Source organism: Amblyomma mixtum, chromosome 3 (genome assembly GCF_055824585.1).
Source record: "Amblyomma mixtum isolate Tamu chromosome 3, ASM5582458v1, whole genome shotgun sequence".
Taxonomy (NCBI): Eukaryota; Metazoa; Arthropoda; class Arachnida; order Ixodida; family Ixodidae; genus Amblyomma; species Amblyomma mixtum.
In genome coordinates, this window is record NC_143014.1 from 373,995,555 (window position 1) to 374,209,125 (window position 213,571).

Genomic DNA, 213,571 nt, shown 5'->3' on the forward strand with positions numbered 1-213,571 from the left:
CTGGAGAGATTCAGCGCCATACTAAATTTTTCGCATCAAGAGAACAAGGAGGTGAGGTCACCTTGTAAAGTAGCTGCGTCTGCTTCCGAAGAAAAGTTGTGGTAGATACAGCAGCCGTCTGCATTAAATATCAGAAAAAGAAGGGGAAATAAAACCGATCCCGGCGGAACACCTGAAGTCACGCCCACACCTGCAAAACTTATTCCGTTGTAGACCGCGCATTGTTTTCTTCGAAGAAGGTACGCTTTTATCCTGGTTACGAGTGTAGTAGGGATAAGGAAAAGTGAAAGCTTCTGTAGTAAAAAATTCAGGGGGCACTTTGGCTCTCTAAAGTGCTGCAAGGCGAAAGCGTTTCCTGCCGCACTGTTTTTTTTTATTTTGCATATTTTATATGTTTAATCTTATTTCTATTTTTTTTTGTTTATGTAGTTTTGATTTTTCTTTTCTTATTTATATTTTTATTTCCTTCATTATATTTATGAAACCCATGCATTCACTAGATGCGCCTTTATTCATGCCCAAACCCTGAGCCTACGTGGCGGAGTGGTAGGTTTTCCGCTTCAAATGCCGAAGGCTCTGGTTCGACTCCCAGCCTCGACAGAGCTTTTTTTTTAGTAGTGACTCCGAAACGCGGACACATTTGCTAACATTCCTTGGTCACGACAGTATGAGGCATTAAATGCTTTCGCCTTAATAGGCTGTGAGCAACTAAATGGCACGCTTTACGAAAGTGTAGAAAAATACAATCTACCAGAAAAGTGGAATTTAAGGAAACAACAGCGAGTTTGAATTTATGGAAGGTCATCTCTAAGGCTGTTTAATGCTGCGGCACGGGTTGGTTTCCCTGGGCCATAAAAATATTTGTTTCGTTTTTGTTTAAGATTTCGCGCTTTCAGCTTTGGGAGTTCAGCCTTTGCCTTGTGTTTGTCGGCTTTCAGGCCCCCTGCTATTCACATGCATCACGATTTTAAAAATAATTCCTTCGCTGTTTTAGTTTCTTTTAAACCACAGGTATTTTGTGTGAGAGCCTTCTACCCTCCAGTTTTTTTGTTTTTGGTTGTAGCTTTTGCTTCAGCTCTACGGTTTCAGTCTTTACCGTGTTTTCGTTGCCTTTTAAAGCCATTGTTGCTCACATGCGTCACGAATTTAAAATTTCGTTTCTTCATTGCCATTGTCTCTTTTAAACCACATATATTTTTTGAAGGCGCCTGCTACATTCCAGCTTTTAACAGTTTTTCTGTTGTTTCTCTCTGTTACCCCTTTTAGCTTGTACTTGGTTTTACTCTGTTAATTACCTTTTAGCAGTGTTATTTTTTCGTACTGAGATAACCAGGGCAAGCTTTTTCATGAAACCTAAAAACCACTACAATTCAAAGGTTCTTTTTTTCTAATCTTCTTCTGGCCCTTCCCCCTTTCATTCTTTTCTTTTTTCGTTTCCTCCTCAGCTGGGTGTTCTGTCTAGACGTTGTATATCTTGATTATGCTTTTCATGCAGCGCGCATGCGTATCTTTTTGTGGTTGCGTTGTTGTTGTATAATCACCGTGGTGAAGCCTTCCTTGATATAAATTGCAATTTAGCGCCTCTCCTATGTGTTCTGTGTGGTCTTCGTCTGTCTAGCGCTATGCATGCAAGAGTCCGAACAACCTTACACTTGAATCACCCAGATCAGGCAGGCTTTCGTAAAGACTGCTCTACAATAGACCATATCCGCACTACCTATCAGGTGGTAGAGAAATGCGCAGAATATACCAGCCGCTATATATAGCCTTCATAGATACGAAAAAGCATTTTCATCAGTCAAAACTACTGCAGTCATGCAGGCACTGCGGAATCGGGGTGTAGAAGAGGTATACTGAGGCCTGGATTGGAACAGTTGGGGATGATAGTTGATCGAGAATACTTTAGTAATTTGCGATTCACTGATGACATATCCTTGTTAAGTTACTCAGAAGATGATCGATTAGTTAGAGAGGCAGAGCAGAACGGAGGCTGTAAAAGTTAATATGCTGAATACCAATGTAAAATTCAACAGTCTCGGTAGGGAACGGCGGTTTACAAGTGGTAGCGAGGTTCTGGAAGTAGGATGAGAATAGGTTTACTTAGGGCAGGTAGTGATCACAGATCTGGATCACGAGAGTGAAATATCTAGAAGAATAACAATGGGGTGGAGCCCATTTAGCAGGCTTTGTGAGATCATGAATGGCAGTTTACAAATATTCCTTAAGAGAAAAGGCGGTCGAATTTCGATGGAGGGGAAATTCTGTCAGTGCATGGTAAAGAATGCCAGGTGGTCGAAATTTCGGGAGGCCTTCACTATGGCGTTCCTCATAGCCTCAATTGCTTTGGGACGTTAAACCTCTTAAAGCATAAACCAAACCGTCAAGGTTAAAGTATACAACAGCTTTATCTTTCAGGAGGACGCTCGTGCTGGCTTATTGGTTCATGATCGAAGAAAAGAAAAAAAAAACGCAAATGACTACGAGTAAAGGCAAAGGAACGAACACAACACCAGAGTGGCAACTGTTTATTCGTGGAAGCGGAAACCTAGGCTATAAAGGCGGGAACACAGGGACGTGACCACGTTTGTCACTCGTTCAGGCACAGATAAGCAAAGTCTGGAAAAAGAATAAAAAACATATCAAAAACATGTATCGATTCTGGAGGCCAGTTGAGACAACACACCACAATGCGCTACATGTGAAAATAAAGCAAGAAACGCGAACAAATCAAGGAACCAAAGATGATAACATGTCTAGCAAACAAAAAAAAAAACCACGAGTAAAAGCGAACGGTGAAGTAAAACTGTCATGGAAACTTAAACAGAATAGAAAACAACACTCAACAAAAGTAAAGGCGAAGATGGTGGAATTGGGACCAACAATCATTCTGAGCAGAGGTGAAGTTGAGAGCAATAAATTACAGGTCATGACGATGCATAACAACAAAGGTGGGGGAAAAGAGCAATGAGCGCATGACGGCGAAAATTAAAAACCTACAAAAGACTGAAACTGTGGCCTGCCGAAGCCGACAGCAAAGGTAAAAAAAACAGCACGTGCTAAAGTTGCCAAAAACTTTTAAGTTGGCCTTCCAGAAGAGCGATTTCTTTTCTTAAAAGTGAAAAGGACTACGTGCTGACACAGTTGCCGTTAGTGTTACGGATGTAAAAGCTTCCATGGTTTCCCTTTCAGTCCTGTCACTTGATCTGAACAAAGAGGTCCTTTTTTCCGGCATCGGTCTGCAGGGAATCTTCTCCTTGCCCTCACCCTTGCCTCTGCATCACTGCAATGTTTGGCTACGTGGCCTCCTGAGTTTTGCATTGCCAAGTTGTGCTCGCGTGCCCTTTCGTTGAAACGCCTACCAGTCTGCCCCATGTAGAACCAGCCGCAGGTGCGAAGGATGCTGTATATACCACCTCCGAGGTGCACTCAGTGAACTTCTTTCTGTTGTTCTTGGTACACTGCTGCCTAATGTTTCCTCTTTTTACCAAAGGGCCTGCAACTGCTGAATTTGCATGGCTCGAGAAAATGATCTTAACCCCGTAATGGCTTGCCGTTTTTTTGGCGTTATGAGATACGCGATGAATGTAGGGCATAACCTGCAATCGATCTGTCTTGAACGTGTGTTTCTGCTTTTCCCGTCCTTTCATTTCCTGCTTTCGAACACGCTGGTGATTAGGTGTCTAGAGTATCCTGCAGAGCGGAAACGCTGTACTTGCTAAGTGATACTCTTTCCCCTTGTATGTACAAAGGATTTCTTCAGGTCAGACTGGCAGGCTGAAAAAATTATAGCGCGTTTCACAAGTTTGGAATGCGCGCTTTCAAATGGCAGTGGTGACTTCTTAGTCCTGGGTTTGAAGGCCATGTGCTTGGCGGAAAATTGGAGCTTTAAGTCCAGAAACGGAAAGCAGTTATTGCTCACCAACTCCTGGGTGAAGGTGAGGACTCTTTAGATGATGTGAATATTTCAAGTATGCTAGTGACGGCGTCGTCAAGCTTATCATCAGGGGCAGGTGAAGTATAATAAGGCAATGGTCAACCTAGCGTAAAATGCGCAAAGCACGCTCACCTGAAAAAGACATTGTTCGACGCGCCTATCGAAGGCTGATAGATATTTATCGCAGAGGACAGGTGCCACAGAGGACCCAATACAAATCCCAGCCTTCTGCAAAAGTTATCTTACATGGAATTCAATGGCTGTGACGTTTAGATAAAAGTTTAACAATTCAAAACCTGCTCGATGCTCACACCTGCTATGTTGAGAAACCTGGCTTCACCGCTCCCTTTTATTATCTGCCTAAGGGAATTAAACAAAACATCAAGTGGTATCGAGTAAAACAGGTCTTCGATGTCAATGAAAAAAGCGGTGACGGCCACTGGGAAAACTTCAAAGTGCTTTACCACTTCACTGGAACTGCGTGCAATAAACGGGTCTCTTCCGACTAGTTTCTGCAGGTTCGACTGTTGGAACTTCCCAATCATTCACTGCCATGCTAAAACGATCGCTAGGAGGGGGAATTCAGGTTTATGGGTCTTCCCAGTAAGGAATATTTCCAAAGATCCAGTCTCTTTGTTCTCGACTACCTTGCTTAAATGCCTCATGGTGCATATTTTTAATACACATGACGGAAGCCAACAGTCACTCAAACCAAGGAGAATAGAGGGTTTTTAAAAAATTACTGGTGTTAATTATTTGGTAATTTGGTAATGGGTAATGCAGGGTAAGCAGACAGGTGCTTGTGCAGGTGAGCCACGGTACTAGGAGGAGAACACACACTTTTACCTAACATGCACAGATCTGGCAAATATGGGCATTTTGCGGGAAGGTGTAGGAAAGGTCGAAGAGGCAGCAGCTGCTCGAGGCGATCAACTGGCCTCCTAGGAGTTCGCAGCAGCAGGATTAGCAATGACTCTTTCTGGATGGAGAAACTCTGTCTGCACTACATTAACGTTCTACTAACACCTTAACTTAATGTAACGAACTTACATAAACTTTATGTAATTAGTTAATGTAACGAAGTTGCATTAACTTCGTCCGTGTCTTTTTTGCCGCTGGAATGTCTTACAATAATACTAGCAACCAACTAGCCCAGCTTTCTACACTTAATGACTACTTATATAGGCTCGCTCCACGTCTGTCTGTTCTTCGCGCCAAGGCAGGCGTGCACATACACACAGTGTCGCTGTGCAGTCTCCGTCTCCTTCTCGCGCTGGGCGCGCGTCCTCATTGGTCAAAGGCCGGGAGTGGCTTCGAGGAGCATATCTAGAACTTTGTCGTGGCGGCGCCGCCATCGCGCGAGTGCAGAGGTGGAGGGCATCTCTTAGCGCAAGCAAGGCTACGCCCTCTCCGTCAACATCGCGTAGAAACGACGCGGACAGTCTAGAACAATCGACGGCAATCCCCCCGCGCGTCGCGTCAGCGAGCGGTGGGAGAGGGGGCAGCGACACACACAAGGCTAGTCGCTCTCCAGCGGTTCCTTCTCCCCCGTTTTACGACACGCGACGGCGAGGGCCGTCCGTGCGGTGCTGTTCTCTTTTAAGCGAAAAGCTTCACTTGGCTCGTCAACACCGCGCTTCGCGTGAGCCACCCCTTGGCGCCTCCGTGGCGCACGCTACGTCGCCGCTTCTCCTCCTCGCCACCGTTTTACCCTTCGCCGCTGCTACGCGGTTGCCGCCGCCGTCCCAAGAGGAGAGGGTTCTTTCGCAAGGCGTTGCGAGAACGCGCGAGCGGCGGCAGCCGTAGAAGAGGCGCAGACATTCGCCATGGAAGGAGGAAAAGAAGACCCAGAAGTGGTAGCCAGGGAGTTGGCTACTGCGCGCTCACCTCCTAGCCACCGTTTGCCCTTTCGTTGCAGCCACGTGTTTGCAACAGTTACTACGCATGCCAAAGGAGGGCTAATAACGCGCTTGCCTACACCGTTGTGCGCGAACTGCGACAGCCATGACGTCAAACAAAGCATAACTGCAGCTTTTCGCTTGTATATCCAGGCTTAACCAGAGCTAAGCCACTGCCAATTTTTTGTTTCTTGCGAAGGAGGGGAGGTGGTTGCGCTTTTACCCTATCCTGGTTACAACGGACAACGACGACGGCGACGGCGAGGCGACGCCGCGAAACGCAGAAACAGGCGCCTAAGAGCTACGGGCGCCTAAGCCCACAACCCCTGTGACCCCTGAAGAAGGAGCCGGGCTGGCTCCAAAACGGCGGTATTTTGAAATTAAAAAAGTTTTGGCTGGAGATGTGTCGCAGTGTACTAAAAGTTATCAAACCCAACCAAACAAGCAACTCTATCAAAATGTTTAGTTTTACGGTGTTCAGCATGATTGAGTTCACAATAGTCAACAACCGATGCCACTATGCGCATCGGATACTTTCATGCTCAAGCATCCCTTCAGCGCCTAACAGCAGCACTTCCTCAGGCAGCTTACAAGGAGAAATGGAACCAGTGTCACATGACTTGTATGTAGTACATGGCACCAAGCGAACGCAGATTCGTGTATTTAATATACGAGTACTCCGAACCGTATGTAAGGTCTTGGGCAGGAGTGGGTGGAGAAAGAATACAAAAGGTAAACAAGAATTATAAAAAAACACACAGCAAGGTGACTACTCGGACTAAAAAAACACTCGCTCAAAGAAAGCAAGCGCCACGGAAGCACATAATCGAACTCAGCTTTGGTAGTACCGACATTTCTAGTGGAAGCTCATTACAGAGCAAAAACTGTCTGAAGACAAAGCGCAAGAAACAGGAAAGGAATCGGTCTGGAGCAATACGAACGCTTCAGTAAACAAAGCTGTACTATGAATTACAATTAGAAAAAGCAAGCACATGGCTGATCAAAAATAATTTTTTAGCCGCCGCGGTGGCTCAGTGGCTATGGTGCTCGGCTGCTGGCCCGAAAGACGCGGGTTCGATCCCGGCCGCGGCGGTTGAATTTCTTTGGAGGAGAAATTCGAGGCCCGTGTACTGTGCAATGTCAGTGCACGTTAAAGAACCCCAGGTGGTCGAAATTTCCGGAGCCCTCCACTACGGCGTCTCTCATAGCCTTAGTCGCTTTGGGACGTTAAACCCCATAAAACAAACCAAACCAAACCAAAAATAATTTTAAGATTGACTTAAAGGTGCGTGCGTGAATGCGCCGAGGCACGAGCATTTAACAGTTGGGGTGGCCAATGCATTCCAGGAAGGCGTCGTCCGGATAAGAAAAAGTTCTTGAACACATTGGTCTTGCATGTGAAATATTTAACCTGTTTATCACAGAATGAACTGGTCGCACCTTCTTTTACGCTTAATGTATAGGGTTTTGTCTATCCCTGTATTATCATTGTACAACAAATAGAAAAAAATTAGTTCTGTCACGGTACCGATATGCTTCCAATTTTTCCATGTTAGCAGTCTGCAAAAGACAAGCGGGGGTAGTACGCCAGCTATAACAGTTATAAATGAACCTCACGGATTTGCGCTGAACGCTTCCTAGCTCCGCTATGTTTGTTAATATAAAAGGGTCCCATACAATGGCAGCGCATTCTAGTACTGGCCTAATGTGCGTCTTCTGCAAAAATGGCTCTAACCCCAATGGGAGCATGAATACATTACGAGGTGCACTTGGTCAGGCTCATTTTCACATTGACTACCCCCAGGCCGTCTGCATCCCTCCTTCCAATAAAGCACACTAACCCCATGACGCTACTCTTCAGCCAATCTCCAAAGGCTACCGTACAATTTTACCGATGGGCACACATAAAGAAGTTTGTCAGAAAGGGCACTGTACTGCTTGGTGAGAAGCTTGCGGCAATCATTAGAGAGTGTGCACCTTCGATGGTTGAACCTAAGCAAGCCATACTGCAGACTGAAGCGGCTGCACTCATCATGCCCTGCTATATGATCACATTGCCCAACACGCAGACACCCACAGTAGCTCAGCTGGCCAAGACACTGTACTTGTGATCTGTGCAGTTGGTTTGATTCCTCGTTGTGCTGGCCACAATTCAATCGAAACCAAATGCAGAATTTATTGCCCATGTGTAGCGCAATGATAGCCATTGTTTACAGTTGTAATTAATCTGAAGCCCTGTACTGCGGCGTGTGTGATAGCCCACTTACAACTTTGGGAAGTTAAGCCCCACATACTAAATAATGCACAGTGTTAACGCATGTTAAAGAACACGAAGTAATGAAAATTAATCCAGGTTTCTCCACTACAGCGCACCTCAGAGCTAACATGCATCTTCAGCAAATCTTAACGCAACAATAGACAGGAACTAGCACCGAAAGCATACAAATGTGCACATGCACCAAGGCGCTTGTGCGGGGACTCTTGCTCACGCTATCCACATATTCAGTTTGCTCCACCTCACAAAGAAGCGCACAATCACTGCTGAGTGCGGTGACTTGCGCTGGTCATGCGACTAGAACCATCCCGATGCGATGCATACCTTGACACGTGGGCTTGCACAAGTTCTGTCTTGTTGACTGGCTCAAAGCAGCACGACAGGGATGGTGGAGCTGATGGCAGCGTACTCGCCTGTGCACTGCTACAGATGCCGCTGTCAACGAGCTCGTCAATGATGCTGAGGAGTGGCTGACGTACCTTGCAATAGATGAAAATGGAAAAGAATTAAACCATAAAGAAATGGAATCGTTAGAAACACTGCAAAGAACTGGAAACTGGCCGTCTTCCTCAGCCTTTTATATTTGCACGCATATATCGAGCTCTACAAAATTTGCTCTGCATCCGAAAGTGAATAGTTTGCAGAGAATTTGTCGCAGCTAATTTTTCATCTCATTGCAATAAAATTTTGACAACTAAAGAGATTTATTTCATTCCAGATGTTCAGGATCTCTATACCCACACACACAAATATATTTGAGGGCTAGGAGCCCTGAAATGGACCACTGCATACGCTATACTCTTTCGGCCAACCTCTGCTATATTATGCCATTTAAGAATCACATGCTGAGTCTTCCTATGTTCATCCCATACATCCTTACAGGATTTAATCCAGGCATCAAGATCACTGTCCCAATATCACCATCGAAAGTCAGTGCTACTCAGCCCCCAACTGCCAAGTGTCAGAACATTGCATACAAATTTCACCATTCCTTTACTTATGAAAGAAGTAAACACGGTAATCGAATACCTCTGAATGCTCTCTGGTGTAAGTAATATGAATTTCAGTCTGTCTCTTTTTTCCATCAGTATACACGCCATATGTTGGTGGCTCTTTGACAGTTTTCACTGGTATGACCAGTATTACCGTTTGAAGTCAAGGCTATATACCGGCAGCACCAAAGGCATGAATTGCTGCGCAACTGAGTGACTGACAGAAGTATTGCTTTTACAATGCTGCCTCAAAAGTGTGCGGCTAATACGATGGTGGCACAGTGAGGCTCCATTCTTATTTTCATATCAGCCTTATCAGAGAATCATTTGAGTGGCTTTCTTGAAAAACAAGAGACACGTAAAAACCTTTGGGCAAAAGCGGTAGCAGCCAGAAAACGTGACTTTTTGCAGTAGCGGTGTACACCTCGCCTTGGCCATGATTCGCGTATTGGTTGACCCAAGAGCTTGGAAAAGTATGGATTTTGTAAAATCAGGTCGACTTACACACGAGAAACTACAGTACAATTGCAAAAATGGAAGCATTCGTAAATGAACCTTGAAAACCGTGTGCATATCTGGAATCAAGATGCCATTCTGGATACAGCAGTTAAGTCCGTTTCGAGAAGCAGCAGATACCAGCGTTCTCCAGGAGTCGCAGGGTCTGTGTCTGGCTACATGCCCTGAACCAGATGGCGGCGGCCAGAAGCACATTACCATGGGAAATTCATGTCCAGATATGGTGTGCATGTTTCGTCAGGTTATTGCCATAATGACAAGAGAGCCAAAGATCTGCACGCACACAAAATGAGATAAAAAAGAGGATATTAACTAGCAATCAGGTGCCCTGATGATGACAGGAGGAGGAGGAAACAACTTTATTGACTCCAAGAACTAGGTCAGGTGAGAGGGTGAAGGGGGGGGGGGTGTCGGGTTGCGGAAGAGGAAGACCGTGGGCCATCAGGCCGCTCTATGTGGCCGAAAGTGCTCGGGCTTGGCGACCCCCAGGGCACAGCCGGGATTTGATCATCTCCCGGCCGTGAGCGGCGCAGAGCAGCCTCCCATCGCTCCTGTCCCTCAGCCTCCTCAAAGGGGTGAGTAGGGTTGTTGGGACAACTGCAATATATATGAATAAAGTCTGTTCGCTGGCTCGAGCAGAGACGATAATGGGGTGAAGCGTCACCTGGATCAGTTTGGGAATTAAGGTAATGGGACTGCTTAGTGCTCGTTTGTAATCGACGCCAAACAACTTGCTCGGCCTGGGACAAGGATTTATGAGGGGAGGTTAGCTGAGACGGGAATTGCGGTAGTGTAAATTCATTTCGTGGTAGGTGAGTAGGCGTTCACGCGCGCTGCGAAAGGAAGGTAGACCATCCGCTGCCCGGTTGACGAGTGCTCGGACGTGTTCATGGGCGGCTGTATGGAGGGAGGGGGGAGGGGGGGCTGGAACTTATAGGATGGTGATTGTGCGTTGGGAAGGGGGGATGAATTGGAGGATACGGTAAGCGGGTGCGTGGATTCAGCGCACAGCGAAGTTACGAATCGCCGTTTTTGAGTCTGAGAAAATATATTCAGCCTGAGTGTGAGCAATTGCCATAGCAACGGCGGCTTCTTCCACCTCGATTGGTTGAGCTACCCGGTCGAAGGAGGTGCAACAAAGGAGGTTGTGGGCATTATCCGAGACTGCCACTGCGAAAGCAGGGCGGTGAGAGCATTCTGCCGCATTTACATAAGCGGCAAGGGTCGAAGGTGGGTAGCGCTTATGAAACGCCTTTGCTCTGGCCACCCGACGGTCTAGATTGTGGGTGAGATGGGTATTTTTCAGTAACGGTGGGATGTGCAGGCTGTCGCTGATGGAGTCTGGGGTGACATCATGCGGGTGGTGCGTGCTATGAGGTCAATTTTGAGGCGTAGAAGGAGCCTTGTCCTGACTGGGAAAGACGGTTATACTGGCTAACGAGACGTGCTTCGACCTGTTCATCAGGTGTGTTGTGCACCCCCATCTGGAGAAGTCTGTTCGTAGCGCTATTGTTAGGAAGGGGTAAGGCAGTTTTTTATGCTGTGCGGATGAGGCGATTAACCTCCTCCCTCTCAAGATGTTAGAGGTGCAGGTGGGTGAGGGAATGAGTGATCCTACAGAGGCAGAACGCTTGGACTTGGCGCCGTGTGTCTGCTTCGCGCATGCACTTGTGGCGGTTAAAAATCCTCTTTATGAGGGCGGAGGTATTCTTCACTGACCTCCGTATGGCGCCAATAGCGACGGCATTAAAGCCGTTATTGGAAATTTGGAGGCCCAGAATTCTTATGTTTCTTACCTTGAATGATCTTGTCAACGAGATATACGTAAATCGTCGGAGGGGAAGTGTCTTTGGGGCGAATACCAAGAAGTTCTGATTTAGGAGCTGATCAGCTGAGGCCAATGTTCTACCCATGTTCTTAGACCGTTTCTGTTGCTCTTTGAACGGCGTATTCGATTGTGCCACAATTGCCCGTGGTGGTCCAGAGAGTGATGTCATCGGCGTACAGGGAATGCTGCAAGGATGGTATGGCGGACAATTTTTGCCACGAGCGGGATCAGAGTGATGTTGAAGAGTAAAGGGGATAAGGCGGCCCCTTGCGGGGTGCCCCTAATGCCGAGCGTACAAGTCGAGGATTTAGCCGATCCGAGGTGTATCTCCGCAGTTCTTTTGGTTAAAAAGGCAGTAACATATTGATGAATGCGGGAACCCACGTTAAGCCGACTGTGGCACTGGAGAATAGCCGCGTGTCGCACATTGTCAAAAGCTTTAGTTAGGCCAAGTGTCAATATTGCTTTTGTCATATGTGTCAATTCGCGATTTAGAACCTCCTCTTTGAGTTGAAGCGTTTCTTTCTGGGTAGGCAGCCCTGCCCTGAATCCAAACATGGTGGGAGGGAAGAGGTGATTTTGCTCCATGAATCCATTTAGACGTTTGAGGATGACATGCTCTATGAGCTTGCTTGCACATGAAGTGAGGGAGATTGGGCGCAGATTGGCTAGGCCGTGTGGTTTGCCTGGCTTTGGAATGAAAGCGACCTTAGCGTGTTTCCTTTGTGGAGGCAAGGTGCCTTGTTTCCAGTGCTGGTTAAGATATTCGGTAAGGGCCCTAATCCAGCCTGCATCCAGGTTGCGTAGATATTTGTTGGTGACGCGATTGGGGCCGAGTGCTGAGGGGGCGCGCAGTTGATGGAATACTGCACACACCTCTGCTTCCGTTATGGGCCCGTCAAGTTCTGGGTTGAGGAGGCCTCCGTATTCTGATATGGACTCGGTCGCATGCTTCGGAAAGTTTGTTTGAATGAGGGTTTGTAATAGGTTGCTGCTCCGCTAGGTGGAGCAGCCGTGTGATATTTTACTAGTTGCCGCTTTATATTTAGAAGGTTCTAACTGGTGACTACCGAAGAACCATGTGTTTTTTAATTGGAGATTTCCATCGAGCTTATTGCAGATCTGCGTCCATTGTTGCGAAGTAAGATTAGCGGCGTCTTCTGTGATGAGATCGAGAGTGGCGGCCATCCGGCACCGCAACGCCCGGTTATGCTTTTGTCCCCGCCAGCGTCTTTCTATACTTTGATATGCTTCCCATAGGTGCAGCAAACGCCTGTCGACCGGCTCGTTGGCCTGTACAGAGGTGGCTTACCTCGTCGCTAATTCCATATCTCGGTGTAGCTGGGCGACGCATTCCTCATAGTGCGAGATGGAGGTAGGCTGTTTCTGCTCCCGAATTTTTGTAAATATATTCCAGTCTACACTGGGTTTGAGCTGACAGCGCAGATGAGATTACCTACCTGAAGGCCGATGTCAATTATGTAATGATCCCTGCCTAGGGTAAAGCCAGTGTTCTGTAGCGGGCCTGATTTATGTTTTTAACTAGCGCTAAGTCCGGGCAGGTGCCCCTTCTAACACTATTTCCTCTGCGGGTAGTTTACGTGGTGTCCGTCTCGATAGATAGACTGCTACCGGATAAAGTCGCAGAGCTGTCTTTCTTTGACGGGGGTGGCCCTATATCCCCACTCGAGATACGAGACATTAAAATCGCCTACTATGACTATCGATTCCTTGCCTGCGATGGAGAGGGGCCGCACGAGCGCGTACAGAAGGTCTGCTGGTTTTTCGGGGGGGGGGGGGGGGGGGGGGCTGTAGATATTTAAAATAAAAAAAAATGGGAGAGCCTAACTTTCGCGGTAGAAGCTCAAGAAATATGCAGTCGGAATATAGGTCCGATAAGTCGTGGATGAAGTATGCGGTGTTGCGATGAACATACGTGGTGACCCATGGGTTGGAGGAGTTTTGGGGCTGTATAGCTTGGTAGCCGGTTAATTTTCAGAATTTTTTGGTTCCTGTGGGGTGACGACAACTGGCGTGGGCATTGCTTGCTGTAGGTGGAGGAAAAAGTTTTTTTTTTGCCTTGTAGGCCTCTACAGTTCCATTCCAGGGAATGGGTGTTTAGCTGAGGGATGAGAGGTCATGGTGCAGGGGGAGGAGGATGACCGGCAAAGAGAGAAAACTTTTCATTTGTTGACGACACCACAAAATGGATTTGCACCGTGTTCTAACAAGGATCTTGGAAAAAACAGCGCTGTTTTTTCCAAGAAACATGTACCAACTAGCTCAACTCTCCGTTTTATTCTAACAAGGAGATTTTCTCAAGAGTATGAGAACACTAAGCACAATGCAACAGTGAAAGTGCACCGAAGGTAACAATGTTTACGCAAGCAGTGCAGAAATTGCTTCCAAGAGGGCTCTAGAAGTGGAAGTGCATGTGGACAGCGAGGGCCTGGTGTACCCATCCTGCAGTTATGATCCTCGCCTTATTGCTAGCACGGAGCAAGTCATGCTGTTCCCATCGGTGTTTGTCAGCGGAACTTTTAATTATTAATGCAAGGGTTTATCGCTGGCACACATCGTGCCGAAAGAGGGGGTCTTCGGCGGCCTGCGCTTTGTGCTTTGTGATGAGTGCGACCACTTTCTGAGTGCGTGGTCGCATGCCTGCCGTTGTTCGCGCTTAATTTCTGGGTGATTGTTGAAACACTGAATCACAGCGTGCCAGCAATAAATCCTCGCATGAAGCACTTCTCGAAGCAGCATGGCTTCGCCTGTGCGTGAAATAAGGTTGCATCAACACTGCATAATGGTTTAGTTGACCCATCGCTGCCTGCATGCGCTTCTGCTACTGGAGCACACTAAAGCCACCTGCACTGTGCACTGCGTCTGAGCATCGCACTTTGTAACACAGAATTTGTTCGGGCATTATGCAAAGTGGTGATGCTGCACGGCAGTCGAGCTGAAGTGCTAACATGAAAAGAAAATATAACAGAACTGTGTAGGCCAGTTGAATGTAAGGCTGGAATACATACAGATCATGATGAATAAGTTGGCCAATCAGACATGTAGGTTGTTTGGCAACCGCGCGTCGCAAAACTCATATTTCAGCAAGTTTAAATTGTTATGGCACAAGGAAATTCAGCAGATGGCAGATGTGCCTTCTGGAGGCCAACCACAGAGAATATGGTATCTCTGTACTTAATGGTACAATGCTGGAAATCATTCAATGTTGTGTGAATGAATGGCAAGAATCTTAAGTCAGCTTGTGCTAACGCAGCAAGGCTGTTGATCTCCTGCTATCGTTGATAATATATGCTTGGGAAAGAAAGAGACAGGGGACAATTAGATCTTTGCTTTCGTGAGCAGCCCTCTCAATTCAAAAGCGGAGCGCTAGCTGCGATATCCCGCGCACTGCTGCCCAGCAGAATCCGATGATCGGGCAAGGGAGGGTGAACCAGTGCTTCCCGGTGCTCTAAGACGTCGCAGGGTTCCTACCACGGTTCAAGAGTGTTTAAGTTTGCGTCATTTTTTTTTTTTGGGGGGGGGGGGGGGGCACTCTTCTGCGCTACCATAGTCCTTAGGTAAGCATCCAACCAGAGAATTAATTCTACCGCAGCAAGAAACAACCGAGAAAACATATATTTTCGCAGAAACTGCAGATCTGTGCTCGAAAACGAGTAGACCAACGTCGGGTGGAGTCGGCAAGTCTTACACCGTCAGCACCGCGGTGCGTTAAGTTTTATAGGCCTGAACTGCACCAGCACGACGCCAAACACCAAGAGTGGATGCGGTGAACACCTGACACTTTGGTGCTGTTGGTCGACTCACTGGAGCGTGAGGGCGCAACGCAACTGCGGGGCACAACGTCGGCACGACACCAGCCAGGCCTGAGGTAGCGCTTCTTTGCAATGCCGAAGCCGCGAGGTAAGCAGGATTGAGCTTCATGGCAGCAGCTGAAGTCGAAGCGCAGCCAGCACGTAACACTCAACTTGTCCTGTGTGTAACAGGGGCGCCCAGTGCCACGCATAAAGTCCAAACACCACTGTCTCCTCTTGTGCAAACTTATGCAAAGCCCCTTCGGTACCTGTCTTGCTGAAGCAAAAGACTGCAGAACGCAGGAAACAGCGGGCATGGCGATTAGCGTGTCCCGTAGCCACTCAGATTTCCTAACACATTGCGTGGTGAAGGCGGCAAACTCTGCACTCTCGGCAGTTGGCATTTGTCTACGAAAAAAAAAATTAGGTGTCGTTCAACTACTATTGAATCTGGTTAGAGAGCGAAAGCTATGGCGTATCGGGCAACTATACGCGGCTTGGCGTCTGGAACGTTGAGTGCGTTCCGGATACTAGATAGGCAGCCCTCCCACCCTGCCACCCTGGCAGGTGGCAGTTATGGTTGATCGCGAGAGTTTGCTCACCTAATGAACGCTGCGGCCTATTGCTGCAGTGCCGCGTGCCTGCCACAACGTTGTCAACGCTAACGCATGCAGCCCACATCTCCCTCTCACCACCCCACGTACCTGAAAGCGCGATTCAGGCGTCCACTGACCCAGGGAGCCAGTTCCTTTCGTTAATATCATCGGAGTCTAAAACGTTGTCAACGCCAACGCCAATAAACACAATGAATGCCGACGGCCTATGGCTTCTGCGCCGCGTTTCTGCCACAACGTTGTCAATGCCAACGTATGCAGCGCACATCTGTCACTACCGCCACGTAACTTAAGGCACGACTCAGGTGTCCACTGTCCCAGGGGGCCAGTTATGCACCTTTCCTTTCCTTTATCTGAAGGTCAAATGAAGGTCGTAGTCCTCCAGTCTGAGACCTTAGCTTTACATGGCGTAGTGAAGCTTTCGCTTGAAAAATATTCTAAGGACGATTACTATACTCCCTACTGCGAAATCTGAGTTCAGCTCGGTATGTGTTTTGATTTTCAGATATATTGAGGTGAAGAATTGTGGAGATACGTGCATGTATGTACAGTTACAAAGAATTATTTATTTTCCACACACACTTTATCTTTAAGTAACACTCATCTGCCAGTCTTTGATTCGGCAGCGCGAATGGCAGGGTCCCATCTGAGGCGGCACGCACCCCTGGATTCGGTCGTGGGAGGCTCTGATCCTCTGCTCGGGCACCTCGTTTAGCAGCAGTGGCAGACGAAGTATTCCACCGGTTGCGTCGCTCATTCTTCAGAACGAATCGGCTGCGACTATTTTGTATTCTATTAGATAAGCAGATGCTAGGAAGACAACGCTGTGAATGGCGTGGCCGACGCGGTCAGTCTGTCGCGTGCAGCACATTTCACAGCATCGCCTGCCAACGGAGCGAGTGTGGCGCGATTGCGAGGAGGCAGCATAGGAAAGCGCGTGGGCGCGTGCCTCCAGAGACAGACCTCCCCTCCCCCAGCCATACTACCTCCGCTCATGCAGTGGTGATGGACGACCTCGGGCACGGCGCGCACCACTCTGGCGCCATCTATGAGCGAGCGGCGGTACTCGTTTGCTCGGTTACACCGGTGACGGCGACGCAGCTCAGTCCACGAACGGGCGTTAAGAGCTGTGCTCTAAACAGCTCTACGGTACTGGCAGGCTCGCCACTACACCATGCCGCTAGTGAGTGACTGTCCTGTATGGTGTCTGTAGCGCTCTGTGCCGTCCGCGTAAGGAGTCGCACCGGGATGAAAAAGGTACCGTGTATACATTGGGGTTCGTACACGGTACTCGAGCCGAACGGACGAGCGCCGAGCCACCGAGCGCAACGCTTGTCTACATCTTATCCCGTCGTGCACAGTGATATCACTAATACATGACTTTTTCTTTCCAGCTCCCTACGCTACGTCCTTTCTGCGCTGGCGATGGGTCCTATTTAAGAGAACGAACATTTTAGTAAACATTAAAAGTGCAATAAAATGTGGTCCATACCTCACTTGCCGTCAATACTTGCCTGCGATGACCCTTAAGTAAAGAAGAAGCATACAACAGACTTTGCACAGGCTTGGGATTTGGTGTCTCTACCCATTAGGGGTAACAGACCGGGTTCCAAGAGAGGGCAAGCGTAGCAGCGGGCGGCACAAAGTTAGGTGGGCGGATGAGATTAAAATACTTGGGGGGATAACGTAGCCGCAGCTGGCAAAGGACAGGGTTAATTGGAGAGACATAGGAGAGGCCTTTGCCCTGCAGTGGGAGTAGTCGGGCTGATGATGATGATTAATAATCGCCGCAAGGAACACGCGCGTATATCGGGTTTAGATTTCCCTCATTTTGGTTAAAGTTGTCAGGACGCAAAAAAACGAAAGCGTTCGTAATAACGCTATAGAAGAGCACGCAGTCATGAAGGGCCACAAGATTGACTCGGACAAGGTGAGGATCACCGCAATCGAAAAGCTGACAGCGTCACTGCTTCTGGAACCCTTAATCATACAGACCACACCACACGCGTTGAGTCGAAACAATAGGAACCTAAACCCGATGCTGCTGATAGCAGAAGCGATAAGCCACCAACTGAACCCGTGCCGACACCGATCTTTCATTCGTTTCTCTCTCTCCCTCGCCCCTCTTTCCCTCGCCCCTCTGGCTATATAATATCCCTTGATCCGAGAATAAAGCGTCATTCTCCGGCCTGGCTACGCTGTCTGATGCATCGACCGGGAGCGGCTTGTCCACCGACAACGCCGTCTCAACAGTGGCGACGAGGCTGAACCAGGACATCGGGCCCAGGACAGCGGCACACATGGGTCACAGGCTACCGGACTTCGATGATGAAAAAGATAAGTGGCAAGCTTACCTAGTGAAAGTTGAAGCTTACTTGGAAACCAATGAAATCACAGTTGACGCAAAGAAAAGGGCCTTGCTCGTAGCCGCCCTTGGGACAAAGACAGTTCAAGTTTTGTGCAGTAAAGTAGCGCCAGCAAAAGCAAGTTCGCTGAGCTACGATGAGGTGGTCGACACTTTGAGCAGCTACTATGATCCTACACCGAACGAGATAGCAGAAAGTTTCAAGTTCTTCAACCGCTATCAGAAAGAAGAGGAATCTGTGCAAGAATTCATTGTTGCTGTACGACAAATAGCACAGAACTGCAATTTTTCGTCTATGCTAGACAGAATGATCAGAGACCGCATCGTGTGCGGCGTCAGATCGAAAAGTTTGCAAAAGCAACTTCTGGCGAAAAAGGACCTGTCGCTAAAGGAAGCAGAGGCTCTCGCGCTAGCTGCAGAAAGCGCGGAACTTGATTCACGGGGCATAACCGGACAAGCTCTGGGTGCTAACGTGCTCAATGTAACTCGTCGGCGCAAACCAGAGAGAGAAAAGCCGAAGTTCAGGCCACAAAAGCAATGCCAGTGCTGCGGGAACCATGGCCACAAGACGGAAGCGTGTCGCTTTAACAGACGGCAATGTTTCAAATGCAGACAGTACGGTCATCTAGCGAGGATGTGCTCTTCATCGGACATTGTTAACAGAACCGGTACCATGGAAGCGCAAACGCAGCAGGAATCTGAGGACAGTGATAGTAGTACATCGCAGATTTGGTCTCTCCGCACGAAGCAGACACTGCTACCGCCCATTCAGAAAACATTCACGTGGAACGGCGTTGACCTAAAAATGGACATTGATACCGGATCCCCAGTCTGCGTCATTTCAAAAGCTATCTATGACAAGCATCGTAAGGAATGGCCTCCGCTTGCGAAATCGCCGATAAAGTTGTCGTGCTATCTCGGGAAGCTACCCGTACTTGGGGTAATGAGCATGGACGTGTCTTATCAAGCAGCGACCGTTGAATGCAACCTGGTGGTGTTAAACTGCAAAGGCCCCAGTCTTTGTGGCCGGGATCTATTGCAGAAACTGGATGACACGGGAACGGCTGTCCTTCACGTCAAGGCGCAACCCAACAAGACCAGCACAATTCCGCCAGCTGCCCCGCTACCGGCTTTGGCACTACTGACCAGTTACGCCGATCTTTTCACCGAGACCACGGGACTCCTGAAAGGCCCGCCAGCCCGGTTCATCTCAAGAGCGGATCGACTCCGAAGTTTTTCAAGGCAAGGAAGGTTCCTTTTGCGTACAAAGAGAAAGTGTCGCAGGAGTTGGATAGGCTCGCGGAAGCGGGGATAATATCTCCAGTGCCATATTCGGAATGGGCCACGCCCATTGTTCCCGTCTTGAAAAAGGACGGCTCGGTGCGCATTTGCGGAGACTTTAAAGCTACACTAAATCCAGTGTGTGAGGTTGAGCAATACCTGCTGCCAGTCATTGACGATATGTTAGCCAATTTAGCGGGAGGAGAACGGTTCAGTGTGCTAGATCTGCGGGATGCCTGTAACCAGGTCGCGCTAGACGAGGATTCGCGGAAACTGACCGTCATTAACACTCAAAAAGGGCTCTACTGCTACAATCGGCTACCATTCGGTATTTCATCGGTGCCAGCAATCTTCCAGCGGAAAATTGAATCGGTACTCCAAGGGTTAACCGGCGTGCAGGCCTACCTTGACGATGTGCTGATAGCTGATAGGAGCCAAGATGACGCCAACTTGAAAGCAGTGCTGCAGCGCTTCAGGGAACATGGTATTAAGCTGCGCTCTGATAAATGTCGCTTCGCCGAGCAAGCAGTCACATATCTTGGTCATCGCATTGACAAAAACGGGTTGCATCCAATTGAGAAGAACATCGATGCTATCCGACTAGCCCCTTCTCCGCGTAATGTTACAGAGTTGCGTGCTTTTCTTGGATTCATCACGTTCTACAATAAGTTTCTCCCTAATCTGTCCACATTGCTTGCTCCTTTGTACAAGCTGCTGACGAAGGGAGCCAGGTGGATTCGAGCTGGCGAAAAAGGCTCTTTGCGCGGCTCCTGTGTTAACGTATTTCAATCCGAAGCTCGAGCTACTTTTGGAATGCGACGCCTCTCCTCATGGGGGTAGGAGCGGCACTGTTCCATCGCATAAATGGAGAAAACAGGCCCATTGGATTTCGGTCCCGGACCTTGACTTCGGCTGAAACGAAGTATTCACAGATTGAACGGGAAGCGTTAGCTCTTGTCTACGGTGTTTCACGTTTCCGTGACTACCTACTTGGTAGGGGGTTCACCCTGGTCACGGATCACCGTCCTCTGCTTGGCCTTCTGCGAATGGATCGCCAGACCCCAGTCATGGCCGCCGCCAGAATACAAAGATGGGCGCTCTTACTGGGAGCGTACAAATACAAGCTGCTTTGCAAGTCCGGTAAAATGATGGTCAACGCGGACGTCCTAAGCCGTTTACCTCAAACCTTGCAGGAAACCGAGACGGCACCGGAAGGCGACGCAGAGTTTGTTCTCGCCATCGACCAGTGGGACCAGTCGGCCATCACCATAAATGAATTGCGGTCACTTACAGCAACGGACGAGGTGCTACCCCTTGTATGCAGGTACGTCCGTGAGGGTTGGCCCAACGCGTGTTCAACCGGTAACTCTGAGATGATGGCTTTCTACAAAAAGCGGCTGGAGTTATCTGTTCAGGATGGCCTCCTACTGTGGGGACATCGTGTAGTAATCCCCAAACAGGCACGCGCTAGATTGCTGATGATGCTGCACGAAGCCCATCAGGGCGTCTGCACCATGAAGAAGGTCGCGCGGTCTAAATTTTGGTGGCCGGAGATTGACCTGGATATTTGCCGAATTGCCGCTCAATGCAGAAACTGTGTCCAGGCTTTACCAATGCCACCAGCTCGTGAGCCAGTGAACTGGCCAGCAACCGAAGAAAAGTGGTCCAGTCTGCACCTGGATTTTGCCGGACCTATCAGAGATAAAATGTTGCTAATCGTGGTAGATTCCCACAGTAAGTGGATCGAGGCAATTCCACTAGCGCGTGCAACGTCAAGTAGCACGGTAAACGCGCTGCGTACGCTGTTCAGCCAGTTCGGACTACCGCGCACTGTAGTAACTGATAATGGCACGCCCTTTACGGGGTCGGATTTCGCCCCATTCATGGAAAGAAACGGCATTGCCCACATTCGGACACCGCCCTACCATCCTCAGAGCAATGGACTCGCAGAACGTGCAGTCAGGACGGTGAAGCATGGACTAAAGAAGATGCCGGGCGTGGATCTCTCAACCGCACTCGCGCGAGTTTTGTGTCGTTACAGGAATGCCCCGCGGCAGTCCGGCCTTTCACCTTCAGAAACACTGTTAGGTTATCGACTACGCACTCGACTTGACATGTGTTTTCCTCCCAGGAACAAAGCTGCGCAGCTGTGCAGGGAAGCTAAGAGAACTTCGGACGACGCCAGCTGGAGTTTCGCTCCGGGGGACCCACTACTAGTCCGTAACTATGGAGTGGGTGACAAGTGGACACCCGGAAAGGTGAAGTCAACAACAGGCGCTCGACTAGTTACTGTCAAGACGGAAGATGAGGTGGTGGTTCGTCGTCATGCTGATCAAGTCCGCAAACGCTACGACGAGGGCTCCACACACACAGGGACAAACAGTCAAGCAGCAGCACCATCGGGACATCCGCTGGCTGAACACAACGCACCCACGTCAGCACCCGTTGACCCTGCACCCCAGGAGACGACGCTGCGCCGGTCAGCCCGGGTGAAGAAACCAGTGGATCGCTATGGCTATTAGGAGGAACGGATGCTGCTGATAGCAGAAGCGATAAGCCACCAACTGAACCCGTGCCGACACCGATCTTTCATTCGTTTCTCTCTCTCCCTCGCCCCTCTTTCCCTCGCCCCTCTGGCTATATAATATCCCTTGATCCGAGAATAAAGCGTCATTCTCCGGCCTGGCTACGCTGTCTGATGCATCGACCGGGAGCGGCTTGTCCACCGACAACGCCGTCTCAACACCCGACATACACACGCTCCTTGCGGCGATTAATCATTATCATCAGCCTGACTACGCCCACTGCAGGGTAAAGGTCTCTCCCAAACCTCTCCAATTAACCCTGTGCTCTTCCAATTGCGGCCATCGTATCCCCGCAAACTTCTTAATCTCATCCGCCCACCTAACTATCTGCCGCCCCCTGCTAAGCGCTCGCCTTCTAACGGAATCCAGACTGTTACCCTCAAGGCCCATCGGTTATACTGCCTTCGCATTACATGTCCCACCCAAGCCAACTTGTTCCTCTTGATTTTGACTATGATGTCATTAACTCGTCTTAGTGTTCTTACCCACTCTGCCCTGTTCCTGTCTGATAATGTTGCACCTACCATTTCCTTTCCCATAGCTCGCTGCGTTGTCCTTACCTTAAGCAGGGGGAGGAAAGTGCGAGCAACTTCCGTTCCGGCTTATTGGAGAAAACTCTGCGGAAGCCGTAACTGGTCTGGTTTGGTTTATGGTTTATGGGGGCTTAACGTGCCAAAAGCGACTCAGACTATGAGGGACGCCGTAGTAAAGTGCTCCGGAAATTTCAACCACCTGGGGTTCTTTAATTTGCCCTCACATCGCACAGTACACGGGCCTCTAGAATTTCGCCTCCATCGAAATTCGACCTCCACGGCCTGGATCGAACCTGCGTCTTTCGGGTCAGCAGCCGAGCGCCATAACCACCGAGCCATCGCGGCGGCAGTAACTGGACTGCCATTCGCTATGAACATAACCGAAGGAGGATTTGACGCGTGTCTGTGCTAAAGAGCGAGATCTAACCGCAAGAAGTTTCTGAAGGGTAAAAAAAAAAGATCTCTCTCTCTCTATCCCATTTGAATTTATGACCAACCGCCGCGCATCCGTTGCGGGTTTCACGAACTCCATGAGGCGCGTTATCTCTGGCGCTCTCTCCTGCTTTGCGGCGGCGGTCCCATAAACTTTGGCGTCGTGTTTCTTCATGTGTTAGTGATGTCAGTGCTGGGACAACTACGGTGGTGTTTGGTTTTGTGCTCGTGACCTTCGAAATTACGAAGAGTGCAGCCAGAACTGCACGGATACGACGGGAACCGCTAACTGCGTTCGCTTTCCCGGGGAGCCATCGCTCATTTCGGTGCCGTGAACAATGATTTAGACACTGCCGTTAACGAAGTAGTCATCGTGTTTGGTGCGCAGAAGGAGGTAAATCGTGGAAACCGATTATGCAACTGTATGTCAACTGAATTTTATTGGTGTCGCATATTTTAGCATGGACAGAGAAGTCTATTGAGTGATAGTGGTTTGCTTTCGTGCGTTTACATAAACACTGAGTGCACGTTAAAGAACCCCAGGTGGTCGAAATTTTCGGAGCCCTTCACTACGGCGTCTCTCATAGCCTGAGTCGCTTTGGGACGTTAAGCCCCATAAAACCAAACCAAACCAAACAATTTTTTGCATCATCTGCGATTGTAAGGTACACCGTGCGTGCATTAAATTACGTGCACTCACTGTGCACAGAATGATCATTCTGTATTGCGTGCACAGTATGCACCGAATGATCCCACATGTATTGCATGATTGATCGATGCACGAAAAGATGTTTTGAAAATGTCAGCTGCGCCGTTTGAGAGAAAATTAACACCACTGGTGCGTCCAACCAGATTATCTGTATTGTACCGAATGCTGTAGCAGTCATATATTGCCATTGTGTATAGTGTCGAAATGTCTCTTTTAGAATGAAAGCAATGGGAAGGATACATGTGTCAGTAAAACCATGGAACATATGTTCTCTGTTCTCCGTACATTGGCAAAGCGCTGTGGTTACCACTGCTCACCAGCAGCGCAACCAATTTTAACGCACCACAACAGCAAAAGAAGGGTGTACGAAAACCCAAGTAAAACGTGGCGCGCAGAGTAGGCAGACAACGACACACCCACCCACGTGCCATAGCGGGCCCGATTTCGGACCAGTCCGCGCGTGAAGCAGATGCTATGCGAGAAGCCCCCACGCCTGCCGTTATACGTCCGCCAGCAGCTATGAACGCAAATGAAGGAGGAATTGGCCCTAGGTATAGGAAGGTTCACACCCCGACCTCAGTTGAACCCTTTGCAATATCCTCCACGGGTCTGCCCCAAAGGTGAGCACTGGTAAGATAGAACTGTTATGTTTTTTTCTCTTGAGGGATATTGGTAAACTGCCAATCATGATCTCCGAGAACATGCCAAATGCGCTCCACCCCCATTCTTATTTTTCTGGTTATTTCGCTTTAGTGATTGGCCCCTGCGGTCACTACCTACCCTAAGTGGACGTACTCCCTTAGCACTTCCAGCACCTCGCTACCAATTGTAAACTGCTGTTTCTCTCCAAGACCTTGGAATATTACTTTAGTTTTCTGTGTACTAGTTTTTGGACCTACCGTTCTACTCTGCCTATTTAACTCACTGATCATGCTTTGCAGCTGATTTCCTGAGTGCCTTAGCAAGGCAATGCCATCAGCAAAACGGAAATTACTAAGGTATTCTCGATTAACTCTTATCCCCAACTGTTCGCAATCCAAGCCAATGAATACCTCATGCAGGCGGTGAATAGCATTGGCGAGATCGTATCGCCCTGCCTGACGTGCTTTATTATTGTCATTTTATTGGTGACTTTAAGGATGACTATGGTAGCTGTGCAGCCGTTGTAGATATGTTCCAGTATTTTTACATAAGCCTCTTCTGTATCCTGATTCCTCAATGCCTGCACATCTGCTGATGTTCCGACAGAGTGAAATGCTTTCTCATCTACGAAGGCTGTATGTAAGGGTTGGTATTATTTTGTGCATTTCGCTACCACTTGATTGATAGTGTAAATATGGGCCAATGACGAACAGTCTTTACGAAAACCTGCCTCATCTTTTGGTTTATTGAAGTCTAAGGTAGTCTTGAATGTGGCATGGTGATGACCTGACTCTGGTGACCAGGCACGCTCGAGATCATAAGGCATTGAGTATACAGGGTTACTAGTTTTTCTAGCACAGTCTCCCCTATGTACTTAAACAGATCTGCTGTTATCTGATCCTCACCAGCTGCTTTCCCCCTTTGCATTGCTCCGAAGGCTTTGTTCACTTCCTCCTGTTACTGGAGGCATGTTCCATTGCTGTGCGCTGCTGCCTCTCTCATTAACGTCCTGATTACACCCGCTACTGTATAGATTTGTCTAGAAGTCTTAAGCTACTTTAACTATCATATCCACATTGCTAATAACATTGCCCTCTTTTTCTCTTCAGCCATGCATTTTTTTTTGCCTATCCCTAGTTTCGTCTTCACCGCTTTTAGGTTGCCTCCATTCTTCATAGTATGCTCGATTTGTTATGTCCGTTATCTTTCGCTTATTGATCAGCTTTCACAGCTCTGCCAGTTATATTCTGTCTGTGGGGTTTGATGCTTTCGTGCTTTGGTGTTTTTAATCAGATCTTTTGTCTCGTGAGATATTTTGCCGCAATACTGTCGAACCATCAGTTGAGTTTGCGGGCCGCCGGGCAGCGGGCCATCTCCATATCCCCCCCGGGCGCCGCCGACTTGGTCGTTATCTTAAGATGTTTTAGGCGGCGTAGCTCTTAAGCAGACAGAAGAAACGCTGGGGTCAAAGGACTGCCGCCCCAAAAGGTAAAAGCAGCAATGGCAGCGAGGGGTGCCGGAAGGGACCCGTTCCGCGGACAGTGCGTACGAGTCGCGTACCCCGGCTATTGTCGGGGTTAAGTTCAATGGATTTTCGACGGCGGCGTCGAACAGTGCGAAAGAAAACTTCAGGGACACTTGAGGGGGAAGCTTGCGTGGGAGGCAGCTGAGTGCAATTACGAATGGTCGTGAGGCCGGATGGCGGGAAACGAGTTGTGATTACTCTGCCTCTGGCCAGAGGGCTCAGATGCACCCTGTAGTGTTTGGAGCCACAACTGATGGAAGTGGTCATTCGGGTAACGAGTTGTGATTACTCTGCCTCTGGCCAGAGGACTCAGATGCACCCTGTATTGTTTGGAGCCACAGCTGATGGAAGTGGTGCTTGCGTGCTTTTGTGGTGTTGTCAAAGTGTTTTTATTGTGTGTGGAAAAGCGCAAAAGCGCTGTCGGCTTCTTCAAAGGCATGCGGCCCTCGCGAGCAAACAAGCTCGTGGGTCTGTTGAGTTGCAGAGAAAACGCTCTGATTGGTTGTAAGAAGCCCATCTCTCATTGGTCACTAAGTTGTTGCCCAGAATGCTGGGGAAACTTATTTAAGGAGGCGTTTTGGCGCCAAAGGGGGAGACTTGGGCAGGGACTCTTGGTGGAGAGTCGGAATCGCGAGACGGACAGGGTCTAGCTTTGCGCTGGCCACGTTCCGAAGGACGAGGAGCCGCTACGTGTAGCGCGAGTTCAGTCGGCCAGGCAGGACAGGGTTTCGTAGGGGCGAGCTCTGGCCTGGCGCTCCCGATCGTCCTGAATGCTAGCGACCACCCTGGTCGATGTGTATATGTGTAAATAGTTGTAAATAAACCCAGCTTGTACATTTCCGCAAAGAAGTTCGTCTACGTCTCATCTCCCTCCTGCAACGTGTCGCGCCCAAACGGACCCCCATCTCCACCACCACAAAAGAGGAAGACCTGAACCCGAGTCTAACTGGCGCAGCCGACAGGATTGGGCAGCGGCTTTCTGCGGAGGGTGAGCGACTTCAACTGCACTGTACAGAAGATTTTAAGCTGGATCAACATCTACGAAGAGGCTCCAGGATCTGCACCTTCAAGCGAACGGGGCTACAACGAAAGATCCTGTGAGGGCGACTCTCAACGGAGAACTTGAACATCCAACCCCGAGCGTCCAGGTTCCAAGCAACGACTTGCACCCGGCTGCTGACTTTCTGACACGTGGCGAACTTCCCTGTGGACGACAGAGCGTGGAGCGACATCACTGAGTGTGCCAGGCGGAAAGTGGAAAGCACCGAAGCAAAGGTGGGTCTCTTCCCTGTTCGTTTGCCGGCGGGGCATGGTGGTCACCACACGGGGGACAGCTCAGAGGGAAGACGGGATGGCGAGCCAGAACTCTGACCGGGCGTCAGTAACAGATGAAACTGAAGAATATTCGGCATTGCAGGAAATTGAATCTTCTCTGAGCCCACCAATTCATGGTGGTCCGCCGATCGAGAAGGAAAGCAGTGATGCAATCCTTCTAAGGCAGCTTGATATAAAAAAATTGGAGCTCGAAATTGAGCTCCTCAGACTGAAACAGATGGGCCAGAGCAACAGCGCGCTGGGAACTCGAGATGGTAGGAGCAGATATGCTGAAGAGTTAAGGGCGGTCCTTGCTCCCATGCCAGCGTTCGAGGAGCTGGTGCCCGCTTGGTTCAAAAATGCGGACAATATGCTGAGGAGCTGCGCAGTTCCGGACGATCTGCGCGGGACTATAATATTGCCATTGTTAAACGAGCAGTGTCGTGCGCTCATAGCAGACAAAGCGGACGACAGGTTGATGTCATATGAGGAAATTAAAGAGTTCGTGCTAGGGGAACTGAAGTTGACGCCAGAAGAATATCAGCGTAGGTTTTTCTCGGGCAGAAAGGGGAATGAAACCTGGAGTCGATTCGCGACTAGGCTGCAAGTTCTCCTCGACTATTACCTGAGCAGCCGGAAGATAAAATCGCTAGAAGAGCTGCGTACGTTGATGATTTCTGACCGGCTCAAACAGCTGATGGGTGAGGATCTGAGGACCTACGTACTGCAGCATGAAACCGGAGAATGGTTTAAACCTGGAGAGCTAGCGAAACTCGCTGAAAAATATGAGGACAGCATAAGGAGCCCCCGCCAAATTGATCAGGGAGGCGCGGACACCCAAAAAGGGGATAAGTCGAGACAGCTAGGCCTGAAGAACACAAACATTGGTCGTGGGCCTGCCCCCAAGTGTTTCTCTTGCGGCCGTATCGGCCACTACCAGCGGAATTGCCAACAAACTATACCGAAAGAGTGGGAAACGCAGGAGGCAGCTAAAAGGTCGCAGGCCGCCAAACTAACCGCGAGGGCAGCGTGCGACGCCGTGCCAACATGTGACGTATATGTAGTGAATGCGGCAGGGGGAGGTGCAAAAATGACCTGGGTGGAGCTGGTTGCGGGAGGAACGCCTTTCAAGGCCTGTGTTGACTCAGGTGCAGGGATCACTATCCTCAAGAGAAGCGTTGTCCCACACGTGAACCCCTCAGAGGGAGCCGGCAAGATACGACTCAAAGACGCGTTCGGGCATGCGGTCATAGCTGATTTAAGGTATGTGCCCTTGAGTCTGTCGAGGTCATCACAGGATGCCAGTGTAAATCCCCCTGTGCTCATCCAGTGTGCTGTAACTGAGGAGCTTGCGGAGGAAGCCTTGTTAACACCCGAGGCTTTTGAGGAACTGAAGCGAGTTCAGAGTAAAACTCAAGAGCTTGCAGTACACAGGGTGAAAACAGAGATCGAAGCCTTCGTTGATGAACCCACAGAGGAAGTAATAGCTGTCAGAGCGGATGACGAGCAGCAGAGAAAGGCATGTTCTGCGCTTGCCGTAGAGGTGAAGGAAGCGGTAAAGCAACCGCCACCGAATGAAAGTGAAGGGCCCGATAAGACTTTTGCCCAACAGCAACAGGTAGACAGTGGTAGCCACCATGTTTAGCCGGGGACGGAACGGGTGGGGATCTACCGATGCGGGTTTCTTGTACTGTGCTGTGTGAACTGGTGCTTGAGCATGTGTGGTTTTGGTCGTTTGCCACTTGATGTTTGTGCTGTTATGCTTCGTCCATGTATGCAGGCTATCGTTTGTATAATTTCGGTGCTTGCAGGGATGCTTTGTTTGACCCATGCTTACGTCATGAGTGCGCCTCATTTGTTTTTCAGTGTGTGTTATTTTGCTGTGGGTTGGCCACTTTTATTCACTGTTTACCCTCGAGGCGTCAGCTGATGGCAGTGCAAGGAATTTGTTGTGCGTACAGCAAGTGTACCCACAACAATCTTGGTGGGGAGGAGTTGAGTTTGCGGGCCGCCGGGCAGCGGGCCATCTCCATATCCCCCCCGGGCGCCGCCGACTTGGTCGTTATCTTAAGATGTTTTAGGCGGCGTAGCTCTTAAGCAGACAGAAGAAACGCTGGGGTCAAAGGACTGCCGCCCCAAAAGGTAAAAGCAGCAATGGCAGCGAGGGGTGCCGGAAGGGACCCGTTCCGCGGACAGTGCGTACGAGTCGCGTACCCCGGCTATTGTCGGGGTTAAGTTCAATGGATTTTCGACGGCGGCGTCGAACAGTGCGAAAGAAAACTTCAGGGACACTTGAGGGGGAAGCTTGCGTGGGAGGCAGCTGAGTGCAATTACGAATGGTCGTGAGGCCGGATGGCGGGAAACGAGTTGTGATTACTCTGCCTCTGGCCAGAGGGCTCAGATGCACCCTGTAGTGTTTGGAGCCACAACTGATGGAAGTGGTCATTCGGGTAACGAGTTGTGATTACTCTGCCTCTGGCCAGAGGGCTCAGATGCCACCCTGTAGTGTTTGGAGCCACAGCTGATGGAAGTGGTGCTTGCGTGCTTTTGTGGTATTGTCAAAGTGTTTTCACTGTATGTGGAAAAGCGCAAAAGCGCTATCGGCTTCTTCAAAGGCATGCGGCCCTCGCGAGCAAACAAGCTCGTGGGTCTGTTGAGTTGCAGAGAAAACGCTCTGATTGGTTGTAAGAAGCCCATCTCTCATTGGTCACTAAGTTGGTCCCCAGAATGCTGGGGAAACTTTTTTATGGAGGCGTTATGGCGCCAAAGAGGGAGACTTGGGCAGGGACTCTTGGTGGAGAGTCGGAATCGCGAGACGGACAGGGTCTAGCTTTGCGCTGGCCACGTTCCGAAGGACGAGGAGCCGCTACGTGTAGCGCGAGTTCAGTCGGCCAGGCAGGACAGGGTTTCGTAGGGGCGAGCTCTGGCCTGGCGCTCCCGATCGTCCTGAATGCTAGCGACCACCCTGGTCGATGTGTATATGTGTAAATAGTTGTAAATAAACCCAGCTTGTACATTTCCGCAAAGAAGTTCGTCTACGTCTCATCTCCCTCCTGCAACGTGTCGCGCCCAAACGGACCCCCATCTCCACCACCACAAAAGAGGAAGACCTGAACCCGAGTCTAACTCCATCCTGCCGTCTACTTCTAGATCGCACTCTCTAATGATAGCTGCGAGTTTACCGCATTTAAAGCCGGATATCTGTTCTGAAGAGATGCCCTGAATTCCTCTAATTTCCTTCTTGCCGCCAAGTCGTAAATTTGCTTCCGCTTCACTGGCTGCTTCCGTTCCCTCTCCAAGTCTTGGCTAATTCAAGACCTTAAAATCATGCGGTTTCTACACCGCACCTTTCCAAACATATTTAAGAAAGACCCACTTCTGGTGATGCCTTCATTGTGAACAAAGCCTGTGTGCTGTGCGCCGAAACGTGAGATATCTTTTTTACTCGTAGGCGTCACGTTTTTTTCTTGCGAAAGGCGAGACATTGCAGACAAAATGCGACAGTTTTGCCAAACGGTGCCGTCAAAAACAATGCCTTGAAAGGCAACCCCTGCACTGGTGGAAGGCACCGCAAACTTTCTCGTTAACGTGTTTCTGTTCACGGAGATGAATGGCGGCGATCAGTGGTTGTGCTCTACATCAGAAAGTCTAGCAAACTGTCATACTTTGGGAGGCACGCTTAGCACGCTGAAGGCCTAATACAAAGACCTGGATTAAGCGTTACTTTTTGTTGCTCGTGGAGCGTGCAATCAAGCAAAAGTTCACAAGGGCGGTGCGAATGTTTTCGTCGAGTCGCTTGTACAGCTCTACGATGGCATAGCGAAGAAAAATGGAAACCCTGCTCGTGCTTGACAACTTTGCGACGCATCACATGTTGCCTTCTCTGAATATTGCCGCCAGGTGTCCCCGGGTGGCGCCTAGAGGACGAAGAAGTGAGGGACTCGCGTGCTCTCGGAGCTGTGACTCTTCTTCTCTGCTTGCGGCCTTTGCCTTGCCCTTCTGTTTCCGGTTCTATTTGCGACAATATGTTGACAGTGATCTTCTCACCATCGAATGAGAGGTGCAAAATTCAGCCACTGGACATTGTTTTTTATTCGAGAAGTGCTTGTTCCCTGACCCACTATACTCTCTTCCTGTCTCTTTGTAATATACATACCATTTTCCTTTCCATAGCTCGCTGCGTTGTTCTCAATTTAAGCTGAGCCCTTTACGTTCCACTACATGTTTCTGCCTCATAGATGAGTACCGGTAAGATATAGCTGTTATAGACTTATCTCTTGAAGCTGAGGGATATTGGTACACCGCAATTCATGATCTGAGAGTAGCTGCCAAATGCGCTCTACCCCATTCCTATTCTTCTAGTTATTTCACTTTCGGGGTACGGACCTGCGGTCACTACGTGCCCGAAGCAGACGTTGAGTCTCTTACCACCTCCAGCTCCTCGCTACCAATTGTAAACTGCTGTCCCCTTCCGAGGCTGTTGAACAATTACTTTGGTTTTCTACATGTTAATTTTTAGCCCCACCGTTCTGCTCCGCCTGTCTAATTCATTGATCATGTTTTGCTGTTAATCTCCCTGGTGACTTAGCAAGGCAATGTCATCAGTGAATCGCAGGTTTCTGAGCTATTCTCCATTAACTGTTATCCCCAAATATTCCCAACTGAGGTCTCTGGATATCTCCTGTGTATAGGCGGTGAATAGCATTGAAGAGGCCGTGCCACCCTGGCTGACATACTTTCTTATTGATTTTTATTGTTCCCTTTATGGAGGACTATGGTGGCCGTGAAGCCGCTATAGAAACCTTCCAGCATTTTTACATGAGGCTGTCCTGCAGCATATATTTTCATGGTGGTTTCATAGCTGCCGAAATTCAGACCATACGCAACAATTCTGGACAAAAGCATTTTTGACAGGGAAACCGTTCATGAACGCAATTTTTGTCATGTAACGTAAGATTTAATATAACAATACTTATATCCTTAAATCACCCGGCGGCTGTCTTGTATTTTTTGTTCTACGTTAACGTCTCTGCTATCGCCAAAAGCATTCCCCATTGGTTTTCTGTGGCAGCCTTAACTGTTTGATGCGATCGATGGAAACGCTTTAAAAGAAAGATTGTGCCATATATCAGAACAATGGAACATTACTTCCAATATTTCCATACCAGTGTCTTACAATTTTAACATTTTCAAATTTTTTGTCCGAGAGTGTTGACATGTGAGTCCAGTGCTTTCTCGCAGTCTATGAAGGTTATATATGGGGGCTGCTTATATTATCTGGCTTTCTCTATCACTTGATAAATATTTGGTATATGGTTCAACGTCGAGCAGCCGTTACGAAAGCCTGCCTGGCAGTTTGGTTTACTGAATACTAAGACTGTCCTGATGATATTACTGATTACATTAGCAAAGAGAAATGCGTCGAATTTTGGACATTTTTCTGTCGTTCTAAGGCATAACGGAGCAACATCATCACCCGAGCCGACCGGTACCGCTGCTGAAGCTTTTTTCATCAGTGGCCAAGGGACCAACCAAGGGATGCAGACACGATTAAACTGGCTCGTCTTTTTTGCGCAGGTTAGTAGGAAATCTAGAAGTCACGTTTTTAGAAACGATTCAGTGTGCCTGGTTGCGGTCCCTTGCCCAGGGGTGTTGTGTGAATGTGTCTCGAGTTGTTTTTGACTCTTTGTGCCTAATTGTTCTTTTACTAATTGGGGATGTAGAAATGAACCCTGGCCTGGCCCTACTGTTTCTGAACAATTGGCTACTATTCCTGATAATCAAAAGGTGACCTAAAGGAGCTTAAGTCTATGCGGGAAAACACAGAATGTCTTGTTGCTGAAGCTAACAGAAGGCTGGCTTCATTGAGCAGAAACTACTGTCTTACTCAGAGGCCGTACAAAGGCTAGAAGAGTGTGACCGTCTTATTTCGAAATCCAATGAACAGACTTAATTTCTCCTCAAAAAAAATGTGTGATCTTGAATATAGAAATCGACGAAATAATTTGATTCTTTATGAAACCGCTGAATGTTCAACCGAAACAGTGGACTCGCTCAGAGGTGTTGTTTTGAGAGAGATATTTGAAGAGGCAGTGGGAATAAAAGTGAGCAGTCTTGCGCGCATACGCCGATTGGTCAGAAAGGGAACATAAAAAACGCACCCAGTGATAATGCGCTTTTTTGATTTGAATGAAAAAATGTAGCTTCTGAGAAATGCAAAGAAGCTAAAGGATACTGGCAGGACTATTCACTCAGAAATCATAAAATATAGCGAGAAAATATAGAATATATAGCAACATAACAAAAATTAGCAATTACAATTTCGTTACCCGTCACACTCTGCGCAAAAGCTGGCGTTTTTATAACGGGAAAATGGCCCAGGAGTATAGCCCTCCAAACAATACCTTTAAGTATTAATTTTTTTCAGAGAACGATACGCGCTTGGAATAAATTGCCTAAGGATATTGTCGACAGTCCCAGTGCTGAACTGTTCACTGCAAACTTGAAAGTCCTTGCTTGAAACTGTACTTGTATTCTTGTTTTGTTTTATTGCAGCGATACATGGCTTTATTTCCTTTAGTTGATTGTTTTTGCCTTCGTTGATGTGTTTTTCTGATGTACTCATTTATTTGTGCCCCTCCTGCTCGAAGTCAAGCGACTCTGCAATATTTATAATAAAAATAAATAAATAAATAAATAAATAAATAAATAAATAAATAAGCATACCTTGATGTGTCTAATTTTTGAAGTCTTCAATGTCCCCTTACTTCCAAGCTTTCGGCACACTCCAGGTCATAAGGCATTGCGTAAACAGGGTGGCTAGGTTTTCTATAGCCCAATCTCGCCACCGTGCTTCGAGAGATCTGTTTGTACCTTCTAATGACCAGTTGAATGAATGAATGAACTTTATTTCCGTCATCATGGGGCCTCACAGTCGGGGCGCAGCAATTAGGAGGGGGAGCCTCCCAGCCGGCTCTCAGCACCGGAGACCGCGGAGAGAGTCTTCAAATGTCTTAATCGCTTTTCGAATCCGCCGCTCCACGTGTGACGTAGCCATCTTTTCGACCAATCCGGAGTTTTCTCTCACGAAGCCGTCGACGACGACGACTGATGTTCGGCGCAGCGGGAGCAGTGGCATGAAAAGCAGGCAGCAGTATTTCGGGAGCGGCGCCGCGAGCTGTGAGAGGAAGAGGAGGCTTCCCCTCCCCCTCCAAGCGTCGTGCGCTGCGGCGGCGTCGGCAGCCGAGTTGTCCGTAGTCGCCGGCGCTGGCGCCTAGCGGGGCGTGTGTAGCCACTGCTGCTGGCACGGTTCACCGGCGGCGGCGACGCGCCCCACAAGGGGATCGGCGACCAGCGCAGCGCGTCCGAGCTCCGGATCGCGGTCGTCACGCCGGCTGGAAGCACGGACGGGACGCCAGGGAGGAGGTTCCATGGAGAGAAGCGCCTCTGCTGCTTCGTTATGTGAGTGCGAAAGGGGCCACTTGGAGCGGGTACGCGCGCGCGCGATATACGCCCTGTCAAAACAGTGGCGTCACTGCGGGAAAGAAATCGTAAAAACAGAGGCGACGCCGTCTTTTCCGATCTTGTTCGAGAAGGCAGTGTAAGGGAAGGGGGAGTCGTAGCGTTGTGAACAGGGGTAGGAAATTTTTGGCTACACGTTAGCACTAGATTATAACGGGCCACTGTCAACGCTACTCGCAGTTCTGAAAAAAAGACAAATATCAGAAGCCAAATTTCAGACGTGTGCTGCATCAGCTTATTCGGAGAGTCGTGGACATGCTGAGTTGTCTGCAGACTGGGATTGATATCAGGAAGCAGCCGCAAGTGCACTTTCGAAGATTAAAGGGGCGATAAAGTGGAATACTAATTCACGCTGCATTTATAGGCTACAGTCGCGTGATATCTATTATGTAACTGTTACCAAAAACAGCACTGACAAGCGTTAAAGCACATGGAAAGTGGCATCATCGCTTGCCGATTCCGGCAACTGCACTCGGCCACGATTGGTTCATCGCTTTTTTGTACCGCGTTGTTTCAACTGCAGTGGACAAGTACCGTGGGAGAACCAACAGCGTCTTATTGGCAGTGTGCTTGCAGAATCTTCTTTTAAGCGCTTAGTGCTAGAGATGGTACGCATGTGAGCAAGCACGTCCCAGGATGCTGCATCCCGGAAAATTTATACGCGCTTTCTGCGGCCCATGGAAACGCTCACGATGAACAGGCCATTTTTTTTATCGAAAAGAACGTAGCCTAGAGGAGTGGGCGCTGGGTGACCGGTTGCCACGAAATATTACCATTGATACACCGACGCAGAAAGAGCTGCATATCTCACCAGTTCGTGTGCGTGAATTGGTGCTGCATATATGTAGCGCCAAATCATGCCAAAGAACGAGATCAGCGTGACCAGAATAAATGACACACCAACGAAAAGCCCCCGCCAAATTGACCAGTAGGATACCAAGTACAGGCTTAATTGCAGAGACAGGGTTAATTGTAGAGATATGGGAGAGGCCTTCATCGCGCAGTGGCCTTAGTCACGTTGATGATGATGATGATGAGCAAGTAATAAACACAAACGAATATAGGTCAGCCACAGAGCATGCCGCGGAGAAATTAATTGTCGCTTGAATCTCCAGGAGAACGAAATATTCTTCCCGCCCGCGAGGAACGGATAAGTACGGCGTCCTCTTCTTGTGCCTTGATGTATGATTACTCATGTTTCCGAATCGACGATTACCCCACAAAATGCACTCGGACAGGATGTGCGCGTTCACAACTTCGGGATTGCTTTCGCACATTGCGCATGTAAAAGTGCGGAAGCCGACAGGCTGCAGTATTTTTTAAGGCGGAAGCCTTGCTAGTCTCATTATACGAAATGCTGTCGGCGACCTTCGTTGAAGCTGAGATGGTCCAAAAATAATGGCGTCGCAACAGCCGTCGTCTAGCCACCGAAGCTGCGAATTCGTCGACGGCCAGATACCAGTAGCAGCCGGGAGAGATTATCACTCACCACCGCTGCTCTCTGCGCATGCGCTGCGTTGCTATAGCGACGGAGACGCGGCTTGGCGCGCCGCAGCCACAAAGCCGTTCGCGGTGCTAGCTAGCGCTGCAAGTTCTAGTCACGTGCTTGAGCACTCCCGCCAAATTTGGGGGCAGTGACACGGCTACAGCTTTGCAAGCTTCGTCCTATGTCAACACTGCGCCTCGCCGTGGCGGGCGTCGTGTCAACGGCATCTGAAAAAAGAAACTCTTAGAAGTCATTTGCTGGATTCAAAGAAGCTAGGAAAACATGTGGACAAGGTACGCACCACCTTGCGAGGCGTTTGTGTACCGTCAATGCGACCTCGCCTATATCAGCTCAACTTTCAGAACCGAGCACTCTTGCAGTCTGAAGGTTCGTTCATGAGAATTATCACGGCTGCATGTTTCTTGGCATTGTGTTTGCGTCGTCGAGTCAGCTTCTAAAGGATGCGCTAGAATAAGGATGCAGCTTGCATAGCAAACGGCCTTGAATGTATCAGAGTGACTCCGAAGCAAAAGTATACTATCGCGGTGGAAAGAAATGACAAGACGGGAGCGCGTGGCTTGCTGCACAATCGGCGCAGCCTCGAACCGTCAGTCCGGGATTCTGAGATTGTGTCCCTCGCAGAGCTTGGATGCAGTATACTTGCTCAATGGGTGCACGGCCACGGTGGCAGCGAGGAGGTCGACGGTCTCGCCACCATCGCACATCAACTTTCTTCTGTAGCGCCGTTCGGCTCACCCTGTACGACACCCGTGCGGTGATCCACATTCACCTCCGTCAACAACACGCGGTCTCACGCATCGCGCAATGGGAGCGCATTTCCGTCTTTAGCGCGCGCGCTGAATGTCGCGTCTCCGGGAAAGGACGCGTGCGCCACGGACTTGTGCTCGGCGACGCGTGCAGTGATTGCGGTGCAGTGGAGACATTGGAACACCTGCGCTGTGCCGCTTTCGTAGAGCCGCGTCGCGAGGTGCTTGCGGCGTACAGGGCGCTGGGAATCATCCCGGACAGTCTAAAGTCATAGTTGAGGATTCGACGGAAACCCATCCGGCGTGGGAAATTCAGCATATTGAAGAAAACATCACTCGCCGAGGTCACAGAGGTAAAGAAAAACATACAAAACATATCCACATTGACGTTTCGGCACCGCTACGGCGGGTGCCTTGTTCACAATGGAATTGAAACGACATGGGCCGTTGCTTATGAAGTTAAGGTGTTGCGTACAAAGCGCATGTATACACCCAGGGCAGATTTCCCCGCGTCCTGTTTATCGCTTCGCTTGTCTAAAGGCACTCCTGTCTAAAGTCTAAAAGCACTCCTGTGGCTTCTGGGCAGTGTGCTCACCCGTAACAGAATATGGTGAGTCTCTGTGCATTCATCGAGCAAGGGGGCTTGACTTCCATCTTGCTCACCAGTAGTGCACGCGTGACACGAACGCTTCGTGTGTGCTACCTCGGACGATATGCGGCCGGGCGCCCCACCCCGGCCGCTTATGCAGTGTGCCGCGCGCACGCTATGTCTGCATGGTGTTGTATATACAATGTATTTTAATTCAGAAGTACTTGTATTTGGGCGTGTTGGTTCATAACTTTTCAGGAGGACAAAGGGCCGCAATAAAAGACACGGACATAGAAGTAGACAGGGACGAGCGCTTACTATCAACAGGCTTTATTCGACGTAGACCGTTAATATCCCTTCGCTTTACCCAAGCGCTAGTGTGCGAATCACAAGCACGTGGGTACCAGAGAACACCAAAAGAAATCCAAAGGTAGGCGATTACAGAAATTTATCTAAGAAAACCATTTCAGATCGGCGAAGTATCACAGATGAATCCCTGATGCAGTTACTCTTTTTTTCCCTTTTTTTTTTCTTTTTTTTTGTGTCAAAAAAGGAGATAACTGCATCAGTGATTCATCTGTGATACTTCGCCGATCTGAAATGGTTTTCTTAGATAGAGTCCTGTAATCGCCTACCTTTGGATTTCTTTTGGTGTTCTCTGGTACACACGTGCTGATTCGCACAGTGGCGCTTGGGTAAAGCAAAGGGATATGAACGGTCTACGTCGAATAAAGCCTGTTGATAGTAAGCGCTCGTCCCTGTCTACTTCTATGTCCGTGTCTTTTATTGCGCCCCTGTGCCCTCCTGAAAATGTATTTTAATGTTGTGTAAATATGAGTAGTGGTCGCTTGCGCGCGGTTATACTTTGGACAGTGTCTTGACTCTCGCACGCGAGCGGAGCAAACTTGTTCAGCTTCTCTATTTTATGAAATGCTGCACACAGCTTTCCCCACTCTTTTCTCGCTATCGCTGCCCACTGTACTACTCCTCGCTATCTTCTCCCTGTCAATTCTGCGGGCCGCAGCTGCGGTTGCTTAAGATATTAGATAGCAATTGCCGCTATTTAACCATACTGCACGCCCTTTTCGGACCCTTGCATGAATGTTTACAAAACATTCTTGTGGTACAGACAGGAAGTACACGCACACACAGACACGCACGCGCGCGCGCGCAAAAATGGATCTTCTCTCATCTAAAACAGACACACACAAACAAACGGGCACAAAAATCAAAATTAATGTTCCGAAAGAAATTAAATTAATCTAAGCATTTTCTGGCTATTTATTCTAATAGAAAATATATATTTACAGAAGATTTACACGGCTAACAGGTTGGCGAACTATTTTGTTATGATTCGTTCTAGATGAGTGTTTGAAAGGAGGGTGCAAGCACTGTGAATTTGATATTTTAAAGAGGCCGTGATAGAGGAGGCACAAAACTTTAATCTTGAGAAAATTCCACGATATGACAGTGTTTGTAAATTTGCTCCAGTCATTAGATTGGCAGCACTAGTTTGTTGTGAATAATCTGAGCAAACAAACCGTACTGCTGATTTCTGGATGTGTTCTAATTGTTATTGCTTTGTGATTGGGGCTCTACACCAGATATGCTTATTCAAAGGTGGGTCTGGTAGGTGTTTCATATTTATTTATTTATTTATACAGAATACCCCTAAAGACCCTCGAGAGGGTATTACATAGGGGGGGGGGGCACAGGCAATTGAACAGAATAAAACAAAACCACAAATATAAAACAAACAACAAAAGCACAAATAAGACACTTTGGATGACAAAAGTAAGCAAAAGAATCAATCAAAAACACAAATAAGACACTTTGCATGACATAAGTAAGCTAAAGAATCAAAAGAATGGCAGCGCGGCAAAGAACGAAGATTACTGCAGTATTAAAATTATACAAACAGAACACTAGTACAATGAATCTTTTTAGTAACAAACCCTGCAAAAAAGGAAGCCATGAACAAATAAAATAACAATGTATGCGAAGAGTTAAGCAGTAGTTATTGAAGATATAAGTTTAAAATATTTATCAGGATCAGTGGTGGTTGCGATATGTGAAGGCAGAGTGTTCCAGTCAGATATTGTGCGTGGTAAGAATGAATGCGCATAGATAAATGTTCTGCACGTGAAACGTCTAACTTAAAGGGATGATCGCGGCGGTCAAAAATCGAAGGAGGCAAAGAAAAAAAGTCGTTATGAAGTGATGGATGATGATAAAGTTTATGAAAAAGTGATAGTCGTGCAATTTTACGGCGGAGACATAAATCCTGGAGACCTGCGCGTTTTTTTAAAGCTGTGATGCTGGTGTTACGTGAATAATCGGAGTAAATAAAACGAACGGCGCGGTTCTGCAATGATTCAATGTTATTTATTAGGTAAGATTGGTTAGGGTCCCAAATAGCCGAGGCATATTCAATTTTAGGTCGAATTAGAGTGGTATAGGCATGAGCACGGAGGTGAGGAGGAGCATGCTTTAGGTTATGTTTTAAGAGACCTAATGACCGATTAGCAGATGCAAGCATAAGGTTAATATGGTGGTTCCATGCTAAGTCTGAATGAAGGTGAAGTCCTAAGTACTTATACGGGGTGACTAGCTCGAGTGAGCTATTATTTAAGGAATGCTGTTTGAATTCGAGACATTCGGTTAGTAAAAGACATCAATTTAGTTTTTGAATGATTAAGTTGCATAAGCCAGGTTGAGCACCATGCTGTTACTGAATCCAGGTCAGAATGAAGGGATTGACAATCGGTGTTAGAATAAATTTTGTGATAAATTACACAATCATCAGCAAAAAGTCTGATATGGGAAGAAATGGAATCCGGTAAATCGTTGACAAATATTAGGAAAAGTAAAGGGCCAAGCACACTTCCTTGTGGGACGCCAGAGTGTACTTGGCTGAAAGACGAATTGTGGTTATTGACAGTTGTAAATTGAGACCTGGAAAAGAGAAAATCTTTAACCCATGCAGTGACAAGAGGGTGAATATTAAGCAGTGCTAGTTTCATTAATAACCGGTTGTGAGGTACTCTGTCGAAAGCTTTAGAAAAATCAAGAAATATGGAGTCTACTTGAATGCCAGCATCAATCGATGAATGTATGTCTTGAATGAATCCGGCAAGTTGCGTTTCGCATGAGTAGCCTTTACGGAACCCATGTTGATATTTAAAGATAATGTTATGTTCTTCAAGATAGTTAATTACCTGCGAGTGAATTACGTGTTCAAGAAGTTTGCAAACAGTGCTAGTTAATGAAATGGGTCGGTAATTTAGTGGTGAGGAACGATCGCCAGACTTGAAAATTGGCACAACTTTAGCTAGGCGCCAGTCCAGCGGAATCACGCCTGATGATAGAGATTGTGAAAAAATAGCGGACAAGATGCGATGAATACCATCAGATGAATTTTTGAGTATTTTTTTATTAAAGCCAAGGTGATCTGATGCTGATGATGTTTTAAGCTTCCCTAGTAAGGATAAGATACCGGTCTCACTGATAACTATTTCGGACATTGATGTATTAGAAGTGCTGACAGAAATAGGAGGTAGAGGGAGATCTTCACGGGTAAAAACGGATGTTTAACAAAACTTCTGATTGGGCTAGATGGTGCATAGCTTATTTTGAAACGAAATCAAGCGCACAACAACACGCACACAACACGCTCTCTTACCTGCAAATAAATCAGATGAAGTTAGCGCCTGTCCTGTGTCTTAGCGCCTGTCCTGTGTCTGTCCTGTGTCTTTCCTCTCTTGTGTGTCTGTCCTGTGTCTTTCCTCTCTTGTGTGCGTGTTGTTGTGCGCTTGATTTCATTTCAAAATAAAAACGGATGTGAATGCGTTATTGAAAAGTTCGGCGCATTCGGCCACTGGAACACTGCTGCCTTCCGCGTTGGTAAGAGTAATGTCAGGATGATTAGCGGGGTTTATTATCTGCCAGAACTTCCGTGGATTGTTTGTTAGCATTGCCGGTAGATCGTGTGTGAAGAAGTGCCTACGTGCAGATATCAACTCAGACTGGTATTCCTTATCACATAGTTTGTACCGTTGCCAAGATTCGGAGTGTCTGTTCTTGTCGGCTTGTCTGTAAAGGCGCTTTTTTTGTTATTAAGGCGACGTAGATGCCAATTAAACCAAGGCGCTGTGTTAGTGCAAGGGATACTGATGACGGGTATGAATCTGCCAATGAGAGTAGCTAGTTTCACGCTGAACAGGTTCCAGTTCGTTTCCACGGAGCGTGACGAAAAATCGTGAAGAAAATGATCAGCAAAGACTGACAATTAAGCGTTTATTTCACCGAAGTTTGCTCGGTTGTAGCACCTTATTTGTTTAGTACGAGTTACCTCTTTATGGGGCACAAAATTCAGGTTACCCGTGATTATGGAATGGTCGCAAAGGCCTTCTAAGAGCGCAATGTTGGAGCAAAGGTAAGGATCACTTGTCAAGATAAGATCGAGAATATTGGCTGTAGTGGCGGAACGACGCGTAGGTTCAGAAATAAGTTGTTGCAAAGAGAAATCGAGACAGGACTGGAGGAAAGCCTGAGCTTCAGGATCATTGGCGGGAGCTGTTAATGACGACCAGTTAATAGCCGGAAAGTTAAAGTCACCAAGTAAAAGTAACCTTGAATTCGGGAAACGACAAGTAAGATCGCTTAGTAAATTAGAAAACTGACTTGCGAATGAAGAATTCATGTCCGGAGGGCGGTAAATGACGCCAATGATGGCGACCGTGGGACCACAACTCAACCGAACCCATACCGATTCTATGTACGACGTGACCTCGATAGGCACAGCAGTGAGCACTTTATTGACAGCCAGAAGGACACCGCCACCTCTACGGCCCGTGCGGTCACAACGAAATATGTTGAATTCGGAGTCACAGGCGAAAACGACATCATCAGGAACCATGTCATTTAACCAAGTCTCGGTAAGCGCGATGACCGAGGAGCAGCATGAATCAATTAAAGAAGAAAGAGCTACGTTTTTAGAAAGAACACTCCTTATGTTAGTGTACAGAAAACTGACATCGTAATTGGAGCAACGCTGCGCGTTTGGCCGCACTGGTGGTTTGCCAGCCACTTTACGAGAACTGGAAGGGATGCGTCAGGCAAGGGACACGCGCACTGCGCTACTGGTTTGATCATCCCAGAAATACGAGACACCATTGATAAGCAGTTTATCAAAAGACAAACGGACCTTGTCACCTTCTTTTTTTACTGATTTGGCATACTTCCACAGTTGGCTGCGTTTCTCACGAACCGTTTTCGAGTAATCTCGCGAAATGCTGAAATCGGTATTTTTGAGTTTATAGCCCTTACTCATAAGCGTTTCCACTTCTTTTTCGTTGAACAGCTTTGCAATAATGGGTCTCTTTTTTTCCTGAGAAAAACGGCCTATGCGGTGAGCACGGGCTAAGGAAGACAACGTGATACCAAGTTTGCTAGAACAGAATTCGTTCACAAGACGCTCAGAGTCTTCCCAAGTTTCAGACTCATCAGTGTCCTGAACACCACAGAAAAGAATGTTAGACCGGCGGGAACGATTTTCCAGGTCGTAAAGTTTTACTTGAATGTTGGATACATCGTGTGTACAACTCGTGGGAGATACTGTGGTAGGCACTGACTGTTTTTTAAGTTCCAGTTCCTGCACACGGGTAGCTAAAGACTGTAAGTCACTTTGAAGAACTGGAATAGACTCGATTTTAAGTTCAAGTTCATGCACACGATCTTTAAAGTCTTCATTTCATTTTGCAAGCCAATATGAATTGTAAGAATCTTGTTAACACTTTCGAGGATATTCGTGTGGTTCATCTCAAGCCTTTGAACAGTTTCATATACCAGTTCGAGCTTTTCCTCTTGGCCCTTCGTCATAGGGCCTGGGTTTGTTTCAACGTCCCCACCCAGGACCAAAATGCGCCAAATGTACACTGCCGCCGAGCGGAAACGTTTCAGAATATGGGGTGGCCACGACACTGCTACAAGACAGACATCATCATCACGGTAACAAGAACACTCGTAATAACCAACCTGGAACAGCAGGAACGGTGAGTGGCGAGGCATTTCGTGAGCAGTGCCGTGGCCCAAGGGGGCGGTGAAATCCGAGTGCTTTATGTAGGTGTCCTCGTCAGCTGATAATGTAGCATGTTGCCAGGCCCGACCGTCGAAAGTGTCCAAAATCGGCAGGGGTGCGCACAGATGATCGGATGAGCAGCCGCAGCCGTCCAGAAACCAGCTAGCGCCGCAAGATTGCGGAACCGGTCGGCAAGTCGGTGAAACAGGCAGGTGATAGCCGGTGAGCACCAGCACCTGGAACAGCAGGAACGGTGAGTGGCGAGGCATTTCGTGAGCAGTGCCGTGGCCCCCACTGACTTTAATATGAGCAGGTCCAATACGCGCTTTTCTCCGTATATAATTTAATTAACGTCCAGATTTACAACAAATCGATTTGGTGTAGGGTTTCCAGTGGTTGTTAGGTGTTAGGGTGAGTCCCAGATACTTCACGTGATCGTATTTTTGTAGTCTGTGTGTTGACAAGCGTGCATGTAAAATTTAGAGGCTGCTTCTTGTTAGTGAATTGGATGCCTTTGGTCTTACCCGCAATTAACTGCATTCCCGAAATCCCACACTAAGGACTAACTGAATTTATGGAATCGTTAACGAGAGGATTTGGCCTTCTGATTTTTTCACGTCTTTGTACACACAAAAGAATCTTCGGCAAAAGGGCAAAGTTGAATTGCTGAAGATACATAGAAGTGAATATCATTGGTTTAGTTGAGAAGAAAAAATTGAGGAGACACTTCACTTAAGGGCATGACGCGATAGCGTGACGGGTTGATTCCCACATATGCAGACGGTAATTCTCTACTTTACACTCATGGATCCCTGGGAGTCCTCATTCCCCTCCTGGCGCTGGCGGCTAAGCGATGCGCCACTGCCCCGCGATACATAAGTGGTGCGGGAGAGTCCCAACCTAGGGTCTCAATCTACTCTGTCCCTGCGAAGGTAGGTGAGTGCTCCCAGCGGTGGGCCTTGGGTGGCGGAGATTGCTCTTCCCGAGCGATCATTAATTTTAACTGCCACCTGATACGGTGGTCAGGTTGCGATGCTGCCGCAAGGTCACGTGACCTAGGTGACCCTCCTTGGTTGCCCTCTGGGGACCACCTGCAAGAACCATGCCCGCAATCTCGCTCAAAACGCCGACGCGGACAATGGCGACGCCCTATCTTCTGCGTAACGGGGCCTTTAACGCTGTCGCTTTAATAGAAAATACGCAAGAACTGATCCCTGGGGTACGCCCGAAGAAACATCCATGTTCTGCGAAACGTATTCGCCTATATTTAGCGAATTGTTTTCTTTTCTGTAAATAACTGGAAATCCATGACGCTGTGTTAAAATCTATACCAAACGCTAATAATTTTGCTATAAGGTCACCCTCCCCCTGCCATCACTTCTGCGCATCTGTCATCATTTTTCCTTCATACAGCAAGGGACTGGAATGACCTGGCAAACGCCATCGTGGATCAGATCGACTCATCGTCATTCAGATCGTCCATCGAAGAAATGTGCTGCTGAATATTCCACCCCCTCTTGTAATACCCCTTCAATGGGGCCTTTGAGGTACTAATAAATAAATAAATAAATAAACAAATAAATAAATAAATAAATAAATAAATAAATAAATAAATAAATCAGCAACAACATCAGACGTTTTAGAGAAGTCTAAGATGACTGCGTCTATCTAATTGCCTTCATTCATTGCGTTAGCTTGGTCACGAGCAATTTCGGCATGATGCTTTACAGTCAAAACTGCTGTTCTGAAACCGTGTTTGTTTTCCATACATAAGGTTATTTTCTAAAAACGAGATGGTGGCTTTAAAGATAATGTGTTCCATTACTTTACAGCTTGTGCTTGTTAACTTGTAGATAAATTCAGTTTTAGAACCCGACTTGTGCATAGGAATGATTTTGGCACAGCATCAATCATCTGGTACTACGAGTGTTTGTAAAGACCTCGTGTAAATTATTCGCAGGCATTTAGACGCCCAGTCAGCGTATCCGAGCAAAAATGCGTTTGAGATTGAATCAGGAACCGGTGATTATTTGGTGTCAAGATTTTGTAAAAGGGAAAGGATTCCAGCTTCACTTATAGTTAGTTCCATCATGGGGTGCTCGATTGTGTAAGCGGGTAGGGAAGCGTGGGATGCTGTTCTCGTCAGAACGGACTAGAAAAAAAACCATTAAATTCATTTGTAATGTAATTAGGCTCACTGATAGTTTCATCAGAATTCGTAATGATTTGTAAGTACCGCCAACACTTATGAAGACCGTGGGATATGAAAGAAGGAAGCGTCACATCAAAGGAGAAGGATTTCGTTCCTCGAACTCTTGCTTTCTAAACATCTTTTTTTGAACGCTGTCTTTTTATTTTTTATTTAAGTTGAATTATCTCGCGGGTTGTCCACGGGTACTCCCTGTTTAATTATGCGTCTTTTTCGGAGGCGAACGAAGCTCTTATCGCAAGCATGTACATTTTTTTTCAACCGCGGCTACCATTGGCACACATCCTTCAATGAGTTCAATTCGGCGAAACTATAGTCAAGTGCATCTAAAATTTCAACGTCACCTGCACGCCCGTAGTCCTTGACAAAGATCGGTGATGGTTTCTTTCTTTCACATGCAACTGTTTTAGGTAATTGCTAGCCTTTCATAAAAATGATTGATGGGGCATACTCCACCGGGGGTTTTCAAAAAGAAAAAAGAAAAAAATCCACGTCTGGATGTAATTGCAAAACCAGGCCTAGAGTGCGGCCTGATCTCGGTGACCAGAACCGACAACGCACTTCCTCACCAGAACAGGATTTGGCTACCCTGGTGTAGTACTCGGCCGCAACCTTCTGTAAACAAACCAATTAACCTTCGGCCCTCAGACTCCAGCGGCTGCGTAGCAACTGACCAAGGCGGCGCCATCGGAAACTGAACGTGTCAACGTTTAACGCAAGAACCTTATCCAGTGAGGCTAGCCTAGCAGTACTCTTTGAGGAACTAGCGGATATTAAATATTTATTTATTTATTTAGTACATACTGCAGACCATTGTCAGGGTCCAAGCATGACAGGCATGTATTGATCAGAGTATTTCAGAAAGTTGCAGAGCACGATCAAGAGAAATGGGCATAATAAAAAAGTGACAAATGTTACTAAACCAAAACAACGCCATATGATCATTCCAATCGAATACTGTCCGCGAAAAAAACGGATACTTTAAAACAGTCAGTTTTTGCATAATACGGTGGTAGTGAGTGAACGTGATGCCGAGTATGTCGGGTGGATGAAGGGGATAAGTACTGAGCAGGGTCCAGAGCTAACTTATGGTTTATCAAAAAATAAAGAAAGTCAAAATGGTGTTTTTTTTCGCGTTTCAAGAGATTGAATATTATTAGCCGCCTTTAAGCTGAGTGGGTGAGTGGGTGATTTTAATCTTTGAATAAATAAACCGAACAGCTTTCCTCTGAACCCTCGATATTTTGTTAATGTTAAGTTTAGTAAATGGATCCCATACTGTCGAAGTATATTCGAGCTTTGGCTTGATGTATGCGTTATATGTCAACAGTTTTACGCTGGGAGAAGAATTTCTAAGTTTATGCTGCAGGAAACTTAGCTTTTTAAACACGGAAGAACTTATGTTATCTATGTACGAATTCCAGGAAAGTATATTAGTTATGGTTCCACCTGGATATTTGTAGCTATTAACCTGTTTCAGTGGCGATCCAAGAGTATACACGTGGTTTAGTGGATTCTTTTTATGTGTTGTTTGGAGCGAAACTGTCTTTTCAGGGTTAAGAACCATGGCAAACTCACTGCACCAATGAAGCACATTTTTTAGACTCATATCAAGTTCATTTTGATCCCGAGGGCACACAGTTTGACGAAATACGACACAATTATCAGCAAACAAGCGTATACGTGTTCCTGGGGTAATCACATTAATGACATCATTTATACAAAGCTGAAAAAACAAAGGCCCCAAGACACTTATTTAGGGGACACCAGAGGTGGCTGAGAGACAAGTGGAGCTGCACCCATCGACTGAAACAAACTGGACTCTATTAGTAAGATAGTGTGCAATCCATGATAATAAAATTTCTGGTAGATTAATATTTTTTTAGTTTTTGAACGAATTTTCCGTGATGAACTTTATCAAATGCTTTGCTAAAATCCATAAAGCTAACGTCTCTCTGAAAATTGATGTGTAATCTTTTAGCAAAAGTAGGTACTATTGTAACTAACCATCGAATAGCCCTTTCTAAATCCATGCGGAAAATCGCTTAATACATAGTGTTCTTCAAGAAAATTAATAATATGTTTCGGAATAATGTGTTCCAACAGCTTACAGCATGCAGAAGTCAAAGAAATCGGACGGTAATTTTGTGTTGAATAGCAGTGGCCTTTCTTAAAGATGGGAACAGTTCTAGCGGTCTTCCACTCAATCGAAAGTTTTGATGACAGCAGTGATTTTCTAAACAGCACAAAAATGAACTTCCGAAATGATTTCGGCATAGCGCAGCAAAAACACAATCGGTGAGTTATCAGGACCAGGAGATGTAGGTTTCAGTTCTAAAAGCAATGAAAATAAACCAGGGAGGCTAATAAAGTCTAGTTCTTATACTGGAAAGTATGACGTGTTATGCACACATTGTAACCAGTTTTGGAGAACACGCTGTGAAAATAAGCATCAGAATTCCGCCCAATGTCAATCGAATCCGTCATTGTATCACCATTCAGTGATATTTTATGAACATTTTTCTTGCTATCACTCAGATAATTACAAAATTTACTCTGGTCATTTTTAACCAAACTAGGTAACGTTGTGGTAAAGTACAGATCCTTTGATTCACGAACCGCCCATTCAAGGTTATTTTAAGCGTATGGGTAAAACTGGACGTACAGTTTTTTTTTTGATTAGTGAGGATAGGAGGTTAGGGCTTAGTGAGGTTAGGAGGATAGATGAGGCGTATACAGTACTAAAGGGCGGGCATGTACTGTGCTATCTTGCATTTCCGGATAGACGAGGACTTGGTGTGGGATTCCTCATCAATCTGGATATAGCTGGCAACATAGAGGAGTTTTATAGTATTAATGAGAGGGTGGCAGCTATCGTAATTAGGCTTAATAAAAGGTACAAGGTGAACGTGGTGAAGGCCTACGCGACCACATCAACCCATTATGACCACATCGTTCAAAATCTTCTATGAAGACGTGGAATCGGCAAAGAACAAAGTAAAATCACAGTACACTGTAGTGATGGGCGACTTCAATGCGAAGGTATGCAAGAAGCAGGCTGGAATACAGGCGGTAAGTGACTATGACATAGGTGCTAGGAATTGCAGGGGGGAGTTATTAGTAGAGCTCGCATAGAGAAATAATTTACGAATCATGAATACCTTCTTCGGCAAACGAGCCAACAGGAAGTGGACCTGAAAGAGCCCCAATGGCGAGAATAAAAAATGTAATAGACTTCATACTGTGCGCTCACCCTGGCATCGTAGAGGATCTGGAGGTGCTCGTTAAGGTCCGTTGTAGCGACCGCAGAATGGTAAGGTCTCGTATCAAGTTAGATTTGAAGGGGGAACGGAGGAAGCTAGTAGAGGAAGTCAGGATTTCGCTGCAGAACAGATATTCCGCTCTAACTGAGGAAGGCGACCGCAATGTTGAAACAATGAACGATAATCTCACCGCTATCGTTACGGAGTGCGCCGTAGAAGTAGGTGGTAGGATGGTTCGACAGAATACCAGAGCCATCTCAGGAGACGAAAGGTCTAATTAAGAAACGCCAAAGCATGAGGGCGTCTAGCTCTGCAGACAAAATAGAACTAGCAGAGGTATAAAAGTTAATAAATAAGCGCAAGGTAGCGGACATAAGGAGGTTTCATATGGAGAGAATCGAGCATGCTCTAAAGAACTGAGGTAGCCTAAAAGAGGTCAAGCGGAAGCTAGGCATAGGTAAAAGCCAGATGTATGCGTTAAGAGACAAAAAGGGCAATGTCATTAGCAATACTGATAAGGTAGTTAAAGTAGCCGAATAGTTCTACACCAATCTGTACTGAAGCCAATGTAATGAGAACGTTAATGAGAGAGACAATAGTGCTCAGCAAGGGGATATCCCGCTAGCAACGAAAGAGGAAGTAAAGAAAGCTTTAGGAGCAATGCAAAGGGAGAAAGCGGCTGGTGAGGATCATGAAACAGCCGATCTCTTGAAGGACGGAGGGGATGTTGTGCTGGAAAAACTAGCCACCCTGTATACGCAATGCATTACAACCTCGAGCGTACCAGAAGCTTGGAAGAAGGCTAAAGCCAAGGCGACAAAGCATAGTTCCCTGAAGAGTGGAGCGCCGACTAGAGAAATGTTCGCCGCGGAACCGTGATAACCTGGCGGTGTATCCCGCCCTGTCGCTGTCACAGACCAATGGAATGTGTTTCGTCAGGAATTCTCTCGGGGCTCGGCTATCGGCGAACGAAGCCGACTGGAATTCCAGGAGGAGTGGAAAGTTCTGCAGCGGTGGTACGGGTGCGCTGTATTTTTTTTAAAGTGGAGAGGGCGGGCATAGCCGACTCGGCGACGCCTGTCACGGAAGACATTAAAGGGACACTGAGGAGAAATTGAAGTTGACTTGCATCGACAGAATACCAGCTCCTGATTACAAAAACGCCATTCATACTGACAACAAAGCTCCTGTAACATAGAAAAGAGCAAGAACCAAAATACAGGTATCGCCGCCACAGGCCAAACTCGCAAGTACCAGCTTCATGGCGTCATAGAACAAAACAGTGTTGCTAGAACCAATAGTTCTAGCAACACTAGCACACGAGAATCTACGAATCACTGAGGCGCAGCAAATGCATGCGCTAATCTCCTTGACGTCGCCAGATGGCGCCACGTACCCGATAGCTACGCGCGCTCCTGCAGCGCCGGGACCAATCAGCGCTTGCTCTCAGCGGTATTGGGGCTCCCGGTATTCCGCTAACGGTAACAAGGTACACGGTATGCTAAAGGCGTCTATTTGCGACATGGAGGAAAGAAGGAAAAGAGGAGAGGCTGCTACGTCACATTTTTTGAAGCCGGAAGTGAGGGCTCCGCCATGACAGTTGGCCGCTGTCTCAGCCAATGGCATGCTAGCGCCGCGAAGATCAACGCGAGCAGCGCGAGCAGACGATTTCGCGCCGCGCCTGGCTGTCGGCAGCTGTCACACACGGCGGAAAGTGAGGCTTCTGCTCCGATTGACAACAAAGACGCTGCGATGCCCAGCTGCTGCGTTCCTGGGTGTCGGTCGCGCACGCCAGGACAGAACCGGGCGTCACTTTCTACTCGTAAGTATACTGCATTTTGTTTTCGTATTTAATCGACTGCGTAATGAGTAAAATGCATGCTCGCAGAACATAACGCGCGACACGGCGTGAACGTGGTATTCGTACCGCCCCGGACTTATTCGTGGCTCTTTGTCCGAGTGCAGTGAATAGTATTGTTTTCAAACAGGTTTCCGAAAGATCCAGAGCGAAGGAGGCAGTGGACTGAGGCCGTTAGACGAGGCCAAAGCGACTGGGAGGCAGCAAAATGGACCTTCAAAACATTTTCTGGCCGAGCACTTCGATCGGATGTCGCCGCTCGTAGTTCGTATACGTGCGGATGCCGTCCCCCTTCAGGTGAGGAACCACCTCGATACATTCTCAAGAGATTGGAAAGAAATGCTCTTATTGAGAAGGTGCTTTATTATAGCATATCTTTCAATATGACGTTTTAGGTGTTCATGAAAGAAATAGAATGAATGGTTTTAGCTAGACGTTATGATCGAGTAGCGCGGCTACAGTATTCCCGCACTGATAAAAAGTAATCATTACTGCTAAACTGGCTGCGGTTTGTATATATGGCTCTGATGAAACTCTGCTTACTGTACATGATTATTTATTTATCAGCTTACGCACTCCTTCATTAGAAGAAAATAAAAAGAGATCCTTGTCATCTATAGCATCGAGCACACCACAGTTTCTTTGGGGCATCATTTCCACTTGATATTATTACTTGTAGTGTGCAAATGTTTGCGCCTAGCAGTAGTCTGTATGGCGGTGCATTTTTTCTTGTTATCTCGGCCATAGCGCCTGGGAAGTGTCACTGTTTTATAACTAAGGGAGCACTGTGATTCCTTAAAACCATAGTTCGTTTGCAAAATAAATCAGAAAGAAGTTCCTTAAGGCATAGAGCACCGTACGTATTTGCTCGCGTAATTTGAGCACGTTTTTTCTTTAATTAGGGCTCCAGAAAGCGGGTGCGCAATTTACGCGCAAGCGAGTTATCCGAACACATCCTAAAAAAAAAAAAAGGTTGGCACCCCTCGCTGGCAAAACGAAAAGGTTGACTCGTCCTCCCCACCCACGCTATGTAGCTCCCCGCGGGGTGGCATGACGGCACGTGCTTAGCTCAAAGCAATAAACGCGCAAAGATTCAATCGCGAAGTAAGCAGTGGGAGGAGATAACGGGCAATAAAACGGGGCCCTTGCGTGTGGCCCGGCTGACTAGCGGAAGCGCACCTGAAGTTTGCTCCCACTGCACCAGCGCCGCTTCTCCCCTGCCGGTCATTTTGGCGTTCCTGTCCGGGCACGTCGCCGGCGGACCGCATTGAGCCAGCAGCCTGTCGACTGGTACGCGCGTGCTGCTCGCGCAGCTGGCACTCTCTCTTTCATTGTGAGCACGCGCCGTCCTGCTCGCGGGCGCACAAAAGTGTTGTTGCCGCTCGCTGTGAATTCCGCGACGTTCTAAGAGTGGAGAAACTTGTTGTGTCTGGGGCTGTCACAATAGTTCTCTGAACATCGACGGCCAAGGACTGCCCGTGGAATTCTGCAGATTTCCTGGAGATGTCCTACATTCTTGGGGGAAAAAATTTAATATTGGAAAATTGTAACGTACAGTAACGGAAATATTGAAGGTAATGGTCCACCCTTTCTATATGCAGCAAAATCTTAAATATTTTTCATCGCTCGTATCGAGCAGTTGACGATAGGAAAAACGTTATTACGAAAAAAAAAATGCAAGCCTATCGATGGGAGATTGCTATAGTGAAATCTTCCAGTATATGAAAAAAAAATGCGTTCATACACTTTTTCCTATTAAAAAATGTTTTTGTCCGGAATTGTTGGGTATGAAATGGATGAGAACGAGAAACGGCAGGCCTCGATAACTGCTATGGGCAGGGTGAAGTAAGCTTTTTCCTGTTACTAAAACACGTTTGGTATGTTGCACGCGTAATATTATTTCTGAGCAGTTTTTGCTGTAATTCACTAAGCATGCAGTGTTTAGTAAAGCTCGCGCTAACGAAACTCATTTCTTTTGCCATTTCTTTATTTTGGAGACTGACAACAGCTAGCGGCATTATGCAGACGCGTGTGAGGCAAGGTCAGTGATCGCCTCAATGTTCCGACTTGTGACGCCTGGCTCAATTTTCGAGGTTGCTTTACATGTACAAAATTTCTAAAAACAAAATAATCAAAATGTTTGCTTGCACATGAATGAGCGTTTGCATATCAGCGATGGCTCTGCAAATAAATTGTTTTGGGGATGCGCGTGTGCTGTAATCAGCATTAAAATAAATATACCAACCGCTTATCTCCGTTGTAGCGATTGACCAAACTAGAGCATTTTTTCTCTTTGCCGTATATAGCAAGAAGCTTGTAGGCGCATTTCGTGAGTGTTTTCGTTTTTCTCCTCAGCCTCGCGTGTCGCCTTAAGGCCAGTTTATTTTAAGTTAAAATAAAAATTATTTCCATTATTATTCAGCGAAACCCGTAACAAAATCCTTATTATTTGGCCAACAAACCTGCATGCACCTAACTGCTCAGCCACCCAACGAAATTAAGCATCTTGCGAAGATGGCCGCGCCAAAAAAAAATGGTATTTACCTCGAATTCCACGTCTTAAATGACCTCGTCATTTACTTGCGATACACATTTCGCCGTTACGGTACCGGCTTTTTCGTCAACAATCTGCTTCACGTAGTGGGCCTGATCCACTAGCAGTTCATTTTTCAAGTCTGCGCAGCGAAAAAAAAAATTCACTGTCCACTATTTCTTTTAACCTACATCTCAGAGCGTACTGCCGCGACAGAAAGAAATGCAAACAACGCAGTGCCTAGGCGCTCCGCTGTTGGAATTTATTTTCGTCACGCTTATACTTGGCTCGCAACACAAATACGCTAGAGACATCCGTGATACAGTAATGTACCACTCTAGCGTCTTTTTGTTACTACCGAGATAAAAACGCATTGAAGATAAATTCCGACTGCGCAGCGCGTGGGCGCCGTGCTGTCCGCATTTTTTTCTAGCGCCCCTGTACATTTTGCTAATCCTCTGAAGCTCGTCAGCGTTCAAGCACGAGGGAAAAAAGCTCGCGACTGCACAAAGAGATTTGCAGGCTGGCCAACACGTGCAAAGTACGTGCAGAACTGGCTTTTTTTTTTCAGGAGAAAGCGCGCTGCTCGCGCAGCTACTCAATGGGAGGGAGACCGGTTTGCCCGGACAAAAGTGCGGAGTCGGTCGGAGAGGGCGCTTTTCAGTGGCGTCCGCAGCGCCCCCCTGCGAAGCTGCGGTCCCCTTGGATTTGGGCGCGCGCGCAACTGTTCGTCCGGGATAGCGACCGCCAGCGTGAGCAAGCCGGGTAAAGGGCGCAAAGTTCGCACCCGCGTATACATGCTAGTGGTGTGGCTCAGCATAGTGCGCAAAATGTGCGAGTATTTTTTTTTTAATCCGGTTAAATGTTTGAACTTTTTGGGGAGCACAATCTAAGTGCGGGCGCAAATTACACGAGTAAATACGGTAAATGTCTGACTTTGTCAAGATAAAATTTTATTCAAACGGCCGCTCACAATTTAGAGCACATTACAACCTGTCATACTGAGTATTGAAAAGAATAGCTTTGTAATGTGAATGCGTCATGTACGGTCGCCGTCAAAAGTAAATGGAAGGCGACTTTGTCAAAAAAAAATTAATTTCTTTAAATCTAAAGCATAATGGTCCATGTTTGTTGGTGCTCAGTGCAATTCGCACAATCCCAATTAGTCTGCACATATGTATTCAAGGATGCATGAATTGAGCGGGCAATGATTAAATTTTTGTGTTAATGTTGCCTTCCATTTACTTTTGACGGCACCTGTACACCACCGACTTAGGCTCATGCTTGATGGTAGTCACTGTCAGTTTTTTCAGGAGTAATTAGGGGTTTGATTTAGCTTGATTGCTACTGAATCAACCAGAAATTACCTGCTTCCTAAAATCAGATTTTTGTCTTTTGTGGTAAATGACCAATACGCACATTTTCAAAAATAAGTCAGTTAAGTAGCATCAGCAGTACATGTCCAGAGTGCAAATGCTAGTTCTTGTTCATGAATCTACATGCTGTAGCTTCACACATGGCCATGTACTATTGGTCACTGATGTTCAAGAATAGGGGCTGCAGTTAGCAGTCTCCCAGAGCTTTCTTTAGCATGCCTGCACTACTGTCCTTTAGGGTACAGGGTGACTGAAGTATCGTATTTTGTAAAAATGTGGAGTGCATGGTTTTCATACTATAGAAGCCGGAATAATCAGGAGAGTAATTAGTGTACCATACTTACAATTTTAGTTCTAGATATTCAACACAACTGAAGGTGATTTTGGCCTTTCAAACTAGTAGTGTCAAAAGGGGGTGATAATCCCACTGCACGCAGCAGCAGAGTAAGCACTAGCATATAAGTTCTAGCATATAAGGGAATTCTTTACCACGCAACACTTTTAAGAGCAAAGATTTTGTGAAAGGACTAGAAAGCCATATTTTGCATACTTAACATATCCTGTTTTCCTTCGAGAAGAGTTATTTGTCATGCGTTTCACATTCTTATCATACATGAGACGTGTTGTTGCCATTTATTACCCAATATTAGTTTTATCATATAGTTTTTCTTTTAAGAAATGTGTTGTTTCCCATGTGTTCTTCCTCGCATTGTATATGTTCTTCTTGTTGTATTCTGCATTTGTATGCCCATCCTGCTTGGGCCAAAACTGCCTGCAGTATATGTAAATAAATAAGATATATAAGTTTTGCAACCTGCAACAAATTCATGTTCTTAAATGATGAAAACACTTTTCTACGTGCACTTGGTACATATGCATACAGAGGAAAACCTTATAATTCTACCAGCCACAATTTGTACACTATATTAATCATTCTTTAGCTGTCATCATGCCTTAGTTGTGCACAGCTCAAATGCCCGTCTTATGTGCAGACTATGTTGGTTGGCTCGTGGTTTTGACAAATATAGAACAGCATGTGCACACAAGTACGACATACCACACAACAAACAGAACAGAAAATTGGACAGAAAACTATGCTATTTCTATACTGTTCCAGGCTAGGCAGATAAGAGTGGAATACAACAATGCAACAATAGAAATAGTGTCAGCAGGGTACTCTCTTTCTTTACATATATTACAGAAAGGAATCCATGAAGCAGAAGGGAGGGAAATGATTCATTTCTTCCACCAGCTGTGACAACTGTTACCAATTTCTCAAGTCACTTAATTCCACACAGTGCTCCAATTACTTTGCATTTACATTGCTTAAATTTTATCAACTTTGTGATACAGAAACAACTAACGAGAAATGAAAGATTTCACACAATTTGGCAAGATCGGTCCACAAATAATTTTCTGTCTCAAAGCCCTCATGTACTGCCTTCCTATATGTTTTTACTCTCTTTGTTCGAATAGTTCATGGTTACAAAGTGATCTAATTCAGTTGTGCATTTCTTCTTCTTTCTAGTCTTTTTGTTGAATCCTTTTTATGTGTGTTCTCATTCCATACACGAGTGTTATCACTTTTGTTAAAAGATTTTGCTGGCTTCAGGTAGCAAGCTATGTTTTGTAATAAGTGTCATGCTGTATCAAGCCTTTTCAAGGCTCATATTTTGATTTTCCAATAAACTACAAATCTTGGACTTCACTAATGCGTTTAATCAACTGAATGCAAGAAAGTGCAACTCGGCGAAGTGGTCGCAGGTCGACTCGGCATCTCGGTAAACGGTAAGTTGCGAGGTACACTCAATCTTACAATGGCATGGCCTTACACTTCACCACCCTTAAGAGCAAATGTTTTAAACCTAACACTCCGCCTCCTAAACCCGGCTTTGTGTCCTTACGCTCGCACAACAGCACTCGATCGAGACAGCAGCGCGGGTCGGTCGATCCAGTGGGTCCATATCGGAGAAAATTTGCACGCAGTTGACATATCGCTCGCACAGCGTACAGTAAACATATGGTACGCTTCAGACTGCTTCGCGTATCGCTTTGCTGACGGATACCATCGGATGCGGAGCGGCTTTCTTGGCACTGCACGCTTCGGTGAGCACACCGCGGCCCACGCATATCGGTCGCCAACAATTCCGTCATGCATAGGGGAATGTAGACGCAACGGGTATACTTACAAGGACACAGTCTGGACGAGTTTGTATTTATTCGTGGTTAAAACAGCGCGGGAAAAAATACACAAAAATGAAGGAACACGTATACATACACCAAACAAGCACCGACTCGCAAATGGCTTTTTCTTCCCGCGCTGCTGTAACCATAAACCAGCGTGTCACCGTCGTCTATCGCTTTATGAGCCGTCGGCACTGTCAATTTCTCCTTGGAACAAGACTAGCAGCGTTGAGGGACGCAACCGCACAAAGCCGAAACAGAATAGCGAAGCTGCAGCGCCAAGCCTTTTCAGAGAAAGCTGTCGCGGGCTTCCAAAACAACCGCTTTCGTCAAGACGGCATTCTGAATGAACTAAGCGCACAGCAGTGAAGACCAGCACCGACTGCAGGCCTCTGGAACTTTGTGCCTCCCGCGGACCACAACGATTGAATAAAAATGCGGATTTCCAACTCTACTCGACCGGCTCTGCCGACATGGGTGATGCGTGAAGCAGACGACGCCGCTGCGCCCAGCGCTGCTATTGGCTGCGCCGCTGGTCAAGGAATCCCAGTAGGCCTTGCGAAACCACGTGACTTCCTCCACGTTTTTTGTAACGCGGCTCGGATAGCGAGGGCCTCTCCTATGGTTTCCTTCCTCCATGATTTGCGAGAACTTCGTTGAGGACTTCGAGAACGGGATCCATTGTAATTTGTAACGCTGGCACAACGCCGGTGCAAATGTAAACGAAGCGACGGCCGCAATAGCCGATAGATGCCTTCAACGTGCGGCCGGCGGTAGCTTTCTTTTCGACTGCTGCTGGGCCGCACTGCTGGCCGCCAGAAATCACGGAGTCTGCGTTACGTCATGTGAATGTCATGTTTCACGTCACTTAGTTCTGTGTCGTCATAGCAGAATCCCAAGTTTGAATCAGAGTGGCGGGAAAAACTATTTCAACTTCGAATCCAAATTTCTTAGAAATAAATGCATCTTTCGTTGCCGGCCAAGTGGCAACAAAGCCATGAAATGCCGAACTATCGGATTTTGCTATAAAAAAAATATTAATAGAGCTCTCCTCAGTGTCCCTTTAACCTTTTGCGCTCCCTCCTGCTCTCCCGCGCGGCGCTCCGAGGGAACTTCGCGGGTTCATGCGTCCCCTCTGCCCCGTCGTCACCGCGTTGAAAAAAAACGCCCCGATGATGAGGGAGAGGGAAGAAGTATGCTATCTGCCGGCCCGTGCAGGTTGCAGGGGGCGGTTGGGACAGTCGGGAGGAAATAGGCAGCTGAAGAGGTTGGGTGGTGTGTTTGCGGGCGTGGAGGGCCGAGTTACCGCGCCGAGGCACGCGTTCCATCGCACAAGGCCCGCCGCCGTCGAGCCATCGTCGCATCCACAACCACCCGAACCAGAGCCATCGCCGCAGCCCCCGTATGTGAATTGTCCGTCGGACTTTCTGCTTTTCTAGCTTTAACTTTTTGTATATTACTTCTTTTCATGCCCTGTACGCCTTCTTGTTCTCTGTAGTTGGATTTGTGTGTTCTTTGTATTGTCTGTCTCCTACTTGTCGCGTTTCGTGTTTTGTATAGTTTTTCGGCTACTCCTCTGTTTGTTTTTACATGTTTTTGGGTTTTCCTGCATGCGATTAAATATTTGTTTTAAACCCGCAACCCCTTGAGTTCCTTTGGAGTACTGACGCACCGACACACGTGCACCACGCACGGGCTGACCGACCTCAAAAAAATAAATGTTGTACAACGCTCGCTTTTAGGCCACAGGAGAGCGTAAAGCGGCCCCTGTGCCTCAGCGGCTTGCACCAGGCAGCCGGTTGGTGGGCGATAGTTGTGACAGTCGCGAACGCGAGACCTTACCCGCGGCGCCTCGGCTAATTGATTGGCCTTTGCTTGCGCTGCCGGGCGTCGATACAGGGGCGTGGGTGGGCCTCTGACGGCATGGCCATCACTGGATGAACGTAGTACGTGCACATGCTGCTTCGCGTCGGTCGGCGACATCAGTCAGTGGAAACTGCCCTCTGCTCTAGCCGAATCGTAAAACGGAAAGTCTTTGAATACAAAAAGCAGCGCTGCGGCGTGGGACAGAGAAGGAAGGATAAGCGCTTCTAACAACTGAACGTTTACTGGAAAAGACGCGGATAATATGCCCTCTCAATCTACAACCAGGAACACATGCGCTTCCCCAAAACGGTACAGAATGCGTTACTGATGGAAATTCAAGTACGTATTATCACAGTCATCTATAAGAACAGGAGGAGTGCCGCAGTTCTTGTGAATATGATATGCTTCACATATTTCTCTTCTCAACTGATCTTTATGCCTGTGGAAGACTTTGGTTTTATTCAAAAGAGGAATACATGCATTTTTATTCAAGGAACTGGAATTGTTAAGACAACAGTCTCTGTAATGCAAAGACGAGGTGTAACAAGGCGCACGTTATAAAGACGTGTTGCGCTGGTGTAGTCGCGTGTTTAAGCATTTCCACGTTTGTGCTATATAGTTGTTGCCGCAAGTAAAAAGGTCGTCATCGATCACACCCTCAGCACATGGCGCCAACTGCAACTCATGTTTCACTTGGCACATGTCTTGACTTTTTCTTTTTTTTTCTCTGGCTGTTCTATCAATGATGGCGAATATTTTCCCAGTTTATTAGAAGCCGAAAACAAAACTTCTACCTCATATCTGTTCCCTAGTTGTTTTAGCCGGTGGAAAAATTGATAACTGTACGGTATTACAGGATACTTCTTTTTTTCTCTGCTGAAAGGTCCTGATGGTTCAAACTTACCAAATGACATGCATTTTCAGGATTTTATTGCAAGCATGTAATATAACATCATTCGGGAAACCCATTCACCTTGGCCTGTGGACCTACTGTTTGAACTAGAGTAGTGCTCTCTTGTGTGAAACTGTTATCAGTAGCATGAAGGCATGACTCAAAAATTGCTCGTCCCATACCCCCATACGCGACACAGCTGTGCCACAGCACATTGGAATATAGTGAAATATTTATTTCAGTAAATTTTTATTTCTTGATATATTTACCTATGGTTTGTAGAGCTTATTAGAAATAATCTTATGATTACTCTCGCAAAATTTCACTCAAAAGTGTTTTCTAATATATATTTTTCCTCTGAATCATGTAAAACGCCTGCACAGTTAAGAAAACGTGTCAAAAGGCTGGCTCGGCAATCATTGCGTCTTACTGGCGTGCTACAGGTCAACATTTTCCGATTTTTTTTCGCAAAGTGCAGTTTTTGCTTTGAATATTTGCGATGCAATGTTGTGATGCAAGGGTTAAGGGGAGAGATATGGGAGAGGCCTTTGCCCTGCAGTGGCCGCAGTCAGGTTGATGATGACCATGATGATGTCCATTCACATATCTGGAGTGAGAAGGAAATTTCCTAGAACAAATTTAAAATTCACGAATTTGAAAAAAAACAAAGAATGCCCTGACGTGGAATATGGCCCTAGGAATGCAGTAAAGGAAACGGGGTTAAAATCGATAAAATAGTGAAGAGGTCTGCTTCACAAGGTGAGCGTATAGGCAGAAAACCGAAACGGAGATAAACGCCCACTGTTCGAACGTTTCTGTGCCATGCGCAATCTCCGCGGTTCACGAAGCACTTTTTTAGAATACTAGAATAAAAAATTTAGAATAGATTTTAGAATAAAAAAATGTAGCATAAAAGCGGACGCAACAATTATTAAAAATAAATTTTGTCCATTTTTCGGGATTGCAAAGAGCCCCTTAGGGGGCATGGTAGGGTAAATCGACCAAAAAACTGATTTTTTTTGTTTCTTTACTAAACAATTATACACACTGTGCGGAACAAAATCGTGCAGTGGCGAGCTTACAGGACCGCTCGAAGCCATTTTAAAATGACGCCAAAAAGCGCACCTCGTGGTATTTAAAAAATGACGGACACGAGACATGTAAATAACAGCGTGACAGACGGCAGAATAAGGAAGTCTCTTCCACTCTTGGACACGAGAGTTTGTTTACATGTTATTTTTTTAAGAATTGTAATGCGTGTATATATATTTTAATAAATATGGCTAGAATGGTTAAGTATATTCAATTTCTGCCATTTTCATAAGTTCTGATTGAAAATTTGCCCACCAGGGATGATTTTGTAGCCCAATGAACCTAGTCGTTGGTTTTTGTTGCGCGCACTTTCCGCGCGGTTTTTGAATGTTATTTTGGTGCGTATTGTGCTTCATTGGCAAGAACGGCTGCAAAGTGGGGAGTAAGAGTAATGTTCGGCGGCAACCAATTTACAAGACACGAAACGAATGAAGAGTCAGTGCGTCGAAGTATTCGTTTCTCGAAAATAGGTGCGAGTGCCCCATGTGACGCACTCAACGTGGAAGAAACTACCGTTGAAGAATTTCGTTTCATTCATATTTCATTTCATTTCATTAGCCGCCGCGGTGGCTCAGCGGTTATAGTGCTCGGCTGCTGACCCGAAAGACGGGGGTTTGATCCCGGCCGCGGCGGTTGAATTTCTTTGGAGGAGAAATTCTCGAGGCCCGTGTACTGTGCGATGTCAGTGCACGTTAAAGAACCCCAGGTGGTCGAAATTTCCGGAGCCCTCCACTACGGCGTCTCTCATAGCCTTAGTCGCTTTGGGACGTTAAACCCCACAAATCAAACCATTTCATTTCATTTAATTTTATTCATATTTCGTTTCGTTTGGCATTTTGTTTCATTCGTTTCATTCAAAAACCGCAAACAGTTTGTTGAAGTTGGTGGATAACTTTCGAGCTCCCTTCCAGTCTTAACCGGTGTTCCCCAAGGAAGTGTTTTGGGCCCTCTTCTTTTCCTTCTTTATGTCATTGATATTGTTCAAGCTGTTAACCCACCAGTGCATATTCGATTGTTCGCTGTTGATTGCATTCTATGCAGAGAAGCTACAAATAAGGAAGATCAAAGTGACCTGGACAATGCTTTGAACAACGTTTTGAAATGATGCGACCGATGGGGCATGGTTCTGAATGCTGATAAGTGCTTATATGCTGATAACCCGAAAAACCATACGTCATAGCTACAAATTTAAATTAGACTCCAACTACGAATACCTAGGAATAACCATAAGTAGCAGTCTATCGGGAAACTTGCACATAAACAATATCTGCTCAGCTCCATTTCGAAAATTGTGCTGCTTAAGACATCAACTAAAAAATGCCCCTCCTAACATTAAGCTACTTTGTTATTCTTCAATATTTAGACCTAAAATTGAATATGCATGCATAGCGTGGAACCCGTATACTAAATCTAACGTAAAAAATTCGGAAAGAATACAGAGAAAAGTTTCAGGTTAATTTTTAATAAATATGCAAGGACTGACTACACAACCACTTTAATGAAGATTAATACAATTGAACCACTTGAACATCGGAGAAGAAGGCTTAGGTTAGAATTTATTTCTCTCTTATTACACAACCCTATATTCGCTAAAACAGACACTTACTAACAAGTTTTCCTTCTTTCCGCGTACAATAACAGATTGAAATCAGCTAATTAAACCATTGTCCCATGAGATTTAACCAATTATTGCTATATTGTGTTGTTTTTGAAGTGTTGTGTTTTTTTGTGGTTTGAATGGATTGTTCGCCCATCCTGCTTGGACTCAGTGTCCGCAATAGTTTTGTAAATAAAAACTAAAATAATAATATGAGATCCAGGCTGCCGCGGTGGCGCAGTGGTTATGGTGCGCGGCGACTGACCCGAAAGACGCGGGTTCGATCCCGGCTGCGGCATTCGAATTTCGATGGAGGCGAAATTCTAGAGGCCCGTGTACTGTGCGATGTAAGTGCACTGTAAAGAACCCCAGGTAGTCGAAATTTCCGGCGCCCTTCACTACGGCGTCTCTCATAGCCCGAGTCGCTTAGGGACGTTAAACCCCAGAAACCTAATATGAGATCCTTCGCGAATTCCTTCGGAAGTCTGCAGTGTGCAAGGAATGTAGGAAAGATAAGCTTCACCTAACCCAACAGTCTGAGGAGAGGAGTGCACTGGCATCCACCATAAGCGTCCGTTGCAACGAATATGGGGAGATAAGCTCGTTCCTAACATCTAAGCGATCGCAAAGAGGCATGTTCGAAGTAAATGACCTGTTTGTTTATGCGTTACGGACGTGTGTAAAAACATTGCTGGCTGGCCGTATCATATGCACTATTAAGAACATTCCTCCGCCGCTTACGAATTTTGCATCGTACCCTGCGCGCTTGCTTCATGCAGCAGCGACTTCATGCAATAGTTCCGAAACTCATCAGAAAACAAGGAACGTCGCAGAAAAAGACAAACATGAAGAAAAGCTACCGGGAAGATACCGAAAAAGCCAGAAAATGCTTCGGACACAAGTGTGTTTTTCTGAAAATCACTTTTCTGGAATTTTTCGAACCTTGATGTGACTTTTCTGGGAAACTATCCGACCGATTATGGTGAAGTTTTCTGAGATTATACTGAATTTTTTTTTGCAAATAGTGTGAATCTAAAGCATGGGAAAATTGTTTGAGTTATAGCTTTGAAAAAAAAAATCATTGGAATATCTCTCTTACGGTAGGTGAAAAATGAGGGCAATAATTTTTTTATTGTGAGGTGAATTTAGGAACCCATTGTTTTTTTTAGGTTGTAGCTCATGCTACTGTATGTGGAATAAATGTGAGAAATTTTAGTCATACTACTTTTTGTTTCTGACAAAAGGTACATTTAATTTTACACCCCTGCATAAAATATGGTTCTCAGTTACAAAAAAAACAGTAAAAAAGGCCGCACTGAAAAAATAATCAAGGAAAGGGCAAAAATATTCTTATTCAGCACGCAAAATTTGACATTAAAATATGCGACAGTTGTTGGGATATAAAGCTGAGACTAAGATGACCCATTCGCCCTACGATACCCCCTTCAGTGCAGTGGTAGTGGTTTTTTTTAGGTGAGAAGCCCGATTTTGGATTGCGTCAAGGTCTCTGGTGAGGTATACTTGAAATGCATGATTCTCGTTCAAGGTTGGGGCGGACGAATTCCCTTCGAGATTTGAGGTTTCCCCGGAGGTAACTTAAGAGACGTGAGGCATCGGAACATATTGTTTGGATGTGGCTTACCCAAGATAACGAAGATGTCAGATGTAATCCAAGATACTTGTGCGGTGTTGGGGCAACCGTGAATGAGTTAATGCTGTATGACTGCTGAATTGCAGGCCGGGAGAACGACCCCACTTGAAATATGTTCAGGTTCGAAGGCATCTGCTGCACCATGTGACTATTGTGTTAACGTTTTCTTGCAGTAGGAGGTGATGAATGCAGCTGTAGGTGGCACAGTCCTACGGAAATATTCTTGGCTTGGCGTTTTTGTTAACTGGAAGGTGGTTGATATAAATGAAAATAGTAGCGATTACAAGGCGATGAGCGGTAGCCATTGCTGAAGGTGAATTGCGTGCGCCCATTGAGAAGTTGACAAATACAGGTTGTTTGTTTATCTGGAATGCCTAGGGAGGAGAGTTTTATGAGCAAGTGCGAGGCCTTGGGAAACTCTTAAAAGATTTTGTAATTCCGTTGTCTGTTTTCTTCATGTCGCTTAATGTCGCGCTTGCCTTTTGTGACGCTGCTAACGGCCGTCGTTAGGAAGGCATTCAACAAGCCATGCTTCTCCTCATGGTTGGCTCCGGAGAAAAAACAGTCGTTTTCGAGGCAGCGTTTTGTGGGCGGGGTCGAGTCCTTCTGTATCGTTAGTTTAAGGCTCATTCCTTTATTTCTTTAGGATAATTTTTTTCTCGTACCCACCATTCGAGAACATGTACGCTGTTTTTCTGTTAGTAATCTGGGAAATAATTTTATGCAGCAGGTCAAGCGTCACTAAAAAAAAAAATCACAGAATGGACGGGACGAAAACACACAGAGGAAGCACAAACTCTGAGCTGTGCGGAATAACACCCGAGGAACAAAAAAAATTGGACAGCACTGCAGTCTGCTTCACTGGAGAAATGCGAAAGCATTCGCGCATGAACGTCAGCAACTTTTTTTGCAAGTCATCGTTGTCACGTGACAATCATCACGTGAATTATCACGCCACCTTTGGATGACGTCGGTAACATTCTTTGTAAGTTAATGTTGTCACGTGACCCTTGGACGACGTCAGCAACTTTTTTTTTTGCAAGTCATCGTTGTGTAACATCAGTACATATATCCAACACACTTTACATCCGCAATACACTTTACCGTCGTTCACACCACAACGCGTCTACTTCGTGCCCCGCTGATACGCTTGAACCAACGACCTGATTACGAATCCTCTGACATGTTTTTTTCTCATTGGACTTCATATCCTGTGCAAAACGAGCATGCTGGGCCGCAGCGCTGAACCTCTTGTTTCACCTGGAAGCCATTTTAGCCGAATGATGTTCCAGCTCAGGGAGATTTATGATGACAGAGGCTCTCTACAGGAGTGGTTTCCGCTGTTGGTAAGGTGTTTATCGCTGCCGCCCTTTTAGTCGTGTGGTCTTCTGTCAAGCTACTGGAGTGCAGCCACTAGCCGAGGTATTTGTAAATAATCTCTATATGGCCCCTTCTGTAAGAAAAGACCCTTCGTGGCGTATGCGTTGCGTGCCCGCCTGGAACCGCATTGCCAGCTAATTTTTTTTTTTCGAATGACCATTTTCGTGCGGACACGCTCTGCCGTCAGGTCCTGTACACGCCACTCATGAGACAAGAAATGCTTTCGCTATAAATGACCACGCTTGGCGTCTTCCGGCATGGGCATATTTCTTCCTCGCGTGATCATTCAGAACAGTTGTAAGCTTGTGCTTGGCCTGAGTGTTCTTCGTCGTCCCCCCTGTTTCGCGCAAAGAAAGGTCCGTCATTCCGATGTGGGTGTAGTTCAGTTTTTCACTCATTCCTTGTTCTCGCCGTAGAGCAAATTTACGCTACGGAACAGTGCGAACACTGTTTGGTTTCATCCCGGTTCTCGTTAGTTTAGATCTCCGTGGTAACTCTACCGTGCACGTGCAAAGCGAAGGGATGTCTTTCACTGTTGCGGTGTCGCGCCCGCAGCGAACTCCCTTTATCGTGCTTAGCTGACAAAATGAGAAGGCTCCTGTCGGGTTTCCGCTCCACTCCTAGAGCGAAGGAGAGGTGGGCGAATAACCTCATCTCGACACAAAACCAATCTCCCTGACCTCGCTGAACCTCAGCCCCGTCATTCGAGGTCGAGGTCAGTTCAGGCGACCTTCCCCGATGTCGCACTACTGATTAGGACCGTTAATGAAACAGTTATCAACTACAGTGCTTTTATTTGCGACTTAAGACTTTTTTCTTCATGAATGAGCTTAGTATCAACCAGCCAATCGCATAAGCGTGCAGCACACTACTTCTATTTCTCTGATGGTGTTTTAGAAAGACTTGTGGAATAAAAGCTGACATTGTTCGTTATGGGTCTTTGTTTTTCTTCACGAAAGACGGGGTTCGGAGCTCTTGGTTATTTGAAGAATCGCCGTGCGCTTCGTGAGCGTTTCGCGCAGTGGGATTGACCAACAGAACGGATGGGTTCCATATGCTACTAGCGCGACTAAAAGCATAGAGAAAAGCTGTGAAGTTTGAGTATTGAACAAATGTAGTGTTTCTCTGCACTCGCATACTGTGGGTATCATTCAGGTGATCCGTTCATGTGTGTGCTCATGCGTGGTATGCTTATGTGTGCATCGGGAGGCTTTTTAAAAATCTTGCACAACGCCTTGAAATATCTTAAGGACGATATCTTGTAGATGTCTAAAAGGCTACCGCTAGAAATCTGGAAAGTGCTTTGAACCTTCTTGAAGCCGTGGATTCTATGGCTACTAAAAGCTATTTTGACCTACATGTTTGCTAGCTACCTTAAGACTACATCTAGACATCCAAATGTACTTGGAAATGTCTCATCGAGTCCCTTCAGCAGGAATTGCTTGATGCCCTCATGGCTGCAGGGCTTGCTCACGCAGGAGTCTGCTCTTACATTAAAATGCAGGTGTAAGCAGTGCAGTTCCTTGTCCTAGCAGGAACCGTTAGAAGCATGCCCTTGCATCCAGCGATGAAATTAATCGAAGTGATATTAAATAGAAGTGACTAAGCACAGCGCTCCGGAACTGAAAATTGTTTTCCAGGCATATATAAGCTTATGCCGTCCACATTCTCTACGGCTCGCGGCTGCATGTGCGCACACGAGCTAGTACACAAATGGTTTTTAATGTCAGAGTTGTATTTAGTTTACATATATAAAATTGAGTACCGAAAAATGTGCAACATCGACCAGTACTAAACAAGAATATTTCACTTTTATTAAAAACTGAAACGTCTGTTTTTGACAGATCAAAAGCGGTTTCTCAGCAGTCAGCAGATGTGGTACATTAACGGCTGATGGGTTGCTTCGTGCAAATAGAATAGGCGATCTTTCTCACTGAATAAAATACAAATTAGATGCGCTTCAACTTCAGTAGCAACATAATGTTTTAATGAGACTACGTCTGAAGATTGGTTTTCTTCATGCCAGCCATCTTTCGCAATGAATGGATTTCAGTGGAACGTTCAGATATGTAGCATGTGGCCCAGTTGGGCAGAGTACTCAAAAGAAGCCAACAGTGGCTAAAACCAAGAAAAGAGGCACATCGTTTCTTTTAACTGTGGTGGGGAGAAGGAGGTTAATAATTATATGGGTAATAATTTTCGATAAATTATTTTTTAGCAGGTAGAAAAAGACTACACGCCGTTGGTAAGACCGAAACCCACGACCTCTGCACGTTGTTTATGATGCTCTACTTACTAAACAGCAGCCAGTAACCTTCTCGCCTTCCACTTTCACAGGCACTGTAGCCCATGGTTCAATCTGGTCAGCGGAGTCACATCTTCTTTCCTTTTGCATCATAAATGCCACATAGAATGTGGTCGCAGGTGGACAGTGGCAGTTGTGTGAAAGCCCTTTCGTCCTTCCTATGGCATCAAGACTGTCAGAAATAGTGCCCGTACTGCTCAATGAGCAGACAAGAAACAGAGATGAAGGGGTTGTTTGCATATTTTTGAAAAAGGAGCTGATCGTCCTGGCTAATGTGGGTAATTGGGCGTGTGTGTACATATTTCGACATACGAGAGCGCAAAATAGGACATGGAGCGTGACGAGACGACGAGGACAACGCTGAACTTCCAACAACTTTTATGTGAATGTTTCTAGGGATATATATATTATGTTCGAGCCGTGGTCGTCGTGAACGCATGCGCAAATAGGACAGCTTTTTGTCGGAGAGTGCGATAGAGGCCGGAACCGATTACATATGTGTTCCGATTCCACCATTTCTCGTGTGATGCGTTCTTTGCTCATCCTACAAATAAAAGTACTCTCAAGATCCTTGCAAGATCCAAGTCCTTGCAAGTCAGACAGTGGCTAACTAGAAAACCTTCAAAGTCTGCTTTGTCACGTGCCTTTTTTACGTTATTTGCGCGCTCTCTTAACCTATCTTTCACGCATCTGCCAGTCTAACCAAGGTGCATTTTTCCACAACTTTAGACAGTTTGGTACACTACACCTTCTGCGAATTCCACGAAAGGCCGCCTGTGTTTCTTGCCACAGTCATGTTAATGGGCTGCCTTATGGCTAGTCATTAATTAGTCATGGTTCAAGCGTGTTAAAGGGCACGAATTGAACTCGTAGTGGTGTGTACGACTGTAAAGTAAGTGCGTCGGGGGCGTGTACTGATGTTAGACAAAGATGACTTGCAAAAAAAGGTTACCGCCGTCCAAGAGTAACGTGATAAGTGTCACTTGACAACGATTACAAGCAAAAAAAGTTGCTGACGTTCACGCAAATGCTTGCGCATTTCTCCAATGCAGCAGTCTGCAGCTCTCAAAATTAAATTTTTTTTCTATCCCACAGTCAAGACATGACCGACAGGCGGTGCTCGCCAGCTCTCGAATACTGTTATACCTTAAGAAGTTTTTTTAAAGCATGAAGTGCTTTTAGCTCCCGTTGTCGGCAGTGGGGTGACGTCACGCCGACACCGAGAGCCAACATCCGGGCATTGGATTCCACTCATCCGGGCACTAAAACGAGAGCATCCGGGCATCGTACGAGATTTAACGAGACTCTCTAAGCCCTCCTACAGTACCGGCATACAAGCGCCGGTAGCTTCACGCCGAACGGGTGGTGGCGTTCCTCCCTTCCTGTACGGTGCGGTTAGGGTGTCCACAGAGATGAGAGAGAATTACTGCTCCATTCCCTTTGCTCAAAAATCGTTGCGTTCAAAGGGCAAGGCATCGCGTCGAACGGGGGTAGCGTTCCTCCCTTCCTTTACGGTGCGGTTCGGGTGTCAACCGAGATGACAGAGAATTACTACGCCATTTCCTCTCCTCAAAAAACCTTGCGTTCAAAGGGTAAGGCATCGTGCCGAACGGGTGGTGGCGTTCCTCCCTTCCTGTACGGTGCGGTTCGGGTGTCCACCGAGATGAGAGAGAATTACTGCGCCATTTCCTTTGCTCAAGAAGCGTTGCGTTCAAAGGGCAAGGCATCGCGCCGAACGGATGGTGGCGTTCCGTGGACTGCCTGGCAGCGCTACAACACGCTGCCGCGTTCCACTCCTAAAGGCGAATCTTAAGCGTCGTTGATTAGCAGTTAATTAGTGTTTAGTCATTAATAAAAAATTAGTGACTAATTAGTAATTTGTCATTACTTTGTCATCAAATATGTGTGACGTAATCCAGTGGTGACGTCACCAGTGTCACATAGGCAAAATGGTGCGGAAAACGCTTTCGCCTCTACGCACTTCGGACAGTTTCGAACGCGCTGCATATACATTCTTGTCAGGCCTGCGTCTCGTCGTGTCCGCGTACGCTTCGTGTTATGCCCGTAGAAATTTCATGCTTACTCTACTCTCGGTTACGGGAGAGGCAGAGATTTTTCTCTTCTTTTTGAAGGCCTTGCGCCCGAGCGAAAATTACACTAGCAATATCGCAACGCGGCGAGCGCCACTTGCTTCGCCATATCTCGATCAAGCAATAAAAGCAGTATGAAAAGGATGCCTTCCGCGGGACTGTTATCGGCTACGGCGTTTAAGTGCAAAGGAGCACGATGCCTTGTATGGAGCTCACTAACATGATTGTCTATAAAAAAGGGCCTCGTACCTGTTGTGTCAGCATCATACACGATAGCTAGATGGCATAACGATTGCATTGCTCTGCCCGGCAGCAGCGTGTTGTACACCACTTTCGCTTCCGACAGTGCACTAGCTTTGTGCATGCATTTAATGCAAGACACCATTTCCCTGTGGACGGAGCCTTCAGTTATAGTACTAGAAGTAATTTTAGAAGAGATATACTAAAATTAAGCCTTTTTTAAATGTTGCAACAAGTAACACCGGATGCTTTTCAATGGCTGGAACACTGAAACTCGGGTATTTTAGAAGCTGCTAAGCCTACAATGTTTCTACAACACTAATGCTCAGAATGCTTTGGCACGACAACCTTTTGACGTTTTTGGATGCAAAAACTCATTACAACTTAGAGTTTTTGAGATATATGTGGAAATTTTTATCTTGGACATCTTGTGCGACAATAAAAAAGGACTTGTTACGTTGCAAATTCTTAACCGCCTACCTCTTCTAATCGTGATGGACAATTCTTCAACTGCCCTTTACTGCCCCTCTCGATTTCTTCCAAGGTTGCTCCATGCATGCCTTGCAGCATCCGGAGAGCCGCTGTTGGTTACAATAATATAATACACTCTATGCAATGCTTGTACATTAACAGTATGTTTCGCACTATATACTGTATGTTCTACTATTTGCTGCTTAGCGTACCTGTGGCGGTGAACATTGACTAGGCTTGAAAAATAAGATGAAATAACACCAAGCAGGTGCTAGCTGTTGGAACTTGAAGATGAAGCACAAAAAATTGCTGGCATTTTCGCTCTATCAGGAGGCAGAGTACGGTTTGTGCGAGTGCCTTCAATGGTGCTTATTTTGCCCTGATAGCACTGAAGCAACAAGAAATATTTTTACAGGTTTGTCTCAGCTCATTTTCTCCTGTGAATGCCACGTCAAGTTTAATCAGGACTTTTGTCTGGGTCAGTTGGTGCATAGCTAATTGACGGAAACCACAGCGCGAAAAGAACGAAGACAACAAGGAACACAGACAACAGGACAGGCTCTGAACTACCAATTCTTTAATTTTCACAAAACCAGCATGGTGAAAACCACTCACTCTGGACAACGCTGTGCGGTCGGCTAAATCATAACGGGAAGAGTGCCTTGAAAATGTTCCGAAGATGAGACAGCTATCAAGAAAGAAGAACAAATTTACCTGCATGGCTCAAATAAGGTCAAACGAAAAAGGCAAAAAAAAAACAAGCAGCAGCTCGCGTTTACTACACCTCAAAAAAGTTATGAGGATTGGTATCAAATAACAGAGCGCAAATGGCGAACAGAAAACGGCCACAGGGTGTGAAGGACGACAGAAAAAAAAGGAGACGTGAAAGGTGGCCAAGGTGGGCGTGATGAAAATGTAAAAGAGTTCAAAAGCCTGCTGGGCAAGTACAATACAATAAAAGAGAGCAAATTCATGGACAGCCAACAATAAACACGACAAAAAAATGAAAACTAAAAAATGCATTAAAAAACAAAGCTACCGACGGCCAACGTTAACAAGGTAAAGTAGTTAAAGCGCTTCAAACAAATTAAAAAAGAAGGCAACAGCTGTGGTACCTTACAAAGCAGCAGTTGTGCAGGCATTATGGATTAAGGACATAGACGAGTTTCATGTAAAATTACTGGATGATATTTGCAACGGCTGCACAGCCGCCATAGTTGTCCATAAAGTTAGCAATAAAATTCCAATAAGCAAGAGGGTCAGGCAGGAGGACACGATCTTTCCAATGCAATTCAGCGCCTGTTTACAGATCGTATTCAGACTCTTGGGTTGGGAACAGTTTTAATGAAGATTACCTTGGGAATTTATTATCTATTTGTTAATATCAGTGCGTCAAATTCCCCAAGGGCTCCAGAAATTTCGATAACCTGTGGTTCTTTAACGTGCACACACATCCCACAGTACATGGAAATCTAGAATTTCGCCTCCATCAAAACTCGACCGCCGCGGCCGGGATTGAACCCGCGTCTTTCGTGTCTGCAGGCGAGCATCATAACCAGTGAGCCACAGCGGCGGCTGTCCGATATTTGGTTACAACTAAGTTGCAAAACTTTTTGATCTCCCCTCGTACCTGTATGGTTGATAGTGCTGGCGTCGATGAAAAGAGAGTAATGATATTTTTTTAGTGTTTGAGGAAATTAACCATTTTTCACGCCAGGATTCAATGCGTTTAAGATCGTCTTGAAGTACGCGAGAGTCAGAACTGTTATGGATGGGACGGTAGATGAAGCAATCATCTGCAAATAGGCGGATGTTAGCAACGATATTATTAGGCAGATATTTAATTTAGATTAGAAGGAGCAAGCGTTCAAGTACAGTGCCTTAGGAAACGCCAGAGAATACTGGAGAGCAATTCGATGAAAGTTTGGTAGCCAACACAAATTGCTTCTGGCTAGTATGGACATTGCATACCCAGTCCAATACAAGAGGGTTAATGTGTAATCGTGAAAGTTTGAGTAGAGGTAGTTCGTGAAGAAATTTGTCAAAAACTGTTTCAAGATCCGAAAAGAGAGCGGCTGCATGTATAATTAAATGCTGGCTAGAACTTAAGTCGTTCATGAATAAGGCTAGTTGAACATGGCATGAGTATTCTGCGAAAGCCATGTTCATTAGAATAAAAAAATGCTATGGATATAAGGAATTTTACCATGTGGGGGCACACCACATGCTCCATTAACTTCGAACAAAGGCTTGCAGTGAAGTAGGGCGATGACTAGAACATGAGGATGCAGGACTTTTTTTCGGAACTGGAACAACCTTGCCTATTTTGCAGTCTTCCGGCACCACTCCTGATGGGAATGGTTGCTGGGAAAGATGGCATAAAATCATACTGCCAGTATTTTTTGTGTGCTTTTAGCACTTTTGAGTTGAAGCCATCGGAACCTGGTGAGGATGCAAGTTTTAGTGAGTCCATAATTTTCAGGATACCGGGAGTATTAAAAGTAATGTCATGCATGACTGCGTGATTATAACTAGCAAATTCTGGCAGTCTTAGCGGGCTCTTGCGTAAATACAGAGCCGAATGTGCGGATACATTCCTCGCCTATTTCACAGTCAGGGATTGGATGGTTCTGGTGATCATACAATTGTAATGCTTGCGAACGTTCGGGGCAAATTATACTCCAAAATTTTTTCAGGGCTGTTTTTTGTGATTGTTAGCAGGACTGATGAATAGAAAGAACGGTTTGTTTTGTTAGTATCTCATTGAAAGTCTTTTTCCGCAGCGTAATACTTCCTCCGTGAACATTGGTTGTCCCATGGTTTTGTGGCGCTTTTGTGGTGTGTGTCCTTTCTGTCAGTCCTCGTTTCATTCTCGTGCGCTCGGAAATTTTGAGATTGGTTGTTAGTTCGCTTAGCTGAACGCAAGAGCCTTTTCTTTTTCTTTTATGACGTTTCAACGTGGTGTTGAACCGGCCGTGGGGGTGGCTCAGTGGTTATGGCGCTCGGCTGCTGATCCGAAACACGCGGGTTCGATCCCGGCCGTAGCCGCCGAATTTCGATGGAGGTGAAATCCTAGAGGTCCGTGTACTGCACGATGTCAGCGCACATTAAAGAACCCCAGGTGGTCGAAATTCTGAAGCTCTTCACTACGCCGTCCCTTATAGCCTGAGTCGGTCTGGAACGTTAAACCACCATAAACCAAACCAAACCGTGGTGTTGAACAATGGTGATCGCTTTTTCTGCTACTGTAATAGTCGGTATGTGCATTGGTATCAACTCATGCATTTTTCTCTTGAAAAGCAACCAGTTACTTTCAACGGTACGTTTTGAAAAGTCTTGAAGAAGCCAGACGGAAAATTCTACGAGTGCTGTGTTAATTTTGGAATAGTTCCTGTATCGTACAATGTTATTGTTTTCGTTATTTTTGAAGCATGCGCGGGAGATAACAATTATAAAGAACCGTGGACAATGGAATGGACACTAAGCCCTGGCAAATATGTGAGCGGAGAGAGCATATCGGGTTCGGATGCTACGATCAGCTGGAGTGTGTTACAGGAATTGGCGCCTCGACGCGTCAGCTGTGAAACTCTGCGTTAATCCAAAGGTTATGCACGTGTTTACAAAGTCACCTTCACTGCTATTTGTTCAGAGGATTTAGGCGAGGATAGACTAGGCTATGGCATGGAAATTGAAGTATCCGAAGAGCAGGATAGGTGGTTGACGATGTGTTGCGGTTAAGCACCTCATTGAACTCGGCAACAAAAGAAACATCGGCGCCAGGAGGGCGACAACAGGCGCCGATTACTATGGGTGGATAAGAGGCGTTGCTGATAACAAATATTACTTCTAAGGGGGTGATGTCTTAACTTCAGCGCGCTGAAGGCTTCGGTGGGTGGGTATCAGTATGCCAAAACCACGCTTGTTATTTCGATCGCGCCTGAAGACAGTGAAACGAGATGAAAGTGAAAGTAAGCACTTCGGAGTAGATGATTGAGGAATAGAGCCACGTTTCAGGGAGAACTACAAGTTTAAATTCTGTAATGTTCATTACACTGCGAATGATTGCCTTTTATGATTTTAAAGCATGGGGATAACCTGCTGAATACTGCAGCCAAATGTATGTTTTATTCCCTACGATTAGTCTGTCGTGCCTAAGCTCATATACCTGTATTCCTTTCCTTGTCTTACCAAATACCAGGAGGTGCTTTCTAGCGGCAAGCATTTGTGGACATGGGCGTCCGGAAGGGGGGAGCAAGGGAGGCGGTTGCCCCCGCCCCCTGGGATTACGGATATTATTTATGCACTAGTTCTTTTTCGGTGCTAACCTACCTCCGCCCCCATTCCCGGACACCGGGGAGGGGGGCGGGATTCCAAGAGAAGCAAGTTTAGCTTGCAGATGATTATGCGGAACACGGTCGAAAGCCTGAGAAAAGTCGAGAAATATGGCATCAATTTGTGAGCGATTGTACATGTACTGAAGCATGTCGTGTCTGAATTCGGTGAGCTGTGTTTCGCATGATAGTAGCTTTCGAAAGCCATGTTGGTGCGGGTAAAAGTAATTTAGTGATTCAAGATGAGCGATTAAATTTGATGCTATTACGTGCTCAAGGAGTTTGGACGGGATGCTGGTGAGCGAAATTGGTCGATAGTTGTTTGGTTTTGACCGATCTTCTGATTTGTAAATAGGTATTCCTTTTGCTTTTTTCCAATCGTGAAGAACTTCGCCGGTACTGCGGGACTGTGAGAACAACAGGTATAGTATTTTACTTGATATTGCGATAGTATTGTTCAGTATTCTTCAGTATTCTTCAGTATTCTTTAACATTTTGGCGCTAATTTGGTCACATCCAGCTGACGACGACAGTTTGAGGGAGTTAATTAAGTTGGCTATTCCATCGGCATTAATTTCTATTTCTGGCATTAAGGTCACTGGAAAGTCATTCATGGAAGGAACAACAGCGTTAGTGATTGGAAACACTGATGAAAAATACTTGTTAAGAGCCGTCGCGCATTTTTCTACTTCGACTGGTTGGTCATCATCTCCCGAGAGTTCGAACTGGTTAGTTTGGCAATGTTTTTTCTGGTCATGAAACTCCGGCCAAAGTTTCATATAGGGACAGCGCGCGCCGCTAGAGGCGCGGCTGTCGGCGAGGGGGCACGAGTCGCTGTGCGAGAGCCCTGCTCGCAGCTGCTGTTTTCCGGCCGACAGGCTCATATTCGCTAGGTAATTGCGCTTTTTGGGGATCAGTATTTGAACTTAGGATGGACGCTACTTTACTGGTTATCGTCTGAAAGCTTGGCTGCAACATCGAGACACTAAAAACCCTGTGCGATCGACGACGGCCGCTAGTATGTTAGCGGCTGTTTTCTGGCAAACAATTAACGCGCTTACTTTCTCTCGATGCTTTTACGAAAAAGCGATTTTTGTACACGGTGTTGGGATTGTCGGCCTTGTCGGCCGTTCTCGGTTGCTTCTGCTCGGGCCCACGTGGCCAGAAGTACGATCATGACAATGGGTCCATCCAGCCTGCGCATTCATTTTTACCTCAACTTGCTTACCACGTCATTCTGGAAGATCTAGCGTAGCGATCAGAACATATTAATATTTGTTTTGGTTGCGCCTGTCTCGGCGGCCGAGTCCTCGCTTTCATCTAAGTGTACAAGGCTGCTTAAGGCTGGCGTTTACCTCGTGCGAAATACTGCAATCTCACTAGTGCTGAAAACAAGACATTATGGCGGCATTTTAAGAACTGGAGTGCGCGCTACAAAAGCGATCACATGAGGAATGCACCGCTATTTTGATGGTGCTCTCTCAATTTGTTTTTTACTGACACTTTCGGAGGTGGCGAAACCAGCTGCTGAAGACTATTCCTGCATAAGCTATTTATTTACACTTTGTCACGCTTTGACTACGGAGGCGCTGGCGAGTGCAAGGAAATTGTGAATTTCTCTTGTTCATTGCTCATGTGCTGGCTTCGCGCTACCAAAATAACAGACAAGCTTTGAGCGGCCACGCAAAAAAACCAAAAATGAGCAATTATAGAAATCACGGAGGAACATGTACAAAAAATAAAAAGCGCTAGGAGTTTAACGTGGTTAAACCGCGCAGACGTGCGAACGCATGTGTTTAGCCTGTTTGGCTCATGGTTTTGCTTTGCTCGGTCGTTGGCACGTCTGGCGGCCATGTTAGACTGAAATTAAGCTCTGATCGAGGTTAAGCTGGTCTGATGTGTTCGTTCCGAAGGTGGAAGTTGATGAAGACGACGGTGTACAATGCGCGCAGCGCGAGAGTGTGTTGCAGAGTGTGAGTGTGTTGTTGAGTGTGTTTGGGTCTGCACGAAACCTTGGCCAATCTCCCACCGTGGGTATTATGTGCCATCGTTTCTGAGGCAACAACAACACGAGGCGTGATCGGCTGCTGCGATAGCACAGTGCTCTCGTGCAGTGGCCAGCGAAGCTGGTCCGTTCGCGCCGCGGGGGGTTCGAAATTTCCAAGCGCGGCAATATTTATTTCATTTCTGCACCCTCAAAGTCAGGGAGGCCACGAGATTCTTGGTTGAGTTTGACCCTGTCGAGTAGTGCTTTCGCACCAAAAGCCATCAGCACATTGAAGAGTGCAGCTGTCTGAAATGCAACACCGTCACAGATTCGTGCTCAAGTACGCTGGTAGGCCTTCGACTATCCGTCGGACGGCGCCGAGCCTGAGTTTCAGCTTCTCGCGTTGCGGCGACACTGCTTCTCCGTTGATCACGAACTCGTGAGGCCGAATTAAATTCGCGGGGCAAAATGCCTCTCGCAGACACGGACATGCTTGGAGTCGAAGCTAAATCCACCGCTTTCCTGTCGGGGCATCGCCCGCTTCCATATTTCACGCTGCTCGGCGTCGCTCGGCAGACAGAACAGCGAGGCCTTTTCCTGCGTACCTCCGTAGACGGAGCGGCAACCCGTCACGCAGCAAGTATTCGGCATCGCAGGCTTGCACTGTACTTATTTTGCAAACGAAGGCAAAGTGAAAAGAGAAAATAGTTGCTGCCGCACCACCGGCGTCCCATTCCGCCCGTAGACTCGCGGGAGCGAGCGTCGTTGCCCCCACAGGACTCTTAGCGCCGCCTCGTGGAAGGCGCGGTTAAAATATGAAGCTCTCCCATAGCGTTACGGAGAAGTTCATGACCATGGTATGGCTTTTGGGGGAGAGAATTCGCCAGAATTTACTTGGGTTTGACTGTAATATTGATAGCAGATCAGAAGAAAAAAATTTATTTTTAGACGCCTTCAATTCTTGAACATAATTATTTGCACTTACACTGTATCGCTCCCATGCCGTGCAGCTATTAACTAGTATAGCCTGCCAGTGATGCCGTTTCTTCTTGTTAAGGAGGCTTTTAAGACGTTTGTTGAACCACTGGTTGTTTAAATCAGTCTTTATAAGGACGGTGGGAATGTATGAAGCTTGTAAATTAAGCATCGTGTTTTTATATAATTCCCAATTCGTGTTGACAGAGCGAGATGAGTATATAGTACTAAAGTGTTCGTAAACCTGTTCAAGTTCCCGGTTAATTGCCTTAATGTGCGCCCTCTTATAATCAGTGATAAGCTTTTGGGTACGTGATCTCTTCTTGATAGGTAATGATATGCATATATGAAGGAGGCTATGATCGCTGAAGCCTAGTAATATATTTAAGCTTTTAATGTCGTCTGGATTGGATGTTAGTAAAAGATCCAGTGTATTGTCACCTCTTGTGGGGCATGTTATTACCTGATGTAAGTTTAAGTCTAGAACTAAATCAAGGAACTGTTTTGCTTCGTTTGATTGTGATTTGTGAGGTTCTGATAGCAGAGGCCAGTTGATAGTGGGATAGTTGAAGTCACCAAAAAGAAAGATGGGCGCGTTGGGTAGCTTGCTCCGAACATGGGAACCTATGGCTAAATTATGGTATAACAGATATCAGTTTCTTAAGTGTCTTGCCTTGTCCTGTCTTGAGCCCCTGCTGTAGTGCTAACATAATTTCAATCAATCAATCAATCAATCAATCAATCAATCAATCAATCAATCAATCAATCAATCAATCAATCAATCAATCAATCAATCAATCAATCAATCAATCAATCAATCAATCAATCAATCAATCAATCAATCAATCAATCAAATACTCTTTATTTGCTCATACAAGGAAACGTACAAACTATTTGGACCGATAGCCTACATAGCTAGTATCCGGTCCAATACAACATGAACTGGTGGGCGAGTTGGTCTGGCATACTTTGCCTTGCCATACTTTGCCTTGTACTTTGCCTTGTCGGTCCAATACGAAACAGCATATTTGGGCAACCTCATAGAAAATATGTGAATAATTTTTCAACGCAAAGCAGTGAACAAAAATAAGGAAATTGTCCGGTCTTATATCGAAAAAATAGAAAACAAAGCATGTACAAATGCATGAGGAAAATGCAAGCTGACATTTCAACAAAACACACACAAAGCATTCAACAAAATACAAGCATTCAATGAAAGTAGCGAAATCACATCATTATTTGATTGTGCAAAAAAAAAACAACAACTTCGAAGAAAGTTTTGAAATTTCTGGCAAGCTTTAGTTCTATTGGGTATGTATTGCAGACCTTCGTCCCAACCGATTCGAATAATCTCTGACTGTGTGTATTCTTATGGAGTGGTAGGTTAAAGTTACCGTTGGCCGCATGTTTTGTGTTGCGTACTGGAAAAATGAACAAGCTCAACGGAACTGGAGCTTTGTACTTTGCCTTGTCAAATGGCGGAAATAGAAGCATCACAGGCGCCTGTTGTTCCTATTAAACAACAACTTGACCGAATTGATAAATCGATCCCGGCCGCTGCGGTCAAATTTCAATGGAGGCGAAATTCTAGAGGCCCGCGTATTGTGCGATGTTGCTGCATGTTAAAGAACCCCAGGTGGTCGAAATTTACAGAACCCTTCACTACGGCGTCCCTCGTAGCCTGAGTCGCTTTGGAACATAAAACCACCAAATGCAAACTGAACTGATTCACTTCATAGTGCAGTTCGGAGGAGCGTACATGAGCTGACGTCGCAGGACACACCTAAATACCTGCACACACACACACTGCAGTTGAGGCGGAAGCCTTATATGGCTCATCAGTCACGAAACCTATTGGCCGGCGTTCGCGGGAAACGGATCGAAAGCCCACGTGACTGCATGACGTCATTCGCGGTGCATACATCATCAGAAAAGAAAGAAAAATGAAATTTCTCACAAAGCGGGTTTCGAACCTTGCTGGGCGAAAAGTCATCAGCTTCGCTGACTACTTCATTAAAACGAGACGCCATCAATGCTTAAACAAAAGAAAATGCGCCATTACGCAGCACAACTCCCCGCTTGCGAAACTACTAGTGTCTAAGCAGCGAACCCCGGCGTTCGTGCTGAAAGGATGACACCAAAACCTCTGATTCGTCAAGAAGGACTGTGACGTCATCAGCCAGGAGACCAATCAGCAACCGCCGCGAAATTCGAATGGTCGTCGTCAACTAAAGGTAAGACAGGATGTTGGGTTAGGTGGCTGATAGATTCAGCAAATGTAAAAATTGGCTGCAGCTCAGCTCTGCTAAGCCCGATTATGTAAGCGAAAGCTCTGTAATGCGTGGTTATGGTGTGTTGCTAAGGCAAGTTAGGCTGGCTAAAGGGGTATGAACCCTTGCTTTTCGTAAGAAAATTGGAAACTCCGCAGCGGCCGCCGTGCTTTGCAAATGGCGTCACACCGTCCTGTTGGTTGACGGCACTGTTGCACGCTGTCGGGTCTCCCACGCTCTAGACGATGTTATCCGAAGAAGGATTGCAAAAAGCAGCTTTTTCCGGGAGGCCTGGACAGACAATGCGCCCAGAAGGTGAACTGCACCCACGCAGCTGGGCTAACTGGGCGTGCGAGAATAAACTGCAGTCCTGCAGTCCCCTAGGTCTCTTGTTATCGGCTGGGGATGTCCAGCTCTGGAAATTTTTCTGGGCGGCAAGCCAAACGGGACAATGAGCGCCAAGCCACATACAACGAAAGCAAGTGCCTCCTGAAGCCCAGTCGTTCCTCTAGAAAACAACAGCAATACTGCTTATTCTCTAGAGATCCCTCAAACTAAAACCTAAGATTAAACCAAATTTTCCTGAACGAATGCAGAGCGCGTACCAGATGCAAGGTTCAAATGTACGGACTACTAGAATGCGTTGGGACACATCAAGACGGAGGAAAATCATATTTGGTTTGCAATTGGTCGCAAAGGTTGAAACAATATCGGATGTCACCCATGATGGGCGGGTTCAACCGAGAGGTTGGACGTAGGCTTTGAATTCTGCCTCAAGCTGTTCTCAATTCGCAATTAACACAATTGCCGATGCGGTCTTTCATCCTGCATCACAGCAGACATCACGGGACCTGCCATAAACGGGTGAAACTTGCGCAATAAACACTGCATAAGTAGCAACGAACTGCAAAATTTAAAAGGCTAAATAATGACTTGGCGGGTTAGCATTGCTAAGCACGAAATATAGTGCGAAAGCAGTTTTTTGCAGCCAGAAACTACAATCACGTATGTGAAAGCTGGACTAAGGTGCCCACTGACCCAGGGACCCAGTTATGCGTGTCTTATACTTTGTCATTGTCAATGCCAGTTAACCCAATCTGCGCCGGCGGCCTATGTTCCAGTGCCGCATTTCTGCAGCAATGTTGTCAACGCCAACGCGTATTGCTCTAGTGCCAGGTTTCTGCAACAACGTTGTCCACGTCAAACCATGCAGCGCAGATCTTTCTGTCACTACAGCCACGTAGCTCAAAGTCTAAATATTAGTTTGATAGTGGTATTAATTGCTGGAGAAGGCTACGTGCAATGCACAGCATGAGAATATGTTGTAGTTTAACACGAGGCATGGTCGACTGCGGCGATAGCCTAATGTTCTCGTGCAGGAGGCAGCGAAGCTGATTTGTTCGCGCCGCAGCAGGCTTGAATCCCATTCGCGGCAATATTTAGGTATTCATTTATGCTTTGCCCAAGGTCGGCAAGGTCAAGCATGACACAAACCAGTGAGGCGGTGTGACCTCGCGAAGTAGTGTTTTCATACTAAAAAAGGGTAGCACCTCCAAGAGCCAACGCCAGCTACCTAGGCTACAATGGCCAAGAATGGCCTTGATAGTGTTTTTGTGTCAGCGGGCACTAGCATGTAACAAATATTGTAAGTAAATTTTCAGTGAAATACCACACAAGTTGCCCAACAACAGTATTGCTAAAAGTAAACTCGGGTGCCAGAGTTAGCGACTTAAACCACAATGGGCCATGAATGACTTCGCTAGTACTTCCGTGGTTCAGTGGAGACTCTCACAATCCGCAGCTGGCATATGCACAAGTACATTATCATCATCATTAGTAGCAGCAGCCTGACTACGTCCACTGCAGTAGAAAGCCCTCTCCCATACTACTCCAATTAACCCTGTCCTGTGGCAGCTACGGCCACATTATCCCTGCAAACTTCTTTATCTCATCTACCCACCTACCTTTCTGCTACCCCTGCTACGCTTGCCTTCTCTTGAAATCCAGTCCGTTACCCTTAACGACAATCGGTTACCTTGCCTGCTAAGCATTACATGCCCTTCCCAAGCAAATTTTTTTATTTAGACAAGGATGTCATTGAACCCGTGTGTGTTCTCTGACTCACAAGTACATGTCGCAGGTCAATTTGCAACAAACCTTTCATCATAAATGATGCCATGAAAGGAGGACAAAAAAACGCAGTAATCGCGCGGGTTGAGATTACCGCTCACGATGGAAATGGTTGTTTCAGTGGTCTGTTGTTCCCCTGCAATGATCTGCGCAACACTTAAGTTATTTCGAATGAAAAGAAAATGTCTTTAAGAGCTGCATCACTGCAGCGACAATTAAGCAAGAGTGCAAAATGCGCTCAGACATAACAGGTAAAAAAACCTTAGTTCGCATTTTTCTGCAGGGTAGTAGGATGGGTGTCGGCTCTTGCAGCCGACACTTGACAAAAGCTGAGTGGGTGGTCTGTTCTGCGTCCGCGCGACATATTTTCGAAGCCTGGGCAGTGCTGAAAAAGCTGAGAGCGACAGGGGCGCAGCCTCCTCTCTCTGTTCACTAAGTTTTGTGTCCCCCCTCTGGGGGGTTTTACGCGCGGCAGCCGTGCATCCTTCTCCGCAGCACACTGCACGCGTCATAGGGCCTGGAATAACTCCAGCGATGGTTGGTTTTCAGTGACGACGGTAAACTCTTGAGCACCGAGGTGAGTACAGCCAGTTACACGCTTCGCCGGCCCTCAACCGTACAAGCCTATTTACACGCACTTTTTGCTTTTTAGCGAAACCTTCCTATTTGGTTTCCTTTCCGTGCCGCCGCCTTCTCAAAACTGTTACCGTTGGTTTGACTGCGTGTCACCAGTACTCGCACTGCCGTCATGTTTATAGCTCCAAGCCTTGACCTGAGCGCCGAAAGCTGAACTAACGATTCTCAAAGGCTCGTCGCGTTCCGTATTTCTCTTGCAGTAAGATTTTTCCTGGAAATCGGTCGCCTCTGCGATTTTCTCTGAGTTCGGTTCTTTATTTTCTTGTCTTCTGTCACGGGCCGCTGTGGCGATGCCGTCATTTATCTTCAAAGGACCTTTCCCTGGGTTCTCACGAGTTGCGCCGTGGTGAGAGTTTTCGAAGGCTGTCTGCCCCTGAGGCACAGCATTCCGTTCCAATGTGACATTGCTCTGAGGGCTTGAAATCGCCCTGTCGCACATTTCTTTCTTGCCAGCGCTTCGGACCAGACCATCCCTTGTGCTCTTGTTGTTATAGGCAGTGCTGCAACACTACGCTGGTCGCCGAGCCATTTGGCGGAGCTCTTAAAAGGCCAAGCTTCGCATGCGCGAGGAGCGGTTGACGTCACACGGCGCACAGCTGGCGCGTCGGGGTGTTGGCCGGGGCCGCCACCGGAGCCGCTGCCATGCGCTCTTCATCGCCTCGCCGACAGTCTTCCTCTCTTCCTCTCTGATGCGCAGTAGCGATTGCGCATCGCCATCTGCGTGGTTTGTGGTGTATATAAAATTGGCAGTCGCTTAGCTCTGCCATGCCAGGATATACGTAGCGTGAGGTGAGGGCGAGGCGTCCACATCTCGGTGGACACCTGAACCAGAGGTAAGGCGCATAACTGCCCTATTGGAACAGTGGACGCCACAACCATGCTTTAAGCTAAGTGGCGGTAGTGACAGGTTTGCGCTGCATGCCTTGCAATTGACAACGTTGTGCCAGAAACGCGGCGCTGAAGCCATAGGCCGTCAGCGTTCGTTGTGTTCATTGGCGTTAGCGTTGACCACGTTTCACACTCCGATCATTTTAAGGAAAGGAAGGTCGCACAATGGCTCCCTGGGTCAGTGGACACCTGAATTGTGCTTATAGGTACGTGGGGTGATGAGAGAGAGAGAGAGAGATGTGAGCTGCAGGCATTGCCAAGGTTGTGCCAGAAACGCGGCGCTGAAGCCATAGGCCGTCGGCGTTCGTTGTGTTCATTGGCGTTAGCGTTGACCACGTTTCACTCTCCGATCATTTTAAGGAAAGGAAGGTCGCACAATGGCTCCCTGGGTCAGTGGACACCTGAATTGTGCTTATAGGTACGTGGGGTGATGAGAGAGAGAGAGAGAGATGTGAGCTGCAGGCATTGCCAAGGTTGTGCCAGAAACGCGGCGCTGAAGCCATAGGCCGTCGGCGTTCGTTGTGTTCATTGGCGTTAGCGTTGACCACGTTTCACACTCCGATCATTTTAAGGAAAGGAAGGTCGCACAATGGCTCCCTGGGTCAGTGGACACCTGAATTGTGCTTATAGGTACGTGGGGTGATGAGAGAGAGAGAGAGAGATGTGAGCTGCAGGCATTGCCAAGGTTGTGCCAGAAACGCGGCGCTGAAGCCATAGGCCGTCGGCGTTCGTTGTGTTCATTGGCGTTAGCGTTGACCACGTTTCACACTCCGATCATTTTAAGGAAAGGAAGGTCGCACAATGGCTCCCTGGGTCAGTGGACACCTGAATTGTGCTTATAGGTACGTGGGGTGATGAGAGAGAGAGAGAGAGATGTGAGCTGCAGGCATTGCCAAGGTTGTGCCAGAAACGCGGCGCTGAAGCCATAGGCCGTCGGCGTTCGTTGTGTTCATTGGCGTTAGCGTTGACCACGTTTCACACTCCGATCATTTTAAGGAAAGGAAGGTCGCACAATGGCTCCCTGGGTCAGTGGACACCTGAATTGTGCTTATAGGTACGTGGGGTGATGAGAGAGAGAGAGAGAGATGTGAGCTGCAGGCATTGCCAAGGTTGTGCCAGAAACGCGGCGCTGAAGCCATAGGCCGTCAGCGTTCGTTGTGTTCATTGGCGTTAGCGTTGACCACGTTTCACACTCCGATCATTTTAAGGAAAGGAAGGTCGCACAATGGCTCCCTGGGTCAGTGGACACCTGAATTGTGCTTATAGGTACGTGGGGTGATGAGAGAGAGAGAGAGAGAGATGTGAGCTGCAGGCATTGCCAAGGTTGTGCCAGAAACGCGGCGCTGAAGCCATAGGCCGTCGGCGTTCGTTGTGTTCATTGGCGTTGGCATTGACCATGTTTCATACTGTCGCCGCGGTGGCTCAGTGGTTATGGTCCTCGGCTGCTGACCCGAAAGACCTGGGTTCGATCCCGGCCGCGGCGGTTGAATTTCTTTGGAGGAGAAATTCTAGAGGCCCGTATACTGCACGATGTCAGTGCACGTTAAAGAACCCGAGGTGGTCGAAATTTCCGGAGCCCTCCACTACGGCGTCTCTCATAGCCTTAGTCGCTTTATGACGTTAAGCCCCAGAAACCAACCAACCAACCAACACACCGACCATTTTAAGGAAAAGAAAGCGAGCGCGCGCGGCGAGGCACGGCAGCTGTGCGTAGTAACGTCACTTGCTCCTCGCGCATATGCAGTGTGGTCGTGCAAGAGCACGCGAAACGGCGAGAATGTGGGCACTGTAGCTCACGCAACAATATATGGCTACGCGCAGATGTTGCTTTCGCAGTCCTACAGGTTTAGCCAGAGCTAAACCATAGCCAACTTTTCCTTAACGTTACCCCGACATACTCTGACCTTGCTTTTGAAATGTCATTTATTTGTGGACTTGATTCTGCCCTGTCCTTGCTGTTATGAGCAACAGCTCTAGCTGACCAAGCGGGGTCCGCCACCGTTACAAGGCCGAGCAGAGCAGCAACCATGTGACGTCCGAGCGAAGCTCCGACTGCCGCCGCTCGCTGGATGCACCTCACGCCCGCGCGTAATCGACTGCCGAGGCTGCTGGTTTGACTGACCCTGGCCTTTGCGTTGTCGCATCGTTGGATGAGCGCGCGCGGGCACCACGGTCGCTAACGGCGCATACGCCCATGGCCGTGCGGGCGCTCCGCTGACAGCGAGTGGCCGAGGGGGAGGAAAAGACGCAGGCTGAGAGTGGGGTAACAAAGGCTCGGTGGAAAAAGCAATTACGCCCCGCTGTCCGCGTGGAGAATACGTAACGGTGGCGCGTGCGAGAAGCGCGTCGGAAGATGGCAAAGGTGGGCACTTAATTTGTGCCTTTTTTTTTGTCTCCAGAGGCTTTTTTTTTTCGTATACCGCGTCAACGCCTGTAGTGCTACCTGAATGCCGCTGTGAGTGTGCCAGGTAGAGCAGGGACGGTTTGCAGGGACGGTTGCAAAGGACGAAAACTTTGGTGGCAATTATGGTGAGACTGTCGAGGGAGATCCCAGTGGGGCAAGTGAACAACATTGACATTATGCAGCTGCGCGAGAACCATGATAAATAAATTTAAGACGGAATTGATGCATGCCGTGTTGCTACCTATGCAGGAGCCGCTCGGCCATGCTGGTCGTGTTGTTTGCTTAACGAAGCCCTTCGGTGCAGGTCAGCGGAAACAAGCAACCCTGTGTTCGCTGGCGATCAGGGGCTGCGGACCACTGGGGGTGGTGGTGTCATCATCATCGTCAGCCTGACGGCGCCCACTGCAGGGCAAAGGCTTCTCTATGTCTGTCCACTCAACCTTGTCCTTTGTCAGTTGCGGCCACCCCATCCACGCAAACTTCTTAATCTCATCCGCCCACCTAACTTTCTGCTGCCCCTTGCTACGCTTGCCCTCTCTTGGAATCCACTCCGTTACCCTTAAGGACCAATGGTTATCTTGCCTTCCCATTGCATGCCCTGCCCAAGCCCATATCTTCCTCTTGATTTCGACTAGGATGTCATTAACGCGCGTTTGTTCCCTCACCCCCTCCGCCCGCTTCTAATCTCTTAACGTTACGCTTATCATTTTTCTTTCCATAGCTCGCTGTGTTGCCCTTAACTTAAGCTGAACCCTCTTCGTTAGCCTCCACGTTTCTGCCCCATAGGTGAGTTCCGGTAAGATACAGCTGGTGTATACTTTTCTCTTGAGGGAGACGGGTAAACTGCCATTAATTAACTGAGAGAACCTGTCATATGCGGTCCACCCCATTCTTACCCTCAGTTATTTCCCTCTCATTATCCGGGTCTGCGGTCACTAGGTGCCCTAATTAAACATGTTGCCTTACTACTTCCATGCGTAAAGTGACTCAAACATGTGCTCAGCCGATCAAAGCAGAGGCGCGCGCGATTGAATGTTCCCCATCACGACGTGAATTAGGGCGCAGACAAGTTTGTCGACCAAGATATTTGCGGCGGGGCACGTGGCAAAAAAAAAAAAAAATCGCTAATCACCGTACAGCACAGCAGGTGTTGGTTGGAAGACGTGGGATATAAAAACGCAAGCGTTTATATATTAACTAATGAAACAAGTGGAAATGTACGTGAATGATATAACTGATGGCATCTAATCTCGAAGGCGATTATTCGCCGAAGATTGCGTACTCTACCATGGAATAAAAGGCGGGAGTGATGTGCATGTTTTCCAATAAGACGTGAACAGAATCAGAAAATGGTGTGCAAAGTGGCATATGGAATCAAATTTGAATAAAACCCTCGGCATGACATTTACCAGAAAGAAAAATCCACATGTGAGCAGTAATAATTTAAGTGATGGGACATTAAATCAAGTTTCAGAGAACAAACACTTAGGTGTTTACTTTACCTGTCAAATAACCCTGTGGAGTTCACCCAACAAGCCATGTTTGACCAGTGTACTGTACGTACTAAAAAGGCCACCAGCCACATTACTACATCGCATACGCACGGGCTGCTCGTACCCCTGCGTGGATGTATAAGACGGGCTTGGCATCGTCTCCGCTGTGTTCTACATATGGTGCGCGCGGCGGTATAGAACATTATCTTATGTGCTGTCGGGTGTACAACGCGGAAAGGTGTGTGTTTTTCGCTTCCCTCAAGAAGACAGGAGCCCCTCATAGTTCCCTTCAGGACACTGTCTACCCGTGCTGAAAACAGTCATGTATAAAGGAGGCTGCATGCCTACTTTTAAAGTTCGTCCAGGACTCGGATCTGGACTCATGGCGACAGCAGCAGTTGACTTTTAACTCTTATGGGTGATTGTGTTTATAGCAGTGTGATCAGTCAGTACTCAGGTATGTGCCTGATTTTTGGACCTCATTTAACATTTAAGTGTCGCTACGGGGGAGCAGTTGCCTGCAGAGTCCGCAAGGGTAACTCCACCTGTAGCTTGCAACAAGCTCAACCTTCAGGCCATCTTGGTGTTCATTGCCGCGGTTCTACATGCACACCTGGGTTCAGTAACACAAACGAGCTGGGCAGGTGCGGTGACAAAACCTCATGAGAGATCACTGAAGCCGCAAATATCTTGAGTCCGGAAAACCACTGCGTCCATAGTCGAGCCCACTTATAACGAACCTCACGGTGGCGCCGATTGAATTTTCGTTGTATCCGACATTGGTAATAACTGGACTTCCCATGTTACAGCCAAAAATACATAGTTGGACAGTGTAAGTCCTTTATGCGCGTCTGCTAGTTCAAACTGCACCCTATTATGGCGCTCTCCAAGCTCTCCAGCGCAGTTACATACTTTTAGCCGATACATTTGCTACCAATAAGCTGGTTTAGGGAAGCGATATAACTAATCGCGGTGGAAACGCTCACCGTAGCAGTTGTCGCGTCGCCCTCCTCCTCATCGTCGTCATCAGATTCCTGGCAGTGGGGGGGTTCTCGTACTTCGATACTATTACTTTCGTCAGAGTATGCCTTTCCAATGTCGGCGTCATAACCTGCGCCAACGAAGTCATTCCAGGCGACATCGGGTCGGGCCAGCTGCGCCTCAACGACGCGTTTCCACAAATGCACATGTGTCCGATACCGTGATCCTCGACAGCGTCCCCCGTGGATCACGAGTGCCTAAACGCTGCCTCAAGCAAGCACTTGGTGCACTGCACAGTCATCTTCATCTACGCGACCTTATCATTCAACGGCAGGGAGCAGAGAGATTTGAACTGGGACCTTGTCGGTCAATAGACCCTTTAGAAAATTCAGTGCCATCTGGTGTGTGGCGCGCGAACCGCGGTGCCTCCTCCCTTACTTGGGCATACGCCTGCTGGACAGCGCTCGGACCGGATTGAAAAGTACGGCGCCTGGCGAAGCCACAACAAGCGCAATTTTCTTGTTTCTGTGTCCTAGCCATCTTCCTTGGCATTGGCTATCCGCTCCAAGCTATAGTCGCGGTGCCAGCATGCTGCTGTGTGCCTTTCTTCAGCCAGCGCGGCGTAAGAGCGTCGCGTAATGATATAAGTATTGCAAGAGCAGCGAAAGTTCCTTCTACCGTGCAGCCCTTCCGTTGTATAGTGAGCACAAATATAAAGGTTCCACCTTCGGTGCAATCGAGGATATGCATTGTTTCCGATGCTGGTGACTGTTTCGGTGCGTCACAAAATCAAAACGTTGCACAAACGCGTTTATTTTGGATTTTCTAGCACCCGCTTTCAACCATCCATAGTGAGTTCCGTGTGCGCGAAAAAGAGCACGACGATGCGGCGCCGCGACGAGCGCCGTCGTTCTCTCTGTTGCGAACATGGAGGAAGGAAAAAGAGAGGAGAGGCCCTTTCCACACAACGCCATGGGAGAAAAGTGTGGAGGAAATCACGTGGTTTTTTCGCGATCGGGAGGCCATCTAGTCCGGGCAGCTTAGCAACGGCGTCGTAGTTGCTGCTTGCCAACCGGGCGGTAGCAGACGGTCGCGGCGTAGCGTTTGCGGTGCGGCTTAGGCGTACTTTTCTCAACTGCTCGAGTTTATTTTTGATCGTGCTCACAGGCTGACGTTGGCGCCGTTCACTCATATCTCAGGTGGAATTCGCTGCAAAACTCTCGTTGTTGCGTGCATTGATTTCAACGTGCTCGGCGACCACGATCGCACGGGCATTTCGTCTACTGCGTCACTGCTCGGAGCCGTCGGGAGTCTACCGCTGCTCACTGAGGAGCACTCGCGCTGTTCGTTCACCAGTGATTCAATACGCCGTGCGCTAGAGAGGTCGTCAGCGTATTGTGCGGACGTTTCACGTCCTGTGCGTGCAGTGTGCGTGTACCATTCGCGCTCCCGTTTCTATCGGCAGTGAATCCTCGTTGCTATTAGGCGTGTTCTTGCTACGCTCCAGTGATCGTCACTGGCGTTAGTATAACTGTCATTTTCGTTTTTCGCGATTGCGCTTGTGTGAGCGGCGGAGGCCATGACATGGGCGGAGGGCGATATTTTAAAGGAAGCATGCTGCGCTCACTTTGCTCTTAGTATACTGCAGAAACTTTATTACCCGCCCGTTTCAAGCGTGTAACGTTTGAAGCGTCTAGCGAGCTCTAGCTTCTGGGACGTGCCGGGCTCAAGTGTATTCGTTCATATCGTGGCCAAGTCTGTGTTTCTGGTCGCGCGCTATGCTTATACCGGTTTCCTGTTGCAGGTTTGCAATTGCTTTTCTATCTGATGTCATAGTCAAGAAGTGCGAAAAAGGCAAAGCTCTAACTGAATTAGGAGGCCTTTTCTCACGTGTTTATTGTGCCCATGTCCTGTGATTGTGTTTTTTGGGGTAAAAAGTACTTAGTGAAATGAGGACCCACGTGTGCGCTGAATTTCATTGATGTCTGTGGTTATGTTGAAGAAAAATAATTTGATGCATTCGATCATTACGTAAAATAGATCAACTTTCATTTTATGTGTTGTCATCACGAGTAAAGTGTGCTACTATGCAGTGACATTAGAAGCTATAGTATTTCATCAAGTACCGAAAAGCGGTGCGTACAGCTGCAGCTCTGCACATTAAACATGAAACACGGCATGGAAGTGATGCACAACACCGTGAACTGAAAAGCTACGGTAATATACATTATGCACAATACTAGATCTGTGGATATGTGAAACATGCTGTTGCCATGCTACAAAGGATGGATTTATGGAGAGGGGCAGTCATATTTTAAACATTTATTTCTTGGACTTATTTCATTGAGAAAAACATGTTCAGAATGGTTATCCTGTGTAAAATTTCAGATAAACCCTCCCCTGCTGTCTACTATATGCACTTTGGCCCTCTCCGTTTCTGTCACCTGTGTGAGTGGCTCTTGGAGTTGTGAATCAAAAGTCATTGCTGGCATGGCCACCAATACAACACGTTATGATATTACATTTTGCGTTCAGGGTCAAGAACTCAAACTTCTTAGTATACTTGCCCATCCTCACTGCTGTATACGAGAAAGCATTCCTTGCATCACCAGCCGCACGAAAACATGCTATGAAGATAAGTATAGTATTTATGGCCAATAACAAAGTACTGCAGAATTTTTCCTACCCTCACTGCTTCAGCACAAGGCAACGTTGACACAGCCAGCTTCCCAAACATATGCAATGGAAGCAGATGGCTACATTCAGCAGCAAGAGCTGCATTAAAAGGCAGGTTGAACACTATAAGGTGGGGTGTGACCATGCATGGCAGCATTGTTCACGACTCAGCCGAAAGCAGACAAGTGCACACTCATTCACCATAAAACTGAGAGGTTTGTGCTATCCTCCAGAGAGCGCGATTAAAGTGCGGCCAGTATGCGGCACACTTTTATGCGAGCATAGCATGCAAACAACCCAATATCAATAACCTTGCTCAGGGATCTCATGCATGAAGCTCTAAACTCATTCTAGCAAAGACGGATTTTTTTTACAACCTCATGAGCATATTTGACAGCTGTACACTCAAAAATCATTATGCTCTCAAATAGAAATTAGTGTTGCAGAGTACCATTCAAATATGTCTCGTGCAAGCAAGCCGTACATGAAAGGCTTCCAGGGTAGCCATATACTAAAACATATCAGGAAGCTTAAATTTAAAGGGAGTTCTTTACACTGCATTAAGGTGGGATAATTTGTTCGGAAGCTTCATGAAATACACTGTGAAATCCAAGGCACACAACATTAAAAAGAGAAAGAAAAAAGAAAAAGAAAGGAAGAAGAAAAAAGAAAGTGCTTTCAGGCAATCGGTATGTGAAATCTCTTAATTTTAGAACGTTCCCCAAAGCTCTTATAAAATTTGACAAAATATTTTTGCAGAAATGACTAAAAAAACCTGAGCTACTGGTGACTATTGCATGCCATACTCAGTAAAGAATGCAGGGGCTCGTTCGGTTGAATGTGAAATTTACCGTTGATTTTATATGCGACTATTGTTGCGTATACCTTTATGCACTCGCTGTAGTTTCTACCGGCATCTTGCTTACACCTGCGATTAATTCGATCCCGACTTTACGTATTCACTGATCACACGCGCCCTTAGGTTATTCTAAACTCAGGTAGACACGTGGTAGACACGTGCGCCGAAGCAGATGAGTAAATTTTTATTCTTTCACAATACAGCCACTACCAGTGGCGTAGGCAGAAGTATTTTTCGGGGAGTGTTATACGCCGCCGGTAAAAAGAAAGAGACCCTGCGCTTAAACAATACCTTAGAGATTTTTCTTCTTTAATAAAGGCGAAGGGTTAGTTTTGTTCACTGCAATATCTATATCAAGATACGTATGCACACAGGATCCCGAGAACTTCATTCATAAAAAACATTTATTTTCTCACAAAAAACAACTCATACGGAAAAACGTGGCTATTTACAATATTTTCACATCATATACAACAACACAAAAGCTTCTGCTCTACAACAAAGTCTTCAACTGCAAACAAATGGCATTTGTCAAAACTTCTACCCCGTACATGCAAACCTGCTGGGGCGTGTGCCCATGCGGTAGCACGTTCCTTCGTTGGCTTTGAAACGCGCGCGCAATCGGCGCGGCGGCGAAACGTCAGCATGACGTCAGCCCGGACAAGATGGCGCCGAGCTTGTTTTCGGCTTCACAAAATGTCACGTGACGGCCTCTCCTCTAATTTTCCTTCCTCCAAGGTTGCGAACCTGGAGCAAAAGACGGCGACATAGGCGATGTGCAGCAGTAGCAGCAGTGTGTTTTCGTTGGATCAGTTCCTCCGGCTTAGCAAGCACTCCGGTAATCTGTCACCTTGATCTGAAGTGAGCAAACTATGCATGTGAACCGCTACAACGCGAGTATTAGACAGTTTTAGCTGAGCGTTTTTCCGGCCAGCGCAGAGGAGCGGACGAGCGCAGACGCCACTGCGCATGCTCTCGTCGCTGGGCCGGCCAGCGTTTTTACGGAGCGAAGCTTACGCCCGCTGGGAAGCCTTCTCCAGCGGAGCGATAAACAGCGCACGAGCGTGCGTAAGAGCGCGCGGGCGTGTATGGGTATTCGAGATGGCAGCCTCTTTTGTACATCTAAGACGCAACATTTACCCAATAATTAACTAAAAACACAGAATCTACCTTTACTAAATAGTTTCAGCGCATTATTAGCTGGCTTAATTGATATTCTTTTCACTCTAACTCGAATTGTGACCTATAGGTGGAGCAGCAGAGCAATTCGACTCTAGTCCGCTCGAGAAGACGGGCGATCCGCCCGGCTAAAACTCTTTTTTTCTCGCGCGCCTCTCCGCTGGTGTATCCGCTCCTCCGCTCCGCTCCGCCCCGCTGGCCGTAAAAACGCTCAGCTAAAACTGCCTATTTTGCACCGACGGCTAGCGCACCGCCACTGCTGATCGAGCGCCCGCGTCCGAATCGACACGCATTTCGCCCTGCAGTGCGCCTGATCTTAGTCGAGTCCGGTCCAAGTGTTACCCCTCCTTCATCGACAGCAGATTGGACCTGCAAGATGACACGGTAACGCGCACTGTGGACGGATTGAAGTAAGTCTCGCACACCAGCTTTCAGCTTCGCTGTGAGGTGCGGCCGGACAATAGGAGTCCAACAGCCTTTCCAAAAATTCGCCCGGGATGATAGTCAGGTCCTTCGGCCACTGCAAATTTTCCGCCATCGCTTTCACAAACGCAACCAGACATGCCACAAGGTGGAAACTGGTGCAAACGCTGTGCAGAGCATATAGCTGCGCGTCTTCTAGCCAAAGGTGCCCAAAATATGGCGCACGGCGCCGACGGAAGTTGCTGGTGATGATGCCTGCCTGTTGCCAGACTGAATTTTCTAAAGGGTCTATTGCTATTAGTGTATGCACTGGGGACGTGCCGCCGACAGGGCACCTCGAGCACGTGAATTATGCGCCTGTCAAGTGGCTGGTCTTGCTCGTGCCGTTCGGTGGCACCACATGATGCGCTACGTGGTTTTTGAGCACGAAGAAGGACCTTCGAAATTTTTTCGCTATGTCATCGTCGAACTCAGAAAGCCACTCGGCGAAAACGTCGCCTGTCATTCTCATGCAACCACTAAACTTACGCCTTGTGGCACACTCGTCAAATAAAAAAAAAATCTCGCACGAATCAGTCACGGATTTGTGTTGTGCATGTAAGCGTATGCGAGAATGTGTCTTCTAAAGCGGTGCGCCTAGCGAGTCTTCGCAGTGACAAACGGCGACCGCCGGTCGCTACCCGCAGATCAAGCTTGTACGCAGAAAACCGGTAACGCGAAGCTTGCTGATAAAATGTTTTGTCGGCATTCCATGCGTCCGTGTTTCTTATTTGTTATATTTATTTATTTATTTATTGGAAATACCTGCAGCGCCCGAAGGCATTATTGCAGGGGGGATGAGGATACATAACAGGAGATTAGGGCGGAAAAAAAAGAGGAAGAAAAAAAAAGCAATACAACAAGGCATGACACAGCAAGTACAAAATGAATGAAATATGAAACAACAAAAAGACATGACGAAAAAAAAAAAAGAAAGCCAACTGCGCACTCATACATCCGACAGCAACGCGCGGAACATAGACTCTGAACGGCACTCAACAATTTCATGGGGCAGGCGATTCCAGTCATGAATGGTAGATGGGAAAAATGCGTTTTGATAAGTGTTAGTTTTGCATTTAATTTCTGTAATCTTCCACCCATGGTCAAGTCTGTTTGACCTGAAATGCGGTGGAAGTAAATAATTTTCTTTATCTATTTTTATTTTTCGGTGAAAAATTTTATACAGCATTTCTAACCGGGAGTTGGTACGGCGTTTCCGTAACAGCTCCCATCCCAGCGTTAGTTTAATGTTAGTAACACTGCTGTTAAAATCATAATTACTTGAAACAAACCGAGCGGCAAAGTTCTGAACACGCTCAAGCATGTCTGTTAAATTTAAAGTAGGGGGGGTGCCAAACAACACAAGCATACTCCAATATTGGCCGAATATAGGTAAAATAAAGAAGCTCTTTAACTTTTAGTGGTGCCATTTTAAAATTTCTTCTTAGAAAATTTAGCATGCCATAAGCTTTAGCAGAAACGTGCTCGACGTGCTCATTCCAGGTGAGATTAGACGAAAAGTAAACGCCGAGGTATTTATAGTTAGTAACTCTGGAAAGTCGGGTAGAATCTAGTTTGTATTCAGCCAAGAAAGGGTGATGCTTGCGCGTGAAAGAAATGAACTGACATTTTATTGGGTTCAGAAACATCTGCCACTTCAAACACCATTGTTGTATGCGGTCCAAGTTGCACTGCAAATGACAAGAATCTGAAGAACTGTTAATAACATGGTAGACAACACAATCGTCAGCATATAAACGTATTTTACAGGTCATATATTTAGAAATGTCATTAATATAAACTAGAAACAGCAGAGGTCCTAAAACAGACCCCTGCGGTACCCCCGAAGATACAGGAACATAATCAGACTGGGACCCATTAATCAATACACGTTGTTTGCGTCCCTGCAGGTAACATTGAAGCCAGTTTAGAAGGGAAGTTGGAATCTTGATCAAAGATAATTTATACAGTAGTAAATCATGAGGTACCAAATCAAACGCTTTCTTGAAATCTAAAAAAATGCAATCCGTTTGTAGACCCTTGTCAAATGATGAAAAAATATCATGGCTAAATTCTAAGAGCTGCGTCGAACACGAGTAACCTGATCTGAAACCATGCTGAGCTTGAGTGAAAAATTCATTTTGTTCCAAATGCTTCATCAATGCGCTATATATTATGTGTTCAAGCGTTTTGCAACTAATACTTGTAAGCGAAATCGGCCTGTAGTTAGCAACTATGTTTTTAGGACCACCCTTATGAATGGGCACCACGTTAGCGTTTTTCCACTGCTGGGATATTATTCCTGTATCTAACGATTTCGAGTATAGAATAACTAAGTAATGAGCAATGCTTTCAGCACAGACCTTCAAGACATGACCGGGAACATCTTCGGGCCCGCTTGCCGAAGACACCTTTATGTTATTCAGCGTGTTTAACACACCGTTGTATGTAACTGTTAGCTCAGGCATTGTCTCTTGCACATGGGCATCCATGACTGGCATTTCATGATGCGAGTTTGCTGCGAAAACAGACTTAAAATAATCATTGAAACAGCATGCCTTATCAAAATCATCAGTTATAGGTTCAGCGCCGTTATTCAGTGCCGGAATACCAACTGATTCACGGCCATTAACTTTAAGAAATTTCCACAGTTCTTTTGGATTACTCTGAATTTTAGCACCTAACTCATTCATGTATCTTTTTTTCGCAGCTTTATTTTCAACTTTTATGTCTCTTCCAAGAGCACGTACCTTTTCAAGAACTTTTGCGTCCCGGTATTTTTTGTACGTGTTTAGGAGACGACGCTTTTTCTTAATCAATAGTTTAGTTTCCCGAGTTACCCACGGCTTGTCCTTGCGCCGCTTAGCTGATATGTTTTTGAAAGGAACATATTTGTCGATGAGCACATCAAGCTTCTGCTTAAATATGTCCCACAGCGCAGTAGCATCGAAACGCTGGCTCATGAATATGAAGTCTTGTAAATAGTTGGCAAGCTCGCTAGATAGTGATGAGTAATCACCTCTATCATAGAAGAAAATTTTCCTGGGGTGCCTGTGTGGCACTGAAGGCTGGGTCATTGGCACGTGTGCAACGACACAGTCGTGGTCACTGATACCTGGGATAATATAACTATCGCGCACAAGTGAATCTCGGTTAGAAAAAAGCAAATCTAGAACAGACGAGGAACCATGGCATGACCTGGTTGGCTCCTTAACAAACTGATACAGGTCGTTTGCAATAATGAGGTCACGGAAATCAACGTACAGCTTTGACAGGTTGGTAAGGACTGGTTTATTGTCAACCCATGTAACTTCAGGCATGTTGAAATCACCTCCAATGATGCAATCGTTGTGTATCTTACTTATGAATTCAGAAAGGGATACAAATACATCTGGATTAGCCCGCATAGGAGAACGATAGAAACAGCCAAGCGTAAGCAGCTGCCCGTTCTCTAAATGTAGATTCCGCCAAACAGATTCTTCGCAGCCATTAAGTTCCGGCAGAGCAGAACAGCGAAGAGTCGAGTGAATGAGCAGGAAAACGCCACCTCCACGTGAGTGTCTATCGCAACGGTAAGCTTCAAAATCTGCTGGAAAGACCTCGGAGCTGTGAATCGAATCGTCCAGCCAGGATTCAGTACGCATGACTACATGCGGTTGGACTGAGGAAATAAGCGTGGCAAAATCATCAGTTTTATTCTTTATGCTACGGCAGTTCACCACCAGTATAGTAAGATCAGATATGGACTGAATCCTGGCAAGACTGCAGTGAATGAGCGGCTGGAACCCATTGCGCAGCTGCCTGGCCTTTAGCTAAGGTTTATGCTCTATAACCTGGTCTTGAAGTGGGTTATAAACGAACCACTTTTTGTTGATAAGCATTTTGTCATAACGAAGTTTGAAAGTAACTTTCTTGGCACGAGCATAGCTTACAAGCTTAGCTCGAGCCACCCGCACCGCCCGGGTGAAATCTTCGCGGATCGCGAAGTCTGTGTCTTTCAATTTATTTCCGCAAGACAAAATGCGTTCCTTGTCTTTAAAGTTGTAGAACCGAATGACTATCGGGCGGTTTTTATCGTCTTGGAACTGGCCAATACGATGTGCACGTTCAATACTTTCTGAATGAACGGGCTCACCCAACTGGTTTAGACAGAAGGCACGAGCCTTCTCTTCAGATTCACTCCATGTCTCTGTAGCCGAGTCAGCCAAACCCAGAAGAACCAGGTTATTTCTTCTTGATCTGTTGTTCGCATCATCAAGCGATGTCTTAAGCTCGGCCAAGTTCCGCGCTAGATCATCAACGGCTTGTGGTTGAGCAGATACACAAGCAGCCTCATTACGTTTTATGACTTCCATATTTTCGAGAGCTGAAACTCTACCCAGAAGACCATCCAGAGATGTATTCATGGCATTTTGGTTCTCTCTTATTGCCTGCAGTTCTTGAAGGAAATTAGTTTGGCCCAGTTCTAAACGCTTAACAACCGCAAAGATCCCAGCGATAGTGGCAGTATCGGTGGTTACACTCAGTGTACTCGATGTACTGTTTGCGGAATCAGGGCCAGGATTGCTTTCAACGTCCCCGGAGAGCATCAGTAAAAACTGACTCAAACCGAACAATACACAGTCTATAAAGGCATGGCACACACGCACGAGACGAAACAGGTCGCTGGGGCACGACACCGCAATAACACAGCGATTAGAACTCCGGTAACAAGAGGCAGGGTACAAATAACTAACCTGGGCGAAGGTGAGCAACTGCACAAAAGAACGAGGGTAGGAGGTGCAGTCTTTGTCAAAAGTATACATCCCAAGGGGTCTGCTTCTTATCCCTGCAGCGCGGCGCCTCCTGCATACTCAGGGACTCTAATTTCCCGAAGGCGGGAGGAACTTAAGTCCTCAACGCTCCCAAGCTTAGGACTGTCAAACGTGCTTAAAAGCCCCACTACATGGCTTAGAAGTAAACCCCTTGGGCTGTATATTATTGACAATGACTGTACGTACACGAACGCGACACCACGGGCGCAGAGCCCAGGGCGGAAGGTGGTTCAGTAGAACGTTGTCGCGGGCTAATTGGTTTCTTTTCGAGGAATACTAGAAATTACGCAAAACGGCGAGAAGGAGGTAAAGAATTGAATTCGACACCACGTACGAAGACACAAAATAAAGCCCAGGGTAGAAAAAATATGCTTTAGTATAACTTTATTGCGGGCTAGTTGGTCGACTTTCAGAAAGGTTAGAAACTGCGCATAAAGACGATGACTGGAGGACAGGTTAGCTGAGTTGGTAGGGCGACTGCTGCGGTGTGTAGTGGTACCGGATTGAAACCCCACACTCGGTGGAACTTTGACTGCAATATTTCTGTGAAAGCTGTATAGCTTCTCTTTTTGAAGTCGTGTGGCTGCGCTTGGGTGGATGCCAATGACTAATTACTTTCTTATTAGAAATCTACACCTTGGGGGACTCACCTAACCATTTGACCAACAGTGTTCCCACTTCAAGTTACTGGCCATTTCGCTCTCGCGTTACCATATGCTAGCTCTCCCTGTTAGCTCGTTTGGTAGATCGACTGCTCCGGTGAGTGGTGGTCCCGGGTTCGAGGCCCGTATGAGGACGAATTTTTATTTAACTATGAAGTCTCCGTAGAAGCTGTAGAGCTTTTCGTTGTAGCCGTATGGCTGCACTTAGGTGGATGCCAGTGAGCAGTTATTGCCTAATTATAGGCGTTAGCAGGTGGCATTACTCGCTTACTCTGAAAGGCACCGACTCACCGCCGCTCTGACAGTCCGTGCGATGGGAAGCAGAACGAGCAGGGACTCGACTCGAGTGAGGCGCTTACGAGAATGGCAAGGCTTCGTTCTCTATGTCCAGACTTGCTCGCCGGGCTGGTGACTCGTATCTCTGTGGCGCACCTGTGCGGGCGGCCTCGGCGATATTAGTGATTTGGACCGCACCCGCAACAAAGGGGTTAGGACTATGGTAGCCGCGTCGTGTCCAGCATGATCTTAGCTACGCGACCTTGCACTAAACGAAATGAAGCGAAGCGCGTTGTTCCTTAGATCGCAGTAGTATATGCGAAGTAGACGAAAGGAAGTACTGCATCAGAGTTCCGATGGTCCGCGTTAGCATACACTGAAATCACGTCGGCGATCGTCTTGTTGAGCCGTTTGGTGAGTCCGTTCGTTTGAGGTTGGTAACCGGTTGTTTTTCTGCGACCTGTGTCTCTCAGGCGCTTAACCTTCTGCGTAAGTGTAATGGTTAGTGCTGTTCCCCTCTCAGTTAAAGCGATCGAGGAGTGCACCGTGATGAAGCATAATGTTTGATATAAAGAATGTAGCAATTTAAGCAGTGGTACCACGGGGAAGATCCTTGGTCTTTCAGTATCGGCTGACATAGTCGGTGACTCCTACAATTTAACAGTTACCCAGCGAGAACTATGGAAATGTGCCGAGTAAGTCCATGCCGACGTGGTGGAATGGGACTTGTGGCCGATCAGTAGGCTGCAGTAGTCCGACTGGTGCAGTAAGCGGTGTCTTGCGACGTTGGCGCTCGTGGCAAGTTCTGACGGAACGCTTCACATTTGCAGCAAGCCTGGACCAGTCGTACTTCTTCCCGTATCCGTGCCAATGTTCGAGAAAAACTGAAGTGACCTGGTCCCCGCTGCTGTGGCTCAGTGGTTACGGCGCTCGGCTCCTGGCCCGAAAGATGCGGGTTTGGATCCCGGCCGCGGCGGCTGAATGTCGATGGAGGCGAAATTACCCGTCAAGACGTTACCCGTCCAAACCCGTCGAAGTTACCCGTCAAAACGTACACTTTGTATTGCGATTCCGTTGAACAAAACACCAAGGCCCAAACTCTGAAACCTTCATGACTGCATAAGGAAGATTCATTGAGGCAAGGCCGACTAATGGCAATTTGAAAGCTTTCTTATTGAAGGGCCCTTATTGAAGACTTGGTGATTCCTCAGAGTAACGCAGCTCGAAACTACCTTCGGGAGTCCTTTCATCGCTCTTAGCCCTGGACGAGCGCTTCATCTCACTGCGGGCCCACGTAGCGCTCGCATGTGGCGATCGCTGACAAGCTGCGAGCGCCGAGTGAACGCGGTCAGAAGATGACGGCAGCTTGGACGGACGCCAGTTCCAGTGTTGCTAGACGACATCAAGATCTGCTCTTGTCTGGTGGCTTATGCGCTTAGTGAACAACACTGGAAGAAAGTGTCCACGCGTCTGCATAAGCGCAATAGCACGGCCGTTTCAGCACGAGCCAAGACGAAGAAGCTCAGTGAGCGCGAACGAAACATAACACTCCAGGCATACGGGTGGACTGGCAGCCATCACATAACTCCTCGGAGCGTGCCTCAGCTCTTATCTTTGGCCGGGAATCTGCATGAGTTAATGTGGAGCCACGTCTACAGCCCTCAAACACTTGCAATTAAAAATTTTCTGACGGACTACTTTTTTTTTGTTAATTAAAGGCATTATCGTAAAACTTGTTATGGGTTCCCTCGAGCCCAGACGTGCGGCATCAGTTCTTCACGTGGAGATGGGTGAGGATGGCTTTCAGAGTAGGCGGCTTTCTTCCACCGGCAATTCGGGGAAAGGAGGCTCCAAGTAAGGTCAGGTCGAAGCGACAGGAGCTTTCTAAGCAGTTTTCGCCTAACATCTGAACTCCGTTTCCAGCTATTTCGTTTCCAGTTGAGTCTGTTGCGACGTCGTTTAAGATTCATTGCACCGCGCATTCGATATGAGGCCTCGGGTGCTTCGTGGGGTCTTAAAGGGACTCAGCGGACGAAATAAAGTTGGCCTGCATCGACCGCGTTCTAAACAAAAAAAAAATCTGAACATGGAGTTTTAAGAGTGAGAAATGATCAAGAAAATGAAATTCAATTAACGCTTCGAGCGATCGTTTCATAGGCGATTACTCCAATGCTTTGTTTTTTTTAACGCATATCTGCTGCCATACTACACCTTTAAGTTCTTGTCTAGAGTCTCCCTCAAAGTCAAAAGTCGAAAACAATCACAGGGAAGAAATATTTCATTTTGAACTGGAAATTTATCAGCAGTAAACGCGCCTTTTGTTGCCGAACGAGCCTGAAAAGAGCCACAAGAAGCTTGTCACCGAGAACAACCAGATGACACCAGTGTCCCTTTAAGAAAAGGCGCCTTGAAAGTGAGGTCTGTATACGAGATGTTCCCCACTGGCCTTCCCTTTCAGTTGGCGGACGATCTGCCCAGATGCGCACGGCCTTCCTGCGACCCGAAAGCACAGCAGAGCTGCGGCGATCAATAGGCGCGCCGCCGAGCGTGAACGTGCACCTGGACACGCACAGCGACCCCAGCCGACCGAGAAGGCGCCAAGGGGAAGGAGGAAGAGAGTACAGGCGACCCGCGTGGGCTGCCCTCGGTTTTTACGCAAAATGCGAAGAATGGGGAAGGAAAGGAAGCTGCGCTGGAAAGGTCAAAGCGCGTCCACTACAAAGCTGCTGGCTCCGTGACCACTTGCTCTCCGGGCGGGAATGGCCAGCATATGTGCTTTCAAGGATTACTGCAGGACGACTCCACCCAATTTTCGTTCACTGTGAAAACAGAAGTTCTCTTTGGCTATCGTGGTATTTGTTCGGCATCAAAAGACGCATTTTCTGTTGAGAGGGTTGGAGTGAAGAACTGAAACTCGTGACGTCGATGATGACAAGGCCTGGCCTCAGATAATCCTGCTACTGACGTCACATTTCCTTAGGAAATACAGCGTGTTGCGGAGATTCCTTTACCTCATTTTTGTCCCCTTTTAGAATATAAAAGTCCATTAGCTGTCTAATTTGTTTCAAGGTCGTCATAATTTTAACGATGCGGGCCAGCCTCCATTGTGCTCGCTATCTCTTATATCTGCGGAGTTATTTTTAGTGCTTTAACAGAGTCAACAGTGACACTGTTTTGATCAGAACGCTGCTTATGCACGACTTACGCAGGGCAGTTGTTTCCCTACCTTTGTTCCGACTTGAGCAAGCACTGTTTTGACCAAAAAGTATTTCCACCTTCTCACGATGGCGTTAATCGGAAATAAGGTAAACTGAATTCCTTTCTCAAATCTGTTCTAAGGACGCTGCATAGGCTGAAGTAGAAAAAATACACTATTTTTGGTTTAAAGTTTCATAAAAAGGGGTTTTTGTGATGGGACGGAGCTGATGACGTCGCCGCATCTGGATCCAATGGGGTCGTCTGCCATCTCCTTGTGCGCCATCGCCGGATGCGGCCGCTGGCCTCCTCCCCGTGGAAGAGAGAGCGTTTGCACCGGCTGAGCAAAACGTCCCTGACGCCCAGGGTGGTCGGTGCCTCCACGATATACCCTCGCCGGCGCACAAAGGCATGAAACCCGTGTCGGCCCTTCCGGTTTGTACTCATGAAATATTTAGATTAAGTCCGGTTGCGTCTGCATGGATGGATGGATGAACGGAACGGATAGATAGTTGGGACGGACGGATGGATGACCGGACGGACGAACGGACAGATGAATGACCGGATGGACAGACGTACAGACGGATGGATAACCGGACAGGCGGATGGATGGATGAATGGCCGGACGAGCGGAAGTGCGCACAGTTGAATGACCGGACGGACTTATGGACGGATGGATGGATCGATGACTGGACGGCCGTACGTACGGATGGATGACCGGACGGAAGTATGGACGGATGAATGACCGGACGAGCGGATGTACGGACGGATGGATGACCGGACGGACGGACGTATGTACGGATGAATGACCGGACGGACGGGCGTACGGACGGATGAATGACCGGACGGACGGACGTACGGACGGATGAATGACCGGACGAACGTATTGGCGGATTAATGACCGGACGGACTTACGGACGAATAGATGGATGACTGGACGGACGGACGTACGGACGGATGGATGACCGGACGAGCGGATGTACGGACGGATGGATGACCGGACGAACGTACTGACGGATTAATGACCGGACGAGCGGATGTACGGACGGATGGATGACCGGACGAACGTACTGACGGATTAAAGACCGGACGGACTTACGGACGGACGGATGGATGATCGGACGGATAGACGTAAGTACGGATGAATGACCAGACGGACGGACGGACTGATGGATAGATGACCGGATGGACGGGCGTACGGACGGATGAATTACCGGACGGACGGGCGGACGGACGGATGGATGTCCCAACGGACGTGCGGACAGATGAATGACCGGACGAGCGGACGAACGTACTGACGAATTAATGACCGGACGGACTTACGGACGGACGGATGGATGACCGGATGGACGGACGGACTGATGGATATATGACCGGACGGATGAATTACCGGACGTACGGACGGATGGATGACCGGACGGACGGGTGGACGGACGGATGGATGTCCCAACGGACGTACGGACAGATGAATGACCGGACGAGCGAATGTACGGACGGATGGATGACCGGACGAACGTACTGACGGATTAATAACCGGACGGACTTACGGACGGACGGATGGATGACCGGACGGACGAACGTACAGACGGATGAATGCCCGGATGGATGACCGGACGGACGTACGGACGGATGGATGTCCGGACGGACGTACGGACGGATGAATGACCAGACGGGCGGACGTACCGACGGATGGATGACCGGACGGGTGGGCGGACGGATGGATGGATTACCGGACGGGCGTATAGATAGATGACCGCACGGATGGATGGATCGATGGACGGATAGATGGAGGACGGGCGGATGGTTGCGTGGACTTTTATTTACGCCAGCATAGGTAAAATGCAGTAATTAGTAGTATAAACAACGTACCATGCGAAATTCAATGGCTTTTAGGTTCCTTATTTTATGGCAACAATAACAAACTGTGTGTACTTCCCGCGTTTTGTGAGAGGGCTTTTTGTCACTGAAATTCACTCGAACAGCTCTCTGCGAATGCGCAGCATTGCTTAAGCAATGGATGCGAATAGGCGCGTTGTCTGCTGCAATGGCGGCAAGTTCAAATCACGTGCTTGAGCATTCGGGCCAAATTTTCGCGCGGTAGTACTTGTGCATTCGTGCCAGATTTGGTCGTGACCTTATGGCTATGGATTTAAAAACAAGAACGTTGGGCTAGTTCGTGCTGGGACACTGCCTGTGACACATTAGCTAGCGCGAATAAAACAGCGGACAGAGATAGAGAAACAAATGGGATACACAACAACTGAAGTTTAATACACATTCAAGAAAAGATCTAAATTCGCCAAATCATATCTGCGAATCTGCAAGAAACTTTGTAAAGGTTTTCTTTTTTACCGGAATAGCAAGTAATTACAAATATCACAGCAAGGTGTCACAAGTGTTTTTTGCCATGTATGACAACCCTTTTCTAGTGAGGGCAATGAAGGACTGTTTACGGCAAAAAGCTTCAAATATCTCTCTGTCAGCCTGCTTTGTGGAGCCGCTTCAGCACTCAAATGCGCTGAAAAAGAGTGGTGCACTTCTTTTTCACCTTTTTTGATGATTTTGCAGTTGCCGCAAAGGACAGCCAAATGGCCTGCAGCCATCAGAGCACAAAGTGTTGTCCTGTGCTTCCTGAGTCTTTCAGTGAAGCACTGGCCCGACTGGCCTATAGGACACTTTCCACAGGAAAGTGGAATAAGGTAAACCACTCCAACGCTGCAGTTTACAAACTGCGTTGCGTGCCTAATACAGCAGGTGCCACTTGGCAGGTGCTATTAACCATTCGGCACATCCTTGACATCTTTAGCGGTGCCGAAAAAACGACCCGAACGCTGCTCTCCCGCCACCTTCTTGAGGCGTTGGGACAAGTGCATGTAATGCACAGCGACGGGACGTCCCTGGGAAGTGGGACTACTATACTCTGTTGTTTTGTGCCCATGTCTGTCCTCTATAATCAGGCTCTCGGCGACGGACGTGAGCTTGCTATCTGTAAATCCGGCGCCGCGCAGGCGCAGAACCTGCTGCTGACTCAAGTTCACATCGCGAACACAAGATATCTGAAGTGCGGTTCTTAAGGAGCTCAAAGCTATTCTTCTCTTGACTACTTCCGAATGGGCTGAATTGTAGTTAGAATTGGCTTCTTTCGAGCGAGGAAAATGTGTCCAGCATAGAGAACTAGTAATAAAGCTGATGTTTTATTACTATTAAGGTCACGGTATTGCAAGGAACCCTAAACAGGAATCTTACGGATATTTTTCAAACCCTTTCCACACTCTTAAAAGAGGTTAGAAATACTCTCTACACTGCCTTCTCTTCCCTGAGGCGCCACTCCTTCCAACAAAACAAGATAATCATCCACATGTCTAAAAATCTTTGTGACGAAAGTCTTGTCACGGCGCGAAGAGATTTCTTAGTCAGCAGCAGCTAAAAAGAAGTGCACTTAAAACAGGCGCAATGCAAGAACCAATACAAATACCTTGCCTTTGCACGTTATCGCCATCGTTGAAATCCAGAAGAGTAGAAGAAAGGTAAAAGCTACGTAATTCCACGAAGTTGTCATTAGATAAGCCTGACGAAGTCTCGAAGGTGACTGGGCCTTGGGTTTCAATGCACTCTTTTACAGGAGTACAGAGTTCGCTCTCAGGCATGGAGTAGAAAAGTTCCTCCACATCCACCGAAAAGGCATAAAACATGTCAGCATCGAGCTCAAGTGTGGAAAGGAAGTCAATGACCTCATTGGAGTTTCTTGCAAGAAGGGGTCTTCCGAAGACAACAGGTTAAGGCGCTTTTGCAGGAACTTTGAGAGTTCACCCTGCCAGCAGTCTTGCTCAGTGACGATTACCCTTAGAGGTACCCTCTCGTTATGCGTCTGGATAGAGAAAAACAAACTTAGCTTGTCTCTTTGAGCACCTGTTACACTTTTCCTCAGGCTGTCCAAGTTCTTTTCATTACACAATGCTAGGGCTCTTTTCTTAGCTTTGGCGGGAACACACTTTGCTCAGTCGAAAGTTTTACAAACAGCTGCGCAGATGTTTTTGCTGAATATATGCCTAGGCATAACCACAAAACTCCTTCTTCATCAGAAACGAGCAACGTGCGTTCCTTCTCTTTCAGATATTCTACCGTAGCTTTTGCCGCCGAAGTTGGACCAGATTTTTGTGTTTTTGAAGGGAGGCAATCGACGGTTTCCGAGACACACACGTTGCTCTTTTCGTTACTATAGTACGGCTCGCTATACTCCTCACTATACCTACAAGAGAAACAGGAGTCTCCTCCGGTTCAATGCAAAACTTTCGCCAGAGTTTTAACACACCTTCTACTTTATGAGGTAGCCCTTGCTGTTCAATGCCAGCTAGCTGTGCAGTAATGGCGGGCACTTTTCTAGTAGAATTTTTGCAAGATATTAGGGTCGGCAGGCATTGCTCCCACCGAAATCCGCACATATTTGAAGCCTCACGGGTTCTTGTCCTCAGCACCACTTCCCAGTCATATTGTGGACTCACTTGCGACGAATTGACGACACGTAGGCATGCATGAAATTATTTTATCTGGACGTACAGTCTTTGCCAAAAGTAACCCGGCACAGGTGGTTTGTTTCTCAGCCGCGTAGCGAAGCACTCATGGCAGCCCTTAAGCTATGAATCTGTAAAGAGTCAGGTGAGCCCTTGTCCTCAATTTCTGACACCTTTCGGTCCTAAAGGGTGCCATAAATGCTCCGTTATGCGGTTGAGAAGCAAAAACCTGTTGCTCGATTACTTTTGGCAAAGACTGTACTTTATGCATTATCTTGCAATAGCTTGACGGTGCACAATCTTGCCGATGCGTCGTGCATGTTGAAACGAAGGCCCCCAAGAAGCAAACAAGGCTTGAACTTCCAAAGGCACCAGGCGGTTGTTGAGCTCGAAGGTGACGATCCAGGCTCGGCACGTTGGGATGGCAATCAGCTCACAAAGGTTGCAGAAGGGTCACAAGAAAGGAGGTGGGAAAGGGTAACATGGCCCAATGTACTAGAAAGGATAGCGACTAAACAAGAAAGGTGTTCTATAGTTGGTGCTGGGACACTGGCTGCGACTTGTTAGCTAGCGCGAATAAAACACCGGACACAGACAGAGAAATAGACGTGACACACGCAAGACATCAACTGAAGTTTTATAGACACCCAAGAAAAGATTCTCATTTCCCGAAATCACATCTGTGTATGCGCAAGAAACTCAACTTTGTAAAGATTTCATTTCTTACCGGAACAGCAAGCAATCGCAAAAATCACAGCAAGGAGACGCGTGTTTTTTGCGTGCATGCTTTGTTTTTCAGCGGCCGCAGGGCACTTTATAAATCGACCTTGTGATAACCCAGGCATTTGTTTCTGCCCCTTAAACTAAGAATTATGAGGTTTTACTAGCCATCATATTAATTTTTGTTGCCGGTTTTTTCCTTTTGTGGATTTCATTTTGCATGTACTCATTACAGGTTGGATATTGTTAGGCTATCGTTAGGCATAAATTTCTGCGCAAGTAATATCTCTTATGCGATGCTAAGGCAGTCCAGTTTGTTTATTTAAGCTGCAAATAGCATAGTCTGTTTTGAAAAATTAAGGCAACATTTGCTGCTCATTTTCCTAAATATATTTTTATTACTGAACAGACATTCGATGCGATATTCGAAGCCATTTTATCCTTCATATTCGTATTAGATTCGTATTCGGAAATGTCAGTATTCGTAATCACCTAGTAGAGACATAAAACATCTATATGTTTTTGAAAGTTACTTTATGCAATTTGCAAACCGAGTCGCCCGAAAAATTTTGAAGGTTTATTAATCTGTCGGCTAAATCCAGACCAGTTCTAGGCGGCATTATCACGGGACTAGGTGTATTGAACCTCTTCCTTAACATTAAAACAAAAAAATGCAAGGACCCGGCGGCATCCGAAATGAGTTCCTATACCGATACGCCGAATGGAATTCAAAATATGTTACTCTTATTTTCCAGTCCTTAATCAGCAATGGCTTGTTTCCTTGTGCTTGGTAGCTGGCAAAAGTTATGCCGATATTTAAAAGCGGCAAAACAGTAGACGAAGCTAATTATCGTCCAGTCTCACTCATAAGTACTTGCTGTAAAGTACTCGAGCGCACATAGTATCAAATCACCTCCAGTTTTACCTGCACAATTATAATTTTTTTACCTAGAATCCAGCATGGCTTCCAGAAAGGTTTATCTGCAACCACTCAGCTGATTGAATTAATACATAACCTTTCCAAAATACTCAACTGATGTGGCCAGATATTATTTTTATGAAATTTTCTAGGGTCTTTGATAAAGTATCACACGCATAGTTAATATAAAAAATTATGGCTGCATTTAGGAACAAGTACGTCACAAAGTGGTTCGTCTCATATTTCCAAGGCCGCGAGAGGTATGTTCAGTCAGGAGAAAGTAAATATACCCTCTCTTGCATAGCCTCAGGGGTCCCCCAAGGCTGTGTTCTGGGCCCTTTGTTATTTCTTTTTTATTAAAGATCTCCCTGAAAACATTGATGTACCAGCCAGACTTTTTGCAGACGAATGCATAATTTATAACACCATCAAAACACAAAAGGATCAGGCAAAACTAAACTAGAACTTTAAAAAGTAAAAAAAAAATGTGCGGTGAACGGCAAACGGTCCTAAACCCGACGAAGCCGCTTCTTATGTCAGTAACTAGGAAAAAAATAACCTCAATTTTGCCTATAACATATAAAACCAGCAATCCGAAATACAATTCAACATGAGTGCTTCGGCCTTATATCTACGCCCGGTCTTCGATGGAGCGCACAGATATATTTTAAGTGCTCGAAAGGCGGAACATATATCATGCAACCCCTCAAATAAAATGACTAGCATATAAAACATTGATTAGACCGATAATATTATACGCGAAGCCTTTCTGAGACCAATACACGAAAAATGATTGCTCAAAGGTGGAAAAGGTGCAGCGACTGGCTGCTATATTCATAGTTAATAAATACCTACATTATGTCTCACTTTCGATCTCAGTTCACAGGGTGGTCTTGGGTTTCCGTCATTAGAGTCGCAAACAAAGCACGAAAGGCTAAAGTACTTGAACCTAATTATACACAATCTGGTTAATATCGACAAATCCCAATGTTTTTGACATTCGGTCTAACGACACATCACGGCACTGTCATTCGATGTTTATTCCATCTCCTTCTCTTCGCGCTGGTCGTTTCAAGTAAAGTTTTTTTTCCCGAAGAGCGACAAGTGAGTGGAATTCCGTATCTAACGCTGCTGTCGACGTCCGTCGAAGCCTTCCTAAAAATAATCACCGACGTTCTTGTTTTTCCCAGCTAATGAGTTCGTTTCATTTTTGAAGTCATCCAGCATTCATACTGTCGTGATCAAGGAATGTTAGCAAGTGTGTCCGCGTTTCGGCGTCACTAGTTAAAAAAAAAAAAACTACGTCGAAGCGTTGTTAACAGTATGTATTGTTTGCATATCTATTTTTAATGCTTCCATTAGGGTGTATAACTGGTTCTTACATTTTTCTTATTGTTTCCACTCCTGTAAAAGCCCCACAAAGGGCGGGCAATATCCGTAAATAACTAATGAATGAATGGTTAGGCCAAGGTATCCGTAAGATGACACGGGCTGAAATGGAGTGTTATTGAGTGTGTACACCGGGGAACGTTACCCTTGTCGAGAGACAGGCATTATTTTACATTTCTTAACGTTGAGTTCTATATGCCATTTCGTGCACGTTACTTACATCGGACACAAGTGCAGAATTAGTATATCATCATCATTCAGAACTTCGCTTTAACTAGCACAGTCGTCAGCGTATAAGTGGATGCAAGAGACGCAACTTGGAAAATTGTTAAAATATCAGAAAAAAATGACCCTAAAGTGCAGCCTTGGGGCACGTCTGGTGTTACTTCAGTTGAGGGATAATTGCGACGGTCAAAACAGGCATACTAAGAGCGATTAACGAGAAAATAGTCGAAAATGCATCATTCTTGAGCATACAGCATCATTGTTTCGTGGACAGAATTGTTAAGGCACAAGATATCAGTGTGTTTAAAGTTTTTGCACTTATAAAAGTGCTCTTAAATTTAGTTTAGATATATATTTTTATTTTGTGCATCAAAAACCTTTTGAGAAACTACTGCTTTTTTCACCAGCAGACTTCGTTGGTCATCGCCACGAGCTAATTACGGTAGAAAGACCACTCAGTATAGGTTACCAGCAACACTAAATCATTGTGATAACAAAAAATGAGCTGCTCATATAAACACTACATGCCGCTGCCACTACCCAAAGAATTCGTGTATTATCTCGATTCTGTTATTTTCCGTGTTTCTGAAGATGCATATTTTTTCCGCCATTTTTTCTCATCGCAAAGAATCAATCTACTTTTTGTATTCGCGTGCAACGTATTGCACGTCACTGTTGATGGGTGACTGAAGGTGAATCAAGCTGGAGTGAAGCTGCCTTTTATTCAGTCACTGTTTTTCGCTGTACTTTGACTGATATAATGATTGCTTGCTTTCTTGGTTGCTTGACTGATTGATTGTTCGATCGATTGACTGAATGACTCAAGACGTAACTCTTAAATTCGTTTAACGGTCGTGTTGTATTGAGTAACGATGGTTTGGGTAAGTGCAAATCATGCGCCACTTTCTTTTGAACGAGCAGAATGAGTTTAAATATATTCGGTGGTCATGGCCTAACTCAGTGCATAGTAGTTTTTGTGAACTGAAAATAAGGTACGATAGATTTGAAGTTTTGCTCGACTTGGGAGAAAACGATGGCTCCTTGACCTGAGCGCCCATCACTGACAGCAGTATTTTTGATTATGACTCCCACCTAGTCTCGTTCCTCATAGCCCACTAAATTTCCTTTCCCTGACAGCATGGAGTACTTCCTGGAAAAGCTGCGAATGGCCCGTTCTCCCAGGGACGATGAAACTCCTCCGCCGTCGCCGTACGCGGACCAGGAGAGGAGGCCGTCGAGGGACTTGGGCTGCCATCTTCACTACCCTTCGCCGACCTTCATCTACAGGGTGAGAGCGCGGCGCGCGTCAATTCGTTTGCTGCACCTTCATACTTGACAGCGTTCAGAGACACGAAGATAGGGTTGCAAACACGGACAAGCGCTAAACTGTGAAAGAAAATAGCCTATCTCGTCTCCCACGATTTGGGAAACTTCCCCGTCGAGCTAGAAACACGCGCTTAGCTAAACTAAGCGTTTATTTCGAAGGCACGCGTTTCACGCAGTTATATCGCCACACTCACCACAGATGTTTCGATATTCTACCATCACGAAAGCACGCCTTCATTTCCGCATATTTCGTTCAGCGTCGCTCGTGGGACGCCGGTAGGCCCGCAGCAGTGAATACCAGGAAGGCGCCGAGAGGTGCGCAATTAAAAAAATGGCTGAGGCTTAGCTAAGGTTAAGCCTAGTCAGATGCGAAGCATATTGATGGCTAGGCTTGGTAATACATGGCTTTCCTTGGCTGACGTTCATCCCGCTCTTCATCGGTCTCTGTGGCACGCTGAAGCTTTCGCTTCTCGTTCAAATCAGCCCTGCTTCTAGGCGGCATCCCAACACCTGGCCGCCTCGTAAGTGCCCGGAGAGCGAGGCAAGCTCAGCTTTATACCGCTGCTGTAGCGTCACGTGGTCAGCTGCAGCGCCTCTGATGTGGAGCCTCCACCGCCGCGGCCGATCGCGCGAGCCGGCAGCCCATCTCTCCTCTGCTGTGAGGTCATGTTGTCACGTGGTCAGCCGCCACGCCTCTGATGTGGAGCCTCCACCGCCGCGGCCGACCGCGCGAGCCGGCAGCCCATCGCTCCTCTGCTGTGACGTCATGTTGTCACGTGGTGTCACGTGGTCACGCTAAAGGTCAATGGTAGCTCCACCGCCGCGCTCGACGGGCTGTAGTGTAGCTCTAGTAATATGCTTTGCATAAAAAATCCGTGTCTGGAAAAAAAAATAATTATAATCGCGAATCCACCTGTGAGACAGCTTGCATAGTTATTTAGAGGTCGAAAGGAGCGGAAAAAAAGGGCTGACTGGCACGCTCAAACGCTAGACTCGGAGCGGCACAGGGCATCGGCCCAATGTTGAAAATTTGTTGCCAAGGGCAGGTCCTATAAGTGAGCAGCGCCGGCACTGTATTTCCAATGTAGGCAATGACTCTCTCTACCAGTTGAAATGATGGCCCGACCTCGCCTATGAGTCCCCTATGTGGACAACGCCGTTATCTGTAGGTTGCCCTAATGAACCAACTTGTCCGCTGTTCTGCCAGTATTGGCACAGCCTCTTCATCACACGCCTAACAATTGCCTTAGTTGACCATTATTTTCTGCATATTAAGGCGAAAACCTTGCTTGGCTCGTGGGTGGCGTGGACGGAAGTTGTAGACAGAGGCTGTCCGCAAAAGTGTCCGCACTTGTATAGTAATTAAAGTATTAAGGAAATAAAATTGGGGTGTAGGTGGGATCGAATCCGGGCCGCCGGCGTGCGAGACGGCGACGCTGCCACGACACTTTTTTTTCGAACATGGTATTTACTACACGAGGTTACGTATGGACAGAAAGCGGATACATACAGATTATTTGCAAAGTGCGAAGTTAGTGACAGCACTCCACTAGCTTGACTGAAAGCAACACAGCGGAAACCCAGGCAAAGAGAGACACCGCATCAACAGTGGAAACCAGTCTGGTAGCAAGTCCTTTTCAACATACATGTCCTTGAATTGGAGCATTATTCGACTGAAATGACTTCTGGCTGAGCGAATCCCATCGGCAACATGTGGTTGTCTTTCTTCTAGGTTCTTCTGATTTATCTGCTATCTAAAAATATCTATTTTCTCTCAAAAATAAAGTAAAACTAGACAAGAAAAAAATGGCCGTAGCTTAACTCAGTTATGCCTGGATATGCGTAGCGAAACAACAGGTTCAGGGTTGCGGTACAGCATGCACGTTTTCTCCAGGCTTCATTATGAAGTCCAGTGAGGAAAAACATGTCATATCGCTTGTAATCAGGTTGAGTAGGCGCCTGGTAACGTACACTGTAGGAATATAAAATAAAGACTTCCTTTAGCGTCTTCTGGAACACATCCCAAAACAAAATGGCATCCTTGGTGAGAGCTTCGGTGTGTAATTTGTAGAAAATTGCTTTGGTGCAAGGAGGGATCGGCATCTTGCACACTCGCGTTAATACATTATTACCCTTAGGGCCAAAGTACACAGAACGATAAAATGGCGGCAGTAAAAGCATCGCTATCAAATCTCTGTACATACTATTACGCGAAACAGAAAATAAGTACTAGTTAGAGAATCGAACTGTCAAAAAGCCCAGAGAAGCACAAACTTCCTGCATAAAGTTGAGTAAAGAGGATCGCTCAGTAAAATTTTAAGAAACCACTAAGTTTGGAGACAGGAACATGACACTTGGACGTTTGAGGCTGACTAAAGGCGTGTGTAGTGAATGCACAATCCTTAAAAACGTATCTTCCAGATATGAACTGAGGCCTACGTGAGTAATTGTGAGCATGTTAATTACAGATGTCGAATTGAAGCGAGTAATAAATTCCCTCCGTTTCCGGTAAATTTCCTCCGTGCTTGGCTTGCAGGCGTAACGCCATTGGGCGGCACTCACTGAAAATCCCCCTCGCTATGTACGGCACTGGCCCAGCAGATGACGTTGGTAGCGGATCACACACAGCTTTCGCATTTTAGCACGTAAGGAGACTTAAGTGCACCTCATAATTTATGGCAGTGACACTCCGTTACATTTCCAGTAATAGTCCTTGTTGTCCATTATGCCACTCATACTGCTGTCGCCACTCCGTTCACAGCCAACAATGGCCCTCGGTGTCCAATGTTTCCATAAAAATGGCAGCGCCATTTGTACAGGCTGGCTAAAATGGTCCACGGGTGTTTCCCGCAATTTGAACCAAGCATTTAAAGAAAGTGGCGTCCTGGAGCTTGGTGAAAGCAATAAATATTGTTTCTCTTCGTGTGGCGCTCGTCAGAGCACTTTCTGAGTATTTTTAGTTAAGAATAATTATGTAATTTTTCTGATATTCTATTTAGGGTCACGTGCATTTCTTTAAATTGTAGAGAGGGTTCAGAAAGAACCTATCCATTTTTTTTGTAGCGTAGTGCCTCCTATGTGGTCCTTTATTTCTGGCATTTAAAGAATGCCCGCGGAATATGAAAAAAAAACACGTGACTGCGCTCATGCGCTACCATATTCCAGTGCTCCTAATCGTGTTTTGAGCGAACGACACGCGCGCGTAACCGTGCCCAAGAGAGTGGCCGCCGTTCAGTTCGACGAGCTGCAATATAATAAAAGCAAAAAAAAAAAACAGCGGATACTTTGAAATACACGGCTTCAGTGCTTTTATTGACGGACGCCGGTCTCAGCATAGTACTGAAAATGCGTCAGCCCATTCCTCCAGAGCATGGAAAGCGCGCGCCGTGATCTGAGACGATTGATAGGAAGGCCATCGACAGGCAATACAGATGGGGTTTCTGTTGAGCCGTCGCGTAGACAAAAAAATTCTCAGGGCATTTAAGTCTGCTTACGAGGAGAAATGCGAAATCATGCGTTTTGAGGAAAGGGCGCCGTAGCTCTTAAATCTCAACCTCTTGGTGGACATCTCAACTGCGCCTTAAAGCATGCAACAGAAGGTGCATATGTCATCGGTCCGAACCCCTGTCGCAAGCTAGCCTCAAATTTCACATCTCGACATCTCTGTGGGCACCCCAACCGCACCTTAATTGAAAACGCAGTCTCGGAAAGCATGCAATTGAAGGTGCATATGTCATCGGTCCGAACACCTGTCGCAATAGCCCGCAACTTGACTAAAATATGTAAGCTATATGCAAGGAGAAGTGCTAAGACACCACCCGGAATGCTGTACGATGAATGGTTGCTTAAAACTTTGGCGATTCTATTCGGGAGTACTGCCACCACATTGAGGTCAACCTGTTGTGACATAGCTGGGATTTCGTATGCACCTGTGATGTCTGTTCCTTAAACCAGCGTCGTCGCTTCGGCGGGCGCGGTTTTGCGCCGTGCGCCTCTTTTCATCGTTCCTCCTGTCTGCGGTGCTTCGGGGTGCCGACGTCATGAACAAACACCACATGAACGTTCCGACGCAGAGTGGGACCGTGCGGTGGTCCAGGGACCCAAGGGGGGTCTAAACACACTTGCCATAATAAAGTTTTTTTCTCTCTCTCTCCTCCTGTCTGCACGTGGCAGCGATTGTGACTTAGCGCGGGTGTGAAGTCATCCTGTCACGTTATCTCGCACGCCGGCGGCGCGGGTTTGATGCCCACCTACACCCCAATTTTCTTATTTAATTCTAATGTCTCATGACGTAATATGTCCGATGACTTCACAGGGGACCAACTTCCGGCGACACATTCTGCGGGCACTTCCGGCGTCAACGTGGTCGTCTAATGATTTCGCATTAATAAAAATCGTGTCTGCACCAGTGCGTGTGATTGAGCATGAGTTGAATAGCGGTGTAAGAGGCAATGAAGATGCATATGTGCACAGAAAGATTTAGCAGGCGCGGTCTTGGATGGCGGTTGTCGGGTGGTAAGGTGCATTGGGATTAGATCGCGGGCCTATCTACGCAGTCGTGCATATTTACTCGCAGTTCGAGTGATGAAGGCGTTTCTGCACGCACTTGAGCACCTTGCCTTAATGACAACTTAAACATGCCAAGAAGAATAAGGACCTCCCTTATTCCGGCTTACAACCGTCTTGCTGTCTCTGAACGTTTGAGAGATACTTGCACGCAGTTGCACTCGGTGTAGCGCTCATGCATCTAGCTTCCAGTGAGGAGTGTGCTTCGCGGGGCGCGTAACGCGCATTATGAGCTGCAGTGATGGTGCGTGCGTGCGACGCTCAGGTTCTGCTGGCCCGGTCGCTCAAGGTGCGGCGCACGGAAGGAGAAGGTGTGGCCGAGTTCAGCAACAGTGAATTCGTCCAGGAGTGCCTGCGCACCCACAACAAGCTCCGGAACAGGCACGAGGTACCGCCGTTGCGCCTATGCTCCAAGGTAGGCACGAGTCGGGCTTCTCCAATCATTGTTTAGAAAGTAAATGTGTTATCTTGAATGTTGCTTTTTTCGGCGTTGACGTCTTTTTGTTAACATTTCATGCAAATATGAACTGTTGTGAACCTTTCTTCGCCGTTACTACCTGCCGTGTAAACTAGGCTGGGAGCTTGAGTCGAGCAGCTTGTTTCTCAAGCGGCTTTTACACACACTCTTCTTCATCACTGATCAAAGTAGTCAGTATTGTTATTATTATTATTGCTGTGGCCTACTGGTGTATTGCACGTGGTTAGCAAAAAGCTCGGCTGCCGTGAAGTGCCAACACACACTGAATACTCTTCGAAGTCAGTAGCGTCAGTATCCACGAGACACACGAGACACTAGTAGAGGGCGGAATAATCGCGGCTCCAGTTACCATGCCCACGCTTTGAGAATAGGCGGAAACAGAGTAGACTCGAGGCCGTAACCCATGGCGGCACCCATTTGTTTTTCCTCTTGTTGCATTGTTTTATTGTCTCTTTTCTCTTTTCACTCCAATACCGAAATTAGAGTTTCCTTTCCTACAAAAGCCGCCTCGTTTATTTCTTATACCTTTGATGTCCGCGTTAGATGTAAGAATCAATACAGTACTCTTGGGACAGTCAGAGGATCTGTACAGTGCCTGCCTAAACTATGCACGCAATTGAGTGCTGACGTTTCCTGCACTGGAAAATAATAATTCGGCGCCACATTATCAGTAAAAATAATCGTATACGCGGAAAAGCAGCACATTATTGAAAGTTTTAGCAGTAATCCGCACAATAGGGTTACCCCTTGATTAAGAACTTGTTTCAGTTCACAACCTTTTAACAATTGAGAGAGCGGTGCCCAAAAGCGGGTTGCAAAGGATGAAGCGCAAGTGCAACGGCGCATAAACTTGTCGAGGTGCTCAGAAAAGCTTCTGACAGTGACAGTCATGTTCGTCGCATAACTGCTCGAAAGGTGTTTGTTCTACACTCAGGGTATTGATCGGTCGAGCAGTATGTGGCTGGCATTGAAAAAATAGAGCTAAAGGGAACTAAGGCAACTAAAACAGCCGAAAGCATGAAGCGGTGTAGTGCATGCCCCCAGAGGCTGCTCTAAATGGTGTGCCTCTGTGCAGCTCTGCGACTTGGCGCAATACTGGGCCAACCACCTAGCCCACACGGACGATTTCTACTACCGGAAATTCAGGGACGTCGGAGAGAATCTCTTCTGCCGCTGGTCGTACGTGCCGGACTTCGACGTCACAGGTGCGCCACAAATCCGCGAAAGCGCCAGACCCGGGAAAATATGGAGGAAGCGCAGTCTAGTCTAGCCGTTTGTTTTCCTCTACAGAGACATCCTTCTGGCGTTTTTTCGTTATTCATGCATTATATGAAGAGCAGACGAGAATTACACAACATTCCTTTCATTAGTAGCAATTTTTTCTAACGTGACCACTCAGCAAAAACTGTTTTGAAGCCTGACTTGACTATGTACCGAACTTACCAAATGATCCATCTTATTCCTTGCTATGAAATTTTTGTGTGTTATATTATTGTGATGTTTCTGAAACGATATTATTGTCAGTGGACAACGAAGAAGATAGTTTAAAGCAGTAGCGTTAAAGGCCCCGTTCACTACAAAATCCGGGGTTGGCGTTGCCGGCGTTGTGAGCGAAAAATCACAAGAATGGCTCTGGTAGGCGGTCCCAAGAGAGCAACCTAGGAGCCAGGTGGGCCACTCAGGTCACGTGACCTTGCAGCGTCGTCACAACCTGCCCAGCGCATAGTGAGCAAACTGCCCACCGTGGCAGGTGGCAGTTGAGTTAAGGGTTGGTCGCTGGGGAGGAGCAACCTGGGTCGCACGAGGCGCAACGCTGGCAGCACATGTCATCGCTGGGCAGTGGCGCATCGCTTAACAGCTGCACCACTGCTTCAGGAGTGGTATGAGGTCTCCCAGGGATCTATGAGTGTAAAGTAGAGAGTGACCTTCTGCATATATGGGAATTAACCCATTACGCTATCGCGTGGTACCCTTAAGGCGGAGCTTAAGTGTCCCCTCCATTTTTTCTTTACTCGCTACTTACACGGGGCGGTTTTGCATAACATTGAATTGGCGCCTATGCAGGGAGCAAAACGTTGACTTTATACCGCTTTATTGAGAGTGTGTGAAAAGTGTTTTTTTTTGTTCATTTCACCCTGATCAGCCTTTAACGTTGGCTTGAGTTTCTTGGAAGGGTTCTCACAGCTAGTGATAATCAAGTGCTCTGCGTGCCCAGCTTGATCTATACGTTTGATTTTGATTCGCGTATCAAGGGTGTATGCCGCCTCATGCCCACAAGTTTTTTTTTCGCTTAGTTAGCTTGGAATCTGCACTATTGAAAGGAAGCAGTTATTTTGATGGTGAGGGACTGTGTAAGTAGCATACATGTCGGTTAATATTGGAAGGTACAGCGCAAAAAGAGATGCAAGACATACAGAAGAGGACACAGACTAGCGCCGACTCGAAAGTAGTTTTTTATTAGGAAAAATACGAATTTTATACAACTCTGACATATGATAACAAGTCGAGATCATCATCATCATCATCATAATTTATTGGCCCTTAAAGACCCCTGGAGGGGTATTACATAAGGGGGGGGGGCGAACGTCGAAACAAGTAATGACATTATTAGATAAAAAAAATATTGTGAAACATTGAAAAGAAAACACAGTGAAAAAAAGTATACAGTGAAAAAAAAGTATACCGTGAAACAATCGTTGCTTGGGGAAGAGAAAAAAATAAATATACGTTTATAAATCAGGCAGACAGGTGCAGTAGCAAATCAAACAATCATAACATAAAAATAAAACGCAAAGGCAGCAGTTACCCACATTGGGATTTCAAGTGAAATGACAGCATTTGGCGGAATTTAAGAGCATTGACTTCAGTGACAATACATTCGGGTAGTGAATTCCATTCTTCAATGGCAAGAGGCAGAAATGACTTGTTAAATGCGTTTGAGGAGCCATGGAGTCTTAGGATGCTCATGAAGTTGAAAAGACGGCGTGATGTTCGGAGGGGAGGGAGCAGAAGGGAGTGTCGAAGTGAGGGAAAACAATAGTACAATTTATGCAATAATGATAAACGGGCAATTTTGCGCCTATGCGCGAGAGGCTCGATGTCGGCAGATAATTTTATTTTGGTAATGCTAGAGCGGGTGTCATAGTTGGAGGAAATAAAGCGGGCTGCACGGTTTTGGATGCCTTCTAGGCTGGCTATTAAGTAGGCTTGATGTGGGTTCCATATTGGGGATGCAAATTCAAGTTTGCTACGGACGAAAGTTTTGTAGGCTAGGCTGCGAATGGAAGAAGGGGAGAAACTGAGGTGACGTCTGATAAAGCCGAGTGTTTTCGATGCATCAGCAGAAATCTTCGTGATGTGCTCGGACCAAGTGAGGTTGCTCGTGATATGGATTCCAAGATACCGGTATGATTCGGCTTTAGTGAGGATGGTTGAACTGAGTGAATACGCGTACTCGATATTAGTGCGCTTGCGTGATACCTGCATGTATTTGCATTTTGTTACATTGAGCGTCATTAGCCATGTGGAACACGAACTTTCAATCGTGTTTAGGTCGCTTTGGAGCAATTCCTGATCATTGTTGGTAGTTATGCGGCGGTACAGGACGCAGTCATCTGCGAAAAGACGAATTGACGATGAAATGTCGAAAAGAAGATCATTTATGAAGATTAAAAACAAACGTGGGCCGAGCACCGAGCCCTGAGGCACACCAGAGAAGACCTTTGTTGCGGGAGAATTGTCATTATCGATAACAGTGAATTGAGAGCGATCAGTTAGGAAGCAGCGAATCCATTTTAATATCAGGGGATCGAGGCATAAGCATGAAAGTTTAGCTAAAAGGCGTTGGTGGGGTACACGATCAAATGCTTTTGAAAAATCAAGGTATATGACGTCTGTCTGGAATGAAGAATCTAAGTTTAGGCTAAGGTCGGTAGTGAATTCGAATAGTTGGGTTTCCATGAGTAACCGGATCGGAAGCCGTGCTGATTGGAAAAAAAGAAAGAGTTAGAATCAAGGTGAGATGCGGTTTGTGAATATATAATATGTTCTAATAGTTTGCATGCAATGCAGGTTAAACAAAATGGACGGTAGTTGGACGGATCATGACGGTTGCTTGCTTTAAAAACTGGAACTACTCGACTTAGCTTCCAGTCGTCCGGAATTAAGCTAGTAGCAATAGATTGATCAAAGCTTATTTGCAAAATTTGACTGGAGATTTCCTTGCTGCATTTCAGTATCTTAACTGGTATATTTATTTATTTATTTATTTATTATACCCTCAGGGCCATTACGGCACTACAGAGGGGAGTGGTTACAAAAAATGAAATTTAACAAACAGGAGTTAATTATGCTCTGCGTTAATATTAACGCAGACACTTACGCAGACACATTGCAAAGGGAAAAATACATGTCCGTCCTGTTGGAAAAGAAGACTGAAATCAAGAAACCGGGAGCTGTAGTTGTTAGGCACTTCTTGGGTGAAACGAAGCCCGTTAGATGCACTTGCAACATTGGTAACGATGCCACCAGGGGTGGCGCTTGGTTTCGAAGTTGTGATCTCTGAGTACAATAAAGTAATCGACATATACAGGTTGTCCCACATAATTTGAGCCAGGGTTTTAAAATGAATGGCACTCCGGACGCGAACGGCACCACAAGCGTAATGATGGCACTAGCCTATAATTACTCTGGATATTTTTTCTCCTTAAGGAACTAATTAGTTAGGCTTAATTAATGAACTTCTGAACTATTGGCTGCAGACCCCAAGTGTGATTGGCAAAGTTGTAGAGCACCTTCAGAAACCTCTCAATAAATTGTTTTGCTACGTGATATATCTTACGTGGTTCTTTTTTTCTGCATTCCAAAGAAGCTTGCGAAACATGAAAAAATGCAACGTGACATGACGCTTGCGCTCAGCTATTGTGCTGCTGTCAAGCGTGCGATGGATAAACAAGGTCGGCTGCAGCGAGACTGCGGTCCGCGACAGGGCGCTATGTCTGATGCTGATATCGGGGCAAGAGGCTCTTATCGCATGACGGCGCAAATGCATGCTGCTGGCTGAGCGTTGCCAAAGCGTTAAGGCGGCCAAGGCTACAAAAAAGAAAGGGAGAAAACAGCACTTTGATTCTGCTTGAAAGAAGGAAAGGGCGAAGCTCGTGAGAACGATGGAAGGTGATTATGGCTGCTACAATTTCGCCTTTGTATACAAATGAACTTCCAGCAGTTTTCGAATATAGCGATGACGCTACAGCTTTAAACCTTACGGTTCGTACAACAGCGGATAAATCACACGGGGACGAAACTGAGTAACGGTACAAAAAAAAAAAATCCTTGGCTATATTCACTAAAGATTACGGATGTCTTCTTCAGTCGACGACTCTTTTTCGCACTGGCCCCGTCCAGTCTACTTCTCACGCTTACTGTCTACCAGGCGGTCTCTTTTTTTTTATCACAAACCCTTCACGTGCGCATACCTTCGTGGTCACATGTTGTGTCGGCTGGCCGCGTCTGGTTTGGTTTGGTTTATGGGGTTTAACGTCCCAAAGCGACTAAGGCTATGAGAGACGCCGTAGTGGAGGGTTCCGGAAATTTCGACCACCTGGGGTTCTTTAACGTGCACTGACATCGCACAGTACACGGGCCTCTAGAATTTCTCCTCCAAAGAAATTCTAGCCGCCGCGGCCGGGATCGAACCCGCGTCTTTTGGGTCAGCAGCCGAGCACCATAGCCGCTGAGCCACCGCGGCGGCTGGCCGCGTCTCGTTCCACACTTGCGCACCGTGACCGGCGCTTCTGTTCGTGAGAGAGTGCGCCTGCAGGCTGTTCCAGCTTTACCGGATGTAGATCAGAGGTTGGCCTCGCCGCTTTCGATACGCAACTCGAAACCTACAAACGCTGTGCATGCATTCGTAGTTGAGCTATTTCAACGCTGAAATTTAGGTACGCGCAGAGCTCAGTGACTATTGTGCAGATATCCTTGACTAGGACTTGTGCAAACGTTCCTTATGATAACCGATCCGAGGTCGAGTCGTTGAGCAAATGGTGCATCAGCTGGTTCATTGGGCTGCTGTCCAACCTTGTGCACTCTGAGGTTACTCTCTCCCAAAGAGAGGCAGAATTTCGGCCTCTCAGTCCAGATACAGAATGGACGGTGCACTGCTCTGAGATGAAAGTGGTGCAATCCAGCTTCTGGCGTTGTAACCTTGTTCCTGTTGTTAGGCATCTCGTTCCACTCACGGAGTACTGGTGCGGGTAACTTCACGGAGCCATGCATGTGTTCAGTGAGAAATTCAGATGAGCTTCTTACTGCTACCTCCATTAATTCGGCACGTATCCTTAACATGTAAGGAGAGCTGTCTCCACTGAGTCCAAAAACGTTGGAGAACTTTGTTCTTGCTCAGAACCTATTGCTGTGGTCGTCCAGGATTATATGTGTTTTTGCAGTCTTCAGTGGCTGAATTGAATGACTGACTTTGACGAAACAAATCTTAAAGCAGTACTCTCCACCATAGCCTTCATGCACGCTTCTGTTAACTTAGACCACACTTTAAGCGGTGAATTCTGCTTTGCTCTGGTGTATTCTGCACTGTGGTCGGAGACAGGAGGCCCGTGCCTGGCACTGCCCAGGTGAAGTGCTGTGGCATGCCTATCTCGAACTCAATAAGCACACTTGAGAAGCGTTTTGCGGTCTCTTTTAATGTAATCTGCAGAAGTGTCGCACTTGAAGCAGATCCCATTATCTTTCAGCAAGGCCTTCCATTAATCGAGTTGCTTTCCTTGGAAGGCACGGCAAATGTGGAGTGGATGAGGCTCCTTGTGCAGAGGGCATTGCTTGTTCGTATTGTGCAGCTTTTTTGGCGCGTTTGGAAGGATATGCTCAGTGCCTGCCTCCACGTCAGTCAGTTGAACTTAGATGGGTGTTCTCATAGTGCTTTCGTTCGTTGCCCATCTTTCTGATCTTGGCATCTTTGAAAGGGTGCTCGTTGAGCCGTGTTTGAAGTTTGGATTATTACTATTTCGGCCTGGTTCCTGACAAGGCTGGAGAAGAACGAGAAGAGGGATAGGCAACATGATGACCTTGCGTGTACTTCGAGTCCTTTGTGATCCGCATCTCCAGCAAGTTGTGAGGCAGCTTTTCTACGATGGGATTCAACCCTGAGTAAAACACATTTTTGGGCGAGTTGGTAACATTATTGATTCATACCAGCAGCGAAGAAGCACAAACAGAGAGAGAAGAAACACGCAAAAAGCGTTCGTCCGTGTTTTTTGCGTGTTCCTTCTCTGTGTGTTTGTGCTTCTTCGCTGCCGGTATGAATCAAGGGTTTAACCCTCTTGCTCTGGCTACATAGCCACTTAGGGGAGGGTTGGCCTTTGTAACCTCAACTTCAAAAAAACAGATCTTCCAGCTCTATGAACTTGTGGGTGTCTTTTTTGGACAGTCTTGGGAAGCTTGAAATACTCCTGAAGAAGGTTTCTTCTATAATCTCCGGCCGGCCGTAGCATTCCACGAGTCTTTCCCAGACTATATGTTACCTGGGTTCGGGGTCGTCATTGTTCACTGACCTGTACTTTCTTTATGTAGCTTGATGACTAGGTCCCTCCACTACACGAGAAGGTCAAGTTCCTTTCTTGCTGTGACTTTGAAATTTTGTGCCAGTCCCTTGAATGTAAATTTCCATGACCGGTAGTATTCAAGACGGTGATCGAAATTTGTGAGTGCGGTATTCCCAAAATCGCGTCGAATCAGATACTTCGCCGTGGCGGTCAGTTCCACTTGTAGATGACGCATCCACTTGTTGATGACTCACAACTTTCTCCATGTGTGGCCCCTCGATTGAGAGTGCTTGGTGTGCACGGAGCGTGGCGTTCAGGTGCCTCAGTGGCATTCTGACACACGTGTTGCCCCCCGCTGTCATGCTGCTGCGGTCGCGGGCGTGGGCCGTTGTGCGCGAGAGCATCTAGCCCAAACTGCATTGAGTGCGGTCTTCGGATGTCTTGGAGACAGTAAGACAGATGTAATGCTCCCCGTCATGCTTATGTACGGCATCCTCTCTGCTTGCGCGTCTGCGGCGGCCACTTCCCTATCCACCTGCAGAACTTCCAACTCGGTGTCCAGCTAGGCTTTCTTGCGTTCGGTGGTCCCAGCTGCGCTTTTCTTTTCGAGTCTGGCTCTTTCCGGCTTCACAGCTGTTTCCTTCTTGGTATTCACGCCGCGTCTTGCTCTGGCGGCGAGCATGCTGGGTGTGGTCGAGGCCTTGACAGCTGTGTTTCTGATAGCGTGCGAAGAGAGACTTCTGAGCACCGGGTGACTTGCGGTCAGTTGGCTCCATGTCGTCCGTGATTGCGATGGAAATTCGGGACCTTCGCCCGAAATCGGAGCAGCGACATTTAGCTGTTTCTGCCCTCGTGACGCCGACCCGATGATCGTAACGTTTTCACTGTTCCGTGTCCGTGGCACGCGTTTGGGCAGCGGCCATTTCTCAGACAGATGACAGATCGCAAAACACAAGCAAACGGAAATTTATAGAATCATCTTCAGGGTGAAAAACCGCGCTGCTGCCGCAGACGTGCAGTGCCGTTAAAAAAGCGAAATGATCCGCGTAGACGAAATAACGCGAGGAATATGTCACAGAGGGAGAGCACGAGGGTGAGAGAGAAAGCCCATGAGGAAGGGTAGGGGAGTCCAGTGTTGCCCGATGAACGCACATCGCGGGAAAAATGAAACTGGGACTTGTTAGAGCACACCATTGCCGTAGAGAATTTTTTTCGTACGCCATGAACTTTCGCCCTCGATAGAACACCATAACTTAGCAACGATTCCATATTAGAACAGCTAAAGCATATGCCTCATATTCGACAAAAGAGGATATCGATCGATTGCGGCGCTTCGTTTAGTGGCACTTTACATTCGGTATTTTGAGCATATGACAAAATTACAATGACTTCAAGGTACACGTCGTACACAGTGTGAAGCTGACTTGCGAAAAGCATTTCCCGTTCAGTCGTGCTTCCTTGTTGTCATTCATCTCCTCAAGAGAGCGTACGTGATTAATGAGCTTTTCACTTTTAATAAGTGATACATTTTAATGTTACAAGGGCAGCTTTGGGCAAAGGGCGTCATAGTACAAGGTATTTTGTACAAGGTACAAGGTGAGGTCGGCGGCTCATTTCTCAAGCATTTCATCCCAGATAAGCTGAGCACCAGGCCAACGGAAGAATTTACCACCGGTGTGTACCTGGCGGCATTGCAGATCGAGCCCAGTACCTCGCGCATGCAAGGCGGACGCTCAAATCTCTAGGCCTCCGCTCTGGTCATCTTAAACCAAGTTCGCTTTCCGGAAACAGCCGTAAAGCTGGCACATCTGTTTGAAGCACTGATCTCCACTAGGGAGCTGGATGGCGCATTGAGCGCCCGAAAGTGAAGCCACCGCAAGTAAGCGACCTTGTCCCGGAAGTCAGCCTTTGGCAGTGCACGAAATCGGGCCTCAGCACGGTTTTTCAGCTCCAGTTTTGTTTTCCCACTTAGCATTTTGTCTTTTCGCCGTTCTCGTCTTTTTACATGACAATGCCTACCTTTTTCGCCGCCAACTGAGCGAGGAGACTAGCGAAGTATTCGGGAAAGACGTTTCAAAAATAAGGGCCCATTGCATCGCAATGGGGCGACACTAGCAGACGACAGGACGTCGCTACACTCAGCAAGTATGGAGCCTCGGCTGCTCAGCTCTGTGTCGTCCCGTCGCTGCCGTCGCCAACACCGCCCTTTACTGTGACCTTTGCAGCGACCATTTTACCGAATTATGTTTAGAAAAAACCGGAGCGAGGGCTAGGCTACTATCTGGTGAGGTGTCGACGGTGTTCGGTTGGTTCGCATTAGCGCCTCCAAAAGGTATGGTACTGCTTTTTCGACGGAGCTTGTCATGTACTGTTTCGTATTGGAGCAAGTTAAGCCTGAATGGGCTTTAAGTCGTGGTGCTTGGTGCAATTGACTTCTAACAGCGCTTCTCACGTGCACTGCAGCATTCGTCTTTCTTGTCAGTCGTTCCTCTCGCGCTGTGCCTTTCTTTGCTACACGAAAATTCGGTTTTAAGATGACCTAGCCTCATCGTCATTCCCCTACTTCTCCTTCACGCTCGGAAGGCAAGAACCAGACAAGAACATAGTGTTTAATGCACGTACTCCTTTGCCGCGGCAGGGTGAGACCTGCATGCCTGTTTTCTTCGGTTTCTCTGAAATCACAGGGTTCTGCACACAATGCTCACATTTCTCGCGTTCAGCTTTCTTGTTACTTTCATACAACAGCAGACACTACACGAGAATAACGCAAAAAACTGAGAACGAAAGGGTGAAAGACGCGACTTTTTGCGTTGAAATACACAGCAGACACCCGACTTCCGGGACAAGCCGTCCAACTTCCGGTGGCTTCACTCGCGCTCGTCTCGGAAAGCGGGAATGCGGCATCCAGCTACCTAGTGGAGATCAGTGGTTTGAAGCCGTACTGCAGACGATACATATATTGCGACGAGCGATAGTTGCAACGCGAGAGCTCTGCACACGCACGGAAGCGAGTGGGAATGCGGTGATGAAATGAGAAAGCGCTCAATGCGTATCCATAGTTTCTATTTTTCTGCCAGAGATGGCATTCCCCTCAGGGGCAGTAACGCCGCTAGGCGGTGCTTTCGGAGTCTATTGACAAATCATATCACGTAGGCGCACTTGAGCCCACGACGCAGATGCATTAACGAAAAATAGAATTTTTGTGAGAACGCAGAGGCCATTAAGAATATATTGAAAGTTGAGTGAGTCGGTGCAGAGGAGTATAAAGGTTGGCCTTTATTGTCCAACTCAGCATTTGATAGCCTGCTCAGCATAAAGACCAGTCTCGCCATATGAACACTACTTTAGGGCACCCAATCTTTGCGGCTAGCTACTCTTGAGCCGAGCAGCCTGGCATGTGATCATGATCCTATTAGTTCCCGAAATTGCTTCGCCAATCTAGTCAGCTGCCGACCAGCTACCACTGAACGGCCAATGCTTACCAGTCGGCCAGTGCCGCCTGGACTGACGCACACCTCGTTCTTTTGTGTATGTTGATGGCTTTGTTAATTACACGGGTACGAGATGAGAGGGCTGTTGTGTAAATATACTCATGCTTGCGCCAGTAAGACGCTAGTTTGCTGCTGATGGCGCCTTTTAGTGATATATTGCGCTCTTGAAGCCGTTAGCACAATCATCGGCCTGTTTGACCGATGTAAGTGCGGCCGCATGACAGTGGTATTTCGTACAGTATTTACTAATTTCTCTTACTTTATCTGATGCTTCTTTTCTCATGGATTTTTCTTTGCTCATTGTACACGTGAGCAACTTATTTCGTGCTGACATAGCACCTTCACGCCAGCTCTTGGGACAATCTTCTTAGTATTGTGTGGTATACCGTAAATGCATGGTATCACTGCATACGGGCTTTTTTTGCGAGAACTCATGGGTGCCGTCTCATTTGCAAGAGTGCCAATGTTACCATTACAGAATTATGGTTCGGTTGGTGGGGATTTAAGGTCCCAAAGTGACTCAGGCTACCAGGGACACCGTAGCGAAGGGCTCCGGAAATTTCGACCACCTGGTGTTCTTTGACGTGCAGTCACATCACACAGTACACGGGCCTCTAGAATTTCGCCTCCATCGAATTACAGAATTATCTGTATTCCTATGAACGCTGGTGTACAAGTGGTCGTTGGCTATCAACGCTAACACGACATCATCATTGTATCATAACTGCCGAGAAGAAACGCACAACACATGGACGATATGATCAGACACGGATGTGATCGTGTTTCTTCGTTGCAGTCGAAAAGCTCGTTTTACTCAGACATCTTTAGTCCCTCAACCACAGGCGTTTTTTCTCGCCTAATAAGTGTCCCATTTTTGGGTCAGCTATGGCTTCTGCGCCCTCCTGCCTCTGCGCTAAGATCCTTTTATAACGCCTCGCATAAATGTTGAGGTTTTAATATATCTCACAACCCCTCCTGGTTTGACTACATATCGAAGGAGACACTAACTGGTCCGTTCGCTTTCTATTCCGTCATTGAAAACTGGCTTCCCCTCCGTAAAAAGCTTCTTGGCCATTGAAGTCTTGTTCGACCAAAACTAAAACACACAAACGGGATTGGGATCCGCATCAGACATTCCTTTATATTGAATGAGTACAGAATCGCGCAGCCAGGTTTATTTACTAAGACTAATACCCCTGTCACTCGGAAAGTTTCAATGCCCTTTGAGTCAACAGACTTCGAACTCAATGGGGATCGGCCAGTGCCACAGAGCGCTTACCAATGACCATTGAACTCGATGGACATCGACTCAATGGAGTTTCGCGAATGGCCACTGGAATCTCAAGTGCTATTGAGAGAAAAGCAAAGCCGAAAGTTGGGCAAGTTGGATAACGTTCATGATGTAAAAATAGCGCACAAGGAACACAAGGGACGGATAGGATAGGACGGATAGGACGTCGTTTCCTATCCGTCCCTTGTGTTCCTTGTGCGCTATTTTTACATCATGGACTATTGAGAGAAACCTCGCAGTCGCCATACTTTGAAAAACTGCACATAAAAACTCGAAATTGAGAAAAATATCTTTCTGGTTTAAATTCAAAATTTTAAACATTACACAGTTCATAAACCATTTTTTATTCGGTACTCAAAATGACAGCTTGGCAGAACGTCCGGTCTTCAGATGTGAACAAATCGACGCCGGTTTTATTGTACGGCGTCCCGTCGTTCCGCTTCGTTTCTCATTTTTCCGCCTCATAGCGGACTTTGCGACAGCCGAGGCCAAGAAGTGCCCCAGAAATGCTGCAACGATAGTAGCCATGAACACGACAAAGAGGGTCACTGATGCGTAACATCTTCGCCGGCGAAAAGTGAATGCTTCTCAAACGAAGTGCGCATCCCTGCCCATCGTCGCCCCGCCGTCGCTGTCTATAGATTGTGCCGAACTGTCAAGTATTTGAATGGCTTTTTCCGAAAAAAAATTTCAAGCAAAATAGCACTTGCTCTCACACTGGGTCGTTTTACTCCGATTCATTTCGTAATCTTTTTTTTTTCAAAGATGCTACCCCTAGCGCCATCTGTCAGATCGCATTCTCACTACTCACTCAATGATCATTGAAATCAGCCGTGTATCAGTGGTGCATCTGGACAGCGCTCGAAAATTTCGATGGCGGCTCAATGGGCATTGAGATTGCCTGTGTGACAGGAGTATAAGATGCTATGCTGTGTTTTGGAACGGTACTTTTCGGCAGTGCAGCAGAGGCTAGGCCCAAGCAGAACTGGTAATCGTCCCAATACTGCAAATTGATGGTTCCACCCTGGTCCTTTGTAGGATCGGTCTTTGCCAATACACTTCCAATATTGGGCCGATTGTATGCGCTGCTTGGGAAAGGACAGGATACAGGCCTTTGTCCCGTGCCATGAGGAGTGGGCTCCTCAAAATTAGCTACTATGCGCTGTCTTTACAACTTCCCCTTTGCACCTTTCCGCACTCCTAGCCCGAACAACAAAAAACCCACCCCCCACGGCAGAGGGACAAAGGCCTGTCTCTCTCCCTGTTCTGCCTAGCCGCTGGTGCATTGCCAAAAATGTTGTCGCCGAGTACATCATGTCCAATGTGAAATCTTAAGCTACAGTCGGGTACAACTTAAGTCTGCAGTGAAGCTCCGCCCACTTTCAGGACCGCCGCAGTGAATTCCTCCACGACAAAAAAGTAGTCCATTGTTACCTGAACAAGAAGCTAATCACAAGAACAAAATTATAAGCTCTAGAAATTTTTCACTTGTGTTGTTTAATTTGGTCAAACACTAGAAAGTTGATTTCGTTTACTATTATGTTTGGCAGCGGAGGCATACAGTACGCCGTGGACCGTGGTCCAGTGTTAGCAACTACTGTTTCTCTAAGTTGTTTCCGAGTATAGTCTGTAATAAGGGCATCACCTCTTCTAGCGTCCTCTAAAGCGCATCCGTACAGCTGAAAGGAAAACTATGCAGCTTTCTTAGAAACTTGGCAGTTGAAGGAAAATTCGTTTTGGTCCGGGGATCGAACCCGGCACAGGGGCAGTCGCTCTACCAACTGAGCTCTCCAGGGCGACTAACAGATGTCAGAGTGACGCCTAGCTGACCAGCAACTCGAAGCGGGAACAGTGTTACTCCAACGAGTTCACTACAAATTTACTCCCCGTAGGGGATTTCGCCAAAACTGGCTGAGTCAAACTAACTGATTCCTCCTCTTGTTTAGCGCAAAGTTTCGAATCTCTCTCGTAAATTCTGTCATTAATCGCAATTGTTAGCTTTCCTTCCCATCGGTCTACGTAACGTGTCAGCCATCCCGAAGCTACCACTCATACACTTTGTCAGAAAAGTTTATCGCAGCTCTGCCTTACGACCAAGTCGCTTGGTACTGCCACCAGCCGATACATATTTCCAGCGAACGGATTATGCGACCATGCCCAATTATTTTTTCTTTCCGTACACTCGAGTCCCAGCTTTTTATCGCGATAATGCACTACTGCGCATCTGTCTCCATTTTTAACTACACTGGAGTGCCCTTTTCACCAAGGCCGGAAAAAGCTACCCCCGAACAACTATATAAAGTCATCGCAAAACTCGTTACCCACTCCAACGCCCGAGGTATGGGGCATTGCATGAGGGACAGCGCTATACTCGGGCGTTGGAGCGGTATTTTGAGACAAATACCAGCGGCGAGCTTCGGTATTCCTGTGCTGAAGCCGATTTTGATAAAGACAAACACATACAACAGTGCCTAACACATCCGCTGATGGAAGAAACGAAACCTTATCCAGCATTCCGATTAGTAAAATCTTTGCGTTTTAGTTGTGAGTGCAATATCCCGCCTCGGAAAACATAATCACACTAGAAAAAAAGACGCCAATTCTAACTTGATCATTATCCCAGAAGAAATAAAACGCTCTGATGCTTCTTGAACTACATTGAAATCGCATGTAATTAGTTCTTTTATTTTTTTCTCGCTATGGATTTTAAAGGGCCACCACTGACACAGTCCAAATTTTGTTCTCAGTAAGAATTTTTTGTCTTACTATTCGGATATTTTTTGAACAGCAGCAAAAGACGCCGAAGGAATTGGATGTTTAATATCCCTGTCACTTGTCGAAGGGCATCAAAGCAACGGCTCCCGTTTTCACCAAAGAGACAGCGACACAGTTAAGCGGTGCAGTCCAAAGGCGGAGCAATTGTCGAGCTTTGCAACCCGTTGGTACGCATGGTACGCATGGTTGGTACGCATGGTTGGTTTCGTGTGTGTATCGCCGATCTATCCACATACTCCAGCTTTCTGCAGGGAAGGCAGGTTTTCTGACGCTCATGATGTATTGTGATGGCAAGCGAAACAGAAAGCTCTGTGACGTCACACATCACATGGTGCACAGAGGTTAACAATCACATGCGATTGCATATAACGGCAGTACCACGGGCAATTTCCGTCAGTGTCTTGCTATAGCAACTTACTGCATAGATCAAGGGAATACGAAGCGGCTTTCGTACAGTCGCCGTCATTATACCAAACGCTTCGGAAACACAGCGATCTGCACATCTTAATTTTAACTCCTTTTTTCCATTGCGATAAGGTGACCCAACTACCTGTCATTTTTCTTTAACACCGAGGTTGACCAACCGGATTTTGGTCCGTTTGTTCCGTTTTCAACCCTTTGTGTTGAATTACATTCAATTGATTTTCCAGTAAGAAGGTCCAGAGCCCAACACAGTATAAGATAGGGCATATGATGCAAAGTATTGAAAACAAATATAAAAGTGCATAAAAACGCAAATGCATCGCAAGCGTCGTGTACGTGTCAAATGTGGCTACAACTACGATGTCTATACAGTTCTGGAGTTATATGAAGATCTAAAATCATAATTTAAAAGGTTATCAGTGCATATAAAAAAGTAATCCGATTAACATGAGTCCAATATAAGGTGGACAATAAATGGCATAAAAAAATAAACACAGACGCATGTACAAAAGTGCATAGAGCGCGCTTACAATGGCCACAAAGGGCTCTACAATTATACAGTGAATGAAAAATTGGGACAACACAGGAGCAAATACGAACCAACAAAAGCTACTGGGGTAATAAGTACTTTCGCAACTTATTAAGGTTGGGGCTGATGTTTATTAAGAATTAGCGGCGACTGCATCCTCCATTAGCAGGCGTATTCATGTCACATGAAGTGTACCTTCTTAACTTTGCAAAATACATCTAGTGGTCTACGGCGTGCACAAACATGTTGTCGCTGCCGTGCAGTGAATTCTGTCACGCCATTCACGTAATCACGCTGATACATCATCACTGCTGACGCACTGCCACGGACATACGCAACGCATCTAAATTGGAGAACAGATAAAAAAAATTCAGCAGGGGCACTTAAGACTACTTACATGCGGGAATTCGAAAGCATTACTGTACCTGATCCTTGTCGCGAGCTAGCCTCCAACTTGACTAGCACATGTCAGATATATGCTGGGAGAAATCATATGACACCACCCATAACGCTGTACGACAAGCAGTTGCATCACAGTTTTGGTACGAATGTCAGAAAAAACGGTGCCACATGGAGGTCGGCCGATTATATACTGACGAACAACATGTGTAGGATTTTCTGAAGTGGCGGTCCTTGGTTTGCTGAATGCGTCATACGGCCGCTTGATGACGTCACCCTATTTCTTGCCATCGCAGTGATTTTCTGTATGCACGCAGGCACGCACGCACGCACACACACGCACACACGCAAACACACACACGCAAACACGCACGCACGCACGCACGCACGCTCACACGCACACGCACCTGACATTGGTTCTGCCACTCGCGCGAGTGCAGGAAATTCCATAGCACCCAGAGAGAAGACCGGCAAGCTAGGCCAGTCCATGAATCACGGTTAAAAATGCCCAACGAGGCATCGTGCGCGACTAGCATTTGAGCTTACACTAGTTGGTTCATATCTGAAACATTCGAGGGCAGCTCGAAAAGACCGCACGGAACACGACAGAAACACAGGACGGCCGCTGTCGGGTGCGGCCTCATCTTGGTGGCCAGAACCGACAACGCACTCCCTCACTAGGAAGGGATTGGCGACCCTGGTGCAGGACTCGCCCACAACCTCCTGTATGAACAAACCAATTATTGTATAAACAAAGTGGTCTCTAAAATCCTGTGGTAGAAAAGAATGGAATTCAAGTACTTCAAGAGTAATCGAATCTAAATCTCCCTTTAACCCTTCGTGCAGCACAGGGGCGCATGCGTACCACTTGCTTCAGATGCAGGCGAACAGAAAAATGATGCACCTACGTACCATATTTGTGCGAGCTCAATACTACCGAACTATCAAACAAGTCAGGCAGTGTGGTTTTATCGTTCAGTTAGAGGCTTCCCTGCTCTTCTGCGTGTTTTACAAACGCGGGTGTACAGTTCGCGAGAGTGATCTTGGCGGAAAAAAAATGTGAAAAATTGTGGAGCTTTTCAACCTTTCCCATCAGTCAACTGCCTTCGGTTGTTATACAAAGTGTCTGCTGCGTCCAGAAGACTCAAGTAGAGACACAAGCACATCTAAGGCCCTTTTACGCACGCTCGCACACTTAACACGAACGGTCGTGCGCGTGGCCTGGATGAACATTAGCGCCGCTCAGCACTGGCCGCTGGGTCAGATATCTGTTGCTCGATGTGTTTGGAGCGGGTGGTGATAGCAGGCACCCTGCGCCCACTCTGGTATGATATTGGACCTAGCGGCCAGTGCTGATCGGCGCTAAGGTTCATCCAGGCCACGCGCACGAGCGTTCTTATTAAGTGTATGGGCGGCCGTACAGCTTTTTTCTACACAATTAGTACTCGAAACGGCTTGAAAGTTATGTCATTGAATCCCTAGTGTCATTCCGAGTCCAGTTTTACCTTTTGTGTGAACGTGACACATGCGCACAGCTTGTTCCTTATAAAGGCTTAATATGCGCACTAACTGTAATACAGGTATAAACAGCAAACGACGGAAGAATAAAAAATGGGTGGGGTAAAGTTTGAATGCCAGTTAATTCAAGCATGGCGAGATGCGCAGTTGCAGCAATGAAACAAAAGAAAAACACCTAATTTATCCGTTCTCGGAAAAAAAAAATGCAATAACGCCGTAATACTGAAAGTGTAATGCCACGTTCCCTTCTGCCGAGCTCTGGACGAATTAGTAGACCTGCATTTGTTTTTTTTTTTCGGCCGGAATTACTTCATCTTCGATAATGTAAAGGCTTTTTGCTGTTTCTTGGCCAAATTTCATTACGACATTCACCGCTCCAGGAGGCCCTTCGGTGGGCCCGCCCGGCAGTTCCCACCTGAAAAACAACAATCATAATAACTTCAATTCCGTCTCAGCACCTCACCTATGCAAAATTTTTGACATCATCGGGCGCTGAGGTCGGATTTTCTTCGTACCGCATAATAAGCGGAGGATGTGAATTTATGAAAACTTTTCTTAATGCAGTTCACGTACGTACCACAGATGTCACAGCCTTTGCCACTCGTACACGTTGGTCGTGCAAGTTCCCTGATTCGTGCCGATATTTTTCCTTGCACAGTTTCATTTCTCTATTTGTTCGAAATGTTGCATCTGGTGTGCGAGTTTTCAGTGATAACGGGTTAAGATAAATCTAGACCGGCCTCCTAATTCCACTGTAAACAGAAGATCTAGTGTGAGCGAGAAGTCTTCATGTTTCTTTTTTCAGCTACTTTTTCTTCATAAAATAACCTGCGCGCTACACTTTTCAAAATCTTTGTAGAATTATTAAATCCTGTTTTCTACGCTTGTAAATTCGGAGCTACGATGCAGGGAAACGCTGGTGTACATACCTGCAATAGCACAAGAAAGAGGACGACACATGCGCACTGCATGTATTTATTGTATGGGGTTTAATGGCACATAGGCAGCTAAGTCCATCATGCGCCAAACGCAACATTTCTGAGTTTGCATTGCGGAAAGGAAACAAAATTATTTTACGTATTACAACTTCTTTCACAGTTTGCACAGTGCGCCCTGTTGTTACCAACTCGCTCAACAATCCATCGTTCTAAGTAGCTTGCACAGAGCGCCTTGTTGTGTTCCCAACCTTGGCATGCTCGAAACAGTGAACTGCGCATATGTCGTTCTGATTCTTGTGCTATCGCAGTTCAGCTGTCGTTCTATTGCATAATGCACTAACTGGCCGAGCATTCCGTTGTTCTGAAATACCTTGCGCAGAGCGTCCTCCTTTGTTCCTGTCCTTGGTATGCTACAATGCGTGTAGTGCTCATGTGTGGCTCTCTTTCTTGTGCTGTCGTAGTTGCGCTGCCGTTCTCTTGCATCATGCACCAAATCGCTCAGAAACCTGTTGTTCTGAAGTAGCTTGCACAGAGCGCCCTTTTATGTGTTCGTATCCTTCTTACTCTCAAATACATATGGTTTTGTTCTCTTTCTTGTGCTGTGGTAGTTGCTGCCTCCGTTCTCTTCCAACATGCACCAGGTCGCCCAAAATCTGTCGTTCTGAAGTATCTCGCACAGAGCGCACATTAAGTGTTCGCACCCATGGTATGCTCAAATACGTGTAGTGAGTATGTGTCGTTATGTTTCTTGTGCTACCGTAGTTGCGCCCCCGTTCTCTTGCATAATGCACTAACTGGCCCAGCAATTCGATATTCTGAAGTAATTTGCACAATGGGCCCTAATATGTGCTTGTATCATTCGTATGCTAAAATACGTGTAGTGCGCATGTGTCGTTCTCTTTCGTGTGCTGTACAATATGAGGTGGTGGGCGAGTTGTTAGACAGCGCAACGGCATGAGGCCAACACAAGAACTTGTGCTATCGCAGTTGCCCTCCCGGTCTCTAGCATCATACATCACGTCGGCCTACAATGCGTTGTTCTAAATTAACTGGCACAGTGGATCATTATGTGTTCGTATCCTTCGTATGCTCAAATACATGTACTGTGTATGCGTCGTCCTTTCTTGTGCTGCCGTAGTTGCATGTTGTTCTCTTGCATCCTGCACCAACTCGCCCCTACAATCCGTTGTTGTGAAGTACCTTGCAGATTTGCCCCTAACTCGTGTTCGCATTTTCGTGCTCTCAAATCGATGCAGTGCGCATGCGTCGTTTTCTTTCGTGTGCTTTCATAGCTGAGCCACCGTTGCTGTTGCCCCGAGGAGCAGCTCGTCCAAAACTCTGTTATTCGTAATTACGAGTTTGCGGCTGTCGAGAGCGACGGTGGAGTACAGCTAATAGGCAGAGTAAGACTAAGCTACTCTATATTTCGTTGTGCCTTCTTTATTTCCGTCTCCAGGAGAACAAGTGGCCAGGCACTGGTACAGCGAAATCAAGGGCTACGATTTTCTTCTTGACCCGTCTATACTGCACGTCCAAGCAGGTAAGAATCGTGCGCTCACAGCAACGCACGCTGCGCGCTTTTGTAGCGAGTGTGTGTCGGGATGAACAGCGGACGTTTTTCCCACACAAGAACGGAGCACACCACTCGTCGCGCCTGTGGCTGAGAAAATCACGTTGGGCGTAGCATGATTTCAGGTTTTCTTCACGTAAATGATTGTATTCCCAGATTAGGCTCGCGAAAGTATCCACTTCGCTCATATTACATAGACTGGTGTTATTAATCAACTGCCCGGCTTCTAGGCCACGTGTTCGGATATGGGCGCTCACCTCTGCAGCACTACGGCCTGAGCCGAGACGTGGTCCCTCTTTTAACGTAACGGCTCCGCTGCCTCAGTGGCGATGCAGGCAGACAGCGCATCGACACGAGGTCTACGCCCAGTGTGCCCCTGGTGCCACTTTTTTCTTCAGGACCATTGTCAGGCTGTGCTTAGCCTACATGTGGTGCTGAAGAAAGAAGCTGTCAGTGACCTGTAGGTTCTCAAAGCATACTGATCTGAAGACGTGCAGTCGGGGACAAAAGTCTCTGGACCGTGTGTTCTGTCAACGAAGCCGATAGCTGTGTTATTAGCCGCTGTCTGACCACCACACTTGTGGAGAGGAAAGAACAGAATGACTTCCACCTCCACAAGTGTGGCCTCCATCCGCCGCCTACTATTAGATCTATCGGCTTCGTTTAAGGAGCACATGGTCCAGAGACTTTTGTCCGCGACTGTACATCGCGACAGCGATTTTTCCCGTGCAGCATCCGGGTGAAAATACGTCCGTTTGTTACGAACAGTACTTTCTGAGCCCAGAGTCCGTATATTGGCGCGGGCGCCGTGCCTCTTAATTTTCCTTTCTGCTCACGTGTTAATCTTTTGCCGGAGACACTTGTCTCGTTTGCCGATCTATTTCTCTGCCCGGCATTCCTTGTTCGCCGAAATCGACGTAAGCATGTTCCTTATCTATGTCGCTTTTGTAGAGAATGCACAATTCAAATTGCATGAGTCTTTGCGCAGCCGTTAGCAGGAAGTTGATATGCTTTTCAAAAGGATCATCACGCAGACACTGCTTCCTGTCAGAAGTCCCCTAGCTTTTGCGACCAATTTCGATCAGAGCTTTCTTATTTACTTTATTTAGCTTTTGGATACCTGCATCGCCTTTGGAGGCATTATACAGCATGAGGATCAGGGGGCTTACAGAGAGGTTAACAAAACATGAGACAAGTTTCGCACACTCAAAGCGTCGTAAAAAGCATTTACACATCGGATTTCAACAATATTCGTCAGCAGGCGGACTCAGCCTTCAGCAGTCTCAACAAAAAATGAATAAAGCAAGACGTCACATGTAAAGAAAACGTGTTGGACTGTTAAAGAATTTCGCTTCTTTGTGAAACTTATGATGGGGGTCTGATGTATTTTTCACGATTAGCGTCAGTGTCTGAGTGGTATATGGTATGAATTTTTAAGCGAAGATTTTTCCTCCGAACCTTTAATTCTTGCCATTGAAGGTTGCGCTTAGTTGTATCTGTGCGGAATGTCCAAATTGGGCTAGGTGTACCGAAAGTGCACGTGTACCAAATTGGGCTACGTGGTTTTGTATTTTTCCGAGCTTGTTTATTAGTTGAGCCGTATATGAGTCGCAGTAGACGCATGCATATCCATGCAGTGACCATACCTGAGGAAGATATAATTGCTGTTCTAGGGCAGATGGAAGGTGACTAAATTTCGCCTAAAAAAACCCCAAACAGAAGTTGATTTACTCACGACATACTTAACGCGCTTAATTTAACACAAATCGGAAGTGAAAAAGACCTTTAAATATTTATATTCCTTCAGTGACTTTAAGGCAACATTATTGATATGACACGCACACGGATTTCAGAGGCATTTCCTTGAAAGGGCGACGTTTACAATTTTTTGAACATTCAACTTCATCTCCCAACCTATGCACCAAGCTGTCACATTATCGGAATCATTTTGATTGCCTGTTTAGTAACTGGCATTGTTAATTATGGTATACAAAACGCAGCCAACAGCGAGCATCAGAAATCATGTTGTAATGCCACCTGTAATGGCATTTATATAAAGCAAAAACAAAAGGGGACCAGGACTGAGCGTCGGCGCACTCCGGAGGTTTGGTTTGGTTTATGGGGTTTAACGTCCCAGAGCGACTCAGGCTATGAGAGACGCCGTAGTGCAGGGCTCCGGATCATGCCGACCACCTGGGGTTCTTTAACGTGCACAGTACAGGGTGCTCTAGAATTTTGCCTCCATCGAAATTGGACTGCCGCGGCCGTGATCGAACCCGCGTATTCCGGGTCAGCAGCCGAGCGCCATAACCACTGGGCCAGTGCGGCGGCTCACTCCGCAAGTAACATAAATGAAGTTTGACAGAATGGTGTTCCGCTATCCATTTTGTGACATTATTATTCAGTTTGTATTCGCGAAGTTTAGAAATAAGGAAATCGTGTGCAACAACATCAAACGCCTTGCTGAAATCTAGGAAAAACAGTCAACGCGGAGGTGCTTGTTAATGCTTACAGTAAGTCATGTGTGAACTCAGCAAGCTGTATGGTGCATGCGGTTGGTGGTTGAGAAGTTTGCGGTTTTTTAAGTGACACGTTATAGCGGAGCAAAGCACATGTTCCATTATTTTGCTAGCAATACTTGTTAGAGATCGATCTGTAATTCTGCACGACACTACGTGGTCCGCTCTTGCGTATCAGCGTCACGCGTGCCAATTTCCAGTTAGCAGGTATAATAGCGTCATTGAGGGACTCCTAGAAAATCGTGCAAAATACGAACAGAGCGTCTGCGAGCACTTTTTGATAATTGATAAAGCTAAATCATCGAGACCGCATGCTTTGTTCACATTTCCGCTATTCCTCAGCCGCTGGACGCCAGATATCGAAAAGGTGACGTCAATCTCATACAACAGATATACAACATCACGAGTTCGTCAATGAGCAGCAGCAAATGCAGATAATAATTAACGGCTGAAACACTCGGCATGTGTCGGCACTCGACTGAAACACTCGGCTATCATCCTTGCCATTCCACCAAACCTACCTGTCGTAAGCAATCTATGTCAGGGCTGATTGATGTGCCTTAAATGAAGCGAACTGAAAATTCTTAGGGCGATTCTCGCGAGACCGATAGATGCCCATTCGATGCACCCGTTCTGAGTCTACAGTGGAGAGCCCGAGATTATGCCACACACACCTGCAATTTCCTCCTCCGATTTCAGCGCCGTCTCACCAGTGGCCGAGTCTGTCAGGACATAGAAAACAAGGTTATTGCGTCTGCCCCTATTTTTTAAACCATTAGTTTTTATTGCGTAAGCAATGCTACGCCAGGTTTCGAGCCGTCGCGTAGCTCCCGGCGGTGGCCACGGTTGACCTTCAGCCGCAGCGAGGTCAAACAGATGGAGCGCCGTTGCCATAGCAACCGTTTCAGCCGCGCTCCACCAGGCGGCAGGACCGCTACTACTTAAAAAAAAAACTGTTGAAGCTAGGAATCGAACCAGGGCCTTTGGCATTTGAGGCGGAGCCGCTACCACTCCGCCACGAAGGCTCTTTTTTTTTCTTTCATGGTACTTCCTGCAGGTAAGGGACATTTACAAAGAATTGGACTTTTTACCGGATTGGTTTCCTCTCCTGATGCGCTGTATATCATTACCGGCCTTTTAATTCTAATATGTTTACTATCATGTTTGTGCTATGTAGCGCCTGCCTAGGTTCTATGTAAATAGTGTTTTGTGTGTGCGTACACACACACACACACACACGCACGTATGCACGCAACCACCCGCGCGCGCGCACACACACACACGCACACGCACGCACGCACACACGCACACGCACACGCACACACTCACACACTCACGCACACACACACACACTCACACTCGCACACACTCGCACACACTCACACTCGTACACACTCGCACACACTCACACTCGTACACACTCGCACACACTCACACTCGCACACACTCGCACACACTTACACTCGCACACACTCACACTCGCACACACTCACACACACACGTATATACATATATTCTTTCTATACAAATCCGCCACGAAGGCTCGGGGTTTGAGCATGAATAAAGGCTCATCTAGTGAATGCATGGGTCTCATAAATGGAATAAAAGAAATAAAAAAATGACAGTAAAAAAATAAGAAAATCAGGAAAGGAACAAAATAACAAATAAAAATAAGAAAATAAGAAAAGGAACAAAAATAACAAATAAAAATAAAAAAGAAACACAAATAAAAATAAAATTAAAACAAAGTAAAATATGGAAAATAAAAATAAAAAACAACAATACTGCGCCAGATTTCTAGCCGTCGCGTAGCTCCCGGCGGTGGCCACAGTCGACCCTTAGCCACACCGAGGTCAAACAGATGGAGCGCCGTTGCCATAGGAACCCCCTTCAGCCGCTCGCCACCTGGCTCCACGCTGCTTACGCAACTTGCCCGGTTTAACCAGAGCTAAAGCTCAGCTAATTTTTTTCACTGACACTTTCCACTTTTGTTTGATCACGCCGTTTCTGGTCTTCAAGATTATTTAGAGCTGTCGGCATTGGGTCAAGTGATTTCGATTTGTTTTTCAGTGACTGAAAACGAAATTTTATGCCCGTTACGTCAGCCGTAAGCTATGCTTGATTCGCTTCAATCAGGTCAGTTTGCATAGCACTGTAGCCAGGACATGGAGTAGTTCACCCAGTTCCTCGTGAGACGGCCCTGGGTTTGACTCGATGTGTCCCCCACAAAATCACTAACAACAAATAAAAAGCCACATTGTGCAAAAGATAGCAAAGTCGTTTCGCACCGGCTTGTCTTGGCACAATAGAATTCAGATTTCAACCAGAGAACATGACAATAAGGTTTGGTGTGGAACCGGCAATGCATAACACCTATATGAGTGTGGATAGTAAAAAGGAGCAGCATGCATGAGCATCTGACTAGATTAGTGCTACCCCCATAACGCCGGTTCCTCGCCCCGTCGCCGGAATGCCTCCGCAGTGAATCTGTAGCAGGATGTCGTAGTAAACGGGAAGAAAGCGGGAACAATTCCGTTATTGCTAATTGGAAAAAAAAATTGGCAGTGGCTGAGCTCAGCTAGGCCAGGATATACGTAGCGAAAGCAGCTTCGTGTGCTGACATTTCGCTAGCGACATACCGTCGTTTTCGTTCAGCAGCTTGGCGGCGTCTCTTCGGGAGACGTTCCTCTCGTTCTTCAGCCGTCTCGGGCCCCCAGCTTATAGCCTTTCTCGCCTCATTTTCACGCGATGCGGAAGCTGTGCGCGGTTTGCGCAGTTAAAGGGACACTGAGGAGAAATTGAAGTTGGCTTGCATCGACAGAATACCAGCTCCTGATTACAAAAACGCCACTCATACTGACAACAAAGCTCTTGTAACGTAGAAAAGAGCAAGAACCAAAATACAGGTATCGCCGCCACAGGCCAAACTCGCAAGCACAAGCGTGATGACGTCATAGGACAAAGCAGTGTTGCTAGAACCAATGGTTCTATCAACTCTAGGACCCGAGAAGCCACAAATTCCTGAGGCGCAGCCAATGCATGCGCAAATGTCCTTGACGTCGCCAGATGGCGCCACGTGCCCGGCAGCTACGCGCGCTCTTGAAGCATCGGGACCAATCAGCGCCTGTTTTCCGGCGGTAGGCGGGCTCCCGGTATTCCGCTAGCGGTAACAAGGTACACGGTATGCTAAAGGTGTCTATTTGCGAGAACTTCGTTGACGACTTCGAGAACGAGGTCCATCGTAACGCTGGCAAAACGCCAGTGCAAACGTAATCGAAGCGACTGTAGCGACGGCCGCAATAGCCGATAGATACCTTCAACGTGCGGCCGGCGGCAGCTTTCTTTTCGACTACTGCTAGGCCGCACTGCTGGCCGCCAGAAATCACAGAGTCTGCGGTACGACATGCGCACGTCATGTTTCACGTCACTTAGTCCTGTGTCGTCATAGGAGAATCCCAAGTTTGAATCAGAGCGGCGGGAAAAACTTTTTCAACTTCGAATCCAAATTTCTTAGAAATAAATGCATCTTTCGCTGCCGGCCAAGTGACAACAAAGCCATGACATGCCGAACTTTCGGATTTTACTATAAAAAAAAATATTAATAGTGCTCTCCTCAGTGTCCCTTTAAAGTCACTGGAACTCTAGAACTCCGCCACCTGCGCCATCTGCTGGGCCAGCGCCGTATATTGCGAGAGGGGTTTTCAGTGGGTGCCGCAGGATGGCGCTTCTACTACACTCCAAGCGCGGAGGAAATTTGGTGCTCGCTTAATTGTGACAGCTGTAATTGACACGCTCATAATTACTCATGTAGGCCTTAATACTTATCTCGAAGGTATGTTTTTAAGAACTATGCATTCACTAGACACGCCTTTATTCAACTTCAAACGTCGAAGTGTCGTGGTAGATTTCACATGGCATCAGCTACCCGTCAACAGATAATGAGGATGATGCCACCTTTGACCAAATTATGCCGATGGGCCCCCATGGTATATGGCGCTGCCGCATGGCCGGGTATCACTGTGACCCCGACGCACGCCCTGCGCGGATGTACTTCAGGGAGAGCGTGCATAGCTTTCTGGAGCTTTGGAAATTTGGAAAATTTGTTCCCGAGTTGTTACCAAGGCTGGAATCCTTGACAGAGCTCAATGAAATTTAGCGTGACAAGACCTGCCTCACGGAGTATAAGCTACTTGTGCGGATGTGTCTGTACGTCTCGCTGTATGTTTTGTTTTGTGCTGTTTGTCGAAAACCTGGCAATAAAGAAAAAAAAGTGTCGTGGCAGAGTGGCAGCGTCCCCGTCTTGCAGGCCGCTGGCTCGGGTTCGATTTCCACCTAGAGCCTAGTTTCTTTCTTCTTTTCTTTCTTATGATGACAATTCAAGCGCCGCCTTGGTTGCCATGGTAACGGCGCATGCGCAGCAGGGGCCCTTGGCAGGCACCGCGAAATGCGCTTCTGCTAGCCTAGTATGTAGCTTTCGCTACAAAACCTCCCCTGTAGGAGCAACTGCGCCGCGACCCACCAAGAACAAAACGGGAGGAATTGGCGCTAGCGTCTGTAATAAATAACTAGATCTAAGCGCAAGAAGTTTTCGAAAGGAGAAAAGATCTCTTTATTTCTCTCTTTACCCCTTTTGAATTTCTGACCCGCATTCGTTGCGTGTTTCGCGAACTCCGTCAGTCGCGTTATCTCGGGCGCTCTCGCCTGCATTGCAGCGCTGATAACAGACACTTTGGCGTCGTGTTCCTTCATGTGTTAGTGATGGCAGTGCTGCGACAGCTACGTTGGTGTTTGGTTTTGTGCTGGTGGCCTTCGAAATTACGAAGAGTGCAGCAGGACCCGCACAGATACAACGGGAACCGCTACCTGCGCTGGCTTTCTCAGGAGCCACCGCTCAATTCGGCGCCGTGGATCATGAACTATGATTTAGTCGCCCTTGTTCACGAAGCAGTCATCGTGTTTGGTCGCAGAAGAGTAGGCGCATCATTGTAACCGATAATACAACTGTGCGTTAAATGAACTCTGTTCGAGAAGCGTAGCTCGTTGGGCCAGTCGGTGCACGGTAACGGGCAGAGAAAGCAGCAGAACAGGACGCGTGCACAAGAGAACGAATTCACGCGGATGACGCTGGAGACGACGGATGACGCTCCAGCGACGTCCGTGTGAATTCGTTCTCTTGTGTACGCGTCCTGTTCTGCTGGTGAATTTTATACGCGTCGCATATATCAGCATGGACAGTGAAGGCCATTACGTGATAGTGGTTTGCTTTCACGCGTTTACATAAATACTATTTTTGCGATTATTTATTATTATGAGGTACATCATGCGTGCATTAAATTGCGCGCGCCCACTGTGTGCAAAATGATCCTTCTGCACTGCGCCCCGCCGCGGTGGCTCAGAGGCTACGGCGCTCGGCTGCTGACCCGAAAGACGCGGGTTCGATCCCGGCCGCGGTGGCCGAATTTCGATGAAGGCGAAATTCTAGAGGCCCGTGTACTGTGCAATGTCAGTGCACGTTAAAGAACCCCAGGTGGTCGAAATTTCCGGAGCCCTTCATTACGGCGTTCCTCATAGCCTTAGCTGCTTTGGGATGTTAAACCCCAATAAACCAAACCAACCTTCTGCACTGCGTGAACGGTTTGCACGGAATGATAGCACATGCATTGCGTGAATGATGCACGAAATTATGTACTCAAAATGTCAACTATGTATTTCGAGAAATATCTCTTTGGGACCGAAAGTAATGGGAAGGGTATGTGTGCTACTAAAACCATGGAAAGTATGTTCGCTTTCCTCCGTACATTGGCCCAGCGCTGCGGTTACCATTGCTGACGAACAGCGCAACCATTTTTAACATGTCCAAACAGCAACGAAATGGTGTACACAAACCGGCGCGTGGCCGCTCGCAGTGCAGGCGGACAACGATACATCCGCCCACCTCCCCTAGCGGGCCCGATTTTGGACCAGTCCGCGCGTTAAGGAGATGCCATGGAAATACCCCCTGCGCCCGCGTTTCGGTATCCGTTGTCGTGGAGATTAATACGACGCTATTCTGCCACCAACCGCTACGAACGTAACTGAAGGAGGAATTGGCGCTAGCGTCTAATTCGTGGCCGCTGGGAGATGCAGGAAGTTTAACCCTTCTGTCGTCGTTGCCGAGAACACAGTGTTGAATACTTGCGTTTGAGAAAAGTCCTTGATGAAGGAAGTATCGGTGACGTCGCATTCACCGGCATTGCCTGCGTTAGCATCAGTGAGTAGACTACGGTTACCGCCTTAACGCCCGCTCCACGGTTGAATTTGTTATGTGTTTCCAGCACCCCCCTATTGAAAATATTGAGCGTGAATTCTGCGTGCCTATCTTTGCGTGTTTATTGCCACGCAAAATGCGACGATTGAACGAGGTCGCAGAACGCGAGACATATTTCACATAATTTGCGCAAGCTGAGCAAGCTCGCAAACGCGAGACATCTCTCACATAAGTGCGCAAGCCGCGTAAGGCTCGTACAGCAGGAGACATCCTCGCGTAATATGCGCAAGCCGGGTGAGGCTTCCAGAATGTCCGAGAGCCAAGGGCGAGTCCCAGAATGTTCAAGAGGCGAGTCTGGCTCACAGAGCACTAGACAGTGTCTAATGGAGTTACCATCATGATGCCGATAATACCTTGCATGGCTGCAAGGCTCCTACATCACTGCTCAACACGGTACGCTAATGTACTGCATTAAGGCCTCCTTATCTGTCTGTCACTGCCTCATTAAGCATGCATGTTGTGAGATAACAAGCTTTGCAGAAACGGTGCTTCGTGGGATGGCTCTCATGTGTGTAGCATGCTTGCAAAAGGACATAGATAAGGTCACCTTAACTGGCTTTATTAATGCCACATCCCTCATGATGGGTGCCACACAGTGGCTAAACAATTTCTTCAGTTTCTCCAAGTCCAGCAGGTTGGCGTCTTGATACAGGTTCTCACTATGCAGCACCTGCAAAAAGGTAGGAGTATATGCAAAAAAATTCAGTTAATCTGTTTTCTGGAAATTCCAGAAAAGGGCACAAGTACTTCTTCCATTAATGAACTAACGATGATTTCGAAAAGTTTCAGGTTTGAAATACAGACACTGGAAAACCCGACTCAAGCACGCAGACTGCTCACCATCAAACCTGCACAAAATCTAATAACCGTGTCACACAGACATTTTGAAGGCTTTCAAATGGCTATTAACTTAGTGGCACTTGAATACAGCTAAATGGGCATTTCCAATAGCCACTGAGTCCCTAGAACAGTGTGGACATCTATTAAGATTTTGAAGGCTTTTCAGTGGTAGAAATTTGCACTCAGACATGGAGCACTCGCAACTATACACTAAGCAATAAAATCAAAGCAATTTAATCGCTGAAAGAATACTCAACATGAAATTTACAACTTATTTGACTAAAAAAAAAGGCTAGCCACAAAACACTGCAGCAAGCATATTATCACTGTTGCCAATAGCACAAAAACAATGAATACCACCTTTTCAAAACTGTGTGAGCGCTACAACAGCTTCCCAGCAAAATTATCAACTGTGACAGTGGCGCCACAGCAGCTTGGTGCGAGATGATGAAATATCTCTACGGCGATCAAGTACTCTGTGTAGCAGAGGCAAAACTCCAGAGTTGAAGTGCAAATCTCAAAGCTCAATCTCCCACCTCAACTGTTATCTTTAAATACATATTTAAATTCATTGGAGCGTGCTGCAGAAGTAGGTGGTCAGATCATTCGAGAGGATACCTGCAAGGTATCTCAGGAGACGAAAGGTCTAATGAAGAAACGCCAAAGCATGAGGACGTCTAACTTCAGAGATAGAATAGAACTAGGAGAGCTATCGAAGTTATTTATAAGTGCAACGTAGCCAACATAAGAAAGTTTAACATGCAGAAAACCTAGCATGCTCAAAAGCATGGAGGTAGCCTAAAATCAGTGAAGAGAAAACTAATCACAGGTAAAAACCAGATGTATGCGCTAAAAGACAAAGAGGGCAATGTCATAAGCAATATGGATAAGATAGTTAAAGTAGCCGAAGAGTTCTGCACAAATCTCTACAGTAGTGAATGTAACCAGAACGTTACGGAGAGAGGCAGTAGAGCATAGCAGTGGGACATCCCGCCAGTAACGAGGGAGGAAGTAAAGAAAGCCTCAGGAGCAATGCAAAGGGGTAAAGCAGCTGGTGAGGATCAGATAACAGCAGATTTGTTGAAGGACGGAGGAGAGATTGTGCTAGAGAAACTAGCCACCCTGTACACGCTTGCCTCGTGACCACGAGCATATCAGGAGCTTGGAAGAATGCGAACATTATTTTAATTCATAAGAAAGAAGATGTCAAGGACTTGAAGATTTACAGACCGATCAGCTTACTATCCATTGTCTACAAGGTATTTACTAAGGTAATCACTAATAGAGTCAGGACAACCTTCGAATTCAATCAACCAAATGATCAGGCAGGCTTTCGTAAAGGATACTCAACAAGAGACCACATTCATGCAATCAATCAGGTGATAGAGAAATGGGCAGAATACAACCAGCCCCTATATATAGCCTTCATTGACTACCAGACAGCAATTGACTCGGTGGAACCACAGCTGTCATGCAGGCATTGTGGAATCAGGGTGTAGAAGAGTGTTATGTGAAAATATTGGAAGATATTTATAACGACTGCACAGCTACCATAGTTCTGATTGAGAGGACATAGTAGTAGCGCTTAAAAAACAAGGACGACAGGGTAGAGAAAGACAGCACAGTTGATGTCTAGCGCCTGTGCTGTCTTTCTCTACCCTGTCGTCCTTGTTTTTTAAGCGCTACTACTATGACCTCTCAATCTAAACACCAACTAGCCCAGCTGTCTGCCTTAAATACCATAGTTCTCCATAACGTCAGCAATAAAATTCCTCTATATCCCGAGTTTTCTAACACCACCATCATTTTTTGGCACCGTGACCATATCATACAAGAATGTGAGACCTACTGCATACCTAAAGAAAATATGTGTGTAAGCCAAGCATCAGCCGTTGTATGCAATAAGAAGTCTAAGTGAAAAAGATTCTATGTAAATTAGAGAAAGCCTTGCCATTTTTGTACTTCTGCTTCTATGACTGCTTGCTGGATTTTTTTCTTTAGTTGGAAGCATTCTTCCATCCCTTATCTCTATACACTATTCCTCTGCCAATTGACTGAGTAACCCAAATAGCAATTTATAAGTAGGGAGGGGGCCTTCCACAGTGACCACACAGGGGCCTTCAAGTTCTTGCAGCAATCAAAACATCCCTTTGTAACACTGGCCTTGAATGCACCACTATACGTTTGTGGCAGGCCAAATACTTATACAATTTATGTTTTAAAACCACACAGAAATCCACAACTGCCATTATGAAAACAACCTAGTAATGTAACCATAAGCGTACCTGGCCAGCATGATCAGCATGGAAAGGCGCACAGCTTGTGTGCAGCTCCTAAAATGAAAGCAAATTCACATGATTAATTGCAATTTCCACAAAGACATTCTTGAAAAATCATGTTTTTGCACCACTCAGCCTCAAGCCTGCCTTATTGCTCCAGCAGCAATGAGGCAAATCTGAGCACAGCTTGGGGTGAGCTGGTGGTATCACATTACGCACCTGACACTACATGCATCAATCCATTTGTATGATAGAATTTCAGAATGGCGAAAAGACACACACACAGGAAAAAATGGTGGGTGGATGAGATTAATAAGTTTGTGGGGATACAGTGGCCGCAAGTGGCAAAGGACAGGGTTAGACATGGGAGAGTCCTTTGCCCTGCAGTGGGTGTAGTCAGGCTGCTGCTGCTGCTGATGATGATGACAGCCTGAGCACACCTACAAAGTAAAACTGTGATCTCGACCCAGCAGCACTTTACTGTGTTGAAAGAGAACAGGTACAATTGAATTACTGCATTACCTTGTTATTATCATTAAAAAGTACAGGGCTCTAAGGACTTCCTAATTTACATCGAAACGAATGGGTTACAGTGAACTTTCACGGATTACACTAACAGGCACTGAAAATCCAACACAGCTACCCAAGAGAATATTAGGCAGCCGCGCTAGCCTTCTTTTGCGCTATGCTACCTGATACCAGATTAAAATTCCAGAGCAATTTACTCATACTCGTGTCCTCGCTCGTGTCCTGTCTTCACCTCACCTTACCTGAGACTAAGAAGAATATGTAGCGACGACGATGACTACCTGAAACACCTCCACTCGCTAAAAAACACACTAATCACCAGAAACCATCCACAGACAACCCTTAATAATGCGTTCCAACGAGCAACCACTTTGAAACGAGATGTAGTTCTTAAAAAACGAACAAAAGCTAACAGTCAACGACCTCCTGCACTTATAACGAAATACTCAAACGCGCTTCCAAACATAAACAATATCCTGCGGAAATACCACCCCATTTTAACTGGTAACAACCGTCTCAAGAAAATATTTCCCGACGCACCAAGGGTAACATACAGACGCAACACAAACCTGAGGGACATCCTGGTGCATGCTAGGCTCGGTAAGAAACCACCACCGACAGTAACTTCATGCTCTCGACCCAGATGCAAGACATGCAAACATTTACAAAGGGACACTACGGTTAAAAGTACGGCAAGCGATTTCAGTTTCGATATAAAGACCAGTTTTGACTGCACATCGTCCAATATTATCTACATGCTCCAGTGCTCCTACTGCCAGAAACAATATATCGGAGAAACCGGAAAAACAATGAGTGCCAGATTAAACGGGCACCGGGCTGACACAACACGGAATGAACAGAAGGCAGTGTCGACCCATTTTAATCAACGCCATCACAAATTCGACGAACTCAAATTGTTCATTCTTCAGTCAGGCTTCAAATCGACTAGGGACAGAAAATACAGAGAAGCATTCCTAATCCACAAATTTAAAACACTGCAACCAACAGGGATCAACATGTCCAGAGGAAACCTGGAATCTCTCAGGTACAGGGTCCTTCAAAATATGTGCGAACACGGCGAAGCGTGCCCGCGCTCCGCGGAGCGTCAGCGCATCCGGCGCGGTCGCGCATCGAAACAATGTGGCGCATGCGCACAGCAGACTGGAGGCGGTGCTTCGTGTCGTCTGCTACAGCACGGAAGCGCGCCGTGCTGTAGCAGACGACACGAAGCACCGCCTCCAGTCTGCTGTGCGCATGCGGCACATTGTTTCGATGCGCGACCGCGCCGGATGCGCTGACGCTCCGCGGAGCGCGGGCACGCTTCGCCGTGTTCGCACATATTTTGAAGGACCCTGTACATTCCAGGGTCAGCATAATTTTAAATTAACAAATGTCTTGCACGTGGTCAGACTATTTCCTAGAACCTCACATAAGTATATTGTCGCTCCTTGCACCCTTCCCAAGTCATATCTTCCACCCCATTTCCGGCCTTGTCACCCTCTTCCTTTGTTCACTTTTTTTTTCTTTTTCTCCTAATCCCCTGCTACCAGTTCTCGGAAACCATGACACTCCTGTTACCCCCTCTGCCCCCACTTTTTGGCTTTCTCTGAACACGAGCCATTTCCCCCCCCCCCCCCCTGCCTAGTCCTTCCTTGGAAATGCCCCCCTTCCTTTCTCCTTCCAGTGCCAGCCCCCCCCCCCCTTTTTTTTTCCCCCTTGTTATCATTTCCCTGTACCACGCTGACTAATCCTTTTATCTGAGTTTTGCAGGTTCACCCAGCGCCTCCCCCCCCCCCCCGTCGCAGCCCCTTCAAAGCCTTTTGTTCATTGCATACCCCCCGGATATAGGTTGTTGCACTATTGCAGCCTAGCGAATGATGATTCACCTCCCTCCCCTTCCTGACACGCATCCCCTCCCACACCACTTTCCTTCCCCACCCCCGGGGCCTTCCTCCTCGGAGCGAAGGCCCTATATAATCCCTGCCGATGATGAACGCTTTGCCCAGACGAAGACAAGTCCCCTTGTCGAAACGTTGGCTCTAGCAAACTGAGGTTTTCCCCTCCCTTGTTCATTTTGTGATTACCTGTGTCTTGTGTTTCGCGCTACGTTGTTCGAAGATACGTTATGCCCCAGACTGATGCAGCTGTCTTACTAAAGGCAGAGAAGCTTTCAGTGTGGGTCATGTGTGCTGTGGCGTGAACACATGCACAGCATCGCCTGCTACCATTCAAGTCCTCTGTGTACACAAATGCAGGTGCAATAGAAAACCCACATCACAAATTTGGCTAGTCTGGTCGGCCAAGCATGGGCCAGCTGATAGCACGAAGCAGCAGGTGCGACACATACCATCATCATCAGCCTGACTAGGCCCACTGCAGGGCAAAGGACTCACCCATGTCTCCACATTAACCCTGTCCTTTGCTAGGTGTGGCCACCATATCCCCGCGAACTTCTTAATCTCATCCGCCCATCTAACTTTCTGCCGCCCCCTGCTGTGCTTGCATTCTTTTGGAATCCACTCCATTACCCTTAAGGACCAGCGGTTATGTTGCCTTCCCATTACAAGCCCCGCCCAGGCCCATTTCTTCCTTTTAATTTCAAGTAGCATGTCATTAACCCGCGTTTGTTCCCTCACCCACTCCGCCCCGCCCCCTTTTGGTCTCTTAATGTTAGACTTTTCATTTTTCTTTCCATAGCTCACTTTGCTGTCCTTATCGTTTGGCACGTGTTTTTTTCTTTGTAATAAGGCATAAAGTATTATACACGGATTACCACACGGCATCCTCCTATGACCGCTAAATAATTTATAATCAAATTTCTTTCTCCTGCTGTATTTGTTTCGGTTTCGACAGCTGAATGATGGCTGTGACGTCAAAGCGAGGTTATTGGTCATGTGAGGCATGAAAAACTGCAATACAATTGGTACTTCTGGCTCTTAAGGAATGCTGGCGTACGCTGTAGCGAATTAAAATGATGAAGCAGCGATTATAAGTGCAGTTTTTCCACGCCTCACGTGACCTATAACCTCTCTTTGATGTCATAGCCATAGTCAAATTGTTCACCGAAACAGGATGGCAGAAAAAGTTGATTATAAATTATTTAGCGGTCTCACGTGAATACCAGATGGTGATTCATGCATAGTAGTGTCTTCCGCATCATTATAGAGAAGAAAACATGCCACCAAGATTAGGTGTCTATGCTCTTTTAAGCTGAACTCTCTTCATTAGCCTCCACGTTTCTGCCCCAAAAGTGAGAAACATGCAGGCTAAAGAAAAGATTTCAGCTTAAGTACCAAAGTGGCTCTAATCACACGATGAAGCGGAAAAACTCTCGACACTTGAACAGAGAACAAATAGGAATTCCAACAAAATTTTAGATTCTTGTAAGGCTATCAAGCATTTCTGAATATTGTAAACTGCACTTTCACACATACAGTACGCATGTATGCCAAGCTCACATTCAGTAGCCCTGTTTACCGGCTGTAATTATCACGGTCTGAGCTCAGTTACAGATTTAAAACCAGCCAAAAGATGCAACACAGGAAAAGAGAAGAAAACAGGTTCGACTATCAATTGAATTTTTTGTAAAGGAAAAGAAGGCTCGCATGAAGATGCGCCACACATGACCCACACCAGCGAAAGGCAGGACAACAAATAACTGTCACTGATATACAAGCACGTCATCTAAAAGAGAAAATTCTTTCCGTTGAAGATTGACTAATGGCTTCGCTACTCATACAGCCGTTGCCTTGGAGATATGCATCAAATACCTTACAGATTTGTTTACCACTTCTATACACCACTGAAGTGTCACAGAAATCAGACGTACACACTGATGGGTCATCTTATGATTTACACTCACGACATTGGCACTGTAGTGCCAGATTAGAAGCTGCCTTCCCCCTAACGAGTTAGTGCTCACTCAGGAACACATTAAAGACACCTGCACATATCCCTGAAGTAGTTTCTTGCACAAGCTAGCGGAATGTGATAAACCACTTCCTGCAAGTCCTGAACCTAGTTTTATGGGATACCATACTGCTATCCCGGTTTTTAACAGCAGCGCAAAGGCCATCAACACAATGATTGGCGCAAAAATTACATTTAAAAATTTTCCCGCCACTCGATTTGAACTCATGAAGTCTACACAAAGGACTCCATGATAACCGTTCTGAGGTGAATGGCAGTTCAGCCTAGCCTCTGGAATCTGTGCCAAAAAAAAACGGAGTCAGCGCATCGCAATTTGCTTCCGAAATCAGCCGGTGCTGATGAAAATTGTATGTTTTGCTTTCTCTGGCTTATAAAGCTCCACTTTCAGAAAAAGTGTCGTCTTTGTGGTTAGGATGCAGAACTTTATCATCACAGGTCAACTTCAGCTTGCCATCAGTGTCCCTTTAATGCCTCAAAGTTGAACAATAGCTCCATTCATAGAGGAGGGCTGTGCATAAATTTCGACCACCAAAGATTCTTTAACATGCACTGACATTGCATAACACACGAGCAAATATGCATTTCGCCTTGTCGAAACGAAGCCACCACAATTCAATCCCGCGTCTTTGGGCTCAGTAGCCGAACAGCAATGCAGTAGGCCACAGCAGCAGGTGAAAAACAAAAGAGAGCCCTTAATAGGCAACCTAACTTGCCAAAATCAACATAACGAGGGGTCACACAAGTAGCAGTGGACTAGGAAAATAAAAGCTACTTGTGTCGGAAGATGTCTTCAGTGTTTACCTCAAAAGCCTGCTTGCTTGCTGGGCATCCTAGCACCAAGTGAAAGGCTGGCACAGCTATACTGGACAGCTTGGAAGAGGCATTGCTGGTAAAGCTATGTGGAGATTGCTGCAAGGTAAAAAGACACATTTAACAGCAGCACAGTGCAAAAAATGGACTAGAATCAAGCATGTAAGGCAAAGTGCAAGGCACAAAAAGGAGCCGGTCGCAGAATGGAACACGACTGTTTAACCACATTTCGAAGTGGGCCAGGCAACAAGAAATTCATAACCACGGCAGTCATTCACAAGCTAGCCTCAGACGAGACATCACTTGCATATCGATATCCAGCATCGTTTCTACAATACATGCCACCATTCAAAAGAACAGACCCACAGCAGAACGATATTTTCAGTAGAAGGCTGGTTTGCTTCAAATTCTGCATGCGTCCCTCAATTTGAAATCTGGCATGATTAGCACTGATTTCACATCCTCACAGGTATGATGAATTAATAGTGCCAATTGCAGAAAAACCACACTTTTTCCTTTAACATCAAATAAGGTATTGGAGAGGTACCTCAGCATATTTAAGTCAAAGTCAGATTTATTTGCGCCATTGGTTATAATCATGAAACAATCAAGTTTATTCTTCGTACATATTAAAGGCTCAATTACCCTTAAATTTCACTGCAACTTCGGGATTTAGGGCAAATGGAGCTAGGGCACCTGTGTGCATTTTGCAGTTGTTTGTATCATTTCAGCTCCGAGCCAAAGTATGAAAAAGCGAATGCCAAAATAGAGGCGAAAAACTTCAGAGCAATTTGTTTTTATCTCACCGTTCTGCTATTCAAGGCTCGACTACACTGGCTCGGCTATAAGTACGAACGCAGCTGGATCATATGGAGCTTCGTACCTTAAATACACAATTTATAAAAGTACAAGTGAAATACAAGTGAAAGAGGAGGAAGCTCAATCCTAACGCATACAGCTGAACCGCAGTCTACGTAGTTAAACTGCTCGAGCGCTGTTACTTCAATTACAGCGTAACATGCGGCGAGAATGTAAAGCCCGGGCCGAAGATCTATTGGTGGGCACATATTCCATTCTCGGCGAGAGATGAATGGCAGTATGGCGGCAGTACGGCGCCGATATCGTGCACCCCACGATCGGATCAGCTGTGCATATTTGCATGGCATACTGACCATGACCGTATGACCACTGACACTACACGCGCATTCATGCCCGTGTGCCGCCAGCAAACAACCTTTCAGCGCTGCGTGCTGCCGCGATAGGCACTGCGTCTTCGCGTCTCTGTACTAGCTGTGTTGACGTGGCCAGTTGTGCGCAAAGGCTTTGAAATAATGAACAGGTTCGAAGAAAATTAACTTACCCCCAAGATGCGAGATGTCACCCGGGTAGTGGTCTCCCACCAGCTGCTCCGCCATGGAGGAAATGAGCCCCACCGTCAGCATAGCGTTTCCAGTGAAGGCGCGCAAAGGACGACGCGCTATCCGTCGAGCCCGCTGACGCACGCTATAAACACAGGTTTACTCAGCACCTTACCACGTTTTCGTACATCGCACCAGCTAATTTCACTGCTGTCGGCACATCACATATCGGAAGAGTGACAAATGCTCATGCCAGCGATGGTTCATGCCCTCGGCACCACAAAGGACCACGAAAAACGTAGTAACGCTGACCGCCATGCTGTCCCTCCCCAGACGCTGCGTTCGTTGGCTAGCGCTTCGGCCAGTTCCGGCTTCCTTCGGCCCGTTTAGAAAGGCATCGCCTCCAGGCAATCCTCCAGGTCGTCTCTTTCGGGCTCTATGCTTTTGGGCAGTGCGATAGCAAAGGACTAAAACCAAATGAAACTTTCGTTGCAAAAATAATTAAGTTCTTATGCACATATTAGCATTAAAAACTTGAGAAATTTGTGACGCATGGACGCATTAATATGCGTGTCGGTACATTCGTGCGTGCGTGCGTGCGTGCGTGAGTGGGCATGGTCTAGCGCGTCAAATCCAAAGCCTATCCGACATGCCAACGTTGCGACATGCTGCATGGTTTCTGAGATCACCGCCGTGAGCTTCGCTTGTTTTCTCGTGCTGCTGCTGGGCGGTCTTGCGTGCCGCTGTTACTGTGCTGGAATCGCAAAAGAAGAAGGATTACCGGTGTGTGCTGCCGGTGGGCGCGCTCTCATCCAAGAGTAGTAGCAGCTCCCAATTAAGCGATCCGTCGGGGCATATGTGCTATGGATGTCTGGTCGACAACGATAATGAGGTCAGCAGTGCGGTGCCGTCGTTTGATGAGTCGAACCTTTCGGCCTATTGCACTGCTAACTTCGTTGAAAAAATGCCTGGCTCATAAGCAGCGACAGTGGCCATTGTTTCTGTGGTGTGTTTCGATTACAAGACGGCGCCCTTCTACAGTGTGGCTTCCTTGGAAACTTAGTCGGCGGTGTGCCTGCAACGCCTGTCGCTGTCAGCTCAAACTGACCGCCTGCGAGCGCTGCCTTCTTTTGCGATGTGAACGGTGACGGGACACTTACTGCCTGTGGCCGGAGCTTATAGCAAAAGCGAAGAGTGTTTTGTGTGAAGGTTTGACGAAGTGCGTGTGTCAGTCTGGACCCTTAGCAAGTCATACGAGATGCGACATGCAAAAGTGGTCCACCAGTCGCTTCAGCAGAAAGGAGTGCGGATGTTTTTTACGTTACTTCAATCGAGAACTGCCCATGCAAATATTTCAACTCGTCTCTTGCCTAAACAGCATAGTAAAGAAGCTAAAGCAACAAAACTGCTATTTCCATGCTGTATATTGATTCCGCACTCGTGCTAGAGGTGGGAAATATGTAGCAGTTATTGGCGGAGTTACAGCCTATGAAGCACGTGCAGCTTCATGTAATTGCAGGTTAGGATATGCGCCTTATAGCCATCTGTCAACTAAAAGAAATTTTCTTGCTATAGGATTCTGCAGCATTATGTATGCTTCTGGACACTGAATATCGGGTGCCTCACCTCTCTTGAAAGCACTCAGATTTGTGTACTTATCAGTACGTTTGAGATGAGAAAATTTTATCAGCTTCTTTTCTTTATTTTATAATTAGCTACACAGCATGTCGCAAAAAAAATGTTTTAAGGAAAAGTATTTCAGTTTAGAGTAGAACAGTTCAACAAAGTTGTTTTGGGCATTCTGGTAACTTCAAGATGGTATCTGATGGTTGCATACAGACGCGCAAGTCAAACCTCAAAGGGCATCAAACTTAACAGTACCGCTGAGCTTATCCTTTCGTGCTTTTTATGTGTGTGTAGATCACCTGGGGAAGTTCAGTATTGGATGTTGGATTTCATAGTTCTGCTACAACTTTTATCTTCCTTTCTACACATGAAACATGACTGAACTTGATTACATTCCCCAAGCAAATACCTGACGCCTTACAAGCGTTCCTTACTGTGCACAGTTGTCCCAGTGCATTATATCCACTCATGTGCAGCACACTGTTGTGTTGCTCTTGGTCTCCGAATGTGACTCTCAGCAATATGATGGAATCATAGTCCATCCAGATGGTCTTTGTGGTAGTGCAAATTTCAAAACAGATTGAAGAAGAATGAAGAGTGTGATACTTCGTCATGCATCATGCAATGCTGGTGCTAATCAGGCAACATGTGTGGTATATATACTTCGCACATTTGAGATTCATTGGATTTGTTCTGGAGCCATACTGGGAATTAATTAATCGATCTGTGATTCGTCACTGAAATTGAGAGAGGGCACTAATTTCTGAACTTTTGACACCAACTGTGAATTCAAAACTGTCTTTTCGTGTAGGCTTACATGGCCTTTTTACGTGTATGTAAATTTATGCTAATGACGTTGGAAATTGCTTTGGAAATGGTTTTGGAAATTGCCTCGTAACATTCCTGTCACAGCTCACAATTCGCTTTCTGCACGTCATGTTTGATTGAACCTGATTATATCCCCAAGCTTGTTTGTTGCACCTAACAAACACTGTTGCCCTTTCAGAGTTATTTCATTGATTGACTCCTTTCGAGTGCAAGCAACAAATGGTTATGTTGCTTCTGATTTCGAAATATGGCTGTCTGCATGACGGGCAACAACATAAGTGCTCTGGATGGCTTTAATCATGCATCTATAAGATATCTGTAACTTTCAGAATTGGTTAAAGGAAGAACTGAAGGATGCTGTAAGAGTCATTAGCAGCTTGTTTTTTACATTATTTTACAATGAACTTGCAATGTTGACAAGTTCTTGCTCAGTGTGCATGTTGTCATGTACAGGTCCCTGCAGTATCGAAGGGAACCATTTTGCACTAAAAGATAATTTTTGGTTATTTGTTTGCTGAAGTTGAAAATGATTAATGGGTACTTACGCCAAGACGAAAATTATAAAACAGCAAAACGTGAGCTTATTGCTCATTATTGAGAACTAATCATTAACTGAATGCTCGAACTTTGTTTGCTTTCACCCTAAATGGGCCTTTACAGTCTCGACAAGTTGCTACTAAGCAAGCAAACGCACACATGGCCACACGCAGCCTCACTGAGCTTGCTCAGTATGCACATAAGCACGCACAGCTTCGGCAAGCCCCCTCTCAGCACGCAGATGTCCACGTACAGAGAGTTCTCCACGAGAGTCCACGATTTCTTACACGCAAAGAGTGTGCGTGAACGTCTATCAGCTCACAGTACGCGCATATGTACACACAGGACGCACAGAATGCGTACAGGTAACGCACAATTTCTGCGCATTCGTGTGCAAAATGAACGTGATCGTACAAAAATCACTGTTCTCGTGCAAACTCACGCAGAGTTTTTTCAGTAGGGCCAGCATGGTGTAAACTTGTATACACCTACTTTCTATTAAACCACTCATTAGGCATTTCCCCTTAATTATTCTTTGTTTAACAGGCACTGTATAGCAAAATGTTATTAAAGTATGTCTAACATACCCAAGCGAATATTTTCAAAATTAGGGTATTATAATCGAGCATCTATATTGTTTTTTCTGCGTTTGCTTGCGCGAAATTGGTTTGGTTTTGGTTTTGTGGGGTTTAACGTCCCAAAGCGACTAAGGCTATGAGAGACGCCGTAGTGGAGGGCTCCGGAAATTTCGACCACCTGGGGTTCTTTAACGTGCGCTGACATCGCACAGTACACGGGCCTCTAGAATTTCTCCTCCAAAGAAATTCTAGCCGCCGCGGCCGGGATCAAACCCGCGTCTTTTGGGTCAGCAGCCGAGCACCATAGCAACTGAGCCACCGCGGCGGCCTTGCGCGAAATTGATCCCACGTACGTTTTGTGCAACTTGCGTCCGTGTGTATTAATTTGATTTTGCGCAATTTTATTCATTTACTTTTCGAAGGCTCCTAATCCCATTGCTCATTCAGTTGAGCTGCCTTTATGTTCGTTTTTCGCAAAAAAATGTCCCCAGTGTGCATGCAGGCTTAGGGCGCAAAGAAAAGTAACGCACGTTTACAGCAAAACTGCTCATACCAATGGGGAATGTAGATTATTTCGGTGTAACCCTTCACTGTCGCCCTTCCCATTATAACCCTTCACAGAAAAAGTCGTGCCTGACGCGCATAATTCAGTGATCGTTTGCCAGAACTCTCTTGGCAGGAGCAGCAGCGAAACTTTCACTTCGTTCTCCACGTGTTCTCCACCTCGCCTGCAGAAGGTGCTGGGTTCAAATACCAGTGCCGCCGGCACCCAGCGGTGACAGAATGGGTAGAGGCTTGGCCTGGTGCTGCGCTTATTTAGGGTGTAATGCTTGAGAAATGGGTCTTGGACCCCTCCTTGATTAGGCGAAAATATTTTGTGCCACGCGCGATTTGGCCGCAGATGCCTTTGCGCCATAAAAATTAACCGCCATCATCATCATAACTTCTTCTATTACATCTTTCGCTCACTTTCGCCTAGTTGACAGTGTCCATTAAGTGAGTAATTCTGCATACACAGCAAACGCCTAGAAGAAAGAAGAAAAAAATCTGGTATATCGCAGCTTCGACGCAACCGGCGGAGCTGTACAGCAAAGCGAAGAGCACGGTCAAAGATGAAAGCAGAGCGATAACGAAGAGAGTGCGAGAATGAAAAGGTGGAGGAGGGGGAGTGAAAGGCAGAAAGGCGGAAGGGTAAGGTAGGAAGTGGAGGAGGAGGGTACGGCAGGCGCAAAAGTAACGCTCAGTATGCGCCAGCTGTTGCGTGATGACCTCCTAAACGCTTTTGCAGATAACTGCCATGCCTAGAGCGTGCACTGCTACACTTGCGCAAAAGCGACTGCGGTGGATTAAAGAGAAGCTGATATAAACGAACAGACAAGGTGGCTTGAGAATCATGAGGTCATATAAGAAACAAAGTGTGTCAAGGAACACATTGAGAACTTGGCAGTGTACCCGAAAATTGAGCGTACGAGACAGCGCGCTGATGTGTTTCGCGTTGAGCGCCAAGAATGCACAAACACCCGCTAGAGCCGTCTCACACAGTGCTCATAATCAGCAGCACGGCACGAGTTTCACGTAGTCATGCCGCAGCAGGTAACATTTGATTATGAGAACAACAAGACCGACGCTCGACCGTAACGCAGGACGATGAATTATGTCGACCATTTGCGCAGCAACTCGGCTTCGCTAAGTGACACTGTGTACATGTGCACCTGCTCAAACAGGCGTGCGCGCAGGCGCTGCAACAATGCAAACATTAACCTTTGAGGACGGGCCTGGAGCGCTGCCACACCGCGCTGCTGCAACAAACAAACGCGCCAACACACAACTGTATACTCGTATTCACAAACAGGTCGCGCGAACAAGTCCGCACGTGTAGGTGCGTTGTAAACATGCGTGACACGTGAAGCTTAAAAATGTAGGACTCCTCACACTCGAAAATCGCATGCTGCAGTATTTCAGCAAGACCGCACTGCAGGCACCAGGCAGAGGGCGCCACGCCCCGCATCGCATTGCGGTCTCCTGTGCGCAGGGCCCGCCAGCCGCGCAGCCAGCCGAAGTCCCGAACATCGGGCGGTTGCGCGGGTGACGCCATCAGGTGCCGCAGTACCCATCTGGTTTCCTCAGCTTGCTCGGGTGAAAACTAGACGATGGCTAGCTATTCACACTTCCGGAAGGCGAGCTTTTTGTCGAGATGCACATCAGGCAGACTGGCCAAGGTAGAATGAGTGGTGGCGTAGCTTTCACAGAGGCTCATGCGTTCAAAACACGGCGGCTTGGGGTGCGAAACCAGCGCCAGAAACCAGGCGTGCCGTATTCTAGGACTGCTCATAGATTCTGATAGCCGCACACGAGTCTTGGGGAGCATTTCTCATCAGCCACTTTTTCTTCCTTTGTCTTTTCTTCGCGAGCGACAGCTCGCCCGGCTTTCTGCCACCACGTACTGGCCTCAGAGATTCGTGGTTCTCTTGTCCAATGCCGTCATCACGCTTGTACTTGCGAGATTGCCCTGTGGCGGCGATAATTGCATTGTAGGTCTTGCTAAATAGTTCTTGCAGAAATAGTGGTGTTTTTGTGTTAGGAGCGGGTATTCTATCGATACAAGCCAACTTCTTTTTTCTCCTCAGTGTCCCTTTAATCTAGTATATTTCTTAAAGCTTGGTGTCATGAATGTGCACAAAAAAACAGTGCAATCCGACTGTATTTTCCCTGACGACCTTTATTTATTCCCTATGCCAACAGAAACATGCCATAGTGTCTTCTGACGCACATTTGGTCGAGTAGATATGTGGCAGAATGCATGTTTTCTTCAAATAATCCCACGGTGAAGCACAAGAAACGGTGCGCCGGAAGCCGGTTTACAATCAGCAACCAACTTTGGAGGCTGCTCGGAGCGCCCCTCTTTCCACAAATAATTCTTAGGCTTAGCTCATTGATTTCTCGCAGGCCACTTCAGCCAGATGGTGTGGCGCAGCAGCTCCACCTTCGGCGTAGGCAAGGCCCGCACCCGGTCGGGGAAGATCATCGTGGTGGCCATGTACAAGCCGGCCGGCAACGTGCTCGGCGAGTTCCAGAACAACGTGCTGCCTCAGCCGAACGGCGACGAAGAAAGCCTGCACAGCTGTTGAGCGCTGCGACCGCTTCGTCGCAGTCCTGCTGAAGGACGGCGTTGTGTCGCAGCATAGCCCGTGTTCTGTGCGAGGCTCAAACGCGAAGCAACCATTTTTTTGGCGCTCCCTTCGACCGCATCCTTTTCGATTTGTGGCCCGCTTACGCGGCACTTTCTCTGCAGGTTGTCAAGAGGTTGAGTATGTACATGTGTGGGGGAATTCAGTGGTGCCTTGGTTCCTCTGGATGATCGATGACCAGCGCCACTGCACGGCGAACAGGATTATGACGGCACGAGCTATTTGCGTGGCCAGCTCGGTAATACCTGCAACTTTGAATGCCACAGAAATAATAATTTCAAACTCTCGCTCGTTCGTTTTGGCCGCGCTGTATTAAGGGGCCGCCTTCCAGTATAATCCCAACCCATTAAAGTAAAACGTGCTCATGCGGTCTACATCCTTACCTAAAGTTGGAAAACCAGTTGACAAGGTGGGCACGCATTCAGATTATTGCGCCTACAGGAGGGCAGACAGAGTCTCTTACTCTCCACCCGCGCTGTTTGTGCACACGCAGCATCGAGCACGAATTTCGGGCGTTCTCTCTTTCCATAGAGTTCCATTCTTCAGTCCTCAATATTCTGGGGGCGGATCATTCTTTTCAAGTAAAGCTGCAAACCTATGCAACGCTTACTTAGAATACTTGTACGCTGAAAACTCCACGCACGTTTGTGTGCGATAATATCTATTTTCATTTAAACCGATCGATCATCGCAGCTTGGGAAATAACTACAATCAGTGCCCAATTTACGTGCCGCAGAGCGCTGACTGTTCGGCTCTGTTATGTTGCATATTGGAAGGGAAAGCAGGCATGGTCAGGGACGAGTACGAACGCTGCTCTGTGGCGTCCCTGCTTGTAGCTCTTACATCTGCTCTAAACTTCCGCTCCAGGTGGAGAAGTCCTCTCAACTAACTTGTCGCTTGTCACATCACTCATCACCACTATAACCATTATCAGCCTCAACACGCCCTCTGCAGAACAAAGGCCTCTCCCATATCCCTCCAATTAAACCTGTCCTGTGCCAGCTGTGGCCACCCCACCTCCGGAAACTTCTTAATCTCATCCGCCCACCTACCTTTCTGCCGCCTCCTGCTACGCTTGCCTTCTCTTGGAATCCGCTCTGTTACCATTAAGGACCATCGGTTATCTTGGCTTCGAATTACATGCCCTGCCCAAGCACATTTCTTCCTTTTGATTTAGACTAGAATGCCATTAACCCGTGTTTGATATCTGATCCACTCTGCGCACTTCCTGTCTCTTAACGTTACTCTTACCATTTTTCTTACCATAACTCGCTGCGGTGTCCTTAACTTAAGCCGAACCCTCTTCGTTAGCCTCCGCGTTACTACCCCATAGGTGACTGGTAAGGTACAGCTGTTATATACTTTTCTTTACCTTAATCAGGAGGGTCCATGAGCAGCTTCGGGTTGCGCATTCATTCCAGAGCGTCCGTGAATGCATCGTACGTTTTGGCGTATTCACAAAGAACTGATTGGAGAGAGGCGCATTTCGCCTTTAACGAAGCGTATACAGCGCTATATATATATATATATATATATATATATATATATATATATATATATATATATATATATATATATAGCGATGTATACGCTTCGTTAAAGGAAACATATTTTTTCTACTCGACGTTTCTATCGGAAGGCCGATCTTCTTGACTCCTGAAGAAGATCGGTCTTCCGATCGAAACGTCGAGTCGAATAAATATATTTCCTTTAACGAAGCGTATACTTCGCTATATATATATATATATATATATATATATATATATATATATATATATATAAAGAAAACTAGCACTTAGGACTGGAACGAAGAAACAGAAAACGAGACGAGCGCTAAACACGAACTAAACTTTTACTCCGACAAAGACCTATCGTCTTTGCATTTGTACAGGTTTGCCGGGCTTGAAAATGAAGGATTCCTGTGCAGCCAGCCTTCCCGACTCTTTCCTTCCCCATTCGACACATTAATCTCATCAGAACTGGATTAGACGTTAATTCCTGTTGCTCTAAATCACCACGGAGGTCTGGCGCTGACTGAAAGCGGTAAAGCATGTGCTTCACGACGGACGGGAGAAGCGAACGTTTCAGCTCCGCGATGCCTGTCGAAAACGAGTTAACTACGTTTTGCAGCTTTTATATTTATCGAATATATTAGAGAACATGTACTTCATTAATTATCTGTACCCACCTCATGCCTCATGGAAAGCCCCCTGTAAGGGCATAAAGCGTGAGCGTCAATCGGCCCCGTCAGCTACTCCACTTGATCTCGTTACTATATCACCCAATCATGTGCTCTGCTAATGTACCAGACCACATGACCACAAGGATACAGTCGTTCGAGTATACTCACCCATCATCGACATCCACTTTGCTAATCGCTTAATCACTACTTGCTTAATTAGTGCCTCTCTAATCGAACACATACAAGTTAGTATACAGTCGCAGGCTACCACAATGTGAGAGGCCACATGACAGGCAGACAAAACCCTGCTTTAACCCGTCCATACGAACGCGCCTGCATGGCAATGTGGAGTGTGTGGGACTCGGAATCGAAGCTTCAAGGGTTCGATTCCGTACTAATGGCCCCAGTTTTTTTTTCGGTGCAAGTCATTTTCTTTATACACTTATATATAAATGTCGTTATGACATTTTAGTCGTGTTGCGACCTTGCAATCAGAATTTATGTAATGGTCTAATCACGTTTCAATATAGCCCCTCCACGTGTGAGGTCAAACCTTTTCGAGCAATCCAGTGTTTCGCTACTCAACCACGAAGACGAGACGACGCCGTCTTTAACGCTCTGTCGTTCAAACTACGTACAGTCTTTGTAAAAAGTAACCAGGCTGCATGGTTTGCTTCTAGCTCCTACCGTCGAGCCCTTGCAGCTTCCCTGAAGCTCAAATGGTCGTTAAAGGCAAGGACTGGGGGTCTTCTTACCTTCCAACCCCTGTCGATCTTTAAGAAAGCCACAAGGGCTCCACTCTACAAGCTAGAAGTAAACCATGCAGCCTGGTTACTTTTGCCAAAGATTGTACATACAACATAGCACTGAGATCACGCGTTCCACTGGCAGCAGCCGATGTGGTTTTCCTCAAACAGCGTGCTGTGGTCCACATCAACTTTATCGTGTTGCTTGTGCCGCCAGCAATAGAGGATTTTAGCATAGTGCGACGCTATCGATTAGGGGCATAGGGGAAGAGCGGGGCGCCAGAGCGCAGGCGCAGGACAATAACCGGAGGGAGGGACGTTATTGTCGTGCGCCTGCGCACTGGCGCCCCTCTATTTCCCTATGCCCCCATCCAATAGCTCCACCCTATATCAAAGGTCCCAGTTAAGCGAGGCTGTGCTGAGGTTTTTGCACCGCAAAAGCACGCAGAACCAAGAGAAGCACTTGACCGGCGGCATAGCCGAAAAAGCGCCGAGGTGCACGCAAAAAAAGAGCCATAAAAAAGCCGCTTCGTGTCTCCGACACTAGACGGCGGCCGCGCATGCGCAGAGGAGGTTCCTTATGAAAGCTGTTCCCATAAGCACTCCTCTGATTCTTTCCCTCTGGCTCGAGCAGGCGGGAGAGAGGCGGCCGATGCACGACCCTTCGATGCATTTGGACAGCCGAAATTACTCACTGATTTAGGAGGGTGCAGTTGTAGGCCAGCTAGGAAAACATTACAACGGCGAAAAACCGCAAAAACACAGGAAGGCGACAACAAAAGGCGGTACTGTAATGATCAGTAGGGCTAGTTTGTTCATGCTACTAATATGAACGGTGCGAAGAACACGATCACAGGAAATTCGGGGACAGAAAGAGTGTCTATTATCAATTCAATTTATTGCAGAAAACGTAGTCTTTTTCACGCGCCGTTACATTATCACAGCCAGAATAAACGAACCAGAAAAAAAAGCAGAATCGTCATAATTACTGATTATCACAGTTTACACGTGTCCTTAAAAAAAAAAATTACCGACGATTACGTTACTTCCTAATGCGAAATTTGAGCGCAGCAAATAAGCTGTTTCACCTTTCCGATAGATTGAGGCAAAGAAATCGAGCAACACATGTATGCGCTATCACAGATTTTTTTTTTTATTTTTCACACGTATTCGCAATTTCGGCTCGGGCGGTGCACATATACAGATCCGCCGCCACCGATCTGGCTCTCTGATTGCCACCGCACAGGGGTTGCATTGGAGGAGGAGCGAAGAAAGGAATTAAGTTCGAGCCGGCGCTTTGACAACCGGAGACTCGCAGGAAGAGGGGGGAGGGGGGCGGCGTGTACACCCAGCGGCAAACGATGGGGGCAGAAGCGCGCGCAGCAAGCGGACAACACTATAAAGGGAGGAGGGAAGAGATAGCAGCGACTGACTGATGCCGCTGACGCCGATAGCGCTGGGGGGATGAAAGGGGGGCGGAGCTGGTTACGAGGCCGACGCCGACGCGAAACCCAGGAACGGACGCCAAAGAGCTGCGCTCTAAAACACAGTTCCTGGTCGCAGAGTCTGACCGACGAAGTGCTGATGCACGTAGGCCCCGTTTTCTGTATATCATAAACCTCTATTATTTCCATTTCGACTCGCTCCTTGCCTTTGCCGATAAACTTTGGCTCTTCAAGCACTGGTTTGCAGCCTTCACAATCTTTGCAGCGATCTGGAAGGCTCCCCTTGCATTGTTTTTTATTGAGCGTTGGTATTCGCTCGCTCTCTCATTGAAACAACGGCCAGCCTGCAGCCAAATAAACTCCGTTGGTAGTAGGTGCTCTTCCTATCCTCCTTGTATTTCCTTTGATCGTGTCCTTCGCGCCGTTGAAATTTATATTGTTTGACTGTACTGCCTTGTTTACGGGTTTCTGGGGGTTTTACCGTTCCAAAGCGACTCAGGCTATGAGGGACGCCGTAGTGAAGGGCTCCGGAAATTTCGACCACCTGGGGTTTTTTAACGTGCACTGACATCGCACAGTGGCACGGAGCTCTAGAATTTCGCCGACATCGAAATTCGACCGCCGCGGCCGGTATCGAACCCGCGTCGTTCGGGTCAGCCGATGAGCGCCGTAACCACTGAGCCACCGCGGGCGCTGCGTACCGCCTTGTGTTGTCGCCTGCCTCCTTCCTGTGTGTTTTCCGGTTTTTCTTCGTTACAGAATATGATATTGGATGCCCTGATGGCCAGCAGCGCTTCCTCGCGGCTCTTCCAGCGCCAGCCTGGCCGCATAGTAGACTCGCACTGACACCGTTGCGGGAATGGCAACGCGGGCGATTTTCTGGGAATTTTAGCGCACTGAAACCCTTGACGTGCATTTTAAGAAAAAGAGGATGAAACGCGGACGACGCCTGCGTGCAAGCAATCATGTTCAAGGAGTGTTCACGAGGAAGCATTTGCCGCAACGGGGCCATCCATCATCTGCATGTGCGTTGATCAAGTGAAAATAAATTCTGCAAACACGCTAAGACTGCTTACGTGTGGGAATTCGAGAGCATTACTGTCGCTGGGTGCACTTATACCCACCCACACACACAAACGCGAGTATGAGACCACCCAGAACGCTAGACGACGAATGGTTGCATCACGATTTTGATATGGAAATTGTTTTTTTGGGGAAAGGAAATGTAGCAGTAACTGTCTCACATCTCGGTGGACACCTCAAGCGCACCTTAATGGAAGAGGTGGATAGACTGGGCAGGCATACAAGGCAAGCTGCACTGAAGGGCAAGTGTATGCTGACGTACTATATGCCGCGACATCGGCGGCCTCAAGCGGATGATTCGTGAGCTAGCGAAAGCAGAAAACATCAAAAACGCATTTAGTTTTCTCGGCTCAGCTCGTTACGGCATGATGTGTGTAAGTGAACTTGCTATTGGGCTGCGCCTATATCATCACTGCTTTCACGGTCTTCGGCCCGCTATTTTCGAGAACTTCAGACGCTAATATTGATGCAATGAGCGTTTAACTTATGCTTGTGTTCTTCTCACAAATCGACACATGCACAGAAAGAAAGGAACTATGGGGAGTTTTAGGTAATTAATTTTACTTTAACGAATTCTCTTTTCATCCGGTATATTTTGAACGGGCTGACCTCCTAGAGCAGGCCTGGCACGTGAGAAATATAAGATTTCGAGACACGTAGGAGCAGCTAACCATTAGACTGCGCGAAAGCATGACAGCGACTCTCGTTCCACTCCTAAAGAGAGCCAAAATACGTCTGGCGGTCCGCAAGGCGGTTAGCGCTGCCTTCTGTGCTCTTTGAGTCCAGATATCCGCCCTTTCTTCTGGTCTTATTAAGCAGCGACCGAGCTTGCGCAGACAATGTACCCAGGAATTGCTTGCCGGATTTGCCGCCTGAGTTCGTGAGAGAGCCCGATAATACAACGGGCAAATTATTCGACTCGTTTTAAGCTGAGTCTGACGTGTGACCCAACGAACAAGCGAGTTGCGTCGTAGTGTGCCGAGAAAAAGACAATTACTCAATTAAAATGCTCCAGTTGGAGCCATGGTTTAAGCACGCGTGATGGTCTAGCCTTCCGCAACGTCTCCCGCAGTTCTGCTCCGACGTCCATTAAACTTTACTCTGTGAGGAAAAACCTGAGTTGTGTGCGTGCGTGTGTGCGTGCGTGTGTGTGTGTGTGTGTGTGTGTGTTAGAGAGAGAGAGGGTGGGGGGAGTTCTACTGATAGAATTAACGGAGAAGACGCCCAAAGAGGGGTGTTTTTTCTACCCGCCGCGGTGGCTCAGTGGTTACGGCGCTCGGCTGCTGACCCGAAAGGCGCGGGTTCGATCCCGGCCGCGGTGGCCGCATTTCGATGGAGGCGAAATTCCAGAGGCCCGTGTACTGTACAATGTCAGTGCACGTTAAAGAACCCCAGGTGGTCGAAATTTCCGGAGCCCTTCACTACGGCGTCCCTCATTCCAGAGGCCCGTGTACTGTGCAATGTCAGTGCACGTTAAAGAACCCCAGGTGGTCGAAATTTCCGGAGCCCTTCACTACGGCGTCCCTCATAGCCTGAGTCGCTTTGGGACGTTAAACCCCAATAAACCAACCAAAGAGGGGTGTTTCTCAAGAAGTCTCTCTTCGAGGGATCCTGCACGAACACCAGCCTCCAAGACTAAAAGGGTTACTCTAAAGGTGGAGCGTAACTGTCTGAGAACGACGCGGAGGAATATAAGGACGAATCATTAAGGTCAAGTTGGGAAAACGAAGGAAATGAATATTCTCGTAACCGCTCCTGCTCGGATCGCGCCATTCTGTGCAGATGGTCCGCGGTTCCATCGAGACGCAAGCAAGATAGGAAAAATTCTGGACACTGTAAGCGGAAATAGGCTCAAGCTACCTGCAACACATGACCAGATGAAACGCTCTGTACCTGACATCGCCGCCGTCGGGCAAGCTGTTGCGCGTCAGGGATCGTGATTTAAGCATAGTTTTCTTCCTGAGCGTTTCTTGTGTGACTCAATGCTGAGTGAGCTTGACGCCTCAATTTCGTTGCTGGACGGTGAAAAGATGCATGGGCCGTTCGCAGGGCGAAGTGTGAATGAATAAATGCGACTGCGAATTCAGCTTGGTGGCACTTCATTAAAAATCTCGATTATTCTGGTGTTTTCTGAAATGCCTTATTTAGCAAGGAAATTCTTCCACGCTAGTTAGTATTGATTTGCCTAATTTCTAGCGTGGCAAACGCGAGGGGCTGCGGCACTCCTCTGAAAAAAAAAACAACAGAAAAAATGTCCATAGAAATGGTTTCCAGCGCGAAGACGCACAAAGATGCCTGTCCTTTTAGAGTTATTGTTTTGGAACAGGGCCCTTGGCAACATGTTATAGCACGGTGTCTACGAGAGAAGTTTAAGGTGCTATAAATTGACGACTCATTTAGGATGAAAAATTCTAATGATGCTATTGACTTTCTTATTTGCAAAAACACTGGGCGTAGGCTAGCGTTCTGTGTGGATATTAAGGATCTATATTATACTGTGCCAAAAGAAAGTATTCAGATAAGTGTGTCCGGCACAGCATTGATAAGCATGGTGCAATAACTCATTGAGTTACTTTCCATGTATGTGAAGTGTACTTATTCGCACTGGAATAACTTTACAGTCTTTCAGAAAGGACCTTATGTATCAGTTCGTGCCTAGCGCCATGTCTCAGTGACATCTTTTGATCAGCATGTGACAAAGTCGTCAATGATTGTTTTCAGGGTACTTACGTCCAGAAAGTGTTCAGAATTGTTGATGATTTATTGGTTTTAGTAACTGTGACAACAGATATTTTCCGGCAGTGTAAGCGAGATATTTTGATGTTTTCAATGTGCCTTGAACCATTGGGCACAATTGAACACAATTGGGCATGCCTTCGAGCCGAGATGGAACAAACCTGTGCTACCTTTCCACCCTGCGCACTTCAAGCTGATCAAGAGAGGAATTGTACAATTGTGCTTTACCAGTGGCCTCAACAAATCCTGCCTACATAGGGTAGGTTACAGCTTCGCCAACCAGGTGCAGCGCCTGTCTAGCGCAGGATACCACCCTGCCCAGTTGACGTCAGTTGCCGCGGACATGCTAAAAACCTACCAGCGAGCAAGATGAATTAGGTTCAAAAAGAGAGGACAGAGAAGGTTGCGGTTATCCCATATTTTCACGAGGTATCGCACAGCTTGAAGAAAATCGGCAAAAGAGATTGGTGTTAATGTCCTTTTTTCTGCGCCTCAGAAGCTGCCCAGAATCTGCAGGAGTGCTAATGCTGAAGTCGCGGCCATCGCTTGCTCTAAGCGACACTAGCAGCGCTTTGTAGCCTGCAATAAAGAAGTAATGTATGTAAAGAGGAAGACGCTTAGCAGACGGAGCAACAGAACCGATGCGCGGCGCGAGGCGAGAAGACGACGATCGGCAGCTGAAGCAGCAGAACCGACGCGCGGCAAAAGCATCAACTGTTCCGGGACCGGACCTGCCCTTGCCCGCTCTAACCGGCCTTAACAACCAGTCATCTCTTGCCAATAAAGGCCGCTACATCTTGGTGGAGGTGCGGGGTAGCGGGTAGACGTCTTTGCGGGTAATTTTGTTCAGGCGCCGGTAGTCAACGCAAAAGCGGATAGAGCCATCTTTTTTGGTGACAAGGACGACGGGGGAAGCCCATGGACTGTGTGATGGTTGTATGACGCCCCTCTGTAGCATGTCATTTACCTGGGCGTCGATAACTTGGCGTTCGGTGGCCGAGACGCGATATGGGCGTTGGCGCAACGGCGTATGGGCGCCAGTGTCGATCCTATGGGTAACAGCTGAAGTGCGGCCCAAACGGTGGTTGAAGAAGTCAAACGATGACCGAAACTTATTGAGCAGGGCCTCAAGCTGGGTCTAAAACTAGTGCCCGCAGTTCCGGAGGCAAGAACTGCGTGCTCGTCGCCAAGCTCAAGACCTCGACTTTCTCCGGCCAATCTGATCACCGTTTCTGTGGAGGGCACCGATGCTTTCGCGCTTGTTGACACCGGTGCTGCTGTATCTGTAATCAGTGCAAAATTGTGCCACCAGTTACGAAAAGTGATGACTCCGCTATCTGGTTTTATGCTTCGCGCCGCGCATCGGTTCTGTTGCTCCGTCTGCTAAGCGTCTTCCTCTTTACATGTATTCCGTTCCGTTGGCCTTCGGCGGGCGGTACATAGACCAGACGGATAGGTGTCTCAATGGGAGGCTGAGGGAGCATGCCAGAGACGTGGAAAGGAAAGGAGGAAGCAATATGGTTGAGCATATTCTGGAATGCCATAACTAGCGCTTGGAAAAAAAAATCATTTCCGGGCAGATTTCGAACGCACCTCTGAAGGGTTATAATTAAGGCTAACAAAATTGAAAGTTCCGGGAACGCATGTGTCAGCAAACCAATTTTGCTCACAGAAAAAGAGATCAAATAGTTTAGAATTAAGTAAGAAGAATTCATTCAGTTTCATGCCTAAGGTGGACCAGATTATCAAGGAGATTCATATATAAGCTTTCTTGGTGTTTTTTGTTTTTATTGTTCAGAATGATTACTGTGTAAAAGCATAGTTCTTTCAATAAAAGTGGAGTTGTTAGCAGCGCTGTGTCCTGTCCACTTCGTTTCTTGTGTTCTTGTTGTTTAGCGCTAGAAATTCGGCCTTATTGAAAAACAATAAAAGATTCACTAGTTATTCTTGCTTTTAATAAATGGAAACAGTTACATGATGTGGACTGCTCACCTGATGTTTATTCCGGTAAACTTTGGTTCAAACTTCTCTTGATCCTCCATGGCGCTCACAGCGGTTCACTTAGACGAAACTCTTCGAGCTTAAACATCGCCTGCTGTTGCGGCATTCTAGCTGTTGCTGTGTTGTATTGCCTGCACTTAAACAAGTGGAAACACAATGCAAACGCAGCAGCTTTCCTTCGCTAAACACTCCAGCACCCTACTTCCTAAGTTAGTGGTGTTAGGACACAACCTATTCTTCATTATTACCTAGATCAAAAATTATATAAAGGAGGCTATAAATGTATCTTCTGGCGGGCTAGTTGCTCTGAATCGTTCATATTTTAAAACTGCGCGAACAAAAACAAGGACCGAGCAAGAACACAGAAACACACACAAGCGCAGACTTCCAACTTTTATTCGAAACGATTGCCGCTGTCTTTTTATACCCTCTGTGGATACCATCACCACACCCCAGCCCATCCGTAACATTTGGAACACGTGCGCTTATCTGCTCTGAATGTCCCAAACATTCCACGATAATGGACAGGCGCCTTAGCAGCACACAAATGACTCAGAAACACGCGCAAATTTTTACCTCAATAAGAAGAAGATCGCGAGGCACGTGCCTTGTCCACGCCATGTCGAACACGCCAAGAAGCATAGATAACAACAACGAAAAGAAGACATATGAAAAGCATGACATATGATAAGCATGGCACCCAACATGAACATGGTAAAAGGCAATGGAGAGATCACTAAAACCTGAGCAAAAAATGCGAACCCAACAGGAACACGGAAAAACAACTAGGAGGCCACTAAATTGGAGCTAAAAAAATAATAATCTCATTCCTCAATGAACAAAAGCCTCTTTTAGCTTTCTATGTATAGGTTCTCACTTTACACTTGGTTCATGCTTTAGATGGCTTTTGTTCATTGAGGAATGAGATCGTTATTTTTTTCAGCTCCAATTTAGTGGCCTCATAGTTTTACCGTGTTCCTGTTGGGTTCGCATTTTTGCTCAGGTTTTAGTGATCTCTCCATTGCCTTTTACCATGTTCATGTTGGGTGTCATGCTTATCATATGTCATGCTTATCATATGTCATGCTTATCATATGTCATGCTTATCATATGTCTTCTTTTCGTTGTTATTATCTATGCTTCTTGGCGTGTTCGACGGCGTGGACAAGGCACGTGGCTCGCGATCTTCGTTTTATTGAGGTAAAAATTTGCGCGTGTTTCTGAGTCACTTGTGTGCAGCTAAGGCGCCTGTCCATTATCGTGGAATGTTTGGGACATTCAGAGGAGATAAGCGCACGTGTTTCAAATGTTACGGATGGGTTGGGGTGTGGTGATGGTATTCACAGAGGGTATAAAAAGACTGCGGCAATCGTTTCGAATAAAAGCTGGAAGTCTGCGCTTGTGTGTGTTTCTGTGTTCTTGCTCGGTCCTTGTTTTTGTTCGCGCAGTTTTAAAATATGAGCTATAAATGTGTGAAGCGTTGCGGCACTGTCCTAGTCTGGAAAGCATGTGCTCGAAGCCGAAACCTACGTTCGTATGGTGGAGTTGTAGAATACTGCCCTTCCCTTTCAGCGTAAGTGGCCGGGAGCTGCGTAGCTTGAATTGTATACGTTTTCTGTAGGCATCGAAGAAGCCGCGTCGTCGAGAAAGGCACTAGAAGTTGAATTTCGAAATTTAGTAATTTACCTACGAATTATCAGTCAGATTATTACGTGTTATCAGCCCTACAGTCTGGAACTCGCTAGTACCGAGTGTGACCCTCACTCACATAGAACATTTGCAAACTAGTAATCCTGGCATGCCCGCCAACTAATGTTGATTTGCTCAGGCGTGGGCCTTATGACAGTGAAGTTTCATACCATAGCCGAAAGTACCCTCAGTTATATCCAGAATACTCTATTTCAGGTGCCTTTTCCCTGCGCGAACTTGAAAACTCTGTCAATTTGAAAAAAAAAAGTTGGAAAATTTCGGCTCTTAAAGTTCTCAGCATTCCCTAAACATCCAATTTTCGCCGAAGTTTGCCCTTTAAATTCCTTAATAAAGGAACAAATCCCGGAATGGAACATCACTGCGATATGATACGAGCGAGAAGACATGAACTGAGCTAAATTTGCCCTCGTGACATTTATAAACACGACCAGCCGCCGCATTCTTTGCAGCACCGCGAGAAGTGAAATGCAGGATGTGCAACAAAAGAATGAATTTAACCTTATTTTCATACTGCACGTTACACACTGCAATCCTCCTGCATATTTAGAAATATAGTAGTTTTCTGACCAGCGTGCAGGCAGCCGTATAGTGGTGGTTGGCGCAATATCCTTCACTGCTATTCTTGACTGCAATATTCTTCCTGACTCTGAGAAGACCTTTGCACGATAAGCGCCACTGAATAATCGTACGCTGCACCCCCGTGTTTTATCCCCGCGCATCTTGATTGGTGTAGAAAACACGTTTTCCTGTTAGGAATCCAAAATCTGCCTTTCCACTTAAATAGCAGTGTCAGCTGCAGTTCCGCAGCACACACAAGCAAGAGGTATTTCCACCTAATGGCTGCAGCTAGTGGAACGAGTTCGTCTTGAAAGAGGAATTCACCGAGCACATAATCGCTGCAGATGTTCGGGTCCAAGGAATTCGTTGCTGCCGTTCGCAGAGCTATAAGACCAGGGATGGTATAAATACGCGATGTCTGCAAACATTGCGAGACGCTTCCTCCTTCAGGAGTCGTTAGCTGCGTTGAGGATATTTGAATTGTCACTGACCAGAATGTGCAGTTCTGATGCCTAACCTTATCTTTGCAAAAGCTTTGCAGCTGACGGTACTCTTCCCCCTCTTTACATGAAACCGTTTCATTGTGCTTGATGTGCACTTCAGAGTGCCTTACGAGGCCTTTCAGATATGCGCTGAAGAGAGTACACGAAATGAAGCTGTGCGATTGGATATTCAAACTTCACAAACTTCTAGCTTGAAGTAAATTAAAACTCCGTGAAGGCATCGAAAGAGAAAGACATGACCTGCGCCGTAATCTCGAACTGGAGCTGGGTACCATCCAGTTTTTGAAGGCATCTTGCTGGCCTAATGCCATTGGGATGCCTCCTTCTGCTGAAAATCGACATGACATATGTTCCCTCTCAAGCATTCATGATTGCGACATCTCAGTTGCATATGCAGTCAGATTTTTATCTATTGGTCCGCCTCCATTCTGTGCATTTTCTTTGTTCTTTACGCCAGAAAGCGACAGCAGTGAGGGGAGCGAAGTTCAGTGGCGAGAAAAACGAAATAGGAGAAACGCAAGGAAGTGAGGTTCGCTCCCCTAATTACCCGAATTATTGCTCCGCTCTTCAACTATACGCTGCCAAGGTGGAGAGGTGTCCAGGAGGAAGCTGGTGGAAGGAGGTTACTGCCGTAGCGCTGCTGCAGTGAAGAATTGCTGAGGAGGTGAAAGATGTAAATGGCTATTGGACCCAGTCGAGAATATTAGAAGAGCACGATCCGTGATTGACTTACGCAACGCGCTATCAGGGCATGCGTGCATCAGAGAGGTACAAATTTCAGGTGATCGGATGGCTCCGAGGTGCCAAGTACTGGCGCGCACCTTCCGGAGCTGAACCGCTGTTGGGTCACTTGGCGTTCATCCGTCAGGACTGTGGTGCGACAATGACGGCTTGGGGGCGGAGCTCTTGTCTGCGGACAAGTACACAACGAAATAGAGGTAGAGCATTTGTCTAAAGTTTAGAGCCCAAGATGTTTGTTACTAAATCATGCAGTGGCCTCTGTGTAAGTCCTGAGTTTCGGAAGGCCTAGGACGAGAATTCCTTTAAGCGTCACAAGACCTAAACGCTGTCAGTGCATAACGCGGCAGACATCATGACCCTGAACGAAATCCCTTGGTTTCTCTACTTTCGACAAAGTGTGCTCATACGTAACAAGGGACCGGTATCGTGATCGCCAGGACGGACCTGGTCATGTAGTGCTGAAGTGAGGGAGAAGCTAGGCAAGGCACGCTGTGACTGAAGCACATGTAAGGGTGAATAAGTATTGAAATTGGCAATAAATACGCCACATGCTCGTATATTCACATGATTTTCGCACATGCAGATTCATCGCAACTTACATGCATGTAACGCAGTTGTATACCCCTGTCACACGGGCACTTTCGATGCTCATTGAACTCGATCTGCATCGAGATTTTCGAGCACGCTCGAAGCATCCGGTGCTACACGGGCATTTTCAATGCTCATCGAGAAGTTTTCCTCATGTGCGTTAGGTGGCGCCAAATGTTCCTCCAAAAGCCATAACATGGTGATGTCCGGCAACGCTGTGCAGTCGGGGCCAGCGGCAGCCAAATCCGCAGCCAGTCGCGATAGCGGTTGGCGCCAAAACCGAAAGCTTTGTTGTGGCAGCTCTGCGAATTATTATGAGTTCGGAAAGGAAGCGCGAGATTGCTCTCATGATAGTGGCGGCTGCTGACCTCGAAGTCGAGATTGAGGCGGCTAAAGCTAAGACAGACAGTGCAAAAAGGCAGCTGCTTTTTGCGAACGGGCTGTGTATTGCGGCTGCGGTTGCGTGCAATGGTGCAGTCCACCGGGAAAGGTGGATGTACAATCGCAACGAACGCTGGTTTGAGGACACACTTCCCCACCTCGGTGAGCGGTTCTTCAAGCAAAGCTTTCGCGTGACGCCTTCGACGTTCCGGTACATAGTCGAAGCTTGCCGGCCCCTGCTGCAGCGCGTCGATACGAATATGAGGCTGGCCATCTCTGTCGAGAAGCGCGTTGCAGTGGCGATGTACAAGCTGTGCTCGGCAGAAGATCGGTCTGTGGCCAATCTTTTCGGCGTAGGGCGATCAACTGTGAACACCATCTACCGGGAGTTTTGCGACACCGTAGTGTGCTTACTCGAGGACAAGTGGGTCAGCATGCCCTCTCCAGACGCAATGGGCGACCACTTAAGAGAGTTTAGTGCCGTTTGCGACTTCCCACAAGCGATGGGGGCACTCGACGGGTGCCATTTCCCCGTGTCGCCGCCGAAGGAAAGCGCATCGGACTACTACAACTACAAAGGCTGGTGAGTTATCTCATACTTGGCTTATGTAGAGCTTACATGCTGAAGCCATAAAGGCAGCATTGCAATAATACGAATTTGCTAATGCAAAAGTCTTCAGTTCATAACTCATTGTGCTTGTCCATGATTTATGAAGAATTCTTTTAATGTTGTTGTTTTTTTTTTCACAGGCACAGCATTGTGCTGCTCGCCTTGGTAGACCACCGGTATTGCTTCCGGTACGTGAACGTTGGCTCACCAGGACGCTGCCACGATGCGTACATCTACCAGCGCTCCCGGCTGGCCGAGTTCATCGATGGGCCAACATTTCAGTCGCCAGCTGTAATCATCAGTGGAACAGCTGTGCCTCCACTGATCCTCTGCGATCAAGCGTTTCCCCTTACAGCACACTTGATCAAACCCTTCAGCCACAGCGCCCACTTGGATGCCGACATGAAGAGATTCAACTACCACCTGTCAAAGGCCAGAAGGGTGGTGGAGAACGCGTTCGGCCGAATGAAGGCACGATTTAGGTTCTGCATGAAGAGGATGGAATGCAGCCTAGATACTGCTCCACTGGTGATTCGTGCCTGCTGCACGCTGAACAACATCTGCGAAGCGTTTGGCGACCACGTCATGCAAGACTGGACCTCTGATCGAGAAGTTACCGAGGCCCTGTATGAGCAGCCACAGAGAGTCACAGATGCTCAAACCACAACTGGTACTGCAGTACGACTTGCAATCCTAGAACACTACAAGCAGCGAGCACAGAACTGAGGTAAACAGTGCTATCCATTTACGATAACCGTGTTTTCAGGCTGGCTAGTTGGTGCAATGCATTTCCTTTAAGACACTGTGTGAAACGATAACAGAACACGCAGGAGACGCACACAAAATTTCAAAGTTTATACCTCTTTATAGGCTTGGCAGCTAGCACTTTACAAAACAATGCATACATTACATTCAATGCAACCAAAGCAAAAAGATGAAGGACAAGACAAAAAGACGCTGGCTAGCTTTATTTTGTCTTTTGTCTTTGTATGCTGGTCCTGTTGTCTCACTATGAATTACCAGCATGCCCACAATGCTTTGTTGCTATATAATATATCACAGGAGAAATATCACAAACTGCTGCGAAATATTGCTCAGGTACTGGAACAGGTGCAAAAAGCATAAAACAGCAAGAACGAAAAACAAAATAATAAACAGAATCGTAAGGAGTAACCTCACACGTCGCACTGCATGTGGTTAACATAGCCGTGATTATTGCAAATCACTCAGGTACTGCAAAAAGCTCAAGAAATACAAAACAATATATAAAATCGAAAGGAGTAACTTTAGATAATGTCATATTGCACATAGGTAACACAGCTTTGAGTATCGACCCGCCGTGGTGGCTCAGTGGTTAAGGCACTCGTCTACCGAGCCGGAGTACCCGGTTTCGAACCCAACTGTGGCAGCCATGATTCGATGGAGGTGGAACAAAAAGGCGCCCGTGTGCTGTGCGATGTCAGTGCAGGTTAAAGATCCCCAGGTGGTCAAAATTATTTACGGCACCTCTCTCTCTTTCTTCTTTCACTTATACCTTCCTCCCTTCCCTTACGTCACATCAGATGGTGTCATATTGCATATGATTAACGTTGCCTTCAATATCACAAATTGCTGTGCAACATCACACATGGACTGAAACAAGTGCAACAAATGCCAACAGCAAAAAAGAAAACAAAACAAGAGATAAAATCGGAAGGAGTCACATTAGATAATGTAATATTGCACATAGTTAACGCATTCTTGAGTACCACAAATCATTGCACAACATTGCTCTGCCGCTGGAACAAATGAAAAAAATGCTCACGGAAAAGAAGAGAGACAAAATCTGGAGTCACATCAGATGATGTCATATTGCCTGTGGTTAGCATTGCCTTAAATATCACAAATTGCTGTGCAACATCGCACAGGCACTAAAACAAGTGCAGCAAATGTACAACAGCAAGGTAGAAAAACAAGATCTATAAAATAATGTCATACTGCATATAGCCTTGAAAACGTCACATAGGATAAAAAAAGTGCACGGCGCGACTTGCTGAGATGAAAGCAGGGGTAAAATATCAAGAAAACCGACGAGTCTGAAAACCAGCACAAAAAGAAAACTGGTAGGCAAAGTAAAAATTGCCAAAATACAAACATACAATTCTGAAAAAATCAGAAAACCGTCAAAATTCGCTGAGAGAATGAATCTGGAGTCACATCAGATGATGTCATATTACGTGTGGTTAACATTGCCTTCAATATCACAAATTGCTGTGCAACATCGCACAGGCACTAAAACAAGTGCAACAAATGCACAACAGCAAGGTAGAAAAACAAAATCTATAAAACTGGAGTCATATCAAATAATGTCATACTGCACATAGCCTTGAAAACGTCACACAGGATAAAAAAGTGCACGGTGCGACTTGCCGAGATGAAAGCAGGGGTAAAACATCAAGAAAACCGATGAGTCTGAAAACTAGCACAAAAAGAAAACTGGTAGGCAAAGTAAAAATTGCCAAAATACAGACATACAATTCTGAAAAACTAAAAAAACCGTCAAAATTCGCTGAGAGAATGGCAAATAGATTAAAATGAAACCTAATGAGCTGTGTGGTACAGTTGCCAATAAAATACGTCTTAATTATGCATAAATACGCATGGAATGCATATGGCTAACCCTGTGCCCTTAACCCTTTCAGGTGCTTTGTACACAATTGTGTAAGTGGCAAACTTGCAGCTTTTTCTGGGAAACTGGAGCACTTAACAGTGATTTCATTATTTCAGTCAAATTGAGTACCCTTCTTGTTGCAAATAAGTTACTTTTTTGTTTTTGTACCTTGTAGCGAATGTAGTAAATAATATTTTACATAAGAGTGAGCTAGGTAGCACTTTGTCTGCCGTTTTTGTGCAGAAGATTTTGCCGTGAGTGAAAACATCGATTGTTTTTCCTCAATTTCGAGCATAATGTGAGTCTTCCAAACACAAAGTGATTCCACGATCCCTAGGGTGTTTACCTGACACACGAGAACATTTTGATGCTATTATTTCTAACAAATCTGACACTTTGTATGGAATTCTCCACATTGTTGTAAGAACTGACCTGTCATGTTCCTGAATATACTACTTAGGTGAAAAAATAATTGATTTCAGTGAAAACAAAAAATGGCACCTGAAAGGGTTAAAAAAAATCCTTATGTTGATTCAAAAAATTTTGTGACAGCATTAACCAATTTTTCTTGCAGGGTCAAGTGCCGCTGCCTCATTTCCATTTCCCTGGAGTGGCACGCCTCAAAACTTTCACGGAGCATCCTCTGCTCCGTGAGCAGAGCTTGCCGAAAGTCATGGGAAGCAGTGCGCATCCTTTTTCTGGGCTGCTGCTCGCGGATGCCTGCCTGCCCCTCAGCTCCTCCTTCTTCAGTGGTCACAGATTCGGCTGCAACACGTTCGACCTGGCTGTCGTCCGCATTCAAGAGCTCTTGAGACGCCTGTGCTGGGTCGGCATCCTCAGCGCCACTGTTGTCGGTGCCCACCACCATGTCCGCAATGATCTGCATCGTATAGAACAGAGAAGCAACAATTTATTATGTTTGCCTGTTAATGTTTTTGCTCCATAGAGAGGTGAGAAGTGTGGGATCATTTCTGCGTGTGTGAAACAAGGATGTCTCTAGTGACTAGGTGTGTATTGAAGCAGAGATATTGTCATGTGTACTTATCGATGGCCACGCCACGACGGCCCTTGTCGACATCGGCGCCGACTACTTCGTTGTAAGTGGGGAGCTGTCCCGCCGCCTTCGCAAAATACTCACGCCGGAGGCCACCTTGTCACCTCGGCAGGCCGCTGCACTTCTCTTGTTGAGATTAACGGTCTCACGTGCCCTGTAACCTTTGTCGTCTTGCAGCGCTGCTCGAGAGATATTACTCTCAGTATGGATTTTCTGACCGAGTTCGGCGCTGTTATCAACCTCGCCGACTGTCGCCTCACCCTTTGTCAACCTTTCCTTGACACGCCGAGCTCCGAGGCGCGCATCTTAGCGGACCACGTGACTTTGCTGCCTGACTCAAGCGTGTTCCTGCTGGTCGAGTCCGCACCGGTTGCCCCTGGCGAAGTTCTTCTTGAGGGTAATGTGCAGCTGCTTCTTGACAGGGGTTTTGGTGTTGCTAAAGGTGTCACACGGCTTCACTCTGGCTGCACCGAAGTCCTCGTCACCAACTTTTGCAGCACACCGCTGCACCTCACGAAGGGCACAGTAATCGGCCTCATCGAGTGCCTCAACGCCCCTGTCGACGCTGAAACCCTGTCTGCGGCTCCTTCCTGTCCGCTCCCTCCCAAGCACTCTGCGCTGCCTTTAGGTGTCAGCATTGCACCACAACTCTCTGCTCAGGAGAGAGACGAGCTCATTGCTCTGCTGGGTGAGTTCCACGACTGCTTTTCTATGTCACCAGGGGTTCGCCATACGCCAATAGCAAAGCACAGAATAATTACCAACGACGCTGTCCATCCTGTTCGTCAGTCACCTTATCGGGTTTCGTTAAAAGAATGCGAAACCATACAACATCAAGTGCGCGAAATGTTGGCTGATGACACTATCCAACCATCTCACAGCCTGTGGGCTGCTCCGGTGGTGCTGGTGAAGGAAAAAGATGGCACCCTTCGCTTCTGTGTTGACTACCAGCGCCTCTACAGAGTCACGAAGAAGGACGTACATCCACCTTTACGCATCGATGACGCTCTTGATCGCCTGCGCCATGCCTGTTACTTTACATCCATTGACCTTAAAAGCGGGTATTGGCAGATAGAAGTGGATGAGCGGGACAGAGAGAAGACTGCTTTCGTCACCCCGGATGGACTCTGTACAGCTCCAGCGACCTGCCAGCACATTATGGACACCGTGCTCACCGGCCTCAAGTGACAAACATGCCTTGTCTACCTTGATGATGTAGTCATTTTTTCAAGCACGTTTCATGCACATCTGGTTCGCCTAAAAGCGGTCCTGCAGGCTATCAGAAACGCCGGCCTCACCCTCAAGCCAACGAAGCGCCAGTTTGCCTATGACGAACTGAAGTTTCTGGGTCACGTCGTCAGTCATGAGGGCGTCCGTCCTGATCCCGATAAAACAGTGGCCGTCGCTTCCTTCCCGACGCCGTTGGACAAGGACGCTGTGCGGAGATTTCTGGGCCTCTGCGCTTACTAGACACTTTGTCCCAGCTTTTCGGATATCGCCGCAGCGTTTACTCGTCTCACGAAAGAGTCCGTCCACTTCCAGTGGTCTGATGAAGAGCAGATTGCATTTGACCATCTAAAACGGCGCCAGCAGGCTTCCCCTGTACTAGGCCATTTTGATCAGAACGCCGCGACTGAGGTACACACTGACGCTAGTAACAGAGGCCTCGGGGCCGTCTTGATCCAGCATCAGAACAGCTCAGAGTGTGTCATCGCATACGCCAGTCACCTGGTGCATGGCAGGGAAGTCACTACCATGCTCGACACTATGCTGCCCCACCAGCCAGACGTCTACACTCACGCCGATGCTCAACTTGTTGCCCAACATGCGGAAGAAGCCCGACAGCTGGCCCGCCTTCGCATCCAAGCCTGCCAGCGAGTCGGTGCTCGCCAATACAACCAAGGCCATCGTGATGTTAAATTCAATCCTGGTGATTGTGTGTGAGTGTGGACTCCAATTCGACGCCGTGTCCTTAGCAAGAAGCTGCTGAAAAGATACTTTGGCCCGTACGAGGTGATTCGCCGTATAGGCGAGTTAAATTACGAAGTGCTGCCGATCGTAACGCGGGTGCCCCGCCGCCCTCCTGCCTCCGAAGTTGTTCACGTCGCTCGCCTCAAAGAGTATTGTGACCGCTCGGAGCACGTGGCCCAACTCTTCGCGCTTTATGCATACTTTTCAGCCTTGATTTTGCCTCTCTGCGCATCGGGTCGATGCGTCTTTCGGGAGTGGAGCAGTGTCATGTGTGTTAATTGTGATTTCCCACTTAACGTCATCCTCAACTAGCGGCAAAGAGGAAGATTGACGGCAAAGAGGAAGAGGCTCGGTGGGAATCGCTTGTGAGCTCGGCTGTGACCCCTTGGACTGTCTCTGGCGCCTGCTCTCCTGTGGTCCTGGTCCTCCTGTGTCCCCACGACCTGCTTCGTTTGGACGACCCGTGACAATATTAGACAGATTTTGTTTCTGGCACACTTATATTCTTTTGCCATCTAGTGGAGAGAAGTTTCAGGCTTCAGAGACGTTTCAGAGAAGTAATCAGGCTTTCGAAATACATTGGCAATGTTTCTTCCAAGTACATGTTTTCTTTACTTACTGCCTCGGCAAATGCCTTCAGGGGCCATCTGTGGCAGATTCTGTTGACATCATGACCACACTTGAAACGTAAGGTGGTTGATACTTTGTAGCGCTAAAAGACAGGATGACAGCACTAACAAATATGATGCGGAGAGGATGGAACTAGAGATAAACATCACTATGGTTCAAATGCAACCCAGCACATGCTGTGTGCTATGCAACGTGCAGCAGTTCTAAAAGACAGACTACTAATGTCAGGCTGTTTGCATTTTGTATGTGATGTCACCTTGGCATTTTTATTTAGCATTAGAGTGTGGCACATATTTCATGACCACAAGATCATAGCTACTCCAATAAAGGCCATTTTCCAAAGTTCACGGTGATGTATATGAAAAGGTGACAAAGCGATAGAGCACCACTTTTTTGGCAAGTGCCTTGCCAATCTTGAATTTGATCTACATACCTCCTCTACAGTGGCTCCGGCAGCACAGCGGGTTTCCTGAATGAGCGAGGGGTCGTTCATGGGTAACGACCCCAAGAATTCGTGAATCCGGCTGTAATGGGGCCATTGGATGGCGCCCGATCCTGTTGTAGTCCCGTTTTTGTTGATGTCCCTAAAAAGGATGGAAAGCCGCGCAAATTTACACAACTGCTTAATGGCAGCGCAATGTGCATTTAAAATCGACAAGAGAAGCCGTCAATAGTTCTATAGTAAACAGAAACAAGCCTGCCAGATTTTACATTCAGACGCCAGCCAAAATGAATGGAGACTTGCAATGACATCTCGTGAAGCGTGAATTCGAAGCAACGAAACAGAACAGGCGCAGGTGAAAAAGGCAAGGCCTGCGTGCTAGAAGGCCGTCTAAAAATGCTGCGTCGTTAACATGCACAGGCCCGCTAATAAGCGCTTCGTAGCAAACGTCAGTTTACTTACCGGTACATTTGCGTTAAATTTCTAATCTTGTGCCGCACCTCTGCTGCCGTTCTATGAAAGCCAAGGGCCCGCAACGCCTCCGCGATTTCCGCGTAGATTGCGGCGTTCCTCTTCTGGCGCCGCAAATCGTCGAGGCGGTCCTGCCAGCAGTCTATAAGAGCGGCTGTCTCGCGCTCGCTCCAGAGTTTGCGCGCCGACGAGCTGGAGGACGCCATCTTTGTTTACACTGACGAGCCGACGAGAGACTGCGAAGCGTGTAGCGTGGTGCCGAGATTATTTATAAATATGTTTTCATATAAGCAGGCATAGTGCTTGAAAATGTTCTGTCTTGCATTTTAATCAATTACAACAACAACAGTTGTAGTTTTGTTTTGTTAACTAGTGTTTATTTTTATAGCTTCGTGAGAGCGAGAGTGCTTTCGATCGTGCTTGGAACCTCAAGCACTCTTGAGGGGCCGGCATCGAGTCAAGCAGGATCGAGCTCGATTGCGCTTGAAAGTGGCCGTGTGACAACCCTCGATCTGCATTGAGTTCGATGAGCATTGACTCAATGAGGATCGAAAGTGCCCGTGTGACAGGGGTAAAAGACGCTTTGCTTAGGCTGTTTTTATTATAAATAGCTCTCCAACTAAACTAAACACTCATGCACATGTTTTTATGCCTTTAAAGCTGCGTTTAAGAAAAATTCCACAGATTTTTGTGTACGACTTGCAATCACCGTCATCTCCTCTTACTGTAAGTATGTGCCACAAAGACTACGGAGCGTAAGATTGGCCCGTGTTTTTTGAACCACGTCTTCTCACGCATCCAGGTCTATTCCAATATTACTCTGAGTATGACTGGCACAAACTTCCGCAATGGGCAAGGTTAAGGCGCGGATCCCCTCAACGGTTACCCGTCCGCCCACGATACGGAGCTTGAGACAGATTAATTTCATTAGGCCGGTTGACGTGTGAGTCGTGTGGATCGCCTGCTGCCTTAGCTTGCTTGGAGGTTGCCCAATTAGCGACGGAGCGAACGTCGCCGCACCGCCTCGTCGCGTCGGTGTCTTTTTCGCGCACATGAACAGGACTCTTAACTTCGAGCAAATATGCGGGAGGGTATAGGCAGCGATCGTATATACACAGGCAAAAATAATAAAAAAGCAAGGGATGGCATCTAAAGGCTCAGGAAAAATTCAAGACAGGAAAAGTGTTCTCAGCCCGGTGTCACGGAAGCCAACGGGGTTCACGGCGAGACACTTAGCAGGATCACGAAGGAATGACGGCAGAGGGTCGGTTCGGCGGCAGGCAATGAGAGGCTGAACTTCCCCAAAGCGCTGTGCCTTCTCAAAACGGAGCAGGCCTATTTATCTACTTCGGCGGGGTTGTGCGGCGCTGCCGTCAAGGCCACGAGCCTCCGGATCAGTGCTCCAAGGAGCCCGTCGGATCATGTCTGAAAGTCGGTGTCACCCACCTGTACTTTCCGGGAATTAGGAGGGCGTTATGGCAATGACCAAGAATTTGAATTAGAAAGGGCCTCACGAAGTCTGCTTTGTCTCCCCACTGTCTTTTGATCAGCCCTAAAGTCCCAAACTGCTCATTTTTTTTTCTCATCCACAGAATGTGTGGCTCCGCGACAGTGGTCTAGAAACCCGCGCGTGCCACACAAGCAGCGGCCACACTTCAGCCTGTGGGCTCTCATCCGTGTGGCTGTCGGTTGCAGAGCTCTCCCAGCGCCTCGGCTTCTCACTCCGACGCTACGACATTGCACTCGGATAGCTCGACTCCGGTGACGACCGCTCTCCTCGCAAGCGAGGTCAAGGGTTGCCGAGGGTGTAAGGGCGCAGCTTTATCACTTCCGGCTCAGGCTTCAGCCACCCTCCCAGTGACCGCTAAGGTGATTTCATAATGAACGGTTCTGAGCTGAATTCATTCGGAAAGATGTCTAAAAGTCTAAAACCTGTCCAAAAATGTCCGAACTGTGTGGTTTCTACGCATCTTTCAGCCATGGAACTTGTTGCATATAGTCAGTGTCCTGGCTTATCGATAGACGCACACCGCCATACAAAAGCAACGTAGCAGGTGGGAATCTTTGACTTGCGCTTTCCAGTATAGCCACTGTTCACCTTTTTGTGTGTCTGTGGCAGCACTGCGGCAAATTTTTCTTGCCTCAAAGGTCACTGAGCTTCCATCCCCCGCGAGTTCATTGCGGTGCTGGTTAGTTTTGGGAAACAGCACGGCGCAGCCATTGGCCGCTTTCCTATCTGAGTTGCGTTAGTGCCACCCGGCTTCTACTGCGAATTTCTTTTGCCAGAAAATTAGCAACTGCATGTGACGCTTTCGTGACAACTCTCGCCTATTTCTGACGTCTGAAAGAAGTGCAGGATGGTGCTGCACTCCTAATCGCATACAGCGACGGCACGCACGAGGCCATAAGATCGATTGTGCACTCTTGAGTTGATTCGCAATGAAGATAATTCTTTGAAAACATCCGCGGTGTTGGTCCACCGCAAATGCTGGGGTAGCGGGGAGCCAACTCTACTCACCTTTCTGCTGCCCGAATCCGTGGCGATCTGCGCGTTCATTTCCCGCTCGGGGCCTAACACCGAAAGAACGCATCCCAACTGTCACTCGGAGTGACCCAACGGGGAGGCGAGGTCGAAGAGCGAAGAACGCAAGGGAGGGTGATTTACCGTGTTTCTTCGAAAGAGCTTCTCTTGAAAAGGAGGACAAGCAGCGCGGCCGCTTGCAATCCGCTCGCGGATACCCCAAGGGAGGCCTCTCAAACGAGCAAACGGCAGCAGCGGGCGCGCACTCAGATCGCTCAAGAATCTCAGTCACCTCATCGCCCTCTTCTTAAATGCCCTCGTCGCTCTGAAAGCGGGTCTACGTTCACTACACACAGCACAAAACTGCTTGCGCTAGCGTCAATGAGCTACCAGCCTTTCGCCATGTCTCCAACCCTTAAACACCCCCTCACAACAAGATTACTGAGAATTCCAACAACAAAACGTCACAGATACGACGCAATACGTGCACAAAAGCATTTGCGCCATACAAAGTTACAAATGCGGTCACTCGAACATCACATAATCAACGCACTCTGTATATATCAATCATAGCTATACATCTTTACATAAGTTGCAATCTGGCATATGCATACATGCGTCCGTGCTGTCGCAGTGTATCGGAACGCGCACGACGGGGCGCCGGAAAACGTTCTGATACAATTGGCCGCCGGAGCCGCGATATCTCTCACTGAATCGGTCGGTGCTGTCGAGCTGCGGCCGCGTGCACCGGAAGTAGCTCACCCAGCCGTCGTCGCGCTGCGATGGCGAGCTCGCCAGGCTCGTGAGAAGATGGTCTCGCAGCAGTGCTACGGTGCGGACAGGTTGCCTCTGAAGTTCCGCTAATGCGGCTCCTCGGGCTCGCGCATACGCACTCAAGGAACCGGGAAGCGGCGACATGCGTCCCAAAACGAAAGCATAAACATGCCAAGTCCATGGCCCTTGTCCACTGCAATGCTCCTGACGAGGAATACATCCACTGAACAAGAAAAAGTATTTACAAACAAACACAATTCTCCCACCACAGCAGGCGCGCGCCCGACGACGCTACAATATTCCGGGGTAAGTAGGATTGCAAGCAACGTGGACACTGACTTCCAGCGTATCCCTGCGAGCCCACACACACATTCCGAAACGTCGCAAGGCCGATTCACACGACGGTCCGTTCGCCCGCGGCCCGCGCTTCACGTAATCACGCGTTACCACATGCGAGAAGCGCGCTGTCGGCCCGCGGACTGGTCAAGCAAGGAAGCTCAGGTGCCTCTCCCCTCGCGGGACTTCGCGGTGGCCCGCGAAGATGCGTGCGCTAGCTCTGGCAACTGGGCTAGCAAGAGGGCCTAGGCCATTGAGGAATTGGACAAAGGGCCGCACCCGCTCCGCAGGACTTCTTGTGCAGTTCAATACAGTTTCTTTCATTCATTCGCATGGTCATGGGTCGGGAGGAAAAACCAGTTCGACCAGCGTTGCTAAACACTTTAAAATAATCTGGCAACTCTGATACACCCCACGCGTCGTCTTCTCTGTTGGTCCATCGCATCCGCTTGATTTCATCGGATCGCAGGCCAGTTTTTAGTGGCGTATGAACACGTGATGCGCGGGCCGCGGGCGAACGGACCATCGTGTGAATTGGCCTTAAAGGTTTTTCAAGAATACAGACCGCGGACCTGTTTTGGTCCGCGGAATAGCGGTCACGTGGGCTCTAGCTTCCGGTCTACGAGGCCCGCACATGTTCCGTGGTCCGAATCGTGCCTGAAATGCGAGGAAATGTTTTCTGGCGGCGGACCACGGACTTTTTAGCCTACTCGCACTCTTCAAGTTTGGAAACTACGTCACACTGGTCTTTTCAGGCAGTCGAATCACCACTGCTATCATTCTGTGGGCCAAGGCGACACCAGCGATAGTAGTCTTGCGTGCACAGTGAACATGTCAACGTGGTCGGACGACGCTACGTCACTCTTCAGCTTAAAGGGACACTGAGGAGAGCACTGTTAATATTTTTTTTATAGTAAAATCCGATAGTTCGGCATGTCATGGCTTTGTTGCCACTTGGCCGGCAGCGAAAGATGCATTTATTTCTAAGAAATTTGGATTCGAAGTTGAAAAGTTTTTCCCGCTGGTCTGATTCAAATTTGGGATTCTCCTATGACGACACAGGACTAAGTGACGTGAAACATGACGTGTGCATGACGTACCTCAGACTCCGTGATTTCTGGCGGCCAGCAGTGCGGCCTAGCAGCAGCCGAAAAGAAAGCTACCGCCGGCCGCACGTTGAAGGCATCTATCGGCTGTTGCGGCCGTCGCTACAGTCGCTTCGATTACGTTTGCACTGGCGTTTTGCCAGCGTTACGATGGATCTCGTTCTCGAAGTCGTCAACGAAGTTCTCGCAAATAGACACCTTTAGCATACCGTGTACCTTGTTACCGCTAGCGGAATACCAGGAGCCCGCCTACCGCCGGAAAACAGGCGCTGATTGGTCCCGATGCTTCAGGAGCGCGCGTAGCTGCCGGGCACGTGGCGCCATCTGGCGACGTCAAGGAGATTTGCGCATGCATTGGCTGCGCCTCAGGGATTTGTGGCTTCTCGGGTCCTAGAGTTATGGTTCAAGCAACACTGTTTTGTCCTATGACGTCATCACGCTTGTACTTGCGAGTTTGGCCTGTGGCGGCGATACCTGTATTTTGGTTCTTGCTCTTTTCTACGTTACAAGAGCTTTGTTGTCAGTATGAGTGGCGTTTTTGTAATCAGGAGCTGGTATTCTGTCGATACAAGCCAACTTCAATTTCTCCTCAGTGTCCCTTTAAGTACAGCTTTATGGTGCGTTTGCACTTCAGCACGAAGGCGAGCGAAATCCGCCGCCGCCGAAATGATGCGTCGTACGCACTTCTTGGTTGCCACTTGGACGCTAGCGGCGTACACAGATATGGTTAGAAAATAAGAAAAATGGACGCTGCCGACGTACCGCTAAACGCAGGTATTTTGCGGGACGTTACACCATTTCTCATTTTTTCCCACCATTACATCAGCGCATGCAAACACAGCGGCAGCGTCAGCCTAGTGGCGCCATATGGTTGTTAGGACAGGAACCATTTCTGTCAACAAACCTACGCTCCTTTTAAGTCTAGAAGCGGCAGAATCGTCACTCTACATAAAAATAAAAAATAAAGCAAAATTTTCACTTACAAGTTTTCTTACAGGCGAGGTGAGACAAAGCGGAAGACCGGTGCCCCATTTATGGCCAGTGAACGCAATGAAAAAGGCACTGACAGCGAGGAGTTGAGTCCGAAGCGAGCGGTCCTTCTTCGAAGCGTGCCGCTATGTTTGCCGCCGTGGGAATGCAACTTCCCCCTCGGCGGAAATCGGTCCCGGACCGATCGGCCTTTCCGCTGGGTATTTAGGCGGAATCTCTGCCGCGGCGGCGCATTCGGCTTGACCTCGCCGCAGAATGCCGAAGAACGAACGCGGATCACAGAGCTTTTCACTTGGCCCTCCAGGAGGGCAGGAGAAGGAGCAGGAGTGCACCGGTCCAGGCACGGAGGAAAAAAAAAGCCCTTCACCACCACAGCAAGAGCCCCTCCCGGGTCTTCCAAGGGAAAGGGACCTTGCACATGACCCTTCGCGCCACAATGAGACGAAGAAAGTCCGCTTCTCAAGTGAACCGAAATACGTTTCGTTATCCACATTACTGCACTGTACATACGCGAGAGAACAGCGCACTTCAGAACTCAGTTATACAGACGGGAAACATTTAACGCGGAAATACACTTTTAAACATTCATAGCGCTGTACTGAAACGTAACATGCATATATCTGCTCACATATCGGGCTGAAGGCACAGCGAAATAGCTCGCACAGGGAACGCCGCGGAACGGGCTCGCCAAGGCGAAGGCTGGTAACCCAGATGAAAAAAATCTAGCTGGTTTCAATTGGTTCTAACTGGTTTCAGCTGGGATCAGTTGGTCCCAGCTGGGACCAACTGGCCAGCAGTTGGTGCCAACTGGCCTGGAGTTGGGACCAACTGGCCTGCAGTTGGGACCAATTGGCCTGCAGTTGGGACCAATTGGCCTGCAGTTGGGACCAGCTGGCCAGCAGTTGGGGCCAACTGGCCGGCAGTTGGGGCCAACTGACCGGCAGTTGGGGCCAACTGACCTGCAGTTGGGGCCAACTAGCCTGCAGTTGGGGCCAACTAGCCTGCAGTTGGGGCCAACTGGCCCCAACTCAAATCCGCATAACTGCATTTTGATTGAAATTAAAAACGTGTTTGTCCTGACTATTACCTCAATCCTGTTATTGATCACCTGTGTTTAAAGACACTTTTCAGATCTTGCAATAGAGCATCAAAAAGCAGGCAGAAATTATGCACACTGGACATGCAACAATTCACATCTGAAAGGAAAAACTGTAAACCAAGATTTATTTCAAAATTTACACAGCAGACTTTATCATTAGTGAAAGTTTGATTTTATAGCATATATGCAAACAAAGAGCATATATTCACTGCAAGACAGCATACAGTAACAGGCAGTAAAAAATCATCTCGACTCTAGACAGCAACATTGCCTTGAAAGTCTAGATGTGGCCACTTCGTCAATGACATGAAAAAAGTGCGCACCTTATTAAACAATTGTCCCCGTTGCATTTCATTTTTATCAGAAATGATGAGGATAGGCCCAGCATCAATCTTCACGTCAGAAATCTTGAGTACCCCACACACTTCATGATCGGCTCGGTGTGGAGTCGAGGTATCGTTTATGAGGCCGCATTATGCTGTTTCGATAACGCGACTAGGAGATCAGAACAGATTGCAAAACATACATCAAAACATGCATCAAAACAATCAAAATAAACCATGCACGGAGCACACTTCAACGCGCGGCCATTCGGATTCGGATATGTGGCTTTCCCTTTGTATCGGGCGGTCCTTACAGAGAAAAACCACCTAAAGTGTCCTAGCCTATTTTGGAGTCTTCCTCGTCTTCATGGAGATTTCTCTCCACAATGTCAAACGACGTTTGGTTGTTTTCACCGCCAATGCTGATGTTGATGTTGATGCGGCTGTGGATTTCGCCGATGTCTCCCCAAAAAGTACAATTTCTAAGCATATTCTAACAAGTATCTTTATACGGTTGCTGCAAAACCTCGCGACAAATACGAAAAGTACTTATATTTTTTTTTGCGCATTTGGTGCGACATCTCGCATTTTGTCTGGCATCGTTCAACCGCGTTGAAACTTGAACATAACCAGCGGTAGCCATCGCCATCGCTGTCACTGGCCGCACTGGCTGTCGTCGGGTCTAGTGATATCCCTAATATATTCTGAGCTGTAGGTATGTTTTAGATTATTTGCCCCATGTTTGCCTTAATAAGATTCCTCGCGGATATCGACAAGAAGCCGCACGTGGTGCCAGCGTCCGATATTGAAGACTTTTGCCCGACGACAACAGAGGATTTCGGCAAGTCTGTCTACTCGGTCTTCTTGACAGACAAAGAAGGGGACGGAGAAGACACCGGCTACTACGTCGCGCAGGTCCTCTTACTAGCCGGTAAGTTTTAACCCTGTGTCAAGACCCGGCACTCTGACAGTTACTTGGCGTTCGGTTACTGATTCTAAAATCGCGAATCCCGCCTGCGGCGGCATTTCTTTTAAGAAATGCAAAAACGCCTGTGTACTGTGCGATGTCAGTGCACGCTCAACTATGCAAGGTAGTGTAAATCAGTCCGAGCTCTCCACTATAGCGTCCCCCATAGCCCACGTTTGGAATGTAAACACCACGTACTGTACACACTATGTGACGTGTCTATCGTACTGGCATAGACAGAATCAGACATTCAGCGCGCTTTGGCGTTCGAGTAATTGCCTGAGCGGATTGTTATTTTAGTGAAGCGCAGCAACCAGCACCAGCAAGAACTTAATTCGCGCTGCGCTAGGGTGTCAAACACGTGTAGCGCTGGTTCGACCAAGCCAAAGCATGCTTAATGGTATTAATTCCTTTACCTACTAGAGAACTGAAATTAAGGGCATATTGCGATCGGAATAGAAAAATACGTGTAGGCTGCAAAAACACGGACATGAAAGTGGATTACGTGGGCCAAGCAAATATGAAGCAAAATACCTGGTCTGTTTTATTTAGGTTGGCTTGTTTTCGTTGCTGCTTCCCGTGGCGTGAGATTAGAACTAGTGCAGATGTGTGTGCACACTAGTTAGCTTAATTTTGGTGCATCCCGCCAGCCGAACTGCCGTGGCTGCTTCTGTTAGCGTTTTTGGTAGGTCATAATATATTTCATCTGTTTCAATTATCTGCATAATTGTGAATGGCCTCAGAAAGGGTCAGTGCTGATCTTGAGCTAAATTTTCAACCATTTTAAGTGTTAACTGTCTGCTGAGCAGTGCACTAGTCGGGCAATGTATGACTGTGATTGTTCACTACTTCAATAAGCATGGCTGTTTATTTTGAATTATTTGGCCCTTTTACCACGCATGCTGTATCGTACATTGATAGCCATAAGAGATTAAATATCCTTGCATATAGTATTTTTTAATGTTCTACAATCTCATTTTCCCTTTCCTCTGTAAAATTTCACACAGCAGGCGATTCAATTGTATTTGTAACTCGCGGTTGCATTTGTGCCTTGTGTGACAATTTTTATGGAATGTATGGCTGGAATTTTGCATTTTCTCATGTTGCTGCCCTTCCCAACTATTTAGTTTGGGAAGGCATACGCCAGCAAGACTGCTGCATAATGTGCACGTTGACTTTAAAGTTTGTTTTTTTCTTTAATTTTTAGATACAGTCTGGCTGTGGGGCTCCCAAAAAGGCGTGGATGTGGAAGGGACTCTGGCCATCATCCCGGGACTCCTGACCGAGAAGATTTAGGATGTGAAAAAACCTCTCCTCAGGAAGCTTGGAAGCACCTAAGTGCATGCTAATAAATAGTTTTGACACTTTTCATGCTGTGGGCAGTGTGTGCTGACTGGAGGGTCACTGCCTGCCTTTTGAGCGGCTTTTGACCAGCCTCGGTGCACTGTGGCAAAAACAGCACCAGTAGTAACCATAACCAGCTGGCAACTGGTCCCAGTTGGGACCAGTTTGCAATGGGTCCCAGCTGTTGGGACCAGTTGAACTGGGTTATGGAGTAATTCCCAATTGGGACCAACTGGCAGTGGGTCCCAACTGGGCAGCTGGGACCCATTGTCAGCTGGTCCCAGCTGGGAATTATTCCATAACACAGTTGAACTGGTCCCAGCTGGCACCAGCTAGGACCAGTTGTAATTTTTTCATCTGGGAAAGTTGGGCTCAGCTCTCAACCAAAAGTGTCCGATATCAAGCGTGGGGCAAAACATAAAGGTGGATGTCGTCTGAGGAGGCGCCGAAGAGACAACTGAAAGCGGTCATTTGCTTCGGTAGTGCCCGCTTGCCAAAAGTGGAATCAATGGATCTCAACATCACCTATCTCGCTCACAACAGTAAGCGATCAAGTCTGCAAGCCGACTTCTAAGCCGACTTCTCCGTGCGCTACAGAGGGCACTAACATGCCAAAAGAAAAACTGCGAGTAAAAAGGAACCCTGCGGATTGGCTCTCAACACCTCGACAGCGAGCGCGAGTGCCTGCTTGCGGTCAGTCTGCCCTACTGATCGTCGTCCATAGCCGTAAATCGTGAAGAAACTTAGTTAATTTAGAAAAAGATGCTGCGATGCCGTTGGGTAGACTCGATATTCCAGCATGAGCAGTCATGACCCACCAAGGCAAGCCCCGGGGACGCCAGTTCCGTCTGGTTTCGGACCCCCCTCGGCGCGTGCTGGAATACAAGCTGGTGTTACGGCTGCAGGTCTCTCTCAAGGCACAGAATTCCTCTGTCTCGTGCGCGCGTTGCAATACCAGCGACGCTTCGACGCATTATCTCCTGAAACGCGAAAGGGGTCCCAGCGCTTGGCCCTGAAAAGCCCTTCCGTCTGGAAGTAATCCTAGCTGCTCTCAAGGAGTTTGACCAGTTTTGCACCCCTTGTACGCCGTCGTATACCAAGGCCAGGGTGTCGAACCGGAACCGAACCTGAACCCGAAACCGGAACCGAACCCCAATTTTTGCCCGGAACTGGAACCGAACCGAACCCAATTTTTTTTCGCCATCTTGGAACTGAACCCGAACCGGAACGATTCAAAGGAACCGTTCCGAACCGGTTCGGAACTCGGTTCAGCCGCCCATTTTGTGCAACACGGCATACTTTTTTTTTTCAGAACAAATGGCATATGCCAGGGCTTAGATTTACTCAGCGAAAGCTGTCGGCGCTATAGAGTGCGAAATTGGCATCCAGTGGAAATGGCATCCAGGTCAACAACAAAACTGAAAGAAGTCTCGTGTCTAGGAAGAAAGCTAATTGGCGTTTCTGCAATGTGCTTTTGGTAATTCTAAAGTATTTTAAATTAGATTTACGCGAAATGTTGTATTTTATAGTATCCCCCTTTCACGTGCTTACGTACAGCTTTACTCGAATTGTTAGCACTGCTTTAACTCGTAAAGCACTGAGTGAGAATTGTTTCCTTTTCTTTGTGTCGAGTACCATAAATATGTGAATCATAGGCGCAATGACCCAATCACGTTGTGCAACGTTTACTTTCTGAAGTATTCCTTGTCTCAGATAGCAGATAATAAATAAGACACCTCACGATGGCTCAGTGGCTGTGGTGCTCGGCTGCTAATGCCAAGGTCGCGGGTTTGATACCGGTGGCGAGGTCGCATTTTGATAGCGACGAAATGCAAAAATGCGTGTGTGCTGTGCGATGTGAGTGCATTCTGAAGAACCTTAGCTGGTCTACGCTAATCTGGAGTTCTCCACTACAGCGTTCCTGATAGACTCCGCGCCGCTTTGACGTGTTAGAACACACATAATACTATTATTACTAAACAAAGAAATATACATATGTGTTTTCTTTTTAAAGAATCTGAACATTATTTGTTGCACTTGACGGAAATAAACAATGAAGGGCGGGCATGTAGCAGCGGTACGATACTTAGAAAAAAAAAATGGTTTGGTTTGGTTTATGGGGTTTAACGTCCCAAAGCGACTAAGGCTATGAGAGACGCCGTAGTGGAGGGCTCCGGAAATTTCGACCACCTGGGGTTCTTTAACGTGCACTGACATCGCACAGTACACGGGCCTCTAGAATTTCTCCTCCAAAGAAATTCCAGCCGCCGCGGCCGGGATCGAACCCGCGTCTTTTGGGTCAGCAGCCGAGCACCATAGCCACTGAGCCACCGCGGCGGCCAGAAAAAAAAAATAGTGATTACACATAGAGGCAATGCGGAAATACATGCGCTCGCTGAGATGTGAAAAACGCCTAGAAAGGGGCTACTGAAATGAAATGTAACTGCGATGAAGTGATTTTCGTTAATGTCGATGCACTGAAATTGTTCTGCTTATATAAAAAAATATTCCAATCGCTAGCGGGCAGCTTCGTCACGCTGTTCTCAGATTGCTGTATCTTGAATTCTCTGACGGGCGGCTTATATCTGCCTCTCTGCCGCACATGAGGGAAGCCAACAATAACCGAAACCAAGGAGCATAGGGGATGTACTTCTTTAAAAGTAATTGGCGGTGTTCATCAATAGGAGCTTAAAGAGTAATTACTTTTAACGATAATTGATTAAACTAAAAAAACACATTCCGAAAATAGGATCCGAACCCTTGTTCGAATTTTGCGTCCGGTGCTCTACCAACTGAGCTACGGCGACGATTTTTTTCTTTCTTGAAAAAAGTGCCGAAAAGGAAAATCGGAGTAAGCCCATGCCACAAAACACCAGGCTGTGCAATACGAGCCCACCATACCAATGCAAATCCCCACCTCCCTAAACATCACTGTGAGGCCCACCCTTGCATCTAGATAGGGGAGCCAGCAAGGCGGCCCTTCCAGGGCAATGCATACTCCCCTCACCAAAGCGCACTGCTCACGGAACTAAGATTTCGATGACCCCGGTGATTCGGCGGCGGTCGATCATACGGCTCTTGACACTAAAGAGTCACAGCAACATAAATAGATCACACGGCACACACAGTTTTTTTCCACCGGAAAAAAAACGGGTACTAATCCGTGTGATTTCAATGTCCTTCTAAAGTGCACGTTCGCCGTAATTATGTCCCAGAAGAAGGTAGCATCATTGCAAAGAATAAAACAATGGTCAACGGTCTTTGGCGCATTGCGTACGCGGCAATTTACCGTCCATGACACAAGCATCTTCTCAGCATGAAGTAATGCTTTGACAGGCAGCGTCGGTGTGTGAATTTTAGAGAAGAACGCTTTTGCAGCAGAAGAAATAAATGTACATTTGCTTTACACGTTTTAAAGCACTGGTGTTAAGGAACTCCAGAAAAGGTTGCCGATACAACAGTACAGGAAACAAATACCCTGTAAGTATCTGAGTCGTCTGCCTTCTGGAGAGACTATACAGGTATAGTCTAAAGAAAAGCGCACAGTGAGGAAATTTAAAATGTCCGCTACTTCCGCGCTGCGGTGACGACTGTCTAATCTTTTTGGCTTTCGGGGGTGCAACCGGGGTGTAGTGTAACCGAACCATCAGAGTGTTCACCAGCGCCACCGTCGTCAATAGCAGCGAACGTAATGCGTCTTCTGTTACCGAGAGTGCCACATGAAAAACGTGGTCGAACGGTGAGGGCAGAAGCTATACGAGAACCCTCGCTTCGGGTTGTTTGTGTCTGAGGCGAGAGGCTTATGGTTGGTTCACATGCCAGCGAATGGGCGACTGAGCGGCGCGTCCAAGCGAAAATTTCCAACTTGTTGGAACCTCGCCGTTCACCACCGCGACGACTCAAATACAAGTTATTGCAAAGCGTCGTCAGGATTCGCTAGCGTTTTCGCGTTCTTTTGTGGAACGCTTTGCAATGGCACACGTGCAGCATTCACAGCATTCCATCTCGGGTAAATCGGCTGCAGGTAGATGGGGCATTTCAGACCGAAGCTATTATGCGCCCGTTCCAGCGTTCCGCGTCGTAGTCGGTGTCCAAGTAGCAGAGCGAATTAAACGCCACCTGGAAGGTGGCTGCCACGGGAAGACCCCAAGAGCGGCTAGCAGCATAATACGCCACATGCCAGGTAGCGTGTGATGAGTTGCGCTTAAACTTCGCATTACCGACAATTGCAACCGTCTGTCAATTTTTTTGCCAGTGAGTGCCCGGATGTGCGCCCATCAGATTATGCACGCGTGTGCATACACATGCTTAAGCGCACGCACGCACGTACGCACGCCCCCCCCCCCACACACACACTTACGCACGCGCGCACGCGCACGCACATGCACACGCATACACCACGGAAATTTTTGAATTTTTGAGAAAGGGGACTAAACTGCTAACGCAGTAAAGAAACCTACTACAATACTTTAACCCTGAGTGGGAATCGAGCCAGTGGCGGCGGGCGCAACAGAGAAGCTTCGTTCACTGATGCCTTAGGCTACTCGGCCATCTTCGAAGATTCTTTTTATTGTTGCCGCATGCATGGAATATCAGGAACCTCCCTGACATCGTCTTGCCTTACTTGACTGGGTCGAATTCCGCGACCTCGGCATACGGCCTCATGCCACTATCGCTCCCTTACTCTACCCGCACATAAAAATTCCTGAAGGCGCACACGTCAAGAAAGGGCGATCAGTCAGGAGGTGGAACTTTCGCAGCATATACGATCTGAGCTAAAATGAACTGTTCTCTGAACAGTGACCTCGCCGAAAGTGGCGATTGTGCTTGTTTATCAAGCATACAGCTTCTTCACACGCTAAGCAGTCTTATTAACAGGAAAAGTTCACACGGAATTCCGGTGTCCTTCATTACTGGCACAAATCTTATAGTGTAAGCCATGACCTCAATGTCCTTTTTAAGAGACTGCTGAAGTGAGCTATGTCTCAAGCGAACGTAGCGTCACAAATGATTTCGTTGTTCAATAGTTCCTCCTTGCTTGCAGATGTAGCAATTCACTGATCATGGCACAAACGTCCGCTTGGCTCGATGGCATGTCCTAACACGTAAGGTCGACTTTTGAAGTCTAAGAAAGGTTTTTGGGGCCTATTGAATGGACATCCTCCGAACTCGCCTTAATATAAGGCCGTCAAGAAAGGCTAGGTAAGGCTGCACGTAGAGGAAGTAATGACCGATCAGAACCTTTGTCAGCTGCCTTCTGGAGAAGCCGTTCAGGTATTCCCAGGAAAAGCGAATACTTAGGAAATCAAGTGTATCAGCACAAAATTCCCTCACGACTATGTACATAAAAGACAGATAGCATTTAGTCACCTATTAAGCCCAGCTGCCAGGAAACGGTGGTTTTCGGTTTCGAAAAATAAAAATCATGAAACAGGTTAGTGGACAAAAACTGCACGAATGACTCACCATACTGTATCAAGGTAGCATTAAATTCTGTCCACGCATAGGCTCCCTTTGAAAGCGACCCAGAAAAGTAACAAAGATTCTATTTAACGAATTTACGATCGTCCTCATGCAATGCACCAATTGCAACATATTCACAGCGCAACGTCGCATCGAAGACGTCGCAAGTTTGTGTCCGTACAGACACGAAGAGCCCCCAACCAATGCAAGCCTGTTTTTATCATATTGTTTTCATCAGAGCAAGAGACGGAGACGACAACAGCATAGGACAAAATCTTAATTTTACACTGTACTAGCGACAAGCCACGATTAGCTGTGTTTTTCAAGAAACTGAGCTATAGGTGATCGAGACATATAATGCGAGTTACAGAGGCGATGTAGAGCAGGAGATGAAAATAAAATATTTTTGGTAAACTCTCTAGATGTATGCTGCAGGTGTGCCAAAGTGTGTGTGTGTGTGGGGGGGGGGGGGGGGGGTGACTGACAAGCCGCTTTTGGGGTGACAGAAAGATGTCTTGGCTGTATATACCTGCAAATACAAGACAACTTTTGCTCATAGTGGGCGCATGCAGCGGTCCTGATGGCGCCCGCTTAAGCATTTTTCGCCGGAGAAATTCCCGATTGACACAGGCTTCAAGAGAGACCTATTATTCGCCTGACGGGGACTCCGAAACTGCTGAAGCTGAAAGGTTTTGTAGATGAAAAATCCATCAGCTTTTCTTTTTATGTATCTCATCAGATAGAGTCGAGTATATATGCATAGCCGGTGTACACTAATTCTGAGTTCATTTGATTTCGCGGTTCTTGCGTAAATTTAAATTTTTTGCCGCGGACAGTAAAACATCTCGCATTGAGCAAATTTTGCAGTGCGGTTTTACATGCTGATATCACAAAGAAAAGTAAACAGCAAAACAAGGTTGAGTAAAAACCTACGTTCAGAATTTTTTTATAGCCTGAACCCGTTTGAACCGGTTCGACGCTATCCGGAGCGGTTCGAACCGGAACGGAATGTCGCTCCGGAGCCGAACCCGGAACTGAACCCGAAAGGCGTGAACCCGAACCTGAACCGAACCCGAAAAAATTCCGGTTCGACACCCTGACCAAGGCAGGCCGTTTCTCTGCCACTCCTCGGCGCGGTGCGAGGCTGCTCGTAGCGTAGTCCCCTTAGGCGCCAGCGCGATGACATCTATGCAAAAGGCGTCTGGCTGCATGCATCATGCTTCAATTCCGAATGAAGGTTCCTTTCTCAGGCAACCACATACCCGAAGTTAGAATCCACAGATTTGCTGTCAGATTACAACTACCTGCAACGGAGGATAGAAAGGCGCCTCATGCGGGTTACCACCTGGCTAAGCTTGCCCTCAAGTTTGCACTTGATTGCAGTAACTACAAAGCAGAAAGTGCCTCACGTTGGGCGCAAATTACGTGGCCTTTACCACCCAGTGGCGGTGTGTTAAGTGGCACTTCGCCCACATGACGCAGGTTCACGCCAGGGCAAGCTGAAGGCATAGCCGGTGTGTGCCGCGCGCCTGCGCTCTCGCTCCGCAGGATGAAAGCCGCATTTACTCGAAAGCAAAGTGTTTATTGTACAGTAAGTTGGTTGGTTTACTGGTTTATTGGGGTTTAACGTCCCAAAGCGACTGAGGCTATGAGAGACGGCGTAGTGCAGGGCTCCGGAAATTTCGACCACCTGGGGTTCTTTAACGTGCACTGACATCGCACAGCACACAGACCTCTAGAATTTGCCGTGCCCTCTAGACCTCTAGAGGGCACGGCACTCGCCTGTGGGACAGCATGGCTAAACGCCTTCTGCTGGTTTTGCAGGTCGTGTCGTGGTTTTCGGATGCGACAACGAACACTTCACATGGGCTACCACTGAACCTGCCGGATCATCTAGAAAGCAGCGTGACACAAGATGCAACTGCCTGCGTACTACCCGTGCACGCATTCCCGCTTGCTGATCTAGAAAACGTGACGGTGGAACTACGTTTTGCCGAGAAGAAACACCACCGGACAATTACGTCATCTACAGCGGATCTACAAAAGCGGCAGTCCTGCGCGGGCCTCTTCAGAGGGCACGGCACTCGCCTGTGGGACAGCATGGCTAAACGCCTTCTGCTGGTTTTGCAGGTCGTGTCGTGGTTTTCGGATGCGACAACGAACACTTCACATGGGCTACCACTGAACCTGCCGGATCATCTAGAAAGCAGCGTGACACAAGATGCAACTGCCTGCGTACTACCCGTGCACGCATTCCCGCTTGCTGATCTAGAAAACGTGACGGTGGAACTACGTTTTGCCGAGAAGAAACACCACCGGACAATTACGTCATCTACAGCGGATCTACAAAAGCGGCAGTCCTGCGCGGGCCTCTTCAGAGGGCACGGCACTCGCCTGTGGGACAGCATGGCTAAACGCCTTCTGCTGGTTTTGCAGGTCGTGTCGTGGTTTTCGGATGCGACAACGAACACTTCACATGGGCTACCACTGAACCTGCCGGATCATCTAGAAAGCAGCGTGACACAAGATGCAACTGCCTGCGTACTACCCGTGCACGCATTCCCGCTTGCTGATCTAGAAAACGTGACGGTGGAACTACGTTTTGCCGAGAAGAAACACCACCGGACAATTACGTCATCTACAGCGGATCTACAAAAGCGGCAGTCCTGCGCGGGCCTCTTCAGAGGGCACGGCACTCGCCTGTGGGACAGCATGGCTAAACGCCTTCTGCTGGTTTTGCAGGTTAGTTCCTGGCATAATGTTCATTCTAACAGAAATGACAATAGATTTGTAGTAGTCCTGCCGTGCCCTCGCAGGTGTCGCGCAATTTTGAGTGATTGCTGGACAGTGTTGTTGTTGCTGTTGACGTCGGGTGATATTGAGGAGAATCCGGGGCCTACAACAGAGGAATACTTGCAGATGATTGTAAAGAATCAGGCAGACACGGATCGCAAATTGAAAGCTATTCAAGACGAAATCGGTGAGCTGAATGCAAGGACGGAAGGGTTATCGGACTTTCTAGCGGCATTCAAGGAAATGAGCACAAGAATTGATAACCTTGAGTCTATCATCAAAGAGCAAGCTAAAAAGTTAGTGGAATTTGAAAGCCGCGGCCGGCGTAACAATCTTTTAGTTTTTGGGCTCCCTGAACAAGCCACTGAGTCAGAGTTAGATCTGAGAAAAGCGGTTGTAGACAATATTTTCCACAAGGATCTTGGTGTTCAGATTACTTCAGTCGAAAGAATTCATCGCCTAGGAAGAAAGAAAACAGGAGCTACTAGACCAGTAATTATGAAATTCTATGATTCCAGGGAAAAAGATAGCGTTCTTAAAAACTGCCACAAACTTAAAGGCACGTCTGTTAGCGTCAGCAATGACTACGCAAAAGATATTGTACAAGTTCGAAGGAATTTGTGGCAGTCTGCTGCTGTCGAACGATCTAACGGACAAAAGGTATCGCTGGTTCACGATAAACTGAAGATAGATGACCGTCTGTACTCTTGGGATGACACTCGAAACGAGCGTTTTGCTCTGCCGGACCCAACGTAAGGGTGCTCGAAACACCCACAACGGATCGGAGACAGCAGATGACAGCCATAATGGGTCACCTTCCAGAAGTGAAAGTAATTCATAGCTCAGGATAGTTCTGTTGAATGCTCGCAGCATTCTTAACAAGGTCACAGAATTGGAATTTTTATTGCTCTCAGAGAACCCGCATGTCGTTTGCATAACGGAAACATGGCTCAACAGTGATGTTTCTTCTGATTGCATTGTTCCTCCTGGCTACACAATGCTCAGATGGGATCGAGATTCCCGTGGGGGTGGTGTGGCCATTATTGTGAAGTCATCGCTCTCAGTTTCCACGATTACGAGCGAAATGCCGGAGTCAGTGTGGTGTAAAATTATGTTTTCTGGTGCTGCGTACGTCATAGGAGCAATTTACAGGCCACCGAATACTTCACCCGATTTTCTCGATAAGTTAAATGAGTTTCTTTTCAGTCATGTAACTAGGAGCACCCGCCTAATAATGACTGGCGATTTCAACTTGCCACATATTGATTGGGGATTGACTACGCCTGGGCATACAGAAATTTCTAGCGCGGAAAAATTGCTGGATATTGCTTTCTTTTACAATTTGAGACAAGTAGTTGGACAACCTACACGGATATCGCCTCAGTCACAGTCATTACTAGACTTGGTGTTCCTCTCAAATAATGTAGGAGATATTGAAACAAATGTCACCGATGGAATATCTGATCACAAAATTATTTTCGTGAAAGTGCTTACTTCTGTAAACGTTCCTGCGGAACCTATGATTCGAGTAGAAATCAAAGAGTACGGGAAGGCCGATGATACATCCATCCTGGATTACCTGGAAACTTGTTTTGATGAATTTGAAAGTGCCTCTGAAAATGCATCAGTTGAATGGTTATGGCAGCGTCTTAAAGTTATCATCAGTACTTGTGTCGACCGGTACGTTCCAACTAGAGTTAAGAAAACAAAGCAGCGCAACCCATGGGTCACCAGGGATATCATTCACGCGAAACGGAAGTTGAAAAGATTGCGTAGAAAGAAAGCCGACTTCAACGACATACAGGTTTTACGTCAAAAAATAAAAATGTTGCTATCGGCTGCAAAAGAAAGATTTTTCAATCACACTCTTAGTGGTTTTCTGCGAAATTCTCCAGAGAAATTTTGGCGCTATCTTGATAAAAGAAAGGAAAGAGTAAAGCAGGTGACAGTGGGAGCCGAACTTATTGCAGATAAAACGAATATGGCCGACCACTTCAATAAATATTTCCAATCTGTATTCGCAAGAAACACGAGCCAAAGCGACGCACACGACGAAGCACATTCTCGTGACACGTCTATCGATGCTATCAACTTTACTCAAAGCGGCGTGTTTCAGCAGCTGATAGAATTGGACGAAAAAAAAGCTATCGGCCCGGATGGAATACCTACATGCTTCTTGAAACGGTATGCTGAATGGATGTCCTTCTACTTGGTAATTATATTCCGAAAATCACTCGTAACTCATTATCTGCCACAAGACTGGCGCACTGCCATTGTTATACCCGTATTTAAAAGTGGCAATCGCACACTTATGAACAACTATCGGCCTGTGTCACTTACTTCAATCTGCTGTAAGGTAATGGAACATGTTATTGCGAAACATATTATCATTTTTTTGGAAACAAATGGACTACTTTCTGAATGTCAGCATGGCTTCCGTCGAGGGTTTTCAACGGTGACACAGTTAATTGAGACAATACATGACCTTTCTAAAGCTATAGATGACCGGGGACAGATTGATGTTATTTGTGTAGATTTTGAAAAAGCCTTTGATAAGGTTCCTCATGACAAATTACTCCTGAAAGTGCGAAGGGCTGGCATTAATGGAGACATCCTTAGATGGATAGAAGCGTACTTGGCGAAACGCAAACAGGCGGTACGTGTTGACAATTGCGAGTCTGGCTTTTTGGATGTGTATTCTGGTGTACCACAGGGTTCTGTGCTGGGGCCATTGCTATTTCTAGTTTATATCAATGACGTAGTATGTGCAGTTGGAAATTCTGTTAAACTGAAACTATTTGCGGATGATTGCCTCATTTATGCACCTGTCACATGTGAAGGAGATCAGATTAACATTAACCAAAACCTGCAGGCTTTTGCTCTTTGGTGTGAGAAATGGGAAATGAAAATCAACTTCAATAAGACCACATTTACCCATATAACTAACAAACGAAATATAATTTCTTTTCAGTACAGTATTGCAGGTCACGATTTGGTTAATGTTAGTACATTCAAGTATCTGGGGGTGTCAATTTCTCACAACCTAAGTTGGCACAATCATGTCAAAAATGTTTGTGCGGTGGCACATAGAAAACTGTGTTTTCTAAGAGGAAAGTTGGGGAGAGCAACGAAAGATGTCAAACTTTTAGCATACAAATCTCTCATCCGGCCTTCCCTAGAATATGCATCTGTAGTATGGTCTCCTCGGCAGAAGATTCTTTCAACGGAAATAGAAAAGATTCAAAGACGTGCAGCGAGATTTATTTGTTCAAAATACAGGAAAACAGATTCGGTAACGGAGATGTTAAACTCATGTAGTCTAGAAACATTAGAAAAAAGACGTAAAAGGCAGAGATTAAAAATACTTTACCAAATCATTCACGGAGAAATTAACATCAATAAAGAAAAATATCTGCAGCCTCCAGGTAGACTAAGCTCCCGCCTTAACCACCACAAAGCAATTCGGCCATACTTGACACGAACTAACGTCTTTCGCTGCTCATTCTTTCCGGATGCTATTGAGCACTGGAATAAACTGCCCGCTCACGTTGCTGAGTCTACAGGTGTAGCGGCATTCTTGAATGCACTTGGGGATTCCGTCTAGGCATGGGATTCCTGCAAACGTGCGCGTAACTGATTGTCAAATATTTATTTTTGTATAGCAGGTGGCTCTACAGTGATGTGAGTTGTGTTGCGTTTCTATGCTCTCTTGTATTGTATGCTCGAAGAAGCTTGTTCATTCATGGTTATATATGCATTTTTTTCTCTTCATTTTCCCTCCCTGTAATGACCCTCAAATGAGGGTTGACAGTATTCATAAATAAAATAAAAAATAAATTTTGCCTTCAAGAAATTCAGCCGCCGCGGCCGGGATCGCACCCGCGTCTTTCGGGTCAGCAGCCGAGCGCCGTAACCACTGAGCAACCGCGGCGGGGTATATTGTACAGTAAGCTGCAACAGATCTCTGCACTGCACTAATCCTCAGACCTCAGTATAACCCATAGCCATAGGCGCCGAGTATTCAATCTGCCGGGGGGGGGGGGGGGGCAGTTAGCACCCTCTCCCTCTTTTCCATTGGCGTTCTGTGCCGTTCTGTGGACTCCCTGGCAGCGTGGCGGAACGGGCACGTGACCAAACATGGCGGCGCCCATACTCCCGCGCTGTTAAGCGTCTATAAATGAGCACTTGCCTTGGCCTGAATTCTTTGCTATGCAGTCGTCTAAGGATAAGTAGCAGCGACAGGAAGAAGCGAGAAAGCGAAAACGTGCACAAGAGACGCCAGAACAGCGTGAAGAACTTTTTACAAAGCGTCGTGCTAAGGATGCAGCTCGGCGACAACGTTGTACCTCGCAGAGTGGTTCCACGTCATCGGTCACCGATGAATCTCAACACCTGACTGCTCAGGAACGCCGCAATGCTACCAGGCGAAGGCAACGCGCCGAAGAATCGCCAGAAGAACCCTCGCAAAGATTACTGAGATTGCCATTGCTAACGCAACTTACCCGGTTTAACCAGAGCTAAACCACTGCCAATTTTTTTTTTACTCTCAGGATACAGAGTACATTACAGAGGGGAACAGCAATTCACAGCAATATAGAAGATAAAAAAAGGTAAAGGGCCAAGTATTGATCGTTGAGGAACTCCACAACCAATTACGCTACCGTAGAGGAATCAGCGTCATTAATGGTGACAAATTCAACACGAGAAGAAGGAAATCCACGGTTCAGTTAGGAAATACAGGGCCAATGTTCAGCGCACTTAGCTTATGTAATAGGAGTGGGTTATTAACTTTATCAAATGAACTTGAAGAACACATCATGAGCTAGTTGGTTTTCCATCACACGAAAACAGCGCAAACTACACAAAGGACGCAGAAAGGTGTCAGGGATCGGTTTGTTGCCTGCGATCAAGGCGTAATCAACTCAATTCCCTTGTCTCGTGGTCATGCTTACGTAGGACAAACCGGAAGATGCCTTAACAAAAGACTGTGAGAACACAAATACAATGTTAGCACACGAATCTCGGGCGATCTGGGCGTTCATTGCCGCGACTGTAAATGCACTCCTCACTGGAGTGACACGAGCGTGCTGAGCAGATGCACTGACCAAATCACGCGAGAGATAATTGAAGCCAAAAAAATCGCAAGCCTAAAAGACCGCTGTGTCAGCACCCCATCCATAGCCCTTCTGGATAAGGAATTTCGTTTCCTTGCGACAGCTCGGCATTCATGATTCCCTGCTCGTTTCCTGCTACGATTGTCTGTTTCATGTCTTATCCTTCTTGTTGTTTTTGATGCCTTGTGTATATTTACCGATGTGTCAGAGCAATAAAATTTCAGTTGTTAGTCGGCCGCTGTGCCTCGTCTCCCCTTTCTGCGTCCTTTGTGTAGTTTGCGCTGTTTTCGTGTGGTTTATCAGATGCTTTATCAAAGTCAAGAAATATGCGGTCAAATGAAAAAGCGGAGTCCAAATAGAAGTGCAAGTCGTAATTGAAGGAAAGTAGTTGAACTTCACACGAGAAAAACTTTCGGAAGCCATGCTCTGTTCGAGAGAAGAAATCGTTATCCTCCAGAAAATTAACAAGATGTGTAAACATATGTAGCATTATTTTGCATGATATTGATCTCAAAGATATGGCCCAATGGTTAAATGGATTCTGTTTATCTCCGGCTTTATCTACTGGTATGACCACAGCGTTATTCGTCTTCGGTAGTATACCATGATGATACGATTGTGAGAATAAGCATTTGATGATGATATAACTGTACTCTTAAGCATTCCGTACAAATTTGGCATTTATACCATCAATTCTGCTAGAAGATGTTAGTTTAAATTCGATAATCGGTGCCTTGGAAGTCGAAAATGATGGGATTCATCGCGAAATGATCGCACAGTTGGAGATCGCAACGTTGGATAACATTGGATGAGGAAGGAGGCGACTTAACGACATTTCGTAGTCTAGCACAGAGGTGGTCGGGAGCAGGTTCGCCGGTGGGTGCGGTAACGACATTTTATTGGTGTCTTCTGGTTTTACTTTATCCAAGAAATGTTTTGGATTAGTGTTCACAATGTTCAGGAGGGTTAAGGCCGCCGTGGCCACCGAAACAAAACTTTGCGTCCAAGGAGACACTTAAATGCAGCGCTCATAACGTAAACAGTAGCACCGGTATTCACTAAAGCCATTACAGGTACACCATCCACTAGCACATTCACTTTGTTCCGCAACATAACTACAGGCAGGGGTATCTCTTCCGGCGGCAGACTTCCAGCGACCTCACCCCCATCGGTCGCGCCGACTAGTTTTCCGGCGGAGGCGAAGAGGAGCGGCGTCGGGGTGATGGAGATCGACGAGTGCGGGAAGCCGGAGGTGGAGTCACGCTTCTATCCGATGCCGGTGAACCATTCCGCAGTTGTGCAGGCCATCGGTTGTCGACATCAGGCGGGTAGGACGGGCGCCGAGAAGGTACAGGTTGGTAATCTTGCCGCGGAGGATAGCCTGAGGAGCCGTAACGCGATGGTTGGCGGCGGGGACAAAATCGTGATATGTGACCGGGCTGACCGCAGCGGTAACACACAAGAGAGGGACCAGGAGCACGTTGAGCCGGCAAGTAGTCTTCGTGCCTAGTATTGGGCCAAATGTTCGCGTCGTATGTGGCCGGCGGATGTTGGTAAAAGCGGGGCCGGTGCTCTGGACGCGATCGCGGTACGTTGCTTGGCCGCAGCTGTCGGGGCACCCGGTGGTCCTCAAAGTCCGCTGCGTTAAATGCGGTTGGCGGAGGAGGGCGCGTGGGATACTCAGGGGGAAGCACTGAATAATTCCGAGTGAGTTCCAGCGACCTGGTCAACTCTTCGCGCACGATCTGGCGGATCGTGGAAGCCAGATCACACGACGATGTTGTGTCTACGGCTGCCACCGTTGTCACACCAGCCAAACGTCCGAATTTCGGTGTGATGCGACGCATCTTCAATGTCTCAAACGTGCGGCAGTGCTGGATGACGTCAGACACGGAATCTAGACTTGCTTTGCCGATAAGAAAATTGTAAATGTCTTCTGCAAACCCTTTAAGTAGGTGGCCAAGTTTATCCTCTTCTGTCATGCCAGGAGAGACGACCTTGCATAACTTGATGATTTCTTCGATGTACTTTGTACAGGTCGCTCCCGGAAGCTGAGCCCTTTGCGCAAGCGCTTGTTCAGCCCGCTTCTTCTTCGTGACAGAGTCGCCGAAACACTTCTTTAGCTCCTCTACGAAACGGTCCCATGTTGTGAAAGAATCCTCGTGGTTGTCATACCACGTTAGGGCCGTGTCGGTCAGGGAAAAGAAGACGTTGGCAAGTCGGGCAGAAGAGTTCCACTTATTGTAGCGGCTCGCCCGTTGGTAGTGGGTAAGCCATCCATCCACGTCCTCGCTGGTTGAGCCTGCGAACGGCCGAGGCTCCCGGAAATGCTGCCATGAACTGCTGGGCACAGACCTCGGAGCGTCGCCGTCCAGGGACATCATGAGCACAGAAGGCGGCAGACCAACAATGCGACGACTCCGGCGAGGTTGCAGCAGAGGATCCGTCTTCGGGGAACCAGTAAACCCCGCACCTCCACCAAGATGTTACGCCCAGGGGTTTATTTCAGACCGGGACGGAGGACTGAAAACAGCTGGGTCCGCTTGCCGAGCACGAGACACCACCAACCTCGTTCTCCTCATCTTCGGCTTAGTCAGCAACGCCGACCATGTAGAATAGGAATAGGTAGAATAGGCCTTTTCATGAGCGTCACAATATATATATATATATATATATATATATATATATATATACACGACGGCTGTCAAATCTGCTTTCGGGGGTATTTATGTTTACAAATAACTTGACCTTGAGAGTGTTCATCAGCGGAGGTCGTTGGTTCGGATGCCACCGTGGGTTTGGATATATATATATATATATATATATATATATATATATATATATATATAGCAAACATGGGAAGGGGAATGAGGGGCTCGTTGTAAATATAAGAGAAGCCAACAGCCACAGAAACCAAGGGACAGAGGAGATTTTTAATTAATTTATTTATTTTGTGGTGTTGTTCGATTTAGAATATTACTGAATATGTTATCGCATAAAGCTAATTGATTAGAAAAGCAGCAGAAAAAACAACCACATGCCGCCGGTGGCATCCGGACCCACGACACACACACACCTTTCCAAACCATTTGCGCATGCGCACGCGTGCAAGGCAACAGGAAAATACAACCAAAAGGTCTTATCATAGCAGGCGGGAAATGAATTTCTTTTCAGCCTCATAACGATAAATAGCTGTGTCGCTGACACAGTTTGAACGCGTATTTTTTATGTCAAAGGCTTCCAAGGTTTCACGAGCTGCTTGTTGTCTGCCTTGGCCCAGAATCCTCACATCGCGGAACTGTGGTGTGCAGTTGTGCGAGCCCTGAGGTGTTCGACAAGTTGCTTGATTATTATGTATATATACGCATGCTCCCTGCGCAGTCGTTCACGCAACACCTCGTCTGGCCAATACAGGCAACTTGCAATGAAGTTTACCGAGTCGATCGTAGCGCCATGAGGCACAGCCTAGCATAATTAGCAAGCGTATTTAGGCACAGCGCTAGTGCTTTTCCACACCCACTTCCGCGCTCTGTCATAGCCACTCATGGCGAGCGTCAGCTATCTGCTACGCCAACAGAACCTAAGCAAAGAGTGTTAGCAGCCAAACGCGCCCCTCTAATTGTTAAAAATGTGCTGTCACGTCTTTTGTGACCCCAGCGGTCGCAGAGGTGACGGCAGCAGCTTTTAGGCGCTCATGTGAACAGTATCAACGCCGCCTGGGCATTGCAGATTGCCTATAGGATTTTCCAAAAGACACGGTAATTATGTAGACAATATTCATCATCATCAGCCTGACTACGCCCACTGCAGGGGGAAAGGCCTGTCCCATGTCTCTCCAAGTAAATTAAGCCTCGCCTTTGCCAGCTGCAGCCACCGTTTCCCCACAAGCTTCTTAATCTCATCCGCCCACCTAACTTTCTGTCGCCCCCTGGTACACTTGCCTTCTCTTAAAATCCACTCCGTTACCCTTAAGGACCAGCTGTAAACTTGCCTTCGCATTACATGGCCTGCCGAAGCCCATTTCTTGCTCTTGATTTCCACTAGGATGTCATCAATCCGCATTTGTTTCCTCACCCACTCCGCCCGCTTCCCATCTCTTAACGTTACACCTATCATTTTCCTTTCCATAGCTCGCTGCGCTGTCCGTAACCTAAGCTCAACCCCTTTCATTAGCCTCCCCTTTTCTGCCTCATAAGTGAGTACCAGTAAGATCGAAAATGTGGTCGCATATTTTACGAAACACCGGCCATGTCTTTTCTGACAGCCAACCTTTTGGTTTTCGCAAGTTATGCGACGGCTTAGCTGAGCCAGCTTTCGGAGGGCAGAGAACACCACCGGTGCACTCAACCAGTTAGCCACTTTTTTCAGCCTATGGGTGACTTTGTGGACATAGGTTACCACAACAGGCCTCCCTTTGCCATCCGATAAATTCCTGCTTGCACCAGGGTTCATCTTCTTAACGAGCGTTTCCGCATCAGGCGCCAACACCGACTCAGCGAGGCCAGCTGCAAAGAGCCTGCGCAATTAATCATGGAAGCCAGTGGTGGTCCTAAGGGGAGGGGGGTGGGGGGTGCTGTCGCCTCCCCCAAAAGCCTTTGCACATTTTCCCGAACGTCCGTTTTCGGGTTCTCATAGTGCGAGATGTGATTTTCGACGTAGAAATGGAAAGTTTTTTTGTCTCTGAATCGTCAAGTAGTCCCCTACTTTGTATACGTTCAGCGTATTAGCCCCTGCCTTATTTCACACAATTCTACGTTCTACAGGTTTATTTATTTATTTATTTTACTACCTAAATGACCCCAAACGAGGGGCATTACACGAGGGGTGGGTTTTACAGAAATATCAGCAAAAACTAACATATTCCGTACAATGCAAACATCAAGGTTCAAAATACAATTAAACAGGCAAACAGCTCACAAAACCAAAATGCAAAACGCTCAAATGCTCTGCGCAAATGTTTGTGTTTTTGGGCAAGGGTATGCGACCTGTTGAATGTTTATGTGAGGAGCTGAAAACAGGGAATGTTTTCTGACGTAGATGCTTAAGGGAAATGAATAGTATAAACAATGAAAAAAGCATAACTGGCTAGTTTTCGACGCTGTTTTAATAATGGCAAGCTAGATCGGTTCTTCAGATCGGTTACATTTTTGTAGGATGAATAATCGGAACAGATCTAATGGCGTGATTTTGATAGTTTGTATGCTCCCAGAAAGGTATTCCTCATGTGGGTTCCAAATGGCGGCTGCATATTCTAATTTTCGGCGCATTAGTGTGGTGTAGGCTAGTAATTTTACATGTGCTGGGGCAAACTTCGTTGAGCGTTGAAGATAGCCAAGGGATCGGCTGGATGCTGCAGTTGTGTGGTTGA

The 213,571-nt window shown here is 47.1% G+C and overlaps 4 protein-coding genes and 1 long non-coding RNA gene across 9 annotated transcripts; 2 read left to right on the forward strand and 3 right to left on the reverse strand.

Annotated features, from left to right (window-relative positions):
• The first annotated feature begins 34,497 nt into the window (after positions 1 to 34,497).
• Positions 34,498 to 171,673, forward strand: LOC149356798 (Golgi-associated plant pathogenesis-related protein 1-like). 5 transcript variants are annotated; one of them, XM_089584328.1, is made up of 8 exons: positions 34,498 to 34,716; positions 86,630 to 87,111; positions 105,491 to 105,621; positions 111,824 to 111,974; positions 116,844 to 116,993; positions 118,132 to 118,261; positions 137,430 to 137,513; positions 162,630 to 164,396. In XM_089584328.1, the coding sequence occupies exons 4-8, from the start codon at positions 111,825 to 111,827 to the stop codon at positions 162,809 to 162,811; spliced, it is 696 nt and encodes a 231-aa protein (XP_089440454.1). In that variant the 5' UTR covers positions 34,498 to 34,716; positions 86,630 to 87,111; positions 105,491 to 105,621; position 111,824; the 3' UTR covers positions 162,812 to 164,396. The 5 variants fall into 5 exon arrangements, with proteins under 5 accessions (XP_089440454.1, XP_089440455.1, XP_089440456.1 ...); XM_089584329.1 differs by lacking the exon at positions 86,630 to 87,111; XM_089584330.1 differs by lacking the exons at positions 86,630 to 87,111; positions 105,491 to 105,621; positions 162,630 to 164,396 and adding an exon at positions 170,110 to 171,673.
• LOC149356799 (uncharacterized) lies at positions 140,702 to 155,709 on the reverse strand. Its single transcript, XM_089575372.1, has 4 exons — positions 154,748 to 155,709; positions 149,495 to 149,542; positions 146,895 to 147,039; positions 140,702 to 140,784 (listed from the first exon to the last, which is right to left on the reverse strand). The coding sequence occupies exons 1-4, from the start codon at positions 154,874 to 154,876 to the stop codon at positions 140,702 to 140,704; spliced, it is 405 nt and encodes a 134-aa protein (XP_089431498.1). The 5' UTR covers positions 154,877 to 155,709.
• An 8,943-nt stretch (positions 171,674 to 180,616) lies between the features above and the next one.
• On the reverse strand, positions 180,617 to 185,118 carry LOC149356800 (uncharacterized). Its single transcript, XM_089584333.1, has 2 exons — positions 184,894 to 185,118; positions 180,617 to 181,685 (listed from the first exon to the last, which is right to left on the reverse strand). Exons 1-2 carry the CDS (start codon positions 184,951 to 184,953, stop codon positions 181,329 to 181,331), a joined length of 417 nt encoding a protein of 138 aa, XP_089440459.1. The 5' UTR covers positions 184,954 to 185,118; the 3' UTR covers positions 180,617 to 181,328.
• An 8,006-nt stretch (positions 185,119 to 193,124) lies between these two features.
• On the forward strand, positions 193,125 to 195,076 carry LOC149356801 (uncharacterized). The gene is made up of 2 exons (XR_016289839.1): positions 193,125 to 193,453; positions 194,697 to 195,076. It is a non-coding gene; the product is annotated as an uncharacterized LOC149356801 (long non-coding RNA).
• Positions 195,077 to 201,585: 6,509 nt separating this feature from the next.
• LOC149356802 (uncharacterized) lies at positions 201,586 to 210,584 on the reverse strand. The gene is made up of 2 exons (XM_089576436.1): positions 209,796 to 210,584; positions 201,586 to 201,600 (listed from the first exon to the last, which is right to left on the reverse strand). Exons 1-2 carry the CDS (start codon positions 210,582 to 210,584, stop codon positions 201,586 to 201,588), a joined length of 804 nt encoding a protein of 267 aa, XP_089432562.1.
• Between the last annotated feature and the right edge of the window lie 2,987 nt (positions 210,585 to 213,571).

Coding starts and splice junctions, on each gene's coding strand:
- LOC149356798 (XM_089584328.1), top strand. CDS start 111,825: ATGGAGTACTTCCTGGAAAAGCTGCGAATGGCCCGTTCTCCCAGGGAC. Junction 111,975..116,843: donor CGCCGACCTTCATCTACAGG/GTGAGAGCGCGG, acceptor TGCGACGCTCAG/GTTCTGCTGGCCCGGTCGCT. Junction 116,994..118,131: donor CGTTGCGCCTATGCTCCAAG/GTAGGCACGAGT, acceptor GCCTCTGTGCAG/CTCTGCGACTTGGCGCAATA.
- LOC149356799 (XM_089575372.1), bottom strand. CDS start 154,876: ATGTGTCTTTTTACCTTGCAGCAATCTCCACATAGCTTTACCAGCAAT. Junction 147,040..149,494: donor ATGCTGATCATGCTGGCCAG/GTACGCTTATGG, acceptor ACCTTTTTGCAG/GTGCTGCATAGTGAGAACCT. Junction 140,785..146,894: donor GACCTTATCTATGTCCTTTT/GCAAGCATGCTA, acceptor ATGTCCTGACAG/ACTCGGCCACTGGTGAGACG.
- LOC149356800 (XM_089584333.1), bottom strand. CDS start 184,953: ATGAACGACCCCTCGCTCATTCAGGAAACCCGCTGTGCTGCCGGAGCC. Junction 181,686..184,893: donor CCGGAGCCACTGTAGAGGAG/GTATGTAGATCA, acceptor TATACGATGCAG/ATCATTGCGGACATGGTGGT.
- LOC149356802 (XM_089576436.1), bottom strand. CDS start 210,584: ATGTCCCTGGACGGCGACGCTCCGAGGTCTGTGCCCAGCAGTTCATGG.